This window comes from Rhipicephalus microplus, chromosome 10 (assembly GCF_043290135.1).
Source record: "Rhipicephalus microplus isolate Deutch F79 chromosome 10, USDA_Rmic, whole genome shotgun sequence".
Classification (NCBI taxonomy): Eukaryota; Metazoa; Arthropoda; class Arachnida; order Ixodida; family Ixodidae; genus Rhipicephalus; species Rhipicephalus microplus.
The window spans coordinates 83,271,601-83,518,580 of record NC_134709.1 but is presented as its reverse complement, the minus strand read 5'-3'; the positions used below and the strand labels follow the sequence as shown (position 1 = coordinate 83,518,580).

At 46.8% G+C, this 246,980-nt stretch overlaps 3 protein-coding genes across 21 annotated transcripts; 1 reads left to right on the top strand and 2 right to left on the bottom strand.

Annotated features, from left to right (window-relative positions):
• Positions 1-35,302: 35,302 nt before the first annotated feature.
• On the bottom strand, positions 35,303-99,516 carry Atg10 (Autophagy-related 10). 2 transcript variants are annotated; one of them, XM_037431868.2, is made up of 7 exons: positions 99,377-99,516; positions 98,852-99,109; positions 67,106-67,222; positions 66,294-66,423; positions 65,358-65,455; positions 61,277-61,368; positions 35,303-35,666 (listed from the first exon to the last, which is right to left on the bottom strand). In XM_037431868.2, the coding sequence occupies exons 2-7, from the start codon at positions 98,942-98,944 to the stop codon at positions 35,561-35,563; spliced, it is 636 nt and encodes a 211-aa protein (XP_037287765.2). In that variant the 5' UTR covers positions 98,945-99,109; positions 99,377-99,516; the 3' UTR covers positions 35,303-35,560. The 2 variants fall into 2 exon arrangements, with proteins under 2 accessions (XP_037287765.2, XP_075731932.1); XM_075875817.1 differs by lacking the exon at positions 35,303-35,666 and adding an exon at positions 56,314-56,690.
• Positions 99,517-99,772: 256 nt separating this feature from the next.
• Ssdp (Sequence-specific single-stranded DNA-binding protein) lies at positions 99,773-208,063 on the top strand. 18 transcript variants are annotated; one of them, XM_075875815.1, is made up of 22 exons: positions 99,773-99,960; positions 100,421-100,493; positions 120,567-120,628; positions 136,418-136,502; positions 159,121-159,165; positions 164,677-164,709; positions 167,089-167,175; positions 169,102-169,203; positions 173,151-173,222; positions 174,135-174,195; positions 174,762-174,791; positions 176,938-177,014; positions 178,673-178,746; positions 179,849-179,891; positions 182,156-182,194; positions 186,154-186,217; positions 189,178-189,237; positions 194,030-194,100; positions 194,788-194,881; positions 197,160-197,269; positions 203,317-203,377; positions 207,539-207,673. In XM_075875815.1, exons 1-21 carry the CDS (start codon positions 99,905-99,907, stop codon positions 203,365-203,367), a joined length of 1,389 nt encoding a protein of 462 aa, XP_075731930.1. In that variant the 5' UTR covers positions 99,773-99,904; the 3' UTR covers positions 203,368-203,377; positions 207,539-207,673. The 18 variants fall into 18 exon arrangements, with proteins under 18 accessions (XP_075731930.1, XP_037288085.1, XP_037288087.1 ...); XM_037432188.2 differs by lacking the exon at positions 203,317-203,377 and having other exon boundaries at positions 169,105-169,203; positions 207,539-208,063; XM_037432190.2 differs by lacking the exon at positions 203,317-203,377 and having other exon boundaries at positions 194,791-194,881; positions 207,539-208,063.
• LOC142774777 (uncharacterized) lies at positions 137,844-142,452 on the bottom strand. Its single transcript, XM_075875813.1, has 2 exons — positions 142,358-142,452; positions 137,844-142,274 (listed from the first exon to the last, which is right to left on the bottom strand). The coding sequence occupies exon 2, from the start codon at positions 142,233-142,235 to the stop codon at positions 140,577-140,579; it is 1,659 nt and encodes a 552-aa protein (XP_075731928.1). The 5' UTR covers positions 142,236-142,274; positions 142,358-142,452; the 3' UTR covers positions 137,844-140,576.
• Positions 208,064-246,980: the final 38,917 nt, after the last annotated feature.

Below are 246,980 nucleotides of genomic sequence, written 5' to 3'. Positions count from 1 at the left end.
GCTCTCGGCGACTTCGCGGGTTCTCTGGACAGCCCTTAGCTGCTGGTCCTTTGCGGAGCTGGTGATAAGCTGGAGCCAGTCTTCCTCAGTGGAGGGAGACCCTGAGCCCCCGTGGAAGTCGTGACACTGCCACAGCATGTGCTGGAGGGTGCACCTCGGATGACCACAACGCGGGCAGCGTGGGTCTATTCCGTCTACGAATTTTGACCAAATAAACGGACATGGATACGTGTTTGTTTGTAACATTCGCAGGGTGATTGCCTGTGGTCTGTTTAGATGTGGGTGTGGAAGCGGAAACTTCCTGCACCCTAGCTGATAGTGCTTACAGACCTCGTTGAAAGTGAGAAGAGGGTCCCTTTGCCACTGCCCTCCCTCAGCCTCCGAGTGCCCACTTCCGGCGCGGTGTGTGAGACCTCGCGCCTGGGAGTGTGCAAGTTCGTTGGCGTTTGGGATGGTTTCGTGAGCATCACTGCCCACATGACCAGGGAACCAAATTATATGCTTTTTGCCTGTCCAAGATGCAGCAGAGAGAACGCGCGCGGCTTCTTTGCACACCGAGCCTTTCATAAATGCTCTAGTGGCGGCTCGCGAGTCCGTGTAAATAGTAGAACGATTCGTTGTGGCCATGGCGATGGCCACTGCCACCTGTTCGGCTTTGTCGGCATCCGAATTTTTGAGCGTAAGTGATGTCAGCAGCTCTCCCCGTAACGACGTAGCTGCTGAAACAAAGTGATTGGAAGCTGCGTATTGCGCTGCGTCAACGAAGGCGACATTGTCCTCAATCGTAGCCGCTGTTTGAAGAAGGGCTCTGGCCCTTGCTTTGCGTCTGCCGCCGTTGTATTGGGGGTGCATGTTTCAAGGTACCTGAGATACTGTATACATTCCCCTGACTTTGATAGGGAGCGCGCACTCCCTCTGTCTGGCAATGGGAGACCGTATACCAATATGCGCTAGTAACTGTCTGCCAGCCTCCGTGGAAGCCAGTCTTGCAACTTGGGTGACCTGTTGTGCCTCTACTATTTCGCTGAAGGTGTTGTGGACACCCAGCGCCAATAGATGTTCTGTACTGGTGCTCTGTGGGAGACCCAGTACCTTTTTTTATGTTCTCGCGAATTCTTGATTCTAATCGGGCTTCATCCCTCCTGCTCCACTTGTGGGCCAGGGCGATGTAGTTGATGTGGCTCATTAGGAAGGCGTGAAAGTGTCTACGAAGGTTCTCCTCGGATAACCCCCTCGTTTGTTGGCCACCCTCGTGATTAATTTTGTCATGGAATTGGCTTTGGCTGCGATGCGTTCTAACGTGTAGGCGTTACTGCCATCCTCCTCCAGGAACATACCGAGTATTCTAACTTTCTTTGCGATCGGAGTAATAGAGCCGTTTGTTGTGGTGATCAAGATACCGGGAAACTTCCTTTCTTTGCACCGATTGTGGGCCGGTAAAGAGCAGTTCCGATTTATTAGCCGACTAGCAGAGTCCTGCCTTGTGAAGAAAATCTTCGACAACCCTGATCGCTGTTTGTAATCGCTCTTCAATTTGCCCATCACTACCTCCCTCGCACCAGACGGTGATGTCGTCAGCGTAGAAGCAGCGTGACCAAGACTTTCAATCTCGCCCAGACTGTGGGAAAGTGCTCTCAGCGATAAGTTAAATAGAAATGGGGATAGCACTGCCCCTTGTGGAGTGCCTCTGGGTTTAAGATCAAACGTCTTCGAGACGAGAGATCCTAGGCGAATGGTAGCTTTTCTGTTCTTAATAAATGAGCTGATGTAGTTGCAAAAATGTTCTCCTAGACCCGCTTCTTTAATGGAATGAAGTATGTGAGAGTGTTCGACCTTGTCGAAGGCCCTTTCCAGGTCAAGTGCCAGAACAGCTCTGGTGTCTCTGGAGACCCTGCCAATGATCTTGTGTTTTAAAAGCAACATTACATCCTGCGTTGACATGGACGGCCTGAATCCAATTAGATTAAATGGGAAGAGATTCCTTTCCTCAGCAAATTTAGTGGCCCGCTTGAGGATAACGTTCTCGGTGACCTCCCCTACACATGAAGTGAGAGATATCGGCCGGAGCGAGCCAAGCTCCAGGGGTTTCCCCGGCTTCGGAATGAGGATGACGGTCGCGTCGCGCCGCTCTATTGGAACCGCGCCGGTCTCCCACACCTCGTTGATTTTATGCGTTAGAAGCTCGATATCCTCGTCAGGTTAATTGTTTAAGAGTTTGTTACTGATCCCATCGGGACCCGGAGCTGATCTGCCGTTGAGCTCATATAGAACCTCTCGTACCTCTGCGCACGTGAAGGGGGAACTAAGAGGGTCTGTTCCGTTCTCTAGCAAAGCAGGAGGGTAGTCATTGTGTGAGGCGGGTTCTGTGCAAAGATATCTCGAGGCGAGCTCATCGATAATTTGTGTCTCTGTCAGACCAGAGTTCTTTAGGTTGTGGATAAGTCTGTCAATTGTAAGCTGCTGATTGGTTTTGGATTGTTTATCTCCCAGTAAATGTTTGAGGAGGTTCCACTTCGCACCACTCCTCATTTGCCCATCGACGGCATTGCATACTTCGTCCCATTGCTGTCGAGCTAGCGTTTCACTATGCTCATCTATCTGCCTATTAAGTTCAGCAATTTTTTTGCGTAGGTGTCGTTTTAGTTTCTGCGTTTTCCGTTGAGCCTGCAGCTCGTTTTTAGCCTCCAGAAGGTGTGCTAATCGACTGTCCATGCGCTCTATCTCTTTTTCTGTCTTCACTTCCGTTGTGGAAGCAGCAACGTCTTCTTTGAGGCGAGTGATTAATTCGTTTAACGAGTTGTATTTATTCTCGTCTTGCTTTCTGATAGCTCTAAAGAGGTCCCAATCTGTGACGTGAAATTTTCTGAGCGGTGGTGACGAGATTCTTATCGCGAGGCTGGTAATGTAGTGATCACTACTAAGATTCTCTTGTAAGTTAGTCCATATGGGTTCCTCTGCATTCCTAACCATGGTCAAATCTGGTGTGGTATTCCTGCTGACCGATTTGCCTATTCTGGTGGGGTATCGTGGATCGGTGACCAATGTGAGACCACACATTGTGCTGCGAGGGCTTTGCCTTTTGCGGTATCCTTGATATAGCCCCAGTCTTGATGATGTGCGTTAAAGTCCCCTGCTATGATGAGCATTCGATCACCTGCAATTTTACACGCTTTGTGGAAAAGGGCATGAAACGTCTCTTTTCTGTCGGCTGGTGAGCTGTAAACGTTCAAAATAAAAAACGGATTGCTTAAGTTTAGCGTTCGGGATGAGCTCGATCATGATCTGTTCAATTTTTACGACCGGCCTAACGTCATGACGTAAATAGGCGAGATCCTTTGAGACGAGTGTCGCTACACCCCTCTTGCCCTCCTTGAAATACGTTTCTGCACGATAGTGACGAAGAGCGATGACATCGGTGAGCGTTTCCTGGAGGAGGATTACTGATGGCCTTTCGGTAGCAAAACTAAGAAAGTGTTGCAGTACTGCCTTTCTTTTGTGGAAGCTGACGCAATTCCATTGCCAGATTACTATAGATTGCTTGCATTATCCATTTTACTGACTCGAAGGGGGTGTACCAAGCAGTGCGTGCTGCCTGCAGTGTATGATTCTAAAATTTGAAGCCTCGCGGTGTGCTCGGTCAGTTGGAGCCTGATAGGAGTAATTTCAGCAATAACGTCATTTCTTAGCTTTTCAAGCAGTGTTTGGATGCTTGAGACGTTAAGCGCCTCCTCGTCCATGGGCTCAGGGCCTGCCCTGCGTTTCGCGCCTCTGTTGACGGACGCTTTGGCTGCGGTAGCTTGATCGCTAGACGCGCGCTCTCGCTGCTGCATTTCTTGCAAGATTGACTTAATATCAGCTAATTCCTATCGAAGAGACGCATTCTCGCGCTCTAGTGATTGTATTTTGTCTCGCGTTTGCTGTGACAGTTGCCCTGTTTGCGCGGGGGCATGGGCCTCACCTGTTCCAGCGACCTTGTCCGCCCATGTAGGTTGCGAGTTGAAGCCACCCCGGGAACTCTTCACTTCACTTCACTTCACTTTATTTTCCTTAAAGACCTCGCAGCGAGGTATTACATAAGGGGTGGGGTTAACATAATAGTCGCTACATACAAAACAGTGGTTACATACATTTACAAGATAGTGACTACAATGCAAGTACAGTATAATGGCTACAATACACTTATTGAGATATACCAAGTTTTATTTTTTCGGAAAATGAGCATAAGCAGATAGTTTCAACGATATCGCGGGGCAGGCCGTTCCAGTCAGCTGATGATCGACAAAAGAAAGATTCAGAAAAAGTCGTATATAGTGTGGCTGCGGGGACGAGTAACTTGTAAATGATGCCTTGTGCGCAGAGATGTGTGCGGTGGCGGGGCCAGAATATATGAGGCATGATGAAGTGAGCTGTAAAAAAACTTGTGAAAAAGGATTATTGAATCGATGCGGCGCCGGGACGATAGCGTGTTCAAGCCAGACTGAATTTTTAGTTGTGATACGCTGGTATAATAAGAATAAGATGATTGAATGAACCTTACTGCGCGGTTCTGAATGGTTTCTAGGAAATTGATAAGGCATGATAAGGCAATTGATAAGGTGACCGAATGGGAGAAGCGTATTCTAGCTTCGGGAGTACGAGTGACTTATATGCTAGAAGTTTTACATGACGTGGTGCATGGCGGAGATGGCGTTTTAGGAATCCAAGGGTTTGGTTGGCCGAGGCCGTAACGCGTGTTATATGAGGTGACCAGTTTAAGTTATGTGAAAGGGTGATACTTAAATGTACCAACTCTTTCTAATGAAGTGTTAGCAATAGTGTAGGGTGTGCATAATGGCTGTAGGCGGCGAGTAAAACTTATTACCTTGCATTTGTTGGGGTTCAGGGTCATCAATCATTTGTTGCACCAATCTTGAACATTGTCGATCGTCTTGTAAAAGAGAGTGATCGGCATTGTTAGTGATTGGACGGTAGATGACACAATCGTCAGCGAACATTCAGATTGGAGAGGCAACATGCAGAGGGAGGTCATTAATATAAATAAGAAATAGCAGTGGACCCAAGATGCTACCTTGCGGGACGCCAGATGTTACAGGGAGGGGGCCGGAAATGGAATTACTGACATGTACTGACTGCGATCGGCTAGTAAGGAATTCATTAATCCAATGAAAAATGTTGCGATGCAAGTTCAACTGCGAGAGTTTAAGTAATAGCCGTTGGTGGGGTAACTTATCAAATGCTTTTGCATAATCAAGAAAAATGACATCGACCTGTTTGTTAGTATCGAGGTTGGTATGTAAGTCACGGATGAACATGGCAAGTGGCGTTTCACATGAGAGGCCCTTGCGGAATCCATGTTGAGATGTGTGAAAAAGGTTGTTGGTGTCAAGAAACTGCATATGTGTGTAAATGACGTGCTCCGTTATTTTGCAGGATGCACTGGTCAGGGAAATCGGTCAGTAGTCAAGAGGAGATGTTTTGATGCCATATTTATGAATTGGAACGATCTGCGCTTCTTTCCAGGCGAGAGGGATGCTACCGGAAGAAAGAGACTGCGTGAAGATTAATCTGAGATAGGCTGCGCAGATGTTCTTGGTGTTTTTAACATTTTCGGATTGATATCATCTGCCCCAGATGCCGATGAAAGTTTATGCTTTTCAATTATGGCTATTATTCTTTCCTCGCTGAAATCGATTGCTGACATAATATCCTGGACAGGGGGTGGGAGTACAGGTAGAGGAGCATCAGGTTCAGTGGTGAATACAGATGAAAAAGCAAGATTAAATACCTCAGCACATTCTTGTTCAGGAATCGTAATGTCATCATGGTCGGTAATGATAACAGCAGAAGGTGGCTTGGGATTCAGAATTTGCCAGAATTTTTTAGGATTGCTTTCCAGTACACAAGGTAAGGTATCATAAAAGAAGGAGTGCTTGTCACGACGCATAGCTGATAAGTAAACTTTCTCAGCTACGTAATATTTTTCCCAGGCCACAGCACAATTTTTTTTCTTGCTAAGCGGAAAAGGCGTTTTTTCTTATTTTCTAGAGATTTCAATTTCCTGGTAAACCAAGGTTTGTTGTGGTTGGCTTGTACCGACATAACTGGGATATGGTTATTACCGATTTCAGTAAACTTTTGTTGGAAGATCAACCAGTTTCTTGTACTGTGTGGCAATGAAAATCGGTGCAAAAAGTCGGGTAATAAGCGATAAGCTCGTTGTTTATGGCATCGTAGTTACCTTTACCATTTAAGCGTATTGTTTTATTCCACTATTCTTGTCTTGGCAAGGTAAAGCTGAAGACTGCGTGGATTATTTTATGGTCACTAATTTCACGGAGGTAAGACATCGAAGAGAGGCTATTTGGGCTATTGGTTAGTATCAGATCTAGAACGCTGGCCGAATTCTGCGTGACGCGTGTTGGTTGCAACACAAGCTGACTTAAGTTGAAGTTAAAGCAAAGATCTAGGAACTCGTTATCATTTTTGCTCGGTGACGAAGGCGGATTTCCAGCCCAGTTTATGAGAGGAAGTTAAAATCCCCGAATAACAATACCTGAGCGTTAGTATATTTTGTCGCGAGTCTGTCCAGGACGCAGCTAAGCTTCTCAGTAAAGCCTGTATCTGTTCGCGGTGGGCGGTAGCGTACACCAAGTAAGATGGTATGAGGAGGGGAGCGAAAGAGTAGCCATAATATTTCAAGGTCACTGGGCGTATGAAAAATGTTGCTAGGCATAGGCAATACCACAGTCCCTTGTATTACTGACGGCAATGAGCACACCACCGCCTCTAGAGTTCTGGCGCTCTTTCCGGAAAAGCTGAAAACCGGGTAGGTCCTCAGTGTCAGATACATCAGCAGTAAGCCACGTTTCAGTAAGTATTAACAAATTACATCCAGATGAGAGAAAAATATTAGATACGATGTCGCGTTTAGGAAGAAAACTCCGTATATTAGTAAAAATTGCTGAAATAGTAGTGCTTTAGCGCATTTTTTTTTTTTGCTTTCGGGCGCTGAGATGGCTGGCGGTGATGTAGCAATTGCTATCTAATTTCTTTAACACGTTTCTCAGCGTCGTCGTACACGTATTTCGTGGATCCTATAAACAAGGTTTTGTAACGTAGAGAAAAGGCGACAGCTTTTTTCTTTGCAAATGCAAGAAGGTGTTTCCTGGCATTTTGTACGGCGCGGGAGTAGTCCTGACCAATTCCGTAGTTACTGCCTTTTAGCTTGCGTCCGTTAGACAGGATTTTTTCTTTGGTTTTGTAGCGAGCAAAATTCGCAATTATGGGGCGGTTATGGTTAGTAGAGTGGCGGCCAAGTCGATGCGCACGCTCAATATCCTCGGTAACTACATCATCATCATCAGTGTTTATTCAATCAACGTAATACAAAAACATGGTTACAAAGTATTTGGACCATTAGCCTGTGTGGCTAGTCAGTGGTCCAATCTATTACATGATTATTTTATTACATGTCAGGAGCAGAGGTGCAGTTAATATGATTATGAATCTATACACAAATTCAATGACAGGGTAGCTTTTAAGGTATATTTTATCGAATTGAATACACATAACAATAAATGCTAAATTGCTGCAAATACTTTTAGTACACAAGTGATAAAGAACTAAAGGCATACATTGTAACAATACAGAAGATAGTGATACCACAAAATATTTAGCACAATTTGTGCACAAAATTAACTGCGTTGAAGAATCAATACCATCGAACTCACTTCAGAACTAGAAACAAAAAGAAGGAAAGAAAAAGAACTATGCCAGATGAGTCGTAAAAAAGTGTGGACGTGAGCTTAACTTTGGTTAAGAACATGAAAAACTTACAAAATGCATTTTACAAGTGAATTTAAAGTTGCGGGCAAGTTTAATTTCAAGTGGAATTGTGTTCCAGATTTTAGCACCAGTGAATTGTATTAACCGTTCGCCATATACATTCCTACAAGTAGGGAGGTTGAAGTTGCCGTTGCCTGCATGCCTTGTGTTACGGGTCGGTGTAGAAAACGCACTCACAGGTAGTGGAAAATTGGTGTTAATGATAGAATTTACCAACACCGCGGTTTTATAATTTCGCTGAGACGTGAAAGGCAGTATCTGAGTAGATGAAAACAAATCTGAGCTTGGGCAACAAGAGGACGATGCCGTAATAATTCTTAAGGCGCGTTTTTGCAATCGTATTATCGGTGCTATATACGTTAGATAAGTAAAGCCCCATATTTCGCTACAATCACTGAGTTGAGAGTGAAATATAGAGAAGTATAATGATCGTACCACGTTATATGGAAAGTAACATTTGGCTTTAATGAGCGTGAAGCATGCGAAAGCAAGCTTTTTGGATATGTAATTAACCTCATCTTTCCAATTCAGGTTTTCATTTATTAGAACCCCTAAGTATTTAAACGCGGAAACGCGCTCAATGGGCGCGTCGTTAATTTCTAAGCCCAGCTGACTGTAATCGAGGTTTTTTCTTCTGGAATGAAATATGATATATTTAGTTTTGGCTACATTTAATGCGAGCTTGTTGCGGGCGAACCATGCGGAAATCTGTGCCAACTCTGCCGTGATTTCTTCTTTTAGCGTGCACAGAGAGTTACCTCGAAAAAGCAATGCAGTGTCATCAGCGTACATTATGGTTTTGCGTGAAAGAGCAGATGGTAGGTCATTTATGTATAGTGAAAACAACATAGGACCTAGCACGGTTCCCTGGGGTATTCCACATGTTATTTTTCTAAATCCTGAAGATTTACGGTCAAACACGACGCATTGTTTTCTATCTGCCAGATAACTAGAAAATAACCGAAGTGTCTTCTCGGTGAAGCCATAATAAGATTCTAATTTCTTTAATAAAATGGAATGCGAAACAGTATCGAATGCTTTTTTTATATCCAAGAAAACGCTGACGGCAATTTCGTTATCATGAAGTGCTGAGTTGACGAACTGTGCTAGTGTAAAAACAGCTGTGCTCGTTGACCTATTTGTGATGAAACCATATTGTTCAGGGCAGATTATGTCGTTTGAGCTTAGAAATCGACAGAGACGGGACCTAATTACCTTTTCAAAAAGCGTGTTAACAATGCTGAGCACCGAGATGGGACGGTAACTGCTCGGATTTTCTCGATCCCCGGATTTGTAAATAGGTACGACTCTCGCTATCTTTAGGATATTTGGGTAAGTTCCATTTTGCAGGCAGTTATTCATGATGCGGGAAAGAGGCTCCGAAAGAAGGTCTACATTTACCTTCAGTAGTTTTGTAGTAATCCCATCATGACCAACGGCTTTATTGCATGGGAGTTTTAGGATTTCTGACCTAATTTCCTCAGTGGTTACGCTTGCAAGCTGAAAGTCTTCCTCAAATATTTTGTTTTGGCAAGAATGTAGAGGATCTGCTTGAGATTGAGCAGGAAAGTTGTTACCAACATTGGTAAAAAAATTATTGAAGTTATCAGCGGTATTTGTTGTAGGATTATCCGGAGCAATGTGCTTTTTTTCGCCTATTCCCGTAACTTCACGCACTAGCTTCCATACCTGCTTGATGTCACCGCTCTGTTGGACTATTTTAGCACTGTAATACTGCTTCTTGGCTTTCCTTAACATGCCGACTGATTTGTTTCTGAAGTGTTTAAACTGCTTTTCATAGTATTCATTTGTTTTGTTTCCATCTAGTGAAGTATGTATCTTTTTTTCTTTATAACATTCAGTATGTCCCGCGTCACCCAAGGACATATTGCTTCCTTGTGTCTTCGGCCTGTGTATTCTTGGGTTGATTGGCTAATTGCCTCCATTATATGGCAAATAAAGTTTTCCCATTCAGTGTGAACATTACTGTGGTACAAGGCTTCAAAATCCGTACGCTCAAGTAATTTGCGCACTGCAGCGTAGTTTGTCCGCTTAACTCGTTTTGAGTTATGGCATGGAGGTCCTAAATTAGCATTAGGCACAAACAGAAAAGTGGGGCAGTGATCAGCAATAGTAACGTCATACACTCCGGCGAAAACACTCATATCAGTTCCACAAATAATATGATCAATAAGTGAGGAACAGTTATCACTTATTCGTGTAGGGGCATTAATAACGTTCATTAGATTATATGACTGGAGCATCAATACATAGTCAGGGTATTCATCTTTAAGTAGATCGACGTTAAAATCACCACATATAACCAGTGGGCGGTTGTAGGCTATCAATGGGTCTAAGACAGTTTCCATAGTAGAAATGAATGCTGCTACAGACGAGCTAGGTGGACGATAAACAGCTCCGAGTATAACGGCACATTTCAAATGCACAAACAAGGCTTCACATTCAGGTTGGCTAGTAAAGTGGTTAGGCATGCACTGGTAATCGATGCTTTTTTTTTAAGGAACAGAGCAACGCCCCCACCTCGCGAACTGCTCTTCCTAGGAAGCGATAATAATGTGTATCCTGGAACATGCGCAGATTCTCCATCTTTCAACCAGGTTTCAGTAAGAGCGATAACGTCGTATACAAATGAATGACGCGACAAATGAGCGCAGAATTGGTATAAGTTTCTTCGCGCACTTCGAATATTGCAATGAACAACAGACAAGTTTTCGTACTCATGCCAAGCTTGGTCGATACTTGAAAAATCAAACATCATTGCTCAGGAAATTTGCGATAGATCTTCTGCGCATGTTATGTGCAATACTCGCGAATTTCCTGTCTTTCTCATGAGAATTTTTCCGCCGGATACCCAAGTGAATTTCCAGTTATTTTCGCGCTTCGCCTTTAATGCCTTGCCCAGCAGTACCTTGTTAGCTGGACATAGGTGGTCATTAATATAGAGCGGGGTGGAACCTTCAAAGCCTATGATTGTAGTGGTCAATCTTTGCTTCTTCGTGGCATTCATGAACTTATCTCTGGGGATGCGGGAGATGAACTTAGCAATGATGTTCGATTGTGACTTTTCCCTGGTTGGAACACGATGTACAACCTCGAGATCAGATTCATTTATATCCACTTTCAAATAGGTTGATATGCTCTTGATCACTGCTACAAGGTTCTCTTTTTCTTGCACGGGGACACCTTTAATTTCCACATTGTTACGTCGGCTGTACTGTTGTAGCTCTGTTAGCTCTTTTCTTGTTTCCTTTAGCTCAGTCGTGAGCCTGCTGAAGCCATTCTTGATTGCCCTGTTTTCCGTTCTGACGATTGCAATTTCATTTTTCAAGTCACCGATTTCCGATTTAAATTCCTCAAATTGCTTATTAATGAATTCCATTGCTTCTTTCAGGGGTTTGAGCTCTTTTTCAATTAGCTTAGGCAGCTCTTTCTTTAGTGCAGCATGCTTATGCTCAATTGACTGTCTTATCGGTTGTATCTCTACTTCAATTATTGCCTTTAAATCTTCCTTCAGTTGGTCATTTTTAGCATCAAGTCGAGCACTCAAGTCCGCTAGTGCTACGTTAAGTTCCTTGACGGTTGTGGGAGTTTTGCTACTCATATCTCTGGCAGCAAAAAAAAAAAAAAAACTCTCGCGGAGCAGTCCAGGCAACACTAATTCTTAGGTTTTAGGCGTGAAACAAACGTAGCTTGTACGCACCTGCAGATACAGAAGAGACGATTAGTTGTTGCGCGACCCAGCGGCCGCCTGGACTGCTCCGAACAAAATGCCGTCTTTCTTTCGATGGACTGGCTTTATAGCCCATCCATGACGTCGACCACGGCGAGGGACGCAGGCGCAGTCGATTCGGTCATCGAGGGCGTATACTTTAGCTGCTCCGTTTTCAGAACCAGCAGATTCCACCGGTCCGCGAAGCAGCACACTCGTTGAAAAGCCCAGATTGCGGTCAACTCCGATGTGCTGAACCAGTAGCGGTAGATACCGTTGTGCTGCAGATACAGAAGAGACGATTAGTTGTTGCGCGACCCAGCGGCTGCCTGGACTGCTCCGAACAAAAATCTGCTCCGAACAAAAACTACGGGTAAGCCTAGGTGATCTGAGCAAATGCGAATAAGCTTTTCTTCTATCTGTGGGGCAGATTCTGAGGCACCTGGGTCGGGAATACCGAAGAAGATTAGGTTGTTGCGGCGGGCTCGATTTTTTGCGTCATCGATCCGTGATTCTATGTCTGAGATTACACGGGTTGTCTCGGTGACAGCAGATGTGATGGTTGCGACCTGTTGTTGCAGTGGTTCAATATGTTGACAGTGGCTCTCAACGGTATTCATTCTTCTGCTAAGTTCTGCTATAGTACTGTTAGTTTCGGCAAGTTCACTTTTTAGATTCTTCAGTTTGGCTATTAGCTGCGATTGCCCTGCTGAGAGTTTTTTTTTTTTTCCAATTCAGCTAATATAGCGTTAGATTCCGCGCCGGGGTTAGTTTCAATGTCACCCGAGAGTAAGAGAACGGTACGCGAGACATCGATACACTGCTCAATAATCGATAATAGACACGGGGGGCTCGGCAGCAGCACCAAAAACAAGTCGCTCGATTTCTTAGAGTAAAGACTCAAAGGCTGACTAACCTGCATGTTGAAAAGTAGTAGTTTAGGCGACTGTCTCGTGGCACAGCCGCCGAGCCCACAGGTGGGCGTGCCAGGGTGTTGTTCTTTTATAGTCGACGTGGCGATTGATGTTGCTGACGTAGGCTTCTCCCAGGTGGCAACGGTTGCAAAATCCGTGTCAGGTGGCGCTGGCAGAAGTGCAGGGGTGGTTAGCTTATCAGCTGGAAGGGCACTCGAGATGCGGCCAAAGAATGGTTGCACACAAGCAGGAGGTGCGTGAGAGATGGCCGTGGTAGCGGGCAGAGCTGCGTAGATCACTGCGACGGCAAAGACCTGCATGTTGAAAAGTAGCAGTTTAGGCGACTGTCTCGTGGCACAGCCGCCGAGCCCACTGGGCGTTCCGAGAGCGTTCCGTGGCGGCGTTCCTTGGAGCAGCCGCAGCTGGTGTCTTGGTAGGAGCGGCGATTTCCCGGTCTCCGGCGTTGCTCGTAGCGTTCTTCGTCTTGTGACCGCCTTTCCTTCTTTTTCTACGTCGCCTTCTTACAACGTAGGGAACTTGGTATCTGTTTTTGCAGGTACGGTCACCGGTGAGATGAGCGTCTCCGCATAGCGCGCACTTCGGTTGCACACATTCGTCTCCGTTTGCGATGATCAAAGTCCCGCACTTTTCACACACTTTTTCAGTCGGTCTAGGGCAGACATCGTGCCTGTGGCCGATTCGGCCGCAGTTACGGCAAGTGTCGATTTGCCTCTTGTACAGTGTACAGCGTAGCATGTTGGGGCCGCAGTGAACATAGTTGGGCACTTTCATGCCATTGAACAGTACAATCACGGTAGGGGTCTCCTTTATGCGCCTGACTCCGAGCACCATCGGGTTTCTGGGTGTGACAAAAAGGCTTTGCAGCGCAGGTTCGGCCAGATCGGTGTCGATGCCTCTGACCACACCTCTACAGGTATTTCCCGGAGGTGTAATGTAAGCCGAGATAGAGTGCTTTTTATCTGCTAAGAATATTTCCTGCACTTTGCAGTACGCATTGGCATTCGATTCGGAGGGTGTGCTTATAACGAAGATATTCTGCATGGCATTCGAACACACGATATCCTCCTCGGCTGCCGCTGGGGGCAGCCTGGCAGCCATTAAAATGGCTTGCGTGACCTTTAACTGACTGCATGTTCGCACGTCCAGCCCTCCCCCCGGGCGGACGACCACTCGAAAGTGCGATGTGGGCAGGCGCGGTAGCCTAGAGGCTGCGGCAACCTTTCTCAGCTGGCTGTCTTTAGCGGGGCCAACGTGGGCTCCAGTTTGCCTAGCCGAGTGCGTCTCGTGCTTGAAGTGTGTTTTATACGCATTCCGCTTTCTGTGGGCGGTAATCCAGCCGTTGGACTCGGCTTCCTCTTTGGAGATTTGCTCTCCTTCTACCATAGCCTACATGAGGCATGGCCTCCTCGAAGGTCGGCCGAACAAGCGGCCGCGCGTTCCGCCTTTCCGCGCTGCGGCGCCCGATGCCGTGTATAAGCACAAATAGGCCTAACCCTTGGTGTCGGAGAAAGGACCCACAAAAGAAGTTCCTGTGGACCTACCGTGATTAATGGGGTATCCAGGTGTTCCTTGAAACTTCCCGGAGTTGCTCCAGTAGAAATCTCGGAGGGAAAGCACATCGGACTCACTTGAACAACGTCAGTTGGAGGAGCCGATGCAGACGCGTCCGCAAGCCACTCCACGTAGCGTCCTCTCACACCGAGCCTCCTCCGCGCGGCACAGCGTTTCCGCGATACAAGCGTCGTTGTGGCTGAAGGAAGCGTTCAAAGTGTATCGAGGTGGACGAGCGTAAAGAAGAAAAAAAATTGGCCGTATTCAGTGGTTTCAGGCTGTGCCGCATTATATGCGCAAGTGGCGAACGCTAGCACTTCGTCCCAGTTTTTGTGGTCTGAGATAATGAGTACATGGATATCATATTTACGAGGATCCCATTTGTACACTCAGTCAAGTCATTGGTCTCAGGGTAATAGGGCGTGGAATGCCGCAGCTTTGAAGCAGACAGACGCGGGGGCCCTTCCACATTAAAAATTGTGACCTGGCGGCCACGATCACCAATGATCACGCTAGGGGGACCACTAAATAAGCCGGTCCCCGGCCGTACCGTTGGTAATGAAGCATCGTTTTTATTTTTAAGTGTGAATACACTTTATAAGCGACCCCAAACCATCCACCGCCGTCGGCGGCATCCGCAGTCTTCTCTCTATCTTTAAAAGAAAGAGGCCGCAGCGCGACGCTCTACCGAATAAGCCACGGACGCGACGCTGATATCGGTGTCAGTAACGCGCCTTATACCCCCTCCCCCTTCGCTCGCTGCAGCTGCGCGCGCACCCCTCTCTCTCGCGCGCCCGCCTTCTCTCTCAGTCTCCCGTCGAGAGCGGGTCGTGCGATGGATGTCCCGGAGGCAACGCTACCATCAACAACGAATGCTGTACAACCGAATGCCAGCACTGCACCCGTCGTTGGAGGTGACGGTACCGCGGTGGTTTCGCCGACGTTGGAAGACAAGGCGGCACTGCGAAGGGCTCGTGAGACCGAACGTAAGCGGGCGAAGCGTGCAGCGGATGCCGAACTGCGCGCTCGCGAGGCCGAGGACAAGCGGGCGAAGCGTGCAGAGGATGCCGAACTTCGCGCTCGCGAGGCCGAGGACAAGCGGGCGAAGCGTGCAAAGGATGCCGAATTTCGCGCTCGCGAGGCCGAGGACAAGCAGGCGAAGCGTCCAGCGGATGGTGAACTGCGCGCTCGCGAGGCCGAGATGAGGCGTCAGCATCGAGCCGCGAACGCGGCCCAAGAAGCGGAACGACAACGCAAGCGTCAGGCGGAGAAGGGCGATGAAGATATAAATACCCCTCATAGCATCACCCCGTGCATTCGCACTTAACCATGTTCACCCTCGGGGAAATGCTTGGGAGTTTTTATTTTGTTTTCGTTTGCTTGTCTGCTTCATCTGATGTCATGTATATATATTGACTGAGAGAATTAACGAGTGAGTTCGATGAAAACGTTTTAGAGGTGCTCCTAAATCTAGTAGTCAGTTTTAATAATAACTTTGAATTCGACCAAAAACATTACCTACAAGATGAACGGAACTGCCATGGGAACCAAAATTGCCCCAAATCACGCAAATATTTTTATGGCCTCTTTGGAGATTGCTTTCCTCGAAAATTCTCCATTCAAATCGATATTCTACCGACGCTTCCTCGATGATATATTCTTCGTGTGAGCTGACGGCTAGCATATAATTTTTCCAAATTCATTTCCGATTTCAACTCCCTGCATCATTTGATAACATTCACGCACACGTATTCGCAGAAGAGTGTTCACTTCTTGGATGTCACTGTATCACTCAGTGGCACCACCATATCTACTTCCCTGTATTTCCCTGCAATTGAGTGCGCTCGCTCTCTCGACCGAGAATCAACAATGGGAGAAAAAGGCGGATGATGATTTGATTTGATTTGATTTGTGCGGTTTAACGTCCCAAAACCACTATATGATTATGAGAGACGCCGTAGTGGAGGGCTCCGGAAATTTCGACCACCTGGGGTTCTTTAACGTGCACCCAAATCTGAGTACACGGGCCTACAATATTTCCGCCTCCATCGGAAATGCAGCCGCCACAGCCGGGATTTGATCCCGCGACCTGCGGGTCAGCAGCCGAGTACCTTAGCCACTAGACCACCGCGGCGGGGCAGAAAAAGGCGGAAATAAAGATTTAACGTCAGGGGCAAATTTAATCCTCACATACTGCGCCGCCGCCCCTCGGGTGAATTCTATACTAAACCGCCACTTCAACATACTTAAACAGAGTAGTCGCCTCTCTGCCGTTTTTCAGACTCCGCCCAAGGTAGTTTACCGAAGAAATAAAAACCTGAGAGACCTACTGGTCAGGGCGAAAACACACAAATCCGACCTCTGTCAGGGCTGTAGACCGTTCGGGAAACCTTGCCACAGGGTGTGCACACACATGCTGACCACAGATACGGCCGAAGCCTCCTGTTCAGACTTTGTGTACAAAATTAAAGACGACCTTAACTGTGACTCAGCAAATGTGGTATACAAAATTCGCTGCGAGGTGTGCAAACAAACAGGAATATACTGGGCACACGGAAACCGCGTTCCGTTTGCACTTCAACAACCACAGGGCATACGTAAAGGGCCTCCCCAATTTGCCGTTCTCCAAACATATCAACCTTCCTGGCCACTATTTCGAACGCGCAGGTGTCATATTCCTACAATCCGGCTTCTAGAACACACGGGAGCGTGAACAGCGGGAGTCATACTTCATAAAGAAATTCAAATCACTTACGGAATCAACGAGAGCCCTGGATGACTGATGTGCCTTCGAGAAGTGTCGTAAAACAAAGAAAGTTAATTAATCAGTTAATATATTTATACATACGTGAATTCGAACACGTAGGATGATTAATCTAGCTGGCACGTGAAAACAAACGAATTCGATGCTACGTGCATCAACCGGCACGTGTTAGTATTATTGGATTTTTTATTATTTTTGTTTCTTAAATATTTTTTATTATTTTGTTTAGGCTTTTGTTTGTTCATCTCTTTAAGACTATCTATTCATTTATTATGAATTGTACTGGTTATACACTTTTCGGCAATAAAGGGAAGACGAGGGGAGGAAGAGAGAACACATTTAGCTTTCTATCGTGGCCAATGTTTTCCTAAAGGTGGAGCGGCTCGTATGAGTCTTCTTGTGGCACTCGCTCGCTGGATTCCGTGCCGACCGGTTGTGCCCTCGCGATCTCCGACGTCAGCGTAGCTCTGGCCGACTGGGCTCGCCCTACCCCACCTCCTGACGCCGACAAGAGCTCTCGCAAGTGGTGCCCCGTCCTCAAACTCCTGTGACCGTGTTTCCATCTTTCCTATCTCTCCTATCCCCTCGATATGTCCTGGCTCGCTCGCTTAGCGCATCGCTTTTTCTCTCTCTCTACACCTTTGTTCCTATCCGATTAATCCCTCCTCACCCCCATCCCTTGTGAGCTACTGTTGAGATGTCGCACCCCGATGCAGACAGTTACGGGGCTCACTTCTCTCTCTTTTTCCCGCTTATAATCACTTCTCTCTCTGTATGGCCAGCCACCGAACCACGTGAACTTTAACTCTATCCATGTGTTGGATGCGAGAAAGCGGCAATATGTTTCTCCTTTTCCCTTTTCGTTGGTCGCCTGCTGTGGTGGCGCGTCTTATCTAACCCACCCGCCCGCTTCCTGCGGCTCTTTCGCAGGAAAGAGCCCTTTTGCTCCTTTCTTCTTGTTGTTGTTGTCTGTCGTTCGCTCCATTAGTCCATTTGTATCGTTCTTTTTTATCTATTCTTTTCTTCTTTTGTTTTCTTTTCATGTTGGGGGCCTCCAAACTGTGAGGGTGGCCCTTTGCTACGGGAACGTGTATCATTCCGCGTAGATCTCCGAAGGCACTGTACCGTGCTCCCCACCAGGCGGCAGAAATTAGGGGCCTTCTTCCTCTTCTAAACACTACCACCACCACCACCCTCCGAATAAGGCTGGTCCACTAGCCAAAACTGTTAAGATTAAATAAATCAATCATTGTTTTTTTCCTGTAATACTCCTCTAATCTCGAAGTTAATATATATAACTGGCAGATCCCGCGCACAGTGGGAATCGATGATATGCGAAGCATAAATGATATATGTCGATATGTCACTTTAAAATCGCACAACGTTACGAGGTGGAGGTAAATTATACCGTACGTGACTGTCCATGTCATGATTATCATGTTTGCACCAGTCATAAATTTCGTTATCCACTGACGTCACGTAGCACCAAATTTGGTATATGTGGAGCTAGCAAAACGGCCGCGAGCGCATCAAGAAGTGCCCAGTATACTTCACTGTAGCGTTGACGCGTGCGCAAGCGACGCTACATTAGCGAAACGCGAGCACTCTATGGTCTGACGACAGACACAATCGGCGTTCGTCGGTGCGGCCCGATGGACACCGGCGCGAAATGCGACATGCTGCATTTCACGCCGATGCGTTACCCAGACAACACTGCGTCTCCCTCTTTTCGTGACAGGGGGACGCTGGACGTACTGAAACGTGCATGCGTCAAAGCAACGAAGTGAGGCGCGCGCCTGCGAGTATATGGCAGAACCGGCGCCTGGCGTGCCAACGCCGGCGTGACGCGACGAAATGAACGCCGGCGAGCACGCGCACCGCGTCACGTCGAAATGCATCGGCGCCTTGAATGTCGCATGTAGTCATGTTCTCAAATGACACGCATCTCATGATTATCATGTTTGCACCAGTCACATACCTTTATCGTCCATTGGCGTCACGTAATACCAAATTTGGCATATGTGAAGCTAGCGAAACGGCCTACAGCGCATCATCAGTGTGGCATGTACTCATGTTGTTAGATGACACGCATGTCGTGATTATTATGTTTGGATCTGTCATTTACCTATGTCGTCCATTCGCGTCACGTAATACCAAGTTAGGTACATGTGAAGCTATAGCAAAACGACCGCGAGCGCATCATGAGCGTGGCATGTGGTCACGTTGTTACATGACATGCATCTCATGATTATCATGTTTGCACAAGTCACATACCTTCGTCGTCCATTCACGTACCATAATACCAAATTTGGTATATGTGACGCTAGCGAAACGGCGGCGAGTGCGTTATGAGCGTGGCATGTAGTCATGGTTTTACATGACACAGATGTCATGATTTTCATGTTAGGGTCTGTCGCTTGTGTTCGCCATGCAATCATGCCATACCATACCAGTTTTGCAACATGCCATGTGAACGAAACAACCGCAAGAGCTGCAGGACCATGAAATGTAAATCATGACATTCATGACATACATGTCATGATTTTGATGTTATTAGTAGCCAAATATGTTCTTCATACAGTCATGTTATGCCATACCAAGTTTCGTATTGATACCTTTGTCTAAACGGCCAGGAGAGCTTAAAGTCGTAGGCGGCTAGATAGATAGATAGATAGATAGATAGATAGATAGATAGATAGATAGATAGATAGATAGATAGATAGATAGATAGATAGATAGATAGATAGATAGATAGATAGATAGATAGATAGATAGATACGCTCAAAGTCGCCGATGTTCGCTAAGAAATGGTTCGCATTGTTAATTGGATACTTTTTACTCATTTATGTTTCGGAGGCAGGGTTTTCGGTCACCTCAATACCCCACCTTTGGCTACGCCCTTGCTCATCAGGGTCTCACCTGCTTCAGGTTTCCGTCTCGGAACTCTCAAAGAAGATCATGCGAGGATGTCTCATTCCCTCATTTCTTTATTGATTCATTCATAGTTTGGACGTGACTGCACTGGACACGCACACGCACGCACACACACACACACACACACACACACACACACACACACACACACACACACACACACACACACACACGCACACAGCAGCGCGCCTTTCCAACCCGAGCAACTCAGCCGTTGTTACTAACACAGTGGAACTGCAGAGGTCTCAAGAACCACAAGAAGCGGGCTCATTTCCGCCTCTATCTTGAGACCTTTGAGTTCCTTGTTGCCGTGGTTGCCCTTCAGGAACCCGGCTCGGACGTCAAACTCACAAATTACACTACATTTCAACACAACCCGGAGACATGTATACTTGTTCACAAGCAATATACCGCCCAGGAAGTCACACTCCCCACAACACCGCCTTTCCCATACACAATGGTGTCGGTGCTGCCTATAAGGCGATCTGACCCACCTGTTCATATTTTAAACATTTACTGTCCCCCAAAGCTTAAGAACGTCACGTTCAGCGAAACTTTCACACAAGCTATGCAGGTGGCAGGACGGGACCCCCTCCTGATCGTCGGCGACTTCAATGCCCCAAGCAGGTTATGGGGTTACCCACGAGAGGACACGCGTGGAAGGAAGCTTGCGGAACTTCTTTCTACACTTGGACTCACCCTCCACACTGATCCCGCCAGCCCAACACGTGTAGGCAACTCTGTTCAACGAGATACTTGCCCGGACCTCACAATTACACGCAACATACGCCATGCCGACTGGCTGAACACACAGGACACTCTCGGTAGTGATCATTGTGTATTAAACACAACTGTGTACATGCGTCCCTTAAAACGCCCACTTACACAAGCTCGTATCCCAGACTGGACAACTTTCCGCACCACTCTACCTATTGTAGACTCTCTCCAGTCGGGATACGACACCTGGTCTAAATCACTGACGTCTACACTGAAACAACACGAACAGCTGATACAGCTCACGGAAACTCAAACGGACGTGGACAACCACCTCCTCCATCTTTGGCAGGCCCGCCGCAGCCTCACCAAACGATGGAAAAAACAGAAACATAACAGACGCCTCAAGAAACGCATCCTAGAACTCACGGAGCAAGCTGCGGAATATGCTGCTCAGCTAGCCGACACTAACTGGGTGGACAGGTGCAACACGGCTGCACGCCAGATGTCTGGTCGCAACACGTGGCGCCTGTTTCGCGCTCTCATTGATCCAACACAAACACGCACGGAAACTCAACGTCACTTACATAAGGTCATGCACAACTTTACAGGAACGACAACACCGCTGGCAAACACGCTCAGGGACCGATACCTGTGCACCACCAAGGACCCCCGGACGGCCGCATACTCCTACGCAGGCAAAAAGAACACGCAGTTGGACACCCCGTTCCAGCTCCACGACCTCCAGGCGGCCTTACGCAAGATGAAGCGTGGCACTGCACCAGGGCGTGACCAGGTTACGGTCAAACTGTTGGCCAATCTTCCCGACGCAGCCTACGCCACGCTCCTCAAATACATCAATGGCATTTGGGACGGAGAAACTCCTCTCCCTCTTGAATGGAAATCAGCTCTCGTGACCTTCATCCCGAAGGCAGGTAAACCTATTGACGTGGAGAACCTTCGCCCCATCTCCCTCACGTCTTGTGTCGGCAAGCTGATGGAAACGATGGTGCGCGACAGACTCTCCGAGTTTCTAGAAACACAGCACACTTTTGCGGACACCATGTTTGGATTCCGCCCTCAGAAGTCAGCCCAGGATATACTTCTACAGCTCCACCATGACATATTAGATCCTGTTGAATGCCCCCACAATGACAAGGTAGTCCTGGCCTTGGATCTTAAAGGAGCATTCGACAACGTGAAGCATGAGGTAATCCTTGACCACCTCAGTCAGACCAACTGTGGTTATAAAACATTCAATTATGTTAGACAGTTTCTTACAGACCGTCGAGCCTACATACGCATACAAGATGAGGAACATGGGCCTTACGTCATCGGCTCGAGGGGAACTCCTCAAGGCGCGGTCCTCTCTCCCCTCCTATTTAATATAGCCATGCTTCATCTTCCCCCCAAATTGGCTTCTTTACCAGGGATACATCACGCTCTTTACGCGGATGATATCACGATCTGGGCCACGCAAGGTAACCTGGGTCACATGGAGTCATGCCTGCAAGCAGCAGCGACTGTAGTCGACGACTACGCAACCTACTGCGGACTCCAGTGTGCCCCGGCTAAGTCAGAATTTGTGCACGTACGTCCCTCCCCTCAGGACACAACTCAGCTCCATATCAGTCTTCCCTCGGGACCGATCCGTGAGGCCAAGGAGATCCGCGTCCTTGGCCTCTTCATACACCACCAACGCAAGGCCGACACCACAATAGCCAAACTTCGCACGGTGGGAGACCAGGTGGGCCGTATGGTCCGCCGGGTCTCCAACAAGCGGGGCGGATTACGAAGCAGGGATGCAATGCGGCTTGCCCATGCTTTCGTAACGAGTAGAATACTCTACTCGACTCCCTACTTGCACCTACGCAAACACGAGGATGATCAACTCGAGGTCATCCACCGTAAAGTTATCAAGCGGGCTCTCGACCTCCCTATCACCACGTCCAACCAGAGACTTCTGGCCCTAGGCGTGGTGAATACCTACCGGGAACTTTGAGAAGCCCACCTCGTTAACCAATACACGCGCCTTGCACAGACCCATTCCTGTCGCCGCCTCTTGGACCGAATACACATCAAACACGATTACTATATTGAGGAAAGGGTGAGAGTGCCAGAACCTTGGAGACGCGCCCTCCGGGTCCGACCCCTTCCCCGCAACATGTCCAAAGAAAACCACAGTGGTCGCCGCCAGGCGCGCGCGGAAGCGTTGCAGCGACACTTTGGTCAAGAGGAACACGTGTGCTACGTGGACGTTGCCGGCCCGCACCATGGGGGGTGGTATACTGCCGCAGTCATACACAACGCAAACACCGTAAACGGGCTCACTTTCAAAGCCTACAGCGCAACACACGCGGAGGAGGTTGCCATCGCTCTGGCTCTCACCTATCCCTCTTCTAAACATATCATCACCGACTCACGAGGGGCCTGTCGGAACTATCAGCTAGGGTGGGCTTCACCGCTTGCTCAGCGCATACTGGAACCTAGCTGGCGATACGTTAATCCAACTCCGCGAAATCTGGTTTGGGCACCCGGTCACCAAGGACTCAGGGGTAACGAACAGGCCGATCAGGCCGCCCGCGCACTCTCTTCCCGGGCTATCTCCCTGTCTTTGGAAGCCTACTCGCAGTCAGACAATTCGGCCCTTTCATTCAAAGATATTACCAATTACTACAAGGAGGAGCACCGGCGCTATCCAGACCCTTGTAAGGGACTGCATCGCGCTGACGAGCGCCTCCTTTTAAAACTGTTTACCAATACTGTACTGTGCCCGGCGGTGCTAAAACATTTCAATTCATCCTTTGATGGCACGTGCCAGTTCTGTGGTGAGGTGGCTGACACCTTTCACATCGTCTGGGCGTGCCAGTCTAATCCATCTATCCCCCCCCAACCCCAATCCCACGAGAGAGGACTGGGAGGCGGCCCTGCTCGGCTGTCAAGACCTGAAGGCCCAAGAGGCTCTGGTTCAACGTGCGCGGGCGGCGTTGCTTGCCAATGGAGCCCCGGAATAGGGGTTCCACCTAGTGCTGTGAGGGTAGGAGGCCAATAAGGCCCCAACCCAATTACCTCTCTGTAACCATTTAATGGTTATTAAATGTTTTCACCACCCACCTTTCCAACCCGGCCATGGTCTTGGCCCTGCCCTTCGCTTGATTTATTCATTCGTGGCAGACATTTAAACAACATAATTCGAAGAATATTAAGTGTCTGTTGTCGTTTGTATAAAGAATAATATGCTTCATTAATATATTTTTCCGTTTTTTTTATTGTTGCGGGTGGAAATACAGCTATTTAAATAGGCTGCTGAACTCGGCAGCTTAACCAGATCAACGACGTAGGCTTTTCAAGATCACTAGTGCAACGCAAGACGGCGTATGCTCGGGCATCTTGTTTGCATTGACGCAGTAGGTTATTGGGATGGCCTTTCATGTCTCCCCTGGCAACATCTGGTGTGGAGTGCCGTTTCACACTCATCAAATGTGAGGTCCACGGGACAGCTTATGCTCTCCCATAGTAGAGTACCAAGTATTCTAAATCAGTAACCCTTTTTAGGGGCGAAGCTCCTTAAAGCGGCACCCGTTCGTCCCTCGTCGTAGTACGTAACATGTTTTACGCTTTGACCTGCAAGGTAGGAGATTTATTTTGTGCGTTGTTGAACAATAAAAAATTCGCAGCGTGCGCGTTAACTAAAACCCGAATCCTCCTGTGTCTCATTTCCCATCAACAGCCATCTGACAAGAAAGGGTTGCTACGTTATACTTGCTGGGCGTAACCTCCTTGGTTTTAGAAAGGTTTAGCGAGCGTTCGGCCGCAGTGCCATGAATACAGTGAACTAGTATATACCATGATCTCGAGGTGGTTAAAGGTAGGAAGTAGACCCGAAGCGCAAGCCATCAGAAAGTGTGCGTGTGCCACCTTTCGTTTGGTCCTTGGAATGTCCGCTGGATGGCGGTGCTTCTATATGCGGAATATACGATGAAAATATGCGAGATGGTGGTACTTGGAGTGTTGACTAGATGGACGAACGAACACACAGACAGATGCATGGACGGACGCATGGATGGACGCAGTGACAAGCGCACGGATGGACGTGCGGACGCACGAACAGGCGCACGCACAGACGCGCGGATGGACGCATGAACGGTCACACAGACGGACGCATGGACGGACGGAAGCAAGAACGAATGGACGTACGGATGCTTCGCCCCACTCTCCATCATTCACCCCGTGGATAAGCTGCCATTTTTTTTTTAAGACATATCGTTAGCCGTTTTATGTTTCTGCGAGACACAACAGACCCATTTCTACGTTCAGTTGTTCAGCTGAGGCTTGGAAGAGTTTTACCTTCACTCGTTGTCCCCACGGACAAAGTGCATGGGGCGCCTTATGTTTATCTAAAAGAAGCAGTTGGTGCATGCAATTTTTTTCTTAACACAAATAAATTTTTGCAAGCGGATATTTGCTTTGCCGAGGCCCACGGGATGGCTTTATGTTCTCCCATAGTGGAGTACGACGTATTCTTAATCGTAAACCCCTGTTTCCAAACTCAACGGCTTCATGCTCCGTTAATAACGTTTTTACTCGGGACGGCCTAATGCTCTTCCATAGTGGAGTACGAAGTACTCTAAATCGTTAAACACTTTTTTTTAAACACACGTGTCCTCCGCTGCGGAGAGGCCGTGCGTTGCCACTCAGTTTGTCGTAATGAATTTTTGTCGACGGGGCGTCATCAAGTATGAGGCTCACGGGACGGGTACATGCTCTCCCATAGAAAACTCCCACGTAGTCTCAATCGTTAGACCTTTATTCCAAACACACACCGCGACAACTTATGGCTCTCCCACAGCAGAGTGCGCGTAATGCTCGAAGGTGTTCACAATTTATTACGAACCGGCTCCATAGGTGGTAACCGCGTGCTCTTAGCCGAGTTGCAACGTCAGTCGACGAGGAGCCGTAATTTTAAATGCAAAGTATTTTATAGTCGCACCTACTCGCAAATCAGGCGGCGGTGGCGTCGTCTACACCCCCACTGCGCATTCTCACGTCTCGTGCCGCATGCTCGCGTCTCGTGCCAACTGTCGCTCCCAGTGGCGTAGCCGGGGGGAGGGGGTGAGGCGAATCCCGCCCCCTGAAATGTTGTGGCCGCACCCCCGCCACTTACTGACCCCCCCACCTTTTTTTTTCGTCGCTTCCCGCTCAGATGGTTTAAAATAAGCGGGGCTGCTATTGCAATACCATTCATGGGTGCTTTCATTTATTTGTTTTATTTGTTTCACATACTGCAGCCTCAATGAGGCTATTGCAGGGGTGGAAAAAAACAACAACAAAAAGAAATCAACGTTCATGAGCAAGAATTCCAGAAATTCTTGGAAATGGTAGAGAACGAACACTTCCGGGCAGCAAATTCCAAGTTTCTGTTGTTGAAGGCACAAAAAAGCTGTATTTGAACATGTCAGTGGGGATGAAAAAAGTTGCAGTGTTACGGGCACGGTCACTCCTTGTGGCCAAAGATCTGGAAGTTTTCTTATATAACTCGACAGCGCGGAAGCCAGAATAATTGATTAATTGTGCAGAAATTTTAGGCGTTCAATGTGGCGACGCTTCGCAATTGTATTTAGACCTAGCTGGGGAAGGGAATTCGCCGGAGAAAAATACCTGTCATATCTCTTGTATATAAAGCACTCAGGTTTTTTTTTTTTTGAACGGATTCTTGTTTTTTTTTGATTTCGCACTTCTTATAGGGGTTTAAACCACACTACCACATACGAGAATGGGCCGAATAAGGGATTTGTCGGTATTCATATAGTTTTGTTTCCTGAGAAACAAGAAGGAGCGTACGATGTAAATAATTTAAATTCTTAAGGGCTTTGTTGCATGTGAAATCAATATGTTTTGACCATGATAAATTATGTGTCAAAAGGATACCAAGGACTTAAATTCTGACACCTTGCACAAACTAATATTGTTGAAACCGTAGTCTAATGTCAACAGGCATGAACGTCTAATAATTGACATAATGACCGTCTTGGAGAAGTCAGTATTCATTTGCCAAGAATCGAACCAGCTACAAAAATGAGAAAATGAATTGTTTAAGTATGCTATGATCCAGTGTAGATTTGACAGCATTATACAGGACGCTGTAATCCACGAAAAGACGTATTTCCACACAAGTCATGCAAAGGTAGGTCATTAATACGAAGCAGGAATAGGAGCGGTCTTATAGCACAGAACCCAAGGGAACTCCTGATGAAACCAGCATCGAAGGCGAGTTAGTAGAGTTGAAGCACACATATTGTGAACGCTGCAAAAGGAAGTCAGATATCCAGCCAACCAATGATCCATTCTTTAGTATGGCAAACAATTTTTGCAATAGTTTAGGGTACGATACAGTGTCGAAGGCCTTGGAAAAATCTATAATCAACCTGGTCACCTATGCCTAAAGAGCTGCTGATGTCATGGACGAATTCTGTCACTTGAGTGATGGTGCTATGACCACGTCTGAAACCATGCTGGAAAGTGCTCAAAGTTTTGTTCGTTTCAAGGAATTCTACGATGTGTTTGAATATACTCTAACATTTTACAAAAATGTGCTGTTAAAGAGATGGGTCTATAACTGCTTAATAATTGAGCATTACCTTATTTAAATAAAGGAAGAATAAAAGCACGTTTCCACGAAGAAGGAAGTGTCGCTGACGAGAGCAACTTTCGGAAAATACCTGTCAGGTATTTGCTGCACCAAACAGCGTATCAAACAAGCTGTCGGGATGCCGACTGGACCACATAATTTTTTGGTGTCTAAGTTTAAAACTAGATTGAGTATGCCATCAAGTGGCACTGACACATAATCGATTCCGTGATACTATCTTGAATTAAAACCAGAAATGTCCAATTTGTCAGTCGTGAAAACTGAGTGGAAGTGGGCGTTGAACGCTGCAACGATTATCTCCGGATACGAAACTGCTACATTGTTGTCATCGTGTGCGATGAAGAACCGGATAGTAGGGTATAGCCTTCCAGAATTTACTGGGATTTGCTTTCATTAGTTTCGGCAAGGTAACATTGTAATAATGTTCTTTAGCGGCCTTCATTTTAGCAGATAAATCTTTCTTGGTGCTAACAAACTGTTGAAGCTTTGTCGAGTCAACACAGCGCTTTTATCGACGTAGTTTGGCCACATGCTCGACGCGATAAATGCAAGATGTACCTAGTCATCCAGGATATTTCAGTGTTAGTTTTCTTTGTTTTCAGTGGAACAAAACGAATAATACACTCACCAAAAAGGCCTTCAAGAAAAGTAGATAGTGTATCGATATCAATGGTGGTGCTTTTTAGCTCAAGTTCTTGAAATGAGTGACAAAAGGGCTTCTGTAATAGCTCTATCATCAGCGCGGTTAAAATCAGGAAACGTGCAGTAAGTGCAATGACGTTTTGGGACGACACCCACAACAGAGAACAACACAGCGTTATGATCAGATATGCCATCAATGATATCACATTACAAACCGGACATAGCCAAGGATGTGCTGACGAAAACCAGATCAAGGATAGCGCCATTACGGGTTGATTCCTTAACAATTTTGGGAAGGCCACATGACAACGAAAAAGCTCCCTTCCTATGTATACTTTGTGTCACTGAGCAGGAGCATTAAAATCACCCATGCAAATAATGTTAGATGCTGAAGTAACGTAGCCTTGTAGAAATCGGTTAATGTTGTGTAAATGTTCTATATCAGAACAAGATGGGCGGTGAACGATCCCGATAATCGCGGACATGTTTTATAAGTGGACCTTGCACCACAAGGAATCAGTATTCGGTATAGAAAGCACAGAAAAGTTGAGGTGAGATCGAAGGAATAGGGCAACACCACCCATCTCCCCACCTCTATACAGTGAATAATGTAAAAAAAATCACAGCATATTCACGGAGTGAATGATGATGAGTGTGGCGAAGCGTCCGTCAGCCCGTCCGTGCTTCCGTCTGTCCGTTTGTTCTTGCTTGCTTCCGTCCGTCCGCGGGACCATCCGTACGTCCATCCGTGCGTCCATCCATGCGTCCGTCTATCTGTCCATGCGTTCATCCGTGGGTCCGTCCATCTGTCTGTCTGTCTGTCTGTCTGTCTGTCTGTCTGTCTGTCTGTCTGTCTGTCTGTCTGTCTGTCTGTCTGTCTGTCTGTCTGTCTGTCTGTCTGTCTGTCCGTACGCCCGCGCATCTGTCCATCCATCCGTCCGAACAATATTAGATACGATGTCGCGTTTAGGAAGAAAACTCCGTATATTAGTAAAAATTGCTGAAATAGTAGTGCTTGAGCGCATTGCTTTCGGGCGCTGAGATGGCTGGCGGTGATGTAGCAATTGCTATCTAATTTCTTTAACACGTTTCTCAGCGTCGTCGTACACGTACTTCGTGGATCCTATAAACAAGGTTTTATAACGTAGAGAAAAGGCGACAGTTTTTTCCTTTGGAAATGCAAGAAGGTGTTTCCTGGCATTTTGTACGGCGCGGGAGTAGTCCTGACCAATTCTGTAGTTACTGCCTTTTGGATTGCGTCCGTTAGACAGGATTTTTTCTTTGGTTTACTCAAGCCAGAGACTAACATTTCTATTGAACCTTCGCATGTTCTGCTAACATCTCCACACACACACACACACACACACACACACACACACACACACACACACACACACACACACACACACACACACACACACACACACACACACACACACACACGTGTATGTGTATTTATTTACTTCATCTGTTCCTCCCTTTAAGTTGACATGACTAGAAGGGCGCATCGAGCGATTTCTGCAACGACGTAACGCACAGCAAGACATGAACAGAATGAAGAAACATCGGTGTACATGATATCATGTTAAATTTAGAACCATATTTTTTTTCCATGAAATGAAATAAACTCTGTGGAAGCAATGTTTCTTGCAGCAGACACTTAATGGGGGATAGGGTTGATTATCTTTTTCAATTGACACGAAGATTGACCCGCGTATAGAGGAGCGGTCTCGTGATATAGATACACTCGTTGTGGCTTCTGAAATTTTTGAGCCCGTTTTAAGTTTTTTTTTCAACGAGAACATTTCACGTTTTTGTGCGTATTTAAGTTTTCTAGCTCATATACGCAGCGAACAAGTTACTTTTGTGTGAGTAGGTATAGTCTCCTCCCAGGCGCATGTCAGATTGAGACCAAGTGAACATTTCTCAACAATAATTACATTGCCCTCGCAGATTGCACTATAAATCATTCACGCTTGGATCACTTCATTGCTATCAAAAGTCACAGTGCAACTGTAATGTCAACCAAGGTCGCGAGAAAGTCTTGCGGGAAAATAACGCGTGCAAAATCGTCACGTTGCCAGCGTGCAGCATAACTTAAGCAAACATTACTTATTGTGTATCGCAAGCATGCTTGGGTGCGCGCAGCAAAGTAAAAAAAAAAAGTGTTCACTTCAACCTGCCACAGCGTCAGGGACTCCTTGGCATATATAGCTTAACATAAAACTCATTCCCGTAGGAATGAAGTCACAAACATCTACAGTAAGAAATTATTCGCTCAGCAAAGTAAGCAAAACCGAAATCTAATTATGAATGTACAAACACATGATGCGTATACCTTTGATTACACAGTTGTAAGTGGAGCCGTCCTTGACTTGCGAAACACATTTCGCTCCGACAAAGACTACGCCATCTACGCTAAACAGAGATTAACGATATCTTCTCCAATCGGGTGGCCGGGTCATCGCAATGATGCATTTTCGAAGACTATAGTCCATTCAGTGGTGCGACAAGAGGCCCTTGCTCCAAACGGTCACTGTAGTACCTGTAGTTTACTGTACTCTACTGCGATTATGACGACTAAATATAGCGCAAAGAAAAGGGCCGCGACACAAGAAGACGACACACGACACAGGCGCTAACTGCCCCGCCGTGGTGGTCTAGTGGCTAAGGTACTCGGCTGCTGACCCGCAGGTCGCGGGTTCGAATCCCGGCTGCGGCGGCTGCATTTCCGATGGAGGCGGAAATGTTGTAGGCCCGTGTGCTCAGATTTGGGTGCATGTTAAAGAACCCTAGGTGGTCGAAATTTCCGGAGCCCTCAAATACGGCGTCTATCATAATCATATGGTGGTTTTTGGGACGTTAAACCCCACATATCAATCAAATCAATCGACACAGGTGCCAACTTCCAACATAATGTTTATTACCACCACACGTTCGCCTATATCACCAGAAGAATAACATCGCATGACATGTATGATATGCGTACAAACCTTAATTCCTTATCACTGGGCATAAGCGAGGGAGTGCTGACGCACTTATAGCCTTAGCCTCAATAATCTCAGCTTGTCAAATATTCTTTTGACAACTGCGAGTGCATTGAATTTTGGTGCGCAGCCGCGGGATTTCCACTGAATGACCAGCCAACTCTCCTGGCCATTTTTCACGTTATTACGATGTCCTCTTAATCTATCATTAAGGAACGGCTCGTCTGTCCAATATACTCTTTACCATAAGAAAGCGCAGTGACGAGAAACAACGCAAATGATGCAGGGAACAAAAAACAGTTCGATGCGTCTTATTACAACCTTTGGGTTTTCCGTCGTGGTCAAGGCCACAAGGGCTGGTCAACTTCTTAATTGGGAGCCGAAAAGACAACCCTAACTTCAGAGCTTAGCTATTTTTTTTAGGTTGTGCGATATCTTGTGATGGTATGGTATGACGACTATAGATGCTTCGGTTTCTCGGCATCGTGACCCGCAGTACATCTTGTGTCGTGTGTCGTCTTCCCGTGTGCCCGTTTCTTATTTAGGCTATTTCCAGTCGTCACAATGCACCAACAAGCCCAAACTTCGACACTGCTTACGGCGATTAATTTACTACCGCCGATATCACGTCACAGAGAAAAGCTGCATGCCTGCAGTGACCAGCAGGACACGACGCACCAATAGGCGCGGGACGTGGCAGCCCCGCTTTCCAGCGCAATAAACCAGTATACACGTCACCGATGATTCTAAACCTCGATCACGCGGCTTTTATCGACGACCACGCATGGGCAACAAGACGCCGGGCCCTTTTCCCTGGTGTATAGCGAGGTGCACCGGTTCGCCTACATTAATGCTGGCGTTAATCGACTGTGGGCTGAAGGGCGCGGTGGCCACTCAACGATGCGGTCAGCTATTCCCCTTCTGTATTTCATGCAGGTGAGCAGGCGCTGTGGAAAATGTTTTCGTTTTAACGAACCGTTTTTCATCATGCTGCCGTGTCCACGGCTCATTTGCTTTCTTGCAAATTAGTATCGTAGATTGCGCTGCAAATTTACAGCTATTGTCTGGAAACGCAGAAACTAACCCCGGCCCCGGTTTTACCCAGTTCGCGAAGCAGCTACAAAGTTTCGCAGACGGTTTAAATGAAATAAAAGAGGAGCGCCTTACTGCTATTGAGTCGAAGCTGGCTAATATCAGCGCCCCAGGCAGCAAAATAGCCAACTCCGTAACCGGAATATCTGCCCTACAGGAAATATAGTTCGAAAACTTGAACTTCAGATAGACGATATTAAGAATCGGTCTAGAAGGAACAACCTCATAGTATATGGTGTTCCGGAAAGCGAAAAAAAAAAGTGGCACTTTGGATAGAGCAGTAAGTGATATATATCGTCCAAAACATCCTCAAAACCGAGGCAGTTGCCATAGAAAGGATACATAGGCTAGGAAAGCCAAAAGCTAACAAATGTAGACCGATAATCTTGCGGCTTGCCGATAATCGCGACAAAATAACAGTACTGCAAACCTGTTACAAGTTAAAGCCTGGTAGCAATCACTCTATAAGTGAGTGTTTTTCAGCCCAAATTGGCAACATATGAGGAAGAATCTGCAGAGTTGTGGTAAATAAAGAAAGGAAGCAGCAGCGAAAGTGACCTCAAGTTATGAAAAGTCCTGAATTAATGGTGAACGTTTTTCTATAGGGATGGGGGAGATAATCAGCCCGTTCCGTTGAGCCATGATGCAAGTGCCTAAGCAAAAAAAAAAAAAACAGAAAAACGAACTGCAGAAGCTACGGCCCCGCAAACAACAGTAACGTTCATAAATTTAAACGTGTGTAGTTTACTGAGCCAATCTGATTTGTTTGAATCCTTATTACTGAAACTATAGAACCCGATTTTGTAAAGGTTGCCGAAACTTGGCTGTCAAGTGGCATTCATGGTCAGAAAATAGGTTCATAATGAAATAATTGGGAGCGCATACCAGCGGGACACCGTTAGTGTGTCCCATTAGTTTGCGCTCCCAATTATTTCATTATGCATATATACCAACTGGCCCGCCTTTCAACCTTTCTACAGGAAATAGCCGTCACTACGCTATCAAACGGAAAAATCAACCCACACTTGGTGGTGGCGTCACTATTTTTGTGAATTAAAAGTTATATTTCAAGGTTCTTACAGACTTTGAAGGAGTAGAAAAAAATATTTTGCAACTTGTTCATTAGTTTACATGCCATCACTGTGGGCTGTGTGTACCGTAGCCCCCCCCCCCCCCCCTTCTTCTATCGACGTCTAGCTTCACTTTGCAATTATGTGCAGAGCCATGTATACCAAATGCCAGACTAATCCTTCAGGGTGATTTTAATACGCCCGAAATAGATTGGTAAATTACGTATTTTAAATCTGATAGTTCACAATAATTATATAATCTAATATTCAATTTCAATTTACATCAGGTAGTGACCCATCCCACGCGAGTAGATGCATCATCGTCGAACATTCTTGATTTAGTTAACTTAAGTGATCATTTCTCGCAAGGAGCTACTAAAACAAAAACTATGGAGGGAATATCACATCATAAAATGATTTATTGCGCTTTAAGTGTGAATTACTGCCAATTACATCAATTTATTATCCTGACTTTACCCATGCTTATGACGCAAGCATAATCAACTGTATATTTTTCGAATATGATTCATTCGTAGCACTCGCAGATAACCTATCCACTGACATCGAAACAAATTGTAGTAGACGTACCGATAAAAAAATAAGAAGTAACTGGGCGTCTGGACCCGTGGATAACAAGTGACGTAATGCATGTTCAACGGAAAGTAAAATGTCCAAGAAAAACTGAACACGATCCTAAGTATTGCAACGAGACGCGATATAACTGTAGCTATTAGCTGCAGTTGGATCTAAAGATGCTAAAAATAATTACTTTGCAAAAATACTTTCCACATTTTTTATAAGCGCTCCAAATAAAATTTGGAAATATATAAAACCAAAGAAAATTTATAAGACCATGCGTTCTTCTCAAAACAACAACGACCTCGTCAACTCCGTCAACGATTATTTTCAGTCAGTTTTTACCGTAGATGACGGAAACACACACCCATGCAATCTTCCAACCATTCAGCAATAGAACTCCTTACAGTTACCGAGCAAGGCGTGTTCAACCAGTTATAAATTATTGATGCCAAGATGGGCCCGGGTCCTAACGACTTAGCAAACGTCTTCCTTAAAAGATATGAGGAGTGGGTAGCAAGATATTTATGTCTAATCTTTAACGAAGCACTGCATTCATGCACTGTTTCCGTCATATGGAAAACCGTTAAAGTTATTCCAATGCACAAAGCAGGCAGCAATACCGTGGTTTTAGACAACAGACCGATATCACTAACTTGTTCTGTGTGTATAATAATAGAGCATATGGTATTGAAACACAGAAGTATTTAGCTACGAAAAAAAAAAACATGCTGCCTTCTGCACAACACGGGTTCTGAAATGGTCTCAATGATTACTCAACCTTTAGAATTAATACACGATGCTGCCCAGTCTAGCGATAGCCATAAACAAATCGGCCTCATATTCTTAGATTTCTCAAAAGCATTATATCGTGTTTCACACTCCAAAATAATAAGTAAATTGAAAGTTGCTCGAGGAGATAGTACCATTATTCACTGGATTAAGGGTTACTTAACGAATCGCTCATGATTTGTACAGTTATACAGGACACCACCTCTAGAACAGCAGCAGTCACGTGAGCCGCGTCATAGGGTACCGTCCTAGCACCGATATTATTCGCAATATTCATTATTGATTTGCCCCTCTCGACTAAAGAAAAACTAAGGCTCTTTGCAGAAGGCTGCGCACTTTACCAATAAATCAATACTCCTGTTGATCACCGAACTCAGAACATAGCATTAGAGGATGTACTCAAGTGGTGCAAAAATGGCAAATGTCCCTTCGTTTCCGAGGTAATCACCGCAAAAAACACAGGTCCAACTTTTCTTACGCTGTTGACAACTGCCCCTTCACCACAGTCTTTAACCGCGAATACCTAGGAATAACAATTTCAAATGACCCTAGATGGGATACTCATATTGATAACATAACTAGCGCAGCCCTGAAAATACTATATTTACTGAAACGACGTCTCAAGCACGCATCTCTGAATATCAAACTAATAGCTTATACAACCCTCGTCAGATCTGTACTAGAGTGTTCCAGCCCTGTCTGGTTCCCGTTTACCCACCAAGACATTAATAAAATACAAGTGGTTCAAACAAAAACAAGATGCGTTTTTAAAAAGTATAGACTGACGGACTCACCGACACACACCTACTTAACAACGCTCGTATTTTGACACTACAAAACCGAACGAAACTAAGCAGGCTAAAACTAATGTTTCAACTACTACACAACATAATAAAGGCAGATACTCCAATGACAAATGTTTATACTTAGCCGTCTTCCGTGAGTATGGAACACACCATGGTGACCAACCAACATCAACGCGTAGAGCGAACACTAAAACCGTAAATTAAATTACACACCATGGCATTCTCTTGTTTTTATTATTGCTTCCGACGCGATTGAAAAAAAGAAGCAACTGAATAAGACAAACAGAGATGTTGGACCCATGGCACTCGCTGCTGAAGTGGCAAGGCAAGCAGCGCACGTTCGTTCAATGTGTTCCAGGTACGTGCAACTCGTGCATCGCAGTCCAGAGAAGACGCCCTTTGTACAGAACGTAACGGGAAGCCGTTTTTGCGAACGTAACGGGAAGACGTCCGTCACAAAGTTCCGCAGGACGTCAGGAGGACGGCGGTGCTGCGATGGCCGAGTACTGAACGGGAAACTCCAGGCCAACCACGGGAGCCACCGAACTGAGCCAAGTGACCACGTAATTGCTGTGCTTCCTGGAAAAAAAAAGCAATAGCAGCAGGACAAGGGGCATTCCCATTTCACGCAGTACGAGGACTGGCGAACAAAGCGACGCCATTGCTAAACGTGGCAAGACGAAACAGTCTCAAGATAGAGAGAGAGGGGGGGAGGGAGCAAGCAAGGAAAGGCAACTAGCGCAAATCGCCATTCTTCTTCAAAGGCAGGGAGGTTAACCAGACGAGCATCCAGCTTGCTACACTGCACTGCACTTCTTTGTACGTGCAGTGCTCTCCTTTATTTTTTAATCCCCGCCTCGAAATATATTTGACACTACTCTCGGTTGATCTCTGGAACCGCAACCCTTCCCGAACAAGATGATTTCCACCTGGGGGGTGACGACTCGAGCTACAGGCGAGAGTGTGTGTTTACCGCTATCGAGCGAAGACGCGTGGCAACAGCTGCGTGTGTGAAGCCGACGTGTTTCCGGCGAAGAAGTCTGAAGCTTGGAGAGTGGCCTATTGAAGACGTGAGGTTTCCTGGAAGAGAAACTTCGGGGGCAGCGGAACGACAACAACGCTGGACTTTGAGTGAGTGATTCTCGGAAGAGTATCATTCAGACTTTTGTTCCAAAAACTTTGGACTGAATAAGTTTTCTAGCTCTTTAGTCTTTAAGTGTCTTGGTTGTTCGATGCATGCGACTGCATTGTAGTGCGTATTGTTGTCTGTGTCCGTTGTTTCGAGTGTGGCTGTTTGTACTGTGTAGTACGTTGTTTGATTGGTGACATATTGTCCTCATCTATTGTGGAGTGCGCATTCTTGTGTATTGTTTTCGATCTGCCATTTTTGAGAATATAATATTTGTTTTGTTTATCAACTCTCGGCTCTGACTTGTTTTTGGGCCACAGCCGGCGTCCGCTGGCGCGCCAAAAAGGACCACTTCTAAATTGTCCACGCTTTCGTGGTGCGGTTCGGGGGGCCAATACTTCGGCCCTTGGAATTAGCCCGGCGATCGCCTCCCTAATTAACGGGACATGTGTGACAATTAATCTGGCTTCCGCGACACAGGACCTTTTGGTGCACAGTGTGTCCAAAGTAGTAAGAAAGAGCCTCGAGTTGTTGATAGTGCTATCGGAACGATTTTGTGTGTTGTTCAGTGTTCTCGTTAACGAGTGCAGGGGAGTGTTCCGATAGACTGATTTAGGCAGATACTTTTTGCACGCAGCAAGGTCTTATTTGCGAGATACAATGGATCTAGAAAAGTTAGTTGCTCTTGGTGAGAAGATGGGTCTTTCTGGCGCCGAACTACGGAAGTGGGTAAGCCAGAAGGAGAAAGAGGCGGTGGAGAGAGAGAGGTTGGCAGCTGAGAGAGCCAAGGAAGAAAAAGCAGCAGAGTTGGAGAGAGAGAGGTTGGCAGCTGAGAGGGCCAAGGAAGAAAAAGCAGCTGAGTTGGAGCGAGAGAGGTTGGCAGCTGAGAGGGCGAGAGAAGAAAGAGAGGCAAAGGAGCGACAGCTGAAAGAAGAAAGAGAGGAAAGGGAACGGCAGCGGCAGCACGAGATGGAACTCGAGCGGCTCCGGTTGCACCAGCGAAGTGAAACTCCCGTCCAAGCTAGAGTTGAAAGCAGCGAACGGGAAGATCATGGCTTCGGCTTGAACCCGAGCAGGCTGCTCGTCGTGTTTGATGAAAGGAAGGACGACCTTGACGCGTACCTTCACAGATTTGAGACGATTGCTCGGAGCCAGAATTGGCCGGAACATCAATGGGCAACTGCTTTGAGTACTTGCTTGAGTGGTGAAGCGCTCAGTGTGTACGGTAGGCTGACGCCGACCGATGCAGCCAACTGTGCAAAGGTGAAAGCTGCTTTGCTGAAGCGATTTAGATTTACTGTGGAAGGTTTCCGGGACAGATTTCGGACAGGAAAGCCAGCTGATGGTGAGACGGCTACACAGTACGCCGCCCGACTTTGTCATTATTTCGACAGATGGATTGAACTTTCAGGGACAGCGCAGAAGTACGATGAGCTTAGAGAGCTCCTAATTAGAGAACAATTTCTTACTAGTTGCCACCCAAGCCTGTCGCTGTACTTGAAAGAGAGGAAGGCTGAGTCACTCGAAGGCATGCTCGAATTGGCTGATCAATTCTTGGAAGCGCAAGGTTGAACTAATTTGGCCAGGGTCAAGAAGGAGTGTCCCGAAGATTCGAAGAAATCGGCTCCCGAAGAACAGAAGCGTGCCGCAGAGAGCATTCCGCGATGTTTTCTGTGCAACCGAGTGGGTCATCGCGCGAAAAACTGTCGAACGATCTTAACGAGCCCTACGGAAGTAAAATGTTTCAAGTGTGGTCAGACTGGGCACAAAGCAGACGCTTGTCGGAACGGAGTGAGTCAAACTCACCAGGTATCCTGTGTGCAAGCGGCACTGCAATCTGATAATAATGCCGTCACCGATGGATTCGCAGAGTTGAAGAATGGGGAGAAAATTCCTATTGTGGGTGCGGTAACAGCCAACCGGTGTTTCTAAGGGAATGCCAACGCTGCCTGGAAAAGTTGCAGACAAAAAGATTACGGTGTTAAGAGATACCGGCAGCTCCACTGTTATCGTGCGGAGAGATCTGGTACGGGAAAGTGAGCTAACAGGCAAAACGAAACCTGTTTGCCTAATTGACCGTACCGTTCGGATGCTTCCCGAAGCAGAAATTGAGGTTAAAACCCCGTACTTCAGCGGGAAGGTTACTGCTTTATGCATGACGACCCCCCTGTACGACCTTGTCATTGGAAACATCGACGGGGCGCGAGGACCGAATGATCCGGAATGCTTGGGAGAAGATCCTAAGATAGAGTCCTTGCCAACCCAGTGACCGCGAGATACAGTGGAGGAGCAGCCCGTGACGGATCTCACTAGAGCCCAAGGTGAAGCCGCGGCGCAAGAGACAGCGAATGAGAAGACGATCATGTTGAATGAGTTCACGCGCTGGGCAGCTGGACGTACGTCGGCACGACCCCAACCGACCGACAATGTAAAGGAGACGGAGTTGGCCAGCCGGGCAAAATGTAGAGACATGATCAAGCTGGTAAATAAAAAGACAGGACCCGTCGAATGTTATGACCCGTTAACACTGTCAGAAGTGACAACGATGGCTGAGACGCCGCCTCAGTTATCGTCGTTGGAAAGGGCTCACCGAAAAAGAACGTGGAAACACAAGAAGAGATCGAGCGAGCACCGCGAGAAAGGGCGCAATCGCCGCGCAAAGTACACAGAATAAGTGCTGAAGTCGAATCAGAATGTGTTTGGCAGTCATCATCATCATCATCAGCCTGACTACGTCCACTGCAGGACAAAGGCCTCTCCCATGTTCCGCCAGTTAACCCGGTCCTGTGCTTGCTGCTTCCAATTTATACCCGCAAACTTCTTAATCTCATCTGCCCACCTAACCTTCTGTCTCCCCCTAACCCGCTTCCCTTCTCTGGGAATCCAGTCAGTTACCCTTAATGACCAGCGGTTATCCTGTCTACGCGCTACATGCCCTGCCCATGTCCATTTCTTCTTCTTGATTTCAGCTATGATATCCTTAACCCCCGTTTGTTCCCTAATCCACTCTGCTCTCTTCTTGTCTCTTAAGGTTACACCTACCATTTTTCTTTCCATTGCTCGCTGCGTAGTCCTCAATTTAAGCTGAACCCTCTTTGTAAGTCTCCAGGTTTCTGCTCCGTAGCTAAGTACCGGCAAGATACAGCTGTTATATACCTTCCTCTTGAGAGATAGTGGCAATCTACCTGTCATAATTTGAGAGTGCTTGCCGAATGTGGTCCACCCCATTCTTATTCTTCTAGTTATTTCAATCTCGTGGTTCGGCTCTGCGGTTATTACCTGCCCTAAGTAGACATAGTCTTTTACAACTTCAAGTTCACTATTACCTATCTCGAAGCGCTGCTCTTTGCCGACGTTGTTGTACATTAGTTTCGTTTTCTGCAGATTAATTTTAAGACCCACTTTTCTGCTCTCCTTGTCTAACTCCGTAATCATGAGTTGCAATTCGTCCCCCGAGTTACTCAGCAATGCAATGTCATCGGCGAAGCGCAGGTTACTAAGGTATTCTCCATTGACTCTTATCCCTAACTGTTCCCATTCTAGGCTTCTGAAAACCTCCTGTAAGCACGCGGTAAACAGCATTGGGGAAATTGTGTCCCCCTGCCTTACACCCTTCTTGATTGGTATTCTGTTGCTTTCTCTATGAAGCACTATGGTAGCAGTTGATCCCCTGTAGATTTCTTCCAGTATGTTTATATATACTTCATCTACGCCCCGATTCCGCAGTGTTTGCATGACGGCTGATATTTCTACTGAATCAAACGCCTTCTCGTAATCTACGAAGGCTATGTATAGTGGTTGGTTATATTCTGAGCATTTCTCTATTACCTGATTGATAGTATGAATGTGGTCAATTGTTGAGTAGCCTGTTCGAAATCCTGCTTGTTCCTTTGGTTGATTGAATTCTAATGTTTTCTTTACTCTGGTAGCAATTACCTTTGTAAATAGCTTGTATACTACAGAGAGCAAGCTGATCGGCCTGTAATTCTTCAAGTCCTTGTCATCTCCTTTCTTATGTATTAAGATGATGTTAGCGTTCTTCCAAGACTCTGGTACTCTTCCCGTCAGGAGACACCTCGTAAACAGGGTGGCTAGTTTTTCTAACACAATCTGTCCTCCATCTTTCAGCAGATCTGATGTTACCTGATCCTCACCAGCAGCTTTGCCCCTTTGCATGCTCTCAAAAGCTTTTCTGACTTCTTCTATCATTATTGGTGGGGTGTAATGTGGGTTACTGCTAGTTCTTATAGTATTAAGGTCGTGGTTGTCTCGGCTACTGTACAGATCCCTGTAAAACTTCTCCGCAATCTTAACTATCCTATCCATATTGGTAGTTATTTTGCCTTCTTTGTCCCTTAGTGCATACATCCGACTTTTGCCTATCCCAAGTTTCCTCTTCAATGCTTTGACACTTCCTCCGTTTTTCAGAGCATGTTCAATTCTCTCCATGTTATACCTTCTTACATCGCATACTTTACGTCTATTAATCAACTTCGAAAGCTCTGCCAGTTCTATTTTGTCTGTTGTACTTGACACTTTCATGCTTTGACGCTTCTTAATTAGGTTTTTCGTTTCCTGTGAAAGCTTGCCAGTGTCCTGTCTAACTACCCTGCCTCCAACTTCCACTGCACACTCCATAATGATACTCGTCAGATTTTCATTCATTGTATCTACGCTAAGGTTGGTTTCCTCACTGAGAGCCGAGTACCTGTTCTGCAGTGACACTCTGAATTCCTGTACTTTCCCTCTCAGTGCTAGCTGATTGATTGGCTTCTTGCGTATCAGTTTCTGTCGTTCCTTCTTCAAGTCTAGGCGAATTCGAGACCGTACCATTCTATGGTCACTGCATCGTACCTTGCCAATCACTTCCACATCCTGCACAATTCCAGGGTGTGCAGGCATTATAAAGTCTATTTCGTTCTTATTTTCGCCATTAGGGCTCCTCCACGTCCACTTGCGGTTTTCTCGTTTTCGGTAGAAGGTATTCAAAATCCGTAAATTATTGCGTTCTGCGAATTCTACTAGTAGCTCTCCTCTGGCGTTTCTAGTACCGATGCCATAATCTCAACTGCCTGGTCTCCAGCCTGCTTCTTCCCTACCTTTGCATTAAAGTCGCCCATCACTATATTATACTGTGTTTTTACCTTACTTATTGCCGATTCGACGTCTTCGTAGAAGCTTTCAACTGAAGCGTCGTCATGGCTGGATGTAGGCGCGTAAGCCTGTACTACCTTCATCTTGTATCTTTTATTCAGTTTAATTACGATACCTACCACCCTTTCATTAATGCTATAGTATTCCTCTATGTTGCCAGCTATGTTTCTATGAATTAGGAACCCCACTCCCAGTTCTCTTCTGTCTGCCAAGCCCCTGTAGCAAAGGACGTGTCCATTCTGTAGTACCGTATAGGCCTCATCTGTCCTCCTAACCTCACTGAGCCCTATTATATCCCAGTTAACACCCTCTAGCTCCTCGAATAGTACAGCTAGACTTCCCTCACTAGATAAGGTTCTAGCGTTAAACGTTGCGAAGTTCAGGTTCCAATGGCGGCCTGTCCGGATCCAGAGATTCTTAGCACCCTCTGCTGCGTTGCAGATCTGACCGCCGCCGTGGTCAGTTGCTTCGCAGCTGCTGGGGACTGAGGGCCGTGAGTTATTTGACGTAAGCATGTGGGAGGTAGTGGCCAGATACTGCACCAGGGTGCAGTGTTTGGCAGTGCTGCGTGCCATATGTTGTGTTAATGTTGTGTTATCTTGCGTCACAAGTGTCGAAGTGTTTGTGCTGTGATGTATAGTGTTGCATAATTGTTGTAAAGACAGAACTTTGTACGTTTGTATTGTTTGGAATGTGTGATGAAGTGTTGTAGTCATGTACCTGTGGCTATATTTCATGTGTTGTGGAATTGAACTACAATGTACGATTGTATTGAGTGATCTATTGTGAATGTGAAGTGTCATGAGCGCCGGATTGTGTTACAGTCTGTGAGAGTGTGTGGTGACTGTTCGCGCTCGTTTGTGTGGTTTTGAATATTATGAGATAATATTCTTAAAGTGGGGGGCAGTGTCACAGAACGAGCGCTCAACAAGAGCGCGCCGCCAACTCCTCGCGACAAAACGCCGGAGTGATGCCGCGAGGTCAACGATAAAAAAAAGAAAAAGAAAACAAACATCTAAAGGCTCCCCGGGCGCGCGCTCTCCCCTCGGAAGCGTGGCTTCGCCGACGAACCTCCTCGCCCCACATCGGCGGCCGAGCAAGCCCACAAAATTTCTAGAACGAAAGAGGCGTGGTCACGCCGGGTTGAGTCATCCATCGCGGAGGGCATTCGTACAGTCTCGCGCCTCTCCCCAGCCTTCGCTGCGTATCGCGCCGACGAAATGACGAGAACTTTCTGGAATGTCGTGCGGAAGGTATTTAACCGAGCAGCGGAGACGAGAGATCAGGAGAAGACGGAAGTTAGCGCCAGAGCGCGTAGGGATTCCGCCGTGTAGTCGGCGAAGGTTTTGTCCGTAGAGACAAAGCAGGAGAAGAATATGATTTCCACCTGAGGGGTGACGACTCGAGCTACAGGCGAGAGTGTGTGTTTACCGCTATCGAGCGAAGACGCGTGGCAACAGCTGCGTGTGTGAAGCCGACGTGTTTCCGGCGAAGAAGTCTGAAGCTTGGAGAGTGGCCTATTGAAGACGTGGTTTCCTGGAAGAGAAACTTCGGCGAGGTTTCCTGGAAGAGAAACTTCGGGGGCTGCGGAACGACAACAACGCTGGACTTTGAGTGAGTGATTCTCGGAAGAGTATCATCCCGACTTTTGTTCCAAGAACTTTGGACTGAATAGGTTTTCTATCTCTTTAGTCTTTAAGTGTCTTGGTTGTTCAATGAATGCGGCTGCATTGTAGTGCGTATTGTTGTCTGTGTCCGTTGTTTCGAGTGTGGCTGTTTGTACTGTGTAGCACGTTGTTTGATTGGTGACATATTGTCCTCATCTATTGTGGAGTGCGCATTCTTGTGTATTGTTTTCGATCTGCCATTTTTGAGAATATAATATTTGTTTTGTTTATCAACTCTCGGCTCTGACTTGTTCTTTGGGCCACAGCCGGCGTCCGCTGGCGCGCAAAAAAGGACCACTTCTAAATTGTCCACGCTTTCGTGGTGCGATTCGGGGGGCCAATACTTCGGCCCTTGGAATTAGTCCGGCGATCGCCTCCCTAATTAACGGGACATGTGTGACACCAGGAGCTCGGCTTCTCACGGGACGGCTTCACGTTCTCCCATAGTAGAGTACCCAGTACCCTAAATCGTTACCCACATTTCCTAAACACAGGAGCGAGTTGGGTATCGCCTTTGCTATGCAATATACTTTTGCACTGTAGGAGCTCGGCTTCTTACGGGACGGCTTTACGCTCCCCCATAGTAGAGTACCCAGTACTCTAAATTGTTACCCACATTTTCTAAACACAGGAGCTCTTCTATCTGATCGCTCCGAGAATGGTACGGCTATTTGCTCTCCCATTGTAAATAGATCTTCGTAATGTAGGAGCTCTGCTTCTCACGGGACGGCTTTACGCTCCCCCATAGTAGAGTACCCAGTACTCTAAACCGTTACCCACATTTTCTAAACACAGGAGCTCTTCGATCTGATCGCTCCGAGAATGGGAGGGCTATTTGCTCTCCCATTGTAAATAGATCTTCGTAATGTAGGAGCTCTTCTTCTCACGGGACGGCTTTACGCTCTCCCATAGTAGAGTACCCACACTTTCTAAACACAGGAGGTCTTCGATCTAAGCGCTACGAGAATAGGACGGCTATTTGCTCTCCCATTGTAGTGTACCAGCTACTCTAAATCGTTACCAACCATTTCTAAACGCACAGCTTCGCCGTGGATGCGGTGGTGGGAGGTTCACGGGACGGGCGTGCTTTCCCATAGTAGAGTGCCAAGTACTCTAAATCGCTAAACACGTTTTAGGGACAAAGCTCCTTATAGCGTCAACCGTTCATCCCTCGTAGCCATTGTAGTATGTAACAAGTATAACATTTTGACCTCCAAGGTGGTGCCGGTGAGAGATTTCTTCTGTGTGTAGTTGAACAATAAAAATAGTACTCAATGTGCATGCCAATGGCTGCTAATGCGGATTGAGAGACAAAATCATTCGGCTTTTAGTTAACGCGCACGCTGCGATCCCCATTAGCAGCCATTGGCATGTACATTAAGCACTATCTGACAAGAAAGGGTTGCTATACGTTGTACTCGCTGGTTGTAACCTGCTTAGTTTTAGAAAGGTTTAGCGAGCGTTGAGCCGCAGTGCCATGAATGCAATGAACTAGTATATACCATGAATGAACATGAATGACCATGAATATACCATGAAAAATGGCAGCATATCCACGGGGTGACAGATCGTTAGTCGTTTTATGTTTCTGCGAGACACAACAGACCTGTTTCTACGTTCAGTTGTTGAGCAGAGGCTTGGAAGAGTTTTACCTTCTCTCGTTGTCACCACGGACTATGTGCATGGGGCGCTTTATGGTTATCTAAAAGAAGCAGTTGGTGCATGCATTTTTTTTTCTTAACACAAATAAATTTTCTCAAGCGGATATTTGCTTTGCCGAGGCCCACGGGATGGCTTTATGTTCTCCCATAGTAGAGTACGACGCATTCTTAATTGTAAACCCCTGTTTCTAAACTCACAACGACTTTATGCTCCGTTACTAACGTTTTTACTCGGGACGGCTTAATGCTCTTCCATATAGTAGAGTACGAAGTACTCTAAATGGTTAAACACTTTTTTTTTTAAACACACGTGTCCTCCGCTGCGGAGAGGCCATGCGTTGCCACTCAGTTTGTCGTAATGAATTTTTGTCGACGGGGCGTCATCAAGTATGAGGCTCACGGGACGGGTACATGCTCTCCCATAGAAAGCACCCACGTACTCTCAATCGTTAGACCTTTGTTCTAAACACACACCGCGACAACTTATGGCTCTCCAACAGCAGCGTGCGCATAGTGCTCGAAAGGGTTCACAATTTATTACGAACCGGCTCCATTGGCGGTAACCGCGTGCTCTTAGCCGAGTTGCAACGTCAGTCGACAAGGAGCCGTAATTTTAAATGCAAAGCATTTTATAGCCGCATCTACTCGCAAATCGGGCGTCGGCGTCGTCGTCTACACCCCCACTGCGCATCCTCACGTCTCGTGCCGCATGCTCGCGTCTCGTGCCAACTGTCGCTCCTAGTGGCGTAGCTGGGGGGGGGGGGCGAATCCCAACCTCCGAAATGCTTTGGCCGCACCCCCACCACTTACCGACCCCCCCCCCTTTCTTTTTCGTCGCTTCCCGCTCAGATGGTTTAAAATAAGCGGGGCTGCTATCACAATACCATTCCTGGGTGCTTTCATTTATTTGTGTTATTTATTTCACATACTGCAGCCTCAATGAGGCTACTATTGCAGGGGTGAAAAAAAACAACAACAAAAAGAAATCAACGTTCATGAGCAAGCATTCCAGAAATTCTTGGAAATGGTAAAGAACGAACACTCCCGGGCAGCAAATTCCAGGTTTCTATAGTTGAATGCACAAAAAGCTGTATTTGAACATGTCTCAGTGTGGATGAAAAAAGTTGCAGTGGTACGGGCGTGGTCACTCCTTGTGGCCAAAGATCTGGAAGTTTTCATATATAACTCGAGAGCGCGGAAGCGAGAATAATTGATTAATTGTTCAGAAATTTTAGGCGTTCGATGTGGCAACGCTTCGCAATTGTATTTAGACCTAGCTGGGGAAGGGAATTCGCCGGAGAAAAATACCTGTCATATCTCTTGTATATAGAGCACTCAGCCCTTTTTTGAACGGATTCTTTTTTTTTTATTTCGCACTTCTTATGGGGATTCTAAACCACACTACCATATTCGATAATGGGACGAATAAGGTATTTGTCGGTAAGTAGTTTGGTTTCCTTACGAGCAAGAAGGAGCGTACGATGTAAATAATTTAAACTCTTAAGGGCTTTGTTGCGTGGGAAATCAATATGTTTGGACCATGATGAATTATGTGTCATAAGGATACCAAGGTACTTAAATTCGGACACCTTGCACAAACTAACATTGTGAAACCGTAGTCTAATGTCAACAGGCATGAACGTCTGATAATTGACATAATGACCATTTTGGAGAAGTCAGTATTCATTTGCCAAGAATCGGACCAGCTACATAAATGAGAAAATTAATTGTTAAGAATGGCATGATCCAGTGTAGATTTGACAGCATGATACAGGACGCAGTCATCCGCGAAAAGTATTTCTACAGGAATCATGCAAGGGTAGGTCATTATTACGAAGCAGGAATAAGAGGGGTCCTAGCACAGAACCAAAGGGATCTCCTGATGAAACCGGCATCGAAGGCGAGTTAGTAGAGTTGAAGCAGACGTATTGTGAATGCTGCAAAAGGAATTCAGATATCCAGCCAACCAATGATGTATTCTTTAGTATGGCAAACAATTTGTGCAATTATTTAGGGTGTGATACAGTGTGGAAGAAAAAATCTATGATTATGTAATCAACCTGGTCACCTATGCCTAAAAAGCTGCTGATGTCATGGACGAATTCTGTCACTTGAGTAATGGTGCTATGACCAAGTCTGAAACAATGCTGGAAAGTGCTCAACGTTCGTTTCAAGGAATGCTACGATGTGTTTGAAGATAATATACTCTAGCATTTTACAAGAATGTGCTGTTAAAGAGATGGGTCTATAATTGCTTAATAATTGAGCATTACCTTATATGAATAAAGGGAGAATAGAAGCACGTTTCCACGAAGAAGGAAGTGTCGCTGATGGGAGCAACTTTCGGAAAATACCTGTCAGGTATTTGCTGCACTAAAGAGCGTATCTAACAAGCTGTCAGGGTGCCGACGGGACGGGAACACTTAATTTCTTGGTGTCTCAGTTTAAAATTAGATTGAGTATGCTACCAAGTGGCACTGACACATCATCAATTCCGAGATAATATTTTGAATTAAAAGCAGAAATGTCCAAGTTGTCAGTCGTAAAGACTGAGGTGGAAGTAGGCGTTGAAGGCTGCAACGATTATCTCCGGATACGAAACTGCAACATTGTTAATTGTCATCGTGTGCGATGAAGAACAGGATGGTAGGGTATAACCTTCCAGAATTTACTGGGATTTGCTTTCATTAGTTTCGGCAAGGTAACCTTGTAATAATGTTCTTTAGCGGCCTTCATTTTAGCCCATAAATCTTTCTTGGTGCTAACAAACTGTTGAAGCTTTGTCGAGTCAACACAGCGAAGTAGTCTGGCTCCATGCGCGACGCGATAAATGCATGATGTACCTAGTCGTCCAGAATATTTCAGTGGACCAAAACGAATCATACACTCACCAAAAGGTCTTCGAAAAAAGTAAATAATATATTGACATCAATGGCGGTGCTTTTTAGCTCAAGTTCTTGAAATGAGTCACAACGGGCTTGTGTAATCGCTCGATCATCAGCATGGTTAAAATCAGGAAACGCTCAGTAAGTGTAATGGCATTTTGGGACGATACCCGCAACAGAGAACAATACAGCGTTATGATCAGATATGCCATCAATGATATAACCGGACATGGCCAAGGATGTGCTGACGAAAACCAGATCAAGGATAGCACAATTACGAGTTGACTCCTTGACAATTTGGGGAAGGCCACATGACAACGAAAATTTGAGCAGCTCCCTTCTGATAGATACTTCGTGTCCACTGACAGTTAAAGATGACTAGTCTATAGCAGGATCATTAAAATCACCCATGCAAATAATGTTAGATGCTGCAGTAACGTAGCCTTGTAGAAATCGGTTAATGTTGTGTAAATGTTTTATATGAGAACAAGATGGGCGGTGAACGATCCCGATAATCAAGGACATGTTTTCTAATTGGACCTTGCACCACAAGGACTTAGTATTCGGTAGTGCAGAAATCACAGAAAAGTTGAGGTGAGACCGAAGGAATAGGGCAACACCATGCACCCATCTTCCCACATCTACAGTGAATAATATAAGAAAATCACAGCATATCCACGGAGTGAATGATGATGAGTGGGGCGAAGCGTCCATCAGCCCGTCCATGCTTCCGTCCATCCGTTCATTATTCTTGCTTAATTCCATCCACCCGCGCGACCATCCGTGCATCCATCCGTGCGTCCGTCCATGCTTCGCCCATCCGTCCGTCCGTCTGTCTGTCCGTCCGTCCGTCTGTCTGTCCGTCTGTCTGTCTCTCTGTCTGTCTGTCTGTCTGTCTGTCTGTCTGTCTGTCTGTCTGTCTGTCTGTCTGTCTGTCTGTCTGTCTGTCTGTCTGTCTGTCTGTCTGTCTGTCTCTCTGTCTGTCTGTCTGTTCGTGCGTCCATGTAGTGAACACTCCAAGTACCATCATCTCCCATCTCGCATTCCCTGTGGCACATACCCGCTCTAGAGCGTGTATGTGCCACTGGTGGTTACGTACTACTACATACATACAAGGGATAGACAGACCCGTGCCTTGAGGAGCTTCGCCTCCAAAACACCGAAACACGTAAAAACATGTCGCTATGTTTGGCAAGGCTTTGGCACTCTATGAGATTTTGTGCAGGAACCTCGGCCGAGAGCGTTTTAAGTTGGCTTGGTCACGGGATTAATGCTGCAGCGGTGGTCATAGTTGCACTAGCCGCAAGAGATCTTCCCGGAGTCGATCACTATACAATACTTTTCAGTTGGCAGAGATTTGCTTTGATGTTAAAAGCCAGACACAGTTTCAAGGTCTGATAGGACACGTTCAAGCATATTAAAGTGTGGTGACTGTTCGTACTTGTGCTAAGATATATTCAAGCCAGAGACTAGCATTTCCATTGAACCTTCGCACGTTCTGCTAACGTTTCCACACACACACACACACACACACACACACACACACACACACACACACACACACACACACACACACACACACACACACGCGCGCGCGCGCGCGCACACACACACACGCACATACACACACACATACACTCACAGACTCACACACACACGCACATAAATACACAGACCCACACACACACGCACACACACGCGCGTGCACACACACGCACGCACGCACACACATACACACACGCACATATACACACAGACCCACACACACACACGCGCGCACACACACACGCACACACATACACACACGCACACACACAGACCCACACACACGCACGCACACACGTACACACGCACGCACACACGCACACACACGCATGCACACAAACGCTCGCGCGCACACACACACACGCACACACACACACCCATACACACAAGCACGTACACACAAGCATATACACACGCGCGCATATACACACACAGACCCACACGCACGCACACACACACGCACGCATGGCACACACGCACGCACGCACATACACACACGCACGCACACACACGCACTCACACGCGCACACACATACACAAGCGCGCACACATACACACAGGCCCACACACTCGCGCGTGCACACACATACACAAGCGCGCGCACATACACACAGACCCACACACTCGCGCGTGCACACACACACGCGCACGCACACACACACGCGCGCACACACGCACGCACACACATGCACACACGCGCGCACATACACACAGACCCACACGCACGCACGCGTGTGTGTGTTGATTTGCTTCATCTGTTCCCTCAATTACATTGACATAACTAGAAGGGTACATCGAGCGATTTTCACAACTGGCGACGTAACGCACAGCAAGACATGCACAGAATGAAGAAACAGTGGTGTACATGTTGTCATGTACAATTAAGAACCATATTTTTTCCAAGAAATGAAAGAAACTCTCTGGAATCAATGTTTCATACAGCAAATAACCACATAATGGGTAATAGTGTTGATTATCTTTTTCAATTGACACAAAGAATGACACGCGTATAAAGCAGCGGTCTCCTGGTATAGTCACACTCGTGGTGGCTTCTGAAATTTTCGGGCCCGTTTTAAGTTTTTTTTTAACGACAACATTTCGAGTTTTTGTGCGTATTCAGGTTGTTTAGCTCATACGCAGCGAACAAGTTACTTCTATGTGAGTAGGTATAGTCTCCTCCCAGGCGCATGTTAGATTGAGACCAAGTGATCATTTATCAACAATGATTACATTGCCCTCGCCAATTGTACGATAAAACATTCACGCTTGGATAACTTCATTGCTATAAAGTCACAGTACAACTGTAATGTCAACCAAGGTCGCGAGAAAGTCTGCCGGAAAAATAACGCGTGCAAAATCGTGTTGCCAGCGTGCAGCATAACTTTTAAAAAATACTTATTGTGTATCGCAAGCATGCTTAAGTGCGCGCAGCAAAGTAAAAAAAAATAATTTTTGATTTCAAGCTGCCACAGCGTCATGGACTGCTTGACATAAAGAGCTTAACATAAAACTCATTCCTGTAGGAATTCAGTCACAAACATCTACAGTAAGAAATTATTCGCTCGGCAAAGTAAGCAAAACCTAAATGTAATTATGAATGTACAAAAACATGATGCGTGTACCTTTGATGACAGGGTTGTAAGCGGAGCCCTCCTTGACTTGTTAAACGCAGTTCGCCCCGAAAAAGACTATGCCATCTATGCTAAACAGATATTAACGATGTCTTCTCCGATCGGGTGGCCGGGTTATCACAATGATGCATTTTCGAAGACAATAGTCCATTCAGTGGTGCGACGACAGGCCCTTGCTCCAAACGGTCACTGTTACACCTGTAGTTTACTGTATTTTACTGCGACTATGACGACTGAATATAGCGCTAAGAAAAGGGGACACAAGAAGACGACACACGACACAGGCGCTAACTTCCAACATAATGTTTATTACCACCGCACGTTCGCCTATATCACCAGAAGAATAACATCACATTGCATGTATGATGCGTACAAACCTTAATTTCTTAGAAAATACAATTGCTTATCACTGGGAATAAGCGAGGGAGTGCTGACGCACTTATATCCTCAACCTCAATAATCTCAGCTGGTTAAATATTATCTTGATAACTGTGCGTGCATTGAATGTCGGTGCGCAGCCGCACGATTTCCAATGAATACCCAGCCAACTCTCCTGGCCATTTTTCACGTTATTACAATGTTCTCCTAATCTATCATTAAGGAGCCCCGCCGCGATGGTCTAGTGGCTAAGGTACTCGGCTGCTGACCCGCAGGTCTCGGGACCAAATCCCGGCTGCGGCGGCTGCATTTCCGATTGAGGCGGAAATGTTGTAGGCTTGTGTTCTCAGATTTGGGTGCACGTTAAAGAACCCCAGGTGGTCGAAATTTCCGGAGCCCTCCACTACGGCGTCTCTCATAACCATATCGTGGTTTTGGGACGTTAAACCCCACATATCAATCAAATCAATCATTAAGGAACGGCTCGCCTGTCCATTATACTCTTAACCACAAAAAAGCGGAATACGACAGACAACGCAAATGATGCAGGGAACAAAAAACAGTTCGATGCTTCTTATTACAACCTTAGGGCTTTTCGTCGTGGTCAAGGCCACAAGGGCTGGCCAACTTTTTGGGATCTGAAAAAGACAATCCTAACTTCAGAGCGCTTAGTTAATTTCTTTAGGTTGTGCGATACCTTGTGATGGTATGGTATGACGACTAGGTGCTTCGGTTTCTCGGCATCATGACGCGCTGTACATCCTGTGTCGTCATTTTGTGTCGCCGTTTCTTAGGGCTATTTTCTGTCGTCACAATGCACCAGCAAGCCCAAAATTCTACACCGCTCATTGCGTTTAATTTATGTTTACTTACTCTCTTCACAAGCATACGCATGGGGAAGAGGAGGGGGGGGGCGAAGTCTCGTGACTTTGATATACATGTACACAATCTGCTCAAACTACCGCCGATATTCACCTCACAGAGGAAGGCTGATGCCTGCAGTGACCAGCAGGACACGACGCACCAATAGGCGCGGGACATGGCATTGCCGCTTTCCAGTGCAATAAACCAGCACACGTCACCGATAATCTTGAACCTCAGCCACGCGGATTTCATCTGCAGAGAGCAGCCAGTATCAGCGACGACCACGCATGGCCAATAAAACAGCGGACCATTTTCCCTGCAGTATCGCGAAGTGCACCGGTTCGCCTATAAATGCTGGCGTCAATCGACTGTGGGCTGAAGGACACGGTGGCCACTCGACGATGCGGTCAGCTATAATCCCCTTCTGTACTTCATGCAAGTTGATTGATTGATATGTGGGGTTTAACGTCCCAAAATCACCATATGCTTATGAGAGACGCCGTAGTGGAAGGCTCCGGAAACTTCGGCCATGCATGGGGTTCTTTAACGTGCACCCAAATCTGAGTACACGGACCTACAACATTTCCGCCTCCACCGGAAATGCAGCCGCCGCAGCCGGGATTCGATCCCGCGACCTGCGGGTCGGCAGCCGACCCGCAACTACTAGAACACCGCGGCGGGACACTTCATGCAGGTGAGCAGGCGCTATGGAAAATGTTTTCGTTCTAACGACCCGTTTTTCATCATGCTGCCGTGCCCATGGCTGATTTGCTTGCTTGTAATTAGTCTTGTAGATTGGGCTGGAAATTGGCTGCTATTGTCTGGAAACGCAGGAACTAACCCCTGCCCTGATTTTACCCAGTTCGCGAAGCAGCTACAAAGTTTCTCAGACGATTTAAAAGAAATAAAAGAAGAGCACATTACTGCTATTGAGTCGAAGCTGGCTAATATTAGCACCCTAGACAGCAAAATAACAAACTCCGTAACCGGAATACCTGCCCTTCAGGCAGTATAGTTCAAAAACTTGAACTTCAGATAGACGATCTTGAGAATCGGTCTAGAAGGAATAACCTCATAGTGTGTGGTGTTCCGCAAAGCAAAAAAAAAAAAAAACCAGTGGCACTTTGGGTAGAGCAGTGAATGATATTATCGTTCAAAACATCCTCAAAACCGAGGCAGTTGCCATAGCAAGGATACATAGGCTAGGAAAGCCAAAAGCTAACAAATGTAGACCGATAATCTTGCGGCTTGCCGATAATCGCGACAAAATAACAGTACTGCAAACCTGTTACAAGTTAAAGCCTGGTAGCAATCACTCTATAAGTGAGTGTTTTTCAGCCCAAATTGGCAACATATGAGGAAGAATCTGCAGAGTTGTGGTAAATAAAGAAAGGAAGCAGCAGCGAAAGTGACCTCAAGTTATGAAAAGTCCTGAATTAATGGTGAACGTTTTTCTATAGGGATGGGGGAGATAATCAGCCCGTTCCGTTGAGCCATGATGCAAGTGCCTAAGCAAAAAAAAAAAAAAAACAGAAAAACGAACTGCAGAAGCTACGGCCCCGCAAACAACAGTAACGTTCATAAATTTAAACGTGTGTAGTTTACTGAGCCAATCTGATTTGTTTGAATCCTTATTACTGAAACTATAGAACCCGATTTTGTAAAGGTTGCCGAAACTTGGCTGTCAAGTGGCATTCGTGGTCAGAAAATAGGTTCATAATGAAATAATTGGGAGCGCATACCAGCGGGACACCGTTAGTGTGTCCCGTTAGTTTGCGCTCCCAATTATTTCATTATGCATATATACCAACTAGCCCGCCTATCAACTTTTCTAAAGGAAATAGGTAGCCCCAACTACGCTATCAAACGAAAATATCAACCTACACTTGGTGGTGGCGTCACTATTTTTGTGAATTAAAAGTTATTTTTCAGGGTTCCTACAGATGTTGAAGGAATACAAAAAAAAATATTTTGCAACTTGTTGATAGGTGTTCATGCCATCACTGAGGGCTGTGTGTACCGTAGCCCCCCTGCTTCTAGCGACGTCTTGCTTGACTTTGCAAATATGTGCAGAGCCATGTATCAAATGCCAGACTAATCATTTTGGGTGATTTTAATACGCCCGAAATAGATTGGAAATTTACATATTTTAAATCTGATAGTTCGCAATAATTATATGATCTAATATTCAATTTCAATTTACACTAGGTAGTGACCCTTCCCACGACGAGTAAATGCATCATCGTCGAACATTCTTGATTTAGTTAGCTTACGTGATCATTTCTCGCAAGAAGCTACTAAAACAAAAACTATAGAGGTAATCTCAGATCATAATATGATTTATTGCGCTTTAAGTGTGAATGACAGCAAATTACATCAATTTATTATCCTGACTTTACCCATGCTGATGGCACAAGCATAACCAACTGTATTTCTTTCGATTCATTTATTCGTAGCACTCGAAAGACACTGTAGTAGATTTAAAATCATCGTGACTTCATGCGTAAAACGCTACGTACCGATAAAAACTGAAAAGTAACTGGGCGTCTCACCCCGTGGATAACAAGTGACGTAATATGCATGCTCAATGGAAAGTAAAACGTCTAAGAAAAAAACTGAACGCGACGCCAAATATTGAAACGAGACGCGATCTAACTGTAGCTATTCGTGACACGAGATGTAAGCTAAAAGATGCTAAATATAATTACTTTGCAAAGACACCTTCCACATTTTTATGAGCGCTCCAAATAAAATTCAGTAATATATAAATCCAAAAAAAATTCATAGGCCCATACGTTCTTGTGAAAGCAACAACGACCTCGTCAACTCCTTCAACGATTATTTTCAGTCAGTTTTTACCATAGATGACGGAAACATACCACCCATGCAATCTTCCGACCATTCAGCAATAGATCTCCTTACAGTTACCTAGCAAGGCGGGTTCAGCCAGTTATAAAATATTGATGTGAAGGGCCCGAGTCCTAAAAACTTAGCAATAAAACGTCTTCCTTAAAATATATGCGGAGTGGGTAGCAAGATATTTATGTCTAATCTTTAATGAATCACTGTAGTCATGCACTGTCACCGCCGTATGAAAAACCGCTAAAGTTATTCAAATACACAAAGCAGGCAGCAAAACCGTGGTTTCAGATTACAGGCCGATATCACTAACTTGTTCTGGGCGTAAATTAATAGAGCATATGGTATTGAAACACAGAAGTATTAAGCTAGGAAAAAAAAAACATGCTGCCTTCTGCACAACACGGGTTCTGAAATGGTCTCAATGATTACTCAACCTTTAGAATTAATACACGATGCTGCCCAGTCTAGCGATAGCCATAAACAAATCGGCCTCATATTCTTAGATTTCTCAAAAGCATTATATCGTGTTTCACACTCCAAAATAATAAGTAAATTGAAAGTTGCTCGAGGAGATAGTACCATTATTCACTGGATTAAGGGTTACTTAACGAATCGCTCATGATTTGTACAGTTATACAGGACACCACCTCTAGAACAGCAGCAGTCACGTGAGCCGCGTCATAGGGTACCGTCCTAGCACCGATATTATTCGCAATATTCATTATTGATTTGCCCCTCTCGACTAAAGAAAAACTAAGGCTCTTTGCAGAAGGCTGCGCACTTTACCAATAAATCAATACTCCTGTTGATCACCGAACTCAGAACATAGCATTAGAGGATGTACTCAAGTGGTGCAAAAATGGCAAATGTCCCTTCGTTTCCGAGGTAATCACCGCAAAAAACACAGGTCCAACTTTTCTTACGCTGTTGACAACTGCCCCTTCACCACAGTCTTTAACCGCGAATACCTAGGAATAACAATTTCAAATGACCCTAGATGGGATACTCATATTGATAACATAACTAGCGCAGCCCTGAAAATACTATATTTACTGAAACGACGTCTCAAGCACGCATCTCTGAATATCAAACTAATAGCTTATACAACCCTCGTCAGATCTGTACTAGAGTGTTCCAGCCCTGTCTGGTTCCCGTTTACCCACCAAGAGATTAATAAAATACAAGTGGTTCAAACAAAAACAAGATGCGTTTTTAAAAAGTATAGACTGACGGACTCACCGACACACACCTACTTAACAACGCTCGTATTTTGACACTACAAAACCGAACGAAACTAAGCAGGCTAAAACTAATGTTTCAACTACTACACAACATAATAAAGGCAGATATTCCAACGACAAATGTTTACATTTAGCCGTCTTCGGTGAGTATGGAACACACCATGGTGACCAACCAACATCAACGCGTAGAGCGAACACGAAAAACGGAGTTTAAATTACACACCAAGGCATTCTCTTGTTTTTATTATTGCTTCCAACGCGATTGAAAAAAGAAGCAACTGAATAAGACAGAGATGTTGGACCCATGGCACTCGCTGCTGAAGTGGCAAGGCAAGCAGCGCACGTTCGTTCAATGTGTTCCAGGTACGTGCAACTCGTGCATCGCAGTCCAGAAAAGACGCCCTTGGTACAGAACGTAACGGGAAGCCGTTTTGCGAACGTAACGGGAAGACGTCCGTCACAAAGTTCCGCAGGACGTCATGAGGAGGACGGCGGTGCAGCGATGGCCGAGTACTCAACGGGAAACTCCAGGCCAACCACGGGAGCCACCGAACTGAGCCAAGTGACCACGTAATTGCTGTGCTTCCTGAAAAAAAAAAAGCAATAGCAGCAAGACAAGGGGCATTCCCATTTCACGCAGTACGAGGACAGGCGAACAAAGCCACCCCATTGCTAAACGTGGCAAGACGAAACAGTCTCAAGATAGAGAGAAGGGAGGAGGGAGGGAGGGAGCAAGCAAGGAAATGCAGGGAGGTTAACCAGACGAGCATCCAGCTTGCTACACTGCACTGTGCTCTCCTTTATTTTAGATGCGGAGCATCTTATACTCGCGCCTTGTAGTGCGCCGTCCGCACCGCTTCTCGAACATTCGACAGCTGACGCGCGCGCATGCGCCGTCGCGCCGTCGCCCACTCTTCCACCATCTGTGCATCCCTTCCTCCTCTACACACCGCGCGCGCTTCACTCCTCCACCATCTGTGCACCCTTCCTCCTCTACACACCGCGTTCGACATCTACAATTCTCCTGATTCTCCAGTGGACGCGCATGTGGCGTCGCGCTTCGAGAACATTCAACAGCTGACAGTGCATGCGCCGTCGTGCTGTATATATACTCAAGGTCGGCGCTCGCTCGCTCAGTTGCCGCTCGTCGGTTGGTTTGTACGGCGCGTCGACGTCCAAGGTCGCGGTTAAATGAATTCCAACGAATCCACAAACACAATGATCGACGTCCCTTCGACCAGCGCCGCCCTTTCGCATGTATACGTGTGTACGTGTTCACTCATTTAACACCCCCTCCTACAACTACGTTAACCAATTTAGCCATCGACCCAAGTAAGTCGCAATTTAACACCCCATTTCACAACCACGTTAACCAATTTAGCCATCGACCCAAGTAAGTCGCACTTTAACACCCCGTTAACCATATGGTCCGCATCCTCCTCAGTGTTCCCCCGAGGGAAGCTGCGGGCAATTTTTTTTAATCCCCGCCTCGAAATATATTTGACACTACTCTCGGTTAATCTCTGGAACCTCAACACTTCAGAGGTATAGCCCCGTACAGTTATGCATACATTCGTTCAATAAATCATTGATCAGTAACCAAAATGGCGGATTGTACTTACTGCATTTACCCTACGAAGCGGAGCCGTGATAAACAGTTACGCAGTACGTGTGTCGTGACTGGGTTTTCATGAATATTTGCTTCGAACGACGTGACGTCCATAGACGAGCGCACAAATTAGCTGTGCCCCTAACCACCTCAGGAAGACGCTGTAGGCCAGCCGCACATCTTTAACAATTGTTGGGGTTTAACGTCCCAAGACCGCCATGTCATTATGAGAGATGCCGTTCTGGAGGGCTCCGGAAATTTCGACCACCTGGGGCTCTTTAACGTGCACCTAAATCTAAGTACACGAGATCCTCAAGCATTTTGACCTTCACGGGTAATGCAATCGCGGCTGCCGGGATTCGATCCCGCGACCTGCGGGTCAGCAGCCGAGTACCTTATCCGCTAGACCACCGCAGCGGGTGCCGCATATCTTTACTCACTCGGGCATGCCCCGTCTTTGTTTAATGTACTCGGTTTCGATTATGCAAGTTATTGACCATATATAATATATAATGGTGGCTGGAGTCAACTAATCTCCCACTATACAAGAACGGTTCACTCGCCACCTTTAGGCCTGAAAGCCATGGACCAAATGCACCTCGTTGTTAGCAGCACGCCGTCGCTCCACTTTACTGTTATTGCAATTATATGGACACTCTAAGCGAATGGTTGCCGTAGCTGCCATGTCCGTATATGTATATGCATTTACGTAGGAAAACAAGCCACAAGTAAGTTTACAAAGTGCGCCACCGCGATTAGAATCACGGTGGCTTCTCGCTCCGCAGCGCGCTGCGTCAGCTTTGTCACGTGCCACTCGTTCTTCGGTTTACTAACGGTGAAACAATTCAAAAGCACCATTACCACTGGCATTACGCCGATCTCGGAAGTGCATCGGCGTGTGAAGTACCACCCGCGAGATAGTGCGAACGCCCATACATTTTGCTTGAACTGAGACACGCCCTATAAAAAAAATCACAGCATATACACGGAGCGAATGGTGATGAGTGGGACGAAGCGTTCGTCCGTCCACCCGTGCATGCGTCCGATCGCGTTGGAGAATGCAGACGGCGCGCGGGTAACAACGACGAGACGCGAGCCAAGGAAGCCGAGCGCGTCTTCAACGAACCCGCCACTCTTCTTCGTCCATGCCACACCAACGATCCGCCATGGACGGCGACTATCCAGGAGACTGAGAGAGGCCCTAGTTCTCCGCGCACTCAGACAAAGCGTAAGCAGCAGCCACTCGGAGAGTAGCGGCACTTCAAAGTAGCAGCAGAGCAACGCCATCTAGGAAATGAGAGGATAAATGGTCATTTATTTCTTTTGCCTTCTTTTCTTTCTCGTCTGTTTTCTCGGGTACGCGTGACAAGGTTAGACTAAGAGGAGCTAATTTGCGACGTGGAATGGCGGGCAGGCAATGTTTTGAATGAAACCGCGACGCAGGATACGCACGAATGTTCAACAAGGAGGCGCTGGCGCAGTGGACAGCTGTAGCGTAAATGATCAAACACAAATATGTAACATCTGTGGCATGGTTAGTTTCCGTTCATCCTGCGCGTATATGACTGCGCGTTCTTTCCGAGCGTCCATCTTTGTGTTTGAGCAGCGCGGTGCAAGTGTCGAGCTGCGATTTCGCACTCGTCCCGTGTGTGTTCCTTATGCGTGTTCTTTGCGCTTTAGCGACACTCCGCAAGTATCTAGTTGCTTCCCGTTCATCGTTTCGCATTCTGATTTGTCTCTGCCACATTCATTGCTTCGCCCTTAAAGGGAACGACAACTTACTTTTTTCGATTCAGTTTTTTCCAGCGCGACAGAAAGCTTACTTTCCGTAGTGATCGTAGCTGCAGTAGTTAATCCCAAGGGCTCATAGTCATTTTATAAGCAGTATTTTTCAATCTGAAAGGTTCGGAAAAGTGTAGTGCCTATTCATCCGGCAACGCTGAGTATTGATAACGATGCCGGTAACCTTTCTGGTGGCTTATGCATGCTGTCGTTGTTCTTAATTCGCAGGATTTCCTGGAACTATGCTCAACCACGTTAATTCTGCGCTTTACAACTATTTTTGAATATAACAAGCCATTACAATGGGATGGTGTGGCTCTATAGAGTTTCCCTGCATTTGCACCGCGTCACCAAGCCAAGTAATCGATAACGGAACTGCGCATATGTCACGCAAAGGCAGCGCTACTTTAATGTGTACTACTAATGCGCAAGCTTATACTTTTTTAAAATATTATCTTTTGCTATAAAGAATCAAACAATAATTCAGTACTAATAAAAAAATTGTTGACCGTGTACATCAACGCATGGTCACCTGACAGGGCATTCATGATAGTTTATGTTTTTGCCACCAGAGACGCCACAGGCCATTTTTCACGATTTTCAATGAAGAAACAGGAATCCTCTTCTCACGAAAAAAACGGGGTTGGTTTTAGTCACTATAAGGGACAATCTTGCCATCCGTGCAGTCATCTCTTTTCATGTTGTGGGCAGTTGTCGGTTCGTTTAACGCGAAACTATGCCCGTTTCTGCACCCATTAAAACTTGTTGTTTTTTTAAAGACGAAACTGTTCATGCCTGCCGTACTATTTGTGCTGTCTCGCTGGTGTGTGCCACTGTGCGGCCTGAATGAAAAAAAAAGAACCACCATAATCATAAAAGGGTATGTGATACAGAAATTCATTCATATCTCACTACTCACCACAGGCACGTTAAAAATGAAGCAGACAACAGTTGGTCCAACCACAAGCAGGAATGAGCCACAGAAATATGTGCGGGCATATCGAAAAAAAAAATGTTATTGTCATAAGCGGGCATATGCAACAGAAGGTGGATGAATGCGATTACCCATTTGTACACTAAAGATGAAGAAGGCAAGGTAGCCCAACTAATCGCGAGTCCAATAAATGCTGTTGAAGTAATATTAATAAGCGTTTTAATACATATATTCTAAATGCTTGGGTGAAGTAAGCACAGATAACTGGTTGGTTGAAAACTCTTGCTGTTTCACTTTTTGCTGTTTCTCCTTCTCTTTCTTCGCTATTTTCTTACATTACTTGTATTTTATGTCTTGTTGGTTTTATAAAAGTAATAATAGGCAGAACTGTAGTGCTCACTCAAAGGCTACGCTACGCTTTCTTGGCCCATTCCGCATAGTGTATGTGGCATAATATAAGGAAACAAACAAAGGACGATAGCTACAAAGCGACGGCGCGGACCGTATACACCCCAACTGCAGCATGCGTACAACGAGGGATATAGGGAACGGGCAGGGCAAATTTAGGACGGCTGCGAAAATACCCGAAGCGATGGAAGGCCAGCACCGACGTGCAGGGGTCATGTCTGTCTTTGCTTTGATTCAAACCTCTATCCGATCCGGAGAACACTGCACCCGTATATACCATGGACCGACGTCGGATATGGAAGACAACAGCACGCCGAATGCAACCACGCAACTGTCTTCATGCGTGCGTCAGCTTATACTGGAGCGCCGTTCATGTAGCCGTTACGGACACAAAACTGGCAAGATTATCGGCCAACTACAGAGTGAAATAAGCACTCACCCGTCCTGGTGCTTTGGTCGAGTCTGTTCCATGAGCTCGGCCGTCTTGCACGGGTGCAAGTGGAAGTAGGGGACGCCCTGGATCGGGTGCTCCTGCACCATGGAGGAATGCGGTAAGCACACTGGCGTGCTGAACCGAAGGTGGCGGGTTCGATACCGGCCACGGCAGTCGAATTTCGATGGATGCGAAATGGTATAGATGCCCATGTTCTGTGCGATGTCAGTGCGCGTTAAAGAACACCAGATGGTGAAAATTTCCGAAGCCTGTGCACACTAGGGCGCCTCTCATGATCATATCGTGCTTTTGGGGCATGAACCCCACATATCATTGTAATCTTTTACAAAGGGTTCTCCGATTGGCTCTGAATATTACATAATATTACAGATTTAGACGATATATGGCGGACTCTGGTGTAGTGGGCGCGTTCGAGCAGAGGCGGCCAGGGACGCAGTAACGAGACGCACGCTCCGCGTTCCCAACACAGGTGAACCCGTTTATTATTAGTACACCATACTTTATGTACCAGGCACTGCGCCGTGCTACCAACCTGGCTGCAGTAATTAGGTGTCTTTCTCCTCTTCTAACCACTACCACCACCACTTTATGTACCCGTGCGAGATAATTATACTAGGAGATATGAATGCGCACATAGAAGGTATAGATGGGTATATACCGACCCGACAGGCAAAATGATCATGGATATGTGTGAAAGGCTTGATTTCATCATTTGCAACAGTACCGAGAAGTGTGAAGGGCAAATAACATGGGATGTAGGAAGGCCACAGTCGACGATAGATTACGCACTGATGTCACATAGGATGTATGATAAGCTCAGGGGAATGCACATAGATGAAGGTGGCTCCAGAAGTCTGGGTAGTGATCACAAACGTATCAAGGTAAGTTTTAGAACAGCAGTGAAAGTGGAGAGGAGACAAGATGAGCAACTGCAGGAAAATTTTTACTCAGAAAGGCAAATAGAAATAGCCACTAAACAAATCGAGAAAGTAATCACTGAGGATAATAAAACAGTGTGGACATACAGGAATCTAATTAGACTGTTTGAGCTAGAGCTTGCCAAGGCACTCCGGTAAAGAAGACACAAACCCAAAAGTTGGTGGGATGAGGAAGTTAGGAGAGTCATAGCAAAACGTCAGAAAGCCTCTAGTGAACACAGACATGCTAAGCAGCGGGGTGAACCAACAGATGATGTTGAAAAAAAAGGAAAATCTTTCTAAGCTGTAGAAGGGATGCATTCCTTCTGATCAATGAAAACATTAGAAGAAAGGGAGCTCAGTGGCTGGCAGAAGTACATAAAAAAGATAGAAAGGCAGCTGCGAAATTTTGGAACCATCTAAACTCCCTAAGAAATGAGACGAGCCTAGAGCAGAGGTTTATAACTACAGCTCAAGGTGCTAGGCTAGAAGGGGACGAAGCTATTGAATATATAAGAACAAGGGTGACAGAAAAATTTCAACAAAGAAGTGCTTTATGCACCACAATAGACAAGGATGAATCAAGTGGCGCAATGGCTCCATTTTCACAACGAGAGTGGGAAAGGGCTGAGAAAAGGGTTTCGTGTAGTACATCAACAGACCCAGATGGCATTCCAATTATGCTGATAAAGAAATTAGGTCCGAACTCTAAGCAGGCTTTTAGGAGGCAGTGAACAAAATAATAATCGATGGATAAGTTCCCGATGGATGGAAACTTAGCAGGATGAGCATAATTTATAAAGGAAAGGGGGACAAAGCTGACATAAACAACTACCGTCCTATAACAGTGACATCAGTGGTCTACAGGCTGGTGATGCAGATTATAAAGGAAAGACTGCAGGCGTGGATAGAGGATGAGGGGGTGCTGGGGGAACTACAGAATGGGTTTCGGAAACACAGGAGGTTGGAAGACAATCTGTTCTCACTGACGCAGTGCATCGAAATAGCAGAAAAGGAACACAGGCCCCTGTGGCTAGCATTTTTGGATATCAAGGGAGCGTACGATAGCGTGGTTCAAGAGGAATTGTGGGGAATACTGTACACACTAGGCGTGGAAGATGTAGTCACTAATCTTTTAAAGGATATCTATAAAAGTAACAAGGTAATTATAAAGTGGGAAAAACAGGTATCCAAGCCTGCGGAGGTAAAACGGGGGCTTAGGCAGGGGTGTCCCTTGTCACCATTATTATTCATGATGTACCTACAAGGATTAGAGCCCAAATTAGAGGGAAGTGGACTGGGCTTCAACCTCTCTTTCGTCAAACAAGGAAAACTCATTGAACAGGCACTACCAGCATTGATGTACGCGGATGATATAGTGCTAATGGCCGAGAACAAGGAAGATTTGCAGAGATTGGTGGACATCTGCGGTAATGAGGGAGATAGGTTAGATTTCAGATTCAGTAAGGAAAAATCAGCAGTCATGATTTTTAATGACGATGAAGGTAGTGAGCTTAGAATACAGGAGGTCACGCTAGAGATAACAGATAAATACAAATATCTGGGCGTAGGATAAGCAATGGGACCGAGTACCTAAGGGAACACGAAATATACGTGAAGACTAAAGTTAGCGGGAGTGCAGCAGTGATGAAAAATAGGGCACTGTGGAATTACAATAGGTTTGATGTTGTGAGAGGAATATGGAATGTTGTCATGGTTCCTGGTCTGACGTTCGGCAATGCGGTCTTGTGCATTATATCAGAAGTTCAAGCAAGATTAGAAATTAAGCAACGTGGATAGGTAGGCTTGCCTAAGGAGCTCACGGGAATACACCAAATGAGGGAGTGCAAGGTGATATGGAATGGACATAATTTGAGGGCAGGGAAGCTAGCAGCAAGATAAAATTTGAGAAGCGATTGAGAGAAATGGGGAAAGAGCGTTGGGCTAGGAAGGTTTTCAGCTACTTATACATGAAGAATGTCGATACAAAATGGAGGAAGCGAACCAGGAAGTTGACTGGTAAATACTTAGAAAACAGCAGGTGGCCAAACCAAGAAGAACTATCGGTTAAGAAGAAAGTGAAGGAAACGAAGACTGACATGTGGAGAATGGGCATGATTAAGAAGCCCGCACTACAGATCTATCGAACCTTTAAGCAGGAAATTGCCAAGGAAAGGATCTATGATAATACTCGGGGTAGTTCTCTACTGTTTGAGGCCAGGACAGGAGTATTGCGAACCAAGACATATCGGGCCAAATACGAAGGGGTAGACACGGTATGCAGTGCGTGTGGAGAGGAAGAAGAAACTGCCGAACACTTGATAATGTTCTGTTAAGGGCTTCACCCTATTGCTCAGGATGATGGCGCAGAGTTTTTCAAAGTACTGGGGTTTAGGGACAGGGAGGGCAAAATAAATGTTAAGTGGGTAGAATTAACTAGAAGGAGGTTATCTGATTGGTGGCCAAAGTCAAGGCACGAGTGAAATTTAAACCCTTCACTGCAAAGTACGAATCCCCAACCCCACTATTTAAAGAAAAAAAATAAATATAGTTTTTGGTTCATTAAGTATTACGGCTTGGTGGCGCTAGCCACCGCCCGATGTAAAGGGTACAGCCATACCCATCCATCTACCCATCCATCCTAGAGCTATAGAGTGATTAATATCACACGCCCTCTACATCTGGCACCGCATCTAGAATATAGCCCTGCCCGACTCACCGCCAAATTCTGCCAAGTTGCATCATTGAGGCAATTATACAGCTCGCCCAACAGCCCTGTTATCGAATCAGGGACAACACGTGCTGCATTCTGTAACAATCTCGTTTGCGAAGAGTTCACTAAGCTAACACGCGATTGGCTGATTCCGACCCCACACGGGCGTGGCAGAAGCGTGGGGATGTCACGCCCAGTTGCGTGTTGGCAAAGTTCGGAAACTAAATAGGAATAAAATACGGCCTCCAGGATGTAGGTACTCAACCATGAGATATTAGGCGATGTGTAGTATTAAATCACGATAGTTAACATCAAATTCCGCAAAGTACACCGATTTTCGTCGCCCTTGTTTGCTTTACTTCAATTCCTTTTGACAAGTGTACGTATACGCAGACTTGTACAAGTGTCCAGAAAATCGACTCTCTATAATACACACCTGCTGCGTGACGGTGGACCATCGCAGATGCTTCAGTTGCTCCTGCAGGCATTCCGGCATCAGCGACCATACGTCACTCAGAGGAAGCAGGCTGCCGTCTGCGTCACAGATAATCCGTGAGAAATTATGTTGTCAAGGAGGGAGACAATCGAGGAATGCACGGGAGAAGTGTCGGTTACGACTACTGCTAAGAGATCCGAAAAGAAGTGAGAAGTTCGTTGCAGAAGTATGTGGAAGAGTTGAAGTAATGAACTGTGGTGAGACAGAGGAACGTCGCAATAGGTGACATGTCTGTAGTCTGTGACAGCCTAACAAAAATATAGGCTCCACACGCCAGGCCGCATTGCCCTTACTTTTCGTGCTTCCGCCGTGTTGCTACTTCGCGCTGCGGAAAAGCAAAACACTCCGAGCTGCTGCAGACCGCCTGTGCAGTGTACGTCAAACGAGGCACAATCGCATACTTCAACGGCATCGTACGACGACCGGCGAGGATGATGCTGTGTACGCATGGATTACAGCTTTTTTTTATTGCTTCAACCTAATCGTTACGCTATAGCAAAGGGTAGCTCTACTTGGACGCGAATAACACCAATCAATAGTGCGATAGCGTACTCGTTATTTTTAGCCTGCCACTGACTACATTTTCACAGGTATAGCGCACCACGACAAGGACACACACAAAGGAGAGATGCACGCACACGCAGCGCTCAACCAACCAATCTCAACCAACTAGCCAGGCAACATTCCTTAGCACTGACTACAAACCAGACAAGTGTACACAGTAGAATTATGTAGAACACTCAACTAGCGATGAAACTACGGAAGGCATAAATAAAGAACACATGCATATCGAAACTTTAAAAAACAAATGTACGAATGCAGACTGTATAGGACGTCCTTTTGGCTTGTACGTGAACAAGGTATATAATAAATCACCGCGTCTCCAGACGTTGAAGTACATGACGGGCACTCCGTAGCTGGCGCTGTAGACCACGTGGTACACGGACTGCAGAACCTCCTCCCCGCGGTGCTGTGCTTCGACGGAGCACGGGTCTGGCGCAGCCTCCTTCGAACGAGAGAGAAAAAAAAAAAGGAGGGTGACGGCGCTCCATTTGGGTGTCTCGCTGTCGTTTTGATCATATCGCATGCTATGACGTGTTATGAGAAGAAAGGGTCAACGTATTTACGCGCGCAATAACCGCTACGTTCAAAAAGAGCCCATACGTCACCGAGTTACGCTGCGAAACACTTGGCAGATTCCCTGGAATTTGATTATATCATCTCTATGGAAGCTTCAGTTTACGTAGACACCCGATTATGCGGTAAACATGGCGTGAAGAGTAACCAACGCACTGGCCATGCCACACACTCCATATACAACGACAACGATGACGACAACAACAACAAGGACGACGATAATAATAATAATAATACCTCGTGCTTTACGTCCCAAACCCACGATACGATTATGGCGCCGGGAATTTCGACCACCCGTCGTTCTTTAACGCGCGTTCCCATCGCGCGGCACACGAGCCACTATATAGCATTTCGCCTCCGTAAAAATGCGACCGCCACAACCGGAATCGAACCCTTGACCTTCAGACCAGCAGCCGAACGCCCTAACCGGTGCACCGCCTCGGCGGATGACTCATGGTCCAGAACCAATAAGGTTGGGCTTTGTTTGCAAATAGTAAAATCATTACCTCAACATTGCTCGTTTGCTCGCGATGCTGTGCGTATGTACGTACCTCGATTTCGTCTTCTCCCGCGCCCTGCAGGTTTCCGGACCAGGAGGCGCGCTGGCCGGAAGTCTTGTGGAGCAAGGTGCACCTCTTCTCCAGGTACGTGTATCCGGGCTCGCCTTCCTGGGACCGCACGTACAGTCAGATATCAGACGATATACTTATGACAATGACCGCATTTGTACCTCCAACACACACAAGTGTTAACTTATTGCAAATGGTCTTAAATGGACACGAAAGAGATAAACGATATTTTGCGTAGTAGTAATGTGAAATTCCGCAAATCTGAAAACAACCGCCTTACCGCGAGACGACGTTCGGTAAACAAGTAAATGCGCGAAAACAAAGTGCGGGTGAAGACGCTCGTTTATGATTTCCGCACCAGACACCGTATAACGTAGAAAGTTTTGACGGCGTCTTGGGTCCCACGAGGTACCTAATCCGTAAAAATGAAGTACTACATTTTAATCTGTGCGGGTCCCCTAAGATGCTAAGTTTCAGAGAATATCGTCAAGCCAACGCAGAGAAAAAAAAACGAGAAGTACATTTTGAAATCAGTGACGTCACGTGCTCGTCGCCAAATTTCAAAACGAAACTTCAACCTTGATTTTCTTTTTTAATAATAAACTTATCACGTTAAAACTTAAGGAATTGGGGTTCTCAGCAGTTTATGAACCTAAACCAAGCCGTTGTTTCAATTCAGTGTCCATTCAACGGAATTGATTGATTGGCTGAGTGACTGAAGGTCCTTCATTTTGAAATGTGGAAGCGCGTATCCTGTGTATTAACCTTGCCACCTTGCCAAAATCGTCCTCGTTGTCTCGGTGTCTTCAAGTGGCAGTCACTTTCTACAGATGCGGTTTCTGGTCAGTGCTGTGGTTTGCCTGTCCGTTTAAAGCACTCCGATCAGGCCGCTCTGACTTCTGTAGCGTGCAAATAATAGCTGCGTGCTAGGATCAGTAAGCATAGATACCCATAGATACCTCATCATACACGAAACTAGACCATCGGCGTCCCCCGGCGTCAGGAACGAGCGATGAAAAAAGATCGTCACCACGTGATGACGTCGCAGATCGCCAACGTTTGTGACGTCACACGAATGACCTCGTCACGCGGCACCATAGCATGGTCGCAGATGAGGTACATCCGGTGGTGGGCAGAAAACTGCTAAGCAGTCGCCTATGAAGACTCAAAGGTGGAAGCTGTGAACTAGTTTTATGATTCGGTGCTCAAGACACTGGGTGCTGCAGCTACGTTGGGTGGTTGGAGGGAGCATCAGAGTTGAGAGAAACTAAGATCATGCGAGACGTGGGCCACACTGTGTCACGGTCAGTGCTGCGACGTCTCGCTGGCGTCCCAAGAGGCCTTGGGACCCACGCTAGCTTTCGATATCTATAAGTCCTGGGAGAGTACGAGCTCAAGAACTGAAGAGTGGATTCGGCTCTGCGCACGCATACTGGCGTGGCGGCTCACAAATTTCCGGGGTTCCCGGCTCCTAATCATAATCATCTTTGTTGGTGCTCGAGAAAGAGAAAAACGAGTTTAGACCAGGCTCCTCGTACTTCAGTGGGCTGCTCAGTTCAGGCAGCCTTAGTTCACTGCCACCGCCCGAGTCCTGTTCATAAATGGTATCTGTTTTCAGGGACCTGCATCACCAGCAGAGAGTAGAACCTTGGACAGTGGCCCACACCCAAGCTGGTTTCCCCACTGATTTTCAAATATTTCCACTGAATCCACTTCTTTCTCTTCATTTTCACTCGATGATGCTTCACTCCAGCATCATGTGGTGCAGGCTGCATGTTGCGTGTGTCCGGTGGATAAAACTTTCAGTCTTGCCCTTAGGTCTCGGGATACATCGCGTGCATCAATGTTCCGTGCTGTCACGAGTTTTTGTAGCACCGCGTTTTCACGGTCAGCGCCTGCGTTGATGTGTGTGATGTGTAATGGTTGGCAGCTTTCGATCACCCACTAGTTCCTAGGGTTACCAACTCCTCAATGACGGAAGTCTGGAAGGGGGGGGGGGGGGGGTCATGCCACCATGTAGTGAGCCAGCAGAATCAGTTTCAGACAGATCAGTTGTTTCTTTATAGTTGAGGCCTCTGCAACCACTTCAGCTGGCTAAATGCTGTCCGCAGCACTTTATCTTGCTGAATTATGTACTCGTAAAATACGTCGAACTATACGTGGCAGTTCAGCCAAAGCAGCTAGAGCCCCTCGCAGCCGCAGCTACGAAAACTTTGTTTTGTACATGCGATTAGTGCGAACATCGTGTTCTTTGTCGCGAGGCGCGTTGGATCACGTAAAAATCTCTAAGTGGACGGTCCGGAACGAATCCGGGACATCTAGCAGTCCCAACAAGGACGACGTGAGACTCGGGTGCACGAAAAGTCGGGACAGTCCCACAAAATTCTGGACGGTTGGTAACTATATACTCGTTACACAGTCCACACGGTGCAATTCTATATACTCCTCTGCATGCCACTCTATAAATCACATCTCTCCACGCGGCAAAGCACTTGCGCTCCATTCGTTTCCTTAGTGGGAGAATACCCGACTGCCACAAAGGACACCTCGGTTCAATTCCGCCTCGAACCCCGATGTTTATTATGTGGTCTTTGCTTATGTCATACGAGTTGTTGCATGTTACTGCGAAGAAAACACCGCCAAAAGATGACACTGCTGTGAGCATTTCAGTCAAATCTTGCAGTTGTGCGAGCGAATAAAAGCTTGGATGAGGAAAAAAAAAGAGATAAAGAAATGGCCGACGATTCCGATACTGCTTAAAAAGACCCTGCAACACTTTTTGAGCATGGTCGAAAAACGTTGCCGATATCCCGACCACACGCGAGCCAAATATTATAGTGCAGCACGCGGATGGAAGTCGCAATAAATTATCAAATTCAGCAAAAAAATTGCTTTCTCTACTCTCTACAAATCACTGAATACGCTCAAAAATCACTCGTAAAAAGCCCCCACTCTCACCTCACAACGCCAACGCAGGTAGCAACGTTACCTGGTTCTAGTAACGTTGGCAGGTATAGCGTCTGCTAGCGAGTTTCTTATTTGAAAAAGAAAAAAACCGACTGCTCACTCTACAAAATCGTTCACTGGCCACCCCGCATTGCCCGCATTTACAGGCACTGGATCTTGACCTTCAAGGTAGAGCCAGGGAGAAATTTATCCTGTGCGTTGTTGAACAAAAATCCGCAGGGTGCACGTTAACTATCATAGCCGACTGTGGGTCTCTTTGTCCAATCTGCGTATTCTGTCTCTCATTGCCCATTAGCAGCGATTGGCATGTTCCAGTAAGAAACACGGGCCCATCACTGCGCGCTCTGCGCCTCTACAGGTTTCTCTTTTGCACGATGAGCGCCAGCGTCAACGCCGCCGCCAGCGTTGGCGTTAACGCCCGCTACTACGCATCTACGCATGGTTCCCTTTATTTGGAGATGGCGTAATTTTTTTTCTTCAGTCTAACTGACTCGGACTCAGACTTACTAATATTTTTCTCAGCCGGACTCACTCGGGGTCAAACACACTCCAATATTATTCACCCGGACTCATTCAGACACCGACTCGCGACCCGAACTTAGTGAGTAAGAGTCGACTCGATCATAAGTGAATTTGACGACCTAATATGAACAGTTTCGTCATCATCATCATAATAATAATAATCAGCAGCAGCAGCCTGACTACGTCCACTGCAGGACAAAGGCCTCTCCCATGTTCCGCCAGTTAACCCGGTCCTGTGCTTGCTGCTGCCAATTTATACCCGCAAACTTCTTAATCTCATATGCCCACCTAACCTTCTGTCTCCCCCTATAACCGCTTGCCTTCTCTGGGAATCCAGTTAGTTACCCTTAATGACCAGCGGTTATCCTGTCTACGCGCTACATGCCCGGCCCATGTCCATTTCCTCTTCTTGATTTCAACTAGGATATCCTTAACCCCCGTTTGTTCCCTAATTCACTCTGCTCTCTTCTTGTCTCTTAAGGTTACACCTACCATTTTCCTTTCCATTGCTCGTTGCGTCGTCCTCAATTTAAGCTGAACCCTCTTTGTAAGTCTCCAGGTTTCTGCTCCGTAGCTTAGTACCGGCAAGATGCAGCTTTTATATACCTTCCTCTTGAGGGTAGTGGCAATCTACCTGTCATAATTTGAGAGTGATTGCCAAATGTGCTCCACCCTATTCTTATTCTTCTAGTTACTTTAATCTCGTGGTTCGGCTCCGCGGTTATCACCTGCCCTAAGTAGACATAGTCTTTTACAACTTGAAGTGGACTATTATCTGTCCCAAAGCGCTGCTCTTTTCCGAGGTTGTTGTACATTACTTTCGCTTTCTGCAGATTAATTTTAAGACCAACCTTTCTGATCTCCTTGTCTAACGCCATAATCACGAGTTTAAATTCGTCCCCGTACCTGAACCTGGAACCTGAACTTGACAACGTTTAACGCTTGAACCTTATCTAGTGAGCTAGTCTAGCTATACTATTGAGGAGTTAGAGGGTGTTAAATGGGATATAATAGGGCTCAGTGAGGTTAGAAGGACAGATGAAGCCTATACGGTGCTACAGAATGAACAGTTTAAAAATACCTAAATAAAATGAATATGGGGCACGGTGAGAGAGTCAGACCTGCCCCCTCTTATCAGAATACCCTGTGCACACATATGCATATGACGCTATCGTCAGAAAGGTTTCCCCCTGTTGGTTCACTCGATGCATCGATTCGCCGCAGCAGCGTCGTCTGCTAGCCGGCCACGCACCTTAGCGTGCAGATGACAGAGGGCACTAGCAGTCCCCACGGGCAGCCATTGTTTCTGTCGCAATTCTGCGAGATTGCCAGCGCACATGATCTCAAAAATGGGTCCGCGCTACATATGCGACCGTAGTCCGAGTGAACCCGAACTTCTATCAAACCAGCGTGTGAGAAATCAACCTTTCACCGCCATCAAACAACGAATCAGACGCGCTCGAGTTCGATGATAGTGCAAAGAGGCCGCTATAGATGGCGCCAAGGAGCAACAGCCTCCATGGCTCCGTGTTCCGTAGCAACCTCCATCCGTGCCCTGAGCGCGCAATCGCTGTGCAGTATCCGTGCGATGAACGCGCAACAGTCAGTTTCAGAGCGCTCTTTCGTTCGACCTATCATGTTATCCCCTTGGCAAACTTTCTTCCTTTCGCCACGTAATGCGGATTATGTTTTGTTGGAGAGAGGGGGAGGGAGCCACCAGTGCGATCGCCAAGCCGGCAGCGAGCCTGACAAAAAAACAACGCGCGTTTTCCAAGGAGACCGCGAAACAAAACCGTACCGAACACAAAATAAGCTTCTTTGGATAGTGCGAGATCAAAAATAACAGCCGAAATAAACGCAGCAAAGACGAATGCAGGCACCAAACTACAGCGGAAGGCAAACAAAACAACAGCGCAAGACTCCAAACAAGGGCAAAACTAAAACAGCGCACGGGATCAGGAAACAACTTGCCCCTGAGTGTGCGAACGGCGGCGTACACACACACACACACACACACACACACACACACACACACACACACACACACACACACACACACACACACACACACACACACACACACACACACACACACACACACGGGTGTAATAAACTCTGTGAGGCCGCCGGAGAGAGAGAGCGAGTGGCCAGAACGCGGCTACGCACGACAGATATAAAGCACACACACAAGGCGTTTATCGGGCGAGGGGAAAATAACTGTAGCCTCGCCCGGTGAGGAAGTGGAGGACGAGAAGGACTTGTACGCGCCAGATACGAACGCGCGCCAAGTCGCGCGTGGCCAGTCCACCTCCTCTCTCTCCCCGTACGTACGATTTTACGCTCGGCGCATGCGCATTGCGTCTCTCCCGTATGGCTGGGCGCGCACACATACACACACACAGTCTTGTTTTTCATTGCGAACGCACCCGCCGCTGGCCTCGTCGCACTCACCATTTCTTCCGTCGAGGCCTTCTTTCCTTTTTCTATTTTAACATCTTGATTCTTTCTTGGATGGCGTACACTAGCTTCCTTCTTTCCTTATTTTAACCATCAGCCGGTGCTCTTTGGCCGCTTCCTGGACACATTCTTTTGCCACATGCGCAGTGGGCACGCGCTGTGTACGTCAATGGGGGTCCCCTTCCTTGTTAACGGTCCCCGTTGTAAGAGAGCCAACGTCGGCAGCGCCGGCGAACACTGAGCCAGCCTCTCTGGCACTCTCTTGTGTCTGTGGACTGTGGCGCTAGTTTTCGGGTAAAACATGCAACCATCGACAAAATTCTTTGACATCGGTCCGGTCAGAGACGTTTACGATGGATGTACAAGGGGAAAGTATCGTTACGGAGGCCGCTTGCGATCTCATGCCGCTGAGAAAACCCGTGAAGTAACTTGGCGCCTATGACCCCAGATGTGTTGGAGTCGAGCATCGAAAACAACGTCGCAAAGAGCTTAACGAATTTGAAGACAACTAGCTGATCTTACCGTCGCCTCCGCGAACACACCCTGGAGATCACGCTGCACACTATATATATATATATATATATATATATATATATATATATATATATATATATATATATATATATATATATATATATATATATATATATATATATATATATATATATAATTTGCCAGTTTAATGCCCAGTGATGTCATCACAGACAAAGTTTACAAGATTGGGAACCGAACGTAGCGAACTACCATGTCAGGTATACGGCATACAGGCACCCTCGACGCACGTTAAAGGGGCCCTGCAACATTTTATTAGCATGTGCAGGAGACACAACGGCCAATTGTCGGAATAAAATGAGTTAGGACACTGACCGAGGTCGTCCCCAGCACGCAAAGCATTGAGAGCATTGTTGCGCTTCCTGTGGGTAACTGGCCTCTGAAGACAGACCGCAAACAGGGTCGTCTGTCGTACTTTTTAGGCGCGAAGCTCCTTATGGCGTCGCCCGAGCGTCCCCGTCGTAATCGCCTCTTGTTAGTTCTTGAACCGGCCATACAGGATGGTACCACTATAGCGTATAAATGCAAGAAGAAAAGATGCGAGATGGTGGTACTTTGAGTGTTCACTAGATGGACGGACGGACAGACTGAAGCAAGGACGGATGGACGCGAGGACAGACACACGGACGGATGGATGTACGCACGAATGGACGGATGCACGAGCGGACGGTCGCACGAGTGGATGCACGGGCGGACGGAAGCGCAGACGGACTGACGAACGTTTCACCCCTCTCATCATCATTCAGTGCGTGGATATGCTGTGATTTTTCAAACATTTCTTTCAAGTCATCTTTTACTCCCTTCACCTTCTTCTCCACACTGCAGGGATGTCAGCCTGTCTGAGAAATGGCTAACCTCCATCTCCCTCCTTTCCTCTTTCCTTCAGAAGACGTTGCCGATCGCTAGTCGAGGCTCCTGAGAACGCGCGAGCCAGAGAGAGAAGAGGGCGTGGTTTCGAGCTGACTATAGGTCGCACGCTTTTAATACCATCGGCAGCGTTTCCAACCATGGTCATGGTGAGAGAGTGTTGCAGGGCCCCTTCAGGTTTCGCGAAATGTTGACTGCGTCGACGACTCCGCGTGGAAAAGGTGAGCGCATGTTCCCTGCCCCACCTTAATGCCGCCTCCCCCCTCTTTCCCCCACAAACCTTCAGTTGGACACTGCTAGTATACCACATCAAGCGCATCGAGAGATCCATTTCAATGAACTCATCAACAAGACAATGGTGACAAGCATGACAAGAACACCGACAACTCGGACACGTCTTGAAATGCATGGTTTCCCTGTCTATTGGGCCAATATCAATCAAAAAAGGCAGTCAATATATGGGTTCTTGTAGATGCTATGCATCACTAATGCTGCAGAGCTATTCGAGGAAGCTTAAACGCCTATGTGGGCACGTACAGATAGGCTAGTAGGTATACATTCCTCAAGTATCACAGGGCCCGCTCTGCGGTGCCGCAGTTCTGTTTACCTGATTGTCGTCATGGTCAGTAACTGCGTACCTAAGGACCCAGAAGAAGAGAAAGAAGTTACGTGGAGTTTAACCGAGTTGCAACAGATAAAGCATGGTTGCACACGAAGATATCAGCATGACGGAGATGTATAGCATGCTCCTCGAGGACTGCAGGATAAGCCCAACAATGCCACCATTCCATTCACCTGTTTGACGCCAAGCTCAGTAACTGAGTGCCATTGCAGGACGGAGGAAAAGATATTACTGCATGTATATAAGCATGGGGCAGACGTATAGCATATTTTCCTCAAGGACCGCAGAGTCAGAGGCAGGCATATCAAAGGGGAGGGGGTGAGAGCGGTCGCCCTCCCCCCCAAATCACGCCTCACCCCCTTTCTTCAGAGCTTGTCATCCACCATGACGCCAATTAGAACAAATGAGCGGGACCACTGTAAGCACACATTAACAGTATTTGTGCAAACAGGGTTTGTGTTGCTACAAACAAATAAGTCAGGATTCCGCCCCTTCCTCCGTTGTCACTCAAAGTGACACTCCCCCTCCCCCCTAAAGTGAGTCGCTGGATCCACCCCCGCGTAAGGTACGCCCAACGAGGCCGCCATTGACTTCACCTGTTTGACGCGGAGCTCAGTAAATGGGTGCCACAGGACATATAAAAAGAAATTAACCGCATGAAGTTTATGTAGATTGCACTTTCAGTCTGTGTACTCGACCAATGGGAGACCCAGGGCCGGGCTGTTGATGGACGGCAATTCTCGAAACGTGGATTCACTGTGAAAGCGCGCACCTGCATGAGATGGCGGTGCATCCGTGCGTCGTATTGCCCCACAGCGAGTTCACCGTTCTTTTGTTGACGAACGCGGAACTTGAACCACATCGGTTCCGGCGCGAAGAAATTCACTCATACCGGGATGACTCATAGTTGCATGCCTCCAAAAGAATACCGCAATTAGGCGCTGGAAAGATGTATATTCAAACGGTGCAGGGTCCGTATTTAACAATGCTATCACCAGCCCACAAAAAGCGTTTACAAAGATGGAAAGGTTGGATGCAGACAGCTGCAAACCACAGCTTTGCTATGGTCAAAGAGCACCACATCAACCAATACGAATCCAAACCCGATTGTTTATAATATGCACACGGAGCCACAATAGAAAACCCTCTTCTGGGTCTGCCCGGTAGCCCCCCCCCCTTTCCCCTAAACAATTGCACGAGATTGTATACGCTCGCAAAATTAGGACCACCCGCTGTCCAGCTCTGCTTCAGATCCGGGTCGCAGCGAGAGAGTGGTTTTCAGCACCGAATAAGGGACACCTGGTGGAGTTGACGCAGAGCCCGTCACTTCATGCTACTAAAGTTTTCTGCTACTGTGTATATATTACTCCCAGCTTCAAACAATCATGTTTCTCTGAACTTATATATACCTATATAGGTTGGCAAATATTGTGGAACTCACACAGACCCACTCGGGAAATATATGTGGCGCTTAGGACTCACTCACACTTAGACTCAGCAAAATTTTCCTGAGCTGGACTCACTCGGCCTCACACTCACGAAATGTTTCAGCAACCGGACTTACTCAGACTCAAAATCGTCAACATATTACTCCCACGGATTCACTCAGACTCAGAGCTCGATTTGAGAATGAGTGAGTCGGCGTGAGTCGACTAATGAATCCATAAGCCTAGAATTTAGTTGTTTGATCATAGTGTCGGTGCTCTTTTAAACACCAATATCTCACATAATCGGCGCTTTTTCACGCCTCTTGATTAGTACCTGCGAATACGAGTTTTAAGTGGTAGAAAATCGGCAGGGACATTTTTCTTGAAAGAGATTACAACATAAAAATTATTCATCAAGAACTTCTCCAGAAGATTTTGGGGGAGAAATGGGTACAAGACACCCTCTATACGCAATTCACGGCACTGATCAACGAATATTGAAATGACATACGACCGATATACTGCTTTCGAATATTTGTGAGTAGATGTTATTGTAAACATGAATCCAGGTAAGACCCATAGCAATGCCGGAGATAACTATATAGCACCATAGGTAGGCAAACATGGGTGGAACTCGCTCATCATCATCATCATCATCATCATCATCATCATCATCAGCAGCAGCAGCAGCAGCAGCAGCAGCAGCAGCAGCCTGATTACGTCCACTGCAGGACAAAGGCCTCTCCTATGTTCCGCCAGTTAACCCGGTCCTGTGCTTGCTGCTGCCAATTCATACCCGCAAACTTCTTAATCTCATCTGCCCTCCTAACCTTCGGTCTGCCCCTCACCCGCTTGCCTCCTCTGGGAATCCAGTTAGTTACCCTTAATGACCAGCGGTTATCCTGTCTACGCGCTACATGCCCGGCCCATGTCCATTTCCTCTTCTTGATTTCAGCCATGATATCCTTAACCCTCGTTTGTTCCCTAATCCACTCAGCTCTCTTCTTGTCTCTTAAGGTTACACCTACCATTTTTCTTTCCATTGCTCGCTGCGTCGTCCTCAATTTAAGCTTAACCCTCTTTGTAAGTCTCCAGGTTTCTGCTCCGTAGCTAAGTACCGGCAAGATGCAGCTTTTATATACCTTCCTCTTGAGGGATAGTGGCAATCTACCTGTCATAATTTGAGAGTGCTTGCCAAATGTGCTCCACCCCATTCTTATTCTTCAAGTTACTTTAATCTCGTGGTTCGGCTCCGCGGTTATTACCTGCCCTAAGTAGACAGTCTTTTACAACCTGAAGTGCACTATTACCTATCTCGAAGCGCTGCTCTTTCCGAAGTTGTACATTACTTTCGTTTTCTGCAGATTAATTTTAAGACCTACTTTTCTGCTTTCCGTGTCCAGTTCAGTAATCACGAACTGTAATTCGTCCCCTAAGTTACTCAGCAATGCAATGTCATCGGCGAAGCGCAGGTTACTAAGGTACTCTCCATCAACTCTTATCCCTAACTGTTCCCATTCTAGGCTTCTGAAAACCTCCTGTAAGCACGCGGTAAATAGCATTGGGGAGATTGTGTCCCCCTGCCTAACACCCTTCTTGATTGGTATTCTGTTGCTTTCTTTATGAAGCACTGTGGTAGCAGTTGATCCCCTGTAGATCGCTTCCAGGATGTTTATATATATTTCATCGACGCCCTGATTCCGCAGTGTCCGCATGACGGCTGATATTTCTACTGAATCAAATGCCTTCTCGTAATCTATGAAGGCTATGTATAGTGGTGTGTTATATTCTGAGCATTTCTCTATTACCTGATTGATAGTATGAATGTGGTCGATTGTTGAGTAGCCTATTCGATATCCTCACTCAGACTCACTCAAAAAATATGTACCTAGCTTTGGGCTCACTCGGACACATCAAAATTTTCCTCAGCCATAACCACTCGGACTCACACTCAATAAAATTTTCTTCAACCGTACTCAGTCTGACTCAAACTCACCAGAATATTACTCGTCTTGACTCACTCAAACTCAGAGTCACGTCTCGATCTGAGTCTGAGTGAGTCCTATAGAGAGTCGACTTATGAGTGAGTTCGCCGACCTATGGAGTTCTACCTCACTTGGATTACAAATTTGCCAGGGCGACAGGGGCATCATTAGCTTTGCCACCGAACAACATTTGGGAGCGATCTGTCTGTCGAACGAGTTATTCTGTGTTTGGGATTCGTCAAAACTTTATGCGGCTACACCATATCGGCTAAAGAGAAGCCCCCCCCCCCCCCTCTCCGCAAAATATGACGCCGCAAAGTAGAACCAAGTTCACTGCATGCGTTTGCGGTTAGTTTGAGTGGGTCATTGACACTGACGCGCAGACGAGACGAGACTAGTCGGTCTAGATTCATCAATAATTCAGCAGCGAGCAATGCGTATATGCGGGTACATACAAGACGAAAAAAAAAAAACAACTTCGGGAACCTGTCATATTTATGGGTTCAATGTATTAGTTTCGGCGTTCCGATTTAGCAATCGGGGAAACGAATGGCTCGCGATACGGAAAGATGTGTTCATGTGTAGGGTAGTTTCGAAGAACGAATTTTTTAATCCATTACGAATACCACGTGACAAGTCCACTCACGCGCCTCTGCGCACGACGATTCTTGTGCTCCCTAATGTTTCACGCATGAACGGCCATGGCCTTTGCCCGATTGCGCTGTCTCGACAGGGCCGCAATGATTGTGGTGGCTTTGCGGTGAACACGTTTCGCTATCGGCCACAAAAGCGATAGCCGCTGTGACTGAGAAACGTATCCATCGTACGCGGAGCGTTAGGGAACACAATAATCACGGCAGGCGCGCCAGTCGGTTTGTCACGAGGTGTTTTTTTTAATTTTATTTCGCAGGCATAAGTAGTTAGTAGAAAAACACTAATAATTAACAGACACAAAGCTCGAAACTGTCAAACCGGGTGTTTTGCACACCGATCTGCAACATTCTCGTTAGAATGTTTGACCAATCTTTGTTCTTCGAGAGGTAGTTAATTAAAGGGGTATGGATGGATGAAAAACTTTTATTGGGGTCCTGAAGGATTCCACCCCCGTTTTATAGGGGTAGGATCACGGGCCGCTCCCACGTTGGCACGGGGAGGCCCAGCCTCACCACCGCATCGTGGGCCTTCTAGACAGCCTTGAGTTGTTGTATGAGAATCTGACTCGTGAGCATTAAATGAAAAGAGTTCTTAGAAAATTCTCAATTTTTTCTTTGTAAAGAGGGGCACCTCCAGAGCATGCGGTTAAAATCACTGCGATTCTCGCAGTCCGGACAAAGTTCTGAAATATCGGAGTAATGACTATAGGTTACGAGGCTATATGTTACCGTCTGAAGCATGCGAAGAGAGATTGCCTGTGGCCTTGACAACTTTTCGTGTGGCAATGGAAAGGACCTACGGCCTAATTTATAATGCTTCGTGATTTCGTTGAAGGTAGTCAAAATGTCCCTAAAATGAAAACTGTGGCCTGACTTCTCTGTCTGAGAAGCACAAGTCCCGGCGCGGTAAGTGAAGCCTCGCACCTTGGAGTGGGCTAGCTCGTGGACATTGGGTAGGCCTCCGACCCTCTAGCCAAAGTGAGCAGGGAACTAAATAATAGTGTGGTGGTTGAGTTCCTTGTGAGCGACGGTTCTTTCTCAAAACTTCCTTGCACACGGAACCAGAAGCGAAGGCCCTAGCAGCGGATTTAGAGTCCGTATAAATATCAGTCTTTTGTGGATCAAGGAGTGCTATAGTGCAATGGCCACCTGTTTTGCTTTGTAAGAAGAAGTGGTTCGAACCGACGCCGAGGATAAAATCTGACCCTTAGTATCTACGGATACTACTGCATAGCGAGGGGAAACGCCATACTGGGCGGCATCAACAAAGCATGAAACAGACGAGTGTTTGTGAGCTTGAGCTAAAAGAGAGGAGGCTCGAGCGACACGCCTGCCCGCGTTTTACTGTGGATGCATATTTCGAGGAAGGGGGCACACTTTGATGCGAGAGCGTATATAATCATCGAGTGGCGTATTTTGCACTTCGAGCGTCAGGGGGTTGACTCCAGTGTCAACCAGAATCTTTCTTCCCGCTGGTGTGATCGAAAGCCTGGACCTGTGCCATTTGTTGAGCCTCGATAACTTCTTCAAGCCCGTTGTGGACTCCAAGTTTCATAAGGTTCTCAGTGCTTGTGCGCATAGGAATGCCAAGAACTTTCTTGATGCTTTTTCTTATGAGGATGTGCAATTTATTTCTTTCATGAAGTTGCCACCTGTGCATAGATGCGACATAGCTTATGTGGCTCATAAAGAATGCATGGAACAGTCTGAGGAGGTTGTGCTCTCGGAGACCACCCCGACTATTGGAAATGCGTGAGATTAGTCGGATGATCCCTTCCGCCTTAGAAGTCAGACGGTCTATCGTGCGGCCGTTCTGTCCATTAGCCTCGATAATCATGCCCAGAACGCGTATGAAGTCCACCCTTGGAATACGCTGCCCCGATGCTGTGTGCAGCCTAATGTCGATGTCGGCCAGTGGTTGCCAGTTTTTGGGTTTGGGTCCCCGTCTCGTGGGTCGATATAAGAGAAGTTCGGACTTTGCTGGCGAGAGCTTGTGGCCCATTTCATTTATGTAGACTTCAACACAATCGACGGCCTCTTGAAGAGAGCTCTCCACAGAGCCCTCCGAGCCACCGACACTCCATATGGTGATGTCGTCCGCGTAGATGGCGAACTTGATGCCTTCTTGGTTTGAGAAGGCCGCACATTGCAATGTTAAACAGCAGTGGGGAAACGACTGAGCCCTGCGGGGTGCCGAAGGAACCGAGATCGTAGGGTTCCGACTTGAGATCCCAAGCTGTATAGTGGCTTTCCTATTCCTGAAGAACGAGGTGCTGAACTTGTGAAAGTTGGCTCCTAATTTGAGAGAGGAGATGGAGGAAAGTATGTGAGAGTGCGAGACATTGTCAAGGGCCTTTTCAAGATCCAGACCGAGAATAGCTCTAACGTCTTTTGTCTCCTGATCTATGATGTGATGCTTCAGCATTTTCATGACGTCCTGAAAAGATAGGTGTGGTCTAAAACCTACCATGTTGTACGGGAACAGGTTAGTCTTCTCTATGTGCTTTGATATTCGATCGTTGATGACATGCTCGGCGACCTTGCCTATACATGACGTCAGTGAAATGGCTCGTAAGTTGCTAAAACTGGGACTCCGGCCAGGTTTAGGTATGAGAATAACCGACGCCCTTTTCCAGTGCACAGGGAAAGTCCCTGTTTCCCAAATACGATTGATTTCTTTGGTGAGGTAGGTGACACAGTCATCGTCTAAATTGCGTAGTCTCTTGTTTGTAATGCCATCCGGGCCCGGGCTGGAGTTCCCATTAAGATGGTTTAAGATGGTCCAGACCTCTGCTTCCTAGAAGGGCTTGTCCAATTCGAAGGCTGGTGATCCCGTGTATTGCGCGTAGCCAGAAGGAGGCCGGGTTGTGTCCAAAGGGAGGTATCTCTGTTCCAGACACTTCGTTATTTCCGTGTCCGATTTAACCTTCCTTTCTGAGTGCAGTATTCGGTCCACCAAGCGCGTCTGGTTGGCTTTAGATTTGGTCTCCTGCAGCAGGTGTTTGAGGAGGTTCCATTTTCCCCCAACTTCCATCTGACCATCCACCTTGTTGCAAATCTCGTCCCAATGCTGTTTTTCCAGCGTCTGACAGTAAGTCGTTATTTGCTGGTTAAGACTTGCGATGCGTTTTCGCAGTCTTCAATTCATACGGTGTGCTTTCCACCTGGCTATAGGAGGGCGCTTTTAGCCTTGGAGAAGATGAGCAAGCCTGCTATCCATTTTATTGACCAGAAGATCAGTCTCTATCGTTTTGGTGGCCGACTTGACGTCTTCGACCATTAAAGGGGTATAAATCAATTAATCAAAGCGCGAAAAAAAGTCTGAGTCACTCCCGGCAACGGTTAGCAACGTCGATTTTGTCGCGTCGTCATTGAATGTGTCGCCATATTTTTAAACTCTGGCTAAATATAGCTGGGGCACCCTTTATATTGAAGGCCTCAAAACAATGTGCTTCATAGTCACATCGTGGTTCTGGGTATTGAAGTCCCAACAATCATCACCATCAGCCTGACGACGCGCAGGACAAAGGCTTATCCCATATTCCGTCAGTCAACTCGGTCCTGTGCTTGCTGCTGCCACTTTATAAGCGCGAACTTCCCAGTCTCATCTGTCCACCTACGTTTCTGTCTCCCCTTCACCCGCTTACTTTCTCTTGGTATACAGTCTGTGATCCTTAATTACCGGCGGTTATTTAGCCTTCACTCTACGTGCCCTGCCCATGACATTTTTTTTCTTCTTGATTTCGACTATATGATGTCGTCCTGAACACCCCTTTGTTCCCTGATACACTGTGCTCTCTTCTTGTAAACATCTTTTAAGCACGCGGTAAATAGCACTGGGGAGATTGCCTTAAACCCTTATTTATTGATATTCTCTCGCTTTTTTTTTATGTCGCCATCCTGCTTACGAAGTGTCTCCAGACGGGTAGGGTAGCGGAATCTTGGAAGAATGCTAAAATCGTCTTAATTCATAAGAAAGGGGACGGCAAAGACTTGAAGAATTACAGGCCGATCAGCTTGCTATCCGTGGATACAAGCTATTTACAAAGGTAATTGCTAACAGAATAAAATACAACATCAAAGTTGAGTTAACCAATAGGTCAAGCAGGATTTAGTACTGGCTACACAACAATCGGCCACATTCACACCATCCATCGGGTGATAGATGCCCCGCGTTTTATTTAGATTCTCCTTAGCGAACCCAATGTGGTCGAAACTCCCGGAGCCCTCCGATACGGCGTCTTTGATAATCATATAGTGGTTTTTGGGACGTGAAACGCCCAAATTAAGTATTAACTAATTGATTATTATTACCGTAAGTGACGTCATGTGTCGACGTATATAATGGACTGCGAAGTATACGGACTGTTAGACTTGCGAAAGGCGCTCTCTCAGTGACACTGCGCCTAACAAGAAAAGCGAGCCGAAACCATTTGCATATGTATAGAAAGGCCTGAAAGCGACACATAGCAATACTACAACTTGTCTTTTATTATGCCGCTTTCAAAAATAAATAATTAAATAAAACACGAAGGAAACTTAAACCTTTCTTAGACACCAGCACGTGTGTCCATGTTGTACATCGGAAGTGAGAGGAGGGGTCGAAACCACAACCCCCCCCCACCTCTGGTAGTGATGTATAGTATAGTTCACTGTACCTATAGTATCCCACCTACCAACTGACTGTCAACACACTCACCAAGTGTCCCACAATGTCCACCATTATTCCCAGGATTAGGGAAGGGGGGGGGGGCGGAAGGCCCCAGGCCATTTCCTCCAAATTCGTATGGATCGGGTGTTTTAATTAGCGAGAAAAAATACTAAAATGTTGAAAACGATTGCCCCCCCTCCCCGAAAAAATTTTCTGGCTACAGGCCTGCCCGGCATATAAGCACACCACATTTCCGAATTTACAACATTTCTATAATGAACTTTAGAACGGGCAAAGCTGCGACTCTCAGTAGGTTAAACCATGGTTTGAAGCTATAGCTCTCGTTTTCCTACCTTGTTTCTTTTTCAATCATTGTTGGACTATGCAATACATGGCACAAACCGATTTTTTTCCAGTTGGTTTTTTCCAAGTGTATGTTATACAAACAATGGACTTAAATCGAGCCCTCCGAAACTCGTGCACAAAGGAATCATCCACTGAGAGTGTTATGGCTGTGTGCCCCGACCGCACCAACCTTCTTCTTTTTTTTTTTTTTGCGACCCTCGCAATGACATACGAAGGCAGAAAAAAAAAAACACGACGAGGAAAAGTTCGACGCGCAGACAGGTTACGGTGGCGTCGCGACGGGGGTAAAAACGGCCCAAGCAGGCTACTGAGGAAATGGAAGCCAGCTGACGAAACGGCAGCCGCACGTATACACATATATATAGCGAAAGGAAGAAGGTCGCCGTGCCACGAGTCGAGGAGTGAAAGAACAAAAACACGCGACCTATAGGGCCGGCTAAAAGTTTATTACACTCGCTGCAGAGTACAGCCAAACTTCCCTCGAACGATTTTCAAGGGAAGGCAACTTCAGGAAAAAAGTTCGTTAAAGTGAGAGTTCGCTGAACCGAAATAGTGCTGGAAGTAGTTATCAGGAGCTTGCAATCAGTTGTTGGAACGGAATATCAACCCCTTTGTTTGCAATGGTGCTTATTCGAATGCGCATTTCTGCTTTGCAGTTTTTAAGGCCCTGTCGCCATGGAGGCGTTAACGTCCCTATAGGTTCAATTGTCATTCGGAGCAACGAATGTCATTCAATCCGTGGTGGCCCCGCCACGGTGGTCTAGTGGCTAAGGTACTCGGCTGCTGACCCGCATGTCGCGGGGTCGAATCCCGGCTGCGGCGGCTGCATTTCCAATAGAGGCGGAAATGTAGGCTCGTGTGCTCAGATTTGGGTGCACGTTAAAGAACCCCTGGAGGTCGAAATTTCCGGAGCTCTCCACTACGGCGTCTCTCATAATCATATGGTGGTTTTCGGACGTTAAACCATACATATCAATCTATCCGTGGAGGTGCTACACAGGAAAAAATAATGCCATTCGTACGTGATATGAATGTTGAGAAAAAAAAAATGACCGGAGAAGTTGAGCAATCTGCGTACATGTAGAGTGATCAAAAAGTGAAGTTATTGACTTTAAGGGGCCCTGCAAAACTTTTTGGGCATGGTTAGAAAGCGCTGCTGATTAGTTGTAGAGGCTGCCGAGAACACGCAAGCCAAATAATAAAGATTTTTCGAATAGGGGCCCCAAAGCCCCCAAAGCCCTTTGCGTATGCACGCTTTGGGTCAAGAAGGAGCGAAGAGTTCTCGGATAAGGTCTACGGCGCGTTGGATACTCTCCCAATTCTTGGTCATGTCACTTCAGTGGGTGCCGTCACATTTGTCTGACGCAAAGCTTTTGGGGCAAGCTTTGGGGCTCCCGCCCAATTCGTGAAATAGCGTCTCCTAACTAAAACCCAAACGCGGTTTGGGTTTTGCACATGCGCAGCGGCCTAGACACTATTTCTCTAGGTCCCCAAACTTTTGGGGCCCCTATGCGAAAACTCCCTAATATAGCAAAGCACGTGGCCTTGAATTCACAATAAATTATCGAAGTCAGCTAAAAATTGCTTTCTTTTCTCTCGACAAATGGCGGAGGAAGCTCAAAAAATCACTCGCAGAAAGACATCTATCAGCCATTGGCTGATTTGAACATGGCACGCTCGGTTGTTACAGGGATCACCGCGAGAGGCCACGACTTGTCCACGCGTGCGCGCACGATCACAGTGAAAAGGCCGCGTATTCGAAGGAAAAAAAAGAAAAAGAGGAAGAAAGTGACCAAGGTCACGAGGCGCTCGTGACGTATTTTCTTTGCTCATGCCATCCCTCCCTGCTTAGCTATAGAGAAAGAAAAAAAGTTTAGCTTCCAGCACTTTCGTCGGGACGAGGGAATGCGATTGCAGCGTGCGACAAATCTTTGTAACTACGCTCGTACTGGACGGATTCTTAAAATTCTTGCGGCGTTGAATTCGTGAGGCAATACGCTCTTTTTACTGAATCCATTCCATGGTTACTTAAATGAAACTGTTTCGGGGCCCCTTTAAAAGACATGTGGGAGGTCACTTCACTAAATAAATACGCATAGAAATCGTATATCGCGAGCACCACAAAACCAAGACATGCGTAGCATGACGATAAAAAAGAAATGGAGAACGGTATAGAAACGTGTCGCGTATATTCAGGTTATCTAGAAAACGAAGTAACACATGCAAGCGCGTGGTATAGATTGTGGTGCGACCGCCGACCACACACTTATAAAACCAGATCGTTTCGCGTTTATTCGCTCTGAAACACGCGCGGTCTCACATGCGCCCATGCGGACAAGCGTCTCCGCCTGAGGTCACTGCACTCGTGCAGTCGTCGCTGTAGACACGGGCGTCTGCTCGTTTACATGGCGGCCGACAGCGACGGCGGCCAGACGGCACATGAGGCGGAGAGTAAATGCATCCTATGACAGCCTTGACTGATTGATATGTGCGGTTTAACGTCTCAAAACCACCATATGATTACGAGAGACGCCGTAGTGGAGGGCTCCGGAAATTTCGACCACCTGGGGTTCTTTAACGTGCACCAAAATCTGAGCACATGGGCATACAACATTTCCGCCTCCATTGGAAATGCAGCCACCACAGCCGGGATTCGATCCCGCGACCTGCGGGTCAGCAGCCGAGTACCTTAGTCACTAGACCACCACGGCGGGGCATGACAGCCTTCCGTACTCCTGGGCCCATTAAAATGATAGATGCTTTTTAAAGAGGAACATTAATAGCGCGTTATTATGAATTCGGGTCTAATCGAGAATGCCGAATGTCCCCTTTTAAGTAGTTCCTGGGGTAGAGAGTATATACATTCGGTTCAACTGCGACGGCGATTACATTTCTCAAACTCATTGAATTGCTTTAATTATGCGATTCTGGTGACATTATATATCGCTCTTTAGCAGCCGCATAACGTCATGAGATGCGAACGTCATTCCATTTGACTGAGAATAAACGTCCAGTGTGATAGGGGTACAAGGTTCTTCAAGGAGCGCCCGAATCACACGGGCCTCGAGTGCTCCCGCCTACATCGAGAATGTGGCCGTCGCGGCTGGGTCTCGCGACCGGCGGGCTAGCAGTTGAGCGGTCGAGTGTCATTTTGCGCTCTGTATCCCATGGTGGAAAGCAATGTGGCATAGTGGGGTGTGTTAGTACGTATTTGGTGCGTTCTGAACCGGACGCGCTTTTCTGCACGTCACGTGGTTTTCGCATTGCTTCCGTGATCGGACCACCCCGCGATGACGTCAACGTTTTGGACATGGCGCGCGCGTGGTGGGATTACGTCGATGCGATAGTGACATATATTCGTGCGGCTCCCGATTTGCCCGGAGAGGACTGCCGCGCGCTCAAGTACGCGATACGAGGCCACAGACGCACTGGCTGCACTGCGCCGGTGTCGCCTCCGAGCGTACGAGCAACAAGTTGCTAATATAAAGGCGACCTCCCGCTACTTGTCTTTCCCGTACTCTTTATTAGTGGTAGCAATTTGCCCTTGCGCCATTAAAAACCACTCATCATCATCATTGGTAGCTCCGAGATGTGTGACGTTGTACACTGCCGTAGCGAGAGAACAACAATAAAGGGAGAGGGGGTGTAACTGGCCAGTTGAAGCCTCTGAAAAACTTTAATGAATGTTCCACGAACATGGTGGCGCCGAGAAGTGCACACGCGTTCACATCGGCTCCGTTAATCATCGTGCCTAGCAGCGGTTAAAATCATGTGACTACCAGTGAAGCTACGGGAATTGTGCAGGAAGACGTCAGGTACACGCTGACACCACCTTTTTGGACAAGCGATCCCGGTTTCCTCTGGGAAGTGAAGACCTTCGGCAGAGCATGCCAACCCGCCACGCTAAGCCTCGCGGCGAAGCGGAACGCGGAGTCCTGGCAGCCAGCTCTCGGCCGACGCGTTGCGCTGCACCTGCCCGAACCCCAACGGACAACGACCCGGAACTAGCCCAGGTACTTATGGACATGGATGACCAAGACATCGAAACCCAAGTGAGCTCTGCGGTGGACGCCAACGAAGATTTCCTTTCACCTGACGAGGTGCTACAAGGGGAATCTACTAGCGACGCCGAGAACAAGGAAAAAGACTCTGCGGAGGAACGCGACGACGAAGCCAAGAATGGTCAGTGGCAGGTAGCAATGCCATTGCGACAGCGAAAACGCATCAGGAAACAAGAACGCGCCGCGAGTGATGACAGCGTTGCTCGAGGCGACACTGAGAGCAACAGCTCCGGCGCTAGAACGCTTGCAGAAGAGCAACGCGGAAGAGCATCTGAAAGGGGCCGACGACGAACGCGCGCGGCGCCGCTGCCCAAAAACGATATGAAGATTATCATGCGGCCCAGACCAGGGTTAGTTGTGAAGGAACTGAAAGCATACCAGGTTGCGCGAGCGATAGAACATGCCAGCGGTGACCCGGAGGCCTGTAACAGCCACAAATTTCTGCTTCGCCTTCGCAACGGATCAAACATAATTATTGCAAGCACTCCGTACGAAGATGTAGCAGAAAGGATCTTGAAGATAAAGACACTGGAGCTCAATGGCACCAACTATCCCGTGAACACCTACATATCCACTCCTGCTGGATACCTGAAATGAGTGGTGCACGGATTAGAACGCGAAACTCCAGAAGCTGAACTCCTGAGCCATCTCCGAGTGCGCACTCAAGGAGTGACAATTGTTCAAGCCCGCGTGCTCGGACAGTCACAAACTGCAGTGATCACGTTCGATGGACCAATACTGCCACGCTTCGTGTATTATTACGGTGGCGAAATGCCGTGCGTGCCTTATCAACCCACACGGCAGTACTGTAAACTCTGCAAGAGCCAGGGACATAGGACGGATGTTTGTCTCACACCAATGACAAAGGCGTGCAGCAACTGTCGCCTAGGAGACCCACCTGAGGACCACACTTGCGATCCGGAATAAACGCGTCCCTCAAAAGGGCCGGTCGCTGCTGTCGCACCAACACAGCACACCAAAAACCACTGGCATACTCAAGAGACGCTGGTTCAGCACGGACCGCGAGGACTCTGCACCGCCAAGCAGGGCCCGTTCCAGTTCCCGATCCAGATCTCGATCTACATCCCGATCCAGGTCCGGCTCTCGAGACTGCTGCAACTCCAGGAATGGTGGCCACAAGCAGGCCCAAGCAAAGCAACAACAGCACAAGGGCAAGAAGGCGCAGAAAAAGGAAGCGAAGAACCAGGTGAGCTGGGCAGCAAAATCCTCCCAACACTCACACCAAACACCACAACTCACGCGCTTAGAACGTGAGTTAGAGATAATGCGGGTGAGAATAAGTGACCTAGAACGCGAAAATAGGGAACTAAAAAAGGAACAAACGCAGCACCCGCAACAAAACTCTATCCCCACCCAGAGTGGACAGAAATTGTAGACGCAACCGAATGCAGGAGGTGACTCAATGATTACGTCGTCGATGCTGAAAGAAACATTAAAGGAAGTTATACCGAAAGTTATAGAGCAAGTAATGATAAATGTAGATAGAAAGCTCGAGATTTTGGACAAGAAAATCCAGACACAACACGTCGAATTCACGAAAGCCTTGCGAAAGCATGCCACAGGCATCAACATAAGAGAAAAAGCTGAGAAAATTTACAACAGGCCCGGATTGTCGGCCATGAACCAGGAGACGCATAATGGCTAATCATCAAACGCAGCGGTCAGAAAAGTGCGAAATATGGCAGTGGAACTGCCGTGGTTTCCGGCGGAAAAGAGGGCAACTGTTGCAGCTGGTGGCGTCGCAACAAAACCCACCTGCTGTCATAGCAGTCCAGGAAGCCGGAACACAACCAAAATTACGGGGCTACGAAACTTATAGTACCGGGGACGCAGAATGGAAAGTTGCTACATTAGTCGATAACTCAATTACAGCAATATGTCATCAGCCCATTGAAGAGGCGGATATCCCGCATATCATAACAGAAATAACCTACAAAGGAAGCCATGGAAAGAGCGCCTTCATACTTAATATCTATAGTGCCCCAAGACAAAAGAGAGCAACGTTCGACAAGCTCTTTCAAGAGACAGCAAAACTGGCGAAAGGGAATCCATTAATCATAGTTGGGGACTTTAATGCCAGGCATGCAAGCTGGGGACATAAGATGCAAGACACCAAAGGCAAGAATATCGCAAGACAAATAGAGAAACTGGAAATGACTCTGTTAACTGACCCTGCAATACCAACGAGGATAGGCAACAGCGTATCCATGGACACAAGTCCGGACTTGACGATAGTACAAAACTGCCACAGCGTGGACTGGTACAACACCCTTGAAAACCTGGGCAGTGATCATTACATACTAAGCACCACAATCTGCACCGGCCGAATCCGCAAACACATCGGCACAGCCAAAATTACAGACTGGCACGCATATAGAAAAGCGCTAAAAGCGCACGTGACCGCCATAGACGACTTGGACGAGTGGTGCAAAGTAATTCGAAATGAAAAGAAAATGTACACCAAATCTGTCGCCAGAACAGATGATACCCCTGAAGTAGACGCTCACCTTCTCCACCTGTGGGAAGCAAGAAGAAACCTCACTAAAAGATGGAAAAGGCAAAAGCGAAATAAGAAACTCAAAGCGAAAATTGAAGAAATAACGCAGCAAGCCGAACAGTACGCTAATCAACTCGCGACAGCCAACTGGGAACAATTTTGCGATTCACTAAATGGAACCCTAGGAACAGCAAAGACATGGAATATCCTAAGAGCCATGATTGACCCTCTGAAAACTAAACGCGAAGGACAAAAATCTCTAGAAAGATTATTGCACACATATCCAGGCACAAGAGATGACCTGCTTCAAGACATCTATATGTCTATTGACAATAGACATATAGACATCTATATGTCTATTGACAATAGATATCTATATCTATTGTCGGCAATATATCTTAATATTGCCGCGCGCAATAGACATCTATATGTCTATTGCGCGCGGCAATATTAAGTGTTTCGGCGCCCGAGCCATCACAGCCCCTTACCAGGCTAAATACACTGGGCTCCCAAACTCAGAACTGGATGCACCTTTCACGCATGCCGAGGTCAGAGCGGCAATCGTCAGCATGAAACGCAACACAGCGCCTGGGGCGGACCGAATCACCAATGCCATGATTCGCAACATGAATGACGAAGCCATAACAGCGCTTCTAAACTTCATTAACAAACACTGGGTGAATGGCACTATACCACAGCAATGGAAGCATGCTGTAATAATTATGATACCCAAACCAGGAAAGAAATTGGCAATAGAAAACCTCAGGCCAATCTCTCTTACCTCGTGCTTAGGCAAAGTGTTTGAGAGATTAATAAATGCCAGACTTCAACGGCACTTTGAACAAAATAACTTGTTACCAAACACCATGTTTGGTTTCCGCTCGAACCTTTCGACACAGGACATCCTGTGTCGAACCTTTCGACACAGCCCAAAAACTGGAAGGTATTCCCGACATCCGACACTCCTTCTATGCGGATGACATCACTGTATGGACAACCAAGGGTAGCTTGGCGGAAAAAGAGCGGCTTCAACTGGCAGCTAAAACCATCGAAGATTACACTAAAGAAAGGGGGCTTCAGTGCTCAGCAGACAAATCGGAACTCATTCGGTTCTCCAAGAGTAAAAAACAAAGGACAGACCCGAGCCTCCGCCTTGAGGTCAAGCTAGACGGCAATATTATACCAGAGAAAACAACTGTTCGGATCTTAGGGATGTGGTTACAGTCCAATCAGCGATGTCTCCGCACACTGAATATGCTTAAACGATCAGCTCAACAAATTGTTCGTACGATAGTTCGAATAACGAACAATCGTGCTGGACTGAAAGAACAAGACGTGCTTCGTTTGGTAAAGAGCTTAGTCATCAGCAGACTAACATACTCGCTACCCTACCACAACATGAATAGAGAGGAGAAAGAAAAAGCAGACAAAATAATAAGGATGGCGTATAAAGCGGCTCTGCGACTACCACAAAGCACTTCAACTGCGAAGCTATTAGCGCTCGGACTTCACAATACATTTGATGAGTTGGCTGAGGCACAAGTAACCACCCAGATTAACCACCTGCTACAGACGACAACCGGCAGAAAACTTCTTCAGAGGATCGGCCTCGGCGAACAAGTACAGGCACATGGAAGAGCTAAGGAATTGTCGTGCTCAGTCAGAGCCTGGTACAAAATATGCCCCCTACCGAAGAACATGGACCCAGTTTTACATGCTGGAAGACGTAAAGCAAGAGCCGTTTACATAGATAAACAGACAAAATATCTGAATACCGCGAGATTTACTGACGCTGCACCATATCAGGCAAATGCAAAGAACATGGTGGCCGTGGTCACAGACCGAAAAGGAAACGTCACAAGTTGTGCCTCCATAGCCCAAGCCTCTATCACAGAAGCGGAGGAGATAGCGATCGCGCTGGCAATCAAGGAGGGCAGGGAGCGAAAAGCCCCAATGACAATAATCACAGACTCGAAGGCTGCATGTAGAAATTACGAAAAAGTTAGAATATGTATGAAGGCCTTCCAAATTCTAACCAAAGCTCACAAGGACTTCCCAATTGAATACACCCAAACCATTATCTGGGCGTGTGGCAGCTTGGGCTAGTTGGTATGGCATGACGATAGTTATAGCGCGAGAACAAAACGACGACACTGTGTCGTCGTTTTGTTCTCGCGCTATAACTATCGTCATTATCTGGGCGCCTGGGCACGAGGGCGTCACCGGGAACCAGTTTGCGGATGAGGCGGCTCGAGGCTTCACAGATTACCGAGCTTCCTTGCACACTGCAATAGAGGATCCAACGCCCCTAGACCCTAACTTTGGTGCAATTCTTCAGTATTACTGTACTATTACAGGGACAATAGAAAAGTGTATCCAGCACCGCATAAGAAACTTACAGCAATGGAATCGGTGGCATTACGCAGAATCCAAACAAACACATACACGAACTTACACAGGCTGCATGTATTCTACCCCACAACATACAAAGATATATGTCCGTGGTGTGGGGCCACACCAACTCTGTTTCACATCACGTGGGAGTGTACGCATCACAATGAAGAACACCACAACATGAACAACACAGAGGAACAATGGGAGGCGCTGCTGTCTAGCTCGGCCATTGTTGATCAGCGCTGGCTGGTCCAACGGGTAGAGATCATGGCTAGGGCCAGCGGAGCCCTGGAATAGGGGCCCGACCATTTGGAATGCTCCGCGTTATGCGCAAATAAAGTTGTCTCTCTTTCTCTCCACGAACATACACACGCGCGAACATAAGGTTGGTTAAATCCCCCACCCCCGAATATATATATATATATATATATATATATATATATATATATATATATATATATATGTATGTATGTATGTACGCATGTGTGTGTGTGTGTGTGTCCGGCTACGCCGCTGACTAGCTGGCTTTGGTATACAGACTCGACGCCGATACGAGCGGTTGCGACACATAGTTTTGTTCTTTTACTTATCTTTCTGCGGACCCGATCACAAAATATCAACCGTGTTATGACCGCCATCGGTAGGCGCCATGCTGTCGCTGAGAAGCGTAGCCGGGCCACGTTCCCACGCCTGGAACCCAGGTTTTCTTGGAACCAGCGTCGAGAGCTGACGGGGGAGCGGCGCTCTTTTAATCCTCAAACAAGTAGCCGACTCGCCGGATGCCTATGCCCGCCAGGTATTGTCCCTGCTAGCCGGCGGATGAGACGTCGTGTCGCCACGAAGCTGTAAGCCGTTCCAGAGGGGACAACAAAGACAGCGTATTCCTTTGAAGAAACGGCGACCGCCGCCACAAAGTGCCCAGCTAATTGAGCGGACAGATTGGCGGACCGTTTGATGTCTGCTGTCCGAAGCTTGGGGCCCCTCGACCAGCGACATACACGACGAGCAAGAGCCTCTCTGGCGCCACCTTTAAGTGCAGTGATCTTGACTCGAAATTGGATGTTCACGTGCGCCGTGCATGCTCGTACCCCTCACCTGTTGTGTGTGTGTGTGATTGGTGTTCCACTGAAGAAGGAGGAGCCCGACAGGGCTTATAACGGCGCCGCAGGGTGCAGGACGTCGCTCTGAACCAAGTAAAGGTTCAACCACCACGTTCGTAGTGTGTGAGGCTCTGAACCAAGTAAAGGTTCAACCACCACGTTCGTAGTTTGTGAAGGCTCTGAACCATGTAACGGTTTAACCACCACGCTCGTGGTTTGTGAACTCTTAACATCATGCTGTAAATATTTGTAAATAGTGCCATAAACCTGTTTGTTTTTTTGTATCCCCATCTTGTAAGCGCTCGTTTCCTCAACCCGAAGCTACACCACGCTACCACAGCACCCCGGGATCGCAACAACTGGTGATCAGCGGTGGGATCACGACAACCGTCACCACAAAGAAAGCACTGCCGTATACACAAACGGTCCATCTCGTAACGCTTTGCATAACGCAAACGACGCGCGCAACAGCTGCCCTACGAAGGGAGCATCGTATAACACACGGTTCCAAGAGTGCGTGGGGCATCTGCGTTCCTTTGTTTGTTTGAGAGACCAAATTGTAAGCAGCCAGTCCACAGTAATGACAAGTGTGAAATCTTTTTAGGAGGTGATAAGCAGACCAACTGCGCCAGTTCTGATTATGCCGACTGATCAAAGAACGCGACCGGATGAAACAAATAGAAAACGGATATAGATCTATCAGGTTGGCCTTTGGACTGGAGTGACCACCGAAAGGCCGCGACTAAAGGCAACACGTTTCGCCACACTCTATCCGGTGCAGCGGACTGGAAGATTATTCGGGTACCGCGAACCTGGCAACAGTTAAGCCCTATTTATTTCTTATTCGGAACTATGGCTTCTGACGGCAAAAGAAAGGGGTGTTCGCCAAGACACGGAGTGGCAGACATGAACAAACCCGAGACCGAAACATCGCGCTGGATGTTGGCACTCCATAGAGAAAGAGAGAAAGCAAAGGGTCGGAGGAGGGAGAGGGGTGTGGACAAGAACGGGCGGCAAGGCACCGACAGGCAGGCAACAAACAAGGATAACGGGACCGCGCGTAGGAGAGAGAGGAGGAAAGAGCAGACTGTTGTTGGCGGGAAAAATCCACGTGGTTGTTGGGTCGCGGAGAGGACCTACGAAAGAGAGAACGACGAGGGTTTGGGAAAAGAAGGACGGGGGAGGGCGCGCGCGCTCTGCGCGTGAGCCCGTGCTCACGTCTGGACGGCGATCCGATCGATGGGTGCGCGCGCCACGCTACGCCGGGACTCGACCCACGGCTCGGGCTGCGGGGGGGAGTCAGCCGCTGCCGGTCGTCGCGAGCTCCTTCTTGAGTGGCGCGCGCGCTACGTCAGACTCCACGCGCCAAGCAACACACACACACACGCGCGCTGCGCATGCGTCGAGGTCGATCGGTCTCCTCTTTCCCTCTACCCGGCGCAGCCTTCAACCGTTGTTGTCTTGCCATGCTCCTCTCTCTCCTTCGGTAAAACTCCGCGGCGAGTTTTCCCCGACTTGACTCAAACTTCGCCCGTCTTTTTCCTCTCACCCTCTATCTATCCTCCGAACCTCCGCGTTCTCTCCCCGTCACCTCGATCTTCTCACACTCTCTCGTTCAGTCTCACTTTCTCTCCCCGTCTCTCGCGAGATCTCGTCAAAATCTCACCCTTTCTTCTTCGGAGGAGGACGAGAGATGAAGAGAAGGAGGTCGATGAAGGAAGTTTGACGCGCAGGACGAGGGATTGCGAGCGAACGAAGGTAAAGCAATCACACGCACGCCAGCAGGGGAGACCGAGGGTGAGGCAACGTCTATGCAAATCCAAGAGGAGGGCGCCGGGCACTTCGAATAGGTATTCGAGTCAAGAGGAGGGAGAGGGCTTCAGACAAAAGCAGGCGACCGATGCGAGAGGGTTGCATGAAGTCTCTCCACCCCGTTATTCTGCTCCCCCCCATCTCTCCCCCGTGACTAGAGTTGGTAGTGCGCGCGCGACCTTCTTTGCCTGCCAACTTTTTTTTTTTATTTCCCGTGTTTCTTTATATATCTGGTTATCGCCGCTATACCTCTCTGCCTCTCTCAATCGCAAGCCCTTGCGGTGACTTTCGGAATCTCTTCGCTATTTCTGTTTCGGTTGTTGAGAACTTTCAGGTATTTACTCTTCGAGCGGTGGGTGTTCCGATTCTGGCCACCTTCGACCCCATGTCATCTTATTTTTGTTTCCTGTATATCTGCTCCTGTTTATCTGTCTTACATAGTATAATGCTCGCCATGCTGAAGACAGCGTTCGCCCCAGCACCGATCTCATTAAAGAAGAAGAAGAAAAGGGCATATTTCGTCTCTCTTGGCGTCATCCCCGGAGTGTCCAGCCAATCGCAGCGCAGAGCCTATCGTACGCAAGGATTGGGCGGTAATACAAATTCTCCGAAAATGTAACCATTTACGTCGTTGCCACCATCACGAACTGCCACATCCATTACGCGGTGTCGACGGTGATTTGTTAATCGTGTTAATGCCCGATTGAGAACCTAAGTTCAACAGTGATTGACTCGCTCCTTCGTAAAGGAAGCTAATCATAATCGAAACCTCGATCCGGGTTGGGCCCGATCACGATAAAATTGATCGCGCGCCAAAGTTATTACAGTGGGCCGCTATGACATGACAATTAAGTACGGATTATCCAGCACCATACCCGGTATATCATAGCAAGCGTTGGTTTAGCTGCAAATAATTAAATTCAGTACGACTAGAAAGCTGCAAACTGGATACCCAGGTTTTGCAATCCTTGGGTACCCACGCTGTTTTCGAAAGGCAGGGTGCTTGCCCAAAACGTTAGCGTTTCATGTACGCGCAAAGGCGACAACGCGAGGACACCACGTACGCAGTACATTTGCGTGCGCATTCTCAAAGCTCTCCGCCCGTGGTCAAGTGATTGACAGATGTGACGTCATCGTCATCCGGCCTATAAAAGAACGCGACGCCATGTGATTAGGCATAGTATTTAGCCAAGCACCAGCCACGGTGGTCTGGTGGAGAAGGCAATGAATCGGCTGCTGACCAGCAGGTCGCGGGATCCAATCCCGGCCGCAATATTGATGGAGGCGAAAATACTTGAGGCCCGTGTGCTTACATTTAGGTGCACGTTAAAGAACCCTGGGTGGTCGAAATTTCCGGAGCTTTCTACTATGGCGTCTCTCATAATCATATGGCGGTTTTGGCACGTTAAACCCGAACATTTACAATTAATTTAGTCAGGTACGAACGAATCGCCGATGTGTCTTTTCAGGAGAGATCGCCGATGAAGTAAAATGTTTGTGGAAGCACCGACGGTGTGACGTAGACGAACTAAAACCCACAATACGGTTCGAGCAAGAAAAAAGAAACAGACAAGACAGACGCATATATGCAGTAAACCACTGCACGGGATCTTAAAATCGTTCCGATTTCCACAGTAGTTGACAACAATAAGCTTCACTATTAAGACCATAAGACAACGTATGCGCACACAGTACTAATCAGCGCCGCACTATGCGAAGGAACGACACAGCGGTTGATAACGTATCATATCGCGAAGGTGTGTTATCGCACTTCTGACGTCAACCCTGTGTCACGACCCGGCCTGGTGGGAGCATTCACTACGAAAGAATAAAGGGGGGAACGAAACTAATATCAAGACCGTTATAGAGGGAATTAAACTACAATCAACGCCGCTCATAAAATAAATGTTCCCCGCCAAGTGAGCTTGTTCGCCGGACTAAATGTTGCAACAATGGGTGAGGCAAAAAAACAAATGTTGAGGAGGCTGTTACCACGCTTTAAAGCTCTCTCAAGGTAATAGATTGGCAGGCGTCAGACATTGAAGTTGAACGAAGACAATGCAGTGGTGATAAGCGTGTCCTATTCAATCAGACCGCAAGCTGTAGCCATTGTAAAGCCAATCTATCAGCACTGATTTACCAGTAAGCACTACCGCTGAATTCAGTCTTATATAGCCATTTATCAGTAATTAATTTTTCTGTGTGTAAGTAGAGCCGTTTTCAGTGCCGTGTTTTACTATTGATCATATCACATTCTGTAACAGAGGATGGGTGGGGGTCACAACCTTCATTCAAACGCGTTTAAGTGTCCTCGATAGTGTATAGTACGCGCAATGTTGACCACATGAAAATACGAGATATAAGGGGGGGGGGGTGGAATAAATGGGGATGGTGGTTAGGCGCGGGTAACAGCGCTACGTAGCGGTGAAGCAGCGTGGGTCCGGAATAGAGAGGCTTCGCAGATTTCGTAAAAATAACCAGTTTTGCTCGCGAAGATTTCCCAATCACGCGCTAGGCTGCCAATCTCCATAGCAGCGCTCCAAACGATCTTGGCCAAAGAAACACACACACCTTTCCCAACAAGCTCAGCGCGCCGATACGCCTCAGAGAGCACGCGAGCAGACGACGGAAGTGAACGTTTTCTTTGTCGTCTGCTGAAAAAAAAATGGCCGCTAGGTGCGCGCGCGTAGCCGTGCCGCTCGCTTTGCGCTTGAAAATAAAATAAAAAAAAGACTACAAAGTCGTAGCGTTATGCGGAAAAACTTGCCACCAACCTTGTCGACCACGCAACGCCAGCCGTCGTCTAGCGTAGCCGAGACGGCTTCAATCTCCCTGCAACAGCGTACAAATTCGTCCCATTCCAACATTTTTTAGCGTGCTGCTCTTTTTTTCATTCAGGCAGACGAACAGGATGTGACGTCATGGGCTTGACCACTTTTTGCAAGTGGGGGAGAGGGGTGAAAACCGGGAGGTTTTTGCAGTTGGGGAGTGCGCTGTCGGTTGCGTTGTTTATTCCCGACTGATGCCACGACCTACACGTGAAACGGGAGGGAAAAGAAACAAGAAGGAATTCGTCAGAGTCACAGTTCAGCGACGAACCACACACATCGCTGCGTTTAAAAAATATGGCACCACCGACACCAATGCAACGCGAAATGAACCAAATATGTAGCGCACGATTATGCTCATTAACGTGTTCCTATGTTAAACAGGTGCCCCAAAGAAGCGCTTTTATGCAACGAGAGTGAAGCGCCACAACTCCGAAGGCCTTTTTCTGAACAGCAATGGCACATGGTTACCTGCTCAGCCCTAGCAAAACAAGAAATGCTACTGCGAAAGCAGCGCTGCTAGGGCAGCGAAACAAGCCTGGAATCGCCGGAGCCGCGAGTGCGAATAGCTACGTCGCTGGCCCAACTTTTCTCTCGCCGCTGTTCCGTCAAGTGGAAGCAGCCCCCGCAAACCAATAAAGTTCACGGCCGCGTTTTGTTTTTGTCACAACTTTCTGGCGAGATACCAAACTTATTTAATTTATAATTGCGTCAAATCAAAAACTATAAAGCCTGCAGTGAGAAAAATGGTTAAACCTTGCGTTTACCGCTGGCCTCAAATACGTTTTTGCAAGATGGTGGTCGGTAATGACGCCGCAACGACCAATGGCAGCACCGACGCGCGTGACGTCACGCACATGCCCAGGGGGAGCCCGTGCATGCTGGGGGGTGAGCCCAATCACAAGGCAGTCTTTGACAGATCAATTGATGTTTCTATGGTAACATGGTCGGTGTCGTCCTGAATGTCGTGACAGGTGTGTGACTGTTCAAATCCACAGTATGTACGCGAAAGGAAAAGGCTCAACAGTACCTTCGGATGCTCAAGCACGGGAAAAGTAAGTGAGACCGAGTTCACACCGTAGCCGCCGCGGCGGCAACCATGTTCGATTCCGAGTGCCCGTGCCGGCAAAAACTCGGCGCGACCCGGCGGCACGCTTGCCGCGTCTCGGAGGGCCATCCCCTGTGCTGGCCGGCGAAAGCGATCGCGTTTTCTCGCGATCAACGCGCGGGGCTCGTGCGTACTTTTTTTTTACGTAAGGAGCCCCCGATGATCGGGACCCGTGTTTTGAACGAGCGAGTCCGCGGATGAGGCCGAGTGAAAAAAGATATAAAAAAAGGCGAGTACGCCGCCGCGTTTTCCCGACGCGGATTGCTCCGTAGGCCTCGGGCATATGGGCGGACCGCCTCCATTCCAGAGAACAAGGGGGGAGAGGGTGTTTCATGGCGGCTGACGCGATGATCGGCTGCTCGGAATGCTTCGAGTAACCGATGTTTCTGTTCTGTTCCCTGTCGCAGGCTAGCGCTGTACGTCTACGAATACTTACTACACGTCGGCGCCCAGAAAGCCGCACAGACGTTCCTATCAGAGGTGAGATGCGTGCTTCCGTTTTTCTCTTCTTTTTTTTCCTCTTCTGCGCTTTTCTTTTTGTGTTGTTTTCGCCGCCGCGGCCCGCTTGGCTCGCGGCTTCATGGGTGATCGCTTGGTCGCGCCTGGAGCGTGGCGCGAGCGGCGTCCGTCGACGACGGTGCGCGTAGCGCGCGCCTGCATTTTCGCGAGCGGTCTCTGGGCCGCTCGGGGAAGGAACGGTTTTGCTCGGCTGAATCTGCGACGCCCGGTTTTCCACTGCTGCCACCGTCGTGATGTGTCCCCGCCTGCGAAACTGTTTGTGTGCCCGTGTGTGTGCGTGCGTGCAACGGACTGAAACTGTGCGCGATCGGCAACAGCAGCGACTGCCATCATCATCACCAAGAACGTGTGAAAAAGTGTAAAAGCAAAAAAAAAAAAACATTCGTTTATTTGTTACGCAAGAATAAAAACGCCCGGCATGTTACAGAATGTTCAAAGCGAGTGAACGGGGGCGTTGCGATGCCTTTGCGTACGCAGCGGCCAGCCGTTGCTGCGTTGTTTCACCGGCGCTGACGAAAAATAGAGCAGGTGCCGCGGGAGGGGCGAGTGTGCATGCGTTTTTCAAGTAAACCAATAATCATAAAATAGATCTAAAAGAAACTGGCGAAGCGTAGCAACCAGACACAAAGCGAAAGTCCTGTAACCTGCGCCGAGGCGATCCCTTTGGCGGTCGCTTACTAGCAGGTTGCTTCGCAGGTGCGTTTCGTTTTACACACGACGGACTAAAAGAACCTTGGGATCTCGCGGTTACACGCCGAGCCCTCGGAAGGTCACCGATGTTTGTTGATTGGAACACCTCCCCGTGCTGGTCCTCGGAATTGGCGTTCTCTATTTCTCTCTCTCTCCTTTTTTTGTACGTTTTAATATCGCGCAAGACGCGCGTGTCATACTCTTCGTTTACCGAGGCCACCACCTCGTATGCTGGCTCGATGGAGGACAAAAATGCCCCGAACGAATACGCACCAGCCTCTTTCGCACGTTGCCTCATTGGGCTCGTGTAATATTGACACATACACCTTAGTGCAGCGGCCGCCAGGTGCGTTGTCGGTGACCTCTCGCCGACAGCTCCCCGTCAACGATAGAATTGCCTACAATATTTACTAGACTCAACTGTGGCGCTGCGGTGTTTCAGCCACCATGGGAATGATGGGTACTGCACGAATTTGCATAGTTTTTGTGTTTGCGCCTAATGTTTAGGATAAAATATTGGCTCGCAGCAAACCCCAAGAGAGGGAAGTCGATTATTTGGTACTGCAGAATTTTTGCTAAACTTCGTCTTGCGACAGAGCTGATGCAGGTCGTATGTAGCCGAAAGAATGAAGCTTAGGCAAATGTGTCTACTGCCCATCATTTCCATGCTAGTTGGAGGCACCTTGCATGGCAGCTCGCATAAACACTAGCGCCAGCTTTCCTTCGAATGCACTCTTATAAAACTATGTGCTATTAACAAGGTTTAACATGAACGTCGTGGTCGGCGATTCCGCCTTTGAGGTCCTGACAAACAGCTTTTTCGTTTGATTGCGAGGCTGGGTTTCCGGCCCTCCTTATCAGAGGAGCTTATCACCGTGCTGCCTTGCTGACCTGCCCTTAATGGCTGGCCAAAGCTGTTTTCAGGGCTTCTGGCAGAGTTTTTGTGGAACCTATGATTTGTGATACCCATTATCTGTTTTTGGTCAGGTCCTAGAGGTTTCTGTGACCAGACAAGTAGTTTTTATACATCTTAACAATGCAAAGCAACATTCACAAGAGGGACATACATCTGAAGATGAGTGCTTGACCCGTTTCTTTCTTCATTGTGGGGGTAGCTGCTTTGCAATGTTAAGGTGTGAAAGTCTTGTTACCACCATTTAACCCAGATTTGTGCATTTAATTGTGATGGACTGACATAATGAGCACAAGCCTTCCTGCAAACATCCTTGCCGACGAATCCGGTGCGTGTGTTTCGTTCTTCAATTGTCTTGATGTGTTTGATAAGATCTCACAAGCTCTTGCTGTCTGCTTACATAGCACAGCATTAGAATATGCAATCGCAGGTGTATATTTGCATGCGTATCCTCTGTTTCGAAAAGCATGCGTTGAAAGTGTGATTTATGAAAGTGCGGGTCAAAATTTCAGCTTCTGGTTCCTCCCTAGCTCAAAGTATTTGCCGCTGTAGTTCATCGGTGTAACTGATTTTGAAATGGCAAGCTTGAAATTTCTGCTAAATAGACCCCGGATTCCTTTGAAAGCGGCTCGACTCTTACATGCTCAATATATTGTTTTGCTATAGCGCAGCTCGGTTTGAGCACGAAGGAACGACGCAATAATGATTTGACATCATAATGAACCAATTGGCCCAATCTGCAGTTCTCGCATGTTCGTCGTTGCTTGACCATTGTTGCTATCATTCCCAAAAGGGATTAGGGATGAGCAGGATTAGAAGCTAGCTAGGATATGTCGTGTGTTCTGACGAGCTCACTGTGAATTAATACGAGAAAGGCTGTCACCTTAAGTAAGCGGGTATATTGAGCACTGTTGTTTGCATGTTATTGCGAAAGTTGTGTCAGAAACACGGGAGAGGCATTTGTAAGAGACATGGGTGTGGACCGATAACTGGGCCATGTACAAAAACACTGCATGTTTGGGGGTAATTAGGGCCGAAAGGTGACTTTCGGAATGTCATCCATGTTGCGTGGTCGAAATGTTTCCAAAAAGTTTCCACTTGACATTTAAAGGTAGCTGCCGCAATCCGTTCTCGACATTCTCGAAGAGGAGATTCCGATAAAATCATTCTTTAAATTTTCTATGACTAGATAATAGAATAGTGGGCATTGCTTGAAAACATGTTTAAAAATGTTTACAAAAAACTTGTTTAAGATTGCAGCACTGTGCTTGACATGCCCACAGATGAGCATTACAGCATTGATATTGGGCCTTGCTGTGCTATCTTACAGTTGCTGGAAATTTTCTCGCTTTATGTTGCTTTCGTTACTATAGTCAGGCACCACTTGAAAATCTACTAGGATGGTTGCCTCGGGACTAAAGAATTCGGCTCATGCACTCTGCAATGTTCTGTGAAGGCCTGGCCATGATGCGAATCTGGAGCGTGCATTCTCCTTTAAAGAGGAACTTGTTAAGCCTTCTAAACTTATATCCGATTTCATAGGAATACCAGGCCTGCCTTAGTGGTGGTGTTGTACTGGCTAATAAGCGTGATGCAGGTTCCGCTCCTGGTCACGGTTTCAATGGTTAAGAAGTGTCAAAGAACACTTGCGTGCTTAGATTCAGGTGCATGGTAAAGAGCACCATGGCGTCAAATTAAATTAGTGCTTACACGAAATTCTGAGGATGAGCTAACTTGTGGGATCGATTAGTGTGGGCGCACTCTTGTCATCTACGAAATGTGAACTAATAATACAGCCTAGATTATACTTAAAATAAATTATAAAGTGTGTGTCGTGCCACTGCATGTGACGCGCTTCTTTTGTCTTCATGTAAACAACCAACTGCCACCTGTGTTGAGAGTTTTGTTTTGGCTGCCATAATTCTTGTGGGCGCTCTCTCCTAGCAGACCTATTCAACGGGAAAAGGGGGCAGACGGGCATAGGAGTACAAAGGCCGACTTGTCTCAGCAGGGCTAATTAGAGGAGGTGGTCACACATATTTGCAACATCCCAGCTGGGATTATAGTTGCACACGCCTTTGCTAAAAAGGATTCTCTGCACGCCGTTCCTGCGATCTCATTGTCGTGTGCTCACGTAGCCAGCTCTGTCAACTCGAAAATCATTCTAAGGATGTCTCACTCGGTGATTTTGGAAACCAAAACTGCAACTGGGCTCTCGGGAACAGTCTAGAAAAATTTAACCATCGCATGCTCACGCCTACGAGGTTTGCAGCAATTGCAAGTGGATTGTTAGGTACTTACTTCAACTGAAAACAAGTCATAAAATTTTTGTGTCAGGTCAGCACTCTTAATTCCCCTCTGTATAATACTTTGGTGTTAGTGCAACTTTAGCTTGCAAAAAAAAAAACCCTTTCTTTTCTAGTGTAGTATTCACTGCCGAAAAGCCGGTTTGCTGGCCTTGAAAGCTGGCCAATTTTACGTAATATCTGGCTCAACAGACAGGCGGACGTAAATGAAACCAGATGACACGAGCGCTGCAGCGGGAAGCTCTTTTGCCTTTGCCTGTTTGCACTGTTGAGCAGTGCAATGTAATGTTATGCAATGTACATATTTCTCTCTGTATTCAGTATGTTACGTAATATGTACAGTAGGTTTTTTTTTAGGATTTTGCATGTTTTGTGGCACACGAGAAAGGTTCTCCTCGATCAAGATAAATCTTGGGCATCTATAAAGTGGTTCAGCTGCCATGGGGGTTTTTATTGTTGTATCTGGTGGCACAAAAGGCTTGTAGTGATGCTCAGTCTGGTCTGTTCAATTTTCTGTCTGTATGCTGGTAGCATAAGGGCTGCGATACTGCTCGTGGTCAGTGTGAAATAGTATGCAAAAAACAGCATGCGAATAACGTTTGTGGGCGACTGACGGCCGCATTGGAGGTGGGTGTTTTGCCATGCAGTATCTCTCTGCATTCAAATTTAAAGCTATATTGCACCCTCTAGGCTTCCTAGGAGGCCGCTGTTTGTGTGAGGAGTTTTTGTGAAAGGACAGCAAAATTTTGCATCATGCATATGTGTAATAACTGTTGTGGTTTAACGTCGCAAAACCACAATGTGATGGAGAGATATACTGTAGGACTCCGAAAATTTTGACTGCACAAGTCATTTGCGTTGCACCCATATCTAAGCACACGGGCCTCAAGCATTTTAGACTCTACGAAAAAAGTGGTCATCGTCGCCTGCATTTGATTTCAAGACCTTTGTGTCGGTTGTCAAGCACCCTAACCATGAGATCAACGTTGTGGCTTATGTACATGCATAAGGCTGACCGTGCACGGCGTTTATAGTGGTCCTCGAGGCATGTCGATATTGAGCTCCATCGATTTAGCAAGTACCGGATCACTCGCCGGCGGCTCGTGGACGCCTCGGCTCATAGGCGGCTACGTCACATGCAAGTGATCGAAAAGTCCCGAGCAGCCTCGGGCCATCTGCGCGCTTGATGCTGGCTGCATCCACTGTAACATCTGCTATGTCAGGCTGTGCCGTCTGCTCCTTCCATAGCTGTGACACAGGCCACAACGCCGACCCAATTCGAATCTAAACAGCAGTTAGGTAGTGAATTATATCTATTTGTGTTGTGATGCAAGTTACTGTAAGCGAACTAATCGAGTGCATGCGCATCGTAGACTGGCACGGTCGTTCCACCTCTGTTTCTTCTAGCAAGTATAACGGGTGTTTGCCCGACCTTCGGGAATACGCACATCCTCGACATGGATCAGAACACCGATGACAAGAACTGGGTGCACAAAGAATGCGAAATCCAGAAACACGTGAGAAGCGAACAGAAAAAGCAAAGAGAGAGCAAGAGCAGGTCAAAAATTTTGGTATCTAACTTGAGATGGCCACACTGGCATGCGCCCCGCACTGTCGGCTGCCCGAAAGAAATCGTTCGGATGGCCCCGGGCCGCCTGCAGGCCGCCAGGCACGCCGAGCGATCAGAGTGATCCCGGAGCAGTGGGCGGAGCTTCCAGTTGGTCTCCAAGAAAAACGAATGAGGTGCCGGCGTCCGGTGCCGTATGGAGCCGCCCGGGACGTGTAAATCGATGAATATCATTGAAATGCCAGCTTACGAGCTAAGAGTGCCATTTCTCTGAAGGATCGTGATGAACAGACTCCGCTGGAAGGTGTTTCTCCTTTTAGAATATAGGAGGCTGTTGCTTGCTGTTCATTAATTAGTATTTTGCTTAAAGGACACTAAAGATAAACAGTGACTTGGTTTAGATTGACTGACTGCACTCTGAGAACTCTCGGGTCACATGTTTTGCTTTCATAAGTTCATTATTAGCAGCAAAAATCAAGCTTGAAGTTTCATTTTAAAGGGCCAATAAACAGGCTTCCACTTTTTTTTTCACCCCCCAAACAAGCTCACTAGTTCGTACAGTAGACTGTGGGGATCACGTTTTTCAAACATTACAGCGCGCCGCGCAGACCCTCCATTTTGAAAAAAATGGTTCCTGTGCCTGACTGATCCCTTTCGTATGCTCAGTGATCCAAACATGTAACTTAATGTACCACCGAGCTTATTGATTGTTCCTTTATGGCAATTTGGCCCTCCGGTAAAGCAGTATCAGCCGTGCAATGTACATTTTTTGTGTTGCTTTCTGTCGTTTGGCGGAGCCCGAGACTACTGGCAAGAGCAGCATTGCCGGAATGAAAGGAGATAAAAGGGCGTCTTGATGCTTCACTGCTAGGCAAAGGGTGCTCCTCACACTGTGCCTCCTCCCCACACCGCTGTGACTCGCGCTCACGTAGTGGAAGCCCTGCTCTCTCGCTGACGTCCTGTCACATTACCAAAGTGGGCGGAGTCACGAAAACGGGTGGTGCCTTCCCCCTCTCTACGGCGAAGAAGGGTGGTGAGGCTGAGTGAAAATTTGAAACCAGCTGAAACGGATGTTCTAACCCCTGTAACTTCCTTATTATGGCATGTATTTGCAAAATCTTTGCGCCATCATGTTCACATGGCGGAAGCCGGCATGCTTCTCTTCGTTACGATTTTGGGATCTCGGGGTTGTTTGCTGGCCTTTTAAATGTTGTACTGAAATATTTGCGCATGACATGGAAAAAATTAAAGATGTATTTTTAGTATGTTTGCAACATTGACTTCATCAAATTTTCTGAAACTTCGTATGCTAGGTCTATGGCACACACAGATGACAATACACTTAATTTTTATCGAATGGAAGCTACATAGGACTCGGTAGGCGCTTTATAAATCTGTGACGCCATTGTGTTGTGTGCGGGAATATCAAGGTGGTCTCCCCACCCACATTTTCTCGCCTATGACACGTTGCATTACGGTAAGAGTGGTGTTTTCAGGATTGTTAAATTGTGCCTTACTAATACGCAAAAAATAGTTTTGCTCTTTAGTGTCCCTTTATTGTTTCGGCCAATAGATGGCTGCGAGCGACTCCGTCATTTATTGCTTTTTACTCATAATAGGCAATGACGAAATAGATCTTGCTGTTCAGGCTTTCCAGACTTTATTTTAACGTACTTTTGCAGAATAATGGTGATTATGAGAATGAGCCATTTTATTATCAGTAAAAAAATAGAAACATCGAGAGTCTAGGAAAGTTCTAGTGACATTTTTTTATTGCAAAAAGTAGTCTTAGAATAGTTCTAGAAAAGAATTGAACATGCTTTTCAAATTGCTTTTGAGCAATGAACAGCCATTTCTGCAAATAATTTGTAAAATATTGTTCCATTTGATTTAGGCATAAGTGTTAGCAAGTCCTTTTGATTCCACTGCATTTTCTGAAAGGTACACGAAACTCAACTGAAAGAAAGGTTGGTAACATGTTTGCCAACGCCCCCTCGGATTGTGGCAGTGATTGTCATGTAGGTGGAGAAGTTAAACTGCTGCAGAAGTTTCATGACAAAAGTTGGTTTTTGTGTGTTTGCCATGACAGCAGGCATGAAACATGGCCTACTTTTGCTCCATCATTCGCGTTGCGTTGGTCAGTCTTTATTTTTTTTTCAGTCTTTATTCAGTACAATTCAGTCCAATACAGCGCAAGTAAAAAAGTTGATATAATACAGAAGGAGGTCACAAAGTAAAAACTGTCAGGGGGACCTCCTGTGAATTCATGTATAAGAATATAGAACAAAGATTGGCAACTAAGGAAAAAACAGCAAGCGAATAAAACAAAATGAACGTAATGAAAATTATTATTGAAACTTATGGTAGTTCTAAATATTTACATGTAAGTGATAAATAGGAGATGACTAATTGGATTAAATGACTATAACATAACATATACATATCACTAACTAATACAGTGTCACTTCAGAACCTATACACCTACACATAATTGCATATTACCGTATTTAAACACATATATATATACACATACATATATATTCTGGTGTCGCATGTTGTTAGTAAGAACTGTTTTAGATGCCGCCGGAAACAATGTAATGAGGGGATTGATTTAATAATTGATGGTAGCGAGTTCCAGAAAGAAGTTGCAGAAAACAAGGCTGTCATTTTGCCGTAGTTAGTGCTTACTTTTGGAAGCAGAAGGTTACTATTTTCAGAAAACAGTGTGTTATTATTATTGTGGAGATGTGTGAGGGGAAGTATGTCAGTGGGAATGTCACCGTCTCTACTTCTGAATAATAAAATTCCAAGTTTGAGTTGAAAGGTGGAAATGAACGGTAGGATTTCCAGAATGCTTAAAAGGGGTTCTGCTGATGCTGTGTAGGAACTAAGTGTGATAATTCGGACTGCTCTTTTCTGAAGGTGAATGAGAGATGTTAGGTGTGTGGCGTAGGTATTGTTAAGATCTTTGTCACTAGAAAATATCGTGGTATCGTCAGCATAAAGGATGCAGTCAGATGAGTTAAGTGATGATGTTAAGTCAATGTAGATAAGAAACATGAGAGGTCCCAGAATTGAGCCTTGTGGGACTCCCTGGTTAGTTATTATTGGTGAGGATAAAACACCGCCATAATTGACAACCTGGGTTCTGTTAGCGAGGTAGCTTTGTAAAAGGGCTAAAGTAGGCCCACAGATTCCCAAGGAATTAAGTTTAGCATACAAAATAGAGTGGTTTATAGTGTCGAAGGCTTTAGTTAAATCTATAAATAACGCCCCTGCCCGGAGCCCCTTATCGATGGACTGTTTTATGCTATCTGTTAGTTTAATCAGTGCTAATTCGGCAGAAAACTTGGCACGAAAACCAAACTGCTTATGTGACAAAAGGGTAAATGTTGTTAGGTAGTTCATTAGGCGATTCACAATGAGCTTCTCAATTACCTTACTAAAGAGTGGGAGGATTGTTATAGGACGATAATTAGAAAAAAACTTTTCGGTCTTCCTTTTTGAATACAGGTATTACTTTTCCTTGTTTGAGGATCGTAGGAAAAATGCCTGAACGAAATGCGGTGTTAATAAGCTCTGAGAGCACAGAAGATAACTCATGAGCAACAAGTTTGATCTTAGCTGGATAAATTGAATCGAGGCCACATCCCGTCGTCTTCAAACTTGTTATAGTGCAAAGAACCTCAGCAGGTGACGTGGGTTTTAAGAAAAAAGAGTGAGGCAAGCGAGAAAACAAAGGTAAGCTAGTGACATTCGATACTGAGTTGCTGAAAAATGATTCATTAAAAGAATTGGCGATAGTGACAGGGCAAGTTAGAACGCTGGTGCCATCCGAAAATTCGGTCTCAAGTGCATCTGGCTGATCAAGATGTAAGAATTCCTTAATTACGTTCCAATTTTTTCTACTGTCATTCCCATTTTCGAGCACTTTATTTTCATAGTAGGTTTGTTTGGCTTTTTTGAGTAGGACAGTAAGAGTTTGTGAATAGAGTTTAAAGTGGGTCCTGAGGGACAGGTTGAACGGCTGAAGTTTTACTTTTTTTGTAAAGGTTATCTTTTTTATTTATGCTACGCAGCAGTCCTATAGTAATCCACGGGTTTCTAGGGGCTGAGTACCAACGGGATATGGTGGATACAGATGTACAGGAGTTTATGATACCTGTTAGTTTCTCAGTCTTAGGTAATGTTTCGAAATGTTTGATATTGGAGCGACGCTTGTTCTTGTGAATGCCAGCTATCGAATTCATGGACAAAATCGAATCAGATGATTTGATTTATTTTTTGACACATTCAGTTATCCTCTTACGTATTGTGGATGATGAATGCAGTCTTCGCAGCTTTCACGGGTGCATCCCTGTTCTTTTGATGGAAACTTTGTTTGCAGGGCATTGTTTCGTGCATTAGAGATGGTGAGTCATATGTGTTTTTGTTGGGCTCCCGAGTTTGACGTAGGAGAATTCTGGCCTTGTTACGTTCAAGTGGCACTGATCACAAATATTATTTTCAAGCCCCATTACTAATTTTAGGGTTTTAAGTTCCAAAAGGACCATACGATTGTAAGGGATGCATTAGTGGGAGGGGTCATATTGAACGATATAGAGCTGTTTAGCATGCTTCTAAAGTACGATAGATATTTTAGTGTTGTGCTCCTGTCAAAATATGGCTGCCGTGGCTAGGAATAGTACCCGCGCCCCATCATGCATTGCAGCACAACACTCGAGTTTCTGAACCGTCGCGACTGGTTTTTAGTTGACTGCTCTACAATATAACAAAAATAACATTCTTTACTTTAAAAAGAGGCACAATAATCTTGGAACAGCGATGCTACTTTGATGTTCCTGTAACAGTTAATGTCGTGCAGATCTTGAGGGTGTTGGCTGGTGCTTGGTAAAATACACGGTGCAGAGAATCGGCCTCAGTCGATCTCGGTTTCTCTCTTATTGCAGGACATTACAAATATTGCAGTTTCCAAATGATGTTGCAGTTTCCAAGACGCATACTCAAGTAATTGATCAATAATAAAGTGAAGAGCCAGCTTTGCACTGCAATACAGTATTGCAATACACTTTTGCTGATGTTTGCTTTTGAGCTAGCAACTGATCATGACTGCATAGGCTTCCTGCTGCGCTCTCAAAAATGAATTTAACATTTTAAACCGCAAAAAAAAGGGGGGGGGGGGGGCATTGTTACTACTGTTAAAGAAAGGTGAGTGGTGTCATAATGTAAAATAACCAATTTTCATCATTACGTCTGAAAAACTGTGCAGCATGTGCTACACAATCAAGGGCAGCTTGGCAGCCGGGGCATGGCACCAGTCGCTTCAAACGTATCTGAGCAGTGCGAACCGAAGCTACCATGATCGGTATATGCCGCAGATAGTTTTGCCTGTGACGGCTGCACTGATCAGCTGTAGGGATAGGTCCAAATGAGTGACTGGTTGAGATTTAGAAGATTTAACAACTAGTTAGCACCCTGGCACAAAATGTGGAAAGGTTTTCTTAAATACGCGGTGTATTGGGATTGGTTTGATGTGCGTTTAATAAGGAAGCAGATACTTCTGATAATTGAGTCGTTACTGTGAAACAAAGCGAAATTGTTTTGTGACAGTACTTTCCCAGCCGGTTCTGATCTATCGTTTCTCGTTGATATGTTTCTCTGTTTCTTTTTCCTTCTGATAAAGGGGAAGAGATATTGTATGGTACAACAATACACTATAACCCATCCAGTATCCATTAATTTAATTTTCGGTAAAACTTGAGTGAATAATCTCCATACTCTTCTTGGCTCCACTTATCTTATGCAAACGAATTTAGTGCGTCGGGCGCTTGGTGGAAGGGTGCCACGCTATTTTTGGTGGTTGGCGGAGCTTTGGTTGCTCACCTTTTTTTCCCCTTTGTTAGTCTTAATCTTCTTTCTCATTGCATGCTATTTAAGACAGCGTGTTGCTTTCGACATGCTCGAATTAAAAGCTGGCGTAGTCCCCGAAATTACATGAACGGCCCCAAAGGTCGTTGAGAACCCTGGAACTTTCTTCGCAGAAGCCTCAATGAATGCTCTAGGTTACTGAAAAGCGAGTCACGGACACATCATTTTGCGAGCTTAAATTAAGCGTGCATGAATTTTCTCGGAAGCCTCGGTCCAGTCAGCCGGGCTGGGCTTTGTTCTGGTAAAGAGTTGTCCAAGTGGGTCTGGGTCAGGCTCGCGTGCATGAGCACGGTCGTTCAGATGATGTTCGGCTTTAGTAGAGAGAAAATCAAGGTTGAAATCTCCGCTTATGACGTAAGAAATTTCACAATGTATTTCCGCTATTTTAGTGGCATTGGCTTCGTGAAACTTTCTGAACCATCGTATGCTAAGCAATAGGATGGAAAGGTGGGCTAGAGCGCTCGTGCTGTGTGCCTCCGCTTTGCTTTGTGTCTATGTTTACCTCCGCGCTCCCAGTTCGCTGAACCATCATCGTATGCTAAGTCTATGGCACCCACAGATTTAATTTTACTTCATTTTTATCAGCTGGAAGCTAGGTAGGACCTAGTAGATACCTTCAAAATTTCTCACGCCATGGTGTTTAATGTGAGGAATCTCAAGGCGGCGTCACCACCTGCATTTTCTTTTCTCGTGTTTTCTCGCCCACTAAGCGTAAGGGGTGTTTTCGAGATTGTGAAATTGTACTTTACTAATACTCAAAATATCATTTGGTCTTTAGTGTCCCTTTAAAAAACAGAGTGCGATGAGGTGAGTGCGCGTTTTTCCTCATTTAACCACATAATATTTTTTGAAAACCGTGCACACTAGCAACTAGAGCTAAAAATGCATACTGCGTTTCTCGCTACTGAAAAATGCCATGTGCGGTGAACTCCTTAATTGGCTGCACGATGTAAGAAAAAATATATACTTCTAACGCCGAGTTCTCACTTGAGCAATGCCGTTACGGACGCTATGCATGCAGCTTGTCTTCTATGGTACATGGGCCAGCCGCAGATGCGTGGGGGGCGCTGTGACATGGGGGCCGAGAGGAGAAGAGTCTTAACATTATCTGCATGCGCCGTTCGACGGTGTCCGCACCTAAATTATTTTTCTTACACTGTGTGCATGAGCTTTGTGCTTAGGGCAGGATCGGGCCTGATTCAGGCCTGTAATGTAGTCACATACAAGTTGATAATAGGTGTGGGTGTGCTATATTTAATCTTTGAAGCTATCCATTGTAAACTGTCGTGCTTGCCAGGGCCATACCCAGAAATTTTTACGGGGTGTGCTAATGTATCGAATGGCTCCCTTTGACAACTGGTGGTCGATGTGTAGGCAGCGCATAAATACTTCAGTACTACTGGAAAAGTTTAAGAATGACATAAATTTCGGTGGCTGTCACAAACTCAACGCCCCCCTGGTTACGGCCCTGGTGCTTGCATAATCTTGAATTGCAAATGTTTTTGGATATCTTTGAAAAATAAGTAGGCAGACAACAGCACAGCAACTGTACACTGGCCAGATATATTAGAGGTGCAGTCAGTCTTTAGAAACATTGCACATTTTGTTGATTTGCAGATTATTTTTGAAATTTGGCTGATATAACTGCCAGCCCGCTTATTCTTTATAACTTTTTATATGTGTATTTATAATGTGTGGCATAATTAACATTCCATATTCACCTTGTTTTCAGTTGTGCCTTCCGTGGGGCTATCATTATTTGAGTTGTCACTAGTTTCAGCAGCAGTTTCACTTCTTTTCTCCTGCGGCATCTAAAGCTTCAATGGCTTAATAAATATTCTGAATTTCTTCCAGCTAATAATGGTCGGGTCATACTTGCACCAGTTTTTCGTGCCAGGGTCGTACTTGTTTACTGAATATACACATAATTTTGGTGTAGATGGCATAGATGGCATGGTGGCAGATGGCATGTGGTTTGTGTACAGCCCACATCGTGTCCGACGCCCCTTCAACGTGACCCTCTTCACTGGTTGTGAATGTGTGGCATGTGAGCCTGTGGATCCTACAAATGACTGTGGATTGGTGATTGTGTGATGCCGGTATGATGGGAGCCCCGTTACAGCATGATGTTGTCGATGACTTGGTAATGATGGTGGAAAGACAAAAAAAAAGAGTGAAATGCTGTGACAATCGTTGAAGGTGATGATGGTGCGATGACATGAAAGAAGCGAGACAGTAGATAGCTGGCAACAAGGGAATGGAGGCAGCAAAGTGATTGACTTGTCGAAGGAACGACACTTACTAAGCGACTTAACCACTATGGCAACATTGAGGTAAAGGGACAAAGATGATGGATGCAGCCAACAAATGATGGCTTGGTGACTAATAATGAGAGAACAATGATTGCGTGACTGGGACAGTGTGATGGCTTTACCTGGTAGACAACAAGGAAGTGGCTACAAAGGAGTGATGGCGACTAAAGCATCATGAACACATACTGATGACTGATGATTGACTGATTGTAACCTGACAATGAAGAAAAGTCTTCAGTGATGCGAATGTGACAAAGTGACAACACAACTGTTCTGTACCAAGCTTAGATTTGTGCTTGCGTGAGTCACCTGCTGTCAGGGGCCTCCTCACAGTTTTGTGCAGTGTCTAGGGTTGACGAGGCAGTAGCAATTAGCCACCCGAAGGCGATATGAAGGGGCAGAAAATGCTTTATTTTGGAAGTGAGAGATGTTATTGAAGGTTTCAACTGCTTATTGCAAGAGGGGAATTTCAGCTCTCTTAATTAATGCATGCTTGGGTTTTGTCTTTAGCAGTCCCAAAAAAAAGGGGAATGTTTCAAAAGGCTCGTTTCTTTGCGAGACACAACCAAGGAAATTGGCAGAAAGTGAAGCCAACGAAGGCATCGGGGACACTATTTGATGTATTCAACCGTCATGTAGTGATTAGGATTTTAGTTCAAAGGAATTAAAATGGCCATAAGATAACACTTTCCATTGATGGTATCCAAGTCCCAGAATCCCTCGCTCAAGCTGAGGCTGATTCCAGTTAATATGATGTTCATTGGAATGGTGATCTTAATGACTGTCATGTCGGGATTCAGTAAGTGTTATAACCAACTAGAACAGCCATGAAGATGGCACCGCAACAAAAAGCTGCAAACGATGCAAAGTACTACGTTGCACTCCGAGTGCCTATCTGTGACAAAGTGCCGATAAATTCATCGTTCGGAGCACCTGTACGACCTCCCTACATGGGGACAAAAACAAGAAAGGAAGGATCAATGTCTCGTTTTTTTATGCAATTGTGGTTCGACTTTTCGCTAACAAGAAGCAACAGCAGAGCAGCTCCATTCTCATTTGCTGTGATTCCACTATGCTGGCCTTAAAACTGGAGTTGTACTTCTGTATTTCTTCACCATGAATGTAAGAATGGGTCAACTTGCGCTGTCCCGCTAATGAACTTCTTGCTCCGCTAACTACCGTTCATTAGGCTTAGTTCGCGATGACTCTACCTAGTTTCATGCGAATAGCTACTCAAGAGGTGTTGCTATACATACTTCACATGCATATCTGTCACTCACATTTTGCATGTGTGAGACCTCTTGACGAAATATTAGTCGTGTTACGACAGCTTGTGGATGCAATGTTGTAGCAAGTGACACCTTTGTGCATCTTTGTGCTGCTTCTTGTAGCAGATACACACTCTTTCGGTCACAGATGTAAGCAAGGAGTGGTGGTGGTTTGATTCAGAAACTTGTCGCTCTGATTGTTTGGAGGCAAATTATCGTTTAAACTTATATTAGCCTTCATATAATATTTAATCACAATATATATTCGAGCAGAAAGTGTAATGCTTTATGTTTCGACCATTCACGTGATGCCTATCAAAGCATTCCTTTTGCATGTGCATCACTGTTTCTTGGTTGAGAATTTTGGTAGTAAGATCATTCCTTTTAATATTCGTGGGGTGGCCTTGCGCCAGAGAAACAAAGTACAGTAAAACCTCGATAAAAAAAGTGAGTGGTCTATTTTGTTATATTGAAACATTGTTGAATTTAAGTTCGGCCTTTTAAGTTGGGTATTGGCCGTGAAATCGGTATTGCCACCTGCAAGCCATTGCTTGATGAAGTACACCTACTGTGGATTGCTGCTTGCATCGTCATCCAGCCACGCCGTGTTTGCATGTGCCGATACGTCGTGCCCGTTCTCAAAAGACGGGTTGTTTCGTTGTGTTAGTGCACTGTTAACTGCGTGTATGTATGCCTAACATGATGTACAGAAGCTTGCTCGGCTGCATATGCATTGTAATAAGATAATAATATCTAGTCGGAAGTCCCAAAACCATAATACGATTATGAGAGACGCCATTGTGGAGGACTCTGTAAATTTCGGCCATCTGAAGTTCTCTAACGTGCGCTGACATAACACAGTACATTTATACCATTTCGCCGACGACGAAATGCGACCGGCGGAGCCGGGATCGAGCCCGCAAACTTCAGGCCAGCAGCTGAGCACCGTTGCCTCTGGTCCTCCCAATCAGACATTGTAATAAGATTAATGAGTGCAACTTTTGAGAGTGCTGTGTATTGTGGTTGTACTCTTCTTTTGCCAGTCATTTCAGTAAGGGGCCCGGTTTCTGGTTCATGCACATCGTAAAGTGCACTTGGCATGTCCCAAACATGAGCAGTATAAATAATGTGTGAATACAGTGTTTTATTGACTCGGTGGTTAACAGGAACAAGGCTCTAGGCGATGGACATTTGCATTGCTTTCAGGTTTATAACTGTGGAACTGTAGTTATGCGATAAGCTTTAGTTGCACTTGAACGGTCGTGGTTCCAATACAGAAAAATATTTGTCTGTGTGTGTGGAAAAATTGTAATTGTTGTTTACCATAACTTCTAATCCAAACATCAGGGCTAATCGTAGTTTTGATGTTGAAGATTGTATGGTATCTTTACTTATTATGCGTCTGTAGCTTTCTGATAGTTCCAGAATTTATATAATTCTGAATGCAAAGCAATTCATTCTTGCCTGGAATCTGCTGTTGATGTAGCTATAAAGAACCCAAAAGCATTTAAAACAACGGTGTGGCTCTCTGATCGAGCATATGCTTGTCACGCAGAAAGCCTCAGTTTGATTGTTACTTGAATGGAAAGTTTGTATTATTTTTATTTCCATCTTGCTCAATTTTTTGGTCATGGACAACCTTGATATTTCTCTCACAATGGACGACACCGACACTGACGCCAACATCGTTATTTCTGTAAAATGAGCTGTATAATGCTATTGCATTAATAAAGGAAGCATTACAACTACAAAAACAGGGTAAGGGTGCTGCTGGCAGCATTTTTCCTAGTAGCATCTGTGCAAACGAAAGCGTACATAAGCATTTGCCAGTACGCTGAAGCTCGTTTTCCCCTTCGAGGACCATTGGCATCAGCTGGGCGGTATGCTCGTAGAGCGTAGTTCAAGGAGTAAAAGCCCTTTACATCGATCCCTCAGCACATAGTTGTCTCATCACCCTTGCTGTTGGTGCATTTGGCTCCAACTCTCATTGGCGGCAGGGCATTTATGTGGGCGGGTAAGAGACATGGGAGTCATGACACTGCGAAGATTGAGTTGAGGGCAGACTTGTCTAGGTATTTTGAATTTTATAGACCGAGTACTTCCTCCACGCATGCCTCTATCACTGCTGTTCTTGCTGTATCTATCCATTCAGTTGTCAATCTGCAGGACTGGCAAGTAAGCAGTGGAGGATTGAAACATGTATTTACCGGCCTGTTGAGTGACCCATGTCTAATTTAAGTTAGATGTCACGGGCAAGCGTTGTGAAAACTACACAATGTCACCACTACTCACCTCAAGTTGGTTATATTTTCTCTAAGCCTCATATTGAGGCTAGGCCTAACTTTTGTTGTTCCAGGAACTTAGGCTTGCAGGATAGATGAACTTCCATCTCCTAAAGCACGGACTTTTGGTTGATAGTAAAACAGACCTACGATTCATCGTTTTATGTGATGAAAATTTCGGAGTGCATTGTGAAGGTCAGCGGCATGCTCATTCTATCGACTCATCTGTAAAGTGCTTGTGCAGGCCACGTTAATACACACATAAAGTTGGAAATCTTTTCAGCAGCAAGCGCAGCTGGGAGAGTTATTTTTTAGGCCGGTGACCAGCTAGGCAAACATACATACGGTTGACTCTCACTGAACAGAGTACGCCTTGGCGGAAGAACGGTGGCTACAGTGCTCAGTTGCTTACTTAAAAGTCGTGGGTTCGATCCCGGCCATGGCAGTCGCAAACGATGGCGGTGAATGGTAGAGGCCTGCGCACCGTGCGATGTCATTGCACCTTAAAGAACACCACATGGCCAAAATTTACGGAGCCCTCCACTACGGCGTCTTTCTTTATCATATCTTGGTTTTGGGAGCTAAAAACCCATGTATTATTAAGTCACTCAATGCAAATCTGTTAAAACAGAATTTTTGTCTAAGTGGAACAACTGTCTGATATGATTGGTCTAGTTAGTATTGGTATTCTTTACCCCTTTTTGTGTCTTAGTAAATGAAACTCCTGGTCCTTCGAGGTTACGTATAATGATAATCTATAATATTTGTTTTCTTTGAATTAGCTCTCAGTTTGTTGGTATAGTACGCTGCATTAGGAGATACTTAAAGTGCGTACACTACTTTACGCCAGTCCGTGTGCCCGTCTTTCGTTCGTTACGCTGTCTGTGATTTGTTACGACTGAGTGATGGTGGTCAATTACCCGGCAATTGTGATGAATCAACTTTGTCACACTGCACTTTGACGAGTTGCTGATATCGGCTTGTCTGATAGTACACATTAAACTCTTCTCATACGTTACTGGGACATTGCTGTGGAAATCGCTCTTGAGTACCCGTAAACACATTTGCAGTCTAGACACTACACTGACACGTGGGCCCGCCGTCAGTTCGGCCTCGAGCGAGTCTCGCGGCCTTGTTCGAAAAGCAACTCGAGCCATTTGAGTCTGCTGTAGGCATGTGCCCAAATGCCACAGCTGTGTTGAGCAGCATTCCATTGTATCGTGTTGAAGCCATCTGCGTCACATTTGATATGCGGGCAGCTGTGCGGCAGCTGGCCTATGCTTCTTCGTGCTGGCGTTTTTTGTTTGTTATGTTTTCCTCTTTGCAACAAACACCTTTGCTGCGCACATGCTGCGCTGCATGCTGACTGTGCTCCTTTACACCTCAAAGCTTCCTGGTGGCACGCTTAAATTACAGTCCCAGTAATGTGCGTCCTGGATGCTTGTGTTGCTTGAATGAATGAAGGTCGAGTGCCCCCAGAACAATGAGTTATTCATCAAGGTGTAGACACCAATACCTGTTCAGATTTTTTCCTAAAGTTAGCGATTATGGGCAAATTTTTATACTTCATTGGCGCTTTGTCAGATTTCAAGGAAGCAGCCCCGACAATTATATGCATTTCGCTTTTTGGTTCTTGTTGACCTGCTACCTCAACACACGAAGGATTTCGGAGCGCTACTTTTTTTTTGTTTAGTGAGCTTCCTCAAGTAGGCGCAAGCAAGTGCGGCATAGTCGGATAAACATCATCATGAAAAGAAAAAAGAAACTCATTGCTGCTCAGTGGTCGCTCTTGCAAGTTGGTTGCCGCTTGTGTTTCTTCGAAAAACGAGATGTCTGTGAAGGGCTTATTTGTCCCACAAAATGGCCCAAGGGCAAACTTCAAACATGTGCTCTTTCTATCCATTTTCCTGTACCTTTACCGTGTCATGTTGGCAGGTAGTGACTGCTGCCTTGTTACTATGTGTTACACTTGTTGGCATGTGTGCTTCAGTAGGTAGGCATTGTACCTTGCTTGTTGGAAACACAGGTGAACACAAGCAGTTTATCCTTGGCAAATTGATACTTGTGGACCCGTGCCTTTCCTTTCTTTTTTCTTATGCCGTTGTGATGTTGCGCTGTTGCAGCTCTGCATACAAGTTTCTTTTATTGTGGCAAATTATTGTAATGTCTCAGTTCGTGAGCGTGTTTTGTAGTAGGCCTGAATTTTTCATGTTGATTAAGTGTATAATAGAGTGATACCATGTGGATGTCCTTGTCACATGATTATTTATAGGTAGCAGCATATCCCTAAGAACGCTACAGAGGCCACAGTGGTATATAACCTTGGGTTATGATACATTTGTAATGTCCATACAAAATGAGAAATTAGAAAAATAAAAATTCCTCCTTCTGATTTTTGTGGTATTCTTACTCTATTGCTGATTTGATGCATATTGAGTGTTTTAAATAACAGCTATTCATTTCAACCACTGAATCAATTGGAGCTGTTTGATTCTTAAAAAAATTTCTATGGTGCTGTACACCCCTGCTTTATTCTGAAATAAACAGCAACTGTTGCTCTTCATCATCCTGTTCCTTACTCACTCCATTCAGTTTGTAATACTGTTTTCAGTTTTTAATCTTTCACTGTGATTGTGCTGTGCTTTCCATGCAGTTGAGGCATTTTTTTTCTTTTCCCTTCGTGAACATGTAAACATTTATTGATTTGCCCTGGACCAGCTGCTTATTTAGTGGTCTCTGACACCCTATTTTTTCTTAACGTTTTGCAGATTCGATGGGAGAAGAATATAACGCTAGGGGAACCTCCTGGGTTTCTGCATTCATGGTGGTGGTAAGTGCCCCCTACATTTTAGGCTTTTACAGTGGAGCTGCATAAGTTGGAGGGATAGTAATTAGACAGGACACCGGCGGGCTATCCCAGGAGATGAAAAATCTCATTAAGAGACAACGAACCATCAAAGCTTCAAATGCTACAGACAAAATAGAGCTGTTGGAACTTTCGAGGTTAATCAATAGGCATAAGGTAGCCGACATGAGAAAGTATAACATAGAGAGAATCGACCCAGTTGTAAAAAGAGAAGTCTATAATCTGCAAAGGCAAACTTGTGCATAGGCAAAAATCGGGTTGTATGAATTAAGGAACAAGGAAGGAAATGTCATAGCCAATATGGATAGGATAGTCGAGTTAGCAGAGGAGTTCTACAGAGAGCTCTACAGAAGCCAAAACAACCAGGATCTTATCGTGAAAAGCAATAATAGTCCAGAAGAATTCAAAATCCTACCAGTAGTAACAGGGGAAGTAACGAAAGCCCTAGAAGGAATGCACAGGTGCAAAGCCGCTGGTGAGGATAATATAACAGACCTGTTGAAAGATGGCGGAGACATTGCGTTAGAAAAACTGGTCACCTTGTATACGAAGTTTCTCTCTGTGGGAAGGGTACCAGAATATTGGAAGAATCTCAACATCATCTTAATTTATTAGAAAGGGGACATCAAGGATTTAAAAAATTACAGGCAAATCAGCTTACTCTCCGTGCTCTACGTGATATTTACAATAGTAATATCAAATTTAATTAAGACATTAGAGTTAAATCAACCAAAGGACCAAGAGGTTTCCGTACAGGCTACTCCACAGTTGGCCATATTCATACATACTATTAATCAAGTGATGGAGAAATGCGCGAAATACAACCAACCCCCTATGTATAGCCTTAATAGGTTACGACAAGGCATTTGACACGGTTGAGATATCAGCAGTGATGCAAGCGCTATGGAATCGGGACATGTATGAACCCTAAATAAACATACTGGCAGGAAGAAATCTACAGTGGATCCACAGCCACTATAGTCCTTCATAAAGAAAGCTACAGAATCCCAATAAAGAAGGGTGTAAGGCAGGGAGGCACAACCTCTCCAATGCTATTCACCGCATGTTTACAGGAAGTTTTCAGAACCCTAGATAGGGAAGAGTTATGAATAATAGTTAATGGAGATTATCTTAGTAACCTGTTATACGCTCGGGAAATTGATTTTATGAGTAACTCGGGAGACGAATTACAGCTCATGATCACTGAACTGGACAAGGAAAGCAGAAGAGTAGTGCTGAAGATTTATATGTGTATAACGAAAGTAATGTGCGACAGTCTTAGCAGAAAACAGCGCTTTGTGATACGTGGAAATACACCGGAAGTTGTAAAGAAATACGTCTACTTAGGACACGTAGTAACTGCGGAGCCAAACCATGAGATAAGTAACTAAAAGAATACGAATGATGTAGAGCACATTTGGCGAGCATTCTCAAATCATGAATGGTAGTCTGCCACTAACCCTCAAGAGGAAGGTATATAACAGCTGCATCTTGGCAGTATTTGCCTACAGTGCAGGAACCTGGAGGCTTACAAAGGGGGTTCAGCCTAAATAGACGACGGCGCTGTGAGCGATAAAAAGAAAAATGATAGATGTAACTTTAAGAGACAAGAAGAGAGCAGAGTGGGTCAAGGAACAAACTGGCGTTAAAGATATCATAGTTGAAATTAATAAGAAGAAATGAAGCTGGGCTGGCCATGTAGTGCATAGGAAGAATAATCACTGGTCATTAAGGGTAACTCACTGAATCCCTAGAGAAGGCAAGCATGCGAGGAGGGTACAAAAAGTTAAGTGGGCTGATGAGATTAAAAAGTTTGTGGTTATAATGTGGCAGCAGAAAGCACACGACAGGGTCGATTGCGAACACAGGAGAGAGCCTACAGCCCTGCTGCGGGCGTATTCAGACTAATGATGATGATGTAACTCTGCAGAAAACAGCCGTGGTCATTTTCCTGAATGGCCTATACCTTCAAATTTAGCCGAAGGGACCAACACCTCCCGGATGAAGCTAAGACAGCGGTTGGCGAACTGGGTGGTTGATGCGACTGCGAGCCTGAGGGTTTTAAGAAATATGGGCCTGTTGCAGCTATGGGAATCCTAGTCAAAAATTACCTGCTAAACGGGAAAGCCCTCACCGATATTCACCACATAAATTGCCAAACCCAACTACTCACTAAGGGTTGACTTGAAATTGGTGCTAACTAATAGATTATTTTAGTAATGAGATAATTGCATGAGTTAATGAACATCTGAATAAATGCATATACTAATAACCTGTGTGCTGCAGTTCTAGCCTGTGCAAATCGAGGTGCTAAAAATGAGCATACGCTACAGTAAAATATATAAATGCATAAATAATAAATAAATCGGTCTACTACGCGGCTTCGCTTGCCATCCTTCTTCGCAGAATGTAATGGCTCATAAGCTTTTTTTTTACCGTCTTAGTGGATCAGCCATTAGAGAGGACATGCCTTGTCATCCTGGTGTGAGCAGCAGCATTTACATACTGTATGTTAACTGGCTGTTGATTCCTTTTGTGGGCAATACCCTTGCTGAAGCAGCTCAACGCAGGTCTCAATGCATTAGTGCCCGCTGCATATCCGAGCAAAGATGTCAAAGGTTAAAGTGGGGTCACCAAGCACTGGTAGCAACGTCCTTCAATGCTCTTTCAAACAACTGCTTTCTAGATGTGTGCTTCATGAGCATTCTCTGCTGGAAAAAGTACAATTTGTAAAGAAGCATGTTTGTGGCATCCTGCTGCCGCCTATTTCCTGTTGAAGTAGCATAGAGCACACTCAGTTACAACTGCAATCACTTTGTGTTGTTTGCTCGCATATGCATCTCTGTTAACCTGGTGAATTGCAAATGGTGAGAGTTAATTGCAAATGGTGAGAGTTTTTAGACAAGCTAATAACTCTCGCTAACTTCAGCTCATCTGCAAGCTTATAAATACAAGTCATGGACAGCACTGACGATGCTGACAAAGACATCTTGACTGACGTTGAGTTTAACCAGAGAAATCCATTTCTGCTGTCACGTCAGTGCAGATGAGACGTGTTGGTGACTGTGAGAGAGTGTGAGAATTTATTGAAAGGCAAAAAGGTCAACCTGAGCTAGTGCGCTCTAGCCTGCTACTCTACACAGGTGATAAGGGGAGAAGGAATGAAAGAGGGATGAAAGATGATGTGGACAGGAGAGGGTGGTGCATATGTACAGTAGCCATTTTGCATAGTACCCTACAGCTTAGTATCCACTCCAGTGCTTTTGATAACGTCTGAAAAAGGCTTTTTGGCAGTTTTGACACTGTTTGGTTGGTTGCACATTGCTGATAAAATGTAGCTTTCACAAAGTGATGTTCGTCTGATGCTTGCCAACGTTGAAGTTAGCACCTTCCTTTGCGTCACGTATAATAGGCAGGCACAAAATATATGGGCTAAAGTTTCGTGCACTTGGCAGTGCCCACAATTCGAGCGGTCCGCACGCCTGATTACGTGGGTGTAGTGTCGAGTGAAGGCAACGCCCAGGCGAATCCGGTGCAGCACACTAGCATGTCGTCGGCCGATTTTAGAGTGAAGGCGAAAAGTCATATCGGGGTTGGTTTCTCGCAGACGCTTGTTCCGATGATGTGGTTGCCACCAATAAGTGGCTGTGCATTCACGCATGAGCGATCTCAACAATATTTTGATGTCACTTTGGGAGTATGGTACTTTGACGTTCATGGGCCGTTGTATAATGCCGCTCTTGCTTTGCTATCAGCCTATCTGCTAGTTCGTTTAGTTCGTTACCAACCAAGCCACAGTGTCCAGAAACCCACTGGAGTTAATCAAATGCCCACTTCTATGAGGTAGGTCGAATGCTTGGACTATTACTAATGCTAATTCGTAATATTGGCCGCTTCTTGAGCAAGAGTTTATTGCCTGAAGCACTGACTTTGTATCAATCAGAATTGTTCATTTACGCGGTGCTTGGCCTTTCACAAATTGTATAGCGTCCTGTATAGCAGCAAGTTCCGCAGCTGTCGAAGATGACCTGTGATATAATTTGTACTGCCGGGAAATTCCGAATTGAGGGATCACGCAGGCTGCAGCTGAGGTGGACGAAGTTATGGATCCATCGGTGTAGATGTGCACAGAGTCGATGTACCGGTCAGCCCAATATGCCAAGGCGAGTCACTTGGGGGCAACATTAGGAACGTGCGACTCATTCCAAATTTCATGTATGTAAAGACACACGAGTGGTTTAGTCAATGTCCATGGAGACACTTCGGAGATTACGGAGGGTGCTAAGTCTGAAGGGATCATATGTCTGCGCGTATCGAGGCATGGTGAATGGTTACAGCCTGGTCGGTCTGCTTTAGTGAAGACAACAGGTGCTGTGCATGTCAGGGCAGCAGATGACGGTACACCTGAAGAGGCTCACAGGACTTGGAAATGTGTATAGGGTAGGTGTGGGACTGCTCTATAATGCCAGAGGTTGACGTGCACCGTGGCAGGCCTAGGCATGTCCTCAGTGCTCGTGTCTGAATGCTCTCCAAGGTACGAAAGCACGTTGCACACATGCTGGAAAGCACACGTGAGCTGTACTGTATATAGCCCACAAACGATGCGTACTGTATATAGCCCACAAACGATGCCTCGTACAGCTGCAGAAGACCTTCTGAAGGTAACAGAAATGCCAATGGCCCAGTTGCGAGTACAGGCGCAGATCATCGAGCGCGAGTTCCATTGGCTGTATGTGAAGGTGAATTAAAATTGTAGCTCAGTGCGCAAGGATGCGAATATTGGCAAGTGTAGGTCACTTTCGGTGAACGCCTGAGCCTTATCCTGGACTAGATGAAGTTCCTTTAGTGTGAGGGACATCCAGTATGAACGCCCCGCCGCGGTGGTCTAGTGGCTAAGGTACTCGGCTGCTGACCCGCAGGGCGCGGGTTCGAATCCCGGCTGCGGCGGCTGCATTTCCGATGGAGGCAGAAATGTTGTAGGCCCGTGTGCTCAGATTTGGGTGCACGTTAAAGAACCCCAGGTGGTCTAAATTTCCGGAGCCCTCCACTACGGCGTCTCTCATAATCATATAGTGGTTTTGGGACGTTAAACCCCACATATCAATCAATCATCCAGTATGAACGCGAATGAATGAAGTAGGTGAATGTGAGGCACTGGAATGTGAACGCCATCATGAGTGCAGACGCAGATCGAGGTCATTGAGCGTGTGTCCGTGGGACAGTGTGTGTGAAGGCAAATTGAGATTGCTCGGTGGAGCGAGGACACGCATAAGATCAATTGTATGCGAAGGACTGTGTGCGAGCGCGAATGAAGTCGGTGAATGTGAGGTGACGGAATGCGAATGCATACGGCCAAGCCTTGGGTGCGGATGCAGGTCAAGATTATTGAGCATAAGTTTGTGGGACTGTGTGTGGAAAGGCGAATAAAAGCAACTCAGTCGCGGGAATGTCTGCGATAGTTGGGCAATGTGCGTGAACTTCCGAGCCTAAAGCGAGGACGCTGAAAAGGATCAGCTGTACGTGAGGGACAGTGTGTGAATGCGAACGAAGTCGTTGAATGCGAGGTAATGGAATGTGAATGGCCACGGCCAAACCATGATTGTAGATGCAGATGAAGGTCATTAAGCGGGTGTTAGTGTGACTGTGTGTAAAGGCAAATGAAGATTGCTTGGCATTGCGAGGACGCGAATGTTGGCAACTGTAAGGGAATGTGAGTGAATGCCCGAACCTGAAGTGATGATGCAAATAAGATCACTTTTGTGTGAGGGACAGTGTGGGAACGCGAAAGAAGTCGTTGAATGTGAGGTAACGGAATGTGAACGCCCACGGCCAAACCATGATTGTGGACGCGGAAGAAGGTCATTGAGTGCGTGTTCGTGGGACTGTGTGTAAAGGCAAATGAAGATTGTTTGGCATCGCGAGGACGCGAATGTTGGGAACTGTAAGGGAATGTGAGTGAACGCCCGAACCTGAAGTGAGGACGCAAATCAGATCAGTTGTATGCGAGGGACAGTGTGGGAACGCGAATGAAGTCGTTGAATGTGAACACCCACTGCCGAACCATGAATGTGGACGCAGATCAAGATCATTGAGCGCGTGTTCGTGGGACTGTGTGTGATGGCAAATTAAGATTGCTTCGCCTCGCGAGGACGTCAATGTGGACAACTATAAGGGAATGGTAGTGAATGCCCGAGCCTAAAGTGAGGAAGCAAATAAGATCAATTGTATGCGAGGGACTGTGTGAACGCGAATGAAGTTGGTGAATGTGAGGTAATAGAATGTAGACTCAGATCAAGGTAATCGAGCTCGTGTTCGTAGGACTGTGCGTGTGAAAGGTATACCTCTTCGCAGCGAGGACACGCCTGAGATCAGTTGTATGCTAGGGATAGCGTGCGAACGTGAATCAAGTCATTGACTATGAGGTAAAGGAATGTTGGCACCAATGGCCGAGCCATGAGTGCGGACGCAGGTCAAGATCATTGAGCGCGTGTTTGTGGGACAGTGTGTGTGGAGGCGAATCACGATAGCTCGGTGACTCGAGGACGTGAATGTCGGCACCTGTAAGGCAAGTGAGTGAACGGCGGAACCTAAAGCATGAACACAGAGAAGCGTTTAAAGAGAGAGCAAATGTGAGTACCGGTGAGCGTGAGGCAACGCGTCTGACCGTCAACGGCCGAGTGTTAGTGTGCGGACGCAGATGTAGACCATGGACTGTGTGAACGTTAACGGAAGCAGCATATTGCGAGTGGGCGGGAATTTTGGGTGGCTATGACGCTGCGCCTCTTGAACGTCCGAGCTTAAAATTCACACAGATGACTCGAAGGAGCGTGTGTGTGGGCGTGAATGGCGACCTTGAGAGCAGGTGTAAGCGTTAGTGCCTGGAACGCGCGCACTAACACATACAGGAACGTTTACGCATTTGTTACGCATTCGTTTGCTTTTACTTTGGGGCTTGAGTGTACCGGTGAAGCGATTGGAGTTGTCATCGCTGCTGGCTATTTTGGGCTGTTGGAGAGGGGGAGATGGTTCCATACCGTGCGAGTTTTTTTTTTCTATTTCCCAAAAGCAAACAAAGCACCACGCAACGCGGCTGTCCTCGTCCCCGCCGCACAACGTAACGCTACAGCGTTGCCACTTGGTCCTGGTCTAGTTACGCCGTGATGGTTTTCACCGAACGGGCGCCCGGTTTTCCGCGTGTTCTTGCGACCCTCTTCTTATTTTGCCGCTCTCGGGTTGCGTACGTTGTCGGCGCTTTTCGGCGACCATACCTGAACAGCGGCGCATGCCCAGATCGAGCGACGGAACGGGCACACGCGGCGCGCATGCGTCGTCGATCCTCTTTATGACGTCTTCCGTGTCTCGCCTTGGAACGCGTGAAAATAGGTGTGACCTGCGCGTACGCTCGGAATTTCATGGTTATAGTTTGTATCTTTTTGTAGCGTTAGCTACACTGGCCTCGCTGAGCCAATTTCGCGTGGCACTGGTCTGCGCATGCGCAATGATACTCCGCAGTAGCCGCCGGTGTGCGCGTAATTCGATACGCTGCGCAGACTGTCAGTGGTGTCATGCACCGGAGCGGGCACCTCCCTCGCACTCGGCCGCGGCCGCGCGCGACTCGCCGCCGCTGGTGTGCGCTTTCCAGAGGAGCGGCGTCATAGCCTTGGTAGACATATGGACGCCGACGCGCGCGCCTTCCCTGTGCAGTCGCCATCTGACACTGCGCTGGAGCCGCTTGATAGCTAGCGCCTCTGACTGGCGTTTGCCACTGTGGTATAGCCATGTAGAAAGAGAGTGCAAATGCTGCTCAACGGTGCAGTAGAGCGGAGAAGCTTAACTCATCGGATCCCGAAGTAGTTGCCCGGCAAAATAAATATACATGTGCCACATAATACGTATACCGTGTGTATGTCATTGGAACAGCTGTAAGCATGATATCTGGACAGCTAAGATTAATCAGCTGAACCTTTGCTAACGCTACGTATATCCTGGCATAGCTGAGTAAGCCACTGCCATTTTTTTGTGCGTGAAAGAGAGGCAGGGAGTTTAACTAGCTTAACCGTCTGGTGTAGTCATACGGCTCGGACATAGACATGAGCAAACGCAAACCACTATTGGCTATCCGGGGCAGCTAGCGCTGCTAGTACGTGAGAAAATGTGGTAGTTACATTTGGTCCGTAATACCCACAGTGCCACATTGCAGAATGTGGTTGGATAAGGACCGAAAATAGTTTTCGAAAACCTGGTTTGCTTCCCTGCACTGGAGAAGGTGGGGAAGGCTGAAAATGAGGATAATGACTAGAGATGAACGTATGATTGGAATGTTTCAAAGCACGGCGTAGTGCTTTCAAATATTCAATGCGTAGTACTTTACGCGGATCTGTTGTTGCCGATGGCGGTTGTACTGCATCGGCTTTATAGGGTTCAGGCGAGAATTGCAAGACTATCGGCAGTTTTAGAATAGCGCACCGCCAGCCCTTGCGGTGCGGTCGCTGCCACTGCGCATGCGTCGTAACGCGAGTCGGCGTCCGTGGCCCTTCCGCTGAAAATTCGAAATAGCGTGTGGTGATGCCGGCCCGCGAAGTGCTGTGTGTAGCTCCGTGCATTTGCTTTTGCGGTCGGGGCGGAAGTCCCTAGACTTTTCCCTAGGGGGAGGGAGCAAACGCAATTCTTGAGCTAATACATGGCGCCCGCAATTAAAGCAACGCCCGCAACATCTGCAAACGTTATTCTAAAACTCCCTTACGAAAAAAGCGATGTAGCGCTGATTTCCAACTCTTGAGAAGGAACACCTTTATATGTATGGCGATATAAGGGAAAGATGGGGAGCGTCATGGTTAGGGAGATCGTTGCATACGAAGGCGCGTTCGTCAAGTTTGGCGCTTCACTTGTGTGCCGAACTGATGCGAGCACTGCGCCTCGGGGATCCTATAGCTCCCCACGCGGGAGGCTTCTCTAGGCTTCTGTTTTCCCTACGAGCAAAACAAAGAGTGTTCCACAGTCCAAGCGAAAGTCGGGCCAGTTCGGGCTTGGGATTCCAATAAATTTTAGTTTCGAGTCCAGCGCCTTGTTGTCTCGGCTTCAGTCATTGGTCTTTATTTTCGCGTTGTTTTTTACATCCCAAGAGTGTTCCACACTAGCCGTAATGGCTACTGGCGGCACTCCCTGACAGACCCACGGTTAAATGCACTCATGTACTACTCTACAGAGTAAACGGAGGGATGGCCGGCGTGGTGGATCGGGCGTGGTGGCAGAGCATCGGATCCTGCCCGGGGCAAGTTATTTGTTCGTCCACTTTTCGTTCTTCACACTTACATTACAAATACTTCTAATAACGTCCCCGACACTTTCGCTGGCATCACTATCTGTTCTTACTAATAATATGCGTAACTAAGAAAAACGAGCCCTTGGTAAAATTTACACTTTTTTTTTTACTTCTAAGTATCCGTGTGACTTATGACCGCTGACACACATAATTCACGTCTGCTTGCATCGCTAAGGCTCCGCGAAATAAGTTAACGTCTCGTTCCTTCTCGTCTGATTGGTTCAGAGATTTCGCAGCCACCGTTGCGTGACTGAAAAAAATTACTCCCCACTAGAGGGAACCATGAGTAGCATGCGTAGTAGCGCATGGGTCGAGCTAATTAATGACGTAACGCCTAAAATATGCGAGACGGGACAAAGAAAGGGACAAAGGGGAGCGCTTATGCCTAGTTCACACTGAAACATCCGCTTTCTACAGCGACCGAGATTCCCCTGCCGCCGAAACGCAGCGTCGTTCGCACTGGACGCGCCCCGCGCCGCCGAATATGCCATCTACTGCGGGGCGAACGCGGGATGGATGCGCTGTCACCCGGTTGTTGTCACGGCTCGCAAACGCCACTACGCTATCCGGTGGTGTGTACTTCGACGATTCTCGTACACAAGAAGCAAGAAATGACAGTACTGCTTACTTTGCTGGCAAGTGGCTGTCTTGTAATGCACGAAGAGCAGAAAAACCACCGACGCCAGCGGCGTTGGTGGGTTCGTTTTGCTCTGCAAGACCGCAACAAGCTCGGTCACGCCAATAGCAAGCTCGGTCACCTCTTTCACGAAATACGGAGGCGAAGTAGGCACAGTGTAGGTTAAACTCCCGTTGGTTTCAACATTCAGTTACGTGCACTGCGGCAAACAAGTGAGTAGGGCTTGGCCGCCATTTTTCAAAATTCCTTGACTAGCGCTCCTATTGGTCCGCGGTGACCGATTCGGCGGCAGACGCCGCAAAAATCGGTCCGTGAGCGATCGGCGCGGAGAGGGCCCTTTCGGCAGATCTCGCCGCCGCCGAACCGGATTCGGAGCACTTTCGGCGGCCGGAATGCTCAGTCTGAACGCGGCCTTACTTCCAGCAAAATTTTATTTCGAGGAGCGTACATAAGTATGCTCACGAAATGCGAAAAAAAAATGGTAGTGGCTTAGCTCAGCTATGCCAGGATATACGTAGCGTTAGCAAAGGTTCAGCTGATGGCTATACCACAGTGGCAAACGCCAGTCAGAGGCGCTAGCTATCAAGCGGCTCCAGCGCAGTGTCAGATGGCGACTGCACAGGGAAGGCGCGCGCGTCGGCGTCCATATGTCTACCAAGGCTATGACGCCACTCCTCTGGAAAGCGCACACCGGCGGCGGCGAGTCGCGCGCGGCCGCGGCCGAGTGCGAAGGAGGTGCCGGCTCCGGTGCGCGACACCACTGATCGTCTGCGCAGCGCATCGAATGGCGCGCACACCGGCGGCGGCGGAGTATCATTGCGCATGCGCAGGCCAGTGCCACGCGAAATTGGCTCAGCGAGGCCAGTGTAGCTAACGCTACCAAAAAAAAAAAAACGGACAAAACAGATGAGAATCCTTCAATTGCCCATGCGCGACCTAAAGTTCCGTACTTCACGGACACTTTGCCCGATGTTGACGCGTCCTTGCAAATGGAGCGCACCGTAATTCACTGTATTTTCTTTTGCTGTTACTCGTACGGAACTCTTGTGAAAGCACGTCATGCGGGAGGAGCACGTGGGTTCATCGTGCGTCTGCAGAATTTCGTTCCCCGAACGCCATCACTTGATTGCTGAGAGAGTGTGAGAGGGAGAGGCCACGGCGCCCTACACAGGCCGGTCTGGCAGTGCTTGGGCCAGGTGTTGCGCATGCGCTGTGAGCGTGGTTACGCGCACCGGATTGAGCTTCGGCATAAGGTGCTTCGCATCTGAAATCGAGCAGCGTGCGGCCGACCCTAACCGGTCGCTTTGCGACCGACTTGGTCACAGGTGTGAACAAGCGTTTAGTGCTTCAAACTTTTAAAGGATTCAATATTGCCCCTTGAGATGGCGGTACCGCAACCGCTTGTTGTCGGGTTGTTGAATGAAAGTTCCGGTCAGCGAGTTTACCCCGTTGCCATCATATCACGCCTCTTTTAAAAGTTCGATAGAGCGCAGCTGGAAAAAAACAGTCCTCTTCATTGTATTAAACCGTGAATGTAAGCCCCCCGGTGCACGGTTCACATAGTGCAACAGCTGCGAAATGCAAGGCGTGGGCGCTTATGACGCGGATCGTGTTTTTTTTTTTTCTTGCTGCTGACGTTGTTCGCGATAGTTGTTTCTGAAAACACAGCCGCAAGCTAAGAATGTGGCGACCGCTGGTTCTTTGCGCATAGCTGTGGAATAGGTCTGTGCAGTCGGGGTCAATATTAAGTGCGGCGCACTTTAGGGGCCCAGGCTGTGTCGTATGCTGTCGTCGTCACTTGGCGTAATGCAGGCAAAATCGCGCATAATAATAGAAAGAGAAAAATAGACGGAAAGCGAGAGACTACTAGAAGATCAAGAAGCGGGATGAGTGGGAAGGAACGGATAGAAAGAAATGGATAAAGGCAGGAAAACCGGCAGAGAGAGAGAGAAAGGAAGAAAGGGAATCGAAGAAAGGCAGAAAATCGACGAGAAACAAGCAAGGCTGCCCAGCCCCGCACTTCTTTCAGGCTTGGCGCGGCTACAGTGCATAGCTGCCTTCATTTTTGTTGCTCCCGCGAGTAGTGCGAGACACCTAGGGGGGCCGTGCGACAAGAAGTAAGCAAGCCGTTTTCATCGGTTATTCTCAATCTGCCTGTGGCATTCACCGAGATCGTCGGGTGAGTTGGCCAAAGCTGTTCAACTTAAGCGGAGAATCGGCATTAGTTTCACACTGGAGAGACACGCGGTGGTCATTTGTGTGTGTGTGCGTGTGTGTGTGTGTGTGTGTGTGTGTGTGCGTGTGTGTGAGAGAGAGAGAGATCGGAAGGGATGTTTCATTCAAGGAGGATTAAAAAAAAAAACTGCTGGAGTGGAAATGTCTGCCCAGAAGTGAAGCCGTTCCACTGGCAAGATGGCGGCTGTGGGGGCCATCTTACTAGGGGCATGATAAATTATCACCGTTCAGCGAATAAAAAACGAAGCGTTTCCCTCGCACGCCCAACAAGTTTAATGTGGGAACTTTTTCTGGTCACGTAGTGCTCCAAGTGCGTCTTACAGTTCCTAGTTTTCTTTTTTTTTTGTGAGCCTCTGATTGGAGGCAAAGTTCCTTGAAGATTCAGTCATCTATACTCGTTTTTGTGGGTTATTTTGTCGGGAACAACTATCTTTTGACTTAGAACTAACGTTGCATTTACATAACATATCAAAGCCACTTGATCTTTAAGTGGGCACCATCAGAAAAGAGCGTGTTTCCGCCATCTTGGCAGTGGCAAAAGATGGCTTCACTTCTGCTGGCAAGGCATTGCTGGAGCTTCCACTCCAGCAACTTTTTTTTTTTTAATCCTCCTTGGTTTCATGACGCGGGAGTGACGGCGTCGGTCGGGCGTTGTGATTGGTTCGAAGTGACGAGTCGCGCGTGATTTTCACGTGGTCCCCGGGTGGGCCACGCTATTTCGCGCTAGAACTTACAGGGGTGGAACAGCGGCAGCAGGCATCGGCGCGAATGGATCGTGAACTCGTTTACGTGCTGCGTTGTCAACGCGAAGAGACAGCGTATTGTAGAATTGCGGGATGTCGGATGCGAAAAAAAAAGTAGCATTTAGCCTTACAGTTTGTTGCTATCGCATTCATTGTTTCACCCTTGTGGTGATGCTTATATTTTGTAACTTAAAGGGTCAACTGCAACGAAATTTCACTTAGGTGGAAATGGCCATAAATACGTTTACGTATTCGTTAAGTTACGATAACAACAGTGAAAGATTTTGCGGTCGCGTATTTAATTTATAATTGGTGCCCCAATTGCCGGAAAGCAGACGACGCGCGGCTCTAGCGGTGTTCCCGGGCGAATCGGACAGAATTGGATATGACGCTTACCATAGAACGTCGCTCCATGTGAGCAATCCTCCCTGCCGCTGGATCGCTCCTTCCTGTGTTGGAACCGCTTTCAATGAAGCGCGTTTGAAACGCGTCTGTGCGTGTTTGCTGCCTTGGCACCGTTTATAGATAGCGCGTTCAAAACGCGTTCGTGCTGCACTGAAGTCGCTGGGAAGTTCAAGACGAGCAGCGTTTCTGAATTCGGGGGTCAGACACTGCAAACCCACCAGTGGGAAGCCCGGACCAGAGTTAGATAAGACGCGTGTTCACGCAGCTTTCTTAACATAGAAAAGTTGCACACTCTAAGGGGCGCGGAGCAGACGATTTTTCTGTCGTTCACGTCACTTCCGGCTAGCCGTAATGGCGCCGTTTATTCTAACACCGTCGTTTGCACGCTTAGGTAAACGCTTGTATTTCGAAGGCGAGATTTGGCAGGCAGTACTACCTTTAGCTAGACTATCTATATATTGACGTTTTGCGGAGTGCCGAATTTCGTGGCGGTTCGCCTTTAATTGCAGCGTTCAGAAACGGGAAAAAAAAAGGTGACGGCAATGGTGCTCAAAACTCAAATTATTTGCCGATCCCCCCGCAGTGGGTATGAGCAACAAGTGAACGTGAACAAGCCTGGCTGGTGTCCGGTGCCTGGAACTGCCCACCGAACGGAGGTGCACATGGACTGCTCACCGAGCACACGCGCGTATTCTCGTTCATTTCGCCGCTATGCTCCATTGATACGGTGCTTATCGAATTGATGGACGACGCTCGTGCGTTCGGGTTTTAAAGATAAGTGGTTGTACATCGCTAACGACGTTGGTTTCATCGCACGGGCGAAGCGATGAATGCGATAGCAACAAATTGTAATATACAAAGTGACGCTGGCAGCTAATGGTTCTGGAACCTCTCTCTCGTTACTCTACAAAATCCTTGTGTAAGAGAATACGGCCACTCCATGGAGAGCACCACATTTTGTGGTCTTTTCGCGATCAGAGCGTAGCGCGTAGAAGTCTGTGCCTGCTTATGAATGCCGAGCTAGTGTGCGCGCCAGCGAGCGCGACCGTATCCTTTGAGGCAAAGTTCACAGTTTCTGCTGGAGCTACCTCCTCCCCCATACCTATTTTCACGCTAGCTTTGAAGAAGGGCGAGGTGTTTCCTCTCTTTATCGACGGCGGGCCTCCTGAGCGGTGTGATGTTATCGCGTGCGCCCTTCGAGCGACTGAGGTGGGTCGGCGGCTCGCTTGATCTCTATTCCAGCAGCGTTCGTCGCCCCTGCTTGGCGCTTTTACCTGCTGGTAACGATGCGCGGGTTGTTGTCAATCTGGGCATTATACGGGACTTGACGGGCACTGCAAAAACCGTAGAATGTGTCCATTTAGTTTTTATTGCACCCCCTTCCTCGCACCTTTTTATGCTCGCACAAGGCTGTCAGGGTGTTGGCTCTTTGCTTCGACGGCGGGCCTCCTGAGTGGGTGGATGTTACCAACGCTCGCGTGCTTTTACCCGTGGGTAGAACTTAGGTGCGTGTGGTATATAATAGTATCAATTAGGCTTTATACGGGACATGACGACAACGGCATAAGCCCGTCCAAACTTGCTCCAGTAGGGACTTTAGTCTGCTCCCAAACCCATCCTCTCTGTTTTAACCCTGAAATTAGATGAGCACTTTTTATACTTCCTCGGATACAAAAGAATTGCTGTTTTTAATTATGACAACTTGGAAACAGTTGCATAACTGCGCTAGGTGCGCTGTCAATGGCCACCACTTTCTAGCAGACTTCACTCTCCCTTCACAGGGAGAGGCCGTTCTTTAAGGGCTGACCAATCGCGTCCGTTGCGACGAGTCAGCGCGTGGCTATCTCGACGCGGCGCCGCGACCTCTCTCCATGGAAAGAGGATGCAGCACCCTCACTCTCCATAGTGAGAGGGCGCGGCCGCGTCAGAAAAGCCACGCGCATCAATGGCTACGTCTGTTCAGACAGTATAACCTCATTGGTTCAGACCTTTAGAGAGAGGACATGCCGTGCGCTGACGCGTTGTGACGCGTACGTGTGGCTGGTGCCTTAGCGTTTTATTGTTTTATAATCGTAATGGGCGAGAAAATAATACGAGTACCGTATATCGGAGTCACAAAACTTTATAGAAGGGTACTTGAAGGGCCACTTAATACAGCTACACCAATGAAAACAAACAAACAACGGAACTGAGTACGGAACGTCGGGTGCTTCTTTTCCTCCGTTTCGCTTTTCGCGCCGATGTTCTCGCGCATGGGACATCTTTCTATATGCATACTCCAGTGTGTGTGCGTGTTTGTGTGCTTGCAGATGAAGATTTTTGATCTGGTGGCAGCTGGCTTTTAGTCTTCCGAAAGAGAGGGGGGGGGGGGAGCACTCTTGTAACGCAATGTCGTGTTTTTTTTTTCGCAGCGTGTTTTGGGACCTGTACTGCGCGGCGCCTGAGCGAAGGGACACGTGCGAGCACTCGAGCGAAGCCAAGGCCTTCCACGACTATGTGAGTACACTCGTGTGGGTTTGCACCTTTTGGGGATTCGATTGATATGTGGGGTTTAACGTCCCAAAACCACCATACGATTGTGAGAGACACTGCAGTGGAGGGCTCCGCAAATTTGGACCACCTGGGGTTCTTTAACGTGCACCCATATCTAAGCACACGGGCCTACAACATTTCCGCCCCCATCGGAAATGCAGCCGCCGCTGCCGGGATTCGATCCCGCGACCTGCGGGTCAGCAGCCGAGTACCTTAGCCACTAAGACGACCGTGGCGGGGCACCTTTTGGGGAGTAATTTTTTTTTGTCCTCACAGCAGCATTATTCATCTGGCTTGCTCTGATTTCTCTTTGTGAAAATCTCGACAGGCAAACAGTAGATAGATAGATAGATAGATAGATAGATAGATAGATAGATAGATAGAACTAGATTTAGATAGAACTAGATTTAGATAGATACGCTCAAAGGTAGGTATAAACTTTATTTTTCCTTTGTAAAGGAAAGGTGCAATGGAAGAGAGATGAGGAGAGATTGCTACGCTCGATAGTCCTCCGCAACCCTCTCTGCCCAACCCAGGATGGCCTCCTGGACGTCGGGTTTCAAGCTGCGCATGGCAGCCTCCCACTGCTCCTCATTACTAATTAGTTTTCGAAGGGACGGTGGAGGGGGGTGCTTAGGGCACCCCCACATGATATGATTAAGATTTGCTTTCTGTGCGGAGCAATATTTACAGGAGGAGGACGGGTAAAGAGAAGGGTACATGAGGTGAAGAATGTAAGGAGAAGGAAAGGTGTGAGTCTGCAGCTGTCGCCACAGTACTTCGCGCCTTCGTATGGATTTCGACGTTAGCGGCGGTAAGGATAAACGACCAAGGCGGTAGTGACTACAGATGTCGTGAAATGTTAAAAGGCGATCCCGCGCAGCAAACGGTGCCGTTGTCGAAACGGGGCCTGGCTCTTCCAGCGCCTGCGCCCGGAACGTAAATCCTCGGGCGCTGGCGTGAGCCGCCTCGTTACCGGCAAGGCCCGCGTGCGCGGGAGTCCATATTAAAGCCGTGTCTTGTTGCGGGGGATGGGCCAAAAGGAGGGAGAGGGCTGTTTTGGACACCCTACCCGCTCCAAAATTGTAGATGGCAGTTTTTGAATCACTAATAATAAGTGAATAATTTGGAACTGTAAGGGCCAGAGCTATGGCTGCTTCTTCCGCCTCCTCAGAAGAGGAAGCAGAAATAGAAGCAGCAGCAGATATCTGACCTAGCGAATTCACAACTGAGAGGGCGAAAAAAGGACGAGTACTGTATTCGGCAGCGTCAACGTAGAGCACTTCTTTAGAAGTAGAAAATCGTTTTTCGAGAGTTTTTGCACGCTGTCGTCGACGTTGCTCGTGGTGCACAGGGTGCATGTTTTTAGGGAGCGGCGGAATGAGTAGATTCTTGTGTATTTCATGCGGAATAGTGTGTTTGGCGTTAGTGGTTGGAGTTGGCCTGATACTGAGGGTATCGAGTATGTATCTTCCGGTCTGTGTGTTGGAAAGACGAGCATATTGTGAAGTTAAGTGTGCTTCAATAAGTTCAGTTAAGGTGTTCAATGTGCCTGTCTCCATGAGCCGTGCGGTGGACGTTCGAATGGGGACTCCGAGAGCGAATTTGTAGATTTTACGTAACAAAGTGTCTACGTTATGTTGTTCTCTTCTCAGAAGGAACAGATAAGGGAGAGAATAAGTCACTTTATTGAGGACGAAGGCTTGGATGAGGCGGAGGAGCTCTGCCTCTCGTAGCCCGCCATGCTTATTAGATATCCTGCCTATAAGGCGTAGAGTGTGGTCCACAGTTGTTTGAAGTGCTTTAATGGTGTGTGTGTTTAGTCGATTTCGTTGTATGTGTAGTCCAAGCACCCTGAGTCTGTCAACTTTAGGCACGGGTGTATTGTTCAGTGTTATTTGTATATCAGAGATGTGCTTTTCAGAGCCCCGATGGGCAGGAAGGAGGAGCAGTTCAGATTTAGTGGGTGAACAGGTCAGATTCATGTTACCCGCACAAACCACCACCCTGTCAGCAGCAGTTTGCAGAGTTTCCTGAATGTGACCATCGGAGCCGCCTGTCATCCAGAGGGTAATATCATCTGCATAAAGTGAAAATTTGAGATCTGATATGGATCTCAGCGTTCGAGCCAGCGGCATCATCGCGATGTTAAAAAGGAAAGGTGATAACACTGATCCTTGAGGTGTGCCGAAACTCCCCAAGGAGTAAGAACAAGAGTGTTCAGACCCAATGTAAATAGTTGCCGTACGGTTCGAAAGGAACGCAGATATGTAATCATGAATCTTTTTACCAACGCCTATAGCGCTCAGTTCACTCAATATGGCAGTGTGGCTGACGTTGTTAAAAGCCCCATGGAGATCGAGACTGAGAATTGCTTGAGTATCGAGGCTAGAGTTAGGGGTAATGATGTCATGCTTCAGTCGAAGCATGACATCTTGACTGGAAAGGGATTTACGGAAGCCTATCATTTCGTGAGGGTATAAGTTGTGTTCTTCTATAAATTTGCTAAGGCGGTTGAGGATTACATGTTCAAGTGTTTTTCCGATGCATGAAGTGAGGGAAATCGGACGTAGGTTGGCTGTGTTTATGGGCTTACCAGGTTTTGGTATGAAAATAACTCTGGCGTCCTTCCACGCAGCCGGCAAGGTAGAAGTGTCGAAGCAGTGGTTAAAAAATTTAGTGAGGGCTATAATTGAGTTTTCATCTAAGTTGCGGAGAAGTTTATTATTGACGAGGTCAGGGCCTGGTGCAGATGAGGTGCGAAGGTTCGCAAGCGCGTGTCTAACCTCAGCCTCCGTTATGGGGCTACTGAGATCATCATTTGGTTGTCCGATATAGTCAGGTGCATCGTATCGATACGCGCTGGGTAGGTGTTTGTCGCGAAGATCATTAAAAAGAGTGTTTAAGTTACCTTTGTGCGAGTGAAGTAGTTTGTTAATGTGATGATTATTTGCGGTACGTGATATGGTAGGGTCTAATAAATGCCGCAGGAGCTGCCATGTCATCTTGCTGTCTAGGTGGCCATGCATGCTTTCGCATTTCTGGGTCCATTGTTGACAAGCAAGCTGTATGGCATAGTCCTGAATTTGCAAATCGAGTCTCGCAATTCTCAGTCTCAGTCGGCGATTGTGTCGCCTCTTCTTCCAGCGTTTGAGGAGAGATTGCTTAGCTTCCCACATGTGAAGAAGTCGGGTGTCAACTATTGTAAAAGGCGTATCAGGTGGTAACATGGTGGTATGCGTTTTTGTGTCAGTGTGCAATTGCTGTACCCATTCCGAGATATCATCTATCTCAGTAGGCGCCGAGCAGTGACGGGCCTCGCGAAACTTGTTCCAGTTAATAAGGCTCAGGCGCTTGGGAGCTAAAGGTTTGTGTCGGAAGTGTATGGTAGTTTGAATAATGTAGTGGTCACTACCGAAGTTAATGTTCAGGTTGGTCCATGTGACAAAGTGAACGCGATGGCTGAGTGTAAGATCGGGAGATGTATCTTTAGCTACACTATTACCTAATCTAGTGGGCATGTCTATATTGTTGTGGAGGGTGAGGCGGTGATCCTGTATGTGAACCCACAAAGCCCTACCCTTGGGTGTAGAAACAGAGTGGCCCCATACTTGATTTGGTGCATTAAAATCACCAAGTATTAGGAGAGGGTGATGTTTCGCGGCCGCAATGGCTCGGGCAAAGAGAGTATTGAAGCGATGGTGTTTCGCCTGTGGCCTACTATAGACGTTTAATACGTATAAAGGCGATTCTTGAGTTTTACAAGGAAGGACCTCCAAAAAGTTGTGCTCCACATCGACGCCGTCGAAATTAGAGTGAGTTACCGTCAAATGTTTTTGCGTTAATATTGCAGTATCGGGAGAATTTAGAGATTTAGTTTGGTGTACACTGTAACCGGGAAAAGTTATGTTTCCGTGGGTCTCTTGTAGGGCAATGGCTGCAGGGGGTTTGGGGCAGGAGGCCAAATATTGTTGAAGAGTCGCTTTCTTTTTGCGGAACCCCCTGCAGTTCCATTGCCATACTACAAAGTTCGAGCGATTAGGGTTTGCAGCCATTGTCGGGAGGGGGTGTAGGAGAGAAGGCGGGTACGGCTATATTTGGATTATTGGCCGTGACGGCCGCAATCCATGCAGTGGTCTGCTGCATTTGAGTTTGTACAAAATCTAGAAACTTGTCAAGTTTGTCATTTATGGCAGCTTGGCCCGTCTCCTGAGCTGTGAATCTGCTCTCTATGTGAGAAATCTTACTTTCAATGACGGCGAATTTCTTCTGTGTTTTATTTTCGAGGGCGTTTATCCTATCGTTAAGAGTTAGAACTGTGTCGCTGAGAGATTCTTCTTCGCGTGGTGTGGCAGGGGTTTTGCGCTTATTTGAGGGTGGCAGCTGGGAGGTGTCTCGAGGCATTGTAGTGTCCATGTCAGTAGGAGGAAGAGGTATCGTGGGTTCAACAGCAGGGGGCGATTGAGCAGGAATGAAAGATCGTGGTTCGGAATGCTGCGAAAGATTGCTAAGGGGCATTCGGGATTGTAGCTCGAGCTTTAACTTTTGAATTTCTGCCTTGAGGCTAGCGTTTTCAGCTAGAACTTTTTCTAGGCTAATGTTTTGAGATAAGGAGCAGTTAGAGGAAGCTGCCTGTGCCCAGCTTACCTTTAATGGGTTTGGCAGATGACTGGTGGAATGGGGGTTCGTTGACTGGGTCGGGAAGTCAAGTTCTTTGGGAGTCGAGTTTGGGCCCCGCCTCTTGCTCTTGCTGCGACCTCGCTGTGGGCCACGCTCTTGCGAGCGATTAAGGCTCGGTGTTCGGGATGATGGAACTTCTGAGGGCTTAGGTGTCTGGTATTTAGGTGTCTTAGTCTTGTAACGCTGTTTGCACAATGGGGAACCGGTGATGTGAGCTCCACCACACACGACACAGACGGGTTCACATTCATGGTCCATTGAGGAATCCTTCAGTCCGCACTTGTGACAGATTGCATCGGGAGTAGAGGGGCAGACATCCTGGCGATGTCCAATTTTTCGGCAACGGGTGCAGGCTTCCACCTTCAGTCGGAATGGGCGGCAGCGAAGCGTGCAGCCTTCGTAGTTGATGTAAAAAGGGACGTGCGTGCCACGGAAAACAACCAAGATGGTTTCGGTGGTGCTCAGTCGGCGAGCGGCCCCAATGGTCATGGCTGGATTACATCTTTGGAGGGTTGGAAGGATTTCCTCGTCAGCATAATCCAGAGGGAGATGAAACTTTCCACGACAAGAATCTACAGGGTCGGCAACGTGGGTGACGACTTCGTAGGGGACTCCGTTGAACTTTAAGGTCCGGATGTTGTGGTATAAATCTGCTCGGTCCATGCTTGACGTACTCACGAGCACTGTGTGACTGGTGGGATTGACCCTGATTTGATCAGGGCTGCTGATGGGAAGTCCAACTGCTTTGAGAACGAGTTGTCGTAAGACACAGGGGTGCAACTTGGTACAGTCGAGACCCCCGCGTATCCGAAGAATCACCTTGTAGTCCGCATCGGGCAGTGGTGGAGGTTTAGGCTCCCATGAAGATGGTTTCTTCAGATCCGCTGCGCAGGTGTCAGCCGATGAACCAGTGGGACGAAGGTCAGCATGTAGAGCACGCCATGAGCGAGCGGCGTCGCCTCCAGCAGCGACGCCCGCTGCGACGCTGGCCGCGTCGCGCTGGGCGCCTCCACTCATACTAGGCCGGCGGTTAGGCCTAGCGCGGAAGCGGTCGAGCTGAACAATAAACAGTCAGCACTGTTCTCAAGGAGCATTATCACATCCCAACAAGGTGTCGAGTGGGTGCCAGGTCCACTTACAGTTGGTGTGATGTGTGATCCAGGGTCCAAGGACCTGAAGAGGTGGTCATAACACGGTAAGTAGCCGGAGCCAAACGTACACACGTCAGCGTTTGATCGGGATCAAGACGCCTACGCTCAAAAGGACTGGACGTCTCTTAATGAGTAGTTTTTCAGTGAAAGTTTATCTCGCGCCTCTGCTTTCCGATTTCTTGGGGGAGCCTGCAGTAGTGATCAGAGGGACACTGGAGACGTGTTTGGCGAATGATTGTTGCATGATGTCCGTCGTCTTGGTTGCGACGTGGCGATTCCTAAACCGGCGTGCCTTCGTCGGTGCACTACTGCGTTCTCTCGGATTGGCACTTTCCCCTCGCTGCATTGATTTTTTTGCTTCCCTCCTCCTCCTCCGCAGTAATAACCCTGGCCGCCGTACTTTCGGGCACTGCTTTTCCTTTTTTTTTTGACCTTCTTTCTTGCCAATCTCACTCTCCCCTTCTTTGTGTGTCTCTGGGCGCTTATTATTTGCCTATCTATTTCCTCTGGATTCCTCTTTCGTGCGTCGATCTCTGTCTGTCGCTTGCTTTTATTTTTTTTTCACTTCATTTTTTTAGTTCTTCATTGTCCCTTTTACGTTGAGGTGTCGTCATCCCCTCCTCCTCCTTCGTCGTTGCCTGTTTTGATTTTCCTTTCCATATTTTCTTTTTCGTTCTTTATCCCCCCAACCTCACTGCGAAGCTTTTTTCGTCCTTACCCTCGGTATTGCGGGCTGCTTCTCTTTTTGTATTGCTTCGTCGATTCCCTCGACGGTCGGAGACCGTGGCTTGCCCCTGTTCCCCCCGTCCACTCTCCCCGACTGTGCTACGCATTTGCCCTTTGGCGTCGTCCCGCTGTTTTGGGGAAGGTACTCTTTCTTTCTTTTTCGTGTATGTGTGTGCTTGCTCCCTTATCCCGCTTTCCACCTCGCCCGCTTCCCTATTCCTCTTCTGTCCCTCCTACACCCAGTGTTCTTTTTTGTCTGCTTTTCGGGCCGCAGAAGTATCGTCTTCCCGTTTTTCTCTTATAGATTCTTTATTTATTTGCGTCTCTCCTAGTATGTTCGCTTATTCCATGTTCTGTGTTGTTGAATTTTTTCGTCCGTGTCTATCGCACTGCTGTTTTAACTGTTGCTTTATTCTTGCCAGTGTGTTTTTCTTTGTTTTATTTTCTAGAGCTACCCTGCTATATATTTTGGCGTATTCGTTCTGATGTACTGTGCTTTTATTTTTGTTTTCTGTCCCTCCCCTCTTGTAACTGTTGGCTTATTTTTGCTAGTGTGCCGTACTCCTTTCATTTTTTTTATTCTCTCGCTCCCTCCTTTATCTGTTGTCTTATTCTTTCTTGCGTGCTGCGCTTTTCCTTTTTCCATCGTGGCGCCCTCTAGTTCTCCTAGCTGCTCTGCTTTTCCGAACCGTATTTCTCTCACCCTCTCCATCTACGCCCGTGCGTGTGTGTCATCGCTGTCTCCTTCCCGCCCTTCGCCCGATGACCCTTCCTTTCGCTCGCCTGCGCAGCCGGGTTCCCGATTTGTACGTTCCTCGCTGCACAGCGTCACGACTTCGCAGACTCTCTCTCCTATTCGCGTGTCTTCCAGGGGTACTCTCGCTGTTTTCTTTGCCCTTTCCCTACTTCCCTAATGTCGCTTCTGAAGTTCGTTTATATATATAGCGTGCGAGCTGCGCTGTAACCTGCACCTCGTTGGCTTCTCCCTCACTTTCTGCGTTGCCCCTTTTCTTCGCTCTCTGCCGATTTCCTCCTCGCGTGTTCTATCGGTCTCGTAGCGGTCTCTTTCCTTTTTTTTTGTTGGTTGTTTGGTTCCCTTGGCAACCACGCTTTCTTTCGGCCATTCGCGCGCGTGCGCGAACTCACTTCCTTTGCAGCAGCACCGGAGTGTGTGTGTGTGTGTGTGTGTGTGTGTGTGTTTGTGTGTTTGTGCATGCACATGCGTGTGCGTGCGTCGTCTCGCTGCACTACACCTGTACCTGGGCAGCTGTGCAGCGCAGTTTAGACGTCGCGGGAGCCGGTGACTACCGCGGGAGGCTTATGCTAACCCTGAATCAAATTTTCTACTCCGATTCAAATACTAATTTGAAAATCGCCTTTCTTGGTCAATTTCACGTTGCGAGGCTGACTAATGTAAGAGAAATTAAAGGTCGAATGCCCCTCCCCCCCTTTTGTTTCTCCGAAAACTGAGCGCCGGTGTGCACCATCAATTACGCAGAAGGTTTCAGGGTAGCTTTCATACCATGGGCGTTCCGGTGCAGTAAACTTCTACCCATCATGTCTATCTCACTGTGTCACGGTCAAGTCGCTTGAACATTTCACGCTATCAGACCTAGATATGCTATGTTCTTCCTCCTGTTCCTTTGATCGTCTTGCACCTCTTCCTTCGCGCTCAAGGAACATACGGGTAAAGCCCTAACCACACGCGCGCATTACAGCGCGTGGCGTGTTAGCTCGCCATCATGCAACAACGTTTTGACTAGCTAAGGCCTGCCCATATCCTCCTCTACTAGTGCCTACGTCACCACACTACGACACCACACTGCTAAGGAGCTGCTTTGTCAGCGCTTTCGGGACAGGGGAGACAAGTTTTGCAACGCGCCGTAAGTACACAGACGAGCGTGCAGCAATGCGCACTTCTGAAAACGCCTTATCCGCGCCCATCGTGCTGTGATGGCGTCACCGAGGAATGGATAGGCCTTAGTACAGTGAACTAGATGTAGTTCACTGTAGCCTTAGCTGGTCTAGAGGGTGTCGCGTCGCGTTCCTATATGGTAAAAGAAGGCGCAGAGAGAATGGGTGCATCACGCGCTGATGCATTGTAACGCGTACGTGTGGCTAGTTAGGTTCAATGGACTACGGCAAAACGGCGTACATTGAAGAGGACGGGGGAGGGGGGGGGGGTTCGTGCGTGCACTGTCATTACTGCGATCAAGAGATCGCTCATACCTTTGCACGTTGTGTGTTCTTGGTGCCGATTTCGCGTTCGCATTGAAGTGTGTGATGCAGGGTTCTTGTTGCTAATTTGTTTTTCTCCCGGGCTGAGCCTCAGAGAGTTTTGTTAATAAGGACAAAGCCGTTCGGTTTCCAAGAAACACACAAAAAGTTTAATTGAAAAGTAAAAAGGCAAAGATTCCTCACAAAACAAAACACTTAATAAACAGTTGACTGGACATGACGAAACACATCTGTAAACACCCAACAAGAACGTTCAAAGTCAGTAACTAAACCTAACGTTCGAAAGAGGCTGAGTGATGGGAGTAGCGCAAGAGTATCGGTGCCGTCTCACCCACAAGTTGGTTTTCGGCGGTGATGAGAAACCGGAACGCCGTGACTCCTGCGTCAGTGCGTGGGCTGGACGAGGACGAGGACGAGGGAACGCTGGCTGCTGGCGACACGTCGAAAAGCCCTACCAAATCGTGATGGTTTCGGCTTGAGGAGCGTGGACACGTCGGAGACGGGAGAACGCAGGCTGGTGGCGACGCGTCCGGGAACTAGGGTCGACCTAGTCAAGCAGCTGGGCGCACAGCTCGGGCCCGGAGCCCGACGGCTGTAGCTCGCCTGCCGGAACCAAAGTCCGCAGGCCCTGGAAAGGAGTTCAGGACCGGATGGCCACGGTCCTTTGGAGCGGGAACACGACGGCAGGAGGCCCCGGCCGGTTGAAGACCTGCAGGCTCGGGTCCTACGCCCGACGGCCCATCTTCAGCGCCCGGTCTGGTGACGACCTTCCGCTTGCCCCGTCTTCTTCGAACTCCCCTTGCTCTGGTCTGCTCAGGCTCCTGCTTCAGCTCTGGCCCACTTGTCTCGTTCTCATTGGAGATACTGCTGTCTCGTGGTGTCAAGCCATTGGGCCTTGAAATCTCCGTGTTCGCTGCCCATTGGATGTTTTACCTTTTGTTTACTTCACGTCCTGCCACGCATCCTCGTGCTCGACGCTCTTTAACGTCGTCATTCTTGTTTAAGCAGCCCCGCACGTGCACTCTGGTATTTCTCCTTTTGTTTTTTTTTTTTTTCCGTGACGCGCACTTTTCGAAGGCGCGCACTTTGAACGCGCACCACACATCACATACGCCCCCCTTTCATTCAAGTTTTTTTTTTAAAAAAAAAAACTGCCGATGAGTGCGCGTTCTGCACTACGTCACAATTACACCACATATTTGCACCACGCAGTTCAACACATCACACCGATGGCACCACACTGCTTCTTCGTTGACATGTCTCACGTCGAAACACCGAGTCCACAGAACGTAACATTCAACCAACAACAATAAGAAAAGTTTTTTTTTTTTTTTTTCGAGAAGAAAAAAAAAAACTGCCGTTGAGTGCACGTTTCGCACTGCACCACAATTTACCCACATATGTCCGCCACACAGTTCACTGCATTGCCCAAAGGTCCACATTCACTAACCTCAAAATACGCAAGAAGTGAGAAAAAGTATGGACACATCTAGCGGATTGTGAAAATCCCCAAATTAGTAGTACACCACCCCTTTTTTTTTTTTTTTTATCATATATACCCTATCATCTCAAAAACTATACATCATGTTAATGTTACATTGCATGTAACTTCTTCAAATATTTACAAGCAACACCCTTCCATGGTCCGCAAGCAAGATCCAAAAGAAACCAGCGGGAAATCGAATTTGACGCTTAAGTTATAGCGTCCCGTACAAGACGTTTAACTGCTCTAACCATTTGACAAGAGTAAGGAATCGGAAGCCAGTGGAAGAATTCTCGACCGTAAGCTCGTATGAACCTAAAGCTGTGTATCACCAGGTTCCCAACCTCGAAATCACAAGCATACACGCTGGAATGTCTGTATGCCAGTCGGAGGCGTTGCCTCCAGGCGCACCAGTACAACCACGCCTGAATCATTTCATCCTTCCCACGAACGCCTTGCTTGAGCTCGTAAGCCGCTAATCGTTGAGACATCTTAACAGAAGCGACCTCTTCAACCGAAGATGCCAAAGAGCACCAGTCGGCGTCCTTCCTCGTACAATAACCTGCTGGACCATTACTGCCTTCTGGTTCACTTTCCATCCCTTCAGCTTTCTGTATTGCTTGTTCATCAATACTTTCAACCCTTCTGCCTGGGTCATCGTGATTACCCTCATTGTCACATATAGCTGACCTACATTGCAACTCTACTCTCTGTTCTTCAACAAGTGCTTTTGCATTTTGCTCCAATATTCTTCTAAAAGCATCATCTACAATTTCCCGAGAACACAAGCCATCTCTCTGTATGGGCAAGTTATAATCATGGTGAAAAACCATGTCCGTAGCGTCTGTTGCTATCTCCAGTGGCCCAAAACAATAGGTAGCTGCTACATCAGAGCTTTCATTATGGCATTCGCCGGCATTACCTAGGAGACCTTTTATTGCTCCTTCAGCGGAGCTATTCAGAGGCAATCCTACCTCTGAATAAAGTGCGCTTGACCTCTCACAGGTTTCAAAATACCCTTTACTCTGAATGGAACGTTCTTGTTCCATGCTCACGAAGCATTCCTGCGCTTCAATAAGCTTATCGAGTCTCCTAGTCTTTTGACTGTTTACCTCCCTGTCATACTCTTTCAGAGTTTCTTTCTCTAGCGAAAGGTCATGACGAGGTACAGGGTCAGTCTCACGTAAATTCAAATCGCTCCCGATGTAACTGCTTTCAGAGCACACCTCATCCACTGGTTGACTACTCTGGCTCTCAGACCACGTATATTCAGCGTTTTCCCTCTCAAGCCACTGCTGCAAATCCTCATATTCTAGTTCCAACAGTCTCTTCTTTTCGCGCATCTCTATCTCGAGCAGCCTTTTCTTTTCACGCATTTCTAGCTCAAGCTGCTCCTTCTTAGCGCGTGTCTCTCGCTCGAGCTTCTCTCTCCTAGCCCGTGTTTCTCGCTCGAACTCCTCTCTCTTAGCGTGTGTTTGCAATGCAATCTGCTGCTTTTTAGCGTCACATATCGCAGCCCGTTCCTCTTGCGCTTGCGCCATTTGCTTGTCGTACCACTCCTTGAACTCCGCTCCCTTGAGACTTATACTCTCCGCCAGATCTAATAATTCCGAAGTGCTTTTCATCGCGTCGAAAAATCTACATGAAAAACAAACGACTTTGTCCTGTCGCCGCGGACGCCAATTTGTGATGCAGGTTTCTTTGTTGCTGATTTGTTTCTCCCGGGCTGAGCCTCAGAGAGTTTTGTTAATAAGGACAAAGCCGTTCGGTTTCCAAGAAACACACAAAAAGTTTAATTGAAAAGAAAAAGGCAAAGATTCCTCACAAAACAAAACACTTAATAAACAGTTGACTGGACATGACGAAACACATCTGTAAACACCCAACAAAAACGTTCAAAGTCAGTAACTAAACCTAACGTTCGAAAGGGGCTGAGTGATGGGAGTAGCGCAAGATATCTGTTCGGTCTCACCCACACGCTGAATTCCGCCGACGATGAGCAAACCGGAACGCGGTGATTCCGGCTTCAGGACGCGGGCAGGACGGGGATGAAGGAACGCTGGCTGCTGACGACACGTCGAGAAACCAGGCCGGAACGTGGTGGCTCTGGCTTTAGGAGTGTGGACCCGTCTGTGACGAGAGAACGCAGGCTGGTGGTGACGCGTCAGAGAACCAGGGTCGACCTAGTCAAGCAGCTGGGCGCACAGCTCGGGCCCGGAGCCCGACGGCTGTAGCTCGCCTGCCGGAACCAAAGTCCGCAGGCCCTGGAAAGGAGTTCAGGACCGGATGGCCACGGTCCTTTGGAGCGGGAACACGACGGCAGGAGGCCCCGGCCGGTTGAAGACCTGCAGGCTCGGGTCCTACGCCCGACGGCCCATCTTCAGCGCCCGGTCTGGTGACGACCTTCCGCTTGCCCCGTCTTCTTCGAACTCCCCTTGCTCTGGTCTGCTCAGGCTCCTGCTTCAGCTCTGGCCCACTTGTCTCGTTCTCATTGGAGATACTGCTGTCTCGTGGTGTCAAGCCATTGGGCCTTGAAATCTCCGTGTTCGCTGCCCATTGGATGTTTTACCTTTTGTTTACTTCACGTCCTGCCACGCATCCTCGTGCTCGACGCTCTTTAACGTCGTCATTCTTGTTTAAGCAGCCCCGCACGTGCACTCTGGTATTTCTCCTTTTGTTTTTTTTTTTTTCCGTGACGCGCACTTTTCGAAGGCGCGCACTTTGAACGCGCACCACACATCACAAAGTGATACAGAGCATGAAGGTCATTTCGCTCGCTGCGGCGGCCGCGATTCCTTACGCCAGCGTTTCAAGTGCTTGAGGTGCCCGTCTTGTCGTGCATGCTCACATCCTTGTGGCGTGGTCACACTCGCAGTTAAGTGCACAATGCAGGCAGCAAGAAGGCTAGCCGTGCTGAAAACTTGATACAATAATTGCTGGGGTTTCACGTCCCAAAACCACTGTATCATTATGAGAAACGCCGCAGTGGAGGGCTCCGGGAATTTCGACCACCTGGGGTTGTTTAACGGGCGCCCAAATCTGAGCACACGGGCCTACAGCCTTTTTCGCCTCCATCGAGAGCTCAGTGCTCGAAGCTTGGTTAGAAATGAACGAAGAAGGTCTAAAATACCGTAATTAACTGAAGTAATAAAGAATGAATCGAAATAATTGACTAAAATCGTTAGACACGTTCCAAAAATCGACGTTGAACTCCGCGGCTGGCGAGAGAGGGCGCTACCGACTCGCCGAGCTAGCGAATGCCCCTCTTTTGCAGCGCTTGGAATTCTGACGTGGTGCTTCGCCCTCTCCTTAGGGAGAGAGTTCTCGCACAGCTTCGCGTAACCACGCGCCCTTTTTTTTCTCTCTCTCTCTCTCTCTGTATCGGGAGAGGGCGTGAGCCGTATCGGAAAGCCCTGCGCTGACATGCTGCAACGGGTATGTGCCGACTCTTTGGCCTGAGCATTCAGCGCCCTCTTCCTATGCAGAGAGTGGGCGCGCAGCTTCGCTTAGCCGCGCGCTGTCTCTCTCTCTCTTTATGGGGAAAGGGCGCGGCGCCGCGCCAAAATTCCACGCGCTGACGCGCTGCAACGGCTACGTGTGGTCAGGCCTTTTACGCTTCGGCGACGCGTCGTTGCTGCTACGTCTGACGGGAGCAACTTGACGGGACTGGCTCCACACGACGCGTATCTGAACTGCTGTAACGATCAGGGAGTTGATGAAAGCGCCGCAAAAAGTAGCGCCCGTGTCGCACACGAAGTTTGCGAATCTCCCCAACCAGATTCCACTCGTGTCGGAGAGACCCTATGCGTGCTTACCTCAAACATTGGGCCTCATTGACGCTTTGGTTAAAAGAACAGTGGGAAACTGCACGAACGGGATTCGCTGCGTTACAGCGTGATGCACTTCCTCAAGTTTTGCAGTAGCGGAGATGTGCCATACAGTTTTCTTGAATGTCGTGTAACCTTCCAGAACACGTTGTTATCACATGTCCCCCCTGTGGCGAAACTGTGGCCTCTGTCATATCTGGACCTCGTAAACGAATAAAAAATCCCAGGAACTTGCCGCCTTGAGTCTCTTGTCTGCCCTTGAACGCGACGTGTTTTTATTTTTACCTGTGAAGAACTGTGCGCGCTCTAGCAGACGCTGCCAAAAATATCAACGCCATGACCAGCTGTAGGGGGAACTATATGGGCGCCACCTGTGTCTCCTTACTTTTGCTCGTTTCCCCTATTACAGAGCGTCACCTTGCATCGGTTGCGTTTCCGGTATTTTGGCATGGTAATTTGGGAGGACGAAAAAAAAATATCGCTCTTCGGTTTACTATCACTCTGAGTCTTCGGCAGTCAAAAAAGTCAATCCGGAGCTCGTGCCTTTAGAAGGTGAAACCTCTCTGGTTTAATTAGTACTAGGTGTGTGCTAATGGGGAAATAGGTAAGAAAAAAAAAAACGATGACACCTGAATCAAACACTATTCGAATACTGAGGGAATCATTTTTTTTTTGGAAAAAAAAATGATAGCCACTAGCCCCGCCGCGGTGGTCTAGTGGCTAAGGTACTCGGCTGCTTACCCGCAGGTCGTGGGATCGAATCCCGGCTGCGGCGGCTGCATTTCCGATGGAGGCGGAAAGGTCGTAGGCCCGTGTGCTCAGATTTGGGTGCACGTTAAAGAACCCCAGGTGGTCGAAATTTCCGGAGCCCTCCACTACGGCGTCTCTCATAATCATATTGTGGTTTTGGGACGTTAAACCCCACATATCAATAAATCAATTTTGAAAGCGAGGTAATTCCACGTGTTATTTAAAAAAATCAACAACTCGGTAAGTTTACGGTCACTTTTAGCCGAAAAAAAGGGAAATTACCGCAATGATATTGCTACGGAGAGGAAGAAAAGGAAGAGGTGCGACTGACAGGCGCGCGACTGGGCCAATCAGCCATTGTGTCTCTTGCCTGTAGTTTTTACTCTGCAAATACATCTCGCTCAGAAGCAACCAACCTCGTAACATATTGGTGAGAGGTGCTGGGTAACCATCAGGCAACGGAGCTCCGCAGCGGACGTCGCATCGCCCTTCCAGCCATGGCCAATGCTCAGCCCTCCGCGTCAACGTCAGCGTCTCCGACGAACATGGCGTCGCAACCGTACGTTTTCACGCCTCTCAAGGATCCCGGTACATTCTGCGGAACCGATGGCGTCGACGTTGACGATTGGCTGGCCATGTTTGAACGAGTGAGTGTGCCGAACAGATGGGATCCCACACTTCAGTTGGCTAATGTGCTGTTCTATTTGAGAGGCACGGCCAAGGTGTGGTATGAGAACAATGAAGAAGAACTCACAAGCTGGGACCAATGCAAAGCAAAGATGCGGGAGGTGTTTGGCAAAACCGCCAGTCGGAAGATCGCCGCCAAAAAGGAATTGGCCTGCCGTGCCCAATCCCCTACGGAGTCATACCTCGCTTACATTCAAGACGTGCTGGCCCTCTGCCGAAAGGCCGAAAGCGACATGACAGAAGGTGACAAGGTGGGACATGTTCTGAAAGGGATTGCCGACGACGCGTTCAATCTCCTGATGTGCAAGGGCTGTTCCACCGTAGACGCGATCATCAAAGAGTGTCGTCAGTTCGAGCAAGTGAAAAGTCGCCGCATTCTACAAACATTCGCTCGACTCCCAAACACCGCTGCAACATCTACTTGCGAGGACCAGTCAACACCACAACGTGCATCGCCGCCGGGAGACCTTACACGCATTGTTCGTCGTGAACTGGAAGCTATGGCGCCCTCGGCGTTCTATTCGCGCAGTACCGATGCCACTCCTGTTACTGTTCCTCTTGTTCAAGCCATCGTGCGCCGGGAGCTTGAAAACATCGGAGTGCATTCCGTGTGCCATGTCACCGCGCCTAGAGTCAGCGAACGCCCTTTCGTGATGCCCTTCTCCGACCGACGGTCTTCTCCACGTACTCGCAACCCGGCTGAGTGGCGAACTGCAGATGACCGCCCTATATGTTTCAACTGCCACCGCGTTGGACATATTGCCCGTTACTGCCGCAACACATGGTCCTCGGCACATCGCGCAACGACCAATATGACCCGTTTCGACGATACCGCCCGCACCTTTCCACCTGCCGAAGAGCCCAATGCCATTGACCATTCTCGGAACACTTGGTACAGCCGCTCGCCTTCACCACGTGGGCACCAGTCTCGATCGCCGCAAACACGTCGCCCATCGTCCCGTTCGCCGCAGCCACGGCGCTTCTCGTCCCCCGTGGCTTCCGGTCGCGTTGTCTCGGAAAACTGAGAAATGCAGCCCCCGGAGGTGGTGCTGCATTGACGACTTCCGCAGCAAATCCTCTTTCCGTTCCCACCAGACGAAGTGTAATAGACGTTAAAGTAGACGGCGAACCTGTACAAGCACTTGTCGACACCGGCGCAAGCATTTCGGTCATGAGTTCAAGCCTACGCACACGTTTAAAGAAAGTTCTGACACCAGCGGCTGCACAAATGCTCCGTGTGGCCGATGGCGGCACGCCGATGGTTCTCGGTCTGTGCACTGCCCGCTTACGTATAAAGGACCACACTACTTCTGTCATTTTAGCCGTGATTGACCACTGCCCTTATGACATTATCCTAGGCCTGGACTTCTTGTCGAATCATTCTGCTCTGATCGATTGTGCTACAGGCGTTCTTCAGCTAGAGTTGCCTCAGATAGTCGCTGACCCCCCCACTGCCCCGCCGCGCCTGTGCTCTCTTCAGGATGTGCGGCTGTCAGCTCAGGCAGCCACCTTCGTCGTTTTGACCGCACAGCCCCAAGTTCCCGATGGTCAATATGTCCTCCTTCCTCTCGCCGACGTCCTCTTGAGCCGCAACATTGCCATTCCCCATACGCTTGTGACTGTTACTGACAATTGTACCTCGCTTCCACTTCTCAATTTCAGCTTGTGCCCTCAAGTGCTTCCTCGTGGCATGTTCTTGGCCAGCGTATCTAATGCTGACGAATTCGAAATAGCAGCGCTCACCACCGAGATTGATTTACTTCAGTCTCCAGTAGCGAACAGCACCTGTTCTCGGCCAGATCGTTTCTCGAAGATGATTGCACCCGACCTCAACCCTGCGCAAGCCAATGACATCCATCGCCTTCTCGCGTCATATACCGACATTTTTTCTTTCGACGACAGACCTCTAGGGCAAACATCCACTGTTCAGCACCGTATAAATACTGGTGACGCCAGTCCTATTCGCCGACGCCCCTATCGTGTCTCCCCCACTGAGCGTAGAGTTATCCAAGCAGAAGTGGACAAAATGCTCAACAAAGGTGTCATAGAACCATCAAGTAGTCCTTGGGCCTCCCCTGTCGTCCTTGTGAAGAAAAAAGATGGTACCTGGCGCTTCTGCGTTGACTATCGCCACCTAAACAAGATCACACGAAAAGACGTGTACCCGCTACCACGCATCGATGACGCGTTGGACTGCCTACACGGGGCTACATACTTCTCGTCTATAGATCTCCGGTCCGGCTACTGGCAGATTTCTGTCGATGAAATGGACCGCGAGAAGACGGCCTTCATTACACCAGATGGTTTATACCAGTTTAAGGTCATGCCTTTTGGACTATGTAACGCCCCTGCCACATTCGAACGAATGATGGACTCTCTCCTGCGTGGTTACAAGTGGTCTACTTGTCTTTGTTACCTAGACGATGTGATAGTCTTTTCATCTACTTTCGATAGCCACCTGACCCGTCTCGCTGCAATTCTCGCAGTCTTCAGAACAGCTGGGCTACAACTCAATTCCAAGAAGTGTCAATTTGGTCACCGTCAGATTGCCATTCTGGGCCATATTGTAAACGCCGATGGTGTCCAACCAGATCCCGAAAAGATCCGCGTCGTCCGTAGCTTTCCAGTGCCCCGTTCTACATCCGACGTCCGTAGCTTCGTCGGCTTATGTTCCTACTTTCGCCGTTTTGTGAAAAACTTCGCTGACGTTGCCCGGCCACTGACAGATTTGCTGAAGAAGGATACCACATTCTCATGGGGCCCTGAGCAGGCTCAAGCGTTCGCCGCTCTCATCGGCTACCTAACTACGCCCCCCATACTTGCCCACTTTAATCCTTCTGCTGCCACAGAGGTTCGCACCGACGCCAGTGGCCACGGTATCGACGCAGTTCTCGCTCAGCGGCACCACGGTAGACAGTGCGTGATAGCTTACGCCAGTCGCCTGCTTTCTCCCCAGGAGATGAATTATTCCATCACCGAGAGAGAGTGTCTAGCTTTAGTTTGGGCCGTCGCCAAGTTTCGGCCATATTTATATGGTCGCATTTTCACTGTCGTTACGGACCACCACGCCCTCTGTTGGCTGACTTCTCTGAAGGACCCGACTGGACGTCTGGCTCGCTGGGCTCTGAGGCTTCAGGAATTTTCGTTTAGCGTCAGCTACAAGTCTGGCCGTTTGCACAAGGACGCAGACTGTCTTTCTCGATATCCGGTAGATCCTCCTGATCCCGTTGCGCCTGACCTGGAGAGCAGAGTAATGGCGTTTACAGACGTCAGCGATATGCGCATCGAACAACGACGGGATGAGTCATTGCGCACTATCATCGACGCCATCCAGTCTGACAGCCATGACGCTGAATCCCGTATGTTCGTGCTGCATGACGGCATCCTCTACCGCCGCAACGTCACCACTGAAGGCCCTGAGCTTCTGCTTGTCATCCCTCGTCATCTACGGCCTGCCATACTTCAACAACTTCACGACGCACCAACAGCGGGACACCTCGGCGTTTCCCGCACATACGACCGCGTGCGACGTCGATTTTTCTGGCCTGGATTGTACCGCAGCGTACGTCGATATGTCGCCACTTGCGACCTCTGCCAGCGCCGGAAAAGACCTTCTTTGCTGCCAGCTGGATATCTTCACCCAATTGAAGTCCCCTCTGAACCATTTCATCGCGTGGGACTCGACCTTCTTGGCCCTTTTCCGACGACGACACTAGGAAATAAATGGATTGCCGTCGCCACAGATTATGCGACCCGTTACGCGATAACAAAGGCCATGCCAACCAGTTGCGCCACTGACGTCGCGGATTTTCTTCATGACGTCATCTTACACCATGGTGCACCCCGACAGCTGCTTACGGACCGCGGCCGCTCTTTCCTGTCCAAAGTTGTCGATGACCTCCTTCGATCGTGTGCTACAGCCCATAAGCTATCTACCGCCTACCACCCACAAACTAATGGCCTAACTGAACGTCTCAACCGCACGCTCACAGAGATGCTTTCGATGTACGTCTCCGATGATCATCGAGACTGGGATACAACGTTGGCCTATGTGACCTTCGCATATAACTCCTCTCGACATGACACTGCGGGATTCTCGCCTTTTTATCTTTTATATGGTCGCGACCCCATATTGCCATTTGAAACCACCTTGCCTCTCGTGCCATCTCCTTCCGAGTACGCGCGCGAAGCCATTGATCGGGCTCACATGGCTCGTCAAGTTGCCCAGTCTCGCCTCACCAGGTCACAGGATATGCAAAAAGCCCGCTACGACCACCGGCATCGAAATATAACGTTTGCCCCAGGTGACCACGTGCTCCTCTGGTCACCGTGTCGCCGTGTAGGTCTCTCCGAAAAACTTTTGTCCCGATACGCCGGACCCTACCTAGTCTTACGTCAAGTTAGCGACGTAACCTACGAGATAGCGCCATTGCACTCCAATACGTCACCAAGTTCGTCACTAGTTGACATTGTCCATGTTTCGCGCTTGAAACCCTACTTCTGTCGCACTTCTCCGGACTCTCGCCGAGACGGCGCTCCAACGCCCGGGGGTCCTGCTACGGAGAGGAAGAAAAGGAAGAGGTGCGACTGACAGGCGCGCGACTGGGCCAATCAGCCATTGTGTCTCTTGCCTGTAGTTTTTACTCTGCAAATACATCTCGCTCAGAAGCAACCAACCTCGTAACAATATCAGTTGACTCATTGAAGCAAGCTCGCATACAGCCGCAACTAGGGCACTGTGTAAGAATGAGTGGACTAGAGCCATAAAACTGATTTCGTCCGCCGTGGTGGATCGGTGGTTTCCGTGCTCGGCCACTGACCTGATGGTCGCGGGTTCGATGCTGGCCGCGGTGGCCTCATCCTGTGACATGGTTGACGTGCATGTACCGTGCGATGTTGGCGTGCAGGAGCGACCGTTGTGCAGGTTAAAAGGAAAGCAGTGCTCAAAATTTTCGGTGCCCCTCCACTTCGGCGTCCCTCGTCATCATAACGTGTTTTTTTGACGTAAAACCCAACTTATTATCGTTGTTAATACAGGTAATTTATAACTGCTGGCTGAAATACAGCAGCCACTACAGTATGAAAGTGGCGCGCCGTCAATGGCTTTTCAATAAAGATTGATTGAAATATTAAACCACGTTCACGAGTCAACGTCATCGTGAATGTCATGATGGAGATAGTGGATTGCTGACGGTCGGTTCGGTGATGCTGGAGTTTCAAGGGGGAACGCCTTCATTCTGTGATCAGACTCGGGATCAGTTCAGCATCCATAGTCTCGTAGTACCTTGGGCAGCAGCATGCATCATAATGATTCCATGGTTGAAACGAGAAACATAACACCCCTCTCTCTTTCAACGTGGCCTTCCTCCCAGGTTTATCCGTCGGTGCTTTACTATTCGAAATATGCCGGAAAATATTCGGCTGGTATTTCCGATACGCAGTATTCGATTCCTTATTCGAAACGTTCGAATATTCGCACTCCGCTTATTAGGACCGTTTTACTTCCGCATTAACCAGCAATGATGTTTTAGCGCCCTGCAAACAGGCTGCAAATCGATTGGTAGGTGCTGTATACCGTATTTTACTCGATTGTAGCGCGAGGGCTGACTTTCAATTGCATCTAGGAAGGAAAAAAAAACGTTATTTCGGTATACTCCACCGTAGCGCGAGAAAGTCCACTGAAGGTGGCAAAAATCTGGGAATAGGGAACGTTCGGGTAAATACGGTATTTCCTAGCTGTTCTTTTCAGCACTTAGTTGTGCCGGCACTGGTGTTAACCGTAGCGGCGTGGCCTTTCGAATACTACGTTTTTTTGTTTACGCTTTTCTATTTTTTTTTCTTCAAGCACCGGCGCCGAAGTTCTAACGTCACCGCCGGCGTCATTCGCGTTGCGCCATCATCGGTCACGTCAGGCCGATTTGTCTCGCTGCGGCAGCTTCGGATTCGGCTACGCACGGCCCTCTTTTCGTGCCTCTTCGCGCACTTATTTTTTTAAGGGCTTCCCTGCTATTTTTCGTCTCCTCCGCGCGTTTCTCTCTCTCGTTGCTCTCATTGGCTCGACTCGGGTCAAGGCCAGGGCTATGTTAAGAGCGGCCCTCTGGGTTTGCGTCCGTCGCTCGCCGCCTTCCCAAACGGGACGTCGACGTCAGTGCGTTCATCTCAGTCTTCGCGCACACGTCCCCGCCCGTGGGCGTCACGCTACAAGTGCTGCAAAGAAAAGGGTTGCAATTAGTTGCTGTCAATCGCTTCGATGTGGTCCACTTAGAACCTGCTGCGATCTGTCGCTAATTGCATGAACGATTACGCGCGAGAGATAAAAATCGGGGGGGGGGGGGGGTACGGTTTGACGTATCGTTCGGGAAAAGCGTATCAAGGTCGCAGGATCAGCCGTGACAATCTTCGGGCGATGCACGTATGTGGTTAACGCTATAGGAACGATCGCTTGCAATCACGTGCGTTTCCCACGATACCTCCTGCATCTCTGTGTTAATGACTGTGCTTCTAGGGGCGTTTAAATTGCCCTTTTTTTTATTCACTGTTTCGAACTGTATAATGTCTTCGCCACCAATGTAAAATCCCATCATTTGCTCAATTCCAGTACTACGTTTCTATTGACTGTTCGTGCTCTATTGACATTCATGTTCAGTGTGTCCTGTTTTATTTTACAGCTTTTGAATTTGCTCCTCCCCACTATTGCTAGGATGACGCCAGTGAGGGCACGAGGGGTTAGCCCGCCCCCTTGAAACATTTAGACCCTTCCCCCAAAAGCAAACTTAGTCAAACAAGTTCCTTTCCCCCTAAGGGTCTGGTCTCTCTTGTGGGTAAACACCCGACGTCATCATTCTCTTTTGGGAATAGCCCTTCTGGGCTTTTATATATTGAAATAGAACAATAAAATAAGTGAGTCTATTGTAGCTTTTCTTTTCATCGTGTTTTCTTTCCTGTGTGATATTCTGAGGTAAGACAACGGTGGAATTCCTTGGCATCTGGCTGGTTTCTCATGTGTTTCTGCCTGCCTTTTTTCCTTTCTTTCTTCGCAGGGCTTCGTTAATTCCGGTTACGCCGTCAACGGCATCGCTGCGCACGTGAGTACTTATCTCCGTTGTCTCCCCCACGTCCATCCCCCAACCCCCCCCCCCCCTGCCTAATTTACTACTAAAACCACCAGGTGAACATATGGCGCCAGTGGTCCTTCCTTGCGGGAACGGCAACAAGCTTGTCGGTTCAGCTTCGGAAGAGCTCAGAATTGTGAAATTGGCTTATTTTCGGGAAAGTATAACGTTATAAACGCATCGCTGCGAAATGATCGTGGATTCGCGGTGGAGAGGAAGGTACCCGCTGTGGAACTGTTTGGACAGAGTAAGGCCCGATATCTGAGAAAATGTATCACAATGTGAGACTTGTTTGGCTGTTGCATCTGACGATGACAACCGCAGCAATAGGAATGCGTTCGGCCAGTGAAAGCTTCTCTGACAATTTGATCGATGACCCTCGAAGGAACTCAGCCACCTGCTTTCCCTAAACTGTTCCGGGCGTCTCTCTCAAATGGGGTATCTAATCGACGTCATGCTATTCCATTGTGAAGCTCCATGCTCCGCAGACGGCTCGGAGTGCGAATTTTGGGCGAGATGTGCGTGCCCTATGCTGTCCAGGGGTCGGGGCCAGAATTTTCGTGGGGAGTGTGGTGCTTTCTGCGAGGTGTTTCTCCGTGCACAGCATAGTTAGGGAACCGCCACTCGTGTCGTAGCGCCTGTGGAATGGTTCCCAAAGTAACCGTCGAAACTCTGGGGCGTTTTGTTGGCGTATCGTAGCCCCCCCCCCCCCCCCCCCCTGCAACCCTGCGTGCGTATATGCCTGAAGTCATTGCGGCTTGACGCTCTAGCCTGAATCACGACAGATACACCTTTTGTCGAATCATAATCTATACGCTGTTGTCCTCGCGTCTTCGTTGTCATTACCGAAGCTGCACTAATGCTAGGAATTGGCGATAAAGGAGAAGCATTACTATAACATAAGCCGATTCTCGCCGTTTGCTTGTTCCTGTAGAGGTAAAAAAAGGTCGTTCTTCTCTGTGCGCGGAGCTTTAGCAGTAGGCAACACACAGGGCGTTGCGCCGAATATCTCTCCCGTGCGAACCGGAGGAAAAAAAAAAAAGAGGAGAGAGAGAGAGACGTCGGCCCTGCCGCGGCCGCCGCCGGGAGGCGAGAAAACGGGGCACGCCGCCGACGCGTGCGCGCGCTCACTCGCCGCCGCCGTCGGACTGGTTTCGACGCCCGCCATTCGCTCGTCGCCCCCCCCCCCCCCTCCTTTCCTCTATCTCCTGCTGTTTTTGTTCTCTTTCCCACTGCCCTCTCTCTCCTGGACTCGCTGCAGTGGCTGCGCGAGCGATTGTTCTTCCGCACCCCCCGCTACCGCTCTTGTCTCAAACCTTCTCTCTCCCTCACTAGTTGTTCCCTTTTCATACCTACTTCTTTCGGGTCTGATCCGACTCTTTCTGTGTTTGTGTGTACGTTGTTTTCGCCCTTGCATTTCCTCCTCCGGTGCGTCCCTTTTTTCTGGATGCGTTCTTGTCCAGTCTTTCTCCTCTCTTTATTCTCTCTCCTCGCCGTCTTCTTACACCCCGGATCAGACTCTCTCAGCTGTTTTTTTTTTTTGCGTATGCGTTTTTGCTCTCGACTTCTTTTTTCTTCGCTTTTTTTTTTATCGTGTGCGTGTGTCGGTTCCTGCCCCTTCTCTCCGTAACCCTCATTTTTTTTTTGTGGGGGGGGGGAGGATTTCTTCTAACGGGAGCGAATCGTGGGTGGGTTTGCCTATTTGTTCATGCTTGGCCTCCGCCCTTTCTTTTTTTCACGCTGTCTTCTTCTTTCCATCCCCTTTTCGCTTTTTTTTATTTTGCTCTCGCGTTTCCTTCTCGCTGCCACGTCGCCTCTCCGCTCGATCTTTACCCAGCCCTCCGCTATTGTTTTTTTAGCCTCTATTCTTTCCTGCTGCGTCGTCTTTTTTCTTGTCTTCTCTGACAACGTATATATTTTCGCCCTCTCCATCTTTCCGTTTTTCTCAGCTCCTTTCTTCCTCTTTGCTGGGTTGTTCTGTTCGCGAATCTTCTTCGCTCGAGTGCGCGCTCGATGCCCCTTTTTTTCTGTTTTTTATTCTCTCCAGTCTTTGCCCTGTATCTTTTTTTTTTTTTTTTTTTTGCGGCGCTGCTCCTCGTTTCTTCGCTGTTTGGCCACTGCTTGCTTCGTCCTCTCCGCTTCTTTTTTTGCCGGCCGCGGCGATTGGATGATCGCCTGTTGCTTGCGTGCCCGCCCTCCTTCCATGCGGGGTTATCCTGCTTCCTTTTCCGTCATTCGCGAATTCGTTTTGATTCCTAGCAGATACCCCCTCTCCCATCCTCCTTACACAAGCCTTCGCTGTTTCCTCACTTTCTCTTGGAGTACATGTTTGATAAGATGTGTCGGCTTCAAGCAGGACAGGTGCTTGTTTCCAGGTGGTGAGTTCGGTGGCATACTGCACACATACGATAAGCCGCCACGAAAAAAAAAAGACAACAGCACTGCTTGAAAATCCTGACAATAAAAACGCACAAGGACGGGAACTGCCTCTCTTCAAGCGAAATAATGATGACAGTGATTGATATTGTGTCACCTGCCTCGGTGGTCTTGTGGTTATGGTGCGTGACGCTGACCCGCGCGTCACAGGATCAAATAACAATCGCGTGGCATATAATCAATGTAATAGCATTCAATATGCAGTGATGGAAGTGCTGCTCTAAAACGACACCGAGACAATGAGAATGACGAACTTTTACCGTTTGACCGACTCGTAAGTCCCAAAGAAACAGAGAAGAATCTGTGTGCTACCATCCCGATGTGCTACCAGTGTGCAGCATTATCGGCTCTGGTCTCATTTATGCAACAAGTGTATGCATATTAAGTATATAGCTCACTTGGATGTCATTTTTTTTTCTCAGATAGTTCATTTGGTTGTCTTTTTTTTCCGCGGTTAGACATGTAGGCTAATGTGGTAAAATGTGAAAACGAGCGGGATTGCTTTTACTTCATACCGATTATCTATGGCTTATTTGGCACCAGTTGTGTGGGACAGTGGTTACTTCTTAAATGTGGGGCTCAGCTTTTCCTGTTTGATTTCTGTCACAAGTACTAGTATTTTAAATTGTAGCTCATTTTACAGCATATTCTTTTACAACCTGCCATTGTTTTATACATGAACTTTGCATTGATGGTTTTTTGTTAAGTATACTTCATAAGAAATATGAATATTTATGAGATGCTTCGACAATGCTCTCAACTGAAATTAATGCATGGCAAATTTAATATCTGCTCCTAAAGAACTAATGGCTTCTCTAAACTAACATTTCTTCCGCCTCTGAAAACACTTGCAGCTGCTCCAAAACAGTCCAGAAAGTAAAAAGGCACTTCCATCGCTGGATATGCAGCATCACAGAAAATGCGGCAGTGGTGGCAGTGTATCTGAGTGAAAAATCTCGTGGATGCGAGGAATAAAAACCATAGTTTGAGCTAGAATTGAACTGGAAATTCTGTGTGGCTGTTAAGTATTGCACAAGACAGGCGCTTCATTGCTTGAAACTGCTAAAGAAAGACCCTATATGGTCATCATGTCAGGCAAGAAGCGTATGAGTAATGTCGCATAACAGAAGCGCAGAAATGCACCGGGCATCGCACCATGCGAATCGCATGGCGAGAAAGTGATGTAAAGCATTTCAACGGGCTCGACTATAATTGACCATCTGCCACAGCATTAACAAAGAAAGTATGCTGTAGTGTTGGTGGGAGCGTTCCTTTACAGACATTGCAGTGCGTACTTAGCTGTATCACGAAAGGTTGAATCATGGCGTGGTGGGTTCTTCGCAACTTCACTCGTAAGTACCTCAGGGGAATTCACGATGGCCAGCATCAGGCGCACTGGGGTTACTTCATGGCAGAGTTCGAATCTCCTGCGAGTAATGGTATATGGCAAGCGAAACGAGAAAGTGACGCGCACAAGTCTCGATGACGCTATCGTATTTCACTCTTGAAAACCTTAAAGGGGCCCTTTAGAATTTTTGAGTAGTCATTATTGGATTTATTGAAGAAGTTTATTGGCTCCTGAATCGACCGTCTTGAAAATTTAAAAACCCGTCGAGCACATGCGGAGTTACAGGAATTTTTTCACATGCTTCAAGCACTCACTCTCTCCTTTCGTACCAGCAAGTGCTTTAAAAGCTACGCGAAAAGGAAGACGACAGCACTGCAAGATGTACTCCTTCGTCAGCGCGCGTCTGTACCGAGCACTTTCTTGTTTTTATAAGAATGTGCGTTTTATTTTAGCGTGATCTTGAGCGCGGGCACATGGCGGCCTCTCGTGGCATTTGCAGTAACCATGCAACTCGCGATGCTCATATGGGCTAATGGCCGTGGACTTAGGGGTGGACTTTAGGTTTTTGGCACCTTCATTTGGGTTTATGACTTCATGTGTTGAGACAACAGCGAAAGTATAATAGATGACTTTATGATATGATTGCTAATTTGAGGTCGTATGCTGTATTATAAGGTGTGACTCGCATGTTCTCGGGAGCCTTGATAACCGATTGGCAGCGTTTTCTCACCGTGTTCAAAGTGTGTGCCTGAATTTGGCACCTTCATTAAACCTTTCAGCGCTGGATTTTTTTATTTTGGTCGGATACATTTTTTGTGCATGTTTTCTTGTATTTAGGACCTCAGAAGACCACAAACAAAAAATTGGACCAGTGGTGCAAGTATTTTTGAATTAACGTGGCATCAAATTAGGTCATCAGGGCTCACGGATTGGAAAGTGAGAAAAATGGCTTCTTTTTCTCTGCTAATCTATAGTGTACACATGATGTGAACCAACATCTTACTTGTCAGCCTAATGATCACTGAAACAGCTTCAATGCGTCGTCCCGAAAATCGCGCTTACTCGCCTCACCTTACGCACCTCGGCTTCACCGAAGACCTTGGTCGTGCTTCTTTTTTGTGGCTGCTTGCTCCACAAATGAGCCGCAATATTTATGCCAATTGCAGTGGTTGGTCATTGAACAACTATGCCCCCAAGGACGAGCTTTATTGTTTACGTTTCCGAGATACTAGGGGAAATGTTGTGCGGTGGTGTCAATTGACACCGCCAGAGCCGGAAGGGTTAAGCATTCTTCAGACTTATTAAAGCTTAACTTAACTTGACTTAACTTAATTTATTAAAGCTCAAAGCCACCTGTTTATACAGGAGGCTTGTAAGACGGAGTAAGCACAGCTTTTAGAATCTGTGTCAGCACACACAGATGCCAAGGTACTGTAGCTCTCTACTACAATATTTTGAAACAGCGAGGTAGTTGCACAACTAGGTAATTACAAAACACGAGGTGGTATACCAATCGATACTCAATTGTTCCGAAGGCTGCTGTACAGTGCTTCTACATTATGAGAGCACATGTACTCACACATTTTTAGTCTGGCAGTATTCAGTGCTCTTCTTGTATGCAGTATGAATCCGGTTAAATCTAATTATCGTCTCACGCTTCTTCTTTTCGTACATGTTCATCAATTCACGGAACCCTGAAGTGCCAACAACAGGCCACTTGTCGCTGCTGTATGGTCAGTGCTAATGGCAACTTGCTTGATGATGTGCAAAGAAGTGACTAAAAAAGCAGCTATGATGTCTGAAAAAAGCGACGGCACTGCCCGATTTTTCTAATCGGACAGGCTTTCCGAAATCAACCCTTTGATGCCCAAACTTTTAATGCGGTATTCAAAGTTAATGAAAAAATTCGCATCACCTTAGGGCACGTAGGTGCGTCAGAATTTTTGTTATCAGGAAAAAGAAAGCATTTGTGGTGTAACTGGAGAAGAGTTGTTGCACCTGAGCAGCATTCGAGCACTGTTGTGCCTACATCTCAGGGGAAAGAGATGCTTGTTAATGCTTGTTAATTAACTCATTTAGCGTTCCTTTTGTGTGCTAATTTGTTTCATGTTATGACTCATTCCCATTAAATTCTGTAGCCATCCCTGCAATGTCTCGCAATGAGACGGCAGTATATGTAAATGAAAGATAATACGAGGAGTTTCGCTTGTTTTCTTTTATTTTTCACACCAGATGAATATTTTCACTCACTCAATAATTGAGCCTCTTTTGTTTCTGGATGTCTTCAGATCGGTGGTGGTTACCCATGTACGTCACGTGCACATTTTGTCATTAGGCTGCTGGAGGCCTGTGTATTGCACATAAATAAGCAATGGCTGCCAGCTGTGTCGGTTTGCGGAAGCTCCCGTTGCCCAATCGCAATAAATACTATCTTGATCATTCCATGGATAGCATGGGCAAGGGTGAGAAAAGTTCAGGACCTCTTCCTTTGGGGGAAAATGGGTGCATGCGAAACTTTGTTTAGGTGTGTCTGCTATACTACTTCTTTCTTTCTTTTTTTCTATTCATGGTGGAAGGTAAACAGCTCTGATTGGTACAAGAAAATTAGGCAACGCAAACCACCCGGTGGTTCATCTCCAGTGGTTTGCATCGTCTAATTTTCTTGTAACATGTATAGCCCAACAAGAAGTTTTACTGAAGCTCTGATTAGTTGCGGCTGTGTCGTGGCAGTGCGCCTGTGCAGTTGGCATCGTTCCAAATGAGTGGCATTTTGGTGCCGGAACGTGGGATGATACCCGTTGACATCTAGGCAGCAACGAAATATGGCAGCGCTAAATGACGAGTATCAGAGACTGTTGATCGCCGACAAAGCCACGATACAGAGAGAGCATCAGTTATTCGAGAATGGAGCACGACAGGCGCACCTTTTTGTACCTAGCCGGCGCTCGGTCCTTCACATATGACTTTGCCGCCACCCTAATAACTAGCCTTGCTTGAACAGCGTTCTTAAGAACAATGGCTGCTCCTGTGCTATGCTGGGTATCAAAAGGTTGCACAATGTGCTTTCGGGGATTATGTACATGAGTCTACGATGAGGTCTCACTCTTCTTTCTTTTTTCCTTATATAATGTACTCTCACGTAAGAAAAATGTGAGGCTGATGCTTGTACTGTATTACTATGATCTTCTTTCTCTGTAGGGGGCTCTGTTTCATTCAGGGGGAGACCTTGTGGGCATTTTTTTTTGTTGCATTTTGGCATTGGATCGAAAGCACAATGTTGTGTTAGGGTTTAATGTAGATGTCTAGTCACGGCTTTGCACAACCGTTGTTTATCTTTGGTGCCTATGCATTTGTGGTGTTAGAGTTTTTATTTGGTGTTTGCTAAATGCTTGTTCAGCACCTCCTAAATGTGTACTTAATTAGGCGAATGTTAGAAAACACCAGGGGATCAAAATTTCCAAAGTCTTCCTCTGTTCTGTGCCTTGTAATCATACTGTGGTTTGGCATGTAAAACCTGGTATATTACTGGTTGGACAATGATGGTTTTCTGTTTTGTGTATCTGCTCTGAAGGTTCCCATACAATCGTCTTGCGATATTCGCAGAGACGTCGAGATATTATTGTGGGGATAGTGTAGTACTGTACTTGCGAATACGGACGTTACAGGTACATGCAGTTTTGCGGCTGTACAATGAAACAGCATGTAGGAACATGTGGAAAAAAGCTATCGGCAGCTTGATCAACCCGCAGGCCCCTGCATTGGCGTTCACAGCACCGACATAAACACAATTAGCCTGCAATTTGGGAAGTTGACGGACAGTGTAATGGTGCACAAAAAGCTGTAGTACATCTTTGGGAATATCAGTGTAGTCATCCTTGTCAATATTGGCTATTATTAGTCTTGTAGAGACTGGAAAATCTGAATAGTTCGAAAGACTGTATTGCCCAATCTTTCTGTTTTACATCTGTACGTTGCTGTGCCTAAATGATTGAAACTTCTTGCATGCCAAGTATCAGGGACATTGAGAAATAGAGGTGCTTTTCCGTGCGGTACCATTGCATGAGCGCTATTCAAGGGGAGAATTCTTCGTTCGGTCTTTCTGTTTCTTCCAGAATCCTTCGGCACCAAGCCCGCTGGGTCAGATGCCACCCAATGAGGGCATGCCCGGTGGCCCCATGCCACCGGGCGGATTCTTTCCTGTGAGTACTCAACTCCTCAGTTGTGCACCTTGCAGGGCTCGGTAAACGGGTGCAGCGAACGTAACTTTGGCTGATGTTCAGTAAATAAGAGCATTGTTGTAGCGGAATCACTATTTCGAGGCTCTTTCTTCTTTTTTCATCTTGATAGACTCTGTCGGGCTTAACCCCTCATCTTGAAGCTGCCTCTAGTTTCATGTCATTGCCATAAATGTAACATAAAGCTGGTGCGCAGTAGAAAGTTTGTCTAGTTAGAATACTTGCATGATTGATGCAGCTCGGCAGACAACAAAGACGTAAACGACAGCGCTCATCCTATGCACTCTGTTTTTTACGCCTTCAACTTTAGCGCTGCATAAAACGTGTAGCGTGATGCGTTTAGCTTTTGTAACTACATACGTAATACAAGTGAATATAAGGTATTGATATCATCACTATTGTAGCCAACTCGGTGTTGCGCAATTATGACGGTGGCTGTCGTAGCTGTGCAAGTTGTCCCTGCAATTGCAGGCACTGCTTGCTTCTTCAGGGCCGATCCTATTTCTGTAGCATCTGTGCACCAGGATTTGTTCTGGCACACGCATCTAAAATAAAGTTTCTATAAGTGCACTGGCTTAATCAATTTTTTTTTAATCCTAAAAGCTGCAGTTATTTCGCCCTTGTGCTATGAGATGTGACAGATGTAAGTGTAACTTCAGTCATTGAACATACAATGCAAAGCACATGCAGGCCACGTTTAGCCAAAGGGTTAGAGCAGACCTGCGTAGTCTATGCAGTGCGGCCCAAATGACTGCCTTCACTGTGGTAAAACAAGAAAAAGAAAAGTATATGCATAAGGTGCTGCGCGTGCATGCTTGAGCTATTGTGCTGACCTGTGCGCTTGTGTCTCCCGTGGTGGTGTAGCTCTGTGTCGTGTGTAGTGTTTTCGAATGCGCCGTTCGAGGTGCCGCATTGCCGCTTGTGTTGTTGTTGTTGTTGTTGCTGTTGTTGTGACCGGAGAGAAACGAAGGAAAATGTCTGAGGCACCCCTTCTTTTTCTCTCTCTCTCTCTCTCTTTCCCCTTTGTACTCTCGTTTTGTTTTGTTTCCTTCTTTATTTCTCACTTGTCTTTCTTTTCTGTTTCTCTCTCCCTTCTCTTTCCTATCCTTCGCTGTTATTTCCCTAACACACACTCACTCTCTCACACTGCAACGTTTGACTGATGGTTTTGCCTCCTGCCTTCCTCACGCTTCTCTCTTTCTCTCGTTCGACTCTCTCGACCTTCCTCGGCTCACTTCCGCACTTCCTGTCACACCCTCTACCTCGCTCTCGGAAAACCCAAATAAAAACGATGCTGGTCACTTGCATATGGCTTCCCCCTCGCTTGCTGCTTTGGGATGGGTACGCTTATCTGTGCTGCTTTTTGTCTGTGGCTGACCCTAACAATCTGTTATGTGCTCCCTCCCCTTTTTCCTCATCCAATGTGCTTTTGCCTCGTGTGCCTAACCTTCCGTACCTTTGTTTCCTGTGCGGCGGCCCCTCTCTACTTGAATGTCGACTTGAACCTTGACCGTCCTTTCTGTTGTCATTAATGAATGGCGTAACTCGCTTTCCATTTCCTTAATCATCCCGTCACTTTTTGACCTTCTGTGGCTGCTCCTCCTTGCATTCTCATCTACCCTTTCTCTTTTCTTACATGTTTACCCTCATTCTTCTACATGTGTTTATTCCCGTTCTTTTGCTTGTGTGCCTCTTTCACGTTCTGTTTGGTGTCATCCGTCCACTTTTTTGTTTGTTGTTCTGTCCCAAACGATTTGTTCTCTCCTCCTCTCCCATTTTTGTCATTTCTCTTTCCACTGCTGCCGCTGTGGTGTTTTTGTCGTCCCCTGCCCCCCTCCTCCATGTGTGTGTCTGTGTGTGACCCTCCCCCATACTCCTCCCACCCACCAGCAGAACTCGCACATGAGGCCCTCGCCGCCACAGCAGCCCGCCAATCAACCGTCCCCTCACCCCCAGCCCCCTCCCCCTCACAGTCAGATGATGCAGAACCAGGTGAGGAACAAAATGCCCCTCTCTCACTTTGCATCTCTCTCTCTCCTTCTCACCCCACTCCCTCTTCTTCATGGATTCTTTTGTATTTTATTTTGTTTGGGCAGTCTTTGTTCTTTATGTTTCACGGAGATTTTCTATGTGCTCAGCGTAGTTTTTGAATACGACTTTTGTTTCTGCTCATATGTATTGTTTCCAGACTTCCTTTAGTTCTGCCCTTTCTTGCCACATCTTGGTTTGGTTGATGTCTTTCTTTTTCGTGGACTTATTGTGTCTGCTTGAAGTGACAGCTTGAATGTGGAATGGCTTATGGTAAAATAGCAGCGGCATTCTAAGTGTACACTAACTAGAGAAGCGGTTTATCAGTGTAAGCGTAGCTCTCTTGTGCAATACTAACACTGCTCTTGCCACACTAAAGTGCTTGGTAAACCAGGAAACATGTAAAAAAGAATACTGGGAAGCATTGCCTTGACGTTGCCTGGTCAACTTGATGTTAAGTTGTGGATGTTAATTCCACCTGTTTGGGCCCACATAGTTTTTCTTTATCGGTAAATATTTATGGGAGTGTGTTCTAAGCTATTCAGAGACCCGGCATCGCAAGTTTTTTGAAGCACTCAATAAAGAAACCCTGCAGAAGTCGAAAAGAATTCCTCGAAATATGTAACATTATGATAACATGAGAAGTATCAGGTATTTCCACAAACAATTATCGACACTTAGATACACATCACAAGTGTTTACCTGTGGGCGCATTTACCCTCGTTTGTTTGACTGATAATAAACCTGGGATGGTGAAATTAACTAGAACAGGAAATTTGGAGTTGAAGAAATACTGCGTGCTGTGAGACTGTGGCCGGCACTCTAATTGGCTTTACAGTTTAGCCGCATATGCGCACCAAGCCTGTCTGCAGTTTTCGTATGTGCATGTCACCTCTCGATGCTGTAGGATCAGGGTCGTGTCAAAGCATTGTGCTGTCGGCTGTGTTGAGCATGCCCGCCACGTCTGATGCATAGAGCCCACTCGAAGTTTGCCCCTGATCTCTCTATGTTTAGTAGAGGAAGGACTTTGCAACTTGCTCTAAGCGGTGAATTTCAGCTGCACGCTGTTAAAACGCCATATTTCGAGATGTGCACGGATTGGTTGTGCTAGGCGCATAATCAAATGGGGCAGATTAGCTATGCGGGGTGCATGAAATGGTGTTTCTTGTAATGAATGTATCTCCTGCAAGTGGCATGAGGCACAGCAGTCTAGTTGGTCCCGTGGTTAATAGGTAAATTGTAGTGAAGCACTGTTGACAAAAATCAATATTACTCATTATGGGTGATTGGGACGACTTGACTGAATTTGGCCTCCAAGATTCGGGGCATAGCAGTTTTGTTGGAAGGGATGAGAATGGCTGAGGAATTGCCAACGTCGTCATTGCAGAATGTCAACATTGAGTGAGCCTTCTAATGCTTTAGAACTGCTCGGATTGATTCAGTGATTGCTTTTGGTGGCTAGAAAGTGGTGAATCGTCCTGCATCTCCATGTATGATTCAGCATAAGAAGGGATCTTTGCTAAAACCTGGTTGCTGCTTTTGTTGCAAAGCTTGCGAACGCTTGCGGAGCAGCATTATTTACGCTTGTGGAGCAGCTTGTAAAATGCTTGCGGACCAGTGTTGTCTTGCAATCTACCTGTGGCTGCAGTTAATGTTGTCGTGCCTTTTATTTTTATCTTTAAATTCCGGGCCACATAGTTAGTTGTTATGGCATATTAGTCAACAGAGCTGTGTTCAGAGATATTAGTATCAACAGAGCTGTGTTCAGCACTGCTCTTGTCCGTTCCTTTTAGTAGACCTTCTGGTAGGGATAGGTTGGTATGAATAGTATGTGTTTTGCGACTACGAAAGCTCTGCACACAACTTTTGTTGTTAAAGCATTGTACATGTTTCGTGTAGTTTAGGCTGGCAAGTTTGTAACATTCACTGCTTGATCATATGGGAAACAAAGGGAAACTTGGTGCGCAGAAACAACAATATCTCCGACCAAAGTTTGTGGCTCTAACCTCGCACCCTGGTACTGGAGAAAATGTAAGCGTATGCGTTCAACTGTGTTTGTTCGTTACTAGTCATGTTGACAGAAGGCTTTAGCAAGGAGTGCAATTACAGCTCCTTAATAGAGAGCTTTCTTTTGGAGATTCGCAACTATATCGTATAGCAAGTTGGGACACGAAAGGAGTAAAAAAAAAATCTAATGCTTAAAACACTGTGTGAAGCTGTGCACTGTCCCGAAGTTGAAATTTCGCACAGATGCTTGTGCTAGTTTTCCAGTGGGAGGCGACTATTTGCGAGGAATCGGGAACAAGCCTGAGCACCACATTGTAACGAAAGCATGAACTTTTGTCTCGTATCGAGGAGAACTATTTCAGCAGTCGTTTATGTGAGGGGTGCAACCAGCGGTCATATATTACATAAAATTAAAAAAAAATGTGGCTGGGGGTCATCGCCTTTGTCTGTACTTTAAAGGCAACCTGTGAAAGTGGCAGAGGTTTCCTGATGTTCATTCATAGGATGGGAACGTCTTTCAGCGTCAGTTTTGTCACCAGTACTGAGAATAATGATATGCTTACCTGTTCCGGAGGGCGTACTAGTCCAGCACCGAGGATGGTGGCATCTCGATGCAGTGTAGCGATTGGTTGGTTTGTTGGGCCAATGGGACGCAGTGTTATAAATTTTTTATATGACCATAAGTGACTAGAAGGCCTCTGAAAGGGTTATGGTATCTGCTTTAGCAACTTGTTTAGAAGTTCGTGTTCACTGTAATACTGGCATAGGTATTCCACAACATCCAAAACCAATGATGCTTGCAGGCAAGGAATGTCTTTTTTTTTAACATTAAAAGTGTCCAAGGACTGCTTGATGGCCACTAGAGCATATTCCATAATTGTTGTTCACTTTCTTATGACTGAGTTTTGGGTAATGTACACTATTTTCATTGCTGGGTAACCTTTGAGAGTGTGGACATACAGTGAAAGCTCGTAAATTCGACACATGTCAATCGTACACATTCTCTGGCCCAGGAAAACCTATTTTTTGTTCGGTGGCCTTGAACTTGTGTTAATTTGGTCATATTCGGCTTCAAATGTGCCAACTCAAAGGAGTTGCACATTTGAGGCCGAAACGGCATTAGCGGGGAACCAGAACAAGGCGGTGCATTCTACATCGCCATTGTTGTCTGTGTAAACCCTATGATAGCGCTTGTGAGAATGTTTCGAGTCAATGCCAAGCTAGTGTGTTTTGGTTGAGGACAAAGAGGTCTCGAGGTAAAGTGGAATTGCGAAAAAAGTTGCAAATTGTGAAAATTGCTGTTTTCATGCCACTCTTATGCAAAGTAAGCACAGGATTTACCTATTCATCATGAAAGTGAGTTTGTTGACGTGATTACTATTTCCTTATTGTTTTCTTAATATTTCGATAATTCATTTGATATGGACATGTATTTCAGTCCTATGAAATTGGAACTAACGAGCTTTTACTGTACTTTCAAAATAATTGAACTTAATTGTTATTAGTTACTCTTTCCCAGTGCTGACAAAATAGCGTGAAGGTTTGGTATCCACTGTACGAGACGTTAACTGCGCCACGAAGTGATAACTGAATGATAAAGTGCAGTACCGCTAGTCTGCCTTGGTGCTTTTACCTATGCGTGTATATTCTGAAACGAAGCTTAGTAAGAAGTCAGCTCTCGTCCGTGTCTCCACGCTTCTTTGTTAGTTTGTATTCTTACGGCGGCCGGTAATGCCTCGTACAACGATGCTGACAATTGGCTCGCTTCCTGTGCCCGATTTCGGTGCATCAGTACCTTTAAGAGGTGACGAGTGTTTTGGCTGTCTTGAGGCAGGTGCCACTCGCGCCAATTTGTTGGGCGACCAGTGCTGGAAGTGTCCTTTTAGAGGGCCGTTTTTTCGCAGCCGTTCATGTCGCCCCGGTACCCTGGTGGACCGAGGCCGGGCGTCCGGATGCCGCAGCAGGTGGACTTCAATGTGAGTACAATTTTCTGTCCTAATCAATAATCTTTAAGACAGCGCATGCTAATATGTAAGCTTGTTGGCCTGTGTGCGGCTGTGTCCTGGTCAGGAAGCACTGGGCATAGTTGATCTCTTTTTATCGCTTCCAGTTTCTCGGAACACAACCAATACTCTTCGTATAACTGTAGTTTTCGTGCTGTTGTGCGGGCACAATCGGAAGAGTAAAAGAGTGTGCCACAAAGCATTCAAAATCTGCCGTTGTGACGTTTACTGGACTAGTGGCCATGCCTTATGAAGGTGTCAATTATGGAACTCGCCTTCATTTCCTTTGCCCAGGAAATTCCTTGGCAAAACAGTTTTTTTTTTTTTTTTTGTAGTGTTCCACTTCTAATAAGTTTTGGGGTGCATCCAAATAACTTCTGAGCATCTGGCAATGTTAAAATAATTTTTGGCAACCGAGTTGTTGCAATGAGATTGAATGTTGATGAGTGTTGCTATTTTAGCAGGGGGGGACAGAAGATGTTAACCGACGCATGGATGGCTGATGCAGTGAGCTAGATAAGGAGACAAGGCTTTCTACATGAGAGTGGAAGCTTGGTCAATGATTATCATCAATGTTCCCACTGTTACCGTCTTGCAGAGAGAGGGTTGAAGGAGCCTGGAAATATAGTGCCTTCAAAATGTCATCATGCGGTCACAGTCATTCCGGAATACTGCACTATAGCGTCATTCAAGACGTGGATGCAGTTGTGATTGGGTTTTGGCTTTCAGCAGGTGTGGGAAGGGAAGTTTTTTGTCTTCGAACAGAGATGTCTGGTTGTCCAGTGGCATATTAATCGACGCCTCTCATTGTGCCCTTATTGCTGAAAGTTGTGTGTGTGTATAACAAAGAAGGCCATTTTCCTTTTTTTTTTTTTTTCTACGCAGCCACCTGGTGGTGTTCCTGGTCAACCCATGATGCCAAACAGCATAGACCCTACACGGCAAGGTAGGTTCACTTTAAATGTTTTTGAATTAATTTAACTAGGAGCTGATCCATTTTTTTTCTTTTCACAATTGTTTTTACCTTAGCATTCAGTGTCATTTTCTTTTTGTCTGAAACGTAGATGCAGCCCAAAATTCACTACGGTGGGAGAGATTTAAGTTTACTTGTGCCTGAACAAATTTTGATAATCAGTCTTGTCATACCGTGTTGAGCACGTGAGTATTTCTCACCTGTGAAATTGAACAGGTGCAAGACGAGCCTTGAATAAATTATGAACATGTGAGTTGTGTGGTGCCTGCACTGTTAAGATCTGGGGGGGATTTCTTCTACTCTTAGTTCAATGCTGAGCCATCTGCAACTGACCTCCGCAATCACTTACCATCGTATAGATTTTCTTGTGGTTTACAGAACTTCGGTTTCAGTTCTCAAAACTGGAACGCCGACAGGCAATCACAGTCGGCCTCCATCGGGTGTTTTTGCTTTCGTAAACCCATAAGCCGACCATTCTGGTGCCCCTCGTTGTTACCAATGCTTGCTGAATGTGTCTTGTTTGTACTGTTTCATTTCAGGTGACGGAGGAGAGTTTGCTGGATGGCAAGGTGCGTTGTTCATTGCCCTCGATCGTTCCTACACGATATTCTGTGTCCAGGCGATCCTTGCACGCCATTGGGACATTTGTAACTACCGGGTCATGCATGTGTCTTGCGTGTATGTTTCATCAAAGTTGGAAGTGATATTACCGTGCTTATGTGCATAATTTGCACGCTCCTAATATTTTGCCAGCTTTTTGGGAAAAAAATGTTTACTCGCATATTTCGCGCTTCCCGACCCGCCCGAGCCAGATCTCCGACGCGCGCACCGTTGGACATATCGATGCTTTGGCCGGGTGTACGCCTTGCCGCGCAGACGAGCGCAGTCAAACAGGCTGTGAGTGCGAAGTCCCTTCTTCCGACGACGTCTCCCAAACTAGGGTCTGTAGAGTACCGCACCCGAACACAAACCTGTTGACGTGTCGCCGGAACTACTCGAGCGTTTGCCTCCACCTATCTCCCGATCTCTACCACTGTGACAATGGCGAGAATCGCGTCACGGCACCGATGACTTTCTGCATCAGGGCGTGCGAGGGCCTGTCGCACCAACTGTTCTCTTCGTTCTCCGCGTCAGCACTGCAACGCACTCTTGGTCGATTTCGGAAGTTTAGGTTTTGCCATCCGGCCGATGCGTTTTGATAGTTTCTCTACGATGTGCTACAGCAATTATATATACGGCGAAATTAAAGCTCGCTGTTGTGAATTTGGCCAAAGAAAACTGGAAGCGTGCCTTCGCGAAGCACTTCAAGAGGACGTACTTCAGCATGACGACCGCGTGATCGGTGGGCGAGAAAGCTAATGCGCGCTTCCTCGGTGTGTGCTTGCTAATGCAACTTTCCTACCATTGAAGGGGGGCCTTTTCAATCATGTCCGGATGCTTAGTTCTTCTGGTATCGTCTTGTCATGGGACGTAGTTTCTCCAGCATTGTCGAAAGAACTGAAGAAAACGGGGCGTTCAAAAGTGCTCGACGCAATCGAGGTCGATTCGCTTTGGGGTGGGGGTGGGGGTCGGAGTTCGTGATCAGTGATTCCCGCTAGACCGTGTGTGACCGGATCTGTGACTGGATAAAGTACGGGCTGATTCTTTCAAAATAACAAGTACACTTTGTTTGTGGTTCAATTTATTTCTTTTTTTTTTTTCATGTTTATACTACGTGCATTGACACAATATTTCGTAGGCGCTCGCGAAATCCTTGCGTAATTTGCTCACCCCCTTTTTGGGGCCCAAAAAGTCGCAGAAAAAAGTGTGCAAATTATGCGAGTAAATACCGTATGTCAAGACCAAGGGGTTCAGACGCATGAGAAAAAAAAGTTGGCTTGTTTGCAAGAATTTGCAGGCATTTTAAAGGTTTAATTCACTGGTATATTTTTGTAGGTTTACAGCTTTTTTTTGTCATAGCACTATGCATGTTGCTTCCGCAGCACTTGCCTCTGCAAGTATAAAATAAAGTGAAGAGGCACTGTGCGACTTCAGAAATGTTCTTTTATGGTTTTTCTGGGTCCGAGTCTTTTCTTACAGCATTTATGGCAATAAGAAAATATTTCGAGTCTCTGCAATGCCTGTGTATAGCCAAAGAGTGGTCAAATAGCCTTTAATGAAACTTATCGAGGGGCAGGTTTCGAGGTCGACTTGAATTCTCGTTGGTAGTTACCGTTTTTTTTTCCCCTGGCTCCGTTGCCAGTTTTCTGCATGTGTGTCGACTGGTTACGAGTACTTTAGCCAATAGCCAGCGTTGTGTTGTGGGTCCTGAGAGGAAAAAAATTACCATCCATTCATTTGTAGCACAAAGGTAGAAATGATATGCTCGCGCATTTCTCAGAAAATTCGTCTGATTAAGAATTCAGACCCAGCAGTAACTAACACACAAACATATTACTAATTAACTGTGATTGCTGACTTTCTCTTTAAGTTGTCTCTTAACTCTGCTTTGCTCTGTGATCTGCTAGTCCCCAGATTGGCTTTGATCATTGGTTTTGTGCCACTGAATTCGGGCTCGGATGAAGGTTTCGTCTATTGGAAAGCTTTTTTTGGGGGGAATTCTCATGAACTTTTTTCTCATCTTACGGGGTGTCCACAGAGCTGATTTGTCTTGTGTTTATGTTAGCCACGATCTAGTGTTAACGCTCCGTCTTCACCACGCACGTCATCTTTCAGGACCCCCGTCGATGAACCCCATGAACCCTCGAATGAACCCTCCACGGGGCCAGCCCCTCGGTCCCATGAACCCCGGGGTGAGTGGATTCCTGTGGAACTATTCTTGTCTTTCTGGGTGAGGTGCATTGCATGAGAGTACAGTGAAGGCTGGTCAATTCGTAGTTCACGGGGCTGGGAAAAATGTAAAAAATAATCAAATTCCAAGTTGAATTTTGGGGTTACAAAAAGCACCAAGAATTTGCTAAACAAATGTTTGTTACATATAAACCCGGATATCCCAAAATGGTGGCTATAACTAAGTAAAGGAAGAATAGTCTTGCAATAAGTTCTACGTGAGGGTTGCAAGATACAGTGTTAGGAATAGACCTTTATATCGAATTTTCGGATATAAGAAACTTATTTTAGTGTAAGATGCAATTTTGATGCAATGAGATAGTTAATGTCCAAATCCTGTTCTTGCTTAGTTTATAGGCAGTGGAAAAGCTGCAAGTCACCGCTCACGACTTTGTTCACAAGGTGACTGCAGCTCAAAAGCGCTGTCTTAAACTAGCCCAAAACGTGCTAACCCAAAATGAACCGGAAAATTCGTTGTTGTCGTTACCACATGGTTTGCATTGATGACAATGGCAATGCAGACTGCACCATCTTGTTTAATTTTTCTGCAAACGATGTTTTTGTTCCTTTGCATCTCGTTTGTGGTGCTTCGCTCTTGGCGTGCTTGGAGAATTATCCGAATTAACTGGGTTGCAGCCAAATATGACTGAAATACTGAGTAAGATCCCATCAAACAAGAAATCTGCTTGCCGGGATTAGAGAACCCGTCATAGTTATCGAATTTTCCTAACTAACAGGTGCACAATTAATGAGCACTTCCTGTAGTGGGGTCATTGATGGGTGGAGGTAGCTGGAGTTGCTGTGTATGCTACCTCTGGGTTGTGGAGTTTCGCATCTGCTTTCCAACAAACAACGCTAGCAACTGTGCATTGCAGAAGCTGATGCATGGGTTCATTTTTGTATTTTGTGATGGTGCCAGTGAAATTCATTGATGGTTGATGGCACGGTAGCCTTGATGTCTGCAAAAACGAGGGCAGCTTGTGCTGAATATCTGTGGCTGTTTGGCAGACTTGTGTGCGATTCCGCTGTGCAAAGGTAGCATATACAGTAACTCTAAAAATACCCGATTTCTCGTGGGACCTTGATTAGTTGCTTCGCATTGCCTGTGTACTCAAGCTGAGTAATTGGGTAATGCAGTTGATAATTAAAAAATGAGAAGAGGGCATGTAGCTCTCTGTTCATACTGCTTTGTCATTGAATAAGTCATTAAATGGTAATTGCTATGAGAGGCTTTTGTCCCTGTGCCCCCCTTCCCCCCTAAAAAAAGGAGGGAATACTTTTGGTCTAAAGATTTGGGGGGAGGGGGGGGGGGGGTGGGAGATGCCTCTGATCCAGTAGAAGGTTTTGCCTAAACCAAGGTGGCCATGTTATCGCTACAAGCACTGTCAAAGCTAAGAAGCACATCCTGAAAACGTCTGTGTTGTTGAGATGTTCTGATCCTAGCCTCTCAGATAAGGCCTTCATGTGGGGAGAACGTTCTTGTGGGTTTTGGATGTTTTCCATAAGAAAGATTGTGAGATTAGCGGACAATATTTGCATGAAGGAAGTAGCAGAGTGCCAGTGGTAGAAAAGTTCTTTTTTTGGGGGGCAGTACATTGAATTGTGCTGTGTTTTCCTGCAGAACTATGGAGGTATGAGGCCGCCGCCCAACAGCACGATGGGTCCCGGAGGTCCTAACATGCCGCCCATGTCCATGTGAGCCATCTCACTTCGCACACGTTGCGTTATCGTTGGTGTTTCGTGGTGGACGGAAATGGTGCAGCATTTCAAGTTGATTGAGAAGCTACAGCTTGCCACTCTAGTAAAGCCCAATTTGCTCTTTAACCGAGATATATCAAACCAAGATGTGTGGATTGTTATCTAGCAGATTACATATCTCGAAAATTTTGCATAAAACTTTAACAATGCACCACCCACTTGCCGGAACCTTGTTTGCCTGCACATTTTGCACATTGATCTTTGCACGTTGATCTTAATTTTGCAATAAATGTATTCAGAACTGGCCAACTTAAAAAAAAACTTAATTGAAGTGTTCAAGAGTAAAATGTCGGGCATTTTGTAGTACCTTCAGGAAAGTGAAATTGGTCAAGTCCAGTCTTACACATTCTTGGGAAATTGTTGGAAATTAGTTGTGGAAAATTTTCACATGAGCTACGGATAGAAACATAATTCCTCCCCTTTCGGGCTCAAATTGCAAGAAGCCCGCTTATGTCAAACTTGCAAAAAACCTGGAATTCATTGTATCGGATGATTTGATGTATAACTTTTAATGAAGTTGCATATTCTCAGTGCGAATTTCAAGGTGTAGGTTGGTTTTGTGACACTGCCCAAATTAATCTGAAAAATATGTCCTCACAGCAATACCAAGGCTTTCTTCATTTTGTATTTTTTCACGGTATGTAGTTGGGCATTCGAAGTTACGTCAAGGTGTATTGGTCATACACGAGAAAACATGGTATTTATTGATGTAAATAGTTCCCTAAAATTTTATGCACAGCTGTGCTTACTCATCGGGTGCTGGAAGCATTTAGTCTGCATTGGCCATGTTCGGTGCCATCCTTGTTGAAAGGAACACCATAACGCTGCCAAGTTTTTGCTGGTGCAGCATCGAGTGAGGAGCTTAGTTTATTGGCCTGTTTTATCCTCTTTACTATTGCACAGAGGTGTAGGCAATAAAAAGAGATGGCGTTTGAAATTATCATTTCACGTCGGTTCCACAAGTACTAAGAAAGCACACTGTGTCAAAAATTTTTATTTCAAATGGTAAAAATGGGTGTCCATTTTATCTGCCTTCCAGGCCTGGTCCCGGTGGGAGACCTTGGCAACCTAACGCGTCATCGGTGAGTACCTGCATCCTCTTGTTTTCGTTTTAAATTCTCTCTTTGACTAGTAAAGTATGCTCAGGACAGGCTTCCACGTGTACGCATTTTAAACATTAAGCAAAAGCTTTATTCAAAAGCTTATGCAAAACCTGCCGTGGTTAATTGATGGGTGAGGTTTCGCGATCCTACGCTCGGCGGGGTTCAGGTTCTATTCACGATTGCAGTGGCCACAGTTTGATAGGGACTGAAATGCAAGAACATCCCTTTATTCAAATTTAGGCAGATGATAAAAGAACCTCAGGTGGTGCTAATTTCTAGAACCCTCCCCCCCCCCCCCCCCCAAGCCTTCAATGACTCAGTCATAATCGTATTGTCATTTTGGCTCGTAAAATCTCAGGAATTATTATCTTTGCTAATAATGTTAATAATATAACTATCATATTTACTCGCAAAATAGGTGCACCCTCAGTTTGGTCTTGAGAAATCCGTTTTTTTTTTTATTTCTGCGCATAATAGGTACATCTCGAACTTGGTCGTGATCAGTAGTTGTGTACTGTATTTGCACGGTTGCAACTCAACGCCCCTTTACTTTAACTGGAGCGAAGAAAAATTAAAGAAAAGAAGACCGCGGCAGCACTGTGTCAGTTCAAAAGAAGACCGCGGCAGCACTGTGTCAGTTCCCATGGGCTCGCCGAGAGTGGAAGAGCAGTTGCCAGGGAGTCGAAGTAACCTTTGCATCGACACGGGGGCATAGCTTCGGCTGCGCACGCTCCGTATGAAACGCGGGATCGCGTTCTCTACGCACTGCATTTAGTTTCCTGTCAGAAAAAAAAAAATTGTCGTTGGCACGTTTGCTACCTTGCCACAAATTTAATAAGAGCTTTTCGGCTTCTTGACGTAAGCTTGAACCTTTGCTGCCACCGCGTTGACTTCACAATGTTGGCAGGTTCTTGTCATCGTTGATTTCCTGGCTGTGAACTTAAACATCGCATTATGTGCGCTGATTTTGGATCAGTGCTTGGGCGCGGTTTTGTTCGACGCCCAATCTTCAAGTTGTCTTGTACAAACTTCCTGCGACAATATGCCGAACCGTAGGCTAGGCTTGATCAATTTTCGTGCCCTTCAGTGGCGGTATTGAGCGATCAAAGTTGCGGTTTGGTGCGGTTCTACTTAAAGGAAAGGGCGCTTGTAACACTCGAATGGGGGTTCACGATTCGAGTGCGATCTCTTGGATAGGGGTGAGAACTAGTGAAATCGGTCGATCGTACCGTACAGTGCACAAATAATCTATGTGGCCTGAAACGTAATCGGCGAATTTCCGTGATAGCACTTTTTTTCTTCTCTGCTTTTTGTTTTTTGCGTTCACTCAGTTGGCCACGCGGGTCTTCCGATGTTAATTTTGTAAATTTCAATGCATCACCTGCCTCAATTCTCAGACACGCGAGACTGCATGCTTCACACGCTTTGAACCAGTATAGCTATCAAGAAGGTTTTTTTTTTTTAGCTGTAGGGCGGATATTCGCAGATTTCGGTGGCGTATACATTATCGGCGATCTATGCTGTAGTCAGAAATAAAATTTTTAGAAATTTTACTCCATTTACTAGGCGCATCCCGAACTTCAAGCCTGCATTTCTGGAAAAAATGAGCGCTTATTATGCGAGTAAATATGGTATATCAGAGTCTCTGCACATTGAAGTTGTAACATTCTAGTTACGTGAAGGAGGTGGTTTTTTTTTTTTTTTTTTTTTCCGAAATTGTTGTATGTCACTTTGACCAATTGGCAGTGGTAGGGCTTTGAGTTGCAATGCCTACCTTTGACTGCACTTTGTGGTGCATGCCTTCATTTAAACAAGATTCGAGGTAGATGCAAATAAAGATGGCAGCTAGAGACTGGTAGTACTTTTACTTTTCTTGTGGCAAGCACAGTTTATCTCTCTACATTGAAGTGCAGGCAATCTGGGGATTGTGTGCATGCGTGTGTGTGTGTGTGTGTGTCAGCTCTTGAAAGTGAACTGCTCGGTATGATGCTGCTTTGTTTGTTTTTTGTTTTTCTCAGTCAGCATGGTGAAATATAATCGCATCTGAATGCAGTTTTGATGTGTGTTTCGGAAATTTTACATAGACTGTGAATTGTTTTTAATTTTTGGCAGTTACGATATTACATTCTTGCGCACTCCATTTTCAGCAATATATAGTCGTGTGGTGATGATTTGTTTGGAGTCCTGTCTCTTTTGTTTCTAATAAGGTGGCTGTGGTTTCTCTTCCTTTTCTCTCTCTACAGATGAACTACTCTTCAGCGTCACCTGGTAGCCACTATGGGGTGAGTGAGACCGGCTGACCAGTCTATCCTCTTGCTTAGCTACTGTCTGCCGCGGGGGAGCAGTGGTCAAGGGGGCTGCTGATCCGAAGGTCGCTGGTGCGATCCCGGCTGCAGCAGTCGCATTTCGACAGACGCGAAATGGTAGAGGCTCGTGTGCTGTGTGATGTCGGCGCACGTTAAGGGATATCAGGTGGTCCAAATTTTCATAGCCCTCCACTACGGCGTCTCTCGTAATCATATCGTGGCTTTGGGACAGAAAAACTCCAGGTATTATTGAATATTATCTTGCTTGGCTACTGTCGCATGACAACTAGAAGTACTTGCTGTGTGTGTGTTTCTGGTTGCACAATTGTTGTTCGTGTGTGCTCCTCTCGAGCACAACATAAAGTTTTACTGCATAGCCCTGGCTGAAGGCGCAGGCTTGTCATATTTTTTCGTAATGTTGGCCAGTCGTAATGTCGGCCATGCCACAAAACTGCCACTATGAACGGGTACGTGCCACAGAACTTGTGCAAGTCCCTCTACCCACCACTACGGCATGACCTGTAATAGCCCTGAGAAAGAGTACAGATAGAGAAAGGAGAGACATAGATGAGAAGAATGTTATAAAAGAGGAAAAAAATTCTCGCTAAAAAAAAATTCATGAGGTGTGATTAGAACATTGTAAGCTGAGCATCCTGACCACTTGGCTATCCAAGCCTGCAAGCATAGCATAGCCTTGTATAGCATACTGTGGCGAGAAGGTGGGAAAGGGCAAAGTGCGAGGAGCCACGCGTCTTGAAGCTAAACGTGTGAGTTGATGAGGATTAAAAGCGGCTTTGCATGTCTTAGCGCAAGAGAAACGGATAAATGTTCATTTAGAAACAGTGTTCCGAGTGAGGCCCGGTGTCACCCTAAGGTGGGAGGGTTCCCTAGTCCAGGAACCCTCTGGCTTCGACTGCCCTCTTGACCCTTGCGACAAGTTGTCGCTGGTCTTCCAGGTCCTCGAGGACGAGCTTGGCCTGCCACGTTTCCATTAACAATAAAACATTTTTTTTTTTGCCAGTGCTCGGAGAGCAGGTGCTGGAATCGAGGAAGATTAAACGCTCGCACTTGGTACATAAAGATGCGTGCGTGTTCTTGAATAGGGCATGTCGCTGGAGTCATTGTGTTAGCAGGTGGCCTTGCCTTCTTCAAGGCAGGTACTGGAAGTGGTTCATCTGTCCATCTCGTCCAGCTTCCGTACCTTCTCTAGTTGCTGTATTGAAGAAAACTGGACTGCACACCCCCGTCCAAGAGTATACATCTCTGCCTTGCGCTCACGACATAACATGAGTGTAAATGTCTCCTGGTCGTTTGTCCAGCACGGCTGAATATGGAGGCTGGGGCGCAGTTTTGTACACGTTGTGTGATAGAATGCTCAATTGCGCCGCCCAGGATTGGTCGAAGCTTGTCTGATGGTCAGTGAGAACAGAAACCGGAAAAAGGCAGTGCTGTCAGTCATCTTGTTGTCTATTAGGCAAACACCGGGCACAGAGTGAATGGCGAAGTCATTCCGTCCCTAACAAATTATATAAAATTGTCTCCGGTCGGCTCGAATTGCACTGACACGCAAGCACTCGCGGTGGAGAGCAATTCATCCTCGTTTTTTGCACCTAGCCTGTCAATATTGCGTGCAGGACAGTAGTAGTCAAGACCAGCGATAATGCTGAAGGTTTCACGACTAATGAGAGATGCCACGTTCTACCGTTGACCAGATTACTGATAGCTATAATATAATCTATAATATAATATAATCTCAGGCCAATAGCTGGTGAAAATGTCCACCAGCTGTTTACTTATGAGTGCTTCTGTCATATGATACTTTCAGAAACAAGAAATTTTGACTTGAACCAGCACGACCACCAAACCTCTCATGAAATTCTGACACTACCTAGCACCTAATCAAGGCATTAACGCACAAATTGTTGGTCATTGTGCTCTTTCATTTCAAGCTGTGAAGAACAGTGTCCTCAGATATTGATAATCAGGCATACTAATAATTGCATTCAAAAATCTATCTGAGTTCTTTTCTATCGGAATTCACCAAGAGACGATCTGATGTGACGCATTCTTTGGGGTGCTTTCCCTTTGCTTATTCGATGTTTGCTTCCTTGCGTTCCCAATTTCCACCACGCAAAAAAAAAAACCTAAGACATCGATTGCAACGCGCACCCATTTTTCTCGCTGGCCCGCACGATCACACTACTCGAAAAAACGACTCCTTTCGGGAGCATCTTCCATTTAAATATGAGGTACAGGCGAAGCTTGTGCCCATCTGACGTGTAACAGAGCATTGCCGTCACTTTAGTTTTACCGTGGACCGATGTCAGCATGCGAACTTGCTTCGTCCCCTTCTTCTCGACGGTTGTGGTGCCAGGCATGTCGAAGTAAAGAGGCGTCTGATCGGCATTCCCGATTTGCCCAAGCAGGTAGCCGTTGTTGCGCCACAAGTTTAGGACGAACCTCTGAAAACTGTGAAGCTTTTCATCGTACTCCTCGGCAAACCTTTTCGCATATGCATGTTCCCCTTCGGAGGGAAAAGCCTTTCCTCTTCATAAAGTTAGTTAGCCAGCACCTGCTCGCTTTAAACTGGCTCCGCATTAGACCTTTTTCTAAGACTAATTGCATAGCCTGCAGTTGGAGCAGTCCTGTCGTCACGGGCCGCTGTGCCGCTCGCTGCTCAAGCACATACTCGCCGAGCAGCTCTTTAATTTGCGGAAACCGACCCTGCTGTGGTCCACTGAAGCCTTTGCGTGAAGCTTTGCTGTCGACAATCTTCTGCTTTTGTTTCTGCCGGTCCCGCGCGCACGTTTTGGGAACTCCAAACGACCGCGATGCGGCCCGATTTCTGTCCGTTTCTGCACACGCGATGACTTTTCTTTTAAAAGCGGCATCGTGGTGCACTAGAGTTTTTGGAGTCGGCCCTTCCACGCCGTCGATGCTAATGCACTACTAGATGACGAACTTCTCAGCACACGTACGAAGTGCTGCACATGGGAAACACACAGGCAGAAATGGCCAACGCGCCATGCCGACGCACGTTGGGGGCGGCCATCTTGGATTTGCCGATGGCAATAGATTGACCGTAATTTTTTTGTTCGTACTCGATTCTAACGCGCATGCGATTTATGAACTCGCTTAACCAGAAAAAAGGTGCGCGTTAGATTCGAGTAATTACGGTAAGTTAGTTAGCCAGCACCTGCTCGCTTTAAACTGGCTCCGCATTAGCCCTTTTTCTAAGGCTAACTGCATAGCCTGCACTTGGAGCAGTTCTGTCGTCACGGGCCGCTGTGCCACTCACTGCTCATTCACATACTCGCCGAGCAGCTCTTCAATTTGCGGAAACCGATTCTGCTGTGGTCCACTGAAGCCTTTGCGTGAATCTTTGCTGTCGACAATATTCTACTTTTGTTTCTGCCAGTCCCGCACGCACTTTTCGGGAGCTCCGAACGACCACGATGCAGCCCGATTTACGCCCGTTTCGGCACACGCGATGACTTTTCTTTTAAAAGCGGCATCGTGGTGCACTCGTCAAGTTTTTGGAGTCAGCCCTTCCATGCCGTCGATGCTAATGCACACCAAGATGACGAACTCCTCAGCACACGTACGAAGTGCCGCACATGGGAAACACATAGGCAGCAATGGCCGACGCGCCATGCCGACGCACGTAGGGGGCGGCCATTTTGGAATGCCGATGGCAATAGAATGAACGTATTCATTTTTTTTTTTCGTACTCGATTCTAACACGCATGCGATATATGAACTCGCTTAACTGGAAAAAAGGTGCGCGTTAGATTCGAGCAATTACGGCAGTCTCGAACGCTCCAGCCTTCGTCGACGTCACGACCACGTGACATCATTGCGCCCCTATGTGGGGCAGGACCGAGCCATTCTGGACGGCACGCAGTTAAGAGTCCATCTGTTTTTCTTTTGCGCAGGGTCCACCGGTATCGGCATCGGGACCTCCAGGCCCTGGTACGCCCATCATGCCAAGTCCGCAAGGTGCGTGATCGGCCTATCACCCTTTGTCAATTGTGGATTTCTTTTTTTGAGTGCCGATAAATTATGTACCCTTCCCGCCACCCACCTTCTTTCACCGCCACAGTCAATGTTGTGCTAGTCTGTATGCACGCTTTTTGTGATCACAGCCCTGCCGACAGGTGAGCAACGTTTCTGGCCCGGTGTCTGCACGCTTATATTTACGTTCGAAAAGTATAGCTCATTACTAAGAAATGGTGAATGCCTATTTTAAATGCTTTGAAGCAGCTGCGTGTGTAGTCATGGCTTTTTAGTGAATTTCGAAATGCACTTTGATGCCAGAGAGGCAAATTGTGGGTAAATGACGACCTTTGATCTTATTGGATTTGGGTGAGCGTAGGAGGTGCGAATATAGGGCCAGCGTTTCAAGAAAGGAGTTTTTTTTAATGTCGCCGGAATGACAGTACCGGAAATCGTTCCTCGTTCAAAATACAGTAAAAGCTTGTTAACTTTGATTTGACAGGAACAGGAAAGAATTAACCAAGTTCCAAATGATAAGTATCAAGAGAGTGATGAAAAGACGTCTCCTACAGGAACACTCCTTCATACTAAATACAAAAATACGTGTACCATCAAGGAAGAAGAATTAAAGACAGAACAGAAAGGTCGTCAGTTCAGACTTAAAATTTTCTTGCTTGATGGTATGAGTTTTTTGTTTTTTTTAATAAGCAGGTACCAACTAGCCCAGCAAAAAGGTGTACCGATTTTTTTGACGACAGTTGATTGAAAATTGGCTCCTTGATTTTTTTTTGACGAATTCATAAACACTGTCACTTTTCATTGGAGCAGATTAGAAGTTGCAATTCTAATCTTCTTGAAACTTCTTTCACAATGTGGTTGTGGCACAAGACTGCCATGTCTTAATTAGCCCTTGCTCTGGGCTCTTTGTGCTTGGTGCCGTATTGTCATAATAAACTGTGCTGTGGTCACTCATGACTAAATTAACAGCTGTTCGACTTCATTAAACGATGTGTATGCTGAATATGACCGGAGAGCACTTACGAATCGTTCAATTTTTGAAATTAACAAGCTTTTGCTGTTCAAGCTTCTGCATCAAAACCCTGGCTTTGCACACAATGGCTTCTCTTGTTCACCTAGTGGTACTTACTGAGCTTTCCTGTGGTTGGGTTTTGCAGTAGCTTACCAATAGGAAAAAAAAAATACAGCATTTGGTAAAAATTGTGCACGCATGGGCTTTGTGTTTTAATGTGTAGCAGTGACAAAACTGGGCTTAGTCAGTAAAAGGCTTGATCCTCTCCCTTGTTCTTGCTTTTTTGTTGTTGTTGTTTTTGTTCCTTGATGCTTTTAGCCTCTGCGCATGCATTGTCATCATTTCTTGGCACAGTTTACTCTTTTGCAAGCACAAGTTGCATTAGGAGCATATGCACTGCACAAAGGGATGGCATAAGAATTGAATCTGGCCTTTGGGCATTATCGGTCTGGCTACATTTTTCTGTTTCTTGTGATAAGGACTTAGTGGTTGGAAACTCGTTTCTAAGCCTAGGTAAGCTTACTAAGTGTTGTCGTCATGTCTGAACAATGGGCCTAGCAGCTGAGGCCTATGTGTGAACACGCCCTGACACTTGCCAAGCTTTCTGTTTGGCTGGTACCATCATTGAAGTTCGATTTTGTACATTCGCCAGCTTTCGTGAATGCTGCAGCCTATTTTTATTGTTATTTTTTCGATTGGTTTCTTAGCTGAATTTAGGTTTGGGGACTAGGCTAACCACTAAAGTGGTCTAGTAGTTAATGTATTGCACTGCTGAGTCAAAGATCCCGTGATCGAATCCTGGCCACAGTGGCTGAATTTTGATGGAGACGAAATCCTAGAGGACTGTGTACTTAAGTTTAGGCTAGGTGCGAATTAAAGAACACCATGTGGCGAAAATTTCTGGAGCCCTCTACTATGCAGTCTCAAATGACCGTGTTGGGGTTTGGGGATTTAAAGTACCGACAGTTATCATGGGAACTAGGCTTACAGCTTTGGCTTGTTTGCATCTGCTGTTTTTCTAAATCGTTGTGCTCGCATGTTGAGGGAAACCTTGCCAAGACATGTCTGACGGCATGTTTGTGTGTGCTGTTGTACATAGTTCTAGACAAAGCGCTTGCCCGCTTCAGATCGTGCGCAACTTCTTGTCAGCACTGTTATATTATTTTTTTACTCCTTTTTGGAAGGTCACTGGGTGGTCCATTCGTAAAACTGCCCGCTTCACTTTTCAGGTCGGTAAGTACAGTGCTCTAGGGAACAATGCTCTGCTTGATTTGGCCCTCATGCGAGTGCACCAATTTACAGACACTTGGGGCGGTGTTCTATAAGTGTTCGCTGAATGGACTGTCCCTTTCAGTGCGTGCCGATCAGATAGAGATCAAAGCTGGGGCTCACAATTAGTACTTGCACGCTTGCTCTCGGGATTTATCCGATTTTAGCACGCTTTAAATGAACAGTCCACTCCATGGACACCTTTGAAATGGCTTCCCTGAAAGTGCAGCAAGATCCGCAGTTAAAGGTAACACTCAAGTGAGGCACGTTTGATATTGCTGGCCCCTTAACTGTCAGCTCATAGCTCACGCACTTCACTAGTCTGTCAAAAGGTGTCTGAATTTTGAGCCACCAGTAGTCCTGTGTAAGTCTAAGCCACCATGTTATTCAAGTAGAGCGAAATTGGTACATGCACTGGGCACGCAGCTTGTGTCCCTAAGTGTAGACCAGTATGTTCAGGGTTCGCTTTTCGCAAGAGCTGCTCACATTTTAGTGAAGCTTTCGCTCAACGGCGAACAGTGGTGGCCGAGTGCAAGGCAGAGCGCCACCCGGTGACCTTCCACCGTCGCCAACCCAGCCCTTGATTGTTGTTGTGCTGTCGCTACGCTGGCCGCCCCCGTCCCCTCCTACATGTGTTGTTGTCCCCCCTGGCGTGTGTTTGTAGGTACCCCCGGCCCCTTCTCCCCTGCCAGCCATCGAATGAGCGCCCCCAACGCTAGACGAGGTGATGATGACCTTTGACCCCTGCTGCTGCTCTGCTGTCCGCCTGACACTCCTCCTGCACGCTTTTTGTTGCGTTTGTCCCTTTCCCCTCCTCTTCTTACTTATTATTATTTTTCATTCAGCTTGTTGGCTCCACACATTAGAGCCCCCATTTAGATTAGTACGAAAATAGGGCAGCTGTCCGAGGGGCTCATTATGTGCTCTAAAACCATAAGTAATGCCCCCTGGTCTGTCGATATTGTTCATGGTACATTCGACTGGCCACCACCACACTCGGAGCCAGGTGGCAAAAATGCGGTGCTCGCTCTTGATCCGAGCTGAGGAGTTATAAGAAGGCCTGAAGAGGATGCACGTCACTGCATCTTCTGTTGCAAACAGACGATTTGCAGGGGTCGCCTGATCAGATCTCGAGTCACGTTTTGAGTCCAAAGTGAGAGCGCCTAAGAGTGCTCCGAGATTCGAGGGTGATGCTTTGAAAGCACGAGTCGAGCATATAAGGAGCGCTCGATTTCGGCCAGCCAAACGTAACGCGCGTCGCCAAAGCGCTTTTGAGTGCTTGAAAACAAAGCTTGCTAGGGTTGTGGCTTGAGCAAGTTGGTTCATGCTTATAAGAGAGAAAAACAAAGCAAAATTCGGGCAAGACACAAGAAGAAGAAGGCACAACAGCAGCGCTGACTTACAACTGACTTTTCGACATGTGGGCACATATGAGCCTGGACAGTAAAAAAAAAAAAAAAACATATGATGGCCGTATCTCCCATCGATATGTGCCTCCACCAGCTACCACAAATGCATGCTTTGCATATCACCTATGGTTCAAGAAATCCAGTTCTTTTTGGGAAAGGGTTACAGAGAGCATGCTCACACAGTTAGTCTTGACATGTTCTATTTGTGCCACTTCAATTATTCAAGCGCTGTGGTTGTGCCTTCTTCATCTTGTGTCTTGTCTTAGTTTTGTGCTGTTTTTTTCCTCGTGAGAACGACCACTCGAATGTACCATCAGATTAGGGACTTTAAATGGCTCAAAGCACTAAACTCGTTTGTTTTCGACGTTTTGGAACCGACTTCATTCCATCTTCAGTGGGATGCAACAGTAGGGCAACCTTTGAACTCTAGTGGCACATATTGTTGCTGTTATGTGAAGAAACATGTGCGGCATCACAGCAATGTTGAAGTTAAACTTCATACTAGAGAAAGTAGTTCATAATGTTGGGGGGGGGGGGGGGGGTGAGAAAAGTAATTTCAACTCCTGACCCTTCCAGCCTTCTCTGTTCTTACCCAAATTATGAAAGTATGCTTTGAAACTTTGCCCAGGTGTCCTTCTTCGTGCTCTTTTAAAGAAGGAACAAAGATGGCTCTAAAACGTCGGAAACTAAAAATCCATCTCGTCTTCCGATTCATCCCGAAAGTTCCAATGAATTTAACCCTATCTGACAGGCGTTTTGTTCTATAGCTTTTGGGTGCCATTTGCACTAAATGGCCTTAGTCACATGTGTACTTAACCTAAGATTGTTCTAGTTAACTGAAGGTTGTTGTCTGAGACCTAGGTAGTTGGAAAAAGTAACGTGCAACTTGTAACAATGAGTCCGAAAGAGATGGACACTTACAGTGCTTATGGATTGAAATGTATCAAGTTAGGTCTACCTAATATTCTCGATTTTATTTCCACGGTCTTCAGTGTAAATCATAACGTAGCGATTTCGACTCATATGGTTACTTTAGCGCCAATGTGACTTTTATAGCGACCAGATTTGCAGGGACATGACATTATCGACACGAACAGTGCATAACAGTTGTACTGCTGAAATACTTGATGTTTTTGAATCCGTAAGCACTATACATACATGAATGTCATAGTTATAACCCACTAGACTTTAGCAGAAAACTCTAAAGGGAACCCATGTTGGGTATTTCTTGAAGTGTTGTGCTATAGTAGGGCGAATCATAATATACTCCCATGAATGCATGTGTGTGTGTTTATCATCGTATGTCACCAGTTACTTGGTTATCCAGGCCTTTGCAGAATCAGTCTTACATGAGCATACAGTGGCATTTTCGGACAGTCTTTCTTTCCAAAGTTAGCTTTCATAAAGTGAAAGCTTTACTTTGACTGCAAACACCTTGGTATTTGCAGTATGCCTAGGGGCAGACTTCGAAATAGTAATATTTGCAGATTACTGATTTACTGGAAGCATAAATATTAGTGACCTGAGGGGGTGTTTCTGCGTGGCGGTGTTGAACTGAACTAGACAAAACACAGAGCTGTCACTGAAGTGGCTGTACTTGGAGTACTTAACTGGTGGTATAAATATTTTTGGGAAGGTTGCACTGTTGTATTTGTTGCCTTTTTAAAACGTTTTTTTTTTCTAACAGAAGCTTTTGTCGTGTTCAAAACAAAAGGACGTGCCTATAGTTGTGTTTAAACGAAGTGTCACCGAAATGTTAATGCTGGTGGAATCCAGCAATCTGCTATTCTGTAAACACCTTAGCATGTACTAGACACTGTGTTATATCTCCAGAAAATAGATAGATGTTTATGTAAGATGAAGATTAGATAGCCCTGTCATTTTGCAGTAGGCCAAACTTTTGTAAATGCCTCGTCTGAAGCTTGGTGCAGCTTGTTCATGACAAGTTGGCCATACTGTGACCAGAAACTAATCTTAAGAAGATAACAGTGCACACAGACGAGGACAAAGAGAAGCGAAATGCGGCACAGCGGTTGACTTGTTAATTTGTACCACCAACCAGCCCACCAAGCCGTCCAGGAGCTTGGATGAAAGTCGGCGCAAATATGATAACTTGACAGCCTAATTAACAATGTATTCCATTATCTGCTCTACTGCTCTTTGTAGAGTTGTTCTTGTTTCAGCCAACAAGATTGGCCCTAGGTAGCGAAAGGAAGCTTTCTTATGACAGACGACGCTAACATAACGCAGTCGACATTAACGGGTGTAGATAGGTCGACCACACCGTAGCATGAATGACCACGGTAATGTGTGCCAAACTGTCGGCTAGAGTGAGTTGAAACAGCATGCGATTTGCGTTGCTTTATTAATGGCATTCAGGGTTCAAAGATTATTCTTGCATCACTGCATTGGGCTGTGTTTCTTGTAGTTGGTTGATGCTGAGGCAATGATGCTTAGGTTGGCTTCTTACACTGCATTTCGTACGTCAGATGTAGTGCTATGGAAACTAGTGAGGCCTCTTGATGTGTTTGCATCGAAAAATAGTTTTGTGATTTCTCCACCACTATTGCAATTTTTTTAGACTAAGTATTAAATAAAGATGCTTTGTGCCTTCATAAACAAGCATGAATAATTGTACGATTGTCACTACATTCTGTATAGTGTAGAATTTTTGTTTTCATACTGCGGCCTCCGTAATCAGTTCTCATAGTGCGCAGCCGATTGTGGAGGTTGCATTTACAAACGTGACATCCGAGCGCGAGAACTGTGGACCTGCATGTGTTTTTGCCAGCCGAAGTGCTTTCATGGCCTCTGAAGCATTGCATGAGTACTTAATACTATGCGGCATTCGCTTTCTGTGAAAATGAATTAATGGTTCGCATTTTCTGTAAGTTGTTAGAATCTATGTTGACGGCTTAGCTCTCAAGGATAACTTTTAATTGCGTTTTGTGTGCGTGGGAGGTAGGACATGGCTCATTCTCACCAATAGTCCCAGCTTTTAGGATGTGGCTGTTTATTTGACTCGTTTGGGCACTCTAGTGTAATCTGGACCTGTTTAGTTGGAACCGGGGAAATTCCTTCAAATACAGTAGATCGGGGGAAGCTTCATGCAATATGCATACACTGGCCACGTCAAAGGCACATTAACCGCGGTTTGGAACGTCGTACGGTCGCAGTGTGCTGAAAGTAACGTGTATTAAAGCGGACACACAACATCTTTGACTTTGTTAATTAACGCAACTTCATGTCCATGCTAATTAACGCAACTTCATGCCCACATTGTCATATGATGAAACCAGTTCTCATAGAAATTGTCGTATTTGAGCTGCGAATCCACTGAAGCTGGATTCACTGAAGCTGTTTGTCAGCTGAAAGTAGCCAGAAGGCATGCAGTGTTCAAGTGTGGTAAAGGTTTGCAAGCTATAAGACAGTTACGGCCATTAGACAAGAAATATGTGAGAGTATGGTACTGCCTTTTTAAGGTACGCTCCTTAAAGGATCAGAGCACAGAGTTTCCTACACTCAAGAGAACTCTTGTGCTAGTGCCTATGGAAGCGGTAAAGCGTGGCAGCTCTGTCAGCATGGAAATTATGGGTTGTACAGATTTGTGAAAGCGTTGTTCTTTTTGCTTTGTTTGGCTCCGTGTGGCTGGAGTCATTTTGTCGTGAGATGCAGTTCAGCAAATTTCCAGGGCTTCACCACCTTAACTTTTTCAGGCTCATCAATTCAAATATGCTCACAAAATTCACAACATTCACATCTTTTATTTGAGACAAATTCCAAAACACTGCTACAAGCAAAGACGCAAGTGCGTTCAATGCCGCAAGCTCGAAGATTAGACAAATCTGGGTACTGTCCAACATTCCCGTGGTAGCTGAATGATTGCAGCACCAGAGTTCCCTCTAGATAATTTTAAGAAACTCTATGGATCACAAAACGCAAGTACAAGGCATGGATGCATGGTGTCAACTCCGCGATTTGTGATTTATGGTCTTATGTGAAGTCAGCTTTGGAGCCCAGATGAGCGTGCTAACAGCTGTAGGATGTGCATCGTACAAGTCACGTTTCCATCTCTGACCTCTTTTCTTGATGCGTGCATGTGCGCAGATTCTTCAAATTCAGGAGGTGATGGAATGTACGCCATGATGAAGCCCGTTCCAGGCGGTGGAATGCCCGGCGTAAGTTTGGGGCACTGCCCCCCTTGGCGCTTTCATGCCTTTTGGCTACGTAGTGGCATTCACTATATGCGTAGACATGGAGAGAGATTGCAAGCATACCAAGGAGTGTTCACAAAACTTAATACCCTCCGTTTTTGCATGTGGCCGGCACCACTACGATTTATGTTAAGACTTCTCTTGCCTTTTACGCAACAACCAAAAATTTCCGCTTCATGTACATAGACATAGGTACATGTCATGAGATTCAGTGCGTCCTGTAAGTGCCTTATGGTTATGGTGCAAAATATGATGCAGTTGTTGAAGATCTGAACCTGTTCACAACTGGATGAATGGAATGACACATTTTTTTCCACAAAATTGCAATGCTTACACTAGCGAGCAGTTCATTGTATGTTGTGTACTCGAAGCACGAGGGGTACATTATCTGTCACAAGCTTTCAGTTATGAGTGGTAGCTGTGATTTGTGCCATGGTTATTCTGCCGATAGTGTTGCTGGGAGAAAACAAAAATGCCATGAAACGTGCCGAGTGTTGCATTCCTCCAACTTCACCTTTTGCAACTTTCTTAGTGTTAACAGCCGAGCTTGAAATGGAGTTTAGTGCTTGCTTTCCTGTTCTTGTGACGCCGTGTAACCTGCGCGTGAGGTGACCTGTGGAAATGTTCTTTTTTTTTCCTTGTCTTCCTCAGCAGTTCCAGATGGGACCCGGGGGACCAGAAGGCCCCATGGGGTCAATGGGTCCTGACATGGGCCCGCCCGTCATGAATGGCATGTCCTCTGGAGGTGAGGGAGCGATCCACGTGGCGAACTGTTCCAAATTATCACCTGTCCTCCCCCCCTCCCCTCCCACAAAAAACAACAAACGAAAAAAACGAGAAAAAAAAGGTGAGGAAAAGAGGGGTATGTCAAGTCCGAAGGCTGTGCGGAACTGGGAGGCCTTCTTTGTTCATATTGTTCTCTCTGTTTTTGTTTTCTTCTTTCCGCTGTCTTCTCTTTCTCTATTTCTTCCACTGTATTTATTTCTTTTTTTCCCTTGCTCTTTTTTATTTTCTTTACTGTTATTAACTTTTTCCCTTTTTTCTCTCTTCTATTTCTCACTTGTTTCCCCCTTTTTTTTTTATTGTTATACGGAATTTCGCCTGTATTATGCCAAGCAACAACAGCATATGACAGCCCAGGCCCCCTAAAGTGCTGGGCACTTAAAACACAAACAGGGGCAAAATGCAAATGGTTGTCTGTAGATCAATACAACTTGAAAAGTACAAAGAGGCCCTGCCCACACGACTGAGGCTTGTCAGCCGATCGCCTCCGCGACTTAAGAAATATTCCCATCCATATGCTCAGCGATGTCCTCCCGTAGCAGGGTCACCGGCCGCCCGACTCATGACAGCAGTCTGGAGTGCGGACTTGTATGCATCTGTCGTTGGAAAGGAGCTGCCGCCGACTTCTTTTGTGTCCGACTATAGTTGGATTCAGAACTGCTTCAATTGAAGTGCTGGCTTATCCCAAGCTGTTACCGTTTTCTGCTTTATTTCTTGCATGCCTGTGTATATGAAAGAGGTGCCGGGTATGTCATGAAGCATTGTTATATGTGCAGTCATAGCTTATTGTAACGAAGTCTCATATGTCATGGAAATGATTTCATTAGGTCTGGCAATTTGTTATGAACATACATCCATAGCATTGTATCTATTGACTAGCTTTTCACTTGCTAACGAATTATCGTTGTAACCAATACTTTGTTATATGTTTGTTTGTTGTATTGAAGTTTGGGTGCACTACTTTTCATGAGGCATGTGCGAAACGTTGAATTTCTCTATTGGCATCATTAGGCTGCACCTAGCAAAGAAACAACCTGTTTGGTTCATTAGCCATTTTTCGGTAACTTCTTCTCTATTCAGTGAAAGCTCATAAATTCGGATTTCACGGGACATTAAAGACTTCTCTATTCAGTGAAAGCTCATAAATTCGGATTTCACGGGACATTAAAGACTGTCTGAATTAACCGAATGGAGAATTATTGACAGTTATCAAGAGAACAATCAACTGTTTCATCAATGCACTATCATTTTCCTGAGGAATACATAAATGCAGTATTTGTTTTTGCACGAGAGCAGTGAAAATGCTGCAATTTTTCTCAGTTGAGACTTCGTTCACGTTGTGAATGTGGCTTAAGACCTTGTGTCTTAAGCCGAGAAGTGCCCTGAAACTATTTCATACAATGTACCAACAACAGTGAGTTTGGCTGGCGACCAAGTCTTTCTTGAATGGGCACTAAAAGAGCGAAACTATTTTCTGCGCATTAGTAAAGTGCAATTTCACAATCTTGAAAACGCCACTCTTGCCACTACATGAGGCTTGGTTAGCGAGAAAATGCGCGAGAATAAAATGCGGGTGGAGACGCCACTTTGAGGTTCCCACATTAGACACCGTGATGTAAATTTTGAAGGCATCCACTGGGTCCTATGTAGTTTCTACTCAATAAAAATGAAGTACATTGTCATCTCTGGGTGCCATAGACCTAATGCGCAAAGTTTCGGAAAATTTAATCTGGCTAATGTTGTCAAAATACGAAAAATATGTTTTGAAATTTCATACGTCGGAAGTGTAGATTTCAGCACAAAATACAAATTACAACTTCAACCTTGATCTTCTCTGCTAATAATGAACTTATGACAGTGAAACCTATGGCATTAGCGTTCTCAGAGTGCAATTTATCAATCTTAACCTAGTCATTATTTTTTTAGTGTCCCTTTAAAGACTATTGGCCATTCGCGGTGTCCGCTGATACTGGCTTCCCTGCTTTGCGTTGCATATTCGCATGCCTTTGTGCTTGGTGCCCTCCGAGGATCGTCCAAATTAAATGGTTTCCTTTCCTGCCAGATATTACTGACTCGAGAGTTTGGTGCCGTGCTGGCTGGTCCCAGAGAACGTGTCCGAATCATCCAAATTTTCAGAATGAACGTGTGTCACCTCCACGAGTTTTTACTGTACCTCAGTGATACACTTGCCCCCAAGTGTGCCCACATAACAGTGGTATGACCCCTGTTCCCCTACGCAGGTGATGGCTTGGACGGCATGAAGAACTCGCCGGCCAATGGGCCCGGCACGCCGCGAGAGGACGGGCCTCCCATGGGCGATTATGGGATTCCCGGATACGGACAGGAAAATGTGAGTGAAGCAATGCCGTGTCATCTTGCGTCGAGCTTGTGTCGTGTGGCTGGTGTTAATCGTCTTCTCTGCCCATTGGGGCATCTATGGTGGTGGTAGTAGCTAACACTGTACGAGTTTCCACACGCCGAGATACTTGAAAACTGGGAGGCGAAGGTGTAAAACTGCAACAAAATTTCGGAAATGTGGAAAGTTGGGCGCGTTGTTTGTATAAATTATATTGAACAGCGTGAAAAACAGGAAGACCTTGTCTATGTCCTGTTGTCTCTCTCGCTGTTACTTGTAGTGTGTGACGAAGTATCACATTAGCTAAATTTTTCGTACTATACTGGGTTTATTAGTCAAGAGCAGTGGGGATTTTCGCCGTCAGATGACCATCTTACCGCCAATTGGTGTCACAGCATCAATGTGGCGTCGCGGCTGCTTTATGACATGCTTTGTGGGGCCTGTCATGAGCGCGGCGCGCAAAGGTGGTTGGCTGCGATGTCACGATGATATGGCGGCGACACCATGTGCTGGATGGGGTTACTTTGATGACGAAAAGCTGCGCTGCTCTGGACTTGTAAACGAACGTTGTGCATATATCAAATCTATGGGGAGGTCAGTATCTCTTCATTATTAAGGTCACTCAATTGACACTGTATAACAGATTATGCAGACAATGAATGTGACCGGTGGTTACCGGGACACAAATCCCAGCACGTTACCACTGAAGCTTCTTCATGGGATCCTGCAACACATTTTGTACGTAGTGGGCAAAGGCTACCGATCAGAAGTTGAAAGGCTGCTGTGAGCATGTGAGCTGAAGGTTACAACACTGCAAACTGCAGTTCAGTGTGTACAATTTCAATTCAAGCTTACTGTTTTATTTCCCGCAATACTCTCGTAAGGCTTCATTGGGCAACACCAAGCATGCAACACGCACGCTATTTCAAATGCTGCGTGCCGCAGTCTGTCGCTCATCTTGCATCGAGCTCACTTCGGTAGTACTCGCAGGCGCACGTCATATTTTCCAAAACCACCGGTGCACTTTCCAGCGCGCACTTGCTGACTTGCATGTGTCTGCTTTGTTATATCTTGGCAGACATTGTTTTAATTAAAGAGACGTGGCATGCAAATGGGGACGCTAGGAAGAACTCAAGACACCACAAATGCAGAGAAAGAATGCACATTTGTTTCACGAAACATACCAACAATTTACTAATCGCCGTACGGATGTGGTGTATACGATTCCGCTCAGCTGCGGCCACTTTTGTGTAGGGCAAGCGGGTCGCTGCATTAACCCTAGACTAATTGAAAAGATAAGCGATAGCTAGCCGGACGCTTACTGTCAGATCAAACTTTACATTGTAGAGAGTGTAAATGCATGCTGAAATTCGGTGGATGCGCTGTTTTCTAGGGGCACGGTATTGAAGAAACGTGCATAATGGTTGAGGTTTGGCGTATCAGTAATGTAGTTATAGCGCATGTGTGCGCGAACCGTCGATGAGCCCCCATAAATAAGAAATCAGGTGTCTGAATAGTTACCTCGTAAACCACCACGCATGCTGTATTCATACGTTCAGCTATCGCATGTGGATGGGCAGTAATGTTTTCGTGCCCTCTTTCCTTTCCGGCCTTGTGCACCTTTGCAGTTGTTAGTCGACGATTGTGGTGTCTCGACTTCTCTCTGGTGTCCGTGTTTGCACACACGATCTCGTTGACGGGAAATACCTGTGATCGATCTTGGCTCTCTGTCATTTTAAGACATCATTTGTTACTTTTCCCACGGAAACCACTCTGAAATGCACCATTAGTTTACTGCTTTTGCGCAGTCAAGATGACACAGAACAAAAGCCAGTATTCAGAGGGTTCTCACAAGCTTTAGCATTTAAACTTGGCGAAGTGGCGCCTAGCTTAGCAAAACATTTGTGGCACAAAACGATAAGGAAGAAGCACGAAGAAAGCTCATAGTGTGCCCAGTCTTTCAACTAGAGACACCAAAGGCATCATTGTACCTTAGGTACCTTTCTACTAGAATGCATATTTTAAAATAGAGCTGTGGTATACACTCGAACCTCATTGTAACAAAGTTGCATCTTACAGGAAAATAGGTTCGTTAGATCCAGGAATTCGTTATAGAAGTTTATTCCTAACACTATGTACTACAATACTATTTTTCATTTACTTTGTTATAACTGATATTTGGTTATATCGAGGTTTGAGTATAGTTGCTTTTGATAGGGTTGTGAGAGGGTTAGCATGAGCTGTGGCATCTCTGTATTCGCATTCTTGGAAATGGATATATCTGAGTGACGTGCGAAAAATAAACTAGTTGGAAAGTTGACATCCTATCCTGTCCTTTTTTATGTGTGTGTGTGTGTATGTCACTCGCACTCCGTCGCAACCACTTATGTGCAAGCTCATGCTCTCTCTGCCTGCACGAGTATTTACAATGGCAAAAGTCAAGCATGAAATGCACGGATCTGATTTTGCTGAGTGAACTTGCGTAGGTTCTACAGCATTGCAGTTATCTAACGAATGTGCGTATATACTAGTGTGGAATCATTGAATGGTTACTCGAAAAGGTGTTGCCAGGTCTTGATTAATGAGTCGCGATAGTCGCCCAATCTATGAGACCGTACTGTGGAGCCTAGCTAGTTTTTAGCGTTCTGGCTTGCAACTGAGCTTCAATTTTAAATGTGATGCACCTTCTCTGGAGTTGACTTTATGCAGTGAAACCTTTCTAATGTGCACCCAATCTAAACAAGCTAAGTGCCGAAATGTAGTTGGAGCGAGTCGTCGACACCATCTCTGTATTATCTAATCACATGTTCTGGCCGCTAGACCGTACTGTATTGTTTTATGCTTACTTGATAGTGTGTACCACAGCCATTTATTTTTTCTCGCGCAAGGGTCAACGGTGCCCCTCAGCATTTGTGGTCGACGCCACTATGAACCATAAAATCTTGGTCCTCGTCGGAAAGAGCAGTGAATGGTCGTCCAGTGGTTTTGACTTCTGCACGGATGCAATAATACCGGCACCCTTAATGATCAAAAGTGCACGAAGGCATGCCGACAGCCTGCGACAAATGTGCCAGTATTGCTTATTACGGACATCCCTTTCGCCTAACTGTCTGCCCTGCAATACGTGTGGCGTCTCGCTGTTGCATGAGTACTGCATGCTTTCTTATAGGCAACAACGTACACTGGATGCACTGTTGTTTCCTGCTGCCATTGGGCGCTGGACTGCTCTAACTGCACATCGATTGCACAAATTAAATCATTATTGCCTTTGCAGCGTTGGCGCAACAACATTAGACAGTTATAGTTCAGTGTTTACGTGATAGTAGGTGTTAAGGAAATAGCGATACCGTACTGCTGACATTCGTTGCAGACAGCAAGATTTAGTTTAGCGGGATAGCGTTAACTTGCCCAAGCTGAGATGCTGGTGTCTCCTAGCAGATGGTGAATGTTAAAAAAAGAAAAAAGAGAGAAATTGAGAATGCTCACATGTGTCACCGCACCTAGCATAGGTAATTTTTTAATTGTAACAATAAAAGTAAATAAATACGAACTGCGCTCCAAAAGCGAAAATTTTTGTTGCAGATTTGTTTGCACCGATTTTCTATTCAAGCCTAGGAATGTTCGAAATGGGAGGCAGTCTCAAAAACTACGCAAAGTTTTCTGTAATATGTCGTCATTGAAGCTACCTGAAAGCAGGTGAAGCCATTTTACACAGCCGTTTGCTATGGAAGAATTGGATTTGTCCAGATCAATGTTAAATTCATTTCGAAGTGAACGTACAAAGCCGCTGTCGTGTTTTACGTACTCTACGTTAACCACGGAAACACAGTAACACTATATTAAAAATGTAGTACATGTATGGCAAACGTGATAGGCTGTTTAGCGCACTGGGCCTGTGTATTTGGATTCCGCGATTCTGCTAAGCCTGTTCTCTGCTAAGACCACTAGACTATAACTCTATTGGCACTGCACCAGTGCACGATTGGTATCTGCATGGGCACAAGAAAACCTCAAGGCTAAAACATATTCACAGTAAACGCGTGCGTACAGCATAGAAACCATTCTGGCGTAGGGGTGGCTTGCCCTTACTAGACAGCACGTTACATGCACATAGTTGGAGGCAAGAGATGCCTGCATACTTTTTTCAAACGTGCTAGGTGTCCTTTGTTTTCTGAGGGTTCACGTTCACCTGTCACACTTAGTAAAAGTACATTGCTCCCCCCTACAAAGGGCTTCTCGGATTTGCCGTTTCATAAAGTTTAATCCGTGTTTTGTACATATTGACGTTGTAGGGTGGGAGGGTACACTGAAATTTCAGAACATTACATTACTACAGTGCCAGGGAAAATGGTTGACCTGTCGAAGGCATAAGCATATCCTGGAAGACCACGTGAAGCTGGGTTTGTTGGCGTTGTCAAAGTCAGAGTCAAAATTTATTATTAAAGGTGGGTAAAGTTGCAAGCATTGAGTATACAGGAGGAGGTCACATAGTCAAAGGACTGCATTGGGACCTCCTGTACATAGACGAATAGATTAGCAAAATACTTCAAAGCAATAATAGTGAAGAATAGGCAAGCAGAAAACATAACAATAGCAGAAAAATGAATGAGTGATTACGCAAAATAACATGGTTTTCAACATCACAAAAAAATTATAAAATAAAAATAATGGAAAAAGCAAGCATACAACAGTTTAAAAACCTCCATCCACAATACACTGAACAAGAAAGCATACGATAAATGGAAACAGACAACATTGCTTCAGGTTAATCTGCGTGAAGTAAGTTCACTTCTAGCTCTCTCTTAACTGTAAACCGTGAATGAAATCAAGCGGACATTCAATGATCGAGGCTCAACGAGTACATCTAGTGGTGTTTCAGGCAGAGCGGGGTGTGTGCATTCAACCAGAACTACGTGTTTGTAAACAAGCAGTGGCTTCGTAGCGTGCAAGAGGTGCGCGGTCGCAGTTTTGCACAAAAATGTTGGTTGAATTCGGAAACTTGATAAGCGCACTTAAGGAAAACATTTTCAATCTAACTGCACGAAGATTGTTGTTGGAGAGGTCAGTTAGGAGAATATTTGTGCAGAAACACAGACAGTTCATGCTGTTGAGAGTTGCATTGTTTGGCAACCCAGCAAACGTGGTGTGGAAGCACCACTGCGTTTTTATTTCTTGTGTGTGTGTGTGTTATAAGGGTGCTCTCTCGCGTCGGTGACAATACGAGCATCGTGTTTCATCACTTGCAAAGAAACTCTCCATGTGCTTCTAGCTTAACGGAACACACGTGCAGGACAACAGACAAAGGTGTTGTGCTCAACGGTATAAAAAACATAGCTTGCATTAATTAGCGTGTACTGTAGCGCGAGTGTGTGTCTTGTCAGCAGGTGGCCTTCTCATCACTTTTACAGTCACCATCTTGTTTGTACAGTAAAATATAGCCTTGTTGTCTTTGACATCAAATTCTGTTTCCACAAGGCTGCCCTTTGATTTTTTTTTTTTCCTAGCTACTGTGGTTGTGCAGTGGTTGGTGAGGTGAAGTATGCGGGGGCTTTATCCAAATCGTGGAAGCTGCATTCAGATGGAGGTGAAACGCTACGGGGGCCATGTTAAAGAACCCCGGGGGGTCAGAATTGTCTGAAATCCTCCACTTTCGTGTACCTCACAATCACATTTTAGTTTGCGTAGTAAAACCCCATAAATCTTTTGCTGTCTTGATCAGAATCGGAAGGAAACTATTTACAAATGACTACTGCCTTCTCGAATGTTTTACTTAGCTGTCTCCGGGGAGTATTGTAACACAACCCCAGTCGAAGCAACACAAATACATTACCTGTATCAACCAACACGAGAAAAAAAAAAAATGGAGCTTTATTCAAGATTAAGAGGAAACGCATGCAATCTGTGGCTTGGTGTGAGAGCTTGTCATCTTTATTTTGGGTCGGGGTTAAGGGAGGTTTGTTTGGGTAGAGCGGGTTGTGGAAGGTGCCTATGTGCGGGGCTGTGCTGATTCTGTTGTTGTGGTGGTTGTGTGTCGCTTGTAGGTGTTTCACCAGTGGATTGATAGTCAGGTACAGGCGAGCTGCCGATGCTGAACGCTGCTGCGTAAGAATAACCATCTCTCTCTCTCGCACTCACTGGCGTGTGTGTGTGTTCCTGCTTGCCTCGAGTGCACTTGGCCGTTGCTGCTGCTGCTTTCTGCCGCACCCTTTCCTCCTTTGCTTGGGGGCTGCGCTGGCGCATTGACCGGTATGCCTGAATTGAACGTGTTAGGTGGCTCGCTAACGGTTAGTGGAGGCAGCGGTAGTGGTGGCGGTGTTAACGGTGACGGTGGAGGGGTCCTGCTGGCGCTGAACCACGGAAGGCATTGAAGAGCTCGTTTTTGAAAAGTTCGTGTTTTAACTGGGGCATGCTTGTTTTTTTGCAGCACAGGTAGTCTTTTCACTTGCTGTGTAAGTCATCTTTGTGAAACAGCTTAGACGTATAAAAATACACGACCTATTTTGCTGTTTGAGCTAGGTGGCGATTGAGTTGTCGGGTTGCTCAGTTGCCTGGCATGCTTAAACAGACTTTGAACAGGAAAAAAAAGGCCAAACTTTTTAGCAGGAAAGGGTAAAAAGTAATCTTCAGAGGGGGCCTGCAACACTTTTTGAACATAGTCTGGGAAATGCTGCCGACAGGTTGTCATTTGCACCTAGGAACATGTGAGCCAATCATTCTAGCATATCACGTGGCATGGAATTTACGGTTACATGTCTTAGTGTGCTAAAATTTGCTCACTCTTCTCTCAACAAATGATGATGTACGGACCATTTGAGTTAGGACATTAGTTAGGCTTACAGCCATTTGCTTGCTTGAGTATGACGAGTGGCATAGTTGCCACAGCCACAGCAATGTGCTGCAACATGTAGGCTTTTCTCGATGTGATCCAGCAAACTTGTGATCAAGTTGAAAGGAAGCCGCGCATTAAAAAAGAGGATATCAAGGTTATGGTGCGCGCTGACATATGGACGTAGCTTCTTGCCCCCCTCATCATTTTCCCTGTGCAGACTCGGATACAAGTGAAAAGCAGTGCGCACTGCATCTGATGGCCAGAGCAATGACGTGCTGTCGGAGATGATTGCGAAGGCCATGGTTAGCCGTAAAAGTGGCGGAATTGATAGATGGGTGACCCCAAGTCCTTGGGAGTTTTCGCATGTGGTTGTCATGATGTCGCTGGCCTGGAGAGTTCTTACTGAGCGTATATTATTGTTGCAATGGAAACCAGGCGAGGGCAAATGACGCATATATCCTAAACGCCGCAGCAGTAGTTTTGGATTAGCCGCTCGCTGCTCTCTATTGGTGATGAGCCAAAACCGTCGTTTTATATCCAAGAGCAACGATTTTGTGGCTTTTTCGAACCAGTGACTTTAAAACTTCAACGCGCTGTAACGTTTTGGACCAGCGTGGTCGTGCGATTTCTAAGAGTCGCCACTGGGAATGATCCCCGAGACTGCATGATCAGGTTCGGTCGCTCTTGGTAATTGAATTCAAAAATGTTGATTGTGAAAGGATATGGTTGCCGAAGCAGGTTGGTGGCAGCCCCGGTAGTCCAAGATACCGCTGGCTTCGACATTGTTGTATCTTTGATTACAAATTTTTCATGCCAGAATGCAAGGCATACAGTTGAATCCCGATATATTGAATCGAGATCACAAAAATGTTTCCTGTGTAGGCAGCGAAATCTATAAAATTTTTTATATATGGTATTGAAAATATATTCAAGGAAATCGTGGGTTCAATGTACACAATAATTTGTAACATTTTCGTTCAATGTATGCAGGTTTAAATGTAGTAATTTCAGATGGTCTGAGTTCGCATTCGCACGTAGTGTGGGTAAGAGTTGGTCGCCCCCTTCCCCCCCTGGCTAGTGTTGTCACGGCTAATGGTTTTGCCATGTCTTTACTGAGTGGACATGAAAATGGTGGTAGGCTACTAAAGCCGGTGCCAGTGTAGTCACCAAAGAGCTCCTGCTCACACTGCAAGGCCAAAAAGCACTTGCCTCGTATTGCCCTTTCGTTCTTTTCTCTAGCAAGATTTTTGTTATTTTTCTACATTTGGTGCGAGGTGGTAGCTTTGCGGGGCACTAGTCTTGGTCCGGGGGGTGCACCACCAACCAGCCAGATTGTCAGCCCAGCCGAGTCTTATTTGGGGGGAGTTGGCACTGGCTGGTGTGTACTGCAACTCGGTCAAAGATGCATGCGTTTTCTCTCACTTTCCGACACACACGTACACTTCACGAAACACTTCCTTCATGTGTGTGTGTTTGTGCTGGGTTTTGCTCACTTGGTGCTTGTGGCACCACTTTTTGCGGTTTTAGCTGTATGTTACGTGTGTGACGTTTGCTCTTGTTGTCTAAGGTTTCCTGCCGACGATTGTGTACGAGGACAGATAACAAATGGTCTGCAGTCCTAGCTGCCACTGCAGCGCTCAGTTTTATGCATCGAGTGCAGCGCTGTGGAAACTAGTGAGACTTCTTGCAGTAGAAGTGTTCGCACCACGAAATAGTTGTATTATTTTACTTCCCACTACGTGATCGTTGTTAGAGTAGAGACTTTTTAACTTTTCGTTGCGCCGGGTAATGCGAACAGGAATGATCGTAATCATGCACCCGGGCATGCTCGCTTCGTTCTCTTCAACCTACGCTTTGCTCCTATAACACTGGCGCTGTCTTTCATCGAATACAATGAGAATGATGGACGTATCTGTTAAGCGACCAAAACAATTGTGTAAAATCATGTAAGAGCTAGTCGCAGGGCTGAAATAGCATGCCATCAAGTCTAATCACGCGACTAAAAATCACGTAACTAAAATGACATGAGGATTAGTCGCATGACTGAAATAACATCACATCGCGTAATAAGTAGTCACGTGACATGTTCCAGCCAAGAGCCCTGTAACAGTTAGTCAGGCGAGGAAAATCGTAACATTGCATAACAGGTAGTCCGTAATATGTCCATAGCCAAGTCTAGCCATACTTAGTCCTATTAGAGCGTCTCTGGCAAAAGCTTGGGATTACTAGCAAAACTTAGCGTGATTCGACACTAGCCTTGTGGTGGTGCCAGTCTTGCACCAATAGTGCAAGACGTACACTTCTTATTTTTCTTGTTTTTTGGACTGAGTAATGAATGAAGATGCATTGTGCACTAGAATCAAACAAACACTATGAACTGTATGGTTGTTAATAATTTGTTGTGAATAACTAAGCGTCTTTGTTTTCATTTTGTGGCCGCCGTCATTAGTTCTGGTAGTGCGCAGCCAAGTGCGAGACGCACAGGCTTTTACATTTTACTGACCGAACTTTGCGCCTAGCTTCCACAGTGTTGCACCAGGTGTGTGATACGGTGTACAGTTAAACATATCGTGGAAAGTTTTGGTCAACATTTAGCCACGTTCCAGCAGAGCCACGGATATTGTGCAATTTGGCAAGCTGCATAAACCATCGCGGTGATAAAGATGGTGTAAGACTGTATGAACTGACGACTCCACAGGACAGGGCACTGGCCCATCTTTTTTTCTTGACACATATGCTCGGCAAAGTTCATTGGCTGGTAGAATATGCAAAAAAAAAAGGCTACACATTTGTGTCGGTGATATATGACTGGCTCTGTTGCCAACACTCTCTTGCCCTGAGATCAGTACTTCGCAGTTTAGGCTACAGCCTTATTTGTGTCTAATTCCTCATTTGTTGGAGGAAGAATAAACCATGCGGTAGAAGTCGGGCGGTGATGGGATTCAAAACCAGAAGCGATGTTGGGGTGTAAGGACTGTGCTTGGGCATTGAGTCCCAGCGGTAAAAAGCAATGGTGAATGTCACTAGAAATGCAATTTACTTTTAAGGCCTTCTTATCCCGTATTGCGAGTTCTGGATCTTTGTTACAGACGTGATGAGCTTCCAGGGATCACTGTTCATTGGTAATTAATACTCTGGATAATAATTATTGGCTGTTGATGGCTTGAGACTGGAAAGAAGCAATAATGTTGCTTTTCAAATGTGCTGTAACGTGGTGTAAAAATCAAGAACAGGGTTTCATGTTTATGTGGTAGTCTGCGAAGTATTTCTGTTACGGTTTCATTCCCAAGTGTGTTTGTTCAGTGCTCTCTTTTGATGTTGAGGCAGTTGTGTGTGTGGTGCGTGATTGCTGATCTGGTCGCCCTCTCTCTCTTTCTTTCTTTTTCCCGCCTTCTGCTCGGCACGGGCGTCTGCTGCACCGGCGGCTGACTCAGGATCAGACGGAATCGGCAGCAATATTGAAGATCAAGGAGAGCATGCAGGAGGAAGCCAAGAGGTTTGAGAAGGACACGCCCGCTGAGCCCCCGGACTACTTCATGCAATAACCGGGGGCCCCCCCGCCACCCCCGCCGCCGCCACTGCGCACGCGTGGCCGAGCAAAGTCAAAGCCGCAGCCGAAGAAAAAGGCCGCCACCAGGGGGCGCGGGAGGCGGCGCCAGCCACCGTAGCCATTCGTTCCCGTCTTTTGAGGACTGCCGCACCGCACGACCGGAAAAGGCCTGTGACACGCCACAGGAAGGGGCATGTGTGACTAGGGGCCCCCCTCGGACGTGTCTTTTGCGGCCTCTTGATCCCTTGGTTGTGCCCTCCTGCCCTAGAGGCTTTTGGTTTCCCGTGACTGTTCTTTTTTTTTTTGCGTCATCTGGCAGACCGTGGGCACCGTCTGCAGTGACTCAAACTTGGGTGCGCGTTGTTGGTCACGTGACGGAGACAGTGTCGACCAACCCGCTGTCATTTTTCAGTTCAGAGAGCTCGTGCCCCGCCACGGCTTGGTTTCCAGCTGCTGCACATGTAGGTGCAAGTTCACAGGCATCATTGCATCACGTTGCCTGGGACAACAAAGCTGCCACTGACTCTTGCCTACTACAGTGCCGTAGCAAGCCGTTGCCATGTCGATTGAGAGTTAGCCATTCTCATCTGCGGTTGTGCAAGCACCATTCTTTCTTATAGTGCCCCCCTCAATTATTAACGTCCTTCCTCACTCGGTGCACACGGTGGTGGCAGTGCTGTGCACGTCCTGGGCAGCAGTTCAAGCCAAGCCGCGGCAGAGCGTCCTTCACACCGGACAAGAGCTTCTGCTTACCCTACCCCGAGTATGTGCTACGTCGTTTTTCATTGGACCATGCCATGGGAACTGGGCGTGCGGTGGTGCGCTTGTGGTGACTGTGCGCGGCTGGAGGAACTGGCGGATGTTGGGCCTTCATCCCGGAGAGACACTCGTTACGCTTCTTCCTACTTTTTGCTGCAGTGTGCCCCGCGGAGTTTTTTTTTTCTCGGTTTTGCTGGCCGTTGCATTCCTCGTCCCGGAGGAACTTTCTGTGGCTCACTTTCTATCAAAAAGAGGGTTGTTTTCCTGCTGGGCTGGGCGGGTGATGCATGTGGAGTGTTTTATTCTTGTCGGCAGCTGACAACTTGTCTATTTCTTTGGGGGTGTTGCCTGTTGCCCTAACGATGGTGTAGTTTCGCGGACCAGGGCTGAGTAACTGGTGCGAGGGGCCATCTGCAAATCCGCACTGTCATTCTTTCTAGCACAAGGCCAGGCATGGGGCACGGGATAGGGGTGGGGCGGGGCTGCCGTATTCGCTAATTTCCAAGAGGCACAGTCATCGTGTCTTGGAGTTTTCTACCATCTCGTTCTCAGAGCTGGTGTATGAGGGAAACATCCTCTCAGATCATGAATGCCCCACTGAGAACGCAAAGAGAGAAGAATGTCAAACAAAAAAGTCAGCCGTGGTTACTCCATGTAGCGTTGTGGTCGTTAGCAGAGTTAACCGGCAATGTCGTTGTTTTTCTCCGCACTGTTCGTGAAACTGTTGGTCAGGACTGGCTTGCCACTGCAGACTGTGGCGGTTGCCGTTGAGTCTCCGAAACAACTTGTGACGAATGTTTGGTGTGGACGTAAATGGTGGGCGGTGCTGCTGTGCAGTTCTAGACCACAGCGTTGGACCACCAAGCTGTGGTGTGTGCATGAGCGTGCCGCCCTGTTGCATAGTGGAGGCGTGTGTAAGGACTTGGTGAGAGGTTGGACTTGTTGGTGGAGGCATACGTAGGTTTTGCTGGATGTGTAGGCTTTCTCTCTTCCCAGTTTTTGTTCAGCCACTTCAGCGTTACGGGTGGTGAGTTTACGCGCCATATACTGGCACTTGAAAATCACCGTATTCTTTCTCGCCTTTTTCTCAATTGCCTGATAAACAAATGAATCGATGTTCATTTCACAGCTCGTTAAGGGCACTGTGGCAGCATCGTTAGCGGGAGTCTTTTAAGAGATGTACGCGAGCTTTTGGTTTTATCATGCTGTCTACCTGGGGGCAGTATTAACATTAAAGGGACATCAAAGTCAAATAAAATTTACGTCAGAGTGAAAGCTCAATGTATGCCGACGTCTACAATGTTATCAACAGCAGTGCCCTACTTGCCAAGAAATTAAGGTAAACGCACAAAAACAAATGCGCCACAGTAGGAGGTTTGCAAAACGGTCCCGATGACGTCAGTCAAACTGCCTACAATTAATGACTAGTAATTGATTTAGCTGCACTAATTAAAGAACCTTTCGTTCATGAAGAAACGTAATGAAGTTCTGCTTGTTCATTTCTGTTTGATTCTTTGAAAAAATTACTGCCAGACGTCACTGTGGGGAATGGCACGAGCGGTTCAGAAATTCAATTTTCGTGTGGTTTTATACTGAACAGGACGTGCCATTTAGCGGGGTCCAGTTGAACAAACCATGCCTGCCTGCAGTCTTGAAGGTCATGGCCAAAAGCTGTTCAATGGCTGTCGTTGCTGCTGTGGCTCCCACTACTTTCCCTCTGTTACTATTGTAGTTTTGGCACCTACGCATGAATGCCGCACAATGTTTTGCATGGCAGCAGTGATGTCAAGAGGTTCCGGCGGGTAATTTGAAGTGTGCTAATCCGATGCGACCACTAAAACACGACTATATTTCAAAATAAGCCCTACCTTGGCACAAATGGAACACTACGAGGTTTCTGTACCACTATTTCAACAATCATCGTTGACTTAATAGTTGCCTTTAGTGTCCTTTTAAACATCTTGACGTATGGGCAGTTACAGGCAGTTGTACACCGGTATTTCCCTTGAGGATAGTCTTGGCGCTTTTCTCTACTTTTCAAGGCTGGCTTTTTTCCAAGCTGTAAAGAGGACTCTGTCAGTCAGTGGAGTTTGTTTTCCATTATTTTTTTTTTCCGCGTCGCATGCCTGAGGCATTTATACATAGTGCAGCGTCGATTTTATGCCGCCGCTGCCATTTTGATCGTACAGAGGACCTCGTTGCAACAGGCAACGATCAGAGTCAGATGGGCACGCTTTGTACGTTGCCGCACATTGTTTGTGGGTCCAGAGAAGACGTCGCACAAACAAAAGAAAGGACGTAAAGAAAAAAAAAAGCACATATTGTGCGCAGACCACTGAGACTCTCTCAGAAGAAATCGACGAGGGGAAATACATTTTTTTTTCTTTTCTCCTCTGTAGAAGCAACTTGTAGGTGAGAGAATGTGAGCGCGTGAATGAGCGGCGCTAGTGTTCGAGTGGTGTCGATAATGAATGTGTGTATGTGTGTGCGTGCGTGAGTGCTTGATGTGCGTGTGGGTGGGTTTTCATGCACGAGTCTTGTGTGAATGCAACCTGAAGTGGTTTTTGGGGAATAGATTGTGCATGTGTACATAATATATGTATATGTAGGGGTACAAGGATTACAGAAGGTGTGAGGATTAAAAAAAAAGACAAAACAAAGATGTTTAGAGAGAGTTCTACACTGGTTGCATTTTTTAGGCTTTTTTCTCGTTTTTCATGTTTTTTTTTCTTCCTGCCCCTATGTCCACGAAGCACTAGCGCTCCTGATTTGCCTATTCGCATGCAGCGCTTAATTCCTCGTCTCCGGCTGCATGTCGCATCGGCAGTGTCCATATCGCAGTGGCGGAACAACACTTTGTTGCGCAAGCTTCGTTCCCCGCGCTCTCGGTGATCGTCGATGCTGTCTGTTGCTTTCAATTTCTGGGGGCTGACGCAATGAGCTACTTTGCAGCGGACTACCGGACGGAGGTGTTGGCAAAGTTGAGCTAGAGCAGGCGGCGATTTGACTTCGTTGACAACACCTGGTCTCATTCAGCTCCACTGCATTTCTCGACGCCCCCTTCTAGTGTGTCACCTGTTGCCACCGTGCGAAGCAGCCGCGCTGAGTCATATTTTCTTGTCGCAGCGTTAGGGGGGGTGGGGGGCGAGAGGGGCAGTGCTGCGACTTACCTGGTTAGTTCGCAAGAGGGGGTAAGGGCAGGCGTTCCTTTAATCGAGGCGGGGGAGTAGGGTGAAAACAGCGTGAAGCACTACATGCTTTGTATATATATGCATATGTACACACACGACACATATATGTAAACCGGCAGGTGAGTTTAACGAGGTGAGAGAAGCTGTGTGCAAGGCGCCCGTGGGGTTTTTTTTTCCTTATCTCTCCGGTTTTGCCTTCCGTAGCGGCTGAAGCTTTATCATGCGGGGGCAAAGCTGAACGACAACTACAGAGGGGTCCTGTTGGTTTAATTTATAATACACGCGGCGCTCTCCTCATTTCTCTCCTTCGCCTGTGTATCACCTTGTGCATGTGTACTCTCTCCCTCCCCCGAAAAAAAAAAAAATCGTATGAAACAAAGTGTTTCTGTTTAACAGGTGTCCGTGTCGCTCACTCGCCATTGGCTGCGATTGGATGAAAAATCCTGGTAGCCATGGAGTTTCTGACAATCTTTACTACACTCGGAGACAACTTTTTGTGGCAGCTATGTTGACGAAAATAGGGCTAAAATTTACTGATAGTTTTCTCATTGGCCTACCTAAATAAATGCTGCTTTATTTATTTTAACAGAAGCAGTTGCGGGAGGTCCTAGATAAAGTACAGTTATTGTTCACTTTGTGAAAATGCCTTGCTTTTCTTTCCATTTCTTAGACAGCCTCACCTTAGTAAACATGGTGTCCTTAACGTAGTGGGGCGTTGTGCACTGTTTCTTTCTCCAAGAAAAGTGTACTCATAATATGACTGATGACACGAAAATGTATACTGAACAATCGGAATGTTTCTTACATTCGTATTTGTTGAATATTCAGCTTTATAAACATATTAACGTTACAGGGTGAGCAAGTCCTAAATTGGCCACATACTGTTGTACTATTTACAGAGCTTCACAGATGTGTGGAGGCCCCGCCTTCTTGCCTATGCTCCACTGCCGGATGAGTTGTTGCTGAGTATAGAAGGAAATCTAGTGCTGTGATCGTTCAGCCGTGATGAGAATGATGGGATTTGTGTAGGTTTCATGTATTGGCCTGGAATGTTCTTGTGGCTTTGTTTATTCTTATTTGGACTTTTGTTTGAGGTGACAGTCTTTCTTGGGATATTTCAACGTAGAAATTTTAGTGCGACTGCCTGTGTCTGTTTTATTGTCTGTCACAGGATTCAGCCACCCAGTGAAAGTTTTAAGCTTTGCTTTATGCCCAGCCATCTTGATCTGGTGGTTGTGTTCATGTTTGGGAACCTTGTTGATCGAAAATCAATTACTATGCATGTCTGAGGTGCAACATCAATATGTAAGTATTAGGTGGTGTGTTTCTTCACTAGAAGATGCAAAGATAGGTAATTCTAAAGACCCCAGTGTTTCTTATGCTGCACTGACAATGCGGCGCTGTGCACAAAAAAAAGCGGGTGTTTTGTACGCTTCGCTAAGACCATGTGGTGCTGCCACTTAGCGGTGGCTCAGCATTCTGCACAAGCTTTTGTTTCCGGACATGACTGCCAGATGGTGCCCATACTTCATGAAGCGCCTTCATACAGAAGAATTTAGTCCTCCGAGGACATTTGCAGCAAAGCACGCAGGTACGCGGCCAATTTTTTTGATGAATAACAACTCGTGAACGTTGTAATGCAAGGGGTAAACTGCTACTGCTGAAGTTCACCTTGTGATAAAGCGGCTGCAGGCCAAATGAGACTGATAACCGAAGCCTAGGCGAATCCATTTACTGACCATCAATCCGGGCTGGCTAAAATTTATTGCGTTGCAGCTTTTCCATACACACTAGCGACGGATTTACCTCTAGTGTACCAAGTAGATCCCGGATATATCGAACTCGAAAGGAATCGGGAAATAGTTCACAAAATACGTGCATATTTAAGACCTTAAAGTCATTCCGGGTCCCGGAAATCGTTACAAGCTCGAACATTACGATTAGCTTGCAGTAAAATTAAAAAACGAGGTGGGAGCTGCAAGTCACCGCACTTTATTTCGCATGAAAATAGTCCGTAGACTTGTCCTGCTACTTGCGCGCTGTGCAGTCATCCTCAATATCGCCGAAACTTTTCGAATAAGCGAATTCGGCTCCTTTGGCCACAACAGCGTTCATTGGCACAGAACGTCGTTGCAAGCTTCGAAGCGCGGCAAAAGGTTGGTTAGCAGCGACAGCGAAGGCTTTGGCATTCATAACCGCACGGGTACACTTGCGCCACAACAGCAGCCGTGATCTCGGCACCGATGCAGTCAGAAACAGCTATGTCATCTGCACCGATGAAGTCGCCCACTGTACGAGATGATGCGTGGAAACGCTGATAAGTCGCGGAATTCAGAGGCACTGTACACAGTTGTTGACGGTCATGACGCACCCGAAGGCGTTACCAAACTCGCAAGGGAAGCTTTTTTTTTTTTTCTTGTTCCGCGTACGAGCAAGAATCACCGCCAGATTCTCCTGGCTGAACTGAAGGAAAGTGTTTTTTTTTTTTTCGTCTTACTGCATCTATTTTGGTATATCAATTTGTATGTGGTAGTGTTACTTTTCTATTTCATTACGGTCTGTTTTTTCTCGGTGCTAAATACCTCCATTTGAGAAATATAGAGGTATTTTTTTCTGGAGACTTGTATGGGAGAAAACTGGTCTAGTTATCGCCGTTGAATCGTATTTGTAATAGAACAGAAGGCAGCGGAAAGGGGGCTGGTTTTGGGGCATTAATTCATAAAAGTACAGACTGGCAGAGGGTCAAGCAGGAGTGCAAGGAACATTTATGGCTGAAAGGGAAAGTGGCAGGGCAAATGACACTCCTTGGTTTCGTGTACTTGTGAACGGGAGCAAAGGCCAGAGAGGAAAACCAGGCGATTGTAGAGTGTATATCAAAGGACATTCAGGAGTTAGGAGGAGAGTGCGAGATAATTATACTAGGAGATATGAATGCGCACATAGAAGATATAGATGGGTATACCGACCCGACAGGCAAAATGATCATGGATATGTGTGAAAGGCTTGATTTCATCATTTGCAACAGTACCGAGAAGTGTGAAGGGCAAATAACATGGGAGGTAGGAAGGCTTCAGTCGACGGTAGATTATGCGCTGATGTCACATAAGATGTATGATAAGCTCAGGGGAAGGCACATAGATGAAGGTGGCGCCAGAAGTCTGGGTAGTGATCACGAACGTATCAAGCTAAGTTTTGGAAGAGCAGTGAAAGTGGGAAGGAGACAAGATGAGCAACTACAGGAAAATTTTTATCCAGAAAGGCAAATTGAAATAGCCACTAAACAAATTGAGAAAGTAATCACGGAGGATAATAAGACAGTGTGGACATACACGAATCTAATTAGGCTCTTTGAGCTAGAGCTTGCTAAGACGCGTGACAAGTCACCCTGGAAAAGAAGACACAAACCCAAAAGTTGGTGGGATGAGGAAGTTAAGAGAGCCTTAGCAAAACGTCAGGAAGCCTCTAGGGAACACAGACATGCTAAGCAGCGGGGTGAACCGACAGATGATGTTGAAAGAAAATGGGAAACCTTTCTAAGCTGTAGAAGGGTTGCATCCCTTCTGATCAATGAAAAGATTAAAAGAAAGGGAGCTCAGTGGCTGACAGAAGTACATAAAAAAGATAGAAAGGCAGCTGCGAAATTTTGGAACCATCTAAACTCCCTAAGAAATGAGACGAGCCTAGAGCAGAGTTTTATAACTACAGCCCAAGGTGCTAGGCTAGAAGGGGACGAAGCTATTGAATATATAAGAACAAGGGTGACAGAAAAATTCCAACAAAGAAGTACTTTATGCACCACAATAGACAAGGACGAATCAAGTGGTGCAATGGCTCCATTTTCACAACGAGAGTGGGAAAGGGCTGAGAAAAGGGTTCCTAGTAGTACATCAACAGGCCCAGATGGCATTCCAATTAGGCTGATAAAGACATTAGGTCCGAAGTCTAAGCAGGCTTTGAGAGAGGCAGTGAGCACAATAATAATCGATGGTGAAGTTCCCGTTTGATGGAAACTTAGCAGGATGAGCATGATCTATAAAGGAAAGGGGGACAAAGCTGACATAAACAACTACCATCCTATAACAGTGACATCAGTGGTCTACAGGCTGGCGATGCAGATTATAAAGGAAAGACTACAGGCGTGGATAGAGGATGAGGGGGTGCTGGGGGAACTGCAGAATGGGTTTCGGAAACCCAGGAGGTTGGAAGACAATCTGTTCTCACTGACGCAGTGCATCGAAATAGCAGAAAAGGAACACAGGCCCCTGTGGCTAGCATTTTTGGATATCAAGGGAGCGTACGATAGCGTGGTTCAAGAGGAATTGTGGGGAATACTGGACACACTAGGCGTGGAACATGTAGTCACTAATCTTTTAAAGGGTATCTATAAAGGTAACAAGGTAGTTATAAAGTGGGAAAAACAGGTATCCAAGTCTGCAGAGGTAAAACGGGGGCTTAGGCAGGGGTGCCCCCTGTCACCCTTATTATTCATGATGTACCTACAAGGATTAGAGGCAAAATTAGAGGGAAGTGGACTGGGCTTCAACCTCTCTTTAGTCAAACAAGGAAAACTTATTGATCAGGCACTACCAGCATTAATGTACGCTGATGATATAGTGCTAATGGCCAACAACAAGGAAGATTTGCAGAGATTGATGGACATCTGCGGTAATGAGGGAGATAGGTTAGATTTTAGATTCAGTAAGGAAAAATCAGCAGTCATGATTTTCAACGACAACGAAGGTAGTGAGCTTAGAATACAGGAGGTCACGCTAGAGATAACAGATAAATACAAATATCTGGGCGTATGGATAAGCAATGGTACCGAGTATCTGAGGGAACACGAAATATACGTGACGACTAAAGGTAACAGGAATGCAGCAGTCATGAAAAATAGGGCACTGTGGAATTACAATAGGTATGATGTTGCGAGAGGAATATGGAAAGGGGTCAGGGTTCCTGGGCTGACGTTCGGCAATGCGGTCTTGTGCATGAGGCCAGAAGTTCAACCAAGATTAGAAATTAAGCAACGTGGAGTAGGTAGGCTTGCTTAGGAGCTCACGGGAATACACCAAATCAGGGAGTACAAGGTGATATGGGATGGACATCATTTGAGGGCAGGGAAGCTAGCAGCAAGATAAAATTTGAGAAGCGATTGAGAGAAATGGGGGAGGAGCGTTGGGCTAGGAAGGTCTTCAGCTACTTGTACATGAAGAATGTCGATACAAAATGGAGGAAGCGAACCAGGAAGTTGACTGGTAAATACTTAGAAAACAGCAGGTGGCCAAACCAAAAAGAACTATCGATTAAGAAGAAAGTGAAGGAAACGGAGACTGACATGTGGAGAATGGGCATGATTAAGAAGTCCGCACTAGAGATCTATCGAACTTTTAAGCAGTCAATTGCCAAGGAAAGGATCTATGATAATACTCGGGGTAGTTCTCTACTGTTTGAGGCCAGGACGGGAGTACTGCGAACCAAGACAAATCGGGCCAAATACGAAGGGGTAGACACAGTATGCACTGCGTGTGGAGAGGAACAACAAACTGCCGAACACTTGATAATGTTCTGTAAAGGGCTTCACCCTATAGTTCAGGATGATGGCGCAGAGTTTTTCAAAGCACTGGGGTTTAGGGACCGGGAGGGCAAAATAGACTTTAAGCGGGTAGACTTAACTAGAAGGAGATTATCTGATTGGTGGCTAAAGTCAAGGCACGAGTGAAAATTAAATTCTTCACTGCAAAGTACGAATCCTCAAACTCACTTTTTAAGGGAAAAAAAATAAATATAGTTTTTGGTTCATTAATTATTGCGGCTTGGTGGCGCTAGCCACCGCCCGATCTAAAGGGTACAGCCATATCCATCCATCCAACCAAAAGCCCCTTGATCAAGTGGTTCGCGGTCCACATGGGTCGGCAACTAGCACCCGACATCGAAAAGCGCAACGAAAAGGCGGACGCCGCGGCCCGTGATCGTATTACCGTTACCCCCGGAAGCCGGTGTGACGGTATTACGTGCCGGGACGCGGCAGTCCGTCCCTCCGAGACCAGCGGAGAAGACCGAAAAGAGGACTTCGAGCCCCCTCACCGACTACGGTGGGATCCTGGCGGCTTACAGAGAAGTCGGGAGAGCCTTCCCGCACCGAGAACTCTCGCGTTTGGAAGCAGTAAAGTTCCGACAGTTGCAAACAGAGTGCGTGCTGACAACGGCTCTGGCCCGGCACGTGCGCCCCGACATGTTCGTGGGCGCAAAATGCAGTGTGTGCGAACGTGAACTATCTACCCTCCGCCACATCATGTGGGGAGGGTGTAACAGTGCTATGCACAGTGGGAACGGCCACTGCCAGGACGCCACGTATCCCGAAGAGGTGAGAGCGTGGACACGCTCCGAAGACTTGAATACGCAACGAAGGGCCATCCAGCGGCTTGAGGAGGCTTTGGCTAAGCAACGAAGAAAAGGAGCCGACGACCCGTCTAACAGGCGCGGAGGCACCCGAGTATCTGTCGCCTAGTCGGAGCACAACATCCTCGAGGTCTAGACTCTGAGATTATCGGACTCTAATAGTCGTAATCTTAAGATAGGGAACATCTGCGCCCTGCGAAGCCGGGGACTTCCTACACGCCGGATGTATAAATAAATGTTATTTCTCTCTCTCTTGATCAAGGGGCTTTAGCGTCGCCTGAAGCCCATTCACCTTTTTTTCGCGCTCTCATCTCCCACGCGTACTTTGCCCCGCGAAGAGGGGGCAAGGTGGACGATCTCGCGTGCGCTCGGTTATTTCGCGGTGGGGACAATCGTATGCCTTGGGCTTTCTGGGACGATACTGTTGTAGTTACCGGGCGCACAAAGGTCGCTGGTCTCGTTGCACCATCTCCGTTCGCAAAAAAGGACGCGCTTTTCAGACACAGCAAAGTAACAACTGAGACGCTTGTTCGCGTTCATTTGTGCCTGTGAGTACGTTTCGTGCGCCATTTGTGCGTGAGAAATGCGGGGTACGTTTCGATCTGTTTTCCATTCTTCGTGTGACCTTCCAATTTGTTGATATGGCTTCATTTACTGTGCTCTCGACTGCATCTAAATCAAAGTGTCGCACATGTAGCATAACGGCGTCTTTCTTATGAGAAGACAAATATATACTTGGTTTTCATGAGAAAGTATACACGACGTGTATTCGCCAAGGTAGACTACTGAAGAAAAAAAAAACTGTACTGGACTTTCGTGTCTCAGTATTGGGACATTGCCACAGGGATGCTTTCAATGCAGTTTGCGATTTTATTCAAGCATCCAAACGTATCCCATTGTAATCCCATATCTAATAATTACTATTGTGTATCATGAAATAGTGTTTTGACATAGATTCTAAATGGTTAGGTGCAGTAAAGGCAGCTGTGTGATCATCTCAAAATTTGAAAAATCAAAATCTCTCAATTAACTTTTCTATTTTTCTATTTTTTTCTATATTTCTCTGTGGTTTCTCTTACATTCGTTATATTTTAATAGAATATCATTTTTATACATAGTTGTAATGCTCACAGAAAAAGTACTCTACGCTTTTTTGGCCAATTCCCGCGAGTGGGTGTGTACATCAAACTCTGAACGCGTGCTGCGTACTTCTTGAACGAGCAAAACATTTCGATGTTCGTTCTTACATTGACCAACGCGTCCACTGAACATGGTAAAATTGACAGTGCGAGTGGGTGACCATAAATGACCAAAACGTGCCTGTAACCAGCCCGTGGTCGTCGCAGAACCGGGGTCACGTTCAGTCTAGAGATAGTCTAGAAATTTTTTCTTCCTCCGCAGTCTAGACGCATGGTGACCGCCTGCACCTTTCTCCCAGTGTCCTGCTTCTGTGACTCGACGGGGGGATTCTAGAAATGGCGTAACAATCAAAAGCAGCGCTAGTTCCATGGAATAAAAAGCAACCTTTTTAATTGAGTGTTGAACGCGCTGCACTCTTCTGACTTCGCTTGTTGCTTAGAAGTGTGGCAGTTTGTGCTAGTTGGTATGACATGACGATAGTTGTAGCGTGAGAATAGAACGACGACAAAGATTTTCGTGTCCTTCTCGTCTCTCTGTCATCGTTCTGTTCTCGCGCTATAACTATAGTCGTTCGCTTGTTGATTGGGCTGTGATTTTTTTTTTCTTCGCCGGTACAGTAATTTCGAAGTTCAGTTAAGGTCTCTAGAGAGTTTCAAGATGGTTTCCAGCACATCCGGATTATTATTATTATTATTATTATTATTATTATTATTATTATTATTATTATTATTATTATTATTATTATTATTATTATTATTATTATTATTATTATATGGACTTCTATAGCGTACCTTTAAGAGAGACTCAGGTGTTCAGAGGAAGAGCGGGGCTGTTTGAAATGACTGCAAAAAAAAAAAAGAGAGCGAGAAAAAAAAACTCGTCCCGTTTAGTTGTACATGGCCTCAGAGATTACAAATGTACGGCAGTCGCCATCTTGAAGGCCATAGTATTTCATGCCATCGCGAGGTGACGCGCCCGTCGCTACCGAGATCTGACCAAAGCACCCACCGATCGTCGGTGCCGCGCGTTTCGTCCCTTACATACAAGACAGGTATGGGCACAAATTGTAACAATGCCTGCAGTGGTTTGAACTTATTCAGGAATAGTACATACCGAGGTGGACATGGCAGAGTGATTTTTAAATGGCGATAACCCTGCTTTGCAGCTTCGGCCCGCATTCCCGTCGACAATGAACGGCGCGGCGTCCGGGAACGCGCGTGATTAAGAAGTCCGCATTAGAGATATGTCGAACTTTTGTAGCGACCCAAAGGCACGAAAAACTGCTTTTGCGGAGGGGGAGAAGCAGGAAGAATAAAATCTTTTGTCTCTGACAGTGTTTGTAAAACCATAAGCCTTTTACTTAAAGATCCTGCCACCCGGTTTTTGGCCGATCCCCCTTTGTGGGTGTGCGCCAGAATAACAAGGATCATCACCACCAGCAGCAGCGTTGAAAAGTTATATTGGCACAGTCTTCGACAGGATTAGGAACGTAAGTATGTGGATAACTTTGACTTTATCCCGAAGTTCAAGTGGCAAGTAATATTTTTCGACGTGCGAAGTGGACGAAGATACGTATGAATTGCCTGAAGCTATCGTGACTTCCGAAATGCGTGAGTTCGTCGCTCAGAAAGCCAGGAAGACACTGGGTGAGCTCTACCACCAACTATCAGTGAAGATGAAATTGAAGTGCTCCGAGTTTCAAGAATACATCATGCGGCTGAAAAGGTTGTCAAAGACTTCGCTAAGCAAACAAGATTGTTCCGTTGACTCACGCCTCATGGAAATCATATACCGTCAGCAGCAGTACGCAGGGCGACAGCAGCAATGCATGGACAGCCTTCTTGCCGTCGTCCAGACACAGCAAAGACTCAACAAGGAGGCAGGAAAGCCTGATCCATTTAATGGTGAAAGCACAAGGCAGGACACTTGCATCAAGTTCTACGAAAACGCTTGTGTGGACAACTCGTGGCAAGAATCCAATGAGCGCATGCGCCCGTTTCTTGCAGGACTGGCTCGAAAGTGGTACGAGCTTCACTATGCTGGACGCGAGACCGACCCATGGAGCGAGTGGGAAAGGAGTTTCCTGGCGACTTTCGATGAAAGCCCCGTCGAAAGCTGCGACCGAGCAATTTTTTTTTTAAATTTTGATCAGGAAATCTCCTAGAATCCCTATTGGTTAAAAACGAATGGTGGGCATGGTGCAAACCACCACCCACCATTAATGTAGTGGGTGAATGGTGGGAAACGCCCAACATGGCGCATGGTGGGATATATGGTGGGGGCTGCAGTGCCGGCAACGCTTGAGCGCAAAATGGCGTCAAAATCACCGTGATGAGCTGCCACAAAAAATAAAAAAAGAATTCTATAAAAACGGTATAAAAAACACCCGTCCCGTAAAAAAAAAAGGTGCCACGGAGGATCGAACGTGCAACCAGCGGATTCCCATTCGGAGACACTAACCACTCCGCCATACCACCTTTTTTTTCTTTATTACCGGTTTAGCACAAGGTACACACATCAGTATAAGTCACTGTAAACAGTAACATACAAACAGAAGTGATGACAAAACAGTCGCGGAACTATTAGTGATTACAGTGCTAAAATTTCTTCAGGTTCACCAGGGGTTCGACCCTGGTGAGCCATTCCGGAACAAAATCTTGTTGTTTGAGTATATCAATGTACTGAGCAATGCTTTCGCGGAACAGCATGCGGGCCGGACGCCTGTCAGAGTCACAGTAGTAACCGGCCATTCTTGCCCGCCATAGACAATGGAGGCCAAGCAGCATTATAAGATCAAAAGGCAGTCCCTCCTCTTTTTCTACTGTTAAAAACATGATACCCAGTGAATGTAAGGGAAGTTCCTTTTTTAGAGTTCTCTGTAAAACATCCCAGAAGTATACCCCTTCCCAACAATGCAGAAAAACGTGATGTATTGTCTCCGGCTTTCGGCAGATCAAACAGTGCGAACCCCATGGCATATAAACTCCTCTATCTTCTAAAAAAGTCTTAACCGGCAGTGTTCCGGAGTGTAATATAAAGAAAAAGCTTTTTGCACTAGGCTGAATTTGCATTTTCTTAACACGCTTAAGAACATCATTGCCTTCTCCCCCGCTATTAATTAACCTATACATAGGAACTGTAAAAATCATGTCGCATATGTCTTTATGTAATTTCTTTCGCCCGACCGAAGAAAGGTATTCATTGGAAAACCGAACTGACAAGAACCGGACACTGTCTGCAACTTCCTTAAAGAAACCTCGCGTAGCTCCTGGCATGCTTGCGGTGCTAATCACAAAGTTAGGCAGAACACGACAAAGGCGTAACTGGCATACCGTTCTTAAGAAGGGGTGTTGAACATCTCGAAAGAACATAAAACGATTAACTAGCTGTCGCACGAACAGATGCGACAGGCTTAGTCCCCCCTGTTTTATTCTTCGGAACAGATTTGTCCTACTACATTTTTCCCAAGTAGACCCCTATATAAGCACAGCAAATATCCTATGCAGCTTTTGCACATGCACCCGTGAGCAACACAAAACCTGCATCACATACCATAATTTGCTCATTAAAAATATGTTGCATACAGTGGCTCTGGCAAACATTGAGAGAGTGTTGCCATTCCACTGCTCTGTCCTTTCGCGCGTTTCTTTTATTTGTTCAGTCCAGTAATCATTGGTGTCTTTGTAGTGCTGGAAAGGCACGCCTAGATATTTTGCTGGAGTATTAAACCAGTGAACGTTAGCATAGGTATCTGTGGTTGATGTCCGGTCTCCGCGCCACAACCCCAGACACTTCCCCCAATTAACCCGACTTCCTGTAATTTCTCCAAAATTTTTAACAACGGCAACTGTCTCTTGTACACTCTCTTTGGTGGTGCAACACACTGCTACATCATCAGCGTATGCCAGAACCTTTACCTCGGCGTCAAGCAGTCTGAAACCACGGATGGTCTCGTTTTCTATTATGGCCAAGCGTAAACTCTCTATGTACAATGCAAACAAGAGTGGACTTGCCGGACATCCCTGGCGTACAGAACGTTCCAGCCTAATGGGAGACCCCGGGATCTTGTTAATAATTAGTCGTTTAGTAGAGTTTTTATACGCCAAAACTATGCCCTCTGTAATCACTGATCCGACATTGACATGTTCAGGTATGGAGAATAACACATCTTGCGGAACGCAGTCAAAAGCCTTTTCTAAATCAAGCTGGAGGATCGCAACATGAGAATTAAAAGAGAATTAAAAGCATCGCAACTCTCCAGGACACATCGCATTGTGTGTGTGTTCATTATTATTGAGCGCCCCTTGATGCCACACGTTTGGTGCTCCCCAACTATTCCAGTGATTACGGACTGCAATCTACCTGCCAATACTTTCATGAGTATTTGGTTAGCGAAATGGGCCTATATGAGGAAACTAGTTTTAATTTTGCTTTGTCATCCGTCTTAGGTATTAGAATAGTGTGCGTCTCGGCAAATGAAGGTGGTAACTCTTTGATTGCGTAGGCTTCCTTGAACACAGCTTGCAACACTGGTGAAACTTCTGTTTTAAAAGCTTTATACCACATCGCACCGAGACCGTCAGGCCCCGGCGACTTCCCAGCGGCGAGCCTATCTATTGCATATTCAATTTCAGAAACGGTTATAGGTCTCTCTAACGCTTCTTTCGTTTCGAGAGATAATTGCGGCATCCGGCTCAAGAAAGTGTCCTTGAACTTCGTAACATCTACTAATGCGGCTGCGAAGAGACCCTTGTAATACCGAAAGAAAGTTTCAGCAATAGTTCTGTTAGTATTTAGCAGAATTCCATTTTCCTCTATTTCGTCGATGTGATTACGACGCGCTCGTGATTTCTCGATTCCAAGTGCGCGCTTGGTGGGAGTCTCCCCCATAGCCCACGCCTCTGCTCTCGCTCGAATGAGGGCTCCTCTGTAGCGTTCCTGCTCTACTAGCTGAATTTGTCGTTTCACCGTTTGAATATCTTCTTTATATGCACCGGGCTCCTTGCTTTCTAATGCTATCAATTTCTTAAGCGTTGTTCTGAGTTCATTTTCTTTCATTCTTTCTTGATATTTTAAAGTACTAGATCTCGATATGGCTTTCATTTTAACGCTTTGCTTCAAAAGCTCCCATTCCTCGCCAACATTACAGGCTCCGATCACTTGAATGTTCTTAATTCCCTCAATCACAAAATTATTAAAAATGTCATCCCGAAGTAGTTTAGCGTTAAACTTCCATAAATCCCAACTAAATTTGTTTTCTTTTTGTTTAAGTCCCACGTTGCATTGCACAAGACAATGGTCAGAGAAAGAGACAGGTAAGACTGTGTAACTATTGCTTTGATTGATTTGATTTGAGGGGTTTAACGTCCCAAAACCACTATTTGATTATGAGAGACGCCGTAGTGGAGGGCTCCGGAAATTTTGACCACCTGGGGTTCTTTAACGTGCACCCAAATCTGAGTACACGGGCCTACAACATTTCCGCCTCCATCGGAAATGCAGCCGCCACAGCCGGGATTTGATCCCGCGACCTGCGGGTCAGCAGCCGAGTACCTTAGCCACTAGACCACCGTGGCGGGGCAACTATTGCTTTTAGCTAGCGTCTCCCCTGCCATGTATATCCTATCAAGACGTGCGTGACTGGTTCCTTGAAAATGCGTAAATCGAACTTCGCGACCTGCTTCGAGGCACTCCGCAACATCATCCAGGTCGGATTCATTCAGCAAGTCATAGAGCACTTCAACACTTCTGTCTCGCACAAGACGGTTATTAATTCTATCTTTCGCGCCCAATACACAATTGAAATCCCCCAATAACACAAGCTGTTTTGGTGTCCGTAAATGTTGCTTAATTAACGAAAAGAAAGTTTCTCGGTCTGCCTCCACGTTCGGCGCATAGACACAGATGACGCGCCATTCGATTTCGCTAGTACTAAAATCACAAGTCACTGTTCTACCAGAGTCACAAGAAAAGTGACTTTCAACAATCAATCCCGGAATCTTTTTAACAAAAAGAACACAACCGGCCAAAGTTCCATTTGCGTGACTAATGGCATAATATTTAGACGTAAACCGCAGCATCATGCTCCGGGTCTCCTCCTCACCTTCCACCTTTGTCTCCTGCACGGCTAACACGTCAATATCTTGGTCAATTAACAGGCGATACACTTGAGCCTGCTTTTTCCTGGAGGCCGAACCTCGGACATTTAAGGTTGCAAAGCTCAATGCCCAGTGACTAGCCATCGTTACTCGCACAAAAAAGGAGGGGGTAGGCCCGGAGCATGGTGCTTATCGTGTACGTCTAGCTCCCTGCTAGACGTCTCCGGGGCCATCCGGTGGTCCGGCATCAGTTTGCTGCTGGTCCCTTGGAGTGCCAACCGGTCGGTCTACAGGTAGATTGGACCTCGCTCTGAGGCCCGAGCGCCGCCCCGGTGTCGCCTTCGCTGGTAGTCCCTCAACTTTGCTCTCGTGAGCAGTGCCCGCAGATTGCTCCAGCGAACGCTTGACCGCCGAGCTCGTGTTGATCCCGCGGGTCGCTTCGTGCGCTGGCATGTCGCGTCCACTCATCGCCTGCGTCGACATGTCCACCAATTGGCTTTGTGCGTCTTCAGTGGAACTCTCTTGGCTGGTGTCCGCCTTAGCCGTTTCTTTCTCCTCGGGTTCCGACGCTGTATCGTAATCTTCAGGCGAAACCGGCCCGCGTTCAACCAGAGAACCAGCCGCGTCTCCTGCCCCCTTAGCCACGTCTTCCGCCTCAGCGGCGTCCATTAATGCGATCGAAGAGCACACAGTTGTGTGCTCTTCGATCTCATCGCACGTTGCAGCGCTCGTAACTGCTGCATACGACCGGACGCACTGAGCGTCTTGATGTCCAAATCGCCGACAAATTGAACACCGTGGCACCCTGCAGTCTCGCCGTACATGACCAGTCCCTTTGCACCGCAAGCATTGCATAGGCCTACCCGGCGCCACAACTATGGCCAATTCCCCTGCAACGCGCACTTGGTGCGGAAGGTCCTCCACCATAACTCCACTCTTTAACTTGAGTAGCACGGTTCTCGTCGTCGAGGCTTTGTCGCTGACGCCGTCGACTATCCAGCACTCTCGATTCACTTCGACAACATTGCCGAAGGCCGCGAACGCCGTCCGCACATCCTCATCGGCGACTCCGTAAAGTAGCCAATGAAGACGCAGTTTTATCTGCCGGTCCAGGGGATCAACGATGAGACACCGGTGTCCCTTCACCTGAAGTTCCTTGAAGGCCAGCAGTTTCTTCGTCGCGCCTTCTCCGTTCAGTGTAACCGCCCAGACGTGATTAATCTGGTACGCTCCGAGTGCTATGATGTCCGTTAGCACTCCCGTGGGGCCCAACGCGTCTCTGAAGTCTTCAGACCTGTAGGGTCTCGCTCGAACGTCTCCGTGCAAAAACACAGTATTTAAGGCAACGCGTCCTGTTGGCAGATGAGGCAGAATCACTTGGTACTCTTCAGTTGACCTGTTACCGCGGCCCTCAAGGGCCGCTGAAGCCGCTCCGACGGAGCCCTGCATCTTGCGTCCGTTCACTACCGTGGCCGAAAGCAGAATCCCACTCCGCCATACCAACATGAGGTTCGTTTTGTGTTAAATAGTTTGTTGGTGTACAAACTTACGGTTCAACTTCAGTTATGTTTATCGTGTACACGACATAGACGAGATCTGCACCTGCTACTAAAAATTGCACATTTGTTAAACACAAGCAACTGCTGCCTGTAACTATTGCCACTGTGTTAATGGCACTAGTGCTATTTTTTTTACGATTCACAACTGCAAGAAAAAAAAAACCACCAAATGGACTGGGGAGCAGCAAAATAACAGTTTGCCGGCGGGGTCTGCCAAGTTTAATATACGTTTCGCGCTCGTTCTAAAGGGCGACATCTGCTCACGCTTTATGACGCTTTTAGGCTCATTCTATAGATACGCCCGCCTAATTTATTTGATTGAGTATTGGGATGCTTTTCGCGCAATGTAGAGGGCGGTCGTGCCAGCGCAATGCTGTAGCTCTTTCGCTAAAGCAATAACTACATAACGGCTTGACCAAAACGAATGCAGTGTGCCGGAAACATTACGCTATCATATTGGTTCCCCAAGCATACGAATTGCCATGTCTGAGTTCTCGCACAAAATCTAGAGAAGTGCCGGCGAGCGCGACCGGCGGCTGTCGGTGAGAAGAGACGTACGTTCTCTGGGAGTACTTGAATCGTGTCGCATCGATGTTTGTTGCTTCTTGAGCGGACACCATACACAACGAAAAATACTTCCTTTAGGTTAATTGATGCCATAGCTGCGCTGTATTGTGATTCTTAATCGTCGAAATTGTGTATTCTGAAACCCGAAGCACGGATAACACAATTGTACGGACTTGGTCGGTACGCTTAACCTTTGGTGTAAATCATGGTGGTAGAACATGTATAGTGTACAGATCCCAGCTTGGTACACTATATAAATTGCCTGCCATTATAAGCCCACCCATCATCTGCTGACTGCTTCCCAGCATTATTGCAATGGTGGGCAGAGCTTCTCAGCTTGGTACACCACGTGGCCCACCATAACAAGCAGCACCCATCATCTGCTTAGTGCTTTCCAGCATTATCGCAATGGTGGGAAGAGTTTCTCAGCTTGGTAAACCGTGTGGCCCACCATAATAAGCACCACCCACCATATGCTTAGTGCTTCCCAACATTATCGCAATGATGGGCAGAGTGTCCCATTATTGCCCACTATCTAGCCTCTGCATTCCACCATCATTTCCACTTTACCCATCATCTGTACACCATACCACCCAGTATGTTCCGGCATATCCACTATATTTCCCACTACGTCTTACCATATCCATCATAATTTCCACCATGCCCACTACTATTTCCAACATGCCCACTATTATTTCTACTACGCCCACCATATTTTCCAGTATCCACCATAGCAATTTTTCCGATAGGGAATACTTTTATGAGAAAAGGCGGCTTCTTCAAATGGCAAGCCCGGAACTTCCGGAGTCCACGATAATACCGCACATTATTCACGGCCTTCCTAAGGAACTCCAGAGACAAGGACAAGTGCAATCGCCCGAAACTACTGAGGAACCTCTAGGTTCTTTCAAAAACCTCTTAGTTGATCTGAATTCCCAGAATTCGCGTCGGTCAGATTTACATCAAGAGAAAGCACCTTGGAGGTCGCTAGATTTTGACAGTTGGCATGGCCGTAACCGAGTGGTCAATGTAATCTCCGAAACTAGTAACGACCAAGAGCATATGGCTTCTCCGCACCCAGACGAGTTTGAAACAAAAAAAAAGAATAAAAGAGGGTGCTGTTATGCCAGCGAGTCCTCGTCAAACGTCCGTGCCTCTGAAACAGGCAATCTGGGTCAAGGCCAGCCCGCAGCCCGCCGGGCGCGAACAACTCCACGGCGTGAACACGCGCGGCGCATCTGTGGCCCACGTGCATTGAGTCAGCGTCGCACGTGACAGCGAGCCGGCGTCCTCATGTCTGGTGGCCTGACGCATCGCGCGGCGAACCCCATTGGAGGAGCCTGCTCTGAAGACCAGCGGCGCTTCTGATTGGACATTTTAGTTGGGCCCGGTGGAAATAAAAGAAGCCCTGCGGCGTGTCGCGATCAGCGGTTTTAGGCGAAAGGCTGACCTATGTGTTAGAGAGAGGAGCTCGGCTCTTCGAGTCTCTGTCGGCCCCAGTGCCGAAATTGTAACGCCTCTGTAAATATGCTGTACATAAACCTTGTTTAACTCACCGTCGTCTCGTCCGCTCGTCTCCTCAGCTCTGCGCAGAAGCAGTCGCGAGCTGAGAAACATACGCTACCAAACGGCTGGTGACCTTCCCGGCGGGGTCGAAAGCAGTGGCGCCTCCGGGACCGCGTCGGCGTCGCCGTTTCTCAACAGTGGTGGCATCGGTGGCAGCCACGGAGGCAGATTCGCAACAGTGGTGGCTTCGGCGGGATCGGTCCGCCGTTTTGCAACAGTGGTGGCTTCGGCGGGATAGGTCCGCCGTTACTCAACAGTGGAGGTCAGCGGCGGGATAGGCCCGGCGCTTCGCAACAGTGGTTGGCAGCTGCGGGATCGGCCGGCGTCAGCGACATCGATGCGGTGAGTGCCTGATGTTTTCCCCTCAGTTCACCAGACTACTCTAGCTCAGGTTGTAGTAGTTTAGAGAAGGGCTGTGTGAAGCATTAAAGTAAGCTTTGATCGTTTCAAGCCAAGTCGAAGCGCTTTGAAACCAAAGTTAATGCAGAGGGGGTAAACACGGCAGTGTTAAAATTGCTTGCGCGTCTTGCTAGTAGGCTTATAGTGGGTACGGCAAGTAGATTCTTAACAGGGGCAAACAGCAAGAGGCTAGTGTGAACGATGGAGAACCTTAAAGTGAAGGAACTCATCGAAATTTGTGAGGAACTCGGCATTACTTTGGGCCGTGCGAAACGAAAGCAAGCGATCCTTGAGATCATGAAGGATGAGGGAGTGTCGGCTGAGGAAGTCGATGAGGCCTGGGTGGATATTAAAGCACGCCGTGAGGAGGCTGAAAGGCGAGAAGTAGAAGCTCGCGAACGTGAGGAGGCTGAAAGGCGAGAAGCTCGTGAAGAGGCTGAAAGGCGCGAAGCTCGCGAACGTGAAGAAAGGCGCGAAGCTCGCGAACGTGAAGAAAGGCGAGAAGCTCGCGAACGTGAAGAGGCTGAAAGGCGCGAACGTCGCGAGCGCGAGGAGGCCGAGAGACAGGAGCGCCTCGAGATGAAACGAATAGAATTGGCAATCCTACAGTGTTCGCAGGCGCCTAGCGCAGCTTCTCCGACGATTCAGGTCAGCGGTATTAGAATTCGGGATCAACTGCCACCGTTCGTAGTGGGCGAGGACATGGCGAAGTATCTCGTCAAGTTTGAACACGTCTGTGAGCGAAATGCTTTGGAGCAGTCTCTTTGGGCGCGGAACCTGCTAGCTCTTCTTCCCGGCGAAGTGTCCGACGCGATAACTTGCTTGTCGAGGGAAGCGTTTGAGAGCTATGACGAGGTTAAGGAAGTGCTCTTGAGACGTTATAAGTTGTCACCCGAGGCTTTCAGGCAAAGGTTCCGGTATGCTAAAAAGGGGAATGAGTCACACGTTGACTTCGCGTTTCGTCTTAAAGCCGATTTGATTGAATGGCTCAAGGGCGAAGGTGTTTATGACGACCGCGATAAAGTGGTGGAATGCGTTGCATTGGAGCAATTCTACCGCTGCATCGAGGAGGATGTCAAACTTTGGCTGCAGGACAAACTTGGTGAAGTACAGCTAAACAAGGCAGCAGAGTTAGCTGAGGAGTATTATACTCGCCGAAAGTTGCATAGCAGGGCAGTGCTCGTTGAAAAGGATGAAAGAAAAGAGGGCTTTTCAAAGAAACCTGATCAACGGAAACCCGCTCCGCACCGTAATTTCAAGAAGGACCCGTCTCTTACGAAGGACAGTGTAGGGGAAGGGCAAACAGAAGCGGAGAAATCGAGTGAGGTTTCTACCACACAGGCATTAGAACCGGAAAACAAACGGAAGCCGCTAATCTGCTACAACTGTAAAAAGGAAGGGCACATCGCGAGAAACTGTCAGGAAAAGTTTGCCTTCGCAACGATCCGAGAATCAGAAAAAAACATGCGGTTGTTGGAGCCGTATCTCCAAGAAATTAGGGTCAATGAGAAAACGTGCCGAGCACTTAGAGACTCAGCGGCAACCATGGACGTTGTCCATCCTTCATTGGTGTCTCCGGATGACTTCACAGGAGAATGCGCGTGGATCAGGCAAGTCGCCGAGGAGCAGAGTGTTCGCTTACCAATCGCCACCGTTGTCATTGAAGGCCCGTTCGGTAAGCTTTGCACCGAAGCGGCTGTGTCTGCCGCGCTGAATGGTCGTTTTTCTTATCTTTTCTCCAACAACTCGGAGCAGCTTCTCAAAGAGCAGGGCAAATCGTTCTTCCCCAACTTAGCGTGCATGGCTCCCACGCGATCGCAAGAGCGAAAGCTTTCGCGGAAGCTTGATTTGGTTCCATGCGGTGAACTCTCAAGTGACCTTGTCGGCGGGTCGACGGAACCCCAGAAAGGAAATTTTCCGCATGAGTCATGTGAGCAGTCACGCGAGCGGCCCATCGCGGGAGCGGCCGGCGCGGTATGCGCTGGGGGAGACGACGTGGCGCCATTGAGTCAGAGCGAGAGGGTTGCAACGCTCTCGCCTGTAGCGGAAAGTGGGAGCGAGCTGCCGAGAGTTGATCGAGAGACGCTCATTCGAGGGCAGCGTGAGGATCTCTCGATTGAAGCGCTAGTGGAAAGCCAAATTGAAGCGCGAGTGGAAAGCCAGAAAAACGCGGCAAAAGTGCTGTCGAAGGAGCACTACGAGAAATCGGGGAAGAAGCGCGCTTTTGAAGTTGATAATCAGGTAATGCGGCTGCAGCCACCAAAAAGGAACAAGCTTGAGGTTGATTGGGAAGGGCCCGCCAAAGTATTATCGAAGCCTTGCGATACAAATTATGAAGTGAAATTAGGAAGGCGGCCGGACAAAATTTACAACTTGATGAAACCATACGTTCAACATCAAGCGATCGTAAATCTGTTGTTGAATGCTTCAGAGGAAGAGGAAGCAGAAAGTTTGAGTTCTAGTGAGGTAATCGAAGGGGGATCGAAAGTAATCCGGGAGCAGATAAACCTAGAGCCTAGCTTAAGTGAAGGAGGACCTGAGAAAGAGGACCTGAGAAAGATTGGTTCCGAGTTTGAAGACGTGTTTTCGGACTGCCCCGGAAACATGAGGGTGATCGAACACGATATCGAGCTAAGCGGTGAGGAGTCAATCCGTAGCAAGCCGTATCGTTGTTCCCCTGTGCAACGTCGAAAGTGTGAGCCGCTCTTGGTGCCGCATAGGTATCGTCGCCTAAAAGTGGCCGGTTACTGAAGTGGAGCATGTTGCTCCACAGCGCAACTTTGACGTTCGCTAAAGAAAAAAAAAAAGGTAAACGCTAATGCAGGTGCATTGAGCAGTGCGTTCCAGCTAGTAACTTCTCAACCTTTCGGTTTCTGGCTGGCGATTCGGGGCAAAATTTTGACCTCATCACGACCTGGGCTGAGCGCTCTCGTTCAGAGTGATCTCAAGGGGCCAACTTTGTGGTATTCTAATTCGTTACGTTGTTGTACGTGGAAAAAAAAAATTTGAGTTGTCATTTTAGGGGTCTTTTGTCCCACATGTGCCTCTTGATTTAGAGGGAACAAAATTCCGATAAACACGTAGATAGGTATATGTTGTACTATACTTTGTCTGGTGTTCTGTCGGGTGACCGAGGGCACTTGCTTGTGTCGTGTGTTGTCTGTTGTCGAACCGTTCTTAGCAAGTTGCAGAACCATCGACAAGTGCTGAAACCGAAAATGGTCAGAAGAGACGAGCGAAGTTGGCCAGCAAGTTGTGGCGACAAGCCAGTGGAGCGGGGATCCGTCGTCAATGATGGGATGTGTTCCCGGAACAGTCTGGAGCTGTATTCTCCCCATGGCCCTGGAGGCGAACCTGGAGGGACCTGGCGAACGAGCGCACCTGACATCCGAGCCCCGTGGAAGCAGCTCGTCTTTCCGGTGCATTGTCTGGCGGCGGGGGTGCTGTTATGCCAGCGAGTCCTCGTCAAACGTCCGTGCCTCTGAAACAGGCAATCTGGGTCAAGGCCAGCCCGCAGCCCGCCGGGCGCGAACAACTCCACGGCGTGAACACGCGCGGCGCATCTGTGGCCCACGTGCATTGAGTCAGCGTCGCACGTGACAGCGAGCCGGCGTCCTCATGTCTGGTGGCCTGACGCATCGCGCGGCGAACCCCATTGGAGGAGCCTGCTCTGAAGACCAGCGGCGCTTCTGATTGGACATTTTAGTTGGGCCCGGTGGAAATAAAAGAAGCCCTGCGGCGTGTCGCGATCAGCGGTTTTAGGCGAAAGGCTGACCTATGTGTTAGAGAGAGGAGCTCGGCTCTTCGAGTCTCTGTCGGCCCCAGTGCCGAAATTGTAACGCCTCTGTAAATATGCTGTACATAAACCTTGTTTAACTCACCGTCGTCTCGTCCGCTCGTCTCCTCAGCTCTGCGCAGAAGCAGTCGCGAGCTGAGAAACATACGCTACCAAACGGCTGGTGACCTTCCCGGCGGGGTCGAAAGCAGTGGCGCCTCCGGGACCGCGTCGGCGTCGCCGTTTCTCAACAGTGGTGGCATCGGTGGCAGCCACGGAGGCAGATTCGCAACAGTGGTGGCTTCGGCGGGATCGGTCCGCCGTTTTGCAACAGTGCGCAGTCCCACCTGACGACAAAACTGGATGCTGTTTTTCTAACGACTCTTAATCTCCTATATATCAAACTAAAAATAAATGGTGAAAATGTTGATGCACTAGTGGATAGTGGGGCATCTGTGTCTCATATATGAGGCACTTGTAAAGAGGAAAGAAACTATTCGAGGGAGGTCAGTACAAGTACAAAGATTCGATGGGACAAGACAAATTTATAATGAATGGGTCAGAAGAAGTGTCTCTTTTTAAGGCCAGGACGCTGACACTGATGCCCTCGTAGTGAAAGGGTGTGACTACAAATTTGTACTTTCTCAACCTGCTATAAAGACCCTAAAGCTAAACACTTATTAGAATAATGAAGTGACTGTGGCAAAACAGACGCGCGCTTCCTTGAGCATCGTGGATCGCTTTATTACACGTGAAGATGAAGTCCGCCGCCAATTCCCCGAACTTGTCTACTTAAGCAACTACCCACCGGCAACAACAAAATTTTCGGTTCCTTTGACGCTGAAAGACGTTACAACGGTCAGGAGAAAACCTTACAACATGTCCTGCGAGAAGAAAGTTTGGTTGAAACGCGAGAACCAAAATATGTTAGATGCAGGCATAATACGGCCATCGGCGTCCACGTTCGCCTCACCAATTATGCTGGCTCCCAAAGAAGATGGATCTTTGAGACTATGTACAGGCTACCGAGTCTTGAATCACCAAACAGATCTATTTCTTTTCCCGATGCCAAGAATCGATGAAATAATAGAGGAAACGGGAGGTTGCTAAGTCCCGTATAGATCTTTGCAAAGGATTTTGACAGGTACCCCTCGAAGAGACATATAAAATGTACACAGCCTTTGTCACTCCCTTTGACGTATATGAATACAATCGCTTACCTTTCGGGTGGAAGAACAGTGCTGCCTGGTTTCAAAAAATGATAAATGCCATCTTTAAACCTTTCCTTGGGGCATTTTCTAAAGTCTATGTTGACGATATCTTAGTCTATTCAAAAGATGAGAGTTCTCACGCTCAACATTTGACGGCTGTATTAATTAATGAGCGAAGCTCAACTGAAAGTGAATTTTAAGAAAAGTGAGTTCTTCAAGGCAAAAATAACATTTCTTTGACGCATCCTAGATGGATTGACTAAGAGTGCTAAGGAAGAGTCTGTGGAGCTTGTGCGGCAGATGAGGAAGCCAGGTAATGCAGACGCACTCAGAGTTTTCTTGGGCTTGCCGGACACTTCAGAAATTTCATGAAAAAATTTGCTGCCTGAGCAAAACCACTGAACGATTTGCTTCAATGAGTACAGATTTTATTTGAACTGATGAATGTGAAATGCTTACGATGACTTGGTATCAGCCAAATCATCATACCCGATCCTAACGCTGCCCGGCCGATTTTACTCTTCCTTTTCAACTGACGACAGATGCTTCCAACTTCGACGCAGTTGCTGTTCTGCATCAGCGAAAGCATGACAAAGCATATCAAGTTATTGGCTACTACTGGTATACGTTTACGAAGGCAGAGCAGAACTAAAGTACAACAGAGAAGGAAGCATTGGCTGTTGTTCTTGCAATGAGGTATTTTTGATCTTACATTGAAGGAACAAAATTCAAACAATTTACTGATCATCAGGCGCTTACACATTTGCTGAACGCTTCTCAACCAAAAGGGAGAATTGCCCGCTGGATCAGTGAAATTCAGCAATTTGATGTTGAATTCGCTGATTTTGAAGCGCATCAGATGCTGATGCACTTTCGCGGCTTCCAGTAATCAGTGGTTACGAGAAAGAGGAAAGTTTCAACTTACTCAAACTCTGGAAAAGTAAAGAGCAATTGATGCCCATAGGAAGAAAGTTCCTTCCAGTAATCAGTGGTTATGGGAAAGAGGAAAGTGTCAACTTACTCAAACTCTGGAAAAATACAGAGCAATTCATGCCCATGCGAAGAAAGTTCCTTCCAGTAATCAGTGGTTATGGGAAAGAGGAAAGTGTCAACTTACTCAAACTCTGGAAAACTACAGAGCAATTAATGCCCATATGAAGAAAGTTCCAGGTTCCAGGTACGCTGGTACGAAAGGTTCTTGAGCTGTACTATGATAGCCCACATTCAGTAGGACACTAGAGGTTTCAACGAACCATTTACAAATTGAGTAGGCGATTTACATGACCAGCAATGGAGAAGGATGTTGCCAATTACATCAGCTCCTTTCATGACTGTCAACTCAACGAGGCTTAATGCAATCAGAAAACGGACACTATGGTTTTCCCACTTCATGCAAGTGTGACATTTGAAACCGTTCATGTTGACTTCGCTGAGCTAAAGAAAAAAGCGAAGGCGTAAGGAAAGCTCAGTCTTTCTTAGTGTGCATTGATGAATGCTCAAGGATTGTTGCAGCTAAGCCAGGAAGGCAGAATGCGAAAACCGTCATAGCACTACTGAACAAAGACATGTTTAAAGGAGTGAAATGCATTGTGTCTCACAATAGGTCGGCGTTCAGGAGCCAGGAACTTGCAAAGTGGGCAGAAGAAAAGAACATCACCCTGAAGTTTACGGCCCCATACCATCCTTCAGCTAACGGGCTCGCAGAACGGGTCATACGAGACGTAAAGCAATATAAAAGCATGCACCCGGGATTCCTAGAAGGGTAGAAATGCTGCCTACAAGCAACAGTGTCACATCACAATAGATCCCCCACAAGTGCTTTGGGAGGCAGTCCTCGGTATGCCGCCGTTGGTGAACCGGCGTATCTGCCTGCAGGCGATACACTGGGAATCAAGACAAAACTACACCTTGAAGAAACCAAGAAGACTGCAGAGAGCCAAATAAAACACACGGAGTCGCTTAAACAAGTATTTGACAAGCGTCATAACAACGAGATCCCCCATATTACTTTAGGTGATCTAGTTTTTATACGGAAAGGATATATGACAGTCATAGTGCGAAACTGTTCGGACCATTTAAGGTGACCAAAACGGCTACAAAAGACGGAATACTGAAGACCATCGGCTACATAACCGAAGAAGGTGGCATGGAAATAGCTGCCATCAGCAATGTGATTCCCTGTATCCAGAGGAGTGACAAAACAAAGTCTGGGAGGGTGTAGTGACCCAAAGACGATTAACTGCTTTGGGGAGGGGGGGAAGAGAAAGAAAGATAATAAAAATCTTCTGTCTGTGACAGTGTTGTAACGTTGTAACTTTTAAGCAGGAAATTGCTAAGGAAAGAATCTATGTTAATACTCGGGGTAGTTCTCTACTGTTTGGGGCCAGGATGGGAGTATTGCGAACCAAGACATACCGGTCCAAATACGAAGGGGCAGACATGGTATACAGTGCGTGTGGAGAGGAGGAGGAAACTGTTGAACACTTGATAATGTTCTGTAAAGGGCTTCACCCTATAGTTCAGGATGGTGGGGCAGAGTTTTCAAAGCACTGGGGTTGAGGGACAGAGAGGGCATAATAGACTTTAAGTGGGTAGAATTAACTAGAAGGAGGTTATCTGATTGGTGGCTAAAATCAAGGCACGAGTGAAAATTAAACCCTTCACTGCAAAGTACCAGTCCTCAACTTCACTATTTTAAGGGGAAAAAAGATAAATTTTGGTTATGGTTCACTAAGTATTACGGCTAGGTGGCGTTAGCCGCCACCCGATCAGAAGGGTGCAGCCATATCAATCCATCCACCCATCCGATTGGCTGTTGCGCGCGTTTTGCCTGAGTGCGCGGGAAACGAGTGCCTCTCTCAGTCTCTGGATCAGTGATGCCAGCCCTAGGGATTTATCTCTAGATCTAGGGATTTCTAGCATCATTCAGGGATTTGGTGTCATTTTGTTGAATCTTGACATTTTTTGTTTCATGGAATTGTGACACTACGCGGCCTGATAGATGAATTACTGCCTTGCCGTGGTGTTCTAGTGGCTAAGGTACTTGGCTGCTGACCCGCAGGTCGTGGGGTCAAATCCCGGCTGCGGAGGCCGCATTTTCGATGGAAGCGGAATTGTAGACCCGTGTGCTGAGATTTGGGTGCACGTTAAAGAACCCCAGGTGGTCGAAATTACTGGAGCCCTTCACTACGGCGTGTCTCATAATCATATGGTGGTTTTGGGACGTTAAACCCACATATCAATCGATAGATGAATTACTAAGTGATCACCCTCCTTCAACTAGAAAGGCGATAAATAAGGATAATTCAGGCTTTTCGCATGTTTTTTTTTATTTAAGGCAGTTTTGTTATTGTGATGGAGGGACCCTGTGACAGGGATAGCAGTTTTGTAACACGAGACTATTATAGTTCGAATTCTGGGGCAAATTGAACTCAGTAGTCGTAAGCGTTAAGCACACGCGTATCATGAGCTCCCATAGTGAATGCTGCACAGTGATACAAAGATAAATATTGTCTTGTAGTGCCCATAAACACGTGCCAAGATTACGCTTTCTGCGTGACTTCACTGAGCAATGCCTCCAGGGGAAATAACTAGCGATATAATGGAAAAACAGAGTGAAAGTAGGACAAAAGATTTGATAAGGTGGTACGGGTTCAATATTACGGAAACGGTGTGGTGCAAAAACAAGAAGACTTTGAGTGTTCCAGTCTTTGCGTTATGCTCTTTACATGAGAGCAAAATGGCCAAGCAGAGAGCTGATCGAAAGTAGTGAGGAACTTGAAGGCGTAGCTATCAGTCAGTAATAGAGCGCCCTTGTTACATCAAAACTCAAAATATTGTAGCGGAGATTGAAAATGTGGAAATTATAAAAATAGACCACCAGCTGTCAAGCTGCATGAACAAGGAAGGCGCTACAGACTTGCGGTTGACGCGAATGATCACATCTATGTCTTCAATGAGTGTGAAAAGTGAATTTGACGTGCAAATCTGTCTCGGCGGCAACAGGTACTAACTGCAAATATGCAACTCCACAGATAGTGTGAAAAAAAAAAACCCTAAAAGATGGTTAGTGGTGATTTTTACTTTTAACAAGATTCAGTAGAACGTGGCCACAAAGTGCACTTTGTTAGGAGTCAATTAGCCTGAATAATGACATGAAAAATATGGAGATTTTTCTGATAATCTATGAATTTTCGAGGGTCTTTCTAGGGGTAAATTGTTCGCTTGGGTTGGCATCACGGCTCTGGATCGTCAAGCAAGACTGATAGTTGGGCTAGCTGGTGATACAATATGGGCGGTATATAACAGCGCACAAACTCACGGGATGAAGAGAAGGGACACAAGCAAGCGCCGACTTTCAACTGAAGGTTTATTGAAATAAACAAATTATCTGAACACCTAAAAGAAACATACATAACAAGCGCAAAGGGGTCAGCTAAGGACCGTGTCGACGTCATTAACAATTTTACGCTACGGGTAACTGCGCAGGCACGACAAAACTCAATTCAAACATTCTACTGTGTTACAAGCTGCCACTCTAGCGTCGCCAGCGCGAAGTCGGCGACGGGAATGACAGCAGGTCGGTTCGTTCCGTACGCAAGCAGAGACAGTGAAGAGATCAGAGACGTGAGAAAACAAAACAACTTTACTCTAGTGATATTGCAGCACACGGGATCTAATACAACTCTTCAATACAACTAACAAAATACATCGACACTTGATACAACTAAAGAAATATATAACAGAAACAATAAATCAGTTTACGAGAGAGAACTATTACAAACTACACAAACTAACAAGAATAGAACGACGGAGGAGAAAGTTCGAAGATATAAACAGGTGAAGGCATACGTGTGATGACCGGCAGCGTTGTGTCCCCGACGATCGTATGCGAGAAGTCGAAGAGAGTTCTGGCACGACTGCGATGTCGGCGGTGTTGCAACGCTGGTGGCTCCGGGAGGCTAGTGCTTGCAGGTGACTTCGAGCAGGTTGAGCTAACTCGAGGCGAAGTCCCGATGTCTACGTTGCAGACGTTAATATCGCGTCACAACTAGACGAACGGCTAAGTTGAGGTGGCCAGCCGATACAGAGCCACACTAAAAACTTCTAGAAGAGATGCTTGTTGATCTGTTTCTACACCATCTTGGTCAGCGACTAGTCTGCCTAGCAGGGCTAAATCCTGCGCTTAAATCCCCCTCGTGTCTCCTCGCTCTCTTCCTTGGGGACAAGAGACCTCTACCTGGGTCCAATCATGCGCGTTTAATTGATGGAAACTCCGCCCCAAAAATATTTTGACCCCACCCCTTTTTAATTGGGAGAGGGCCCTCAACTAGCGAGAGTGAAAACCTGTCGGGTTGTTGTCATACGGCTTGGCCACCAGAGCGTTTCCCACGCTTTTCCCCGTGGGAACGGTCAACCGTTTGGCTCTCAGCCGGTGCGTCTCGTAGTCTAATCCTTGTTCGGGGTATACTGCGGCCTTCTACGACCTTGCAGACGCCGCCGCAGTTACAAAAGGATCAAACGTCGGCGGCGACGTTCTAAGAAGAGCACCCCATTCTGCACTTCTCGGCTCCCTTTCATGCGCTCGCCGTTTCTCACGGTCAGTGGGATACGGCGCCCGTTAATTGCCGTGACGCGGTGTCGCCAAAAATGGCCGTCCGTGACATACTGATTAGGATTTCTTCTTTGTCATGTAAATATATCGATGTTTGACTAACGTCGCCGTACATGTCGGATTGTTGGTGGGGAATGGACGAAGCAGAGCGGCGGGCTCGTTGCAGACGCTTGCCCTCGGCTTCCTTGGCTCGCGTCTTGTCGGTGTTACCCGCGCCGTCTGCATTCTAGAACGTGATCGGACGCATAAACGGACGGGTAGACATATGGTCGGACGGACGCGCAAACAAACGAACAGACAAACGGACGCACGAATGGGCGGATGGACAGAAGTGCGGATGTACGTACGGATGCTTTGCCCCACTCATCATCATTCACTCCATGGACATGCTGGGACTTCTTTTTTATCCCCTTACCCCGTTCCCTACAAGGAGCTTAGCGGTGTTGCCAACAAGGCAGACAGAAATGAGCTCCTTTTCCCTTTCCTTCAATAACTACTTACTACGACGACATCGGGAACGCCGACGTGGACAAAGCAGAAGTTCTCGATGACGAGGAAATAGTGCCGCTCACTTCCGGCGTAGAAGAGGAGTCTAAAGATGCGAACTGTAGATATAAATGTAGATCAATGTGTAGATATAAATGGTTCTCATTGAGACTTCCTTCCTGTTAATTCCGGTGTCCCCCAGGCAAGTGTTCTGGGACCGTTACTTTTCGTGATTTATATTACAATGTAGTATCATGTGTTAAAGAAGGCGTTGAAATACGATTATTTGCAGATGATTGTTTGTTATCCTGCACAATTATTTCTTCTGATGATCATCGAATTCTAAACGATAGCCTCGACGCAATAAATAATTGGTGCGACCTTTGGGACATGAAACTAAATACCGAGAAAACCGTATTTATGCGTATCACTAACAAAAAGCTACCGTATGAACATCAGTACACAATCAATGGTTTTCCTATCTCGCGAACTGATAGCTTTAAATATCTTTGCGTTACAATTACTAGTAATCTAACATGGTCCTCCCACATTCTTAAAGTATGCGCCTCAGCACGACGAAAACTAGGCTTAACAAGACAAACTGAAAAATTCGCCTGTGAACATAAAGCTTTTTGCGTATAACTACGACCATGCCTTAAATACGCTTGCATATATTCTGGGATCCACACACTAAAGAAGACATTGACAATCTCGAAAAAATCCAAAGATTAGCCGTCCGCTTCGTTTACAACCGGTACCGCCGTCACGACTCCCCGACAGAACTAATGAAAATGAATAAAATCCCTACTTTGTAATCTCGACGCAAAATTTCTTTTCCAATTATCACACGGGAATATCAGACTCGAAACGTCGGCCTTCCTGACTCCGTTATCATCGCGTCCCACCAGGAATTACCATTCTGCAAAGTTCACGCCTATCACAGCGCGCACTAACAATTTTGAGTATTTTTTTCCTCGCACTATAACCGACTGTAATTACCTTCCGCATGAAATTATTTCATCCGATAATGCGCTGAAATCTATTGATCAAATGTTTGACTTGTAAATTTTGTATTACTATTTCACAGTGTTTTTCAAAATAATTTGTATTGTCCTGTTTATTGTTTTTACCTCGCTAAAGAGTGTATAATTGATCTAACGGCTGCGTAACACCCCCACTCCTGCCTGGGCCCATTTGTGGCCTGCATTATTGTATATAAAAAAGAAGAAAAAGAAACACTATGGAAACCCTCGAGGATGGATACGTGCACACCAAGCCAGGTGATGGACGCCGTCGACCTTCCGAGGCTGTTTGTTGGGGCCGACGGGGTTGCGGAGGACGCTTTGATTTCACTGGCCAGCTGTGAGAATTGTGGGCTCCCGCTGCTCACGAAGCGTGAAAATCACGAGCTTTTTCGCTATAGCCAATGAAATTGTTCTCTCGATTCCATGAGCTAGGTTGCAGATTTGACGAAATAATTTGCAGGTACCCGTGACTTCGTTAAATCTAAGTCCAACTGTACTTTCCCGTCGGGCTGTAGAGAGAGAAAAAGCCAACGGTCCGTTGCTAAGGTAAGAAACGTATGGCTCCTGTGCGTACACATTCGGTTTCTCGGAAGGCCGTCTACTAGCGGTGCATGTTGGTAACATGCATTTACCCGCACACGTTTCTCTGAAAGCTCTTGACAATAAGGCGATCTGGCCGGATAAACATATACGCTGGCAGAACACTCGAAGATAATGTTTTGGGGCAGATATCTCTACATGATGTTGCTGTTTTCCTTTTTTCCTTGTCACGTATACTGCAGTCAAAGCAATGCTCCGATCGCAGCAATGCAAGCTGGCCCTGACGTAACTGTGGTATTTAAAGTGCACATTATAAAATAAAAACTGCTACGGAAGTTGTTCAACGGACATTCGCATTAGTTCCCGCTATCAGTAACGTTGTCATACAAATTTTACGAGAGGGGGGGGGGGGGGGGTTAAAATATACGCACGTGCGAACTTACTTTATGTATGTTCGTGCGTGCATTTTTATGGGTGCGTGCATACATAATCACACAAAATTAAAGAAAAAAATTAGTGCTTTTACCCCCTCCCCCTGCCTACGCCACTGGCCGCTAGCATGCCAACACACTTCAAGTAACGGTGGGCTACTCGAATCAAATAGCGCGCCTTCGCAGGCTACGGACTACAAAGGTACCCCTAGCGGTTGTTGAGCGAACAGCAGTGCCAATACTTTGCAACGCGTAAATATCTCGCGCCTAAATAAACCCACAAATAGAGTTTCATTCGACGACAATTTTAAAACGCGCTTTTTTTCAGACTGTTACGCGTCGACCCTCGGTGCCGTTCGCGTTTCGCGCAACATCTCGCGCGCGAGGTTTGTTACGCGAGTTGAATATTGGAGCCGCCATGTTTGTCGTGAACACTATTTTCAATCCTCGGCGTGTGTATTTGGCAATGTGGTCCTCGCGTGCGGTGTGTGTGTGTTCGCGCTCAACATCGGGATGTTATCGGCGACAGTAGTGTGCCTTGAACCTGCCTGTTCGACTGCGTCGTCCACCGAAGGTGCGTATGCGTCCCCAGTGCATCTCCGTGGCCCTAAGCACGCCTTAGACGAAAACACAGCCATGCTGCTCTGCTCGCGTGTGATTCTTTACCGCTAGTCTTCCGGCGGCCCCCCTGTCAACGAGACCGGCTGGCATTGGCGTGCTGTGACCGAAAGAGCAAAGAAAGTGAAAAACTGTCGCACTATTTTTGACACCGCGGTGTCCCCCAACAAACGACTGGGCGCACGGCGGCTTCTTTTCGTCACAGAAGCAACATGATGCAGATGCTGGCTGGCTACAGTTTCTAAGTATCCGTTATTGTGGCTGCTTCTGCCTCGAGCGCCTGCCTGATTTGTAGAGACCGTTTGTTCTTGTTTTGAGCGTGGCCGCGGCGCGGTGCCCATGTTCTGATATGGCAGTACGCCTTTGGGCTGCAAACCCACTTTTTTTTGTGTGTGTGTGGAAAAAAACAGTGGCTCGATGGACGGCGCCGGCCGCAACGATTTCTTTGTTTTTGCCGTTCTCGGTTTTCATTTCCTTCCGTCGTTGGGTAATTGTTGTATGCCCGTATTCGTCAACCCCGTGGCGTAGTCCCTTTTATTTTTCTGTCGGCCGCGTTTTCCCGCGTCAGCTCCGAGTGTCGCCTTGTTTGGCTCGGTGCCTTTGTTTGTTTGTTTTGCATTGTAGGGGTCGGCGAGGTGGGCTTCCGCGCTGGTGTGCGCGCGCCGAAATCGGTTAGGATGCAGTTGTGGACACGTCGTCCTCGCTGTCGACTTCGGTGCAGCACGTCCTCTGATCCCTTATTCCGTTTTGCAGTTCCATAGCTCGTTTTTTTTCGTACACTCTTGACTTCCGTTGAAGGCGCGAAAACTGCACGATTCACCCGTTCCGTCGAGTTGGCATCGATTTCTAACCCGATTCAAATCGGTATCCACGTCACTCTGTGGTGCGCCGCGGTCGATCGGTGGTCACAGGGCTCGTCTGCTGATCCGAAGGTCGCGGATACGATCCCGGTCGCATTTCGCTGGAGGCAAAACGGCAGAGGCGACGCCAGCGCACGTTAAGAACACCAGATGGTCGAAATTTCTGGAGATTTCCCACTATGCGGCGTTACTCATAATCGTTTGGTGGTTTTGGGACGTTAAACCCCGGATAGTATTACGTCACACGGGGGCGACTGCTTGTATGGCGCTGTTGTGGTCCAAATGCGTTTTCACCAGCGATCGCAAAACAGCGTGAGGATGAAGAAGCAGTTCGTATGCGCACCTCTGCACCCCCCCCCCCCCCCTCCAAATGGCGCTTTTTTTCTTTGTTAGGTACGTTCTAACTGGCCTTTTGCCTTACGGCAACAAATGCACGCGCAGTGCTGTTATCGCGACTTGCTTCCGCCAAGGTGTCTCTTACGAGACGCGATATTCAACGCACGTGCGGGCGTAGTCTACGTAGATTTTCGTCGTTTTGCCATGGCAAGGAAATGCGCCGCCCAAGGATGCGGCAGACGCGTGAAAGGGTCGGAGGTGGGGGGGGAGCGAGGATTACCCGCTCGAAACCTAGCTTTCGTAAGCGTTTCTTTGCGCGTGGCGATAGTCCGCCGGCGCCGCTGGGTTTGTTTTATCTTACTTTTTTTTTTGTTTGAAGCAGCCTAGCAGAGAAGGCTGCGTCTGCAAGGCTGACCGCTTAGGGCTGCAAAAAATCCTGAGACTGAAAAAAAAAAAAAAAACGTAGGCGGCGCGCGTGCAGTGCTGATTGAAGAGAGGCGAACTTGCGTACCCCAGCGCGAAATTGGGTCTCCCCGGATGATGTTTCGCTTTTCTCGCTTATTATTTTTTTTCTTCGCGCCCCACTGCCGGTGTCATGGCGTGGGAGATTCGTGTGGCCTGCTCGAATTGAGCACGCGCGATGAAAGAAAAAAAGAAAGCGCCGATACGTGTCGTTGCGCGTTGTCGCATGGTGTGTTTACACTACCCTGGTGCAAAGCGTGTCGTTTTGATACGTCATTGACAGTAACGAAAAGTAGTTAGAAAGTTCGAACTTGAGTAGCTGTTTCAGTTGGAATATCTGGGAGAGCGTGCTTAGACTACCTGCGATGACGTTGTGGACATTATTGTACATTACCAGGGATTCTGGCAAAACAACGAAACGTGGTGTAGTGATATTATGTAAGAGCGAAAAACAAACAAACAAAAATACAAAACATAACAAAAAATCTAGGCACGAAACGTTGCTTTTCTTGGGTTTTAAAGTCGTGGCATATGCATATCGATGGCAAGGAGATTCTAGAGGCCATATCAGTGCATGTTAAGGAAACCAAGTTGGTCTAGATTTCCGGAGCCTTTCACTACAGTGTTTCTCATGATCATGTCGTGGTTTTGTTTTGGCCTGTAAAACCATGTTTGTTATTAGGTCATGGTATATGTGCTTCTATGGGCTCGAAATCTTCGATCATCAGGGAGGTGAACAGCTGACCAATCGCCAGTATATGGTACTCTGTTACGTTTGACTGCCAAACAAATGCTGCCCTATATGTGACAAACACTCAGAGACTGCAGAAACCGAATTGCCGAGTATTCGCTTTACCCACTGCGAAGTTTTGTTCACTCTTGTTTACTCTGCAAGTGCATCTGTTCTCTTTCACAAGTTGTTCTGGTTTGCAAGACGTTCGTTCGTGTCAGTTTGCATCGGTAAATGATGCTTCTCACTTGGCCGTGACAACCATGGTCGAATAGCTCTGTTGTACTTCTCTCTCCGGAACAGTCAATCTGTCTTCCGCAACTTCTGTCTATGGAACAGTCAATCCGTCTTCTGCCCCTTCGAGAGCTAGTAGTCGGTCCTAGCTAGTAGACGTCACAGACAGGATGCATAGTTCTGGAATACGGCAGCTTTTTTTTTTAAAATTTATTGAATCATACAATACAAAGGATCATCAGACTGCTTGGACCCGTAGCTGATGGCTAGTGTTGCTTTCGCGACACCACTTGCATCGTCCCCCATTACTGCACCGGTTCTTAGTCACGATTTTCTGATGCAAATTAAAGACGTAAGAGCCACAGAGGGCACCGGTTTGTAGTTTGTTTGCTCTTATTATCAGATCTTACCGCTTCTATAAGCACCGAGCTTCAAAACAAAAGGAAGCATGCACAGCGGCTATAGCAAAAACGTAGGAAATGTGGTGTTCTAGCAGACAACCCAGCCCGGCGACCTCTGAGTGACGTCATCACGTAGGTGGCGCCACGGTATGTCTTTGAGGCCAATATGGTGGAGAAATTGGTGTATATGGCACCATCTGCAGAGCGGCGACTGGGCAATTTCTAGCTGACCTTGAGAATGAATCGTAAATTCCAGGCTGTGTGTTAAAGTCGGGTCCATGTCTTCTCGGGAGCCTCGTTGACCAGTCGGAAGTATTCTCTGACCATGCTGAAAATGTGCTGCAGGACCCCTTTAAGGATGCCATTTTTGCCTGAAGTTTTATATTACATTGGATGATAGGTGGGAACCGTGAGCTTTCTACTTGCGCTGGTAATCTCATTCTCATCAGCTGTGTTTGTTTTTAGAGCAACAAGCCAAAAATATTCCAACTTTCATGTTCGATATTCCTTTAATGACAGCTAGATGCATTACTGTTGTAGCTTCACAAATAAACCACTGTATAGACTACCATACAAAGGGTAAAAACAAACATCCAGATGCAACATTCGTAGACTTCAGGTGGTTGCTTGCACACGATAACATTGATAAAAGAAACGTATGGGCTGCAACGCCTCTGCGGCTTTGACTAATGTATGGCGCTGTCAAACTAATCATTCATCGAAGTGGTGACCAAAGTATTGGCTATTTGGAACACGCCTGTGGTGGTTTATGGCCACTGCCAGTTAATGCAGTTAGCTTGCTAGATTAAATCGGAAGGTTCCAAATGGTGGGTGTGGTCACTCAACCATATATCATGGCACTCATGAGCGTTGCGCTTAAGGTAGTAGGCCACCTTCAAAAGTCTTTTTTTTTTTTGCGAAATAA

Excerpts from the sequence above, each read along its gene's own strand:
- LOC142774777 (XM_075875813.1), bottom strand. The coding sequence starts at position 142,235 with ATGAGTGGAGGCGCCCAGCGCGACGCGGCCAGCGTCGCAGCGGGCGTC.
- Ssdp (XM_037432186.2), top strand. The coding sequence starts at position 99,905 with ATGTACGCGAAAGGAAAAGGCTCAACAGTACCTTCGGATGCTCAAGCA. Across the intron at positions 167,176-169,101 it reads CACCGGGCGGATTCTTTCCT|CAGAACTCGCACATGAGGCC; the intron begins GTGAGTACTCAA and ends CCCACCCACCAG. Across the intron at positions 177,015-178,672 it reads TCGGTCCCATGAACCCCGGG|AACTATGGAGGTATGAGGCC; the intron begins GTGAGTGGATTC and ends GTTTTCCTGCAG.
- Atg10 (XM_075875817.1), bottom strand. The coding sequence starts at position 98,944 with ATGTTGGAATGGGACGAATTTGTACGCTGTTGCAGGGAGATTGAAGCC. Across the intron at positions 66,424-67,105 it reads CGGGAGAAGACGAAATCGAG|GAGGCTGCGCCAGACCCGTG; the intron begins GTACGTACATAC and ends TCTCGTTCGAAG. Across the intron at positions 61,369-65,357 it reads GGTCCACCGTCACGCAGCAG|GAGCACCCGATCCAGGGCGT; the intron begins GTGTGTATTATA and ends TCCATGGTGCAG.